General features: G+C 44.1%; 2 protein-coding genes and 1 long non-coding RNA gene across 5 annotated transcripts in view; 2 read left to right on the top strand and 1 right to left on the bottom strand.

The window, feature by feature from the left end:
• LOC118499137 overlaps positions 1-6,428 on the top strand; it is a 6,694-nt gene extending 266 nt beyond the window's left edge. The window contains exon 2 of the long non-coding RNA XR_004901655.1: positions 4,151-6,428. This is a non-coding gene — a long non-coding RNA (uncharacterized LOC118499137). The remainder of the gene's footprint in view (positions 1-4,150) is intronic.
• A 48,947-nt stretch (positions 6,429-55,375) lies between these two features.
• Positions 55,376-273,929, top strand: ETV6 (ETS variant transcription factor 6). Of its 3 annotated transcripts, none has more exons than XM_028531572.2 (8): positions 55,376-55,890; positions 144,526-144,652; positions 225,794-225,958; positions 236,789-236,923; positions 250,703-251,248; positions 264,088-264,230; positions 266,118-266,218; positions 269,878-273,929. In XM_028531572.2, exons 1-8 carry the CDS (start codon positions 55,858-55,860, stop codon positions 269,981-269,983), a joined length of 1,356 nt encoding a protein of 451 aa, XP_028387373.1. In that variant the 5' UTR covers positions 55,376-55,857; the 3' UTR covers positions 269,984-273,929. The 3 variants fall into 3 exon arrangements, with proteins under 3 accessions (XP_028387373.1, XP_028387372.1, XP_028387374.1); XM_028531571.2 differs by having other exon boundaries at positions 55,377-55,890; positions 144,523-144,652; XM_028531573.2 differs by lacking the exon at positions 144,526-144,652 and having other exon boundaries at positions 55,379-55,890.
• On the bottom strand, positions 60,770-62,283 carry LOC114512639 (galectin-1-like). The gene is given in 3 exon segments (XM_036019330.1): positions 60,770-60,992; positions 60,995-61,192; positions 61,195-62,283. Coding segments are annotated over 3 exon segments (405 nt in total). The 5' UTR covers positions 61,241-62,283; the 3' UTR covers positions 60,770-60,831.
• Positions 273,930-288,358: the final 14,429 nt, after the last annotated feature.

Below are 288,358 nucleotides of genomic sequence, written 5' to 3'. Positions count from 1 at the left end.
CTATAATGCGCCAGAGAGTTTGAATGACTTCCTTAACATTTCTCTGAGAATGTAGTTAGTTCATTTTTATGTTTGGTCATAAATACTCTAATCTTTGGTTACTCAAGTAACAGAAATTTCCCTCCTCATGCTGTGGAGAAAAGGGGGAAAAAAAACTGCTCCACGTAAAAGGGGCCCTAAGAAAGACAACCTATCAATAATGATGATTTTTGGATTGTGTACTGTGGGTCATTTTATTCTCTTGGGTATTTTTTTGTATTTGCCAAGTGGTCTCTAATTAGCATGGCTTGCTTCTTCAAGAAAAACTTGAAATAAAATGATAAAAGACCTTAAGATAGTAGCCTAAAATCTGAGCTGTACTTTCAAGAACATTCATACTGACAGAAACTCTGTTGTAAGCACTTTGATGTGGTCCGTGTTTAATTTCAATCTCTTTCCTATGCTGGCTGCACACAGCCACTGCATCAAGAGTGGCTAATGATCAGGAACATATCAGGAGACCAAAAAGCAAAAGCAAGCAAACACCAATGAGGTGGAGAGAGTTGCAGAGAGCGAGCAGTTGCTCGAGAAACTCTGAGCCAGCAGTGGAAAGAGAAGAGAAGCAGAAGCAGCAGAAACCAGGAGAAGCTGAGTCATTCTAATGGCAGAGCATTTTGTAAAGGGCAGCAGACGTCCACTTTTATGGGACAAGATAACTAGATTGACAAGGCTGCCTCTTATCACCAGGCTTTTTAGTGGTCTTTCGGGGCTGTGTGTCCTATTCCTTAGCTCTGCGGCTGATGAGATTAGTTTGTTCTTTCTCTGCTGTTTATGTGTTCCTAAAACACAGGCCATCAACTGAGGCAGCCGCACAGCCTTCAAGAAGCTAACTGGCCTGGACAAATACTTAGGTCGAATTCAATTTTGTTAAAAATGCAGATACTGTGATAAACAGCCCAGGCGATACATTTTTGTCTTTGTTTTGAGTTATTTCCTTAGGACTGAGCCCCAGAATAAAAACCTAACAGGTCAAAAGTTAAAGAATTTTTGATACTGCCCAACAGCTTTTCATAAACTGCTGTGATTATTACTGAGGTTTATTATCTTCAGATGATTTCACATCTTTTAATTTCTTACAGTGTCCGTTTTCTGTCTCTATTCTGTGCCATATTATATGGCTGGTACTCTATTTTGGTGGACTCAGCCATCATTTGCAACATGTTTCTCCCTCTCCTAACTCCGCTAGGGAGGAGATAAAAGCCAAATTTTGATTTCCACCATTTCTTGTTGATCTGAAAGTAAGTCTCTGGTGCACTCTCCAAATCCTGCTTGCTTCCTGCATGAACTGCCAGGAGATGCAGAAAGTCATTTTGAAACCAAAAAGATAAAAGCTACCTGCTAAGAGTGTATGAGAGAAAAGGTCTACCTTGGACACTGGTAGTGGTGAGAGTTTGTGTGTCTGCCCTACACTAATTCTCATAGGATCGTGGGGGCTGTGCTGAGGTCTTAGTTGTGGGGCCTCCTGCTCCTTCCTGTACCCTCCTTCAAGGCTGAATCTTTGCAAAGGTCGAATAAGCTTAGATAAGCTTGTGGCATTCCAGAGCAAATAGAACCATTGCCTGCCTTCCTGGACAACCTAAGGGACCGTAAACCTCAGACAGCAGCCTGAGTGCACTGGAGCAGGACAATGATCCGCAAGGATTGGGGCTGAGGCTGGGCATAGACCCTCAGGTTCTTACAGAAGCTCTTACACCCCAGCCTGGTGCCGGGAAAGGAGCTGGAGTTGCCAGGCTCCCCGAGGGGGCGCTGGACTAGCCGAGCGCACCAGGTGCACCTTTGGGATGAGGACACGGGAGGTACAGCTTTTTGCCTTGACAACAGGGGACCATGGCAGCGTTCAGCAGGAGCAGAGAGCAGTGCTCAAGGCCAGAAGGAATGAGTTATGCAGGTCAGCACAGACAGAGACATCCACGACCCAAACTCACACGCTTGGCCCTAATGCCACCTTGTCAGACAAGCCTCCCTCAAATTCAGAGGCCTCGAGGGAGCAAAAGAACTAGAACAGTAGTGCTGGGTGGTTCATTTGAGTTCCTCGTAAAAGGTGGAGAGTAAATTAAGTTATCAGAAAACAAGTGAAAATAAAGGCTTGTGTGCTAAGCTGAGTTCAGTTAGAGAGAAATTACTAAGCTTTATATAAATCCTCTTGTGACAACACAAAGTTTGCACTTCCAGATCTTTTGGGAGAGTTACCTGGCAATAGCTACTAAAATTAAAAATGCACAAACCCTTTGACCCAGCAATCTCAATTTTAAGAACCTGTCTTTTAAATGAGCCAGGATACAAGGAGATGTATGTAAATATTTTTATTTTAACAATATTTGTGGTGCCAAAGCTGCTTGACTCTCTTTAATATCTGTCAGTAGAATGGGATGAACAAAGAACTGTATGTCCATTGTTTGAAGTATTATGTAGCTATTAATATGTTGATGTATATTATTAAGTGAAAAAGTAAGTTACAGTGTGAGTGTATATATTATCCCTTTTTTTGTAAAAAAAAAAAAAAGAAAACGAGGGTCTTTATAAATGTGATGAAAACATAAAAAGACTCATCAAACTGTTAACGTGAGCTCTTTAATGGGTGGTTTTGGAAGAAGAAGAGACTATCTTTTTTTGCTTATGTATTTCAATATGTTTGATTTGAAACCAAGAACCTGTTCAAATGTTATAGTATTTTAAGAAATAAAAATGTGAAAAAGAGCCCTGGCTGGCATAGCTCAGTTGATTGAGCGTGGGCTGCGAACCAAAGTGTTGCAGGTTCAATTCCCAGTCAGGTTACATGCCTGGGTTGCAGGCCATGGACCCCAGTAACTGCACATTGATGTTTCTCTCTCTCTTTTTCTCCCACCTTTCCCTCTCTAAAAATAAATAAATAAAATCTTTTTAAAAAACTTATAAAAAATGTGAAAAGAAAAATGGATGTCAGTTTAGCGATGTTTCAAATGATACTCTCAAAAGCATCCATAAAAAATGATTTTGAAGGATGAAATTTTCACTTTCCTTCTGCCTGTCTAACTCTGCCCCTCCCTGCAAGTGATGACGTGTGAAACGGGGTGGGGGTGGGTGGAGGGGCAGTTAAAAACAACTGTTCACATTATGGAACATACTGAAGAATTAGGACTTGACCTTGACTGTTTCTGAGTCCTCATCTTTCAAGGGTCACTTTCAGCTGGGGGTGCTGATTCCTTTTTTCTCTGATAATATCCCTTCACCTCTGACATGCTCTACTTTCCCGCAATCTCACCCTTCCTCTTCACCCCATCTCCTATCCTCCTCTTTCCCATGTTACCCACATTCACATCCTCAGGTCTCCTTGTTTCTGGCCTAATTTCTCATTGCTGCCCCCTCCCCATTTCGTCATTCCCCCTCCTCTGTGTCTTCCTTTGTTCTCAAGGACACACCGGACATCATAACTCACTGTGGGGAGCGTTAGTCTATTAGAGCATCAAGGGCATGCGGAGTCCATGCACAGTTCCACACTACTTTTTTACAAAAATCCCTTTCTTCTCAGAAATGGGATGAAGAGATGGGGCACGGTGGCCGAGCTGCACTCTCCAAGAACAATGTAGGTATGGAACGTTACAGGCTGTGTTGAGGGCGGTCCGTACTGCTGCTAATTTTGGCAAAGAGGAGGAAGATAGAAGCATTCAAATCAGAGCCTGAGAAAAGATCAGAATGCAGAGAGAGAGCTACAGGAGTTGATGGGATGGTTTGTCAAACTAAACAAGGGAAGAAAAAGAAACGAGGAGTAGTGTCAGAAAAGAGATTCAGCAATTAATTTAACGCTGTGTCCACTCTGGCCTTCCTCGAGGTTCAACGCAGGGCACTGAGCTGAGGATGTGTTTTTAAAGGTCCGCAGTCAAGAAGAATGAACTTAGTTTCCTGAAGAACTTGGGGGGGCCAGACCACCAGATAGAAATAAATGTATACATGCCTTAGTATATTTCCACTTCATGATTTAATTTAGGATTAAAATAAAAACCATAAAGTATTGCATCTAAAAATATTTTAATATTTCAACAATCATTCTTATCTACTAAATTCCAGAATAATCATGGCTTCTATGATTTCGTGTCCAAGTAGTCTACTAACCAAGTAGGTTAATGTTTTCCAGGCCAAACATTAGCAATTCTCGGGAAGCCCTTGGCTAGAAGCAGGGCCAAATGAAGCAGGAAGTCACGCGATCACCGGTGGACTTGGTGATGTCAGGCTCCTCTTCATAGATGACACCCTCCCTGAAGCCATTTGACTCACTTTAGGAACTGACGATGCAAAGCAAATGACCTATTTAGTGCTTAATCTCCTGAGCTCTGACTTCTGCTCAGCATTCTGAAGCAACCCAGAGGATGTAAGCATGCTGTCCCCACTCAGGACTCTGCTCCTCTGTACAGAAGTATTTGCGGCAAAGGCCTTCGGCCTCTTCCTACTCGTGTTAAGCTACTCTGGCACACACTACAGTGTCCTGGCAAGAAACTCTAACCCTCCCAAAATCAGGAAGAAAACCAAAGACGAAAGCCTTTAAACAGAGACTCACAGGCAAAACTCTGTGGGAGGGAGAGAAATGAGGCCATTGCCCTGGGCACACTGCACAGGTGACTCAACACACCTGCCAGAAAGGAGCTTGCAATTCTGGAGGAGTTAGGGTTGGTGCCATGTGGTGCTGGGGGAGAGGAAGAGGAAAGGTGTACTCGTGAAGAAAAAGTGCATGGTCCTGCGTGCAAAGCTGGAAATGGGAACCTTGCCCACCGAGGAAATTCTGGTTTCTCTGTCCCAGCCTATGGCTGTGAAAAACAAAGTGCTCGGCAGGTGGCAGCACCAGATCACCTGAGTAAAATAAGGCTGCCAGGCCACTCTCCAGTTCACCTTGCGTATTCCGTCTGCATTGTGACTTTCTCGGGTGGGATCTCATTTAGCTGTCGAGGCCATCTTCATAAGAAGGAAGAGGCCTTGAGCTCATCTGTGCATTCTGAGCACCTAGCACAGTGCCTGGCACATGCTGGGTGTATTTGTTGAGTGAGAAGATCAATTGAATGAATGAATGACTGAATGAATGAATACATTTTGAAAATCCACCTAAACTAGAAAAAGCCATCATTTGAAGTGGTCCTGTTCCCTACTTCTTATCCCATCACTACTATTGTCATGTTAATTACAAATTTAATTAGTTTTAGTAACAATAATAACACACTGTACTAGATTAATTCTCTACTCACCCCTGTGGCAGCCCACATCCTTATTCTTTACTTAATTAAAATTTCCCTATCTCTTTTGGAGACTTTAAAAAACCATGTTTTTTTTTTAAACCTGAGATTAGAGACACAACAGCTAAAACTCCATGTTTAAAATAATTCACCTATGTCTGGATGTTGATATTTATAAGAAAGGCAATAGACAGTCGTTATTTGATCAGCTCTGTTTTTTTTTTTAACCAATGACTTGTTGGCCAGCTGTAATTATTTTAAATTTACTCTTTTAAAAAAAGCTTTGCTTTCATCGGTCTTCTTTAAAATATGCTATTGTGCTGTGACTTGTGCCTTTTTAGAATCCTTACTTAATAATAATAATTTGAAGTAATAGAAATAAAAAGACTAAATAATCTAATGTGTAGTTCACTATGCCCCAGGCACTGTGCTGTATTGGGGTAGGGTGAGTACTATCACTCTTAAGACAGTGTCCAAAAAAAAATCCTCATCTTTGCCTAACAAGGAGCACAAAGTGGCCACACTGGGCAGCAAAACAAGACCTTCATATTTACTTGTCAGAATGAGGGTTAGCCAAACTCCCTGAAAGCCAATGACAAGAACTTTGCTAATAAAATGACAGGGAGCACCCCTGAGTTGAGCGTGGGGGTGGGGGGGGGCGTTGGTGCATATATATGGGTTTTTGCAAGAATGTTATCTTATATATTTTCATGTCCCTGGCACCTCACCCAGAGTCTGGCACATTTCAGGGCCTCAATAATATTTACTGAATGTGTGGAGACTATCAGAACACATCTCACCGAACAATGGTCCTTGAATCAGAGCCACATGCTCAGTGTAGAAAATAGGAGAGCAGATTATGAGAGCCAGCATTCCGCATAAAAATGGGCTCAGAACCAAAAAAAAAAAAAAAAGCAGATAGCATCACCTGGAAATAATGACACCCTTAATTATCTCATCTTCGGAACTCCTATCCCTACTCTGCTCATCGTCGTTACACCTAATCATTTTACCACTGCTTTCACAGCTTTATTATGCAGGTGGAGCAACACTAGGGTTACAGTCGTGAGTACACGAAACACAAGGTTTATTTTTATTTATGAATCACTGTATTATTTTCCATACCAAAAAACCCTGTAAACTTACATTTACCGCACCCTGTATATTAAAGGCAACTTTCCTGAACTCAAAGAGCCCATTTGAGTCCTTTCTATCCAAAAAGGGAAACTTCTGAGTTATTATTAGTCTCCCTAATGCTAGAGGACTATTGGATCCTACCAACAATGACCTGAAATAGAGATGCTCCCTGGCGTCAGGCTTAATTCCTGGTCTCTTATTCTGTATGCTCTCCCTAGGTAATCTCATCCCCACCCATCATTTCGGTACCGGTAACTCCAGATCTTAACCTGTAATGTAGATCTGTCTCCTGATTCCATGTCCGTACATACAGCTAATTGCCTGCTATGCATCTCAGCCTAGACATTCCATAGCTACTTTAAATATATCACATCAAAGATCAAAATCGGGAGCCTCTCATTTAGTACAGCAGATTGAGCATATCGATTTACCTTTTTTTTCAAAAGCCCCATTAAAATCAGGGTAAGGAAATACAAAGGTGTGGGCATGACCAACTGCTCCCAGTAATGAGAATGGAGAGGAGTAGAGATTCCAACAAAGAAGTCAAGAGATGAATGAGGAGGGGTAACCCATGATCAGAGGGAAATAATCTGCACCAGGGGTCCCCAATCCCAGGGCCACAGACCGGTACATGTCAGTGGCCCGTTAGGAACTGGCAGAGAGGGAAGTCCACCTGAGCTCCGCCTCCTGTCCCGCACCCCCACTCCTGTCAGTGGGTCCCTGATGCCAAAAAGGTTGGGGACCACTGATCCACACCAGAGAACACATGAAAATGAGACACTGCCAATGAAGGAGTCATACTGCCCAGCATGAACCCAGAAATGCTCTCAATCTGCAGACTCCAAATTCTACAGAAGGCAAGAGCCTGAGAAAACCAAAGTGCTTTAGAATCTTCAGAAAGATTAAGAATGGTATTGCGTCCATGGAACAAAGGCAGGATAAAATCTATGAATGCCAACACGTCATGTATCTCCACCAACCTGCTGCCTCTTATCTCAGCGAATGCTGCCATCACCCACCCCGTTTCCCAAGGCAGGAAGTTGGAAGTAATCCTTCATTGTTCCCTTCTGTTTATGCCTCATCCGATAAACTAAGGGCTGATTCAACCTCATACTATTGCTCCTTCCCCACAGCCACTGGCCTTTATTATGTCTTTCCTAAATTCTCTCAACAGCTTCATTTCTTTTTCTTCTTCTTTTCCTTTGTGTGCTCATCCAGACAGCCAGGAGTCACGGCTGGCCTCCAAGCTGTCAGCAGAGCACCTGGAGCACCTGGGCAGTGTGGGAGGTCAGATGTTAGAAAAATCTCCAGGGAGGTTGCTGTTCAGGGTATCCACCGGATTTCAGAATGGATCAGACTGAGGCGAAAGGATCTGTGTGGACTTCAGTTGACACATACCTTTGTACTTTCCAGTGTGTTTGCACATATGCTATCTGTCCAGATCATGGGAAAAGACATTTCCAGTCTTTGTAATTCTGGTTTGAAGCCATCCTACGTCATCCTCCAGGATCCTGTCCTTCCTCCTCGGTCCAGCCTCTGGCACGCTGCCCCTCAACCAGGGAGTGCTCCATAACTCTTTTGAGTAATATCTAACCATCTGTCCAGCACCAGGTTACCACAACATCATGCTTTGTTCTTTATATGCCATTAATGTGAACTACCTTTTGTTCTTCCTCAAAATGTGCCTTCTCTTCAAAACACGTGCTGTCCTCTTTGCCTGGAACCTCTGTTCTCTTTATGGCGATGGAAACTCCTTGCAGGCTCAGCTGAAGTGTTACTTCCCCTAAGGAAGTCCCCGAAATTCCCTGGACTGATGTGAGACCCCTGGTCTTTGTATGCCCTGCGTCTGTCTCATTTGCCTCCACCACGGCACTGAAGTGTTAAATCTCATATTTCCTGTTTCCGAGGGCACACGGAAGGCAGGAACCAATCCTTCGAGCTTTGCAGCCCTGGCACCTGTGTCACATGGATGAGTGATCACCATCATAGCAGAAGGAAACTCAAGAAAATCGTCCATATAGTCCCTGCCCTGAGGCCATCGGAGTATTAACATTCTCTTTTTATTAGCTGAAGCAACTCAAACATAGAGACTAAGTGGCTTATTTCAGGTTGCAAAACGGGAGCATACAGTTAGTATGTGTGGTGGGGAGGGGAGAGTACAGTCCTGGTTCCCTGCCTTCTCACACAGCGATCTTCCCACCACATGGTGCCACTCTCACTAATCTATTATTGTTTACTAACCAAACTGGAAAAAGTATATAAACCAAAATAACAATAATAATAATAATAATAATAACAGCCCAAACTAAGGGGATTACGTTCTTTAAAGTAGTGACAATTATTACATGCTATTTTTAAGCCTGGCTTTGGTCTGAGCCAAGAGAGCACGTTGAAATCACCCACGTCTTCATCAGGCACTGTGTCCCATGTGTAACTTTCTGTTACAACAAACTAACAAGCAAATGTCTCCACGGGTTACCACGTTCAGTTCTTCCCTTATTCTCTTATTGCCATTTCTGGCACATGTGCCAAAGGTGTCAAATGGGCCAAACATCAGTGTGCTGGCCAGCCAAGACTGAGTTGGTCCCTACCTCAGCACAATTTCAAACAACCCACCATTACTCTGCCCTGTCCTTGAGAGCTGGCAAGTCATCCTCACTTCAGGGAAAGACTGGAGTCCTGTTTTTCTTTGCTGGCTCCCCTAGTGCCCTATCAAAGTGCGATGATCATCATAGGTACTCCAGAGAGGACTCGTTGACTTGATAAAAAAGGTAAAAAGGAACCTACAAAGCACTAAGTGATTTTTTTTACACTTTCTAACCCATCTTCCTCTCTTGGATATCGTTATTTGATGGCTTTTTCTCAGTCTGCTTTTCCATTTTACCCTTTTAGGTTCACCATTCAAATTATATCAGTTTCCCAGATTCTGCCCTCCACACTCTTCTCTGAACATACTCTCCTTGAGCAGCCTCATCCATTTCATTTCATCACAATCTATATGCTAATGACTCCCAAGTCATGGTTTTAAAAGCAACTTCTCCCCAAAATTAAAGACCCCAATTTCTAAAATCCCCCAACAGAATACTACATATAAAGCTGGATAAACCTTAAAAATAAGATGCCTGAAATAAAATTCATCACTTTACCCAAACCCATTTCTCTATTTGTTAAAGGCATCCCCATCCTCCCAAATATAGTGGCCCAGAATCCCAGTCACACTTTGTAGTGTTCCGTCCTCTTCACTGTGCCTTCGCTGGGAAAGCTGAGATGGCTCCACGACCCACAGGAGTCCCCCTATGGCCATGCTGTCATACCTTCCCTTACCCCCACCCAACCAGGAGTTTCTGGTGGGAGCTGCCAAAAGCCACACCTCATGCATCAGGTGTAGTGACTGATCCACGAGATGGATATGTGAGCCATGTGCATCCATCTCTGGACAAGTTCTGGCTTTTCCAGAGGTGGACACCAGAAGAACTGGCTACAGCATGATCCTCAAGCATGGAGAGAGCTTTTGTACCATATGAAATTATAAAGGCTACTTTCAAAGACAGGATATGGAAGAAGAATAATATCTGAAACCCGAATTCAATCATGCCTACCTGACTTTATCTCTGTTCTCGCCAAAGTTAGGTTCGTAAGACAATTTTGCAAATAAATCCCCCCTTTTTATTTTTTAGATGAATCAACTTGGGCTTCTGTCATATACAATCCTAATGTAAAACTTTCTTTTGTGAATCTGTTTCTTACCTATTTGATTGGGGCTGGGAGCAGGCCATGAATCTAAGAAAGTAGAAGAAAAAAGTTTCTCCTCCCCTGCTGTACTGAACATAGTATTTTCTACCTAGTAAGTTTTCACCAAACACCTGTTAAATTGATCTAGCTATGACATGTAGATTTGGGAAGAGGGATTGGTTTCTGTTCTAATGACTTCAAATTTTAATTCAGCCTTGGAATTAATGCTTTCTATGGAATCTGTGAGACAGTTATGGATATCTAGAGGATCATACTGGTTTTTATTCTACCGGATATTCTCATGGATGTCCTCTGTAAGAGAAGTCCCAATTTAAAATCAATTCTATAAAAACACTGAAAATCTGAGTCTATCCCATTAGTAAAAAAACAAAATTTCATCTTCTTGTTTCCTTCCTTCCTTCCTTTTTTTCTTTCTGAGAAACAATCAAAATCCAAGTTATGCCTTGGGTGTAATTATAGGTGCCAAACCAGAGTCAGCTTTTACTTACACCCCTTTGCCAAGTCAGCAGTCCATCTCCTCCTCTCTGATGTATGCAGACTGCACCCAAACCAGTTTGAGTCACGTTATTTGTATGCCATTAAAATGGGGCATCTGATCATATGTTCCCCTTCTCTGGTTCAAATCACGAATGGGGCTCCTCTACCTTATCTAAGCCACCAGCTTTTGAACATCTACAATCTGTGGTAGTACAAAGAAGTGGATTTCAAACTCTCTTCTGACTATAGTTGAAGTGGAGAAGCCACAAGGAAAGAAAAGGCACAGTGGACACCCAGTAATAACGAGTTTTCTGTGAGTGGGAGTAGGTTGTGAAAGATGGGAGAGAAGAAGAATGAAGATGAATGACTAAGAGTGATGAAAGTTTATAAGGAAAGCTAAATATTTGCTTATGAATGAACAGGAAGGGAAGAAATAGCATTATACTTTTTATATACATAGTAGGTATTTAATAAGCACTTATATAAGGATTTTGGACAGTGCTTAAAAGATAGGCTTTCTTTCCTAGAAGTAAGAAATAGTAAGAAAAAAATGTATGTCTTTGAAAAGGGCATGGTATTTTTAAAGCTATAGGATGACATATTTAAATGGTCTGACTGTAACTTGGTGAAGTTCTTATCTGCATTCAATTCTACATAAGCTGAGTTTTATAGAGCCTTTGGCTCTGGGTATTTACAGCCTGAATCTTTATCTATATTTTTGCAGATGAGCTGTATTGAGGACAAGCATTTTTAGTCTCCCTAATCCTGGTTTTACAACCAGGCAGAGCCATTCAGCCAGCCCCAGTTTTGCAAGGTTAGCACAGTCAACAAGGACTGAACAATGGGATTATGAGTCCTGAGCCTCTCGGTCCAAGGAGAGGAGACAGATACTACTGATACAGAATCAAGGAATACATGGACAATTGATCTAGGAGAGAATTACAGACTTGGAATATTAGAGTAGACATCACATCAAATCTGTGGTCAGGACAACATGAATTTGAATCTCAATTGTGTTGTGTGGACTTTGAGCAAATCACTCAGTTTCTGCAAGGTTCAGTTTCCTGTGACCTTGAACAAAAATACTATTTCTCTCAGATTTGGTGTCCTGTGAAAAACTGGAATAGAAAGTAGTTGTGAGAATTAAATGAGATAATGTATCTGAAAGTATTTTAATGGTGCTAAAGTGTTATGTAAATATAAGGTGTTATGGATTTTAGGTTATGGTCTTGTTAATATTTCAATTAAGCAAATGGTATCTATTAGTTTCTGAGAGCAGGGGAAGCATGTCCAGTATATGGATAAAGAGGGTGAGCCATTCACTAATTGAACACTAATGCAAATGTTTGTTGATGACATACTATGTACCAGAAGCATTTGAAGTGCTAGAGATACAACTGTAAGAAAAAAGCCAGTAAGAATTCTTGTCCTTGTGGACAGGATCAACAAACTAGTGTAAACAAAGGAGAGCTACAAAAATTCACTTGTGTGAAATTTGTGGTTACATTATTGTAAGTTAAGGTAGAATTATATTTTAGGTGAGAATATAAAGACAACAACATAAGCTATACACACCATCAATAGAAATTGAGCTGAGAAAATCCCACATTATTAGGAAGGACTCCATTCTGCACTCCTTTTCACCTCTGCTCTGCCCCTCCCCAGAAGAACTCGAGATGGTGACGAGCTGAGAACAGGGGCCTGGACAGAGGGTGAGAGCCCAGTGCCTTATGTCTGGGGTTAAGGTACCTAATACAGGTTCTGGCATAAATAATGCCCCTTACTCTAAAATCTTTTATTACAAAACCCTAAGCATGCAATTCTGTAACATAACAATATCACACTCAAGCACACCATGTGCCATTTAAGGTAAAATATTCCAATTAAAACTACAAATTATTACACCCATATTATTACCACACTCGAGTAACCCTTACTTCTGCCGGACCCTGTATAATAGGATGTATCCTGGAGAAAAGTATTGTCAGGAAGGGAAAGAACATGGGCTATAGTTGGCAGGGATGGAGAGAGGTCAGGGAGATGTCACAGAGAACGCAGCATCTGAGCAAAAGCCTGAGGCAGGGGAAGGAGCCATCCACGTGGAGACCTGGGGCCATCACCTGTCTGTCTAATGGTATAATAAATGGGAGGTCCTGAGTTGGGAACATGCCTAGTGTGCTTGAGAGAGTAAGGGGTTCAAGTATTTTGATTGTTGTAACTTTTTAATATACTTTGAAATCAGAAAGTGTGATATCTACAGCTTCGTTCTTCTCAGGATTGCTTTGACTACTTAGGGTCCTTTGTGGTGTGATACAAGTTTTAAGATGGTTTGTCCTATTTCTATTCCTAAAGTTTCAATGCTATAGGAACTTTAAAAGGGATCACATTGATTCTCTGGATAGTCTGGACATTTTAACACTATTGGTTCTTCCAGTCCATGAATACAGAATATCTTTTTTATTTGTGTCTTCTTCAATTTCCTTTACCAATGTCCTATACTTTTCAATGTATAGGTCTTTCATCTACTTGATTAAATTTATTCCTAGGATTCTGTTCTTTTTGTTGTAGTTTTAAATGAGATTATTTTCACCCTGGTTGGTGTGGCTCAGTGGATTGAGTGCTGGCCTACAAACTGAGGGGTCACCAGTTTGATTCCCAATCAGGGCACATGCCTAGGTTGTGGGCCAAGTCCCTAGCTGGGGGTGTGAAAGAGGCAACCAGTCACATTGATATTTCTCTCCCTCTTTTTCCCCTTTCCTTACCCTCTCCCTGAAAATAAATAAAATCCTTTTCAAAAATTTAAAATTTAAACAGGATTATTTTCTTAATTTCTCTTTCTGATGGTTTTTTATTACTGCATAGAAATGCAACAGACTTTTTTACATTGATTTTATATCCTGCAACTTTATTGAATCTGTTCATTAGTTCTAATAGTTTTAGGGTGGAACCTTTTGGGTTTTCCCTAAAAATATGTAATACCATGTTATCTGCAAATAGAGACAGTTTTCTTGTTTTTATGATTTGGATGTATTTTATTTGTTTTTCTTGCCTAATTGCTCTTGCTAACACTTCTAGTACCATGTCAAACAGAAGTGGTGAAATTTGGCATTATTGTCCTGTGTCTGATCTTAGACAAAAAGCTTTCAGTTCTCCATTACTGAGTATGATTTTAGCTGTGGGCTTCTCAGACATGGCCTTTAGGATTTTTTTAAAGAAAGCTCTCACCCTAAAACAAATATCCTATTAGTACCTATGGGAAAAAGAAATTGAATAGAACTGGAGAGTGCTTTGGCTGACCTATAAAAACAAAACAAAACTCTATTAGAAAGATTAGGAGATAGAGATCAGACTAAAAAAAAATGTTGAGAATTGCAAAGTCAGTCTTTGTGAGACTTACATAAATACTGATAGCCAGGAAATAGCCTTCACAAAGGTCTTGAAAACACACAGCAAGGTTGATGTACTTACTGTTCCTTACTGTGTAATCAGATCCCATCAGCTCCAGGACTTTCCAAGCAAAGACCTTTGTGAAAGTATTTTGGACTTCCGCCATAAATAATTCTTGGACTGCCCTACACTAAATTAAAAAAAAAAGTCTTGAGTAGTAATTGCCCTAGATGTAAGCAAATATGCCTCTGAACTCCCTCTTAGAGAAAACTTAGATTCTTTCTCTGTGCCTTGGAGGTGTAAATCTTATCATTCCCTTAAAATGTAAACATCCAAAATTTAACTCTCAGCTACAGCAACCACCTACAACTGCCTGAGACTGAAAAAAATAAAAGAAGCTTTTGGAAACACACTGCTAGATATTTGCAAAGAATCCTTCATCCAAAATTTAATGCACAGTCCTTATAAGATTTAATGCACGGTCCTTATAAGATCAAGAGCAAATAAAAATCTTAAAAGTCTTCTCCAGAAATATTCATTAAAAGTTGTAGCCACCTATCAAGTAGGTAACCTTCACTTGTTCTGTCAGAAACACAATTTAATATATAAAGTAGTAAGTTTTGTGTTATTGTGTCTGACTCGTGAGTAAAATTTTTAAAATAATATTTTATTGGTTATGCTATTATAGTTGTCCCAATTTTCCTCCTTTGCCCCCCTCTACCTGGTACCCCCATTCCCTCCAGCAATCCCCCCACTTAATTCATGTCCATGGGTCATGCATATAAGTTGTTTGGCTACTCCAATTTCTATAGTTCTTAACATCCCAGTGTCTACTTTGTACGCACCAATTTGTACTTCTTAACCCCTGTACCTTTTCCTCCATTCTCCCCCTCCCCGTCCCAACTGATAACCCTCCAAATGATCTCCATATCTATTATTCTGTTCCTGTTCTACTTGTTTGCTTAGTTTGTTTTTTGATTAAGTTGTTGATATTTGTGAATTTATTGCCACTTTAATGTTCATATTTTGATATTTTTCTTATATAATTCCCTTAACATTTCCTATAATAATGGCTTGGTGATGATGAACTCCTTTAGTTTTACCTTGTCTGGGAAGCACTTTATCTACTCATCCATTCTAAATGATAGTTTTGCTGGATAAAGTAATCTAGATTGTAGGTCCTTGCTTTTCATCACTTTCAATACTTCTTGCCAGTCCCTTCTAACATACAAAGTTTCTTTTGAGAAATCAGCTGACAGTCTTATGGGAACTCTTTGTAGGTTACTATCTGCTTTTTTCTTTCTGCTTTTAAGATTCTCTCTTTATGCTTAATGTTTGGCATTTTAATTGTAATGTGTCTTGGTGTGGTCTTCTTTAGATCGATCTTGTTTAGGACTCTCTGTGCTTCCTGGACTTGTATGTCTATCTCATTTACAAAAATTAGAGAAGTTTTCTTTCTTTATTTTTTCAAATAAGTTTTCTTGCTCTTCCTCTTCTTCCTGGACCCCCTATGATTTGGATGTTGGTACATTTGAAATGTCCCAGAGGCTCCTTAGCCTATTCTCATTTTTTAAATTATTTTTTCTTCCTGTTCTGATTGAATGCTTTTTCCTTCCTTGTCTTCCAAATCATTGATCTGATTCTCGACTTTATCCCCTCCACTGTTGGTTCCTTGTGTGTTTTTCTTTATTTCACTTAATATAACCTTAATTTTTTGCTTTGGTCTTTTTTTTTTTAAGATTTTATTTATTTATTTATTTTTTAGGGAGGGAAGGGAGGGGGAGAGAGAGAAAGAGAAAGAGAGAGAGAGAGAAACATCAATGTGCGGTTGCTGGGGGTTATGGCCTGCAACCCAGGAATGTACCCTGGCTGGGAATCGAACCTGGGACACTTTGGTTCCCAGCCTGCGCTCAATCCACTGAGCTATGCCAGCCAGGGCTTGCCTTGGTCTTTTTTATGCTGTTGAAGTAACCAACAAGTTCCTTGAGCATCCTGATAACCAGTGTTTTGAACTCTGCATCTGATAGGTTGCTTATCAACATGTTGTTTATTTTTTTTCCTGGAGTTCTGTTCTTTCATTTGTGCCATATTTCTTTGTCTCCTCAATTTGGCAGCCTCCCTGTGTTTATTTCTGTCTATTACATAGGGTTGCTTTGTCTCCCTTTCTTACATAGAGCTGCATGATTCCCTGTCTTAGTAGCATGGTCTATCATAGAAAAGTATACTTGTAAGTTGTATGGGATGGAACCTTAAGTAATCATCAGGGTAGGGCAGCCCATGTCACTGCTGTGTGGCTCTGTGTGGGTGAGGGCCTGGAGAGGGATAATGCCACTGCTTGGCCTCTGGAATTTCACCCAGGAAGAAGCTGTCTCCTGGCACTCACCCTGTTGCCAGTCACTTCAATTTCTCCCCATAGTCCACTGGTGCCCTTCTAGCTATTGCCCTGGTGATGAATCCCAGAGGGAGTGAGTCTGCATAAGTTCTAAATCTGTTGTGGGCCCTTTAAAAGAGTCTCCTGAGAATCTCACAGTTTCTTCCACCATCCCAACCCCTACTGGTTTTCATAGCCAGAAGTTCTGGGGACTTATCTTCCTGGTACTGGAACCCTAGGCTGGGTAGTCTGGACAGGGGCTGGAATCCCTCACTCCCAAGGTATCCGTCCTGATTTTTTCCCACCACCCCTGGATGTGGGACCACCCATTCTATGTCTCCGAGCCTCTCTGCACCTCTTCACCTCTACACAGCTCTCCACACGTTTCTGCATCTCTGCTCCTCCTACCAGTGTGGATGAATGCGGCTTCTGTAAATCCTTGGTTGTTGGACTCCCACACAGTTCCATTTTTCTGATGATTTGGCGTGATATTTGTTTGTAGTCTTGTTGTAATTTTTGCTATAGTTGTGCAAGGAGGCAAGGCATCTTTACCTATATCTCTATCGTGACCAGAAGTATGTGGCTCGTGATTAAAATTTTTAAATGAAAGTTCTAAGATCTATTTGTGTCCATCTGTATGTTTATGTATGTCTATATATATAAGATTTGTATATGTAGCATTTTTCTACCTTCAGATGATATTGCCAAAATTCATAAAAGACCTCTGCTTTAATTAGTTTAGAAAGAATTAGTATTTATATAGAGAGCATTCTTAAACCTGTCAGAAAAAATAGAAAATAACCCAAAACTTTTTTTCAAATCTACATGATCTAGGATAATCTTTGGTAATAATACTTCCTTAATATTCTTGGTTAAGTAAAACTAGATATGTCTTCAGAGTTGTCAACATTACATATAATACAGATACAACTTTATTCTACTTTAGTTAATTAGTCAAATAAGCTAATGTTATCTCTACTAGCCATTTAAGATTATAAAATTATATATTCAACCTAAGCCATATGTTTAACTTTTAGGTTTTTTGTTTCTGTTATTTTTAATGTTTGCCTAAATATATGATGTTATAAAATTTGTTACCAAGAAAGTTACTTTAAATTACAGCTAGCTTTGTTTAAAGTCTCGTGAAATTTTTATGAACAATCCCAGCATAATGGTTAAGAACACATGAAGTACATGAATGCAAATGGGATAAAAGCTCATGTGATCCTTTCCACTTAAAACATTTCTAAAACTTTTTTTTTGGTAACAAAACTTCAAAGTTATACTTAGTTAAATTAAATTATGGATATTGATTGACTATCTAGAATAGTTCCAAATATGAGAAAATACTGAAATATTAATTGCTAAACATAAATTTATCTGCTTTTGGACTGTTATTACAGCAAAACTAAAACAATTGGGTGTGCTAGTAAACATTCTTTTGCTGTGGTGAAATTTGTATTATGCAGAAACAAGCCTCTAAAAATAATATTAGTACATTCATAAATTTGCTTATCCGCTACGGAATGCTGATATCTATAACAGTTCACAATTGTCTACTGCCTTGTTTTCACTGGAAATTAAGGCTACTAAGGGTTATGAATTCTACTCAATATATGTAAGTAAATCACTAAGAATAATAAGGGTGAAGGGGAAATTCTGTATGAAAAGTATGCAAAGAAAATAAAATGTATTTTTGTAAGGCAAGGTATAAGATATGAAGGATGTGTTATTATTAAGAAAGAAAAAGAAGACTAATTTTGTCCTAAAGTAGTTTAAGGTTATTTAAAGGTAGTTTCAGATGCAAAAGAGGAAAAGAAAGGACAAAACCCGAGATGGATATGGGAAATTGTAAGAGAAGAAAGAAAAAAAAAGTTGCCTCAGGTGAACAAGTTGGCTAAAATTAAATTTATCATAAGGGTGTTAAATTAACTTTCATATTAATAGAGTCCTTGAGACAGCATACGGTCCTGGGGAATAAAGAATACCTGGTGGCCAAGAAACCAAGTTAAGACCAAGCAGTTAGAAGGAACTAGGGATACGCTGACCAAAAAAAAAATGTCACTACCCCTTCAATCTCTCCTCAAAAACAGAGCGGTAGCTAATTTTATCTCCCTTCTAAACACCTGCTTATACTGACCTGCGTGCACCGTGGAGCAAGGCCTGACGGCTATACAGCCTTCCTAGGGTGGCAGTAACGGGCGCTCTGCCGTCTTTACCCGCTGGCGTAGGCATGGACATAGTTACCAGGCAACGCAGCTGGAAAAAAAGTCACTCAACAATTAGGTGGAAAACTTTGCAAACCTGCCTTTCTCAAAAACCCCATGTTTTCCAAAAAGCCTACCTTTGTCCCTAACTTATCAAAGCAGCCAGGCAGACCCAGCCCCTATGCCTATTCAGAGGACCTTCCGTTCCTCTGTGCTGTCTCCCTTGTTCTCAAGCATAAGTTAAATAAAATCTGTCTGGAAATTTCTCTGGGGTTTCCTCTTGATTGCTATCTTGGGGAACATAAGAACCCCATGCTGGTAACATTGACACAAAACTGGAATTTTGATTACTGCTCCATTTTTAATGAGAGGTTGTACAGTTTTTCTTTACCTGTTGAGTAATCCACCTAGGAAACAAAGATTCTGTGTCTTATCAAAATAATTTCTTGTGTTTTGTATTGTCTTTATTATGTCTTTGATTGCTTAAGAAAACGGAGTCTTTTTACTATTAAAACTGCTAAGGTGCCCTGGCTGGCGTAGCTCAGTGGATTGAGCTCGGGCTGTGAGCCAAAGTGTTACAGGTTCGATTCCCAGTCAGGGCACATGCCCGGGTTGGAGGACATGGCCCCCAGCAACTGCACATTGATGTTTCTCTCTCTCTTTCTCCCTCCCTTCCCTCTCTAAAAATAAATGAATAAAATCTTTTTAAAATTTTAAAGAACAAAACAAAACAAAAAAACTGCTAAGGTTTATTTTTTACAGTCATAAAATCTTTTATTGTCACTTTGGTTAAATAGATAACTATTATTTCATACTGACCTGTGATCCTACTTAATCAAGTGTTCAAACTTTTTTTAACCTTCACCCAAGAACGTGCTTATTGATTTTAGAGAGAGGGGACGGGAGGGAGGGAGGGAGAGGGGGAGAGAAACACCAGTGTCAGAAAGAAACATCAAGCGGTTACCTCTCCTACATGCCCAAAATGGGGACTGAACCCACAACCTAGGCATGTGCCCTGACCAGGAATCAAACCCAGCACCTTTCAGTTTATGGAACAATACTCCAACCAACTAAGCCACACTAGCAAGGGCAAGGTGTTCAAAATTGGTAACATTATGACAAATTTCTGAAAATCAGATTCTAAATGGGGTCTTTTATTTTTTTCTCAAAATAAATTTGTTCTATCACTTTATAAAAGATAGATGTTAAACTAATTCAGTTTATTTGATGTATTAAATTATATGGGAAGCTTTGTCACATAAGAAGTGATGTTTAACCTTCTTCAAATTACACTTGCATGGATATGTGTTATTAATATGTGTTTCAGACATTGTATGAAGTTCCTAGAAGTTTGTCAACATCTTTGTTATTCATAATATGTCATAACATTTTATCAGTCATAATTCTACTTACTATAAAATGTTGTATGTTGCAGAAATAACCTAATTTATTTGTTAATTGTGCTATAACGAACTCTCATCAGATCTTTAACCATGGCCACATTTAAGTCTTTTGTCATTCACACAGCTAATGCTTTAATCTGATTTTTTCTGAAACCTTTTGCAATCAATTGCAAGTGAAACATGTTTTCATCTTGGGGCAAGTTCATGGAAAAGACTCTGGTAGTACTCTGGAGTGCAGGTTTCTAGACACCAGAGTGGGTAAAGATTTCCAAAACTCTAAATGCAGAAACTGATGGATTCATAAAACTGCCAAGCCAATATCAAGCAAAACAAGAATGAATTTCATGGGACTGAATGAATTCATGAGAATAATTACAACTTTTGTATGTTTTTTGTTTGTTTGTTTGTTTGTTTGAAACATTGCTTGTTCTTTAAAGCTGTATTTTCCAGATTAAAGAACATTTTTTCTCTTTTCTCTGAACCATGATTGTGATACTGATATCCATGACTGTGACACTGGTATATATGCCATGATCAAAGACATTCAAACCATAAGTCGGGAAATTAAAGTTGGACTGTCACTGCCATTCTCACTCCGTCATCCAAAAACGCTTTGAACCCAACATTTAGAAGTCTTTTTTGTCTGTCTTCCTTCTGGTCTCCAAAACTGGGTTTACCGTGTACTTTATCCATTAACCTTTGTTTTTCTTTTGCTTCCATGGAAATTCCTCCTTTTGAAAAAAAAAAAAGAAGTTTCAAAGGGTAAAATAAAGGATATCAGGATATGTCACCCTAAAATATGCCTATTTGGCATAAGGGTTATTTTGACCTAAAGGCAATTGAGAACCAGCAAATGCAGGAAAAGCTTTTTACCTTCAACTGCCTAAAAATAGAGTATAAATTTCCTCTTTTGGAAAAGAAATTTACATTTAAAAAGGATATTTTCATTTGTAAGGGTGTCTCTTACCTGGGAGAAAGCTACACCCAGAGGCAACTCTGGTCACCTGAAAAGCTCTTATCTTCATAGCAGGATAACCCTTCTTTATTGGACAGTCCCTCCCCTGGCCATTCCATAACCTGCCTCTTCTACCTAGAAACTCAAAACCCCTTTTCCTTTGTCTAGCCTAAATGATCTATAAACTTCAATCATCTGGCCACCTCCTTGGGCTTTTGTGAACCCTCCACCCCCAGGTGTATATGTAACTAAATCTGATTTTTTCTCTCTTGCTAATCTAGTCTTTTATCAGTTTAATTGGAGGGTCCAGCCAGTGAACCTGGGAAGGTAGAGGAAAAGAGGTCTTTCTTCCCTTCATAGCCAAAGTCTCTGGAGATGAATGAGGCCAGGAGATCTGAAATAGTGCACAAAAGTGGCCAATGCATAATGATAGTAAGTAATAAATAGATTGAATGAAATGTATGGACTTTGAGGCCAGGTTTACAGAGCAAAACCCAAATCCCACACCACCTCCCACAATGCCCTACATAACTGGCCCCCACCACCAGTCCAGCTCCATTATGTATCATTCCTTTTCTCACTTACTAAGTTCCAGGCACATTTTTGTGAACAAAAAGGGGTTGTGTAATAAATCAGGCAAGGTCAGTGACCAAAAGTAACCTCACAGGGGAATCTGATCATAAATTCCTAACTAGGCAGGTCACTGTTTGTAGGTCTATAACGTCTTTAGTAAAGGTTTATCTTTGCCTTAGGCAAGACCAGTCCATTGTTCTTCTGCATCTAGATTAACACACCTGGGAAATACCAGAATAGTCCTCTTTTTCAGACCCCTCAGAGGCATAACCACCCTCAAGAGAATACATGATCTTTTGCTTACATGCCACACTTATTCACTATAAATGTTAAATATTAACTAGCTTGTACCCACCAATGTAAAAGAAGTATACCTCTCTATTTCACTTTTTATCCAAACATAGGGATTTCCCTGGCTTGCTTTCTCCACCTCCTTAATCTACCACCAATGCATTTCATGTAATCTTCCTTACGGTCCCTCCTTTGATTCCAAATATATACAAAGAACTGCAAAACTGCCATTCTATGGAGCATTTTAAGATCTTGCTTTTGTGCACAAACTCAGTGTGGTTCAAATAAACTCATAACATTTTCTAGAGGTTTGGACATTCTTTGCATTGAATTGTTCTTTCAGTGTCTAAACCACACATCACCCTTTCCTGCCACGAGACCTTAGCACACAAACATCTTCTCTTCCTTTTTTATCTGCAAACACTTTATCTTTTAGTCACAGCTAAAGTGTCATGTTTCCAGAGAAGTCTTCCTGAGTAATCTACATAAAAAAGATTTTTTCCCTGTAATTCTCCAAACAATGAGTATTTCTTTCACAATACTTACCACAGTTTAAAGTTACTTGGTTAATGATTTTTGGCCATTTCTTTTTGTCAGTGAGAATAGAAGCCTCTTGAGGAAAGGGCAGTGTCTGTCTTCCCCACCATTACATCCTCAACGTGAAACACAGTGTCTGACCCACTCAGAATTTTTCAAAATAAGCTATAATTTTTTAAAAAGCTATTTTTTTATTCAAACTAAAACAACTTGAAAATATTGATCTTGCGCAGGGTTTTTCAAATGTTTAAAAATTTGTTTTTTACTTTCTAATTTTAATTTTTTGATTATATCCCTAGTGAGATATACATTTTATATTATCTGCATGAATAAACATATGCCTATAAATGAAACAAAAGCTTCATAAAACAATATTGATACTGTCAATTCAGCACACTCAAGATATTTTATTCTAATAGATATGCCTTCTTTCTTTTTTAATGCAAGTTCTGACCTATTAAATTGATTTTATGACTTACACATGGGTCACTTGAAGTGCTCATATTCTACTCATAAACTCTCTATATTAAGAACCACAAGACAACAGTAAAATCAGTTTACTTAAATTTCTACTTTTCCCCTTCCTATGTTGAAGGTAATAATGATAGTGATAAAGAATTACAGGTAGCAAAAGGGGAAGTAGGAGCTTTGAGCATGCATGAAAGGAAATTTGGCCAGCAAATAATTAAACATTGACTATAGAGAAAAAGACTGAAGACATTCACAATTAAATTGGGAAGTATTCACTGCCATTTTTTTAACTGTCCATAAACTGTTCAAGTTTTAAGAGCTTCTTCGGAGAATTTTTGAGAGAAGGAGGAGGCTGAGGCAGCAGGAAGAAAGAGAAGAAAAGGGGGAGGAAAAGGAGAAAAAAGGTAAATGTTCAGGTGTTGGTGGGTGGTCCTGATCCCTCTGACCTCCACTGCTTCTAGGCTCTTTATATGAGAAATACCCTCCATGCATCTAAAAAAGGACCTTTGCACCATATCAGTGTCCCCTACCGCTAAAGCACTCATTCCAAATTATAAATCTGATCATTACATGTCTGCTTAAAATTTTACAAGGACTTCTCAGCATCTCCAGGATTACGTGCAAATTTTTCAGCATGACACACAAACCATCCATAATATCATGATATCTTCCTCTATTTCCCCAACGACGTTCATACTCCTAATGCTCACACAACATCGTTAATTGCACCAAGTCCTTGCAGTTCTCCAAACCTCCCTTCTCAGGCCTCTAATTTTTTTTTTATTTCAGCTCTCTTATCTTTCTAGAATACTCTCCCCACTCCCTACCTCTTCTAGTCCTTGAAGCTCCGTACATTCATCCTACTGCTACCAGACAGCAAGCGGGGTCCTGCTGCTTGCTGCCTGTAGCCACCCTCTAGGCAAAATTCCAGAAGCAAAGGTTTGGTGACAAAAGAAAGGAGTCTTTATCCAAGGGCTACACAATTTTGGAATAACAGCTTTCCACACACATTAGTCACTTAAGTCTATCAACTAAAGCTAAAATCTTGAACTCCTGAGTTCCCCTGTCATTCCTGCTGTTAGTTTTTAATTATCTTATTTCTATAAGATTAGTTTACAAACTAAAACAATATATGATACAACAGCTGCACAATTTGGGAAGAATGGCAGGCTTCTGCCTCAGAGCTTGTCCCCTCTAGAACAGCCAAAGAAGAATAACCCTGCCACCCTCTGCCAGGCTAGCTCGATCCTAGGCTGCACCCAGAGTTTCCTCTCCCATCCAAATGCTGTCCTTTGGGAAACACAGGCAGCTGCAACACCATCATCCAGGCATCCTCGATAAGAGAGCCTGAAAGCCAGTCTATGCCCCTCCTTTACTTTAAATCTTCTGGCCCATAATTCCACTCATTCCAGAGGTAGTTAGCTTCTCAGACAATCCCATCCTAGGCTTTGTACCATTGCCTCAGGCAACCTCCTCCTAGGGCCCTTCCCTACGCTTCCCCTATTCTCTAACACTGTACTTACTGTAATCATAGATACTAACACCCTATGTTGCAACATATACCTATTCATCTTTCTCACTAGACCATTACTTCCCTTGTGAGCAGGGGTCATGTCTCTCCTATTCATAGGTAAACAGTGCTTAGGACATAGTAAAAATTCTATAAATATTTGTTAACTCTTCTTTATTCTATGATGCTTGCCAGTCATGTGTAAGTATAAAATCTTCCACTCCCTCAACAAGACTTCAGCTAAATCTTCACGTAAGAAGTAAAGTGTGAGTCTTTCTTGGTTAAAAAGATCACAATCCGGCAGAATGGGGATATAAGCCCCAGGCAGTCAATCAAGAGAATGTTGTCCTCCTAAAATGATCCTACCCCAAAACTTTGGAATTAAAAATAAAAAGAACTCAGAAAACCACAGTGGGGAGTTACCAGATTTTAGAAAATTTAGCATTTTAATTGTATCTCCTTTATTAGTGGCAAACAGAGATAAGTATAGCTAATAGCAAAAATCATGTGTGAAAGAAAACAAAGTACCTCTAACACTTTTATTTCTACTTTGTTTATTAGAAGAGTAGTATTTCACTAAGGCAATAAACCCTTGATGTTAGGAGCAGTAACATGGAATTACGATAATTCATTTTCAAAATATGATAAACAAAACAAGAGGGTCAATTAAATTTAACAAGAGAAAATGATAAGAGAAACAAATATCATAAATGTTAGCATCAAATGGAAAAAGAATGAAATATCTGATGTGAGAAAATGAACAGAGACAAACCCAGTGAAAGCCCAAAATAAGAAGGGGGTGACGCAGGTCACGATTCTAGAGTGGCCAAGCAGACCCTTCTGGAATTGAAGTCATTTTAGATTCAGTGCCTTAACAGGAAACACAGGTGGACAGCTAGCAAATAAAAAATATGCTTCCATTAAATTGCTGATAAAAAGCAGGTGAGGGACTATAAAGAACTTGGAACATGATTTAAATCTCCTTGTCTCTATGACATATGGGATACCTCAATTAGATAACAATTTATTTTCATTTCTTAAAGAGCAAAGGAACTGAAGAAAGTAAATGAATTCATCGTTCACCAAAAAATATACAGAAGTCTGATTTCCCAAACTGTTTCCCAGGGATTCAAATTCTAGTCTTTAGTGAACTCTGAAAAAAATAAATTTCTATGAGCACATGAATAAATATAACCAGTAAAATTACATGTATTCTTGAGGGCAATTCAAGATACTGTCAACCGATGGTCATTGACGTTCAACACTAACAAGAATCCCAAACTGGGGGTGCAGTGAAGAAGAAAACTTTATTCAGTGCAAAACAGCTTAATTGTGATACAGCATAGCTGTAGAATGGTTTTGGGGCCAGGAGGCTAGACAGCTCTGCTCTGAGTTTTGCTCTGTGCTGATCTACTCCACTCTGTGATGGTCTGCTTCACTCTGTTCTGGCAAGTGTTCTGGTGTTTCAGCTCAGCCAGGGAAAAACAGTTTTCAGCAGAAAATACACTCTAGAGTGGCAGGGGATCTGGCTTTTGTGGACAGAAGTTCCCAACCCTGGTCCCAGAGCACTCTGAATCCACGCAATTTGATTGGATCAATGGCACTATCCTGATTGGTCAGAATAGAGCTGCTCTGATTGGTCAGACCTGTGAAGCAGGTCTGGGGAGAGCCTCAGTCCTATTGGTTGAAATGGAACCCCAGCAACTCCTTTATGTGGGCTGGCTCAGATGGCAGAAGCACAGTGCAGGCTGGCAGTTCAGCAGCACAGAAGCAACTCTAGGAAAGCACAGTTTGCACGAGAAGGCCCTATTCATGTTCTAAGATCAGATATTTTATTTGAGCCCAGTTAGCCACCAGGAGCCCTTCTTAGTAGGTGTCAATTTTTCTTTCAAGATTCACAGTACTGATATTACTGCATTTTCATTATTGTTGGGGGTTTTGTCCTAAACCTTACGAATGGTTAATGATAAAACTGTGATTTTTAGAATTTTTCTTTTACTTATTTATATTATCAAAAGTTTCTACAATGGCCCTGGCTGGTGTGGCTCAGTTGGTTGGAGCGTCATCCCATAAACTGAGAGATTGCAGTTACATTCTCGGTCAGGGCACACACCTAGAATGCGGGCTAGGTCCCCAGTCAGGACACATACAGGAGGCAACCAATCAATGTTTCTCTCTCATATTATGTTTTTCTCCCTCTCTCTCTCTCTCCCTTTCTTCCCCCCTCTCTAAAAATCAATAAGCGTGTCCTTGAGTGAAAATTTTAAAAAAAATTGAGAAGAAGTTTTTACGGTGAACATGTATTACTATTGTAATGAATAAAAATTTCCTCTCCACCCCTCTTCCTCCTCCAAATATCATCTAAAATTTTGGCTTATTTGATCTGTTGTAGTATAACTAGGAAACATTTGATCCCACCAACTCAAAACATTACTAAGATGAGCTCTAAGATATTAGACTCTTCAGAAGAGCATCAAAGTCGGACTGTTAGAAGTGGAACCTCGAGGACACAGTTCTAGTGGTACTGCTGGCTTTAATAATCCCTTTGCTCTGGGCAGGGGTGAACTTTTATTGTTGTTACTTGACAATTTGTAATTGAGTATGTTTAGAAGATTTTAATTTTACTTGATTTAGTCATTCACTATGTTATTACCAATCCCTTGATTGGGAGAATAGACACTAACTCAGTGCAGATTTTACTCAAGTGGCTTTATTTTTAAGGACAGAGAGAACTCATGAAAACACTCTTCCATCCAGACTTGTGGGAGCAGAAGATGGGAACGGGGAAGCTGTTGGGCTGGAGGCCACGTGCCATAAATCCTAGAAGCACATGCCTCTCTTCGTTGCTATTTTCTGACTATCTGCCCTATTCTTATCCTCACAGACCAGACCCTTTCACTTACTCATAATTTCTGTTTTTCTATGATTTTGTCTGGCACATAGCTTCTTCTAGACCATAAAAATGACTCCAGGCCCAATGTTACATATAACAGAGAGGCTCCCACAGCTCACACATCTAATTCTCAGAGAGACAATTCCACATTGGTTCCAAGAGAAGCTGCTGATGCCTCAGCTTGGATGAGGCCAACATCCCTGGTCCAGGCTGCCGTGGTAGAGGAACCAAGATGCACTGTATCCACATGGCCACACATGCTCACCTCTTCTACAGAGGCTTTTCTGAGTGTCATTTCAGAGAAAGGGATTTTGTACTAACAAGTATCCAAAATATATGGATTACTCTACTAAGCAACTTTGGACATGTTGTTATGCTTAGTAATGGGATGAAAGTGCTATTGTGTAGTTCTCCTTGCATCTCCCAATGTCCTGTTGTTTTTTGCTTTGGCTACCAAGAGCCCCAGTCCCAGGCTTTCCCTCATAGGTAATAACCCAACTCCAAAAGCATCTGTATTTCTTCTCTCCATCTGCAGTCTCATTCCTATGGCAGCTTGCTCTTTCTTGGCTGAAACAGAACAACCAGTTTATACTAAAGTGCTTATGACTGATAAAGTGACTTTACAGCAAGACATTCATCTGACCAGTGACTTTACTTACTTACTCCTAAAGTGACAGAGCTTGGATTAATTGACTCCTAAGTAATTTTCTAGTGTTACTTTCTCAAAAAATAAAAGTTGAAGCTATTTGCACTTTAAAAGAGTATTCTAAAAAATAACAGTCAACATGCATTTAGTGCTTCTTATATGCCAGTCTTCTAAGGGCTTTACATATAATAATTTCTTTAATCATTGCAACAACCTATGTAAGAGGGCTGTTAATTAGGGTCATGTTAGCTGTGGTAATGAATAAATGCTGAAAATACATACATTAAACAAAATTGAAGTTTATTTCTTTCTCACATCACAAGCCAGTAAGTATATCCCTGGTCTGTGGGTGGCTTTCTTCTATTTGATGACTCAAGAAACCAGGTTTTTCTTTTTCCTTTGAGGCTCTGCCATCTCCTAGATCTCCATCATCTGCCTTTAGCCACAAAAGAAAAAAGAGACTATGGACAAGGCACTCACATAGTAAAGATTCTGGCCAGAAGGGACACACCTCACTTCCACTTATACTTCATTGGTAAGAACTAGTCTCAAGGCAACAGCTGGATGCAAAAGAGATAAAGAAATATTGTCTCAGATGAGGGAGTCATCAGAAAAAAATTTTTTTCATTACTCCTAATCTACACAATTTTTTCATCATTTAGCATCTCTTTGATAAAATGCACTGTTTGCTCAAGGACAAATATTCAGTGTAAATTCATACTTATTTGGCAACATTTTTCTATCTTAGTAATACATAAAATTGTGTATTTGACAACCACTGAAATCCTAGCATTGATAATATTTGGTGTATTATATGGAAAAGGGAACAAACTCAGTCTGCCATTCACGGGACCAAATATTCATGCACATCCTTTTATTTTTCTCACTCCAAGGATGCACATTATAGTCCAATCCAGTTCAAGCATATGGCTCCAAGTCTGATATCATTGGGTGATTTGAAGTCTTCTCATCTACAGCTCATCTCAGTATTATGATACGCAAACATATAGAGAAGTTATCTGCATCTTTCATTATAGGATGGTAAAATAGAGACAAGATAATCATAATAAAAACTCCTATTAAGAAAGAGAAGAACTGGGAAAATGTAACAGTCACTGGTCCATCATAGTAATGAACTCAGCTTCTTAAGTTATCATAGACATAGTTTTTAAAATGCTTTGCCAATGTGTAATGTCTCCATCTTTCTAGCACCCAACATCTGTTTCTTTGCTACCTGCTGCCCAAATGTTTAGCCAAATACATTTACTTTAGGTTTTTATTATAGCAGCATTTCCTTCAAAGCATCAACTTCTATATTAACTAGCATAATGTTAGAGGCAGTAAATAATAGTCCCCTTCTCCCCCCAAAAATAGTCCCCAGTGTGTTTGTGTATATATGTGTGTGTGTACACACACACACACACACACACACAGAAAGAGAGAGAGACACTCACTGAAAAAGGTACAAGATATGAGAAACATTGTACGTAGGACAATGATACTTCAGTTCCCTTCAAAGTTCCCTCAGTTCCCTCAGACAGTTCCCTGAGACCTCACCCAGTTCTCCCAATCACCATCAGCTGCCCTGTTGTATTTTCCTAAGTCTCATCAATAGTTTGAAATCTCTTCCCTTTCAAAGGTGATTTTAGTTTGGGGAAAAGCCAGAAGTTGTAGGGTGACAAATCTGGGCTGTGGAGGGGCTGAGTCACCTGTGTGATTTGATGTTTCGCCAAAAAACTCTGCACAAGATATGGTGCATGAACAGGCATGCCAGTGTGATGAAGCTGCCGATCACCAGTTGCCCATAGCTGTGGCCCTCTGAGTCATCTGAATAGTTTCTGTGGAGGAATGTTCAAGCTTAATGCAAAATTTGATGCAGATTTGTTGCTCTACTAGCTCAATCATTTTGAATGTGATAGCCACACAGCACATATAATCACTCGAGGGTGTCTGCTGCCCCCACTGACTGGTACAGTGAAGTCATCACTGTTCACACATGTGCATTCCAGTCCACTGTCCTTGTCTGCCAGGTCACCTCAATGTCTCACAGACTATTCTTTTCACATTAACAATGGTTGGACATTTCCAGACAGACTATATATACATATGCATACCCACATGTGTATATATAAACATACGTATGTGTGTATATATGTATGTATACAAACATATACATGCACACACATATACATACATATGTACGTGTGTGTGTATATGGCACAAACATAATAGAGGTTTACTTCTCATTTATTAACCACCTATGGTAAATGTTCCCAGTTAAGGGGTGGCTTTCCTCCATGCTCTAGTTCAAGGATCCAGGCTTCTTCCATCTTGGACTTTAGTCTTCCTTTAGGGCCTCCTCTTCAAATGAATCCAGCTGCTGGAAGGAGAAAGATGATGGAGAACATATACCTGCTTCTTAAATCTTGACCAGAAATTGCCGCACAGTACTTCTGCTCACATTCCACCGATTCGCATGATAATCCTCACCCGGGAGGCAGCTCCCAGGGACAGCTCAAGTCTCTGAAGGACAAGCATGAATTGTGGCAGATAGCTAGCCATTGTTGATACGAGAAGATGAAGATTCAATCTTGAACGAAATAAGTTTAGTTGCAAGGAAGACATTTAAATAAGATTATGAAGAAGGTCTTCATAGGGCACCTCAGATCCTTGCATATCATAATCACCAACTCTGCCTTCCAAGTGTGTGCCTGTGTGCTATTTTGAAATAGTTGATGAAATATCTGTGACGAGAATGGAATCAAAAGCAAGAATAGATGATATGATTTTAAAAGTAGCCCACAATAGTAATAATAACCATAGAGTAGAAGCAGCTGGCTTTTTAATACTTTTATTGGTTTATATATACCAGACACAGTGTTTTATTCTTTTCAAGTATAATTTTATTTAAATCTCACTAACATTTGTTCAGTTTTATGGACCTAGAAGCTTATATTAAATAAGCTGCTGAGATAAATAACACCTAGAAGTACCTCATTCTGGGACCTAGTTTCTATACATGCATCAGTTATTTTTCCAACTTAAAAATGTATAAACCCCTAGGATTTCTGTAAAAAAAATATTTGAGAAGTACTGAATTAGAAGTTAATGATGATGTAACTATAACATAAATAAATTACCTGAAACTATGTAAATGCCAGTCCCCGGTTAAAAGGTTATCAAGTGATTCAGAGTACACTTGTAAAAAGGTATATATGCATTTTATTGTAATCAAAAATTCTAAAGTTGAAGATTCTAATACAGAACTCACAGTTTGAGAAATATTTCCCAACTCCATAATGTGTGGATACCTACCTTGATCAGTAACACTTTCTGCTGCTATCTTACAGAAACTGTAACTTGCTAGAGGGTTTTTTTCTCCTTGTTAATATCATGGATCCTTGATCCTTATTTTCTTTCTAAAGCATCATTGTGAATTTAAAGCATCATAGTTATTTCCACTGAAACCCTGAATGGTGAAGATTCCCCAGGTCCAGTTACGGGGAGGAAATGATAGGTCCTACCCGTGAGTGACATAAGGTGACAAGAGAAAGAATACCAGCCAGCCACCCAAGGTTTAAGCAGAAAAAATTGTGACAGTTCCTGGAGGGAAGACAGAGAGGAAGCTGACAGAGGAGTGCTGGTCCAGGGAAGACAGGCCTGAGGCGAATGGCCAAAGGCTCTCCCGTGCAGGAAGTTTCTAAGAAAGATGTGAAATGGGATAAGGCAGGATCTTGTGAATAGTGTTTGGCTCTGCTGTCCATTTATGGCATTTCCTCCACTTTCTTACTCTTCAGCTTCCTTTCCTTTCCTTGGGCTTCTGAACCTCAAGCCTTTCTTTGATAGTTGAGCTTCCTCCTAGTTAGACTAGCCTATAAATTAGCATTACACAGAGTACATGGAAAGACTAAATTTTGCCTCCAGGCAAAGGAACAGAGGGACAAACTTTACCCTGCACAGGAGCTGCCTACCCCAGGACCAGTCCACACATCAGCGTCAGCTGTGGCAGGAGAGCCTGTGTGCTCAGCTGACCCCAATGCTGAGTCTGGTAGCAAAACACTTAGTTACTTTATGTTAGAGGCAGGGAGAAGAAGTTGTACCTTCCTCTTACAACAAACTCCAAAATGTTCACATAGGAGACTGATAGCCAAATGGACAAAAAGGACAAGGGACCAACTGAAGGAATGCACCCAGGGAGAGATCGTTAGTTTTAAAACACATTACTGAAGAGTCATGAAAATTCGTTTTTACTTTTTACTTTTTTATTGAATTTATTGGGATGACACTGTTTAATGAAATTACATAGGTTTCAGGTGTACAATTCTAAAATACATCATCGTATATCGTATTGTGTGATCACCTCCCCATCTCCATCCATCACCCCTTATCCTCTCTTTACCTTCTTCTATCTCCCTAGAGTTATGAAATTTTAGATTTGCAAGGAACTTAAAGGTCCCATCTCATCTAATGCTCACAAACTGGCAGCCTCGGCCAAATTTGGCCCACAGGTGGGATGTGCATTGTCTGGTTCATTATTTGAATTAGTTGTTCACATTTAAAATAAGAACAGTTCATATTTTTTAAAAAATCTAGATTCCTGATGACTCTTGAAAAATCAGAAGATCCGACAAGTCTTTCCCCAAAGTTGTAACTAGAGGTCTCAGCGATTCTGTCCCTGGGATGGGCATGCACTCCCCAGTTTCCCACAGTGCCCACTCCAGTTTGTTTGTATAACCTGCCTGGACTCTGGGCAGGTTTTGAGTTTGCAGCCCTTGCAGACCAACCTGTTCATGTTTTACGGTTAAGGAAGTAAGGCCTGAAGAGGCCAAGTGACTAGTTCATCCACACCACTTTTTCTAATGTAATGCACACATTGGCGCTCTTCCCGTACATTCCCTTCTCCATCCCGAAGAGATGTGGAAAGTAAGCATCAGTCAGAAGGAATCATGTTCAAAGCAGGAAGAGGCAAAGATGATGTCAACCAGAGAAAAGTTAGAGGCTCACTACTAGAACCCAAGAGACCTGGATAGGAAGTTATTAATGGGAGGAAGTGGAAGGCCAAGAGAGGTTGGGTGTGAACTGATAACAAATGAGAGAGGCACATGTGAGGAGCTAGTGTAAGGTGAGAAGAAGGAGCCATAGAGGCACTGAAGTGGTCTGCTGCTGTGGAGATGTCGGCCCCGATGGAGAACAGCAGGTGACAGAAAGAAGGGGCTCACAAAGAGACTGTGAAATCAAAACTGGTCAGACAAATGGTTAGATATTATACAGCATTTCTTCTTCAGGTTTATTTATTTTGAAAAAATAAAGATCTGTGAAGAAAAGAAGAGAAAGCTTCTTAGGGTTGCCTGAGAAGTTATTAACAGAAGAAGGTCAAGACAATGATCTAAAAGAATAAATCTCTGCAAAAGGAAGGAAGGAGGGAAAGAAGGAAGGGAGGGAGGGAGGGAGGGAGGGAGAGAGGGAGGGAGGAAGGAAAGCAGGAAGGGAGGGAGAGAGGGAGGGAGGAAGGAAAGCAGGAAGGGAGGGAGGAAGGGAGGGAGGGAAGGAGGAAGCCAAAAATAGAATAGAAAGAAAAATAAAAAGAATCTTCCTAAACCAAAATGTAAAACGGGGAATTTTACCAAGAATTTGCTGTTTAAGGTTCAGCAGAAGTTTTTTCTAGAAAGAAGAATGAATCAAGACCGTGGCACAGGACTCTTTCTTAGGGAGAGGAAGGGTCTCAGGACTGGTTCTGCTAGAAGACGACAGAATTCATACCAAACACTATTGTGTGAATTCACTATAACGCTTAATGGGGAGATGTAACAAAATGACATTTGAGCCCCTGACTGGTGCCGGAGCAGAAGGGGATGGGTGATGGAGACAGCTGATTAAGCCTTAAAAGAAACAATGGATAATTAGCACGTGAGAGTCAGAGGCCTGGGTGCTTAGTCTTGTCTCTGCCTCAGATGGGTTGTGTCACTTTGGGCCAAACACTTTAATTTTCTAAGGCTCAGTTTCCTCAGCTGTGAAATGAAGGGCGTGAGCTGACTCTCCAAGTGTTATCCCCAGATCAGCAGCATCAGCCTCACAGGAGAACTTCTTAGAAATACAACTTCTTAGTCCCCATCCCAAACCTACTGAGTCAGAAACAGGGTAAGACTGCAATCTCCTTTGTGATTAATAAGACCTCTGGGTGAGAAAGGCGCTGAATAAGCCAACGTTGAGATGATCTCTGCGTTCCTTAGAGCTGTAAACACTCTAAGTGAAAGGTGGAAGAGTCTGAGCTACCTCAGTAACTGGCATAAAAGATTTTTAAAAAGATATTCAATAGGACAAGACATGATTATTCATTTTGAATTACACAAATGTTTTTGTTAACCATTTGATTTTATGAGGCGTGAGAACAACCAAGAGGCAAGGAGCATTCCAACAATGAAATGAGGCAAAGTTTAAGACCATACAGGTGGGAAGACAAGGACAGTCATTGATAGTAATCTCCCTATTAGGGTACGTACATATCAGGATGAGCTCAGTGTGCAGACAGAAAAAAAGAGAATCCCTGCCGTTTAATGTTTAAATTCTATAGTTAAAAAATACACTTATAACTCAGTTAATGAACTACCTTAGCTATTTTATAGTAGTGCTGCTTATGTTTACAAAAATAAAATCTTCAAGGCTCATTGGAAGTTCAGCAGAATCATGAAGCTCGAAGATTGAGCTCTAATACCAAAAAGCAAAGCTAAGCAAAGCAAAACACACAAGCAAAGAAGCAAATTAAACAAGAAAAACCAACTACTTTCTTTCCTGGCCTGGTTACAGATGCATAAGGCTGCAAAACTGAGGTTTTAGTTCGCTTTCCGTAACATCCCCTTTGGGGTCTTCCGCCATCACTTTTCTGGGACTAGTGCTTTAATTTCCTTTCCTTGTCAGTCATATATGTTTGTTATTTCATTGACTCTTAACACGTTAGGAAGAATGAACTTCATGTTGTGGTATGTCAACCACACCCTTTTGTTTTGTTTTTCACAATAAATTCTGGAATAAATCCTGTCATTGGTAAAAGGAGGAACAGGTATGACCCATAAGTAGGAACATTTCTGAGCCAAGCAGAAAAGCCTCCAAGGTCAGTAAGGAGAACTCTGAAAGTTGATCTTAGTGATCTTTTTTAGTGCAATTGGGAGCAGTGATAGTAGAGGGAGTATCAAAGGGAAGTGGAGTAGCAGAGGAGGTGGAGTAGCAAGAGGGGTGGAGAGGAAAGGAGCAGTCCAGGAGCCTGTGGTAAAATGAATAGTGACTATACGGTCCTCTTTGCTAAAGAACGTTCTCCCACAGATGGACAATCTGCAGGTGGGCTAGTCAAGACAGTGTGCATCAGTCGTCACGAAATCTGTATGGACTCTTTTATGGGACTGAAGTCTTCCTGTCCCACACGTCAGATCTTTCCCATCCTTCCTGCTTGTTTGCCCATCTTTTCATGCATGAGCACAGATCAGCTCCTGCCCCCTCCCCCAATCATAATCCGTCTTCTGTCCCAGGAGCCAGGGCTGCCGTGTTGGTTGTGTAGGCTGAAACCTTCCACAAAGGGGCCCACCAAAGTGGCGCCATGCCAAGGAGGCAGATGGAGACTGAAATCTAGGCCATGCTTTTCTCACCAAACCCTGTGTTAGGGGAGTGCCTTTTTAAATCCACACAAGGGACCCTACAAGTTGACCACAACCATGTTAATAACCCGTGTGTTGTATTTTTTGGGCACATCTGACTTTACAGTACTGTTTTCAAAGCAAGTTCTCTTATCATACTCTCCAGACTAACCTGTGCTTCTCATTCGCTCTGCAGAGCACACTGACAAGCGCCATGCCACACCAGGCCAGCAGCTGGCGGACGCTCTCTAGCAGCCCTGGGCACAGCTACTCCCTCCAGGTATGTTCTCTGTATGTCAGTCACCCCGACTGGCTCCCAGAACAGTTTCTACCAGTTGTCCTTGCTGTTGTAGTGATCCAGATTAATTAAATATTGAATAAACTGATGGCATGGCATAAAAAGAGAGAGGGTTGTGGTTTCTGTGAAAACTAAGTTTAACACTTTGCAAAGATTGGAAAGGGGTAAGTACTAGGAATAGCTGTTGAGTTGGTTGTGGGGAGGCAGCCAATAAAGATTGGCAAGAGAAAAATGCAAAATCTAAGATTCCGCACTCAATCACTTTCTATGTGATTTGAAGTTCTCGATGCGTGTTGCAGAAACTCAATCTAGAAATCACAGACCATGAATTATGGGTGTCATTTACAAAAGAAAGATGTGCCTGCAGTCCCATGTTAAAAACAGAAAATAATTTTAAATCTTTTTTTAAAAAGCTTGGCAGAATATTTTAAAATACATGTTTACATGTTTTAAGGTAAAACACATGCTTAAGAAATGACTTTTAAGCAATTTTTACCAATATTTTAATCAATTTTTTTTCAATTAATCAACTGTCAACGACTATGCAGTACAGATGTTGCCATGTAAGGTTTCTACAGAATTTTATTTTAGCCTAATGAGATTTGTGGGTAGTAGCCGCTTGCCTGTAGTAGTGCCTTTCCATGCAACTTTAAGTGTGCTATAGAACAGCGGTCCCCAACCTTTTTGGCACAGGGACCAGTTCTGAGGAAGCACAGATTAGGTGGGGGGGCGGGGGGGGGCGGGGGCACACGGCCCAGGAGATGGAGTTTAGGCGAACTTCGCTGGTGGCTGGTTCCTAACAAGCAGCAGACCTATAGTGGTCTGCAGACCTACTGCAGCCCTGGGACCGCGGCTCTGGACCCCTGCTGCAGAATATATCTGCCTTTGCTAAAAGTTTTTTTGGTTTTTAGGTCTTTCTTAAAATTGCTAACAGTGTTTTGACAACAAACAATAAATAGTGTCTCACCTGAGAAAAGAGTCATTCTCAGTAAGAACCATATGATCATCATATCTATACCAATTCAGAATATTTTTAAATGTCTTTTTGAATCCAATTTGCATTACAGACTAGAACAGGACACACATTCCACCCGGCAACCACAAATTAGTATTTGGCACGTCTGCTGGGAATTTTGTAAAAATTGCCTTTTAAGTTCAAACTGACTATAAGACAATTGGGTATAACAAACTCAGAACTTCTCTTAGGAAGGGTGATTCAGTGTAAGGTTAATTATTCATGAAGGTAGGAAGGAAGAAGACTGGAAAAGAGGTTTTATTTCATCCTTTCCCATCCACCTGGAATCAAAGAATTGTGTGCACTGGGGAGAAGCTTAGAGGCACGCAGGTTATGCCTTTTCTTTCATGGCAGAAATTTCTGGTTAAGATCAAATGGACCCCCACTGTGTTTCATCACCACCCGAAATGAGATGTCCCCACGCTGGACAGAGTATGTTTCCATATCGAAAAGCTCAATTTAGAAAATTCTTTCTTTTTTTTAAAGTGTAACAAATTACTAAAATTTAGCATCTGAGAAGAACATCAATTTATTTATTTCTCCCAGTTTGCGTGGGTCTGTGTCCTCTGTGAGTCTGGGCACAACTCTGGGTCTCGTAGGCTGTAACCACAGCACGAGCTGCGGCTGAGATCTCATCTGAGCCTCAGAGACTTCTTCCAGACTCTGCTGGATGCTGGCGGAATTCGGTTCTCTGTGACTGCAAGACTGAGGCCCTCAGCTACTGGAGGCCACTCCTCCCCATAGACAGTCCACAACATAGATGTTTCTTTCTTCTTCCAGACCAGCAGAATCAGAAAAAATTTTTTTTGAAGATTCTATATAGTTCTTTTTAGAGAGAAGGGAAGGGAGGGAGACAGAGAGAAACATCAGGTGTGAGAGAAACATCAGGTATGGAAGAAACATCCACTGGTTGCCTGTCCTGCACCCCCAGCCTGGGACCTGGCCTGCAACCCAGGCATGAGCCCTAACCAGAGATCTAATCGGCAACTTTTTGGTTTGCAGAACAGTGCCCAACCCACTGAACCACACCAGTCAGGACAGAAAACTCTATCTTATTGTGAGCCTTGTTCTTGTCATTTTATCACCTCTACTTTTGGATATTTATTTTGAAATTTGCAATTTGAACGTTTTTGTCCTTGTACATTTTGAGGGAGCTGGGTGAATTTATCTCAGAGTAAACAAAGTGTGTGTGTGTGTGTGTGTGTGTGTCCTAGATGGATTATGGGTAAGAGCAATAAACTTCTCAGTATAAGAGAAAACTGACTATTGGTTTGGCAATTAAATAATGTGGAGACTTGCCTTAAAAAGCAGTGCACTCACTTGCTCCAAAAGAGAGCAGTGATTACCTACTTGGAAGCCTTTAGGATAGGGTTCCTACATTGGGTAGAAAGTCAGAATAAGAGGCCTCTAAAGTTCCTTCTGAAATGTTGTCTTTAATCTGCTTGATATTTTCCTTGGCTTTCTACTCCATAACATACTTGATTTATTCAAATATTCTTCATATGCTATAGTTTCCCGAACTTTTCACTATTTTTCTTGACTTTCTAGGAAAGCATGTTGATGAGATAAATAACCTTAAAATTTCTTATTCACAGTTACAGTTTATGGAGTCACTGTGAAATAACCTCCACTTGGTAATGTCGATACTGCCTGTAAAAACCCCCATGAAAGGCATTGTTGCTGAAGAGCCTTGGAAAACACTAGTTTGACTAAAGTGGCCAGAATTTATCCTTAGAACTAGAATGTCGCTAATAAATCAATTAAGTTAATCAGTTACTTTGTAGTCTAATAAAGATATACAGGTCAAGAATAAGCTTATTAATAATCCCCCAAAACTATGAAAAACAATTTTTTCCATAACTAATTTGGTGGCAGGCCCTGATATGAACTGCAGGTGGCTATTTGATTTTCTGTATTTACCTTATTTTTCTGAATATTCACGTATTTGGCTGCTGAATTATTTCAATCTCTGATTTGAAGGTGCACTCTATTACCTTTCTAAAACCAAGATACCTAAATTCAGAAACACACCTGGACAAAGAATTTTGGCCTAGTCTACAAACCTGTGAGGTGTGAGAGGGGACTCGTGGAGGGCATCTGCGAGTTTGCAGGAAAAAAGAAGTGATTCCACCTGCAACAGTGTGGTGCTCCAGACATTCCGAAGGGTCCGGCAATACAAATAAAGACAATTCAATCTTGAATAAAACATACTTTTAAGGCCATGCTGCATTCCAAAGCAGCAATGGAAATCTTCCTCATAAATGAGCACAATCTACATACAAAATAAATAGAAATAGACTGAACATTCCAAACCAAAGGGAAAAAATGGGGAAAGGAAAGAAAATTAAAACAATCATTCCAACAATTTCAATGTAACTTATTAGTCGTAATAGGCTACTTGATGATATGAAATAAATTAACTTCAATATCTTACTGACATAACATGTACCCAGTTTACTTCTCATTCTTGCTGCACACCAGTGCAGATTGGTGGGAGACTGCTCTGCGGTCATTGAAGGACCTGATGGATGAAGACTTCGCCATTGGCTTGTTGTAAGTTGTTGCAACACAGTAAGAGAACACATGGAGAGCTCGAACCCACCTTTTCCAGCTTTGGACCAGAAGTGACATGTCAGTCTCATTCATATTGCTCAGGATTACTCCTGTTGCTTCTCCTAAATCAGGGTGGCACTTGGAATATTTGCCATATCTCTGACTTTACAGGAGATATCTCTGCCATAAAAGGAGACTGAAGAAACATAGAAAAACTAAGACAAATAGCAATTTTAAGTGACATGGCATTAAAAGTCCAGGTAAATCTATAAGCACAACACACAATTGAAATATACTCATAAGTAAAAAAGCAGGGTGTGTCAGAAAGGGTTATTAGAATCCGGTTATATTACGTTCAGAAGAAGCCCACCAAAAATGTTAAAAACAAACAAAGCTTTAAAATAAAAGGACAAAAAAATGATATAACAGGCAAATATTAACCAAAATAAAGCCAATATGACTATATTTTATTAAAATAATAGACATTAAGACTAAAACATTAAGTAAAAAGGGAGAAACTCATACTAATTTTTAAAAAACCCAATTCATCAAGAAGATAGAAAAATTCTAACCTCATGTACACCTAATAAAATAATATCCAATAATATGAAGTAAAAATTGGTAAAGTGAAGAGAGAATATGCTCAAAAGCTTAAAGTGTTCACTATCTGGACTTTTACAGAAAAAATTTGTAGACCTCTGTACATGGACATGAGACATCTTGGCAAATTTCAGGGTATCAGTATCAAATGACAACAGTCTTCAAATCACAATGCAATTAAGATGTGAATAAAAAATTAATTTAAATTTAAAAATTCTATGCTCTTGCAATTTTTAATGGATTTAAAATTGTGTGGGTGAAAAAATAATGGGAATTTTAGAATGCTATATAGTAAATTATAATGAAACTATTATATTAGAACTTGATAGATGGTCAAGGATAGACAATTCGAACATCACTAATGTAATGCATTAAAGCAGATCAAATATGTTTAAGTCCATAAGTTTAAATACTTAGGGAAAAGCTAGTAGATCACCTTGGGAAGATGATCAAGAATCATACATTATGCTGAGAACGGGTGAAGAAAGAGACAACAATGAAGCATTATTATGTCTTTCCTACATAGACTGTACCAACGAGCAGTCAATAATCTGACGAGAAGAAACACTGGCACAGGTGGGCAAGTGGAAACTTGCAGGGAAACCCAAGAGGCCAATTGTATCCAGATGCCCAAATGGGGGAAGCTGTTGTCTCTGTGGTCTGATCCTGGAATTTATGGAAAACAAAGACAAGCTCGGGCCCAACAGGGAGCTCTCCGTATCTGACGCAACAAACTTCGAAAAGCAGAGGCCACTACTTCACGTCAGCCTTTCAGAGTTTGTGCAGGCCTTTTTGTTCTTTTGGCCAATTCTAACTCGGAATGACAAGGGAAAGGGAATTCTGGAAAAAAGCAGCATACTTTAGGGTTGTCTGCTGTTGTTCAGTTTGGCAGCTGTACACCTTCCTTTAACCACTTCCGAATAAAAATAATAGCGAAATCATTTTCCACTTAAGAAGATGTAACGACCCTTCATACAGCCAAAAAGGCACTAATTTTCTCCCTCAAAGGATACACCAATGAGATTCACCACTAGATGATGCCCATTTGTGTTAACAGCTGGATCTCACTCCGCTGATATCCTGTAACTTAAATACTAATGTATAAAGTTGATGTCTTAGGTTGGATAGTAGAGAACTGGGAGGGAGGAAATGATGTGTGTGTGTGTGTGTGTGTGTATACACACACACACACATATACACATGTATGAATATATTCACTTTAAAGAAAAATACTCGTATTTATAACCTACTTTTCCCCACTATCCAGTCATTATTCTTTGGTCTCATCAAGCTCCACAAGTTTCCTGGAGCTTGACCGAAACCTTCATGCCTGAAGGATCTGTACACTTGGCAATCCTGCTGTCTTGGGTTGTTGTGTTACAGTTTCCTATCAACTTTTTCCACAGTACATAGGACTAGGGTATCAAACTCATTTTCACTAGGGGTCACATCTGCCTCACCGTTGACTTCGAATGTAATTTTAGGACTGTATAAATGTAACTACTCCTTAACAGTAAAGTGAGAGCTCAGTGCTGCCAGCAGATGGAAACAAGGTGCTGGGCTGGATAAAACAAGATGGAGGGCCGGATTCAGCCCACGGGCCCTGTGTTTGCCACCTGTGACACAGGAGTATGAAGAGGGATCCCCAGAGGATCTGTTGAATTGCAGAGATGCTCCTCCCTAGCCCACTGTGTTGTGACAGCCCAATTTCCCTTTGAGGATCGGGATCAATCACACCAGCCAGTATAGTAAACTACTTTATTTGCCAGTTGTTTCAGTGGGATGAGAAACTCCAAATGTCCAGGTTGTAGTTTCAGCTTCCAGTTCGATGGAGCCATTGTGCCCCCAGTGAAAACGCTCTTCCTTTGGGAGCTAAGACCTCTAAACCAACTGAGCACGCAGTTGAAAGCACAAGAAGCATCGTTTTCACTAGTGGACCATTAGAGTTAGTAATACAAGGAGCCAATCCCATTTCCACCCCTTAATTCTTGGAACTGAGAGAAAAGGCACCCTATGGTAGTCGCTTACTCAGTGCATATATTGCATCCTGGAAGAATTTACTCTGGCTTTGGAAAGTGTTATCATCCAGCTCGCCCCACATCTGTGTCTGCAAAGGACCATCCCATTTTCCTATCAGGTCAACTGCTTCAGAATGATGGACAGCATGATCAGCTTAGTGCATTCCATGAGTGTGAGCCCATTGCTATGATTTCTTTGATATGAAATCAGTTTCCTGCTCAGAAGCAAAGCTGTGTGGAATACTACAAGGGAGAATAAGGTGTTTTTAAGTCCACAAAAGATAGTTTTTCCGGAAATTTGTCAGACAAAAGAGGCAAATCCATACCCAGTTCTGACCACTAGAAGGATTTTTTATATTCACTGGCGTTTTTTTTTTTAGGTCAACTCCTGAGTAGGGTGGTAGCTGTAGTATTCCACTTTAGGGTGATACCGGCATAGGCCCCCCAAACCATCTGTACTCAGATCGGAATTTATTCTTCCTTAGTATAGTTCACACAGAAAACTTCCCATGAGACCACAGGTATGGTCTGAGAGAGAGGACAAAATTTCATACTAAGTGCCACAGGAATCTGAGCTAGTGGCTCATGCAACTTACTTGTGCCTTTTAAGCCCAACCTTGTATACATAATTTCCACTCATGTTGGAGCGGCACTGTTCATGCCCAACATATGGCTTAGTGGATCAGACAATACCTAGTTCATAGCAGGCAGTTCAGGTTCCACGATAACTTGGTAGTTCAAAGGCAAACATTCAGTCTCATGTAGGGCCCAGAAACAAACAAGAAGCTATTTCTTAAAAGGAAAATGTTTATGTTTAGAAGATGGCACAGCTTTGCTCTTAAATCCTGAAGATCTCCATTGTAATTCACCTGTAGGATCCTGCCAAGGGTCCCATAAAAGTTTCATATCATAGACATTCCAAATACCAGTGGGTTTTCTGGATCAAAAGGCTCAAGGGGCAGAAGAGCTGGCATACAGCTCGGACCTGTTGCAGAGACTTCACTTATATGGACTCCACTGAAAACGGGAAGCCCACTAGATGTTATATGTCTTTCTGTGGGGTAGGAAGGGCTAGATGCAGCAACTTAGAAGAGATATCTTGACCATGCCCCAGATCAGAAGAGGCAGTCATTAAGGTGGAAGACCCATAAACTTTTGTGAAATTTATTTCTTAACCTCTGGATATTTGCTCCATTATGCTCCTGAGATCCAGTTAACACGCTATTGTCATTATAATGGACCGAAATGATATTTGTGGAATGAAGAGGCAATCAAGGTTTTGAACTAGATACGCTAGAGGGCTGTAGAGTTGATAAAGATATCAACTTAAGATAAGATAGTGAAGTATAATGCTAATCCTACCAATTGAAAGGAAACTTTTTTTTTTGTAGTCTTTACCATGAGAGATAAAAGTATTAACCAGATTAAGAACTAGGTACCTAAGATTGTATTTGTTTGCTCCAGTAAAGAAACCTCATTTGGAATACCAGTTGCAACTGGAATCATGACCAGATTAAGTTCACCATAATTTATCAACATTCTCCAAGATCTCTCTTTCTTCTTCACAGGCCAAATTGGTGAAATAAATGAGAATGTAGTAGAAATCACCATTTCCCCATCCTTTAAAGCCTTTATTGTGGCACTGTTCTTTGTAATCCCTCTAAGAATACTCAGTGGCCTATGGTTTATTATTTTAGCAAGTAAACATAGTTCTAGGAACTTCTTCCTGGCCTTTTCTATTATAAAACTCTCCTCCATAATTTGGGAAACAATGTGGGGATTCTGCCTTTTGCTGAATATGTAAATTCCAATTCTGCATTCAGAACTAGAAAAGTAACTATGGGGTGGGTTTGGGTATCCACCAAGCCCACAATGAGTTGGGCTAAAGCCAGAACTGCACGTATTCCCTGACTTCTTAGGCCCTACTCGGATTGGCAAACCAAAGTGACACATTGGGTTTCTAGGAATTAGTGTTAATTCAGAGCTAGTGTGCAATTATTTCCTCCACCAAATTTTAGTTATTTTTCCTCCAGCAATGCACATTCACACTGGTAAGTGCCTTTAGGAAAGGGTAGGTAGAAGATTTACACTATATATTTTGGCTCTTTCTCAAAAAGATCTGCTGAAATTAAGAAGCTCTGCATCCACTTGATCTGGACTGAATCAAGACTAAGAATCACTGGAGGATCCAGGGCCATCTGTTCTAGGATTCAAGTCAGAATTCTTTACTCTAGACCAAGAGCTCTTTTATGTATAAAAATCAAGTAACACATTAGTAGGGTGTATATACATTCGAATCCGAAGGAGATCACAATAAATCAGGCAACACCAAAGATCAAACCATTCTGACCATCACTTTAGCTCTGTCTATTATGACAACCATGGCTTCCTTTTCTCTGGTAGTTAAGATAGTTAACTGATGTCACTCAGCACCTGTCACTCCAATATCCCACCATCCCCAGTTTAATGATAGCATTCCTGGCTTACAGGGACTGGTTACTACAGAACTCAACAGGGATGCTGATGTTTGCATTTCTTAAAGCTTTGTTGAAGGGAGTGTCTTCTGAACACTCCCAGTTCTTAGATAATAAATCCATGCCAGCATTCCAACTCCTTACCCTTTAGACAATTTCCATTTATATACTGTGAGATGGATTTATAAAAGAGGTGGTTTTCAGGTACTACTTGATGGAAAACAAATAATTTCATAGTTTGTGAGTGTGGGTAGAGTTTTGAGTAACAGGGGACAAGGCTTTGAAAAGAAATGGGAGTAATGAAGTAAGAGATTTGAGCAAAGAAGAAAGATCCGGTGGTGATCAGAGATGAACTATAGAAGTTTGGTGGTGGAAAAAGGGAAGTGGCAATAATCCAAAATGGAGTTGTGACTTCTGGAAAGACAGAGAAGAATCTGTAGACAAAACAGAAAGATTTGGGAATAAGCAATACACATGGCCTAAAAGAAAGCAGCATGTCAAAAATTATTTTGGGGTTCATTAAGTTGGAAATTGATAATATGGTGGCATTAGTAAGAGAGATGGGGAAAGAGGGAGAAGGCATATGGAATACAACACTTGAAAGGTTAGATGTGAAAAGATGTGATAGAGTACTGAAAAATTCTAAGGCTATAACTGTCAGAGGGGATTTATCAAAAGCTGATTATTGGCTACTTCACCCAGCAAGGCTATTATTTAAAATTGAAGGAGAAATAAGCAGATTCCCAGATAAGAAAAAGCTAAAGGTGCTTGTTAACACCAAACCAGTACTGCAACAAATGTTAAAGGGCTTGCTTTAAGAAGAAGAAGGAAAAAAGGAAAAGAAAAGAGAAACAAAAAGAAAAAGAAAGAGTAAAATAGTCTAATAGTAAAATGGCACTAAATATGTATCTATCAATAATCACCTTAAATGTAAATGGCTTAACTGCTCCAAACAAAAGACATAGGTTAGCTCAATGGATAAAACAAGACCCACATATATGCAGCCTCCAAGAGACATCTCAGATTGAAAGATATACACAGACTAAAAGTAAAATAATGGAAAAAGATATTTCATGTAAATGGAAAGGAAAAAAAAGCTGGGGTAACACTACTTATATTTTACAAAATAGACTTTAAAACCAAGTCTATAGTAAGAGACAAAGAAGGATACTACAGAATGATAAAGGGAATAATCCAACAAGAGGATATAACCCTAGTAAGCATTTATGTACCCAACATGGGAGCACCTAAATATGTGAAGAAAATCTTGATAGACATAAAGGGAGAGATCAACAGAAATTCAATCATAGTTGGGGATTTTAACACCCCATTGACTTCAATAGATAGATCTTCTAGACAGAAAATCAACAAGGGGACAGTGGCATAAATGACACACTAGATCAAATGGATTTAATTGATATTTTCAGAGCATTTCACGCCAAAGCAGCAGAATATACCTACTTTTCAAGTGCACATGGAAGATTTTCTAGGATAGACAACATGTTAGGACACAAAACAAGTCTCAATAAATTTAAGATGATTGAAATCATATCAAGCATCTTCTCTGATCACAATGCTATGAAACTAGAAATCAATCACAAGAAGAACACTGAAAAACATGCAAAGACATGGAAGCTAAATAACATGTTATCTAACAATGAATGGGTCAACTATGAGATCAAGAAAGAAATCAAAAGATACCTTGAAACAAGTGAAAATGAGGACACAACAAATCAAAATGTGGGGGACACTGGTAAAGCAATCCTAAGAGGGAAATTGATAGCATTATAGGTGTATCTCAAAAAAAGAAAAAGCTCAAATAAATGACCTAAGTTCATAGTTAAGGGAACTTGGAAAAAAAACAACAAACAAAGCCCAAAGTGAATAAAAGGAAGGGGATAATAATGATCAGAGAAGAAATAAACAAAATAGAGTTTAAAAAAATGATACGAAGGATCAATGAATCCAAGAGCTGGTTCTTTGAAAAGATAAACAAGACTGACAAACCTTTAACCAGACTCATCAGGAAAAAAGAGAGAACCCAAATAAATAAAATCAGAAATGAAAGAGGAGAAATAACAACTCACAGCAAAGAAATACAAAGAATTGTAAGAAAATATTATGAACAACTATATGCCAACAAATGCAACAACCTGGACGAAATGGATAACTGCCTAAAAAGCTACAATCTTCTCAAACTAAATCAGAAGAATCAGAGAAACTGAATAGACAGATTACACCTAGTGAAATTGAAGCAGTAATAAACCCCCCCCCCCAAAACAAAAGGCCTGTACCAGACAGCTTCACAGGTGAATTTTACCAAACATTCTAAGAGAACTGACACCTCTCCTTCTCAAACTATTTTATAAAATTGAAGAGGGAAGACTCCCAAATTTATTTTACAAGGCCAGCATTATCCTAATTCCAAAATCAGATAAAGATACTACAAAGAAAGAAAATTATGGGTTAATATCCCTAATGAACATAAATTCTAAAATCCTCAACAAAATATTAGCAAACCAAATACAGCAACACATTAAAAAGATCATATGCCGTGACCGAGTGGGATTTACTCTGGGAATGCAAGGTTGGTACAACATTCTCAAATCAATAAATATGATATACCACATGAACAAAATGAAGGATAAAATCCACATGATCATAACAATAGATACAGAGAAAGCATTTGATAAAATCCAGCACCCATTTATGACAAAAACTCTCAGCAAAGTGGGAATAGAAGGAACATACCTAAACATAATAAAGGCCATATATGACAAACCCACTGCCAGCATCATACTCAACAGGAAAAACTACAAGCATTCCCCTTAAGATACAGAATAAGACAGGTATGTCCACTTTCACTTTCTTTTTCAACATAGTACTGGAAGTCTTAGCCACAGAATCAGACAAGAAGAAGAAATAAAAGGCATCCACATTGGAAAGGAAGAAGTAAAATTGTCATTATTTGCAGATGACATGATACTGTATATAGAGAACCCCAAAGATTCCACTAAGAAACTCCTAGAACTGATAAATGAATTCAGCAAAGTAGCAGGATAAAAAGTTAATATTCAGAAATCAGTTGCATTTTTATATGCCAATAATGAACTGACAGAAAGGGAAATTTTTTAAAAAATCTCATTTACAATTGCTTCAAAAAGAATAAAATATTTAGAATAAACCTAACCAAAGATGTAAAAGACCTGTATTTGGAAAATTATAAGACACTGAAGAAAGAAATAGAAGACATAAATAAGTAGAAGCATATACTGTGTTCATGGATAGGAGGAATTAACATCATGAAAATGTCCATACTACCCAAAGCAGTCTATAGATTCAATGCAATTCCTATCAAGATTCCAATGATGTATTTGGCAGAACTAGAACAAATATTTCAAAAATTTATATGGAACCACAAAAGGCCTCGCATAGCAACAGGAATCCTGAGAAAGAGCAAAGATGAAGAATCATGCTACCTAATATGAAACTATAATATAAGGTTACAGTAATTAAAACAGCCTGGCACTGGCATAAAAACAGACACATAGATCAATGGAACAGAACAGAGAGCCCAGAAATAAAGCCACACTTTTCTAGTCAATTAATATTTGACAAAGGAAGCAAGCACATAAAATGGATTAAAGATAGTTGGGAAAATTGGACAGATACATGCAGAAAAATGAAACTAGACTACCTTCTTACACCACACAAGAATAAATTCAAAATGGATCAAAGACCTAAATGTTACACCCAAAACCATAAAAATCATAGAAAAAAACATAGGCAGCAAAATCTTGGACATTGCTCATAGCAATATCTTATTTGATATATCTCCCCAGGCAAGGGAAACAAAAGAAAAAATAAACAAATGCGACTACATCAAACTAAAAAGTTTTTGCATAGCAAAGGAAATCATCAACAAAATAAAGACAACCCACACAATGGGAGAACATATTTGCTGATACATCTGATACGGGGTTAATATCCAAAATTTATAAAGAACTCACAAAACTCAACACTTCCCCCCCCCACCAAAACACAACCCAATTAAAAAATAGGCGAATAGCCTGAATAGATACTTCTCCAAAGGGGACCTACAGATGGCCGATAGACATATGAAAAGATGCTCCATGTCACTAGTCATCAGAGAGATGCAAATTAAAACCACAATGACATATCACCTCATACCTGTCAGAGTGGCTATCATCAATTAATCAATAAACAACAAGTGCTGGCAAGGATGTGGAGAAAGGGGACCCCTTTTGTACTGTTGGTGGGAATGCAGATTGGTGCAGCCACTGTGGAAAGAAGTATGGAGATACCTCAAAAAATAAAAAATGGAGTTGCTTTTTGACCCAGCAATCCCACTTCTGAGACTATATCTGAAGGAACCCAAAACACTAATTTGAACATAAGCACCCCTATGTTCATTGGAGCATTATTTACAATTGCCAAGATATGAAAGCAGCCCAAGTGTTCAACAGTAGATGAGTGCATAAAACAACTATGGCACATTTACATAGTGGAATACTACTTGGCCGTAAAAAGAAGAAAATTTTACACCTGCGACAGTGTGGATGGACCTGGAGAACATTATGCTAAGTGAAATAAGCCAGTCAGAGAAAGACAAACACCATATGATTTCACTCATATGTGGAATCTAATGAACAAACTAAATAACAAGGAAAATGGGGACAGACTCATAAATGGAAAGCAGGATGACAGCTAAGGAGGGGGAGTTCAGGAAGTGGAGGGATTGAACAAAAAGGAAAAGGACTCATGGACATGGACAACAGTGTGGTGATTGCTGGAGGGAGAGGGGTATAAGGGAACTAAATGATAATGGGAAAAAATACAATACAGATTAAATTAAACCATTTTTCAAAAGTTGATTATATGTAGTAACTTTATAATTTAACAACTTGGATAGGTTAAACTACATTCCCAGAGTTCTCCTCTTTGTTTCCAGTTAGGGTGGGCCATGAGAGACTTGTGTGAGTTGGTAAAAAAAAAAATGAAACAGCAGTTATTTTGTAGTTTGCATTTATTGTCATTCCATCTGTTGCCTTACCTTGTTGGTGTGTGAGCTGGTGACTCATCCTCATTCCCCCAGATACTAGTAGAGCTTCTGCAACTCCTGAGTCAGGAGTGTGTGTTCGTTTAGTTCTATGACAAGGGGCCCCAGCTTGTGCAGGACACCCAGGCCATCAAGGTCAGATGCAATGAGAACTGACATGTTTTTTAGTCTATCCTCATGGATTCCAGCTCATGCTTTTGAGTTGTAGTTTATTCTTGATGTTATCCACTTTACATCCATCTGCTCTTCTCAACTGCCTGCCCTATATACACATTTTCTTTCTTATATCAGTCAGCATGGATTCAGAGAAACAAAATCACTATGTACACACATGATTATGCGTCTTTGACTGTACCCTGATTTAATAAAGAAACTATATAGTTTAGGGCAGTGTTTCTCAGTATTTCAAAATCCATGTCTTATTTGCTTAAGCATAAACACTTCTCTGCTTCTTTCCCACTCTCAGTTATGACAGACCCCTCTTAAAGAAGCATGCCCATTAGGTTAAGGAATGATGGTTCAATAGATATACAGACACTGTTTCTTATTGCAGTTTATATTGCTTCAAGTGTTATCTTTTGATTTTTAAAGTATAACGTTATTCTACCGTAATAGCTATAGGTTTTTCAATTAAACACATCCACTTCCACATATTCTTAACCGTTCATTCCTCCCCACTCTTTGCCCCTCCCCATCTCTTTTGGATGATAAAGATTAGACATTTAAGTTCCTCTTTCACTTTGTATGTAGAAAGTCACAAGAGACCGTAATTCACTCCCCAACACCCAAAACAAACCAGATAATCTACATAATTATAGTTTTTAAAAAACCATCAGAGGAGAGCACAGAGAAAACAAAGTGAACTAAATTTCAGAAAATGACAATCCTTCATATGAGAGAAAAGATCCACATTGGTTCTCACCCCTGACTAAAGTATAGAGAAGAGGAATCCACCAGAGACAATGGTAAGGAGAAATCAGCCTAACTTTTAACAGATTTTAATGGCAGTGTGCGGGCTGATGTGACAGGTTAGAATCCAGAGGAGTCACGGGCACAGAGCAAAACCGTACGACTTCACAACCGTTTCCTACTGATACTCCCTTACTGCTGGGGTAGGACCACAAAAACAAGGGCAATGAAGAAGAGCTAAGAGAAACTCTCAGAGATAGATTGGACTTTCAAGCTAAGAAAGACTTGCAGGATAGAAGGGCTGAGAGAAAACCCCTGGCTCCTCAGAACTTCAGGTAAGGAAGGTAGATAGGGGCTGGGGGCAGAAGAGAAGTGAGATCTTCTCCCAAACCTAGAAACTAAGGAAGATAACAAGAAGAGCAGAAAGGCTGAGAACAACAGCTCCAAAATGCTATTTGCTTATAGGAAAAGTCCTGATCCTGACTTGAAAATTTTTGAGGCTAGTGGTGAATTGAATCAAACTAAAAAATTACAACAGAGCCCAAATCCGCCTCAGCTATAAGTATAGAATAAATACAATCTGGATTATTAGTTACTCAGCCTCAATTTAGTGGCCTTATAAAGTGGCCTTTTTAGAGAAAAATGTAACTTAATTCATTGTCTACTCAAATTTTACATAAATTGAAAATTAAAATCAAGACACACAAAAGCAGGAAACTGTAACCCATTGTCTAGAAAGTTAGCCATCAACAGAAGTTACTCAAGAAATAGCTCCAGATGTTAAAATTATAGCATGACAAAAATGTTAAAGGACTTAAAATAAAAAGTGGAAATGAAGATATGGGCAACTATAGAAAAGTGATAGAGAATATAAAAAATGGAGATGCTAGAAATAATATTAGAAGTAAAACATTGGAAAACTGGGCCTAACAGTAAGATAGACAATACAGAGGAAAGAAATCTGAGAAGAGATAAATAGAAAGCATCCAAACTGAAACACACAAAGAAAAAATTATTTTAAAAACAGCATTTGAGACCTGTGGAACAATATTATATAGTTCTACATCTGTATTATTAGATGTAGAACTATAAAAGGCGAGGAGACAGAGAATGGGCAGAAACAATATTCAAAGAGATAATAGATGAGAATTTTCCAAATACAGTGAAAAATATCAACTTACAGTTCCATGAATGGCAGCCAACAGCAAGCAGAGTAAACAGAAAGAAAAGTATACCTAGACACATCACAGTCAAAGTTCTGTAAACCACATTTACAGAGCAGATGTTCAAAGTATCCAAAAAAAAAAAAAAAATCACGGCACACACGAAGCCAAAATGTGAACTACAAATGACTTTTAGTAAGAAAACAATGGAGACAGAAATAGAATGACATATTTAAAGTGCCAAAAGGGGGAAAAAAATCTATCAACCTAAAATTTTATATACAGTGAAAATTATCCTTCAAAAATGGGTGTGAAATAAAGACATCCTCATGCAGACAAAAGCTGAGAGACTTCATGTTCAACAAACTACAATACAAGAAATGTTGTAAAAAGTTGTTGAGGCCAAAGAAAAATGACAGCTGGTCTGCAAGACGTAATAAAAAAGTACCGGAGAGGACAAATATCTGGGCAAATTAACAAGAGACACATATTTTATTATCTTCATTAAATACATATATTCACAATTTTTTAATGTCAAAAATCCGACAATGTATAACATGTGGAATTAAATATTAAGGCAATACAAAGGGTGGGAGAGGGACAAATGAAAACATGCTGTGGTAAATTTCTTACAGTCATAAACTAAAATAATATTATTTGAAGATGAACTGTGATCATTAAAGATGCAAATTGTGACTTCAAGAACAACCACTATATTTAATATACAGAAGAAAAGCTAGAAAGACAATCTAGGAATTTAAACAAAATATGAAAAAGACACCCAGTTTATGCAAAGGAAGTCAGGAAACAAGGCACAGAGGAAACAATTGACAAACGGGAATAAATTAATGAAAAGAACTTCCCCCAACAACTATTACTGAACCCTGAATGGCTTTGGAAATTAGCTTTTGCTATAGACGTGATAATGGTTTTCATGAATTCAACCTAAAACTACAAGGCAAAAGAGCTATGTGTGAAGCTTATGTTGCAATTAAGTCGCTTTGACATAACATTGTTTGAATCACAAATAATATTAATCTGCTTTATATACTTCCCATGCTGTCAAAAGTTAAAACAATAATTGAGATTTCCAGTCAGACACAAATTTGGAGCATTTAATTTTTTATCAACTCAAACTACAGTTCCAACAGTGGTTTGTGGATTTTGATGTATGTGAAAAGGAAATTTTCATATTTAAAAACCATGTAACCATGCAACTTTGGTGCTTCCGCCTAACCTTCAATTGGAAGTTATTAATCTGCAATGTAATGGCATGCTAAAGGGAAAATATCGGGAGAATTTACAGAATTCTAATAGATTGTATAAATGCCTTCTAAGCAGTGAATATGGTAAAAACATAATATGCTGATGGATTGATATATTTGACAGTACTTACCCGGGTGAAAAGGTTATTTTTTAAAACGAAATCTGTAAAAATCTCATTATAGATCAATATTAACAGATAAGTATTTACAGTAAGTTTTGATGACAGAGAACACTTTGAATTGGGGTTTAAGTGAAATGCTACCCTCTCCCCCACCTCCAAAAAAAAAAGGTTCCGTTCCTCTCATCATTGGACCTGTATTACAATTGTTATTACTATTGGACTTTACATTTTTGTCAATAAAAAATTGTGGATATTTGTTTTCTCTCCTGTTATATAAGTATCTACACAATGTCCTCAATTTTACCTCTGTGCACAAAGTCTAAAATATTTATTATTGGCCCCTTCACAAGAAGAGATTGCCGATTCCTAGTCTAAAAGCAATTTTTGCCACAGTTGCTACTGTGTATTTTGCTTTGGCACTACATACAATACATTCTAATACAAACTGCTACTTCAGTGAGTCACTTGGGGAAGGAGATACAAAGGGAAGTTGAGAGTTGTTTCAGTCATAGTTAAATAATTGAAGCTAACATTAGGTGAGCACATAAAGTATGTAACAAGTATTCAAGTAATTGAACATTTCGTGTATATTTGCTCATTTAATACTCATAAGAATCTTAGATAGTGGGTGGGCTGGAATGGGAGTAAGTGGGAGAAAACTGTACTTGAACAATGATTAAAATAAAAAAAAATCTTAGATAGATACTACTCCGCACCCCTATTTATAGAAGCTGAGAGTGAGTTGCCAACTATTACATTGATAAGTATTTGAAACCGAGGTTTCTAAGATTTAACCCAGTAATAGGACATCAGAACCAACGTTTGCAACATCAGCCCAGGGATCAAAGGCAGATAGATAATTGCTGGGGTGGAGAGGCAGCAGGTGATCCAAGAGTTGTTGTGGACATGAGGTCTCTTGCGGAGGACAGGACTACCAGGTGACAAAGACTGCTGAGGTCCCTAGACGCTTACAAATATTCGTTATTCCCACCTTCCCAGCAACAGGACTCTCCCACCACAATCTCTTTAATAAATTCTGGTTCAGAGTGTTCTGAGGAGCACGTGAAAAAGCCTGAACTTCTGGAGAAGTGAAGGACAGCAGGTAGGATGGGGAGAGTCTGGAAAATTTGTCCTGGTCTCTAAGTATAAACACACACACTATGTTTTTATATATGCATCTGTATATCTGTAACATAACACACATTCCGCACATTAAACTTCTATGTATGTATTAGCAAAGTTTGGGATTTAAATATAATTATAATGTTTTCAGTTTTCAGAAGTGGATACTTAACAGCGCTTAGAGAAACAATAAATAATAATAAAAAATAATCAGACCACTTATACATACCCTAGACTAGAACCCTCAGCCCCACAGACTTCAATTCCCCCTCAATTGTTTTTCTAATCATTTACTGCTCCCCTGGCAGGGTCGCAAAGTCCTTCAATCGGCCGAGGACGGTTCCAGAACAGTGGTCCTGGGAAGGGCTTTTATTTTCAGGAACACGTCCTGTCAACTTTGCAGTCGAGTCACCTATTTCGGTTGGTAGCGACCGCTATTTCTTTAAATGGACGGAGTATTCCGAAACTGGGAGGAAGCGGGCGGGGGAGGGCGGCGGTGGTCAGGAAAAGGAACTCAACTGTCTTTGATAACTGCCCAGGAGCCTTCCCTTCCCTAGAACGCGTGCTCGGTTGGGGAAGCGCCTGCGGCGGCCGCAGCCCCAGGCTAGCACGCGCTGTGCGCCCTCTTTTCGGAGAGCCCACCTTCGCGGGGTATCCCCCCACCCGGGGCGTCCTGCTGAGGCTGCAGCGCGGCCACTGGGGCTTTGTCTCCAGCGTCGCGCTCCGGCGCTCGCTCTCCCCACATTTCCCGGTGTGCAGGCTGTAATCCGATCTCCCATTTCCTGGTGGATTCTCTTAAAGAGGCAGCAGTCGAGATGCAGAACAAAGGCTATTGTTTTATTTCCTCCTTTGGGTTCTGCGTCCTTACTGGAATGTCCCTTCCTATATAATTTTCTGTGCTTTGTGGGAGAAAACCTTGTGCATCAAAGAGACGGAGCTGGGGAAGATGGGAGGCGTTTAATAAACCTGTTTCGTGGTTTCCTGGACCCCGGTGTAACGTTCTTTAACCGTGTCTTCCTTGAGCGAGGCAATTGTTTGGCTCAGCCTAGGAAACCCAGCTCCTGAGCCGGCTGAGGGGCGCAGCGAGGAGGGCGGGCGCCGGCGCTTGGGCAGTGCTGCGGTGGGTGGGCTGTGCCGCCCGCCTAGCCAGCCCAGCCTCGCGCGGCCCGGCTTCCCGGGTTTCCTCCGCCTGCACCCTTGTCGGCGCCCCTCCCCCACGGCCAGCTTTTATTTCCCCGATGCCGGGCTGTAACCCGAGCTTTTATTTCCTGGTGGCTCCTTTAAGAGACAGAGCTCAGTGCTGGGAATTCGCGTCAGTTTCTGCACTGAAACTCTCAAGATCAATGAGCAGAGAGCTTTCTCAGTTCTGCCTTTCAGTTTCTCTCTTCCAGGAAGGAAAACATTCGAGAGAGCGAGCGAGGGAGAGCGGCGGGAGGGCTGGGGGCGGGGGCGCCGGCCGCGGGTGGGAGGAGAGAGCGGGAGGCCGGCCGGGCTGCGCCCCCGGTCGGTCGCCGCGCCGCGACCTGCAGACCCCGTGCTGCGCTGGGGCTCAGCTCCCACGCCCCCGCCGCCCAGCGCACCCAACTCCGCCGGCCGCCCCGCCCGCCCCGCGCGCTCGCAGACCCCCGGGGCGGCTGCCGGGAGAGATGCTGAAGAAACTTCTTAAATGACCGCGTCCGACTGGCCGTGGAGCGTTTCTGGGTTGGGGAGAGGAAAGGAAAGTGGAAAAAAACTGAGAACTTCCTGATCTTTCTCGCTGTGAGACATGTCTGAGACTCCTGCTCAGTGTAGCATTAAGGTAAAGATCTTCTCCCCCTCCTTCTCCGTGATCGGAAACCTTGAGCTGCGCCGGCCAGGGTAGTCGTGCTGGGCTCTTCAGAGGGGGCTGTTGCAGTCGTTCTCATCTCAGTAAATTATTTGGGGTGCCAGGGAAGGAGATACAGCTCGCGGCGGCTGTTTGTACCCTTTAGTGTAACCTTGCTACTCCTCCGGCCGAGCCCCCTGTCGGCTCCATCGCCCCCACGCCACCCCCTTTCTTTTTGACAATGAATGCCCGTCGCAATTGGTCAGGAGGAGCCTGAGTGGTCTCTAGAGCTGTAAAACACCCTCGTAATTAGTGCGCTTAAAAAAACAAAACAAAAACAAAATACTGCTCTTTACTCCTACTCCCACCATGTGACTGAAATGTAACTTTTGTTCCGGAGGGGTGGTCTCCTTAGAAAAAAAGTTCTCCGGCCCCTACTGGGATGGAATCATTTCTTTTTTTAAGGACTCCCTAGGTTTGATGAGACAGGATTCTGCCACCCCCCCACCCCCTCCCCGCGTCGGCAATTGCAAGCGCTTGTCGGAGAAACAGTCCTGGTGTCAGCTTTTCCTGGGCATTGCACAATGAATGTCTTTCTCTTTCTTTCTCTCCCCCTTTTCCTTTTGACTAAGGTGAATAAAGTTGCTGAATGGTTATTTTACTCCGATGCATGTGAAAGTGGAGCAATCTCAAAGTAGAAAACTCCTGTGATGCAGGGAGAGAAGGAATTATCTGAGTGACCAGGCAAAATGACCTTCCCTGTTTGACAGTGCAGGGAGGGTATCTAAGAGTAGAAATCTCCCGGCTTTCTGGCCATGTTTTGCAGTGTTGCAAATGCAATGTGCTGGATATTTGCAAACACCGTGCTTGGTTTCCAAGTAGTGTTGTTTGTGCATATCTATCTATCTATCTATCTCTAATCTAGGCTGTTGGTGCTTCGGTTTGCTGCTTCTCAGAAGTTGTTGTAAAGTTTGCCACCTTGAGGAGGCAGAATGATTTATCCATTTCCCCCAATTATTTTTTTCCCATGGCTGCATTTCTTGTGCACTTTATTTATTTCACTGTTCCATTAGTTGCCAGGTGGAAAAGCCGTCTGCTTCTGTGAAAGACTGAAACTGAAGTTTGTTTGGTTTTGGTTTGGCCTATTTAGTGTGTGCTTATTGAGTACACACTGCAGAAACAATGAACAAATAACCTGTTTTCTTCATCTGTGGGGAATTAGGGAAACCAGTCCTGTTTGAACACTGCTTTTCCATTAGGATCTGTTTAGAGGAAATACAGTGTTTTATCAGGTTGGCTTACTAAGTTTTCATACTTACACTCAGATTTTAGTTTCTTACCAGGAAAGGTTTTCATGGGTTTGATGTGAACTGGAAAAGTCAGTTGCATTTCCTTGTTTTTGCCTTACAAAAATGCCCAATGAAACTTTTGGGCTTCTGTGATTGTACATATCTGGGGGGGGATAGCAATACTGTGGCATAGGGGGTGTCAGAGTAAAGAACTTAGGGTACTTTGATACTTCCAAAACCAGTTTCTTTTGCTGTGTAAATTAAACACTCCAACAAGTTCAGAAAATCCTACGATACGGAAAATCTAATTTATTTGACATTTCATAACGCAAACAGAGGTAACTAAATAATGGGGTATTAAATCAGTAAATTGTATTTAGCAGGCCAGTAAATCTGACACCAGGAAAACCTGGGCCAATGATGGGCAGTAATTTTAGGGTGAAACAACAACAGAAAAATCTTCCTGTGACTTTTCTCAATGCCTTCTCTAAAGAGACTGTTATCCCCACTGTTCTGATAGGCTTCTGTGTGCGTGCTGCAGGCAGAATTGCTACCAAGTGGCTCATTTCACTGTGTGTTTTAGTGGGAAAAGGGCGCAGCAGTCCCTTTCCGTACCTGCACATGCAGAACCAGTCGCAAACCCCAACAAAACACTTTCTTAAATGTGACCTAAAAATTGAAGCCATAGTTCGCCTGTCATTTCTTTTCTCATACTTAGTTTTTGACTTCTTTTTAGGTGCCTCTTCTCATGACGCTGTATTTCTATGTAATTCAAAAATAAATTTAAGGTTTTGCACTAGTAGTAGAAGTATCTTATTTTGGATTGTTCTTTATGGATCAAGTATACACATTTACAGACTTGCTGTTTCAGTGCGCATATGTGAAGTGTATTTTTTCCGAGGAGTTTGTTTAATTCACAATGTTCCAATAACAAGTGCTGGAGATCAAGGAGTGGGATTATTCCAGGTCATCTGAAAATGTTCTGGTGGTGGGTGCAGTGTTTCATTTAGTCCCTGGGATGTGGTACAGTGCATAATAAATATGTTTGCTGGTAACCTGCAAGCAAGTACCGGGATTGCTTCTGGAGTCCGGTAAACAATACACTTTTCTGTGGAGTAGAGAAGGGCTGTCGGAAGCTTTCAAGGGTGAGCTAATGAATCAGATGTGCTGGAGACGTGTCGCATGGAAGGCTCTCTGCATGTGAAGAGATTTCCCGCACTCCTCTCTGCTCCTGAAACTTTCCTCACTTGCTCTCATTCCTTACTAGCAGCTGGTCCGCAGGCAGTCAGTTCCTTAGGAAGGATGTTGTTTACTTCTGAGTAGTGTACCATGTAGGTGGAATTTCCAAGGTGAAAGTTTCTGAGTCAATCAGTGTCACTTTTATAAACGTCGTTTATATGGTGCTGGTTGACAATGTGTGCATGATAGTGGCTTTTATGTTCCTTTTGTGCTTTCTAAGCATGTTCCCTTCACCTAGGGAAGTTAATAGCAGACCCGCATTTTACAGATGACAGGTCAACTAGCTCAAGGTCACCTAAACTATCACTGAGCCCCCCCTGAATCCCTTCATTGAGCTGCCCGCATGTATAGTGGCACTGTCCTCCAGAGAGGTTAAATGCTTCCGTTTCTGACCATTTGGAGTTGTTTAAATTTGAGGACAGGGACAGCTAACTACATAAAAGACTCAATGATTTTTGTTGTTTTTTTTTTCAGAGGATTTAGTGGCTGACTGTACTGGTCAAAGGAGGAAGGAAGAGGCTGTCTTTTCCATCATCAGCCTTCACCTTCAAGTCACCTGTTCAGTTTTAAGTTCAGCCAAGTTGCAGCGGAAAGTGGTTATGGCCCAGTAGACACAGTGCTCCGTGAGGCTTGGCACAGCGCTGTAGTCGGGGAGGGCTATCCAGAAAACAAAACCTAGTCATATAACTTCCCTGGTCCCCCTTCCCTGCCCTCTGTCCTGGTTGGCTTTCTTCACAGACGAAATCTTTTTATTTTGCTACTAACTGGAAAGCTCTCTGGGTTTCCCCTGTTGGACTCTGAGCTCCTTGAGTTTAATGGTGGTTAACTTTGTGTCCTAGTACCTGGCTTGGCACATGGCACGGAAGTCTTTCTTAGTAATGCTTGCTGTTTCGAAGAGAGGCCTGGGATGAGGTCTTAGCCCTTTCCTCTGTTTGTCCCTGTGCACCTCAGGGTGACTTAACACCTTCATCTCTAGTTTGCACAAAGTATTTATTAGGGTTCCACTGCTGTTTCAGGCCCTGGGTCTGCCCCAAAGTTAGCATCAGTAGAATTTTGGTATTATTTTGATAAAATTTTCAAGAACTGCTTTTGTGTCTAAACAAAGACAGACCAACAAACAAGAAAAAGGAATTGAATCAAAGATACAACAAAGGGAGTTTAGGAATCACTTTAGAAGGTTCAGATTATCAGACTTCTGTGTTTTCCTCAGTTTCTTATCAGTCAAATCAGGGAACTTTTAGACTCTCAGAGCTGGAAGATCTCAGAGATCACTGGGCCAACGTCCTATTTTTATAGAGAGGAGGTCCAGAGAGCTAAATGGTTTGCTTCAGCTGATTGGTGACCGAGCCATGTTTAGAGCCACACAGGCCTCCTGGTTCTCAGTCCTATAAAAGGCCAAGGAAATTCGATACAATAGGTCGCACTCTCTGTGGCACTTCCTAGCGTGGTCCATTTTAATCACAAGCCAGCTGGTATGAGGGCACGGAAGTTCGTGCCAAAGGAAGATGATGAGTGGGGGGCACATGGGGCAGAGAGGGTGTATTGTTAGATGTGAGAAGAAGGAGTAGGAGTGGGAGATAAGGAAGAAGGGCTTGATGGACTTATATTTGTACCATTTGCAGCAGTAATCTTTTTATTATGGTATAAAACACATAACATTAAATTTATTAGCCTTTTTTAAATTTTTTAAAAAAATTTTACTTGTTTTTAGAGAGGGCAGAAGGGAGTAAGAAAGAGAAGAGAAACATCCATGTGAGAGAGAAATATTGATTGGTTGCCCCTTGCATACGCCCCAACTAGAGACTGAACCAGCAACCTAAGCATGTGCCCTGACCAGGAATTGAACCAGTAACCTTTCGCTTTGTGGGACAGTATCCAACCAACTGAACCACACCGGTCAGAGCCATCTTAACTATTTTTAAATGTACAGTTCAGTAGTGTTAAGTATATTCACATTGTTGTGCAACAGATACGTAGAACTTTTTCATCTTGCAACCCTGAAATTCTGTACCCACTAAACATTAGTTTTCCTTCCTCTCTTCCCAGCCCTTGATTTGAACTACTTTAAATACTTCACATGAGCGCAATCATACATTATTTTTATTTCACTTAGCACAATGTGCTTGAGGCTCATCAATGTTATAGCATGTGACAGGGTTTCCTTCTTTTTTATTAAGGCTGCACAATATTCCATGTAATGTAGATGCCTGATCTTTATCCATTCATCTGTTGATGGACATTGGTTTACTTCTGTCTCCTGGTTGTTGTGGATGAAGCTGCAATGAACATGACTGTGCAGATAGCTCTTCACATACCCAATGTTGGAGGGGTTGAAGCAACAATACTTTTATTGTTGCTGGTTCAGAGGCAGCTGCTTTTATGGGGGGTGATGGGTTTCTGGCTGCCTTCATTCAAAGGTCACACACTTGACCTTGAAGTCACCTTCTGCTCCCATGTAATTGATGGTCTCCAGGTTGAGGCGGTTGGGGAACTTGAAGGTGTATCCATCTGGCAGCTTGATGGTCAGCTCTGCCTTGTTGAAGGTGATGCACACCTCTGCAGCACTTCAGGGTAGAAGGGGAAGACAGGCTCTCGGTGCTCCTTCCCCCGCATCCCTGCGTTCTTGCTGTTACACACAGTGTTGTTGACAGCCCTGTGTACCTTGAAGCGAGGACTGAAATGCAGGCACAGACTGTTGCCATCTGTGCCCAGGTTCAGCATGAAGCCTTCGGCATCAGGGGCCACCAGGCCCCGCACTCGAATGCACTCCCAGGTTTGAGGTTCACGTTGTTGGCCACCAGACCCACACGAGCCATGCCTGAGGACAGGAGAATGGTCCTGGGGACTGCAGAACCAGCTATCTGAAGACTCCCTGCTTTTTTTTTTTTTTCAGTGTATGAGGGACTGGTACTTCCGCCTTGAGCTGAGGGCACTGGACATGTTATCAGGGTTTTTTTGGAGGAATCCTTGAATGGACCATAGGCTTTTTTATCCGGGGGCAGCCAAGCTTCTATGTCAATTTATGTGTGATAAGCTCCCTGCTTCAAACAGCAGCCAAAAGCATGGCAGCTGGTCCTAGAGAAGTAGCTTACCTCCCCCTCAGCATAGGCGAGTCAAGTGGAAAAAATATTCCTAACGGGGGCACCAGAGGAAGGTAGAAATAAACCAGATTCTGTAAATCAGAGTTGAGCTGCATTTATGCCGACGAAGGTTGGGTGTGAGGGGGCAAGGGGTTGTTGGGACTGACCTGAAGAGCAGTTGCCTTTTATTACCGATTTTCCAAAGTTGCCCTTTGGTGTGGGATCTCCCAGCTGAGTGAATCAGTGTCAAGTGTAGCCCCCTGGGGTGTGGGGTATACAAATGACGTATTTTTCTCTGTGAATGCTACTTTAGAAAGAACACTGGAGTTTGTTTTCTGGCAGAGTCCTTCACGGCTGTATTTGTTTTTAGATGCATTTAAGAATCCACTCTCTGTGTGCGTTTGTTGAACAGAATGAGTGTGAGAGTACTCCGGGTTCCCACGCCCAAAGGGGCCCAGCTTAGAGACTGTTCAAAAACCCTAGTATTTGGGGAGAAAAACAGTAGACTGAATTAGGGAGAAGTTAGAATTATAGCCTGTTACCAAAACAGACACGTTTTTATTGATTTTTGAACACATGGGAACCAGACTAATAAAAGGTTGCCTACTGGGGCACCTCAGCGAACAGGCAAAAATGACTTGCGTCATCTGTTGGAACGAGCGCTACTGTGTGTTTGAAAATGTTCCTGCCGTGTCAAAATATGCACATTACGGCAAATATGTTATTTGCTTGATAACCCTTCCTTCTTAGGTTGTGAAAATATACAGTTCACCTGGTCTTTGTGTAAATGAGGTGGAATTTTCAGAGTATGGGCAGGAAAGGGGGCTGACTAAGGAAGGCATTAGCTTGTGCTCGATTGCTGTGGACTTCTAGGTGCACGTAACTGCTCACTCAGTCCTGAGGACCGTGCTTATGGGAAGCTGTAGAACACTTGCATTTTGGGAGTTTTCTCCATCCTATGTAATCAAAGGTGTTTGTGTGCTGTTTTAGTGGCCATTGTTTCCACAGTTCCTCCTTTCCCTCCTCCTCCATCACCACCACCCGCATCATTTAGTGGATGGTCCTTGCATTAAGTGTTTTATTACATTATCTCTCATTTACTCTTAACAACCCTCTCAGGGACGTAGTTTTTCTCCCCATTTTGCAGGTGAGGAACGTGAAGCCCAGAGTGGCTAGGTGATGTACTGGCCTGAGATCTCACAGGCTGTATCTGCAACTGCAGGGCCAGAATCTGCATCATGGGACTACAACTCCAAAGCGTTTTCCACAATGCTGTCCTCAAGTGCTGCCGTTGCTATGAAGAAAACCGGGAAACTAAGAGTGATGGGGAGATGGCAGGGCTTTGCGTAAGCCAAGCTGAGAGGCAGGAATGGAGCGGGTAGAGATGTTTATCGAAGTCCTAACTTTGGCTCCCTCTCTGGTCTCCTCTGAAGCTGGGTTGTAGTAGGCATTGCTGTCACAGTAGGGACAGCCAGGCGGTCACACTGTGCTACCTACTTTGGAATGAATGTTCAGATATTCTGTTTTTATACCAACCTGATGTTCTCTGGTCATATTTTGTCTTTCATTTGGCTTCATTTTGAGCCCTTCATGTTTTTCTAAGAAACTTTTCTTTTTCCTCTCTGCCTCTCTTCTTTCTCCTAGTGCCCAATTACTTCTTAGTTGAGTGGGTGACAGGCTGAGGCTATATCCCCTTGTCCCGTCCAACCTCAGGGGTACACACCTCACCTGTATCACTCCTTGATTGGTCTCTTCTCCTTCCACAAGTTTTTGTTTCCTTTAAAACTCCTTACACAATCCATGAACATCATGCTGTGGCTTTTTAAAAACCATCCTTCATGTACATCTTTAAAACTGATTTCTAAGAATTTATTTGAATTGTTTTTAGGTGTTCCCTGATTATCCCCCTCTACCAAAGGGATAATCTTTTTTTCTTTTCATCTGATCATGTGACCATACCGGCATAGTTTTCATTTACTTGAACGAAGAGAGAATTTTGGCTTTTACTTCATAACTTTCTGGATTCCGACAGCTATAATGAAGCATGTTGTCAGAGCAGACATAGAGAAGGAAGCGGAGAGACAGGTGTGCTGTGGAGGTACTAGGAGTGGACTAAGAAAGAAAAACCCAAATTTCTCGTGGAACAGATGACGCAACTGAGTCCGGAGGCTTTTAAATAGCATGCCCGAGGTCACATTGTTCATTGTGTCTGAGCCAGAGTCCCAGTCAGGTGTTCTGTCCTCAGGCCATGTCTCTCTAATGGTGTGGCCAAGGAAAACTGATAAAAAAAAGACAAGAATCCTGAAAGCATAGCGTCATCAAAAGGACACACATACAGAGGGTTAAACACCGCTGTATGGCACCACACAATGACTGATGATATATACATGATCATAATAATGACATCCTAATTAAAGACAAACTTTAAATTACAAGATTTAGGAAATGAGGAAATAATGTCATGCATTTTGGAATGCTCTCCAACAAAAATGGTTGGCATAAAATAAAGGTAAGCTCGAAAAGGCTACACTTCAGTTATCTGGACAAGTGACTTACGAAAAATACTTCACTCTCCAGTGAAGCCAGGAAAGAAGTCTTCAATAAATCTGCAGGCTCACCAGACCTTGTGTTCTCCTCAGGGGTGTTTTCCCTTGGTATGTGGGAGTCAGACGTACGGAAAACGATCTCATTTCCTGAGTGACCCGAAAAGGATGCGTTACCCTGCTGGTGTGAGTCCTGTGGGCGAATGTGCTCAGTGATGTGTGTTGCCACAGTGTAGTGCCAATCACGCCGACTTCAGATTTTGGTTCGTATTTTCTTCTGTTTGATGTTGTTCTTTAGTTCTTATCTGTGAAGTCGATTTCCCTTATGGGGATTATGAGTTGCTGAGAAGAGGCACCAGGTCGTGGCCACACTGTAGAGTGCTTCTAGGGGAAGAACACAGACACCGCAGTAGACAAAACTGAGTGTGAATTCTGGTTCTTGAACTTGTTCATCTTCATCTTGAACCCGTTAACTCATCTGAAGTGGTAATAAAAAGGCTTATCTCTTAGGGCTGTTGGGATATGTAAATTCTCTAGTCCAATGTCTTACGATGTTTTTTCAAAAAAAGTTAATTCTGCCCTGGCCGGTATGGCTCAGTTGGTTGGAATGTTGTTCATGGGTTTGATTCCTGGTCAGGGCATATACCCAGGTTGCGGGTTCAATCCCCAGTTAGAGTACATACGAGAAGGCAACCGATTGATGTGTCTCTTTCACATTGATGTTCTTTCTCTTTTCCTCTCTCTCTAAAAGCAGTGAAAAAATGTTCTTGGATGAGGATTAAAAAAAAACTTCTTCATTTTTATGATCCTCCACATCATGTAGATCTAGAAGGGCCTGGCCCTAGAGATTTTCTGGTCCTTTTCCTACATTGTACAGTCGATAGTACGGAGGCCAGAAATATTAATGGCCGTGCTCAAGTTCACGTGGCTGGTTCATGGCCCTGCCTGAACTAAAACCTAGGCCTCTCAAATTGGCTCACTCCCAGCAAGTAAGCTTGCCACTATTCCATTGAGTTTCTCCTAGGGCTGGGGTCACTCAGTCAATGCTCAGAAAAGCTCTTATTCTAGCTTTAATTGAATACTCGCCTCAACAGCAGGAGAGACGAGCCAACTGCAATTACAGGATAATAAATGCCTTTTGCATGTTACAGTAAAGTTTGGGGGGAATAGCTAGTATGGTTCTGAATAAGTTCCCAGAGATGAAAGAAAGGAAAAAAAACCTAAGCCTGGAAGTACTGTACAGTGACTCTAACTAGCGTTATTACTCAGAACTCAAGCATTCAAACCTATTCAGGGATCTGCTTGTTCATACAGTTGCTTATTATTTGCGACTGGGGCGAGTCTTGAAAGAGAGCATCAATTCTTCAGTCTGCTTTTGTTTAACAGGCAGTCCCATGTCTGTCTGACCACAGAACAGACACTGTTTGCTGTGGGTGGTGAATTTCCAGTTTCAAGAGCAGGGAATAGATGGTTCTTAGTGAAAGTTTATACAGAAGAGCTGGAAAAAGCCAAATTTTTTACTTTGGGCCACGCAGGGACCTTTGTTTTTAGTAGATGTTAAGGGACTGACGTATCTGTTTTGAGCAGCTATAACCTCTTTGCTAGGGAGCTGAAATGCATTCCTGAGTTTTCCTTTGTATATGCAAGTTAAATGAGAAGGTGAAATGTACACTGGAGAATGACCGTTTTTGAAAAATAGTGGAGAGAACGTTAGCTGTGTCTTCTCCTGACCCCGTGGAAGCAGGCGTGGACGAGAAAAGCGAGCTCCTTAGGTTTAGAGAGACATCGTTCCTCTGCACTCCTCCTGGAAAACACAGTGAAAGTTTGTGATTTCTCCTCGGCTGCCTTGTCCCCTCCCCAGTGCGCTGTGACAGGCCGAGTAGCTTTGTCTTTCTGAAGACTTATCTGTAGAATGAGGTCAGTAATCCTGCTTCACTCACATCCCCTATATGTGAGGGAGCAGAAACCAAAGATGAGGTGCTGACTGTAAAGTATTTCCTGGAAGAAATGAGCTACAGATAGAAATCAGCCTTGTAATTAAAAAAAAAAAAATCCAACCCCAAAGAGCAGCCTGTTTGTCTCTGAAGTTGCCCATTTCCCAGCACTTCCCCTTGTTCCCTAGCGGAAGTGTGGGTCTAGGTGTGGCCAGTGTGGCCCTGCTGAGAGAAGAGAGGGGGAGGGAGGGCTCCGGTAGCCCCCTTGCTGTGGGTGTGGTTAGGAACAGTGTTGAGGTCTCTAACAAAGAACCCAGGCCAAGAGACAATTTAGAATTAGGATTGTTCCAGCCTCATTTTGAATACTTGGATGAATAGATCCACGCTGGAGTGGGCAAGAGGAAATGTAATATAGACTTTATAAAAGGGGAGTGGGAGTTTGCCAAGCTCTTTCCTGGACTGCTCTGAAGAGTTCAGACAAAGGAAGGAAACTTCTCCACACCAGTTCCTTCATTATTCATTGTTGCTTCTGGGCCATTTGTCTTTCCCAGACGATCCTTAACCATCCAGTCAGACTCCTGCCAGAACAAACCAGACTGGAGTGTCTCCTCACTCCGCCACATGGACCAACTACATATTTTCGTGTGTTGATTTTGTGATCAAAGGCCGGCCCCCAAAGGGACAGAAGTGAGTTCTCTTTGGGACTCTTCGTGTGCCCCTGCCCAGTGTCCTGCCAGAGTTGCTCCCCTGGCTTTGGGAAATGGAAAATTTCAAAGATCGGACCCCTGGTATATTTTGTAGCTGCTGCGTCCTTCATTTGACTGGAGATCTTAGAGATTTTAGAAATGCATGTCATGAGTTCACTTGACTGGTGCCTTGCATTGTTGATACCCAGGGCTCTCCGGACTCCCGAGTCCTGAAAGTCGTGGCCAGTGATAGGTGGGGACAGCAGGTCAGGAGTCACTTTCATGTTGCACCCTTTGATCTACTCTGTATTCCAAGTGAGGTAAGCCAGGTGGGAGAGCTGTCATTTGGGGAATGGAGTCCAAGTATTGTAGATTCCCTAAGGCTGAGTAACTCTCCTCTTCTCCTGCCTCCGAGACCTGAATGACCTGCTTTGGCTGACTACCTCTCAAATCCCCTGAAAAGGTGCCAACTCCTTCCTTGACTTCGTGCCATTTAGTGCTTCCCTTCGTCTGCTGACTCAAATACTTCAGGGTGAAAATAGAGACCATACCATTCCGAAGGCTAAGAGTCTTTACCCTCTGAGAACCAGAAAAACAAAGGGTCACTTTCTGAATTCTGCATTTTGCCTTTTTGTGCCTGTGAGGCTCTGTGCTTTTGGCAGGGCATGCCTCAGATGGCGAGTGTGCACTGCCCTGCAGGCAGAAGTCAGCTGGAGGTCAGACACAGCGTTTGCACACGATGGAATCCAGGGGGAATGTTGGCGAGCACAGGAAGGCTGGAGTGATGATCCTCTAATCGTTTTCAGCATGCTGTAAAGGTATCTAACTTTCACCCAGACAGGCAGGGCGACAGGCAAAGGGACCTGGGTGTTCGGTTACATCTCAAGTAGGGCACCTATTAGTGTACCTGTCTTCCACGCTCCCACCCTTCCTGGCATTGTGGCTCATCTAAGCTGACTACCCTAGAAAATGAACAAGGAGGCACTGACATCAACGGCATGATATTTTCTTATTATATTCTGGGTGCAAGGCAGCGTGCGGAGCTTGGAGACGTGTGGGAAAAGGCCTCGAGGGAAAAGAACCTTGAAAACATAAGAAGGAAAACAAAACCAGAGCCATGTGGGGCCCACTGAAAGGCCTTGTGATTCTAGCATGGACGGAAGAGGTGGACTTGGGACCCAGTCACTGTTCATGTTAGCTGGTTCTTCCGAGAATTTGTCTATCTCGAAAATTTGGGGAAAATGGCCAAGTGGTAGTTCTCTAAGGTAGGGGGAAGGCCTGTGGGTGCTTTTGTGGTTAGCCATCATGTGGAGCAGTCCGATTTAAGGGAAAGAGGGTTCTGTGCGCATTTCCATTTCAGCTGTGGTATTTAAAGGTCTACTGTGGAGTCGGTGTGGGTGGATGAGAGGGTAGGCCTCTTGCCTCTCGGTTCATTTCTATCTAGGTTATAGGTGACAGCGAGTTCACAACATGTCCTGTTTCTTATTTGGATGCAGTGTAGGATGATCTGCGGAACCCAAGGCAAACTCCGTGACTCTGCCTTGAAGCACATGTTTATGGACTGCCGGGCTAAGTGCCAGAGGGGTTATTGGAAAGAATTCACCTCCCAGCTCTGGTCTGCAGATTGGTGGTGTCTGTGGTTCTTCTTAGGGTCTTGCATTCCTAGGCTTTACTTGTCTAATCTTTTTGGGACTCCGAGTGGGGCCTGTGTTGACAAGATGCTGCTACTTGGGGAGGTCTGGCTGCATACTTCTCCAGGCAGGGTGAGGCATGTGTTAGTCTGGCTAGGTGCATGTTGGGCAGTTGACCATGCCTAGCACGTTGGGGGTTTTAGTATACCGTTTTCCAGAAAGACAGTCTCTCTGCTGGTCCTAGTGTCCCCAGGGCACAAGTGTTAGGCTTTGGGGGGCGTGGCAATAGCAACTTAAGGTTCACTCTCTGCTTGCATTTGTGTGCATTCTTGGCCTCATACTTGAAGTGCATTGAAAGATTGCTCCACACTCCAAAGCCTAGAAAGGAGCTTCTTTGGGTTGGGGTAAGGTTCCGAGGTGGTTATTGAAGGCTCAAGCTTAAGAATTGACACTGGAGGTTAGAATTAGCATGTCTAGTGAGAACAGTGAGAGGGTAGCTGACACCACGCCTTGATGTGCTATTTTTAGTCCTGGTCAGGATTGTATGATATGACTTGTGTTTTCTTGGGCATCATTCTGCTTTTATTCCAGGGGTTTGTTCTTGTGACTCTTTGCATATGTGCCCATATATGGCATGCTCACAGGATTGTAAGTCACAGAAACTATGTTATAATGTGATTTCTGGCTTATAGACTGGAAGGGTGCACAAAACCCAGCCTTGTGGTGAAGAAATCTTACATAGAGATATAAAATATATCTCCTTGGAGGGTTGGCTTTCTGCTGGGCTATAAGTGGATTGTTAAATAGCAATCTGAGGGGCTATTAACAAGCAGCTTCCAAGGGCGTCTGCCTGGTCTGGTCTGGGAAGGTAATATGGACATTGCAGCTATGAAATAGTTTGCTGTGGTGTTTGTAAGTTGGTAGCTTACATGTGTATATATCTGCAGTAGCCAATGAACTGAAAAAATAATTTTAAGTGTTGTTTATTTGCTCCTTGAGTAGTATCCACATTCTGCATTGGACTATATCCTGGTTTGCTTTTTAAGCTGGTCTAAATGAAGAAGTGTTTGGTCAACCACAGGGCATAAATCAACCATGCTTCAGAAAGCTTCATTCTGTTTATGAGGGTACCCTAAGAATATAATAGATGCTTTAGGGATTTAGAATACTTGGGTGAGGAGATAATCACCTCCCCATAAGCAAACTAGCATTCCTGTTCCCAAGTTCAGCAAAGCAGGGTTATGTGTTTAACTTCTTTTTACATTCAGGTGTTGTAGCTGAAAATTGGTTCATCAATTTCTGCTGCTATTGGATTTTAATGAGAACTCTCTTGTAACTAGGACACCATGCTTATACTGTGTTTGCAGCTGCTGTGTTAAAACAACAACAACAACAACAAAACACAAAAACAGGTGTCTTTTATAATCTTCTGACTGGATCAGTTTGCCAGCCTGGCAGAGCCTTATTAGTATTGTTTTTATTTATTTATTTTGCCCCACGTAGGTCAGATACTGTCAAGAGGTGTTGATGAGCAGCATTAGTGTGAGAGAAGATGGTGGCTATTTCTGGTGGAGGTTTCTGTTCAGAGAATCCATCTGAGAGTCTTATACCATAACGACAGAGCTAAATAAAACCATTCAGGACGTGAAACTCAGGGGAGAATAGCCAAAAGAAGGAGAGTGAATGAATAGTTCTGCCAAGTCACCTCTCTGTCATTCTTCAAAGGCCAGCTTAAAGCCAGCACTGCCACAATAGCCATCCAGGACTATGGAAAGTGCATGATGACCGTTCTCTGGTCCCCGGCGCACTGATGGACTCAGCCACCATTGCTCTGTTAGGCTACTGGATCGCAGGCTTCTTGAGGACAGATGTACTCTCTTCTTGGAACTACACCCAGTACCTTGTACACTGTTCTTTCTTCTCCATCCCGACTCGCGCTGTCTTCCTTCTGACCCGAGGCTCTTCAGCTCTGTCTCATCTAGTTGTCTTAGCTCCACTCATGCATGCACTTTCCAATCCAACCCAGAATGAGTCTTTGCAAACAGAACTTCGTCACACCAGTTTCTTTCTGACACTGAAGTTCAGGGTAAACGCAGCTCTTTATCATGGCATGCAAAGCCCTGCACGACCTGCCTTTCTAGAATCATCTCCAGCCTCCCCCTCCACGTTATGTTCCAACCAACAACCTGCTATTCTCCCAAGCCGCATAATGAACTTTTATGCCTGGAATCTTCGCCTGATCCTTTTTCTGCCCTGTAGCCAATTTGTCATCTGAAGCCTTCCTTGTTGCTGACAGGCACAGAGTTGAACATGCTGTGTTGAACATGCCTTTGTTATTTGCAATGATCCTGGTATAGTTTCATTGTTTATCATCCTTTAACTAGAGCTGAACGTCCACTGAGAGGAGGAGTCTGATGGATTCATTTTTATATTTTCCGCGTCCAGCATGGTGCCTGGCACAGAGAAGGTCCAGTGTATGTTAGTTGAATAGAAGTTTTTAAATCAGCAGGTATTTATTAAGTTTCCAGTATGGGATCAGTAGGTGCTAGGCAGGCCCTGATTGGTGTAGCTCAGTGGATGGAGTGCCACACTGAACCAAAGGGTTGCCAGTTTGATTCCTAGTCAGGGCACATGCCAGGATTGTGGGCTAGGTCCACAGTTGGGGGTGCTCGAGAGGCAACCACACACTGATGTTTCTCTCTCCCTCTCTCTCCTTCCCTTCCCCTCTCTAAAAAAAATAAAATGTATGTATATTTTTTAAAGAACAAGATAAGATGAAGACCTTACACAGTTGAAATCCTGGGCAAATGCCCTTGGAAGATAGAGAAAGGAAGAAAGGCAAAGGAAGAAACACCTCATTGTTGTTGCTATGTCAGGATGACATGTCAGGGCTAACCACACTACCACCCCCAACACTGAGGTGTCCTGTGGGCTCAAGCACTGAATGTACATGTGCACACGTAACACCCACTCATTCTTTACCATTCGATTGCCCACCTTCCAGAGAGGAACACAGAAAGCTGGAGAAGAGGCTTGAGAACCTTTAGGCCAGATGTGTAAGAAGCATGACAGCCCAAAATGAATGAACTTCATCACGTGTCCATCTTTCTCTTGACTTGGCTCAAGAGGCCTCCTCCACGAGGGAGAGGGAGCTGATGGCTGTGTGTTGCAGCTGTGTGCAGTTGGAACATTGCTAGCTGGGTGACTCTGAGAACCAGTGTCCTGTCACCACTGTGTGGGACTACCAGTTCCCGTACCTCATTCCTCTGCTAGCTGATTGGTAGAGATAACTTGCAAGAGCATCACAGCTTTCTGAGCCTTCTTCGATGTCTGCAATGACCTTTCCAAGTCTGCGATTACCTTTCATGTGGGTCACCTCTTTTCAACCTTCTTCTTCAAACCCCATGTTCTCTTCTGCCCTTATGTGCAATGATGATCTCCTTGGACTTCTTATTCCACTCCCAGGGTCTTGCCCTGGAGGACTAAATTAGTGAGAATGAGCGTACCACAGGACTAGAAACACAACTCAGAGTCGCGTCTAGTGGATGGTATGGCTGCCTTAACATTTCTGTGTACAGTGGACAACTCAATTCTGTTTGCTTAAAGAGGAGACTATTGGGGGAGTGTATTGGGGTTATGAACCATCTGATAAGTGTGAAATGGGCCAATGGGGAGAAGTCAGGTATTTTGAGATAGAAGCAGGTACACCTGGACCTTTCACATAAACCCCAATGGCTCATTTTTGCCTTACTCTTGTTGCTGTTGATGTCGAGCAGGGATCTGGAGCATCAAGATATATCCTAGACCCAACCAGACCCCAGCAAGGGATTTTTTACAATTCTTCCTACACTGCCATCTGACAGGGGCTGTCTTGTCCAGACCCACACTATAGCTGCCTGGCAGCCCTGCTGGCCTTGATGTCATCTTGGCTGCAGGTGGGTTGTCCCCACATTCCTTTACCGTGGTCCTTTCTGTCTTCTCAGGGGGCCAAGGTTACCCTTGCCCCTCTCGGATAGGATCCAAGAGGGGTTGTGCGGCATGTTGGGAGTTGTTACAGAAACGCTAGTGTAAGCCATCGAGGGGGACAGCAAAGCAGAGGTCCACACGTTCCCAGTGAAAGTATGCACTGATGAAACTACTGAGGTGGGGGTGGCCTCCAAGGGTGTGCCCTCTTATGAACTCAGCTCATATACCTCATACTTGGACAATGTGCTGTTGTCAAATTTCCTCCCACTGTTGCCGTCTTTGCCCAGCATGTCCACCGCCAGCACTGTTGATATAGAGGCATTTCCTTCCCTGTGCGCTTCCTCTCTCTCTCTTCTTGCCTTACCACATCCAGTGATAAGCTGACTGTTCAGGGAACGTGGGGGCTTAGCACTGGTGGGAATTAAGGTTCCTGACAATTGGGGTATCATAAGCTATCTTGGGACTGCCCCCACTTAGTTCTGGGAGGAATTATGATCCTAGTTCTAGTAACCTGCTTAAGAATAAAATTTGAAGCTCGATGACTCTATTAGGCTATCAGTCATTGTTTTCACTTGAAGTTGCTTCAAAACTGACCCGCCTAGGAGAAAATTTCTTAACGAGCTGTTGAAATATAAATAGGAGTGGAATAATAAGTGTCCGTGCAGAAGTTATCATATTTTCCAAACCCTACATTGTGGTGTGCGATCTGATAAAGGACTTTCCGCTGTTCTTCATTTATGTGGCAAGCATTACCAAAAAAAAAAAAAAAAAAAAGGAGGGGGGTGCTGTTATATATTAGCAATTACTTTTATTGAAAATACAGTTCCATGAAGTCAGGGTTGGTGAGGAATAACCTTGGTTCTAACCAGTCTTCAGTGGGCAAAGGTAACCAGACCCTGGTTTTTTTCTGAACTTCCTCCATTTTTCTGACTCCTGGCCCGTGTTGAAGAAGGACTCCTTAGTATATTTGTCTTTCTTCTGGATAAAAGTTGCAAGGACACTTAAGCCTTATGCTTCAGGGCAGAATCTGATCACAATTTGAGATCGGGAAGAAATTTTCCCCCTGTGGTATCAGATTGCACAGCTGCCCAGCCAGGTGTGCTCCTGTGAGTGTGTGTTGAACAAACACACACAGGAGCACACACCTCCTCCCTGGCCATCTTCAGAGCAGGATGTGAGACCTCCTGGGCCAGTGGCCTAATCCCTTTGGCAAGCCCTGCACTCTGAGATGGAAGGCAGCTCCTGCACTTGGCTTTCCTCCAGGTACTCTGTGTTGAACTCAGAGCCATGTCTTCAAACCCCACGATTCTTTGCAGTTCTCACTTTGTGGGAGATGTGACACTGGGTCTACGTGGATACACACCCACACAAGCATGCACACACATCTTTAAAGAATTTTTTGTAAACTCACTTCCCATTTGCTGGGCTTTACTTTAGTTCCCACACTACATCAAACCCATATGCAGTCCCAGAACATCAAAATGCTGTTCACAGCTAATAGTAGAACTCTGTAACAGAAGGCTCGCAGCTGCCACTCTCAACTTGGTGTTGTAAGTGACTTCGAAGTCTGATCTAATAGAAGTTGGGAAGGGGGCTGATGGTCTCTCTCTCTCTCTCTCTCTCCCCCTTTCTCTCTCTCCCTCTCCTTCCCCCTCCCTCCCCCCTTGCTTTCTTTCTCTTGCCTTCTCTCTTTCTTTCCTCCTTTCCTTTTTCCCACCTTCCTCCCTCCCTCTCTCCCTCCCTTCCTTTCTTCCTTCCTTCCTTCCAGCTCTACCTGTGCCACCTCTTGTGCGATAGGATTCTTACCAGTGATTCCCAGGCTTACCTGCCTGCTTTTCTTCCTTTGCATCTCTGTCTCCTGTGGTGCACAACTTCCTTCTGTCTCTATTATTAGCCTACTTAGCTTTACCGTTCACTTCCAGACCTCTCCTTTAGTTTCCTCAGTTTTCTTTTCCTTCCTCCTGTGTAAAGATATTTGGGGGAATCTTTTCCTTCATTATTAAAATAAAATTCATTTGTTTCTCCTTCAATTCATCATGTACTCATTCATGGCACCCAAATAGAAACCGTTGCCCTTTAGCACACAATGTCTGGCTGAACCTTTAAAGTAAGATGTGCTGAAGTGAGTCTCCAAAAACACACCTGCTCTGGCAGGAGGGCTGTGGCCTCTGATGCCCCAGCCGCTACACGCTCCTTTTCACACCATTTCTTGCCTTTCTCTCTGCTTTCTGATGGTGCTGCTACAATTACATTCCTTCCCCAAATGACTGAGGACTTAATAGTTAACCTTGCTTTTCATTTTGTACTTTATTGTTTCCTTCTGACCTTTAAGTTTTTCTTGTTCGTGGGGGTATGCTGATATTCCTGTTAATTAAAGATTACAGCAGTTTTCATTACCTAAATTTGCTAAGTGGACATGATAATGTTCAGTACTTACTTATATCAAGTACACCCATCGGAAATAGGGGAAGGAAAGTAAATTTTTGGCAGCTTTTGATATAATGATGGTTCTAACTTATAATAATTGAAAAATGTCCATGTGATTATTATAGTGTAAAAGCTTAAAAGTTACTCTTTTCTCTGTTATTTATATATGTCCTGCTGAGCTTGAGTAAGCAACCCAGTTTCAGACTAAATGTCTGACTATTGCAGACAGTGGCCTTAGAACTTGTAATTATTGTTTTAATTTCAACAACTAATAATTTCATTTCTGTATGTTAAGACTTCTAATGTTTATGATATGTTACTAGGCAATATTAGTCTATTGGCAATATAATTTTCTCATTTTATAGCAGAGTTTGTAATATGTGCTGTGCTATATTTAAGTAGTGAAATTGCATTCCTTTAAATAGGCTTTCCTATTCAGACTTTTACTGAGATAGCCATATTCTTTGACCCTTTATTACTACCCATGTGTAAGATTTTTCTGTAAAAGGGCAGTTTTGACCTCTTTACAATATACCATCTTCTGGGAATAGATGGAGGGAATTCTGTTTGACTCATACCCCACCAAAGAGCAACATCACTTAGGAATGAAGGCTGAGAACTTCCCACTCTTCTAAAAATAATGGGGAGAAGAGTTAGGGAGGTGGCTCATGGGATCAGTTGCCAATGATTCCCTCTTTGTAAATGAGAAATAGGCTTTGATAGCTTTAATGTGGTCAGGTGAGTAGGCAAAATTTTATGCCACCTAAAGCATGACACTTCTGTAAGTATTACACTTCAAAATTTGCCTTGTAGGGTTCAAAACGTGTTCTTTTCAGGATTTTAATTATTTATGATAAAACAAAGAGCCACTAACATTTTATTAAAATCCTGTAGACTTTTTGGAGTCGGATGGGTGGAGGGAGCAGGGTCTGTGGGTTATTCTTGCTTTCCTTATGCATTTGCTCTTAAGAAGTGATGAGAACAACCGGAACCTTAAAGGTTGTTGTGCATCTCTCTTTCCCAGTACAGGGATCCTCTACCCCTGACTTGTATCCCCGTGGTTCTTTCTCCGGAGGAGAGGAGAGAGCTGTTGATTCTTTATTTATTTATTTTTTAACTCAGCATTAGCCTCCACAGCAATTCCAAAACAACAAGGACTCATCAGTTCAGCCTGGGAGTCCTGTGGGGGTTAGTGGCTGGGATTCCAGCTCCAGACTGCTGTAGTCTGAGAGTTATTTAGGAGGGGCCGGGGTCTGAAGCTTTGTGTCTCTGACTCTTTCATGAAAGCTCGGTATGCTGTACAAGGCTCCGGGTCTCCGGTCTCAGTGATGAAGGATCAGAATGGGAGGCATCCATGATGTCTGTCCAGTCAGTTGTGACTGCTGAACACTTGTAATTCAGGAGATAGTCATTAGAATAACTAACCAACTAGAATTTAGACATATACAGCTACAGGAATTTCAGACTGAGGCCCTGACTAGAACCCAGGGCTTCTAATTCCCAGCTAACTTGATGATTTTTGACTCAGTAGTTGGTTTTATTTACTTTAGGCTATATTTTCAAAATAATAGATCAGTTTAAGTCGAAACCTTCTGATTCATTTTTTTAAAAGAAATTTTGTTTTTTAATCAGGCAGGTGAACTGAGTGAACACATGTACTTTGCAGTCAGGTGTTTTGGTCATGTAAAGAAAACCACAACTTCAGAAGGTCTTGAATGCTTCATGTTTGGATCTTTTAAAAAATTCAGAATGAGTTAAGGACGGCGGAGTAGGAAATAGGCCATACACATAACATACCCTTGGCTCCCCATCCCACCACCTGCCCACGCTTTGGGTGTCGCAGAGGTCATATTAAGGTGAGAGGTTAGTTCTGGCCCTGACTACTCTCTTTCCTTCTGGTAAAAAACTAGGATCACAAAGTTTTTATTTTACAGTGCACTTGGACTATGAAAAGGAACCAACTTCCAACCCAAACTGAATCGCCTGTGAGATCCTATTAAACAGTGAATGCCCTGAAAACCAGTGTATGAAAATGCTTTTCTAGGAGGAGCTCAAAGCATTTCATCCTCCAAAAAAAATCTATCTGCTCGCACTTAGATTGTTCAAAGGCAGATGGTAGGCAATTGAAACTGAGAGGCAAGCTGGCAAAAGGAAAAATAAAGCCACAAATATCTGTACATGAAGGTGATCTACGCTCTTGCCAAACCCCCTCCGAACTTCGTTAACACAGCAGTGTAGCAATTAAGTAACATGGGAACTCAGATTCATATGGCTAATACAATTGTCCTCTGTTAATGGGGTGAAACAGCGCTTGCCTATAATATACAGTGCTGTTTACCAAAATGCAGAGTGAAGGAGAGTTAGGAGGGAAGCAGCAGAGTGGCCCATAAACCATGCCACCCGTAGCAGACAGCCGCCTTATTGAAATCTCACTGACCCGCGCCACACGTTAACTGCTGGTGTCCTGGGTATGAAATGTTTGCTGTTACAGAGTTGCCCCGTCTTAAGAAAAGGGACCCGTCAGCAGTAGTGAGCTTCAGATTGGAAGTCAAATGTCCTCAGGGTGAGGGATGGAAGGTGGTCAGCAGATCCACTCAGGAGCCTGGTTGAGTGAGTCCATAGCCGTGGCTTTGGGGCCAGCCCCGAATTAGGCAGGAGGGAAAGTGATTGCCATGTTACTGCTGTGGGAAGGCTGTGCAATGTGGAAGTCCTTCTCCATTCCCTCCGCCTTTTCCCTGACTGAAGGACGTTCAGACTTTAAAATTTGGCACTTCTCACTAACTTTGAACTTGAACATCCAGCAACAGAAGGGAAAGGGAGCGTTTCAGCTGCGAGAGCTGGGTGTTTGTGTGGCTCCGACAGAGCCAAGCTGTGGCGTTGTGATGGTGTGCGCAGGAGAGGGTGTTGGTCCAGACTGTGGAAGGGGCAGCTTTCTGAGCAGGAGGGCATGGTGAGCGAGGAGGGCTGTGGCGCGGCAGGACGTGACAGGAGTTTACAGTGCTGAGGAGCACTCTGGGGATATCTGTGAGGGAAGAAATCTGGATGGCTTGTAGAGACTGGGCTGATGCCGGAGAGCAGCTAGTACTGCCCACGGAAGAAAAGAAAGGCTGCCTTAGTATCAAAAGGAAGCCACTGTTAAGATCTGAAACCTTTTGCTGCCTAAGTGGCTGAAGGAAGACCTGGAAGAATTCAACACATTTCGAAATGGCAGTTCAATCAAGTCTCAACCTTGAACTTTTTAGTCATATAAATCTCAAATATGGGGTGTTTGAGGAGTAATGATTAGAGGAAAAGTATGTTGGATGCATAAACACATTCCTTCAAAAATCAATGTTTTTTTCCACTCAAGCTCTTCAAATGTTACAGTTGTAGTTACCCCAAACACATCAGTTTATGTCTTCCATAGGAAACCTTCCATAGGAAAGCTTGTCTCATTTTATCGCCATCACCATTTTCCATTGTTTTCTTGCTTAATGGTCCCGTTTTTGATTCTGGCCAGATTATGCCAGTGGCTATTGTTAGAATGGTCTTTTCCCTTTTCCCCAGCCGAGTCAGCTGATGTCCCATGGTCTCCAAACTGGGAGTTGGCAGTGCTTCACTACTGTTGTGAGCGCACTTCAGTAATGAAACTCGGGAGTGGAATGGCCATGCTGTGGAATTTGGTTGAAGCAAGCATCGTGTTTATTCCTCTGCTAATGCAACTCTATCTCGGAGAATTTTTCTGTACCCAGAAGGAATGGCCTCCATGCCCCCTTCCTCTAAAAGGTACAAGTTAACGGTTATGGATATTTAGATACTGTTTACCTTGGGGGTCTTGTAAGGACAATGCCAGGAATCCGGCAAACAATAAAGAGTGTGTTCGCACGTGGCCAGATCATTAGCTTCCTTCCTTTTTCGCCTGATTTTTGGGAAGTCCTTGCTTGTTCGTCCCATAGGCCAGGGGGCGTAGCCATATAAAATGCCAGAGGATGTTCAAAAGGGCAAGTGGAGGAAGAGGGGAAGCAGGAATTCTGGGCCAGAGAGCAGATGGCCGGCCGGTGACCTAGGAAGGGATGCTCAGGCTTTTAAAAGTGAAAAAGAGTAATTTCTTTTGTGCATGGTTTTCATGAAGGTGATGCCAGTGCTCCACGTTGGAGAGTTCCAAAAGTGGTCCTAGGTGCCTGCCCTTCAGGGTTTACAATCCAAAGAGGAGACAGTGTTTTTAACGTAATAACAGTGTGCGGAAAACAGCCGGAGAAAATGGAGACACCCCTTGGTTTGGCACCTTCTGCGGCCCGGCTGAAGTGTGTGCTGTGGCTCAGGGCCTAGGGGATTTTTTTAGGTTTGTTTTTGATGTTTTCCCCACGATGACCTGGTTGTGCAACCCTGCATTTGGAAGCCAGCTGCTTCCTGCTCCTCTTTTCCAGGAGAGCATGAATGTCCATCCTCCTGGAGTGATGATGGACTTGGGGGGGGTGGGGAGGGAGACAGCTTGGCTGTCATTGCTTCCATGTCCTCCAGGAGTCAGGAGCCAAGTCCTGATGGCCGTGTCCCTGCTTCGCTAAGCATGGTGGGCAACCTGGTGGTAATCTGATGAAAGCCATAGCCCTCCTAATGTGGGAGGGAAGCTGCAGCCCCCAGTGAGCACTTAGGGAAGGCTCGGATGGCATGATGGGCTGTGCAGGTGCTGCTGGGCCTTCATTCAGTTCCCTAGGACAGGTCTTACCTCTTTGCACACGTTTATTTATTTATTTCCTTATTTATGTATAAATTTTTGTGTTGTCTTTTTTCCCATTACCATTGAGTCCCTTTATACCCTCCTTCCCCCAGCAGTCACCACACTGTTGTCCATGTCCATGAGTCCTTTTTCCTTTTTGCTTGATCCCTCCATCCCCTAACCTCCCCACCTTAGCTGTCACCCTGCTCTCTACCTATAAGTCTGTTTCTGCTTGGCTTGTTAGTTCAGTTTGTTCGTTAGATTCCACACTTGAGTGAAATCATATGGTATTTGTCTTTCTCTGGCTGGCTCATTTCACTTAGCATAATGTTCTCCAGGCCTATCCATACTGTCACAGAGGGTAAAACTTTCTTCTTTCTTATGGCCAAGTAGTATTCCGTTATGTAAGTGTTCCATAGTTGTTTTATCCACTCATCTACTGATGGACACTTGGGCTGCTTCCATATCTTGGCAATTGTAAATAATGCTGCAATGCACATAGGGGTGCTTATGTTCTTTCAAATTAGTGTTTTGGGTTCCTTTGGATATATTGCCAGAAGTGGGGTTGCTGGGTTAAAAGGCAGATTCATTTTGAATTTGTTGAGGAAACTCCATACTGTTTTCCAAAGTGGCAACATCAGTCTGCATTCCCACCAACATTGCAAAAGGGTTCCCCTTTCTTCACATGTCTATTTATATTATTATTTTTCTTTCCTCACCTGAGGACATGTTTATTGGTTTCAGAGAGAAGGGGAGGAAGAGACAGAGTGAGCACAAGAGAGAAACATCGATGTGAGAGAGAAACATCGATCTGTTGTCTCCTGTATGCGCCCTGACCGGGACTGAACCCACAACCCTTTGTTGTATGGGCTGCTGCACCAGCTGACGGCGCCACCCAGTCAGCTGACGGCGCCACCCAGGGCTGCGTGCATGTGTTTATTCATTGTAATAGACCTAACAGTTGCCGCAGGGGTGAGCCTGCTTCTCTGACCTGCAGAAATATATTACCACCAGGATGGTTTTTGCCCCAAAGCACCTGTAGCTCCCAGGTATTTCTACATCGATCTCAGAATTACCCAGAAGGCATTTAGAGAGGACTTTGTAGACATCACCATTTGTCCTTCTGCTCTAACAGGTAGAAATAAAGCAAGCAAGCAAACAAACAAAAGGCTCTTGGAAGTCCTTTAGTCATAGTAATACATATTTGAAAAGTATTATAAATTACTAACTGGGGCATCTGTACATTTCAGACCTTTGAAAAACTCAGTCTCCCAAAGTCATGATACAGCCCTCCAAAGTCAGTGCATCTTGTACATTCAAAGGAAACGATAATTTGAAGCTAATACACGGAGCTTCTTTCTTCTTTATAAAAAAATAGGTAAGGCGGAACTGTTTATACCTAGAAGTGGTTAAGTGAAATAATACGGTAAAGAAAAAGTCCTTGAAGGCAACTTGAAGGTTCCTATCTCGTTCCTTGCCCTGCGTTTCTTGCTACAGTCGATGACCGTGTTTGTGTCGCTTTCCTTGTTAGTTTGCACTGGGCCCGGGCTGGGTGATGGCTTTGCAGATGGCTGCAGACACTCAGCAGGGACTTCAGGTCCAACAAAGCGATGTGGTGGAGCATATGAGCTCTCTGCCTTTTCTTAGTCTTCTCTTAGCTTGGAAATGCAGGAGCTCCGTCTGCCTCTCCCTGTCCCCAGTCATCACTCTTTCCAAAACTGCTCCAATAACTACTGCCTGTTGTTCTCAGGTGAACGCCCAGCTGACCCTGACAAGGCCGTGATGCCCTGTGTGATCCGGCTTTGCTTACTGCTCTGGCCCTGTCCCTCGCCTCTTACCCCCAGACTCCCTTTACCGAAACCAGTGCCTCAGAACTTTACAAAGGTACCATCCTTGCACCTCCCAGTCATTGCAAAGGCCATTCCCTGTTCCCGAAACACATCTTCCTTCTCCCAACCACCCTCCTTCTCCTACTCCTCCTCAGGTCTGGCCCCCAGGAGCCTCTTCCTGAGCTGGATAAGGTGTCCCTCTTCTGAATCCTCTCCTGTACCCTTATAAAAGCCATTTTGAAACTTCTGTCACGTGATCTTGTAATTGCCTGTTTCTATCCATCCCTCGACAATAAGCTCATTAAGTTGGGGCCCACCTTGGTTTTGTGGCCTGGACCACAGTGCTGGACATAGAGCTGGTGCTCCATAAATACTTGCTGACCGGAGGAACGTGCAGAAAACTGAATGTGGTCTTTGATTAATCCTGTGTTTGGCTCAGTGTCTGATACTCCAGTCCGACTGTTAGCTGGGGGTAGTGTGGATCTGCAGCATTGTCAGATGAAGTCAGGTTGTTAAGAAGTTTGCTTATGCGGAGAACAACACAGAGTTTTTACTTGCAGTTGTCAGTTTGGAATCTTCAGTCGTACGTGAGCTGCAGCGGTTTGGTTTTTAAATTGAGTTTCTGCTTATTATTAAATGTGAGCCACATCAACGAAAGGAAGATCTCCTTGTCATTTTCTCCTCCCTATGAAGACAGTGTGGTTTGCTTGCATGTTCCTGAAAGACAGGAAAAGCGATCACAGATCAATTCTAGTTGCTGCCTCTGAAAAAAAGAGGAAGATAGATGGGTTTGGCTTTGTGAGGAACCTTTTCTCTCTCCCCTCACCCCCTTTCTCTGCCAGTAATTACGAAGCTGAACTGAAGTGCCACTAAGAATCCAAGTTCTTGGATTCTATATCTAGACTACCTGGAAATACAGGGGTGGGAAAAAGTAGGTTTACAGTTGTGAATACATGAAACAGAGTTTATTCTTGTATTCTTGTATTATTCTTGTATTATTTATTTGTATGACAACTGTAAACCTACTTTTGCCCGTCCTTGTATACACGGGTACATATGTACATGCTTATACCCATGCATCTACCTTTGACCTGACGTCATGAAGACCTGTTTCTTTCCCATAGGAAGGCGGACAGCTGGACTGAAGTTTCTCCAAATCTGTCTTGGTTAGTTCACTGGGATGGAGCTAACATAGTATGCATGGGATATGGAGTCTCATCACTCGGATTAACTGAACAAATACTGAACACCACATGATGTGTAATGGGGCCAGTGTAGTGCCACTTACTCTGTAACTTTAGGGGACAAATCCTCTACCTCTTTAAACTTCCCATTTCTTCACTGTAAAATCAGAACAGTGACACCTACATAGAGTTGCTGTGAGGATGGTAACACATGCTTTATAGGGTTGCTAAGAGCATCTACTATAGTCATGTTTGCCCATTTCCACCTGACAAACACCTCTTCATTCTTGACGTCTCTCGGTGTAGTTACCCCAGTGGCAGAGGAGGCGCTCCCCTCAGTGCTCCACAGCCCCTTGTGCAGTCTGCTGGGCACTTCGCTCCCCACTGTGAGCATCGTTTGCTTTGGTGCCTCTACCAGGGCAAGACTCTTCTTGCTGAAGAGCCATATTGTGCCCATCTCTGTAATCACAGCGCCCAGCACGTGACACTTGATACGTATTTGCTCCTGAATAAATTGAAGAACAAGGTTTATGAATGACCAACTACCACACTTAGCATTTCATTGCTATGAGAACTGTGGGCAAGAAGATAGAACAAGAAGAGAGTACTCTGAGGCTCTGGGAGTTGAAAGAGATCCTGACGTACTAACTCCTATTTTAAGGTTGTAAATGTGTGCTGCGTTTTATCATGATGCTGAGAAACTAACCAGGTCTGTTTGATCAGACGTGAAGGCAAAGAAACTTCTTGAGGTCAGGGAGGAAGTCTACTTGCGAGTTTAATCTGGAGGTTAGAAAATGTGTCATTAGTTGGCAAAACCACCAGCTCTGTCTAGGTGGTTGGCAGTTAGAGGCTCATTCTGATTGCTTTATGCCTTGTTCTCCACAGTTCACACGGTGGTAGGTACCTTCTTCCCCTCCCAGAAGGAAGTCATGATTCTCCTCTTGAAATTGCCTTTTTTCCTGCTCCGATCAACAGACATTTTTGTTGTTGTTGTTGTCTATATGAATTAGATCATTAGTGTGAACCATTAAGACATTTGGGTTGAAAAGAAATGTTATGTCCATTGTGGGGGGCTATAAAAATCTTCAACACAGCCTGAATGTGTAGGAAATAAGGGGTAAGCACTTTTGGGAAAAGGTCTTGCCTTGAAGGATTATTGTTTCCCTTTCACCCCCTTTTGGCTCTCAGCATTGAATTCAAAGTAAGGTCAGATTGTTGTGTGAAAAGAAACAGCTACTTGTAGCAGTTGTGTGCAGTGTCCTAGGTAGAGTAGGTTCTTGGTGCTTGATGAATGAGTGAGTGAATGGATGGATTGTTTCATTTTTCAGAGCAAACATTTCTGAGTGAAGTTTGGTAATTCTTCCCACAGAATACCCTTTCATCCCTCCCTAGTTTCTACAGACTGGGGTGATAGAGTGATCTTTTTTCCTCCTTCCTTATGAGACTGCCACAAAGTTCACTTAGGGCATGTTCAAGGATCTTGCTGTCCCTCCAATCTATAAATAAATACTTTAAAATGGGGCCATCATGGGCTTTGACTATATTTATTCTTGTCACTCTTGTTCTCCTCTCCTCTCACAGGGAAATAAATGGATTTAGGAAGAATTTTCCCTCATTGGGAATATTCAATGATTTGTGTCTTTCGCAGACCATGTCTGTCTCCTGGTATCAGAGCTAGAGAAATTCACATTTTCTTACTTTCAAACGTGCTTGTTCTACGGTCCATGACACTCAAGGAGACGGACCACACTCCTCTTGACATCCATCATTATGATATCCTCTGGGTTTCACGTATCTTCCCATCATATTTCTCCTCTCAAGTTTACGGATCTCTTCCTACTGATTTCACTTTAGTTTGGCATCATGATGTAGTGGGACCAGCACTTGGCCGGGAACTAGGACTAGCTGTTCCCCTAGATGAGACTCTCATTCTTGGTTTGTAGTTTTCTTTCCTGTAAAAGTTGAGAATCTAGCTTGATAGTTCTCTGGCAGTAAGGGCATTTTGACCTCTGAAGGCTGAACGGATACAGGTGGGATTTCAGTGTTCATATCTCATGCTTTTTGGGAGCATTTTGGCCAGCCATCTGAGCAATGATTCAAAAAATGTTGTGTTTTCATGAGAACTAAAGGGAACTGCACTGGCGGCTTCAGATGGTAGCTGCTAGAATAGAAACCCTACAGTTGTCGGGAGCAGTCAATTTATTTTAGGTCTATTGACAATAAGCTAGAAACCAAATTGTAAATTGACCCACGCACATTATTTAATCTCATCAATGTTTACATTTGCAAAAAAAAAATCTAAGCTACTTTGATGGTAGAGTATTATGATCCCTTTGTATCTTATGGTTGAGAACTCTTTTGCCTCATAATAGTGGTGCTGTAGCTGATTTCATCCCGAGTGGTCCATGTTACATGTCTAGCTGGGACAGGGGCTGCATCAGGGCCAGCATCTCTGGTAGAATTTGACTTGACCCGAACATTTTGATTTTCCTGCAGCCAGGGATGAACTCCCTCCATTGAAGACTCACGCGAGGGGAAGAACAGATAACGAAGTGTTTGTGTAAATGTTGGACTGTCCTTATTTCACCTTCCGGCAGCAAAATGATCTGCTTGGAAACTAATTAGAGCATTTCCCCAATGGTGTTGATGATCTGCTTCTCCTCCCGGCTATAATTTGAACACTCCTGTGGTCTCTTAGCCAGTGGCACCACGTGTCAGGGCCTGGCCGTAAAGCAGCTGCCCATCTCCCCATCTTTCTCACCTGCCTCCCTCAAGTAGAAGAATGCTGAGGAAGAGGTTTGTTCCTTCAAGTGAACCTCAGACCTCTTATTTCAGGTGTTCTTTTAAAAGTTTTTTTTTTTTTAATCCTTCATGGTGCTCACTACTTTCTGCTTTTCAAAATCTTCTTTCCTTTTGGGTCCTAGAGTGGAAAATGGTATTGTCTTCAATGTCAAGCATAGGTTGTTGGGCGACTTTAAGGCCGTCCAGGACTGGTCCACACTCTCTGGCAGCACAGAAGCAAAGCTGACTTTACTCTGGAAGCCCACTAGGCCAGCCTCTCTTCTCTGCATCTCACTGAGCCTAGACTTAATTTCAGTCCAATATGACTAGTGTACTTGCCACATGGATAGATGATCTTTGTCATGCCAAGGTAGCTATGAGCCACATGTGTCTGGGTTCTAGAGTAGCTGAAAGCACCATCGAGTCCATTGGTTTTTTTTTAAGGATAGTATTTATTGGGTTCATATAATGTCTAGCAGACACAACCCCACTTTTTCTTTCTGTCATAATGTGCTAAGGATTTGGGTTCTGTGGCCTTATATGGTCATTAACATACTTAAAGTTACCTACTGACACTCCTGAGGAAATTTTGTGCCCTTTTCTAGTGGGTTTCATGTATTTTTTTTTATAAACCACAAAGTCCGTAGACTTGTGTGGAATAATGCAGAAAATCAGGCGTGAGACTGAAGTTGGGAATGAAGTTTCTGCCTGTAAGTGTAATGCTCATTTTTATCCCTGGCTAAAGGCCACAGTTCAGTGAGTGTCTGTATGGAATGTTTTTTTTTTTACACTTTGATGGTCAAAGTGAATATTCTTAATTTTAAGATTCTACAAGGTTGCTTTGATTTCACATTTCACAGGTAACACATAGACTTAGCCAAACTTTTCAAACTCATAGATAAGATATTTAAATTACAATATAGATAAGATATTTAAATTACAATGCAGCTAAGATAAATTAAACATGTAAAAAGAACTCTAATAAATGAATTCATTCATTTTTTTCTTGAGGAATTTCTTTATTAATTTATTAATACATTCGTTGACTTACTTTTAGCGGTGATGTGGATGCCACTAGGCTGTATTACTTTCTAATTTGTGTACAGGTTCAGAGTACTAGGAGTGGAAAGAGAAAAGGGGACTTCAGCTCTCCCTTAAGACTACTTTGTAAGTCTATTGCTTTCTGTAACTCTCATGTCTCAAGTAACAGAGGGCAAACTGTGAGGCTGAATTTAAAGTTTGTCTTCCTAGGAATATCATCAGAATGTACACTCAAAAACAAATTGCCCAGTGAAAAATTCCCTAAGGAATTGTTACTTTTTTTCCTTACATTACCGGTTTTCTTGTGGGATTTCATATAATAGTATGTACTTCATAAAGTTGCCTTCCAAACCTCCCCGCTTAGCTCCTGTTTGGGAAGATGTATCCCTTTAATTACTGTGTGAGCCTGCGCATGAAGACAAAGGCCTGACCTTCCTAAACACTGTCGTAAAGTTAGTGCCACAGATGTGTGTTGCCACATGGGTAGAGGATAAGGATGGTCATTTGTCACAGACATTGACAACTGAGTCAGAAGTGATTCAAGGGTGTTGACCCTGCATATAGGAAGTATTAGGGACACCGTGGCCAATTCATGTCACTCAGTTTTCTCTTGATATTTGCACAAGATGAAAGTGAACATCATGTGTACATCTAAAAGTTCTTTCAAAAAGTGCAAAATAGTATAGATGATAAAGCACTTCTTCCTTAGTGGCAGATAAATTTGTGTGTTACAGATGCTATTAATCTGTGGCATGCTTTGAGTCATCACTAATTTGATAAACTGAGTGACCATCTAGATTTATGTATGTAGCTTGTGAAAAACCTTTTTTTTGTTTTTTCTTTTGAAATTTTACTTAGACATTCTCTCTCCTAAAATCAAGTAAATATTCAGTTAAATATGTGGAATGTTACCTGTTTCAGTTTTTCATTTAGGTTTCAGGATTTTATTAGAACAGTTTCCACACATACTCAGAAGTAAAGAGAACAGTATAACGAACTGTATATTTTCATCACTGTCAACAATTTCAATCAACACGTGATCAATCTTGTTCTATCTATAATCTGTCACACTTATCACTACTTTCCCACTTACTATTTTGAAGTATAAATTCCTCACATAATTTCATCAATAAATACCTAAGTATGTGCTTTAACAGACTTGGAAAAAAAAACACAAAATGTCATTATCACACCTAACAAAGCTTATAGTAGTTCCTTCATATTATCTAATTAACATCGGGAATTCAAACATACCTAGTGTTGTAGGCACTGAGGATACTGCCTTTAAAAGAAAGGCCTAAAAGATTTTGATATCCACTCGTCACTGTCCTCATGCAAGGAGACCTGCAAAAAAGTAAATAAAATAAAAACAAAATCATTTCTTCTAATGACAGGAAGGAGAATGGCCCAAGTGAGGGGAGGGGCTGTTCCAGACAGGGTGGTTGGGGAAGTCCTGAGGAGGGTGGGTCCTGGGAGCTGAGGAGGAGGAAGAGAAGGAGCTGGGAACAGCTTCCGGGCACTGGGAGGGACTTGCCAGGGCTCTAAGTTCGGTGGTTTTGGGGAGAGTCATCTAAAGAAGGAGATTTTTTTTTCTTTCACTGTTAATGTTGGTTGTACTTATAGTCATCTGGAATGTGTAACTTTTCAGCAGGGTAAATAGAAGCATTAAAAATATACTGATATTGAACTTTGTGAGGAGTTGTTTATCAGCTCTGCCTAATTGCTCCTGGACATTCCAGAAAAATATGACACTGAAAATTCAGGCTACTTAAAGACCCTTAGAAATATGCAAACTCCTAAGGGCACAGAACCTTATCTGTGTAATAATAGAGCTCTAATTTCTGTAGGGCAGGTTCCCTCTTGAGATTTTGGGCACTTCCTGATTTTTTTTCTGAGTAAAATAAAAGTGACAACTTCTTTTATTTTTCCTTATGACTTTTTAATACTTTTTCTCTGAGTAAAAACCAGGAAGTGGGAAATGAATGTATAGAAACCAACAATACACACGCACGCATGTTCATGTGTATATTAATATACATATGTGGGTGATAGGAAGGGAGGAGAGATTGCTTAGAGAAAATAGCCTATCAGGTTTGATTTAAATGTAATCACGAATCAGAGTACATTCTTGTTCTAATCTTTTTTGTAATGAAGATAAAATGGGGTATAATGTTCATAAGATTGAGTAAAAGTGGATGATTTCAGCCTTTTTCTTCTCAGCCATTAAAAGAAGAATTTGAGAGAAACAGTCCTTACGTGTACATACAAAGAGTTCTTCAGCCTGTCTTCAAACACAGCCAGCCACAGTCAGACTAAACATTGGTAGACATTTCATTTAGTCCATGGTGGGGGTATTTGTTGATTCACATATTTTCCTTTTTACCAGGAAATCTTCAAGGTTCCTATTCACTGGATTTAATCCAAAGTAAAATTCCATTGTGTTGTAAAACAGCTTAAAATGTTATCTTTGATTTAACCCAGAAAGCTCTGTCACCGTCACTTCTGAAAAAGGTTCTGGTCTTTGAGGCTTACCCATCAGCTACATTAAAGTCTGTGGATGGTTTTGCAATGTTTATGAAATTATTACTCTTACTCTTTTGTCTTCTTCATCTGTCGAATATCAGTGCCCTTGTGTTCACCAGGACCTAACTTTGGTATTTTTTGCCCTAGGATGTGGGATACCAGCAGGTGGGATAGAGAGTAGATCAGTTTGTCTTCATTTACTCAAGCACTCCAGGGGCTGGAGTTGTCAGAGGCAAAGCAGGAAGTCGTTGTTTACACCTGTCAGGAATTCACTGTTTTCTTTTCTAGGAGCTTTTATGCCCTTCAGAGACCATTCTGCATGCCCTGACTGTCAGAAAAGGTCTGGGGTATTTTTGCAGTATACAGAGATTGCATCTCAACAACTCAGTCTGCTGTGATTCTCAGTGCTCTATAGTATCTGCTTTCTTAACATTTAAGTGTCCTTGGCAATAATTTTTCCAACAAGAAAATGGGTAGAAACATCCCTTGGAGCATACCCATTCAGTCAGGATCACTGAGTGCAAGAAATGAATTCATTAAATGAGCTGATGCATGTGAAGGACTTAGCACAATTGTGGCCAAAGTAGAGCTCAGGAAGAATTATTTTGTTGTTGTTAATAGCAGGCACTTATTGTGCCCCTTCATTTAAGATACTTCCAAGTATTGTAGAGAAAGGAAAGCACACCAGCTATAGCCTTTACCTTTAAGGAACTTATAGCCTAATTGAGATAAGATATATGTATAAGAAGATAAGTGGTATGGAAAAACCAGTATGTAATTAATACCAAGTGCAAATGTGTGCTAAAGGGGTTTAAAAGAGGCGAGAGTTCATTGCAACTAGAATAATGGTAATAGCAGCAGCCAAATAATGACTAACCACATGTTGAGTGCCTACCATGTACAAGGTACTATTCTAGATTTTACAGGTAGTCACTCATTTAGTCTTCATGTCAGTCATGTGGTGGGCATTTCTATCATTATTTTTCTTTTAAAAATCAGGAAGCTGAGGCAGGATTTGCTAATTGCCCAGGGTCACATGCTGAGGAAATGGTGGGGCTGCCACTAGCTCCTGGGCTGCCTGACTGCAGAACCAATCTCATCCGTCCCAGGGTGGTCTAGGAAAGCCTGAGTGAAGGAGGGGGGAACCCAACCTTTTGGACAAAAGACCCAAACCATTTTACAGAGCCTGCTGGTGTAGACAGGGAAGGGTGAAAGGTGAGGTGTCAGGGTCATATTGAAAAGGCCTTCGGTGCAAGTTAAACACATTGGGACTCCATCTGGAAGATGGTGGAGAACCAGTGAATGAACGGACCGAGAAGGTAGCAGGTACCCAACAGTCTGGGAAGATGGGTCTCACAGAGGGACGTGGAAGGTGTTGCAGGACAACCACTGTGGTTCCAGTTTGGGCTTTCTAATCATTTCTGCTTCAGCCTTGTGGCTGTCCAGTGGTTCGTCTCATGTTCCATTAGCCCTTTGTCCCTTGGCTTTGCAGGATCAAAAACTGTAAAATCTTCTAGTTTGAGCTCACTGTCCCACTAGTCTTCCCAGCAATTCACACTAGGCCTAAGTGCTAGTGCATAACCTGCCGTCTCAGATGGAGGAAGGTAAGTGCACGTGGTGTCATTCCCCCTCGGGGATCCCTTTACTATTCTCTTGGCTTGGGGCCAAAGAATTCAAAACCACATTTCAGAGCAACCTTGGAAACTCAGGAGGAGAATGGGGGTTCGAAGAGACTTGCAGAAGAACCAAAGCCCCAGCTATCCCTGGAGCCTTGGCACTGGGTCCCCAGGGGCTAATTAGAAGAATCCTTTGTGATCACCTCGTTAAGACTGCCTATGTTTAGAGAGCATGGTTAGGGGGAGTAACCACAATTTTCTGCTCCATGCTGATTAATCTAGGGTTTAAATACAGGCTCCAAAAGAAAGTGTAAGCAGTGGTAGCTGAAAGAGGCAAACCAAGCCTAACAATAAATGACATGGGGCTCCTGAAAATGTGGGAAGGACTGGGAACAAAGGTTACTTACTACATCTATAACTCTCTTCAGACAAAGAAAGTATGATTAAGAAATGTTTTGGCAAGATCTCACCAAGATTATTTACTGGGAAGGAGGCCCAAGACTCAGGCAGGAAAATGTGGGGTGTTTTGCTGGGGTTGAGGAAGAAGAATCAAGTGGGGTCTGCTGGGGGTGAGGAGAGTACCATAACATAGTTTTGTGCTTTGAAGGACCCAGCCAAAGCTGAAATAGAGGAAGGGGCCTGCTTGAAATTTAGAGACCAGACTTCGGGTCATGAAGAGGGGTATAGAGCTCAAACCTTAATCCTCATTAGTCATGATTTGACGATTTAAAGACACAACACAGTACTTTGACTTTCTGTTTTATTTTATTTTATTTTAAACCACAGCTAGCTCCTCTCCAGTCTTCACAAGGAAGAAAACTTGATTGTTTGTAGTCATGCTGGCATAAAAATGTCCACAGTTATGCCAACGGGCAGGCTTAGGTGAGCAGAAAAAATTTCCCTTTCTGGTTCCAACGTTTCACTCCCTAGCTTTTTATAAAAGAAAAAATAAACTGCCATCGGCTGAAATTTCAGGTTAGGGGCTTGGCTTCAGGGTGTTTGGAGCAGTGGGAGCCCTTTGCCATGTCTTTTGTGGACATTGGACATGGTTCAGTGTCCTGGCCGGCCACGTTTCCCCCAGGGCACGTTCTCTCCAGAATCATTTGTCTCCCACCAGGAGACTCGTCTCTCCCTCCCCTTTGTCTATCTCTCAGACATCTGCGGCACACTTTCTCCAGGGCATGTGGTCCAAACCATCCAGAGAAAGCTTTGTCTGCTTGGTATAACTTCCAGAAGAAGAGAGAATTGATTGATTTTCATTCGCAAATTCAGTGATGTTCTTGCCAGAAGCTCTGTGTACTCAGTGTCACAGCATGAATTTATGATGCAATTTGAAAAGGGACAGAATATAGGAAGATGAGATTAATGCTGGTCCATGAGTGGTTTGTGGTGCTAGGGTAATGAAAGTGTATCTAGTGTTCTCCAGAGCTCAAGTTTCTCCAGCAAATGCCAGGAGGAAAAAGGGCTCCATGGATTGACCCTGGGATGCGTGCATACCCATTTCTTGCCTCCTTTCTGTTGGTAATGTAGACATAGGCTGGCTGGTGGAAGTCAGTTAGTGGCAGAATGTGCATGAGCTGCCTTCTCCACACCCTCCTCACTCCCTGAAAGGGTACCTGTTCATTTTGCATAGATTCAGGCATCATGTTATAACATTCTTATAACTTCATGTTTTGTTTTGATCCTGAACTTTATATGCCAAGAATTGGATTAATAATAATCCTTACTTTATGACACATTTTCTTCGTGTTTTTTACTTATTCAAAGTAAGTAACCATAAATCCATTCCCTAAAACAAAGGCTAAGACCTTGAAAATAACCTACATCTGACCAGATGATGGTCCTCCCACATCCTGCCCCCGTTCCTGCCCAAGGTAACCATCATCTGAATCCTGTGTCTATTGTTCTCTTACTTTCCTTTCTATAAATATGCTCTCACCTAAACATAGTCATACAAACATAAAACACGCAAAAGGTATGCATCTATACAGGTGTATATTGTAGGGTTTGTTTTTTTAACTTTATAAGAAAGGTATCAGACTATATATAATCTGTCGGGACTTCCTTTTTTACTTAATGTTTTTACTGCCACTGTTCACCTCTATTGCTGCATGTCGTCATTGCAGTTCATTTGCTTCATCTGTTGTATAATGTTCCATTGTGCGATTACACTCAGTTTATTCATTCACTCTCCCGTTAATGGGCATGCAGATTGGTGCTAGGATTCCAGCTACAACAAGCATGTTTGCTACAAATATGCTTGTACATGTAGTCAGTTGTCCATGTGCAGGAGACTGTTTTGCGTATGTGACTTCATGTTTTGGAAACCAGCAATATAGTGCTCTGAGCCAGAGGAACATTGGTGAGAAGCACGATGAAGACAAATCCCCAGTGCTTTTTATTTCAGTTGGTGTGAAGAAGTAGCATATAAACTTCACAGGAGACAAGACACCATCTTATTTTTACAATGCTTGTTCCTCCCACCATCTTCCCAGTCCTGCCCAGTGCTTGGAACAATTCTGGGCACACAGGAAGCTCTTTCTTTACACATGGCTTTAGTGCAGTCAGTGCTTGTTGACTTCATCTTACTTTAAATTCTTTGAAGGTAAGATCATGTTCCCTATGAAACTGGTCTTTTCTGTGCTTCCTTATGTCTGATCGGGTCAGTTCTGTGAATCAGATTGTCTAGTACCTACCATGAGCCATGAGCCAGGCAGATGTCATCCTAACACAGCACAGTTCTTGCCCTTAAAGAATTTCCTATCTGGTGGGGAGAGGGTTGTGCAAATTGAGAATCATGATGTGTAATGCTGTGTGCTGTGACACTTAGATCATAGAGAAAGGGTGCTTACCTTCCCTTGGGAGAGAAGACTCCTTGGGGCTGGAGGGGGAGAACATGGTAGATCTGCTATTTGGAGAATGAGTAAGAGTTCACAAGACACATTAGGGAGGTGGATGGGGTAGACTATTTCAGGGGAGTTAGAGGCACATGAGAGCACGGCACATTCAGGCCCTGGCAAGTGGTTGGATTTGACTAGACCATGCTGTGCATGCCATGAAATGGAGGCAGGTGAGAAATCAAATGTGCTTGGGTTTTTGTGAGTCTCTTCAGTTTTGAGGATCGCAGATAGACCAAAGTCATTTTCATTTATTCCCAACTTCCATCCCACTACTGGGTCATATGGGTCCTTAGTACTTAGTGGCAAATGTGACTGACCCTTCCCCTTCATGGCCTGTGCACGTGGCTAAGACGGCAGGCCTGACCAGGTACCTACATCAGGGGGAAGATCTCGATGACCTCTGGTCCTTGTCAGCCTGTTGGCTTGGATAGTAGACTTCAGTCTACTGTGGTCATGGAATAGTGTTTTTCTTTCCAAGGACTAGACCAAGCTAACTCTACTGCAGGGTCAGAAAAAGTTCGTGCTGGGAAAAGTGCACCTCCTACTGCTGGTGTCTTTCGGCTGTAGTACTCTCTCTCTCTCTCTGCCCCTCAGCTGCTTTCTAGTGATGAAGCACTGGGGAGGGGGCTACAAGGATGATGGCGTCACCCGCACCCATCCCTGACCATCTGTTCTCAGACACTCTGTGGCTGGCAGAGGGAGCCATGATTTGGGGGAAGAGTACCAGAGGGGGCTGGTGGACAGCAGGCATCTCTCTTTTCAGAGAAAACTGCTAGTCCTCTGTGGCCAATTCTCCCTCTCACTAGAGAGATTACACAGCTCCGCACATGCAGACACACACACTTGGGAAGATCGGATGGACTTATACCAGATAAATTTTTTTTTGGAGAAACACATTTTATCATGCCACAGCATAATAGAGTGTTATATTTTGGATGACTTTTTCAAGTTGTTATTTTAGGTTTGTCCTACTAGAGGTCTAATGTCTTTGTATCCTTGTACCTACCTTGCACAGTGGTTCGGAACACAGCCTTTAAGTTTGATAGTCCTGCCTGTGTTTGAGCTCTGCACTTTTTAGCTCTAGAACTTTTGGCATATTATTTAACCTCTAAGGCTGAGTTTCCTCAGCTAAAAAACGGGCCCCTAATACTTATACCTCTTATACTGGGTTATTATAAGGGTTATACAAGGTGTAATGCATGTAGAATATTTTATAATAGCTTTTTATAGAGTCCACTTGACCATCTTGAAACCAAATGGGCTGTCTTCTATAATGCTTAACACATTTTTAATATCAGATGTTAAATAGGATGATGGTCATATATAGACCAGGCACCTCTGTGCCTAAACATGGCTTTTTCACTTTCAAAACAGTGCTTTAAAAAAATCTCCTTCCCTACAGAACTTCCCCAGGGAAAACTCTTTTCCACTGGGTCACTGTGTCTGTGTTTGTTACAGCCCTCTCCCTGCTTTCGTGTATTCAGCTCTGCAGAGCCATGATCATTCATCAACACGTACTTTTGCGTGTGTTTGCTCCCTCTCTCTCTTTAAGAGACACATCCCCACTGGTGCCTGGAGTAAGAGGTTTCTTTCTCCTTGGACACGTCATGTTTCCTGTAGTCAGAAACCTAGGAGAGAATTGGCTTGACGTCCATTACGTGTCATTTTATTACAATTCTTTTCTTTCCTTAGTTCATCATGTGGTTCAAAAACATTAACTGGGGCAGTGGTCATGTAATGGTGGTACATGTCCCTCAGTGTGTGTCCCCCCTAACTTCTGGATACTGAGTTTTTTCTGAAGTCTGCAAAGGGGTGCTTCCAAGACAGGGCCCTTGGAAACATTTAGTTTTTTGGCATTTTCTTACACATCCTACTGGTCTGTCATGAACTGAAGATATATTGTCCTTCCTTTTTATGATATTAACATATCTAGCCCAAGTGCAAAGAACTCTTAAAAAAGTTGCTGTGATATGAACAGATTTCTAATGAATTGAGTTAGTGATTTCTCCACCTCATGCAAATAGCATTTTGAGAGTTAGATAATGAAGTGGAGGGTGTGGGCAGACAGGGATAGGAGAGTGTGGAGAATGCTGGGGAGAGGAATGATGCGGTGAAGAGAACACCAGCCACCCAGGCCATCGCTTTGAAGCGGTTGGAATCCTTGATCAGATGTTTGAATTCTTCCTGCCAGGCACTGGTGTTTGCCCTGGGTTCTGCCTGCTCTCGGTGGGTTCTGGATAACCCCATTGAAGTCAGCTGTGTTACAGTCCTGCCCAGGGGACTGAAATGGAGAGAACACTGATGGTGCAAGCTAGGGGGCGAGGGACTCGTCAGTCAGTGGGTCTCAAGACCAGCAAAGCTGTCTTTTCTCAACTACTGTTCTCACCCGGTAGTTCTCCTAGAATGTATAGTAACATTATGAGGGGTTTCCAGCTCTCACCTTAATGCTGTCCTTCGCTAGTAGCCACATAGAGGGTGTTTGTGTCCTCCTGGCCCCTCCTCCCCATCACTCTTCCTTCAGTTGTGCAGGGTTGTGAAGAACCTCGGGCATTCTCCTTGACCTCTGACCTGGCCAGGAGCTCGAGGAGCTTTGGCACCTCGTGGTCAGCAGCCCTGCGCATGTTCACTTGGCCTTTTCCACATTGCTAGTGATCATCTTTCTTCTTCCTGAGCGATGACTCAGGGAACGTTAGGAAGGGCTTTGTAGTTTGAGGCCTGGGAAGATGAGGCGACAGGCCTTCCAAAACACGTTTTGGTTGGTGGCAGAGCTAAGACGAGAACCCGAGTGTCTGGAATCCTCATGTAGGGCTACTGGCTGTACACGATGCCCTTGCCCTCTCCCACTTTCCAGTGTCGGGCCGATAGGACCACTCTGACATTTCTAGCTGATGAACCGCCATAAAGTTTCTGTAAAACCCAATTTTAAACCTATTTTTTAAATTAAGAGCGTGTTAATCTTATAATAAGAAGAGAAAGTAAAGTTATTTTAAAGAGGTTAATAGAAGGAAAGTCAGAATTCCACGCACTCGCTCTTTCGCACGGCATTCTGAGAGAGAGGGGGCTTGAGCCTGGGCTGTGCAGCTAGCACTCTGGTGCTCCTGGTCCACAACTGGTCCCTGCTGAAGTGACACCCTACTCATGAGGTCGTCACAGGCCACTGTCTTCAAAATAGAAACTACCCAAGCCCCTCCAAACAACCCTTTTGTGGTCCCTTCACTGCTTTGTTTTTCTGTCTAGGATTCGTTACTCTCTGACAAGACAGTGTCGTGTCTGATGCTAGTTGTTTTTTGCTTAGTATTTCTCTCCTTCCTCCATTGTGTAAACTCCATGGTAACAGGGATTTTTGCCTTTTGTTCATCGATGTGCCCCAGCACCCAGGGCAGTGCCTAGAACACAGTAGGTGGATGTTTATTGAAACAATGACTACATAGACTGAGGGCAAGTAACAGCTTTTCTTGTGCTTAGTTTTCTTGTGAGTAAAATAAGAAGTAAAAACAGAGCCCGCCTCATCAAGTTGCATTGAGAACTGAGGGAGTTCATCCATATAAAGCACTTAAAATCAGCCTGGCACATGGAAAGTGCTCGGTAAAAGTTCCCTGTTACTACAATAATTACTAAATTGCGACCTCCTCACTAGACTGTAAACTCCTTGAGGGCAGAGACTGTTTTACATCGTCTTTTCATTCCTGTAGCGATGTGGCTAACACATGAGTGACATTCAGCATTTGTTAAGTAGATAAATAAAATAAGTCATAGAGAAATGAAGGCAGCACCTCTGTAAATATTTGTTAAGTTTGAATGAGTAGGTGTCCTTCCTGTCTTTCCCCTCAAGCTGCAGTTGGTGAATCTGCATGGAATAGTGTGATTATGTTGCGCCTTAGCTCATCACTTAAGCACTGGGGCAGATCATTTATTTTTGTTGCCATGACTTGGCCGAAATCTCCTAGGGATTGACAGCCATGGCAGAAACCTCGTGCGTGATGGATGTCACCCCAGACCATATGACCTCAAGCAGTTACTTGAGATCTCTTCCATTCATAGTTGGTGCTTCACAGAAATGCTTCCCTGGCAAAGCGGGTGCTTAGCAGAAGCTGCAGGCCTCTGGACAGACAGGTGCAGGAAAAGATGAAGAGAGAAATGTACTCTTCCTCTGTTCTCAAGAAGAGTTAAAGGTGCTAAAAAGATTCCACTTTTAAACTTGAATTCCATGGACCTCCCAGTTTCTCTGGTAAAATTTGACAATGGGACTTAGATGATCTCCAGGGAACTATCTTACTTTGTGAATTTCCTGCTTCTGTGGAAAATGTTTAAGAAGGTCCCAGACTGATGAAGAATGTGAGGGCAGAAGTTTAAATGGAGCTGCTGATAAACTAGAAGGGGATGTCACGGTGGGAGCCCTGAGCAAGTGGCTCAAGGACATTAGTGTCTGTTTGTGAGAGGAACTGGAAAATTGTAGTATTTAAATAGGAAATGAACTCAGAACCCACATCTTGACCTCCTGGTTTGGATCAGTTGATTTAACTTGAACTAAGTTGCATGTTCACTGTCCAATCTGGGCGTCTGATTTGTGAACCTTTCCCATAACTGAGTCCCAAGAGATTTCCCATCATGCCCATAAGGTAATTCAATTTGGCAAGAGAACTTGGACCTTGACAAAATCTCTTGCCCAATTTGGTTTCCAGAAAGGCTGACTTACCTAATTTGAAAATAAATGGAAAACAAAACGTTTGGTTGTTACTTGTTTGATGAAATGCCACAGAAAACTATAATCCTCCCCGCCCCCAATACTTCATTACTATGGAGAAGATTGTTACTATTTGCTTCTAAATATCTGTCCTTGGTTTACTGTTCTTCCCTGCCATAGTGTTCCAATAAGGCTAAATCACTGCAGCAGTGACATCAAATCATAGGAATGCTTGTGTGTATGTGTATTTGTGTGTGTGTGTATTTTGCACCATGAGTATCTGCCTGCATTCTCAAACTCCACATTAATCTTATTTTCTGTTGCTGCATACAAAATTACTGCACGCTTAGTCATTTATACCAGCACACAGTTGCTATCTCACAGTTTCTGTGGATTTCGAATCTGGAAACAGCTCACTTAGGATCTCACAAGACTGCAGGTAATATGTCAGCCAGGGCTGTGGTCTCATCTGAGGCTTGACTGGGGAGGAAACCCACTTTCGTTGGCAGAGGATTTCAGTTTCTCGTTAGCTGTTGGCAAGAGGCTGCCATCAGCTTCTTACCATGTGGGCCCCCTAACACAGCAGCCCATACATGGCAGCTTGCTCCTTCAAAACTAGCAAGCAAGTTTAATGTTTTCCTGTAGCTTAATTTTTTTTATAGGTGTGACTTCAGTTTTCCCCCTGTTATCCTTGTATGGTAAGATAGAATGAGAGAGAACCAAAAAGCTTCAAAAAAGCTGAGGGAAATGTGTAAGGTTGCAGAGCAGCCAATGGTTGCATTGGAATGAGGATACAAGCTGATTAATAACAAAAACTAACATTTACTCAGTATTTATTATATACCAGATACAGAGTGGAGAGCTTTATGTCCGTTACTACATGCTCGTTCAATTCTCAGTACAATACTCTTAGCTAGGTATTACGGTATTAACTATTTAACAGGTGGGGAAGTTGAGGATTCGAGTGGTTCTGTAACCTGCCCAAGGTTTGCAGTCGGAAAGTGCCCAGATTTGAACACACACAGACAGGCAGATTCGAGAAGCCACTGTCCTCCTACTGCAAAAATCTGCCATTAGGACATAATGCTACCCTATGTTCAGAATTCCGCCTCTCTTTTGTCAGGCACTCACATCAGTGAAGTATTCCAAAGGATCATGGTAATAGGTTGCTCCTCTCAAGATACATTAATAAAGTGGAGAGGCAATGTTCTTTGCTTTCTACCTGAACCAAGCCTTCTCATTTTCCTGGAGACATACGGGACACATGGAAGGAAACCAGATTTTAGTGGGATTTGCATGTATTAACACTTCTGTTGCATATGCATACAGAAAAATCAAAATTACAAGCTCCTCAAAGTTGGTAGAATACACCTTGTTTATTTTAACTTCTTTAAAATGTTTGCTTGGATTAGGCATTATGCATTTCATCATTCTATAAAAATACAAATAATCTAGAAAATGCAAACCAGGTCTGTTTGGTGTAGATGGGTGTGGTTGAGGGAGAGGTGTGCAAGACTGGATTTGAGAATTAGAACCTGAAACTTGAGAGTGAAATAATTCAGTGGCGTGTGTTTCTTTTATATTTCTGGAAACCTAGTTATCTTGCAGAATACTTTAACATCTATAAATATGGAGGAGAAATAGAAGATAGCCCAGGTTTGTTGATTATTGAGCCTTTTCGTGAGGAGCAGGATAGAGCAGCTGCAGCAGAGGTCAGAGGGTAGGAAAATGCCATCCTGGGTCGGACCCAGCCAAACATCTGAAAGTGCTGTGGCCGTCCTCCATGGTACAGGATGTGGAGGGTGGCGGCGTCCTCCAGCTAGACGGACCAAGCACTCAGAGTGCTCCTCTCTTCATTTGCTAGCAGGGATGCAAGGGGGCAAGGTCATCATCCAAGGTCATCGTCCAACTTCCTTCATTAAATGCTTATGAATTTGCCTTCCTTTAACTCCCTTTGGAAATCTTTCTTGAACTTAACATTGTTCTTTCTCCCGTGCCACGTTTGTATTTCTTTTGCTCAACCTCAGTCCAAGTCAGCACAATAGTGGGGTTACTTGGGTATGTGTCTCATTCGCCCGAGAATGCTATGGACTCTCTTTAATCAACTTTGATCTCCTCTCAGTGCCTAGCATGGGGCCTGACATATCGGAGGTGCTCAGTGTATTCAGTAGCCCCTCTCTTATCTGCCCTTTCACTTCCCATGGTTTCTGTTACCCGGGGTCAACTGCGATCCAAAATTAGCAAGTGGAAAATTCCAGATAGTTTGAGAGAGAGAGACCACATTCACATAACTCTTTATTATGTTGTTATAATTGTTCTGTTTTATTGTCGTCAGTCTCTTACGGTGCCTAATTTATAAATTAAACTTTATCATAAGTATCATAAGTACGTGTAGGAAAAAGCATAGTATACATAGTGTTCAGTACTGTCTGTGGTTTTGGGCGTTTACAGGGGGTCTTGGAACATATCCCCTGTGGATTTGGGAGGGCCACTGTGTTGGTTGAATTGAATAAAAGGTACTTGAATGCGTTTTATATACTTAATCCTACAGTGGAACCATTAGTTCTAAAACTCCCATTGTAAGGTTTTGAGGGGATCCCTCATTCTAGGAATCTGAGAGTTGGTAAGCAAATTTGAAATCCACTCTGTCACTGTTTTTCATGCTCCTGTGTTTTGTTCTTTAATTTTTGAGGGGGAAGAGGCTCTCAGTTACTGTCTTTTTTCTACTTTAAAAAATTGTGGTTAAAATATATAACAAAATTAACCAGTTTTTTAATCCTCACCCAAGGACATGCTCATTGATTTTAGAGAGGAGGAGGCGGGGCAGGGAGAGAGAGAAAAAGAGAAATCCATGTGGGAGAGAAACATTGATCAGCTGCACCCCACACACGCCCTTACTGGGGACTGAACCCCCAGCGTAGGTATGTGCCTTGACCAGGGATCAAACCCACAACCTTTTGGTGTATGGGATAATGCTCTAACCAACTAAGCCACCCAGCCAAGGCACCATATTAACCATTTTTATCTGTACAGTTACTGTCACCCAGCACATTCACATTGTTGTGCAGCCATAACCACTGTCCATTTCCAGAACTTTTTCATCATCCCCCTTTGAAACTTTGTACGCATTAAATGATGCTCGCTTTCCCCTTCCTTCCAGAGCTTCATAACCACCCTTCTACTTTCTGTTTCCATAAATGTGACTATTTTAGGTACCTATATAAGTGGAGTTATATAATACTTGCCCTTTCGTTACCAGCTTATTTCGCTTAGCCTAATGTTTCAAGGTTCATCCATGCTATAGCCTATGAGAGAATTTCATTCCTCTTTAAGTAAGCCGTTCTCTTTTAGGAGCTAAGAGTTTCAGTGTTTTTAGTTTTTGTAGCCAGAGGTAGATTTTTTTTCCAGACCTATCCTTGGCCTTTTTCTGGGATGAAATTTCCCAGGGCATACCCAGTCTTCCCGAGTAGTTTTCTTTGGGGTAGCCGAGTAGCAGAACTGAATCTGTTCATGTCAGTGCAACAAATGAGCACCTTCTGTGTGTCAGGGGCTCTGCCTAGGAACAGAGATTACACAGTCCTTTGGAGAAGTGAACTGTATACTCAGCTAGTAACTACGGTACAGTGTGCTAAGTGCAAGGAGCCAGCGGGATGTGCTCAATCTGCCGAGGAGGGAAATTTAGGAAAGGTTCAAAGAGGAGGTCATATTTCAAATGGGCTGAGAAGGAAGGGATGGCATTCCACAAATAGCCTGAGCTAAGGCAAGTGAAAAAAAAACAACACGTGAATGTCTGAAGACTAGCAAGGAGGAGTGCTGTGGGTGTAGAAAGCACAGGGCAGGGCAGAGGAATGGTGGGAAGCTCTAGGTGCTGAAGAGTTCGGGTCATTCATTTAGAGTGACGCAATTTGATCTGTGCATTGAGAGGGTGGTAGACGGCTCAGAGTAGGGGTGCTGGAGACTAAAGACAGGTGAGTGTGGGGGGTGGGGGGCAGGGAAAGGCAGCGTGGTTGCAACATTTTAAGCAGTAGACGACAAGGGCCTGAACCAAGGCAACCACACACCAGTTTGCTCAAGGTCAGTGTCATCAGGTGTGTTGACCAACGAGTTCATCAGACCACGCCCACCTAGCCTGCCTTTTTGTGTACAGAAATTCTTATAATTTCAACTCCAGTTTAGAGTTCCGTTTTTGTACAATTTCCATCATGTCTGTCCTTATTGTAACCATAGCGGCAAGGAGAAATTGATTTATAAAAGATAGTGAGACATGTTTTTACCTTCTGGCTTTCCACTCAGTAAAATCCTTTCTGGGGTAGTTTCCGATTGTCTCGCATGCACTCAGTGATGTGGCATCTAAATGATCGTTAGGGTTGTATGTAATAACAGAATAATTGACATGTAACGGTAATTAGAGCACTTCAGTCAAGCTGTATTTGAGATGCACTGCCCTCCCCTTCCCTGTGATCTCTTAGTGACTGAAGAACTTAAACGTTCATACACATGAATAAACTTAAACATCCCAGCACCAAGCCCGGCTGGCCTCGGCAGTCATTAGCACGGCCGGCAGAGCCTATCCGGTGGTCCACAGGGGACTTGGCTTTTCACGAGGTGCTTTGATAGTAAGTGTAGCAGGAAGAGACGGAGTCCTTGCCCAGGTGCCGTCTCTGTGCTCATTGTAAAATGTCAGAAATTACTCTGGAAAATTAGAAAAAATCGAAACCCACCAGTACTCTGAAAAAGTGGTGTAGAAGGAGGGCCCCAAACATTCACATGCAGAAAGGGAAAACACTGCTTAGTCAAGTATCGAAATAAAATACCCGGGTGTTGTTAGTTGACTAAAAGCTGATTGAGGAAAAAGTGCTGAAGTAGACTAAAAATAATACGAGTTTCAAGGAAAATAACCCTTTTGCTAACCTTTGCATTAGTCAGTTCCTTATTAGAGTATTTTTTTCCCTGTTTTAGTCACACTTTAAAAGAGTAGGTATAAATATAGAAGAGCAAGAGAAGTGTGATAAAAATAATTTAAGATGTAGAACATGGGTTTTAAAAGAAAAGGTCAGAGAAATCTGGGGATTAAAACAAGCTGACTTAGTTATCTTCAATAAAGAAAAATTTAAAAGAATATTTATGGGCCAGCCTGTGGAAGTGCACCCAGAAGTTTGAAACACACACCCTACCTGAATGGGGCTTGAAGGGCCAGGTTTTCATTGTGCAAGTGACCGATCAGTTTTGTTTTTTTTTTAAGTTTCCCAGGAGCACTGAGTGAAAGGAAATGCATATTAAGTTTTGGGAGATATTTGGAATGGTCCGCAGAGGCTAACAGAGTGCCTTGGGAAGTGAAGAGCTTCCTTCCTGGAGGCTGAGAGGGCCCGGCTGAAGGAGTCTGGGGTGCACACTCTCGGTCGGGCATCTCCTGTCCATTTTCAGGTTGGACGGGATCTTTAGGAAGAGACAGGTCACTGACCACCCTGTGAGCGCAAGAGTCGACACCTAAAACAACATGCATTTCTAAGCTTTTGAAAATAAAAGAAAAGCTATCTAGGTCATCTCCGAATATTCTCAGGCCCTCCTTCTGCACTTTTTACCTCAGACTCTTGCTTGCTTCTTTCTTAGCAATATCATAGGTTGCACGTGTTTTGTTTATTTACTCATTATTGTGTGTGTCTCCCCGTTAAAAGGTAGGCACTGTGAGAACAGGGATGTTTAGTTCTATACTCTTCCTGGCATCAAACCACGTGTCAACACAGAGTAGGTACTCAAGAAGTCTGCTTGAATGAATGAGTGAATGACTGAGAGTGGGTCAAGGGGGAAGGAGGGCTCAGAGACCAGTCAGTGGATCATGACCACCTGGGAGGGCACGGGCCTGGGGGTTAAAGAGAGAAGGGAGGGAGTGGGTGAGAGAGGAGAGTAAATTCACAAGGCCTCTTTCCCTGTCGTTGTTGCCAGTACATTAGGTAAAAATGTGCTAATCATGGAAGTCACATAGTGTCATGTAAAGAACGGGAGACAACATGGGCTAGTGCCCAGACACACTAGCTCTGGGAAACAATTCTTGACGACTTGCCACTGGGTAAAGTTTGTTCATTTTTTCTAAAACAGACAACAGCTCTATAAAAACCAAGTTTTCCTCGTGCTTCAATCAAGTGGAGGTTTTAGTGGTAGTGTGTGTGTGTGTGTGTGTGTGTGTGTGTGAGACATCTGACTCCTTTATTTGTATTCTCTGTCCTGGCCTTCAGATGCTTCTCTGAGCAGCTTTAGATTAGATTATCTGCACTGGGATAATGGAGCAATTCTGTGGCAAACTGCCTCTGTGCTTTCGACTGTTCAGCTCTCCTCAGCCCAAGGAGCCAAAAATTAGCTTGATTTAGTCTAGTCTGGTCTGTTGTAGTCTGACTAAAGGACACAACGTCCCAAACCTTAGGATGCTTAGCTTAAAATATTAGCAGATTAACAAAGGGCAAAAAAAAATTAAACATGAAAAAAATTACTTCTTCCAAAACAAAGTATTTCCCCAAATTAAATAATTCCAAACTGTCCCGTGCTGGTGGAGCTTTTCAGGGAAGTGTTTTCAAACCACAGGGTTCCCTCATTTTCCGGGAGGGAAAGTAGAGGATGATGAAGGCAACTCCACCCCCAGTAGCCCACCCCAACTCTCAGCACCCCTGTACGCCCTTCACAGAAGTGCAGAGAAATGAAGGTGACAGCCTTGAACCTGTGGGCTTCCCCAGAATCATTTTGAGAGACTTATGGCAGTGGTGGGAGTCCCACCTGTTAGAGACACCCCCGGAGCTTTCACAGCTTTCCAGATCTCTGGAGCACCTTGGACTTCAGTGACTCTGAGGTCCCCTGCCAAGACCTTTTTGAGACAAGGATGATCAGAAGCCCATGTTCCTTCTGATGTGCCTGTGTCTGAGCTCTCCGTGTCCTCAGGCCATGCCCATGGTGGTGAAAGGAGTGAAAAGAACAGTGCCGTTCCTTTGTAAAGCAGGTTTGACAATATTTGCTTTGGTTATCTCGGCCCATCCTGATAATAACTGTGTGGGAAAAGCAGGGTGGCATTCTTATTGTCCTTGGGCAAGCGGAGAAACTGATGCACAAAGAGGTTAAGGTGCCCCGTTTGGTGAAGGGCAGAGCAGGGACCGGATTCCCCGTCTCTCAGCTGTGAAAGCAGGCTCACGTGTGAGCAGACATGACGGGGGGGGGGGGGGGGGGGGGGGGGAAGGGAGCGTAGAGGGCCTGATGCGGCCTCCACTTTTGGGGGCTCATATTCCTTTTTCCTCAGTACCATAGTGAATCAGGGTGCCCTGAGCCTCTGGTGGAGATACCTCCATACCGTCTCACCTACCCAGGCCCCATCTAGATGTACACTGAAGTTTCTAATGACCAAGGTCAAGTGCTAGAGAAACAGTAAGGCCAATCAGGCTGTCGTTGGTGAGCAGGACAGGTAAGAGCATAAGTCTGAAGTGAACGGAGCACTAAAGGAATTCTGAAGTTGGCCAGTGGCGAGGGCGGGAGAGTCCCTGCAAGGCTTGCTTCCTGCAGCCCACCTTCTCCTCCTGGCCTGGCTGTTAAGAGCCGGGTATTTCCAGGGCGATTGTGTCCATGGCTGTATCTGTTTGCCTTCTGAAGGGGCATATAACTTACCTTTTGAGTACTGTAAAATGGAATGAGGGGTAAAATCTTGACTCCGTTGGACATGTGACCTGCAAGTTGGTTTCTGTTGTTTGGGGAGCCCTCGGCTTCACAGTGAACGTTTTGTACGGTCAGGTAGACCTCTCCGCCAGAGGACCGACTCCTGTGTATTTGAAAAGGAAGACAAACCTGTATTTTGTAGAAAGGGCCTATTGTTCCCAGGGAGTGGTTGTGGCCAACTTCTTGGGCTCCTTGGCCGACTCTGAAGAAGGAATTGAAGTCAGAATGCTAATCACTGACTTGCACAGACATCAACAATCAAACCTCAGGGAACTCATAAGAAAGTAAACAACAGTGCTCGATTTCAGATTCTAGAAGAAGAGCAGTAGTGTAAACAAGGCTGGAGACGGAAAAAAATGTGTTAGGGACAGAAGAAATTCTCATTTTCTGCTTCTCAAACGGGTAGTCTCAGAAATAATGAAACCCCGAGGTGTGGGCTCCTGCTCCGAGACCAGGGCTGGCGAGGCTGGCGGCCCCGGGCTGTTAGAGGGGGTCCCCTGGGCTCAGAGCGGGAGCGTGGCTGTGGGAATCGTGCCCTCTCGGAACCACAGGGTCTCTGCACAGGAGCTGGATGCAATGTTTTATTCAGCATGTCCAGTGGTGCATTTCATGCTCTCGCTTGTTCCCTCTCGTTCCAAACAGCAGGCTGGTGTTGAGAATTTTGTCACCACAAAGAAGCACTTTCTTCTAAATGTGAGCAATTCTGGAACTGTTGGAGCCAATGTGTAGGCCCTAGCAGTGGGTTCGTGAAATGTTCTCGGTTTGGTGTAGCCTCTACCGATTTTCCTTCCCTTAACTATAAGTAGAGAATTCTTCTCCCTTCATTGCTGCCCTTCCACCTCCTTCACAGAGATTTATGTATTCTAGTCTGGACCTTTCTTTGATTCAGTTCCAGTTTATACAAACCCCAACTCATGTGGCACGTGGCCAAAATGATCTGTCCTTGAGTATCGTGGTAGAAGGAGCCTTGGCTGTGGAGTGGGGGAGCCTAGCTCTCATTGTGACCGTGTTCTGAGGTGTCATTGAGCTGCTCGTGTCAGCTCAGTGGGCCATATTCACCTGTTAATTGACGAGACTGGGCTGGAAACACGGCTCCGGTCATTTGAATCTCAGCCTTCTCTCCTTCTGTATTACAGCATATGAAGTGACCTTTTAGGCAGGATGCATGTAGAAGCTGCTGGAAGTCTATCCGTTTTTCTCTCAGCAGTTGTACTTGTGATTCTCCAAGACTGATCCTGCAGAGCTCTTTGAGTAGAGAAATACTCCATCCAGCATTCCATTAGCCTTCTCCATGTGGTGAGCATACTTCAAAAGCGATACTCTCTCCCCCGGCGAACCTTTGTTTCTGATTGGAGAGAGCTCTCACCACCACATACAGCCTTTAGCCAAAATTGGAGCAAGTCAGAGCTGGGGTTCGTGGGATAAATGGGAGCATCGCAAGTGTAGGGCTGGGGGGTCCTGATGAGAACAATGAGCTGAGTGTGAACGAGGGATGTGAAGATATACTGAGCAACTCCTCACTGCTGACTTTGCGGGGAATCCTGTTATCTTCCTAGCTATTGATGGGACTGGGCAAGAAGCTTGTAAAAGCCTGGATGTTTGCGTGGGGACCTGGTTAGAAGTACCATGGTGCCCTACTCTGTTTTCTTAAGAATACTTGGGGCAGATGCATCACATCCCTGGGAGGTACTTCCCACTGGCTGCTCGTAGTCATGACATCACAGATAATCCGGGTTCTCACCTGTCTTGGGTGCATCCCTTTCTGCAAGCTTAGCTGTGTTGTCCTTATTAACACGGGCACGATATGTAGTCTCCACCACACGAGACGGGCATTGTTTTAGTCCAGGCCCGTAAAAACCATCCATGTGACCCCGCCTGGCTTCTGATCTCTCAGGCCAACTTTTGTAGCTGCTCATGCCTTCCACAGACCTGAAACCCAGTGCCGCCCAAGCACCTCTGCTTTTCCGCTGGTTTATTTTTGTTATCCCTGTCCCCACCCACCTTGTTTTTCAGCCATCAATGAGTTTTTATTGAGTTACTCAGACATTCAGCCAGACTCCGTGGGGGAATAAAAAGATGTTGTAAGAGGTTGTCCCGGAACATAAGGGACTTAAAATTCATTTGAGAAGGGAAGGCCTGAGTACACGGAAAGGCATCCAGCAGTATCAGCCCACGAGCAGCGTCAGCCCACGAGCAGCGTGGATGATACAGACGGTCAGAGAAGATTGCCCTCGGGGAGGCCGCATTGAGGTGGCGGTCTCACTACGTGGCCTGAAAGCTCGACTTTTTTTCCTGTTTATGGATATGTGATATTTGATATACACACAAGGAGATGTTTGAGTTACAAAATACAATGATAAAATGAACCGCTATGTACTCATCACCCAGTTTAAGAACTGGAATATTACTAATACTGCTGCCCTCCTGGTGCTCCTCTCCCTTTCCCTTCCACCCTGTCTCCGCCCCCGCCGAGTCAGCCACTATCTTGCATTTTGTCGGTTTTACTGCTTTCCTTTTCTAAAGTCTTCGTAGAGCTCATAGGTGTTCTATGGAGAGCTCATAATTTCTGTGATATGGAATCTCTGAAAGCAAAACACCAAGGACATATGTGATGGTTAATTTTATGCGTTACCTGGCTGGGCCATAGTGCCTGGCTGGGCCATTATTCTGGAAGTTTCCATATAGGTGTTTATGGAGGAGATTGACATTACAAGTGGTGGATTTTGAGTAAAACAGACTGCCCTCCGTAATGTGGGTGGGCCTTATCCAATCAGTTGAAGGACTGAATAGCACAAAAAGACTGGCTTTTCCTGAGCAAGAGGCAACAAGCAGCAAATGGCCTTTAGACTTTACTGTAGCATCAGCTCTTGCCTTGGTCTCCAGCCTGCTGGCCCACCCTGCAGATTTTGGACTTCACACCCTCCATAAATGTATGAGCCAGTTCCTTAAAATAAAGCTTTTCATATATATACACGTATCCTATTAGTTGTTTTTATGGACACCCTGACTGATACAGCATATCACACTTCTCTGCATGCCACATCGGTAGGGTATTCTTATGTTAGCAGATCAACAGTATATTCGTCCCATGCTGGGAAAGCATTTGGCTGATTCTGGCCTAGGCCACAGAAGAGAAACCTTGATTTTTCTGTAGAAGCAAAGTCCGTTCTCTCCTCTTGGAGTACTCATTCCTCTTTTTTAGTATTCTGTTCCCTTCCACAGTCTTGTGGCTTTCTCTGGTCACTCCTATACCTACCATCCCCTCTCTGTACACCATCCCTTGCAACACACGTGCACAGTCATATCTGTGTGTTTGATTACGTAGAACTCTGATTCTGTTTGGCACCAGGAAAGACATTTAGCTTCTTGGAGCTCATGGCGTCTCCTCTTCTGCTCCAGGGTTGGAGAGAGTCATCAAACTGCATTTAGAGTGTCGCCACATGCCAGGTACTGATCGAGGTGTTTTACCTGTTTGTCCCGTGTTGTTATGACAACAGTCCCAGTTGGTGGCTGCTGTCATCACGTTCACTTTGCAGTGAGAACAGGACAGTAAAGTCGTAGACATGGGATTTCAATCTGTGCTTTCTGACCTTAGCCCCTCCATTACTCTTCTTAAACACATTCTGAACTGGAACATGCTCTGCAAATGTAAAATGCAGCTGTTACTAACATGAGCCTATGGCCTCAGGGCCCTGCGCTCTGCTAGTTGATAGCTGAGACATTTGAGGAGCTGATTCAGGCTGATGAGGTCATTGGTGGGAATGTATTGCCCTTCCTGGAAAGCTCTGGTTCTTTGACAGAAGTCTTCTGGTGGCCACAGTTCTAGAGCCCCAGGGAGAAGTTCTGTAAGGGGCCTCTAGGACCTGGTGGTTAGTGGCAGATTGGGTCTTAAGCCTCCCCTCAAGTCATACCAAGAAAGCCACTCCCTACTTTGTGTTTAAAGGGTCCTGCAGGCTAGAGTGTAACCCATTGAAACAAGGAAACTCCATACTTGACTCAGCTGAGGGCATCTTGCGTGGAGGGTCAGAGGCCTCAGCAAAGCAAGGCAAATACTTGGTACTTCTTCTCCCTCCCAGAACCATGGCAAATGTTAAATAATGACAGCTGTCTTCAGAGTAACCATTGCTAACCGGTGGAGTTGGGCAAAGAGCCTGATGTTTCTTTGGCCATTCTTCCAGAGATCTGGGTGCCCCCAGAGGACTGAGCCTGGATTAGTGTTCCCTCTCCTTCTTTTCCCGGCTGTATTTCTCCAGGTTTTCAACATTAACTCTGCTCATTAGTCTTGCTTCCTCAGTGTTTTTAACTCTTTTTTTCCTGTCTGGTGAAAGGTGAAATGATACCATACTGCTCAGTTTCCAAAACTGGTTCTGAAGGAATGAGTTGCATCTTTGGTAGAGACTCACTCATTTTTTTTTTTTAAAGCACTGTTCTTTTTTTTTAGGATTGATTATTTATTTATTTATTTTAAGAGAGGGAAGGGAGGGAGACAGAGAGAGAGAAACATCAATGTGCGGTTGCTGGGGGTCATGGCCTGCAACCTAGGCATGTACCCTGGCTGGGAATCGAACCTGCGACACTTTGGCTCACTCGTTTTTTTAATAATAGCAGTCCCTTGAGCCCTAGGAGTATCTCCACCTGCAGGGTTAGTTTTCTCTACTCCAATTGCAGAGGGAGCAGAAGTTATTCCACGTAAGTGTAGAGACTTAATTTTTATAATACCCTCTTTTCCTTTTCTTCATATATCACGGCTCCCTCTCCTGATGTAGATGGTCCTGTGTAGAAACATTGTTTCCGACCCCCAGTTCCTTTTGCGAAGGAGAGAGAATGTTTTTGTGTCCACCATTGTTTTCTGTGCGAGACCCACGCTGCTCTCTCTGCTTTCCAAACGCTTCTCCCTCGAGCCTTTTCAAATGTCAGTCCCACAAGGTAACAATGGCTTCTGGGTTCTTTGGGGGGCACAGTCTTAATTATTCAAAACTGAATAAAAGAGGCATACTCGTCCGAGGTTGTTATTTATAAGTCATTTCCTTGCTTTCTTCACCATCGTTATTTTCAAACCAGTAAGTATTTTGACCAACATTTTTTGAGGAAGAATTGTATGGTATTTCCCAACCTTCCCCTGTGGGTGGAATTGCATCACTGAATCACTTTTCTCTATTTTTTTTTCCGCTTTCTGCCTCCTGTTTTGTCAAGACTCCAGGACACTCCAGACTTTTTGTGTGTGTTTTTTAGTCTTGAAGTTTCAGCCTGGCATCCGTGACTGTGTTAATTTCCCGTCATTATTTTCCAGCCCATGAGGGCATCCTCATAAAAACAAAGTGTTGTGTTTAATCTTCAGGTAGAGGCCGAACCCTGGTCCACATGGACCCTCCTGTTTCGCTTTTTAGAAATCCCAGGAGTCAGAGGGATCTTATCAACCATAGGCAAAGCGAAGTACATTCTTTTACTTGCCTTTGCCCCTATTCCCTATTTTATCCACCCAGTCCGTTTTATGGGATAAAAATGCTATTGGAAACCTTCCATGTGTGGTCAGAATTTTTAGCCTTTTATCCTGGTCGGAGACTTAAGATGAAATGCCAGCTCTAACAGAGTGGAGGACCTGGAGGCCAGGCTCAGTCCCATCCCTTCCTAGAAATGGAAGTTTTCAGAGATGTACCCCCTCATCATAGATGGGGCTTGTGCCCGTCTTGTAGCATTCAGGGTTCTCCAGAGAAACAGAACTAAGAACTAATTGTGTGTGTGTGTGTGTGTGTGTGTGTGTGTGTGTGAGAGAGAGAGAGAGTGAGAGAGACAGAGAGACAGAGGGAGAGAGAGAGAATGGAGAGAGTTCAAAGTCTGTGGGGGAGGCTTGCCGACCAGAGACCCAGGGAAGAGTTGATGTTGCAGCTCAAGTCCAAGGGCAGTCTAGCGGCAGACTTCCCTCTTCCTCGGGGAACCTCAGATTGTTTTCTCTTAAAACTTTCAACTGGTTTATTAGATGAGACCCATCCACATTATGGTGGAGAATCAGCTTTGTTCAAAATCCACTGATTTACATGTTAAGCTCACCTAAAAAAAATGACTTTCACAGAAACATCTAGATTGCTCTCCCACCAGATATCTGGGTTCTGTGGCCCTGCCCTGTTGACATGTAAAATAAGCCCTCGCCCCACCTTCCAGGGCCCCAGGACCATCAGCTCTGAATAGTCAGGAGCCGAAGGCGCGCGTGGAGGAGGCGACTGTCCTTCAGTGCTTCTCTCGTCTTGTCTGTCCCTCTGCATTCTGCACCGCCTGAATTTTCCTTCTCTCCCCTCATGTTTACCCTTTCCCTCCTACTCCCACGCACTCTGCCTGAGATGGGGAACGTTTGTGAAGTGAGAATAAGAGAGAACAACCCAGTGTGTGATTAAATTATCATGTAAAGAGAAGACACCTCAGAGTCATTCAGACTGGAGGTAATCTCGCCCATTTATGATCATGGGCAAGTGAATATACCTCTCCGAGCCCCTGGTCACTTACTTTTGAAAACAAAGACAATGATATTTGTCTGATACAATTCTTGTGATGATTAGAAGACCTAACATAGCCACATGCATTTCCCCTTGCTTCCAAATGTTAGCCCATCTCCGAGAGCTTTTTAGATTTAAAACATTACTCATTTTGAACTTTCTCAGGCCTTGGGTGCCTAGACTCCCCATTAAGATCAGCTTAACTATTTCACTATTATTGTAAACCATTGTTTTTAATGAAGTCTCCTAGCGAATGTTCCCATGCGTTGTAGTCTCCTTTGCTATTTCTCCAACACGCCAAGCACACTTCTACCTCAGGGCCTTGGCACATGCTATTTCCTCCATGTGGAGCTCCTCCCTCAGGTAGCTGTGTGCCTTAGTCCTGCATGTCTCAGGTACTTGCTCAAATGTCACCTCCTCAAAGGGCCTTCCCTGACCACCGGTTATAAAACAATATACCCTGACTTTCTGTGGCACTTACTTTGCTTTTTTTCCCCTTACTACTTATTTCAAATAAATAATTTATTTCTGTCTATACCTCCCACTAGAACAGTAGTCCTCAACCATGGATGTTCATTGTATTCACCCTGGGAGCTTAAAAAACCCCAGTGCCATGCTGCACTCCTGGACAATTCAATCAGAAACTCTGGGGAGGAGGCCCAAGCGTCAGTATTTCATAAAACTCTCCAGGTGATCCCAGATATGTGCAGCCAAGGGTGGGAACCTGTGCTCCAGTGTGGAACTTGACTACGGAGAACGTGAACTGGTAGCGGCTGCATCACCTGGGAGCTTATTAGAAATGCAGGTGCTTGGCCCCACCTCAGCCCACTTCTGCCTTTTGGCAAGATCCCAGCCGACCTTGAAGTTGGAGGTGCACTGCACTAGTTTGGAAGCTAGTGGCTTCATTTTGCTATATTCTTAGCCTAGCATATAGTAAGCACTCCCTAAATATTTATTGGATGAATGATGACTTAAATTTGGGGATAAGAGGAAAAAGAGAGGAAGGGAGAGGGAACAGAGAAAAGGAAGGAAAGACAGAAGAAAAAACTCTGCCCTGTCCATGTGCTTTGGGCACAGGTATGAACAGGGCTGCTCTCTTCCCTGCTCCCAGTAAAAACCTGACCAGCCTGGTGTCCACCATCTCATGGGCCTGCCTCCAGCTTGCTGCGCTTTTCAAGGTTATAGCTGACTAATGAGAGATACTGTGATAATGAATTGCCTAACTACCCAGCCCTGCTTCTTCTCTCCTTGCATATATTTGACTGGAGGTCTACTGAAACCAATTAACCAATTAAGTAATAATTTAGTAAGGCTTTATGAGCTACTTACTTCATGCACGGCTTAACATGGCTCAAGAGGCTAAGAGGCAAAGATGGAAAAGACAGAACTTAACAGTGCAGCGGTAGAGACAGTCATTTATAACTTGAGACAAAGGCTGTAAGAGAATGTAGACAGAGTATTATGGAAGGTCAAGAGTGAGTGGTTGTTTTTGATTGGGGGATCGGATCGGCTTCCTGGTGGAGAGGGCAGGAGGCATTTGAGTTGGGGATGTGAGTGTCTGGGTGCGTGCTCAGGGGTTTGGGCTGTAGCAGAGGCAGCGGCATTGCTGGAGAAGAGTCAGTTCTGCTTTGCGAAGGTGACTGGAGGTGATGTGGAAGGTGACTGGAGAAAGGAGACAGATGGTGGATGTGTCAGGACCAGTTTGGAGATGATTACGGATAACACATATACGAGTTAGATGGCACGCCCCTGATCCTGGGCAGTGCCAGGAGGATGTTAAAATGTGGGAGTGTTTTGAGAAGTTTATTCAAATGTAGAAGATTATATCTGTTATTTAACAGACACAAGGGACTAAGAATTCTTGGGGTGACAAAATTTGATAACATTTTGAGCATATACTTTAAAAACTCCACAAGATTATATAATTATACCGTGTTTTCTCTTGCATTGTCCATCAGATAGGCTGGAGTAGAGAACCAAGCACTCTCCTTCACTTAGAGCTTCCAGTTCAGATAGATCCTAGCAATCACTTATGTTGGCCATTTTGTTTTGAAGATGAAGAGAATGAGACCAAGACATAAAATGATCATCAGGGCCGGGACTCAAGCCCATGTTCACTGTTACTGGCTGTAGATCGAGTATCAGCAGTTTTCATGTAAATAGTCTCCTTCACGCTCACAAAAGTCCTGTGAAGTAGGCAGCATTATTTTTATTTAATTTATGGTTTATTGTCTATCTTTTATTGATATATAATTTATATGTAATGTTGTATTGGTCTTATGTGTACCACATAATGATTTAAAATATGTGCTATATATTGCAAAGTGACTGCCACAGTGAGTTTCGTTGGCATCTACACACGGCTACAGACTTTTTTCTTTTTCTTATAATGAGAACTTTCAAGATCTGTTCTCTTAGCAGCTTCCAAATGCAGCGTTGCTGACTATTGTTACCAGGTCGTATATTAGACTCTCCAGGACTTAGTTGTCTTACAACTGGGAGTCTATACTGTTGGCCTCCCATCCAGCCACATTGGGTTCTTTCAGACTCCACGTGTGAGTGAGATTCTACAGTGTTTGTCTTTCTCTGATTTATTTCACTGAGTTATTTTCATCTTAAAGATGAGAAAACCAAGACTCAGAGGATAAGTACCCACCCAAGGTCACATAGCTGATCTGTGGGATGTCTGGGATTTGGCCTCGGGTCTGTCCTATCTAAAGCTTTATCCTTGACCCTGCCCTGCTGGCTCCTGCACCACTACTGATGGCAATTCAGCCTTATAAAGGAAGGTCATATTTGTTCTCCTTATTTGTGAACAAAGTTTTCTCTGATTATTTTAAATTGGGGGTTTATGACAGCTGATTTGTCTAACTTTGGTCACATTTATACATTGTGACCTTTTTGGAAGTAGAGGCTTTGAGTTCCTTTAAAAAATCTAAACTATAAGAGGAAATAGAGGAAAACCAACCCAAATCAGAGAATTTCTCTCAGCTTTCCTTATTAGGTTTATTATAATAATAAATATTCAGCAATCTTTCTTCCACACAAATAGGAAAGCCCAGGGCAGAACAGCGACCCTTGACCTAGTTGTATCAAGCCCACCGTCTTGGTAAAAGGGAATTTGCTGAGCGAATTGCTGATACAGAAAAGTTGAGGAAGGCAACCTCTTGCTTTTTACCCTTGTGTTTAAGGCCATTTGGACCCACCTAGGTGGAGATTGGGCTCGTGATCTGGTGAACTGGGACTGAGTTATGCCACCTAGGTGAGTTTACTTGAATGAGTGGAATCCATCCAGAGTGCCCCAGTTTCTAGACTGTCATTTGTATTAATTTTGGTGGAAGTGAGTCCACCTTTGGCTGAAATTGTGGACGTGGGCAGAGCAGAACTGGTTTCTCTCTTTCATCCTCGGTTCTAGACATGCCTGTAGGAGGCTCAGGAAGGTCACTGTTCAGACCAGGAGCTCGACTGCCCTAGACATCTCCGTTTCTCTACCTGTGAAATAAGGGTCATCAAGACAATCACTCTTTCCCTTCCCAGCTCCAAAATTCTGTGATTTTTCTTTAAAGCAGCAAGTGGAGTAGCCAGCTGAGCTGCTGTGTTAGGTTTTGCTTATTTCTTCACAGATTGATCTGATTCAAGTCCATGTTCATGGCGTCCAATTCTCAGACCACCTCAGTGGCCTCAAAGCCGTGTGCACAGTTCATATGCTCAGCCACATAGGCAGGCTTGTGGGTAGATGTAGATTCCTTATCTCTTAGGTCTAAAATAATTAGGTGGATTTCCGTTCCAAGAGTGAAAGGGCCAGTGTGGTAGGGAGCAAGCTCTCATTTGGCAGGTATTTCAGAAGGTGGTACCAGGGTCCTTCTGGCCTCAGAGCCTCAGGGAAGCCTTTCTTTTGCCTGGCGTAGCTCTGCCTGCACCATGTATGTTAGTGTTCTCCTTCAAATGCAGCAGCATCTACTCAGCTCAGTCTTCTCCCTTTTTGCCAGGAAGCAGAACCAGCTTGTCCTCTCTGCCTTCCCAAGAGAGGTCAGACCTGGAGCCAAGGGTGCCACGTAGTCAGCTCTAATGGCAATGGCTTCAATTCCCTTATTTCATCACCAATTAGAACATGCAGGCAGTGCTAAGTGACACAGAGCCCATAAAACATATCTGCTTCCTGCTGATTTCATAGTTCTGGAGGAGAGGCCGTGCATGGGGATTAAGATAGACTGGACTACCAAGCAAGGGTGCTTGGACTATATGCTTACACTAAAGAGAATAGATTTCCTTTTGAAGGAACACAGCTGCAGTGCTGTGGTGTGTGCACATGTGTGCGTGGGCTCTGAAGAGCAGGGAGCACCCATCCATCTCTAGCTGTCATGTCTAAGAACATTAATAAGAGCCTCAGCCTCATATACCTGCAGGTGATCACAAGACAGCTGTTGAAGCATTCGAAAAACAATGTCTTTGTCTTCTGGCTGCTTTCAGAAACACTGGGAGAAGCTTTCCAGTGTTCCAGCCACTTCTTAGAGAATACACTTTGGGGCAGTTCTGCAATTTGCTTTTGGTGCCAATCATTGGAAGGTTTGTGTTTACACAGACCCTAGACTGTGAGTGGCCCTAGTCTTTCCACCTGTCGTTCTGATCGGTGGGGTCTGATCCTTGTGACTTGCTGCAGCAACACCAGCTGTAGCTGATGGAGTCTGGACTTTCGTTAGAGAAGTGGATAGCCTGGAAGTGGATTGTCTCCATCTCAGCAAACCATATCTCATGCAAATTTCTCTCCAGCCAAAAAGAAAAGAACAAACAAATAGAATGTCAGCTTTTTTTTTTTAGATTTTATTTATTTATTTTTAGAGAGGGGAAGAGGGGAAGGGAGGGAGAGAGAGAGAGAAAAACATCAATGTGTGGTTGCATCTCACATGGCCCCCAATGGGGACCTGACCCACAACTCAGGCATGTGCCCTGACTGGGAATCGAACCTGTGACCCTTTGGTTCTCAGCCCATGCTCAATCCACTGAGCTATGCCAGCCAGGGCTAGAATGTCAGCTTTTAAAACAAGCTTCTGTAAAACATTGGAGAAAAGTCAGACTATGTATAAATCAGAAGAGAGGAAATGAGGCCCATAACCAAAGATTTGAGATTTGAGGAGTTTCTAAAAAAAAAATTGTGCTCCAAATTGAGCAATACTTGGTCTTTCTGGTGCCACTGTCACCCTGTGTGGAGCACCCCGTGCTCCCTGTCATCGGACCAGCTCTCTTCTCTGTGGAGCGATCATCCTTCATACCTCACTTTTCATCCCTCATTCCTGACAGCCCGAAGCCTCACACCAGGGTGCTTGACTGCACCCTGCTTTTGTTGGCACAACCTCCCAGACTTACTCCGTGTTTTAAAGTGACTCTTCAACTGGCGTTAACGTGCTCACGGGGACCCAGCGCAAAATGAAAATGCAAGTCCCCTCCTTCAAAAATTATGAAGAATTTCCAGAGAGCCACAGCACAGCATTAGAACAAGCACAGACAAGCTCAAACAAGCATGGGGCCGCTGCATGGGTCACACACAACGCCAGTCTGATGCTCAGGATTGTATTTTGGAAAAATAGGAGTCAGTTGTAGGGTTCCGTGACTCTCCAGCTCAGTCCCTGCGAGGGCCTTTGACACATCCCTGACCTGTGATTCAGAAGGATCCATTCAGACGGGAACTACCCAGGGTCTGGGCTTCTCTTTTCTCTTTTGAAGTTGTTGAGGCCATGCAGAATGCATTTGGTTAGTGTTTCATCCAGTCTGGCTGGGCAGTCGGTGTGGTTTCTCTGGCATCTCCTGAACGGGAAGCAGGTCAGATTTAAATAAAGGGTGTTGGAGTTACCCATGCTGTGAGCGAGCCCACGGGGAGAGGAAGCTGAAGCCTGGGCCGCAGGCAGCCAGGTTATTGGAGTCCGGGATCCATTGGCTCTGGGCAGGAGGCTTGCATCTCAAGTTAGGAGGCCCCACCTGAGTATCTAGCATCACATGGGCATTCTTTGGTCCAGAAATATGGTCCTTGCCCCAAATTATTTCATAATCTCTTTGGACAATGTAATGCCCACTAAAAATACCAACAAGCCCTAAATCCATGAGAGGTACGGATCTTCCAGGTCTATGATGTGATAGAGGCGGTAAGTCCTGTGGACAGGAGAGTGAAGAGATTTACCTTTCCCGAACGACAAGCTGTGAGTGTGTTTCCTGCACCGAGATTGTCACACCAGCACGTTTTTCACTTACCAGGGATGGCAGGGGAGGACTGGCTGACAAATCACGAAGCCAGCCCACTTGTCATTTTACAGAACACTGCATGAACGTGAGTTTATCTCTGGCCAACACCGAGAGGCCTTGGTGTTTCCCACAGTGGGAGACTTGAGGCGCTGTGGGCGGCTTCTTTGGGGAGCCGGGGAGCAGCATGGCCAGTGAGGCTTGGGAAGGAGAAAGCAAGTCCAAGCACTAAAACCCAGCAAGGGTGGGGCTTGGGAAAGGGGCAGGAGCAGAAACAGGGGAGTGGAATGTGGAGATGAAGACTGTCAACAGAATCACTTCCCCCTTTCTTCCTTCCGCCTTCACACTGGACCGTTCGGCGACTTCCCTCCCTGAAGTAGGAAGTGGTCGTGTGGCGACACTGAGGGCACGGGCTTCTGCTGCGTGTGCTTCCTGGTACGCTCCCTGGCTCTGAGTCAAGGGGAAGTGAAGACCTCCCCTCCCTCCCTGTCTGATCTCCCGCTGATCGGAAGCCATGGACACCACCAGTTGCAGTTTGCACAGATTAACAAAGGGATAGGAGCGGGTGGTTATTTGTAATAGTGCTGATAGCAGGCCAAAGAGTAGATATCTGAAGGTATTACAAAGGGCTTCTGAGGATGCTATTAGCATGTTTGGGCACAGTCTGCGTATTTAAAGGTCACAGAAGGTAATTAGCCCAGTCATCCCCCAAATTGAGAGCTCTGTCACGGCTGGAGTTTGACTTGAAGTAAGAAATCCTAGCAGCAAGGCTGAGTGGTAGAGTGGAAAGAGTATAGGTTTTGGGGGATGAGGTGGTGAGGAAGACAGCTCTGTGTTCAACTCTTAGCTCTGGGACTTAAATTCTCTAAACCTCGGCTTCCCTTTAAAATTAGGATAAAAAATTATTGCCAAGATGTTTTAGAAATAAGCAAGATAATGTTTATAAGATATCCAACAGGGAGTCTGGCACCCTAGAATATAGTAGGTACCTAACTAATGTTAGGTTTCTTATTTTTCTTAGGAGAGTAAGTAAAGATACCTGTATTGAGGTCACAGAAAGTTGGAATGGTGGGAAAAGTCACTGTTAAAATGGGGTCCATAGAGATGTGATCACTTTCCTGCATCTTTTCACCTGTGATCAGAATGGTCCCTGACCTCAGCATTTTTAAGAGGTTTAATATAAGAAGTACTATAGGTTACCTCTGCAGAGAGTCTTGAATCTGAACATTATGCTGTGTTCACTTGTAGACTGGGCTGACACTGGAAAATAGGCTGGCTCGACTGTATGTGATAATTAGGGGCAGGGAGAGCATCAAGAATTGAAAACCATAGATAATCCCAGTGTCTCATTTTAGCCAATAGCAATTCTTCTCCCACCAAGTCTACCAGAACCGCTAACAAGGAGAAAAATCGACTGGTTTGAGTTTCCTCACCTTTTCTTCTCCCCTGCCTATCCTCAGTCAAGGTGCTAATGAACAGTGAAGTGGCCAAATGGGGAGAAGCAAAGGTTTAGAAAATTCACAAACTGGGTAATCGGTTTGAATAATTAACTCCAGTAGAAAGAGCACACAGCGTCTTCTGCAGTGTGCTGTCAGAAGCTAAGTGAACACGTCAGAAGTAAAGCTTTCCTTTTCAAGTTTCCTTTTTAATCTAGTGGTAGGTATTTTAGGACACCACATTTTATGGACTTGGAAGCAATGAAAGAGTTAAACTGTTCCAAGAATACACAAGGATTCTCACCCTCTTCTAGCCTCCTTATGCCAGAGTAGCAAGTCAGAGAAGCCAAATCGACTTCTCTGAAAGTCAAGAGAACTGAGTTTGCTCTCCCACACCTCAATCCGAGGCCATCTCCTGAACTGAGAGATACGGACGACCCATTGCCAAGAAGCCAGTCACATTGAGGGCGAGGTTTTAGTGTTCATCAGAATCACCTAGAAGGTTTTCACAAGCAGTGTGCTGGGCCCTTCCCCTAGAGTTTCTGATTTAGTAGGCCTGGGTTGGGACCAAGAATTTGCAAACCTCAAAAGTTCCCAGGTTCCAGTGGCCACACCTTGAGAACCACAGGTGTATTAGATAAGAAGATGAGCTCTGAAATCAGACAACCTGAGTCTGAATCCCAGATCTCTCACCTGATAGTTGTGTGACTGGGTGGTTACAGTTTAGGTAATCTCTTAATGTCCACGTTTTCTCACTTGTAAAATGGGAATACAAATATCTCATAGGGTTGTGAGCATTGAATGAATGAATACATGATTAAGCCCTTAGAATATTGCCTGCTGTATATCGTGAGTATTCAGTATAGACTGGCACAGTTATGGGCTCCCTACAACAACGAATATGATGGCTGGTATTCACGGAGCACTGTGTGCCGGAAGACGTAACTAAGCACTGTAAGGATTACCACATTTAAGACCCACAGCCTTCTCTCCCTTCTCTCTAGCTTCCTGCTTTCTTCCTTCCTCTTTCTTCTGTTATCCCTTTCCCTTCTACCTACCTTTGATTTGTCTTGCTCTTCATAAACTATATTGTAACAAAATGAATCAAATCCTAAATAAAAAAGAAAATACACATTTGCTCTCCTAAAGTGTGACCTTCAAGAGTATGAGCTCTTGAAGGACTGTGCCTTGTCTTCTTGATGCCTGTATCCCGGCATGGGACCAGGCATGTAGTTGGAGTTTGGTGAATGTTTAGTACACGAGTCCTGTCATCCTTACAAATCAAACTGGATACATCCATCTGGGTTCCCTCTGGTTCTTCATCCTGTTCTGGCTTCTCCTTGACTGACACGTTGGTGAGTTTAGCCTTTGTTCTTTCTTCCCCCAACTGTGGGCACACACACACCAAAACAAAAGTGAGATCACCAGCCATGTAGAAAGTTTTTGTTTCACGGGCTGCTACATAGACTACCTGTCAGAATGTTTTGTACTCTTGGGATAAGTCTAGGTCACCTTTCAAGTCTCCAGGAAGCATGTGGGACTGCTGGTTGGGGAGGGTAGAACCTGTACCCTTGAGGGCTCCTGGAGGGAGAGCAGGCCATTCACAGCCAGCCTGTGCACCCTGACCCAGCAGGGTTGGCTCCCTGCCTCCTCGCCCACAACTTAAGGGATGCTGTGTGGCAGTTCACCCAGCTCTCAGTCTTTACAAGGAAGTTGGTTGTCAGGAATCGCCCAGTTACAGTTGGTTTAAATTCACAATTAAACTATGACTGCCTCCAGATAGCAAGCAGGTCAGCTGCCTGAGTCTCAAGTTACTCTTGCAGCTTGGGTTTCCCTCCGACAGGTCCTGATAGGAGCTGGTTTTGCACAGTTGATGTGGCCAGGGCTTACGTCAACGGTTAAGGTTTCTGTGTATAGCCTTCTTAGCAGGCCTGGAGAGGGAGCATGTCCTGAGAGCTACAGAGGAAGTTTCCTTCCATGCAAGGCATGTTCCTGGATCTCTAGTATTTGGAGCCAATCATGAGAACTAGATTTGAATCCATCAGACCAGGAGAATTTATACTCAGGAAAATCTGTAAACTCTGAGATCCATTTCCAGGGTCTGTTTTTGCATTATTTCTCTGCTTTCCCCATGACTGGGTCTTACATAAACATTGATCAAGGGTCTGCTCTGTTCCAGGCACTCTCTTGGTTCTAGTGACATGAGGAATAAGACATAAATGTAGACGAGACCTAACCTTCAGGAAGCTTTTACTTCTCCTCTTTGTGTCAGTGGAGAGGGTTGAGCTGGTGACAAGAAGAAAGATTTGGGGAGAGGGGGGACTTTAGAGATAATGATAAACCCTTGGAATCAAGTGTTAACCTGGAAAAGTGTTAAGACTATTCATCAGGGTGTTTGTGGTAAATACGTACCGGATGGGGCTTGTCTGGCTGTGTGGTTCACCCATGAGACCCTTGCAGGCTTCCCAAACCACTTCTGACCAGGGGCTCTGTATTAGCATGGAGCCGAGTAGTGGGGCCTTCCTTACCGGGTGACACCAAGGTCTGGGGTACAGCTGCTCTGGTATCTGCACAGACAGGTCCTAGCTGCCTGCCCTTAGGTTCCCCCGCTTCCCACTTGGGAAGACTGGAGTCCTATGACCACGTATTTCTTCTGTCATGAAATGGCTACCACCCCCCTGTTCTGCCCATTTTCCCCATCAGGTTCACCTTGGGTCAGGGCACATCTTTTCTCCAGGACCCATTCATTCTCTGCCAGGAACTGGCAAGGAGATTTTAAGACTTATATTTCTTTCTTTCTTCTTTTCACTCAACACCTCATCTGGTGCTAAACACTTACATGTCATACTATGAGTATGTGTGAATGGATTGGTCAGAATTCCAAGTTTGAGTTGCAAGAAAATTCTTTTGTATTGCAGTGTACATGGCTTAACATGAGAAAAGGTACTGACAAGGACTTGGCAGTCCTGAGAGTGTCTTTCCAATGGCGTTTGACTTGAGTGTTGACCTATTTTGTAACAGAGCGGGATGGGGTTTCTCTTTTACCTACTGTTTCAACAAAGTAAGTGTACTAAAGGTCTCTCTCAAAGGCAACATATATTTAAAATTTCAGAATAGTGTTCTCAGGCTGAATTAAGATTTCTTCCATGTTGTCCCATGGGACTGATGGAAGCACCTTCTCTTAACATCTGACTTGCTGTATTATTTTCAGAATTTATTGCCTTTCCATCTGACTCCCTCCAGGTGCTGCAAGGGTAAACGAGAGTCATGTCATACTATTTCGGTGCCCAGCTGTGGATCCACAGTTCCTCTTGCTGATATGTAGTGCGTACTCAGGAAATGTTGACGTACTCAAGAAGTGATCAGATGAATGGGTAACTTGGCTTATGGGAGTTCTTCAGGGCATTCCAAATGGTGGAGGGATTTGTTTGGAAGAAGGGACATGAAGAGGCAAAGGGACAGAGGGGAGATCAGCTGTGTCCAGAATTCACAGTCACTTCCTCAGGAAACACCACCAGATATTATTGGATGTGCAGGAAATGATGCCCTTGGTCACGGTCCTAGACCGCAGTTGTCATATTGGGTACCCACTTTGTGCACAGCTCATACAGTGGGTGGAAAACATTAAAGCAACGTTATTCTTCACAACCTAGATACGATATAAAAACAAAATAATTAAAAAGGTACAAACCAGTTCAGGATTATGTATATGAGTACTTAAGTCAGAGAGAGGAAGAAACATACCGTGTTTAATACAGCAGTGGGAGCCTTAGACACGCAGACACACGACTTCATTTAATCTGCACGGCCTTTCAAGGTAGCGTCTTTATCTCCAGTTTCCAGACGAGGAAACTGAGATACAGGGACCGGATCACTTGTGCAAAATTACACAGCTAGTAAAGGTCAATGCCAAGATTTGAACTTGTGGGCATGGAAGAGACATTATTATATGGTGAAGGGCAGGTAAACTGAGAGCGGGTGAGGGGGAAGGACACCAATACGCAGAGGCCCTGCCTTGTAGCTTTGAGGAGGTAGCCTGCCCTTGCATATATATCTAAACACCATTTCAGACGACAAGCTGTTGAATGTGGAGTTAGTCCGCCTCCCCCAAAGGAGAAAGCGGCACAGAAGGAACCTTGTAGACCCCATAGGCTATGGAGGCTATTTGTACTCACGTACAAGCTAACTGCATCCTTCACAGAACTAGCTTTTGCGACATGGACCCCGTGTAAAACCATCTTCTAGGGCTGCCTCCCTCACTGTGGCGGTGTGCCTGGGAGCTTCCTGTTCCATTGCAATGTTCATGTTCCCTTCGATCATTTTACATCGCTTCGGTCCTCATCTCCCTCATCCGTGTCACTCTGAAGTCACTTGGGAGGAATACTGATCCTAAAGACAGACTCAGAAAATAAGAAATAAGAGGAGCTGAGAAAATATGGCTTCAAACGTACTTGGAGCTGATTTTCCATTCAAGAGGTTTGAATAAAAGCGTGTTGAATGAACCTGATTTACACTGTTATGAAAAGTGAAGCATTACAGCACAGGTTCTGTACAGGCTGCATCACACACGTGGGGAAGAAACGTAAGGGCTTTGTGGTCCACAGGTGTGTGCAGAGTGCCCTGACCAAGTGCCCCCCGCCCCTTTAAGATTTATTTTTAGACAGGAAGGGAGGGAGAAAAAGAGGGAGAGAAACATCAATGTGTGGTTGCCTCTCACATGCTTCCTACCGGGGACCTGGCCTGCAACCCAGGCATGTGATGTGTCCTGACTGGAATTGAATCGGCGACCCTTTGTCTCGCAGGCCGGCACTCAGTCCCAGTCACTGAGCCACACCAGCCAGGGCCCAAGTGCCCCTTTGACTGCTGTGCAGGAGCTGACCCTGGCAGGAGAAGGTGGCTCTGTTTCCAGGTCTGAGATTTGGTGATCTGTAATTCAGTACATGGGGCTTATGTAAAGGCTTTTGTTGCCTGTCTGTTCCTCTTTCAAGCTGGAATTTGTTTAGCACAGAGGAGTAAATTAGGGGTAGATTATACACAAGCAATGTGTATACACTAGCAATACACTAGGATGTCTCAGAAGAGAATAGTCTCCATACACCTTAAAAAAAATCAGATCCTTTTACTTTGCTGTGGGTGATGGAAGAGATGGGGATGGCCTTGAGGCTACCCGGAGATCCCCTTCAAGGTTAATTATGACAGTAGTTTCACTCTCAAATTGGATCATAGACATTTAGAGTAAAGGGTACTATTTAGACTTATTTATTGTTTATTAAACGTTTAAACCACTTTAAAAATTTTTAAACTTGAAACTTTTTTACATAGTAACCCACTACTTGTACCTGACTTCTTCAAGTCTACCCAGTATGCCCACAGAGTTATTCCACAGTTGTTATCGATGTGTACTTACAATTTAATATTCCACTTTTAACATTATTTAATATGAAAATAATAATATGTAATACCGTATGTAGGGCCTTAGAGTTTACGAAACACTGTGACACACATCCTCTGTTATCTTTGGTGGCTCTGTGGCATGCCACTGAACTGATCTGCCACAGTTGAAGGCTCTCTCTAAACTCAGTCTGCTTCAGTGTGGGAAACCATGGCAGCTTTGGCCTTATCACCGTTTCCTGCTCAGGCAGGTAAGATCTGCGAAAGGAAGGAACAGTTGCCAAACGGCCAGGTGTGCCAATTCACGGCCTAGAAGGGGCAGCTGTCGGTTGAACTTTGCCCATGTTTTCAGGATTTTATCTGATCTCTGGGTGTTCTTGTGAGTGTGCTCCTGTGTGTGTGGGAGCATCAGGATCGGAGAGCCGTTCAAAGGCCTCGTGCCTCTAACTGAAGAACTTTCTCAAGGTCCCTAGAGCTGTGCGCAGCCATCTTGGAACAGGTGGGAGCCGTGTTGCATGTGCAGGGGTAGGTGTGGGTTCATCCCTCATAATGGCCTCTCAGAGGCTTTGAGAGGGTTGCTCCTTGGGCCACCCACTGTACTGTGAGTGGAGAAGGAGATGTGACAGGAGTAGCCAGTTTCCCAGTCTTACTGGTATTACTGCTGGCAGTTTGAAGATTCCCTCCTTCACCCCGAGGCAATCTCAGTATGACTCATACTGTAGGGAAGATAGTGGCCTTTGAACTCTTGGTTTCAGACAGTCTTGACCTTGGTTAGATACCATCTTGACCTCTGGAAAGAACTGTGCCCAGGGCCTACTGTTTTGTGACTTCTTCTCTCCACAAAATAACTGGTGACTTTATTTTATTTTTTAACTTACATGTCTAAAGTTGAAGGTCATCTCTTTTATAGTGAAAAAATAACCATTTGCTCTGTGGTGAGCCAAATATGTGGGTTAAAGCAGGAAGACTAGCTGTCCTGGGTTCTGTCCTAGGTTTTCTCTCTCTCTCTCTCTCTCTCTCTCTCTTTTTTTTTTTTTTGCTGATTCACAAAGCATTTAATTTCTTTCCACCACTTTTTCTAGATCTGTAAAATAGAGAGGAAAGTTTATGAACATCTATGTGCTACTAGGGGTTTTTCTGTGCAAGTGAAAATTATTATTGATACAAACACAGGATTTGCTGCCAGCTTCAAGGAGTGCATTTTACTCTCTCTGGAAAGAGGCCAGCAGTAATGATAGAAACACAGTGCATTTGACTTTGACCTTACCTTTGACAGCTCTTCCCTTACAATCTTTAAAAACACACTCCACCATTTAAGAGAACAGCAACCAGTCTTCAGCAAAGTCTGTGGTCTGTGCAAGCCTTTGTACAACTTTGGGATTGTGGTGAGAAAACCCTATTCTTCATTTGCTTCCTGATATCTTGGGATTTTAGAAGTGTTGGAAATAAAAGTGGCAGAAAAGCAGCATAACCTGCTTGACAAGTCTTGTATCAACAGAGGAAGTCCAATAAGGCTCCTGGCCTAGGATTGCCAAGCTCAAAGAAGCCAATTGTAATGTGCACAAAGGTGAGAGTCACTGAAGCCCAGGGAGCTCCCAGGAGGCCTGCGTGCAGGCAGGACCCAGAGTTCCAACCAGGGACAGAAGGTCCATGGCAGCCCAGGAGGTGAGCTGAGTCCAGTGACTGTGGATCCTTTGGTGAGGTGGCATTACCTGAACTGGCCATGTTGCTGGGTGGACATCTGACCATTGTTCCTGCCCTGCTGTCCTGTCACCCTGTCATGTCAGTCCTCTAGACTTCATCCCGCAGGTGCAGAGAATGGTGTTGGCAGCTCTGTCCACTGCAGAATGCGGGTGGATTTGTGAGCTTCCTTTTGATTTCCTTTTTTGTTGAGGGTACAACAGTCAGCCCATTAGGGCAGAGGTGTAAAGAGAGAAAGCCTTTCCCGTGGCCCCTCAGTGGGCTGCCATTTGCCCTTCCCGAGAATATTACTTTATATTGCTGAAATCATACTTCCAGAAAATCAGAAAAAGTGCGAGAATGTCTTTCACTAATTTGTATGTATACTGGGCAGCTTTAAGGTGTTCTTGTGAGTGAGGGAACCCATTCACATGTGCCCTGGTGTAACCCCCTCCTTGGCTCCCTTCCTTTCTCCCCCATTCTAGGCCAAGAGCCTGCAGTGTATTTGGTGACCCAGAAATGGTGAAAGTGAAACCACTTTTTGTGGCACTGCTCAGTTGAATGGGAAGTGCTGCTGGGGAGAAATCATTTAATGGTGAAGTTAGGAGTGGCTCTCTTCCTCCACAGCAATAAGAAGACTCATGAATAAATCTAAAAAGGCAGCTTTGGGTCTTTATGAAATAAAAACATTTTCTTCTCATTTCGTGTTGTATTGCCAGCACCTAGCACAGTGTTCCACAACAAACAAGATTTTTGATACAAATTACGACTAGATGGCTGAATGAATGGGTGCTTTCCTTGGCCACAATTTAGGGTGCTTATGGGAAACATGAGTGCCATTTGTTTTCCAATATTTCTGTGTGAAAGCAAGAGCTTGTGAAATTCCCTACTGTTATTCGTAAGAGGAGAAGAGAGAACAATTTTTTTTCCCTACCTTCTTGGCCGATAAGGAAAAGCAAATTTCAGAAAAACATGGGACGGAACAGGAAGTGCTTAGAGGTTTAGTCATACTTGTTAGGTATGAAAAAGCCCCACTGCATTCTCATATTGTTTCTTTTATGGACTTAACACTTCCTACTTTGAGAATACCTTCCTCCCCAAGGGTTCAAAGCCCTTTATAGTCATTAACCTTCATCCTGCTTCTTAAAAACTGGAACTGGTAACTGCCATTTAGCTGGTGTTAGACCAGCTAAGACTTTCAGCTAAATGCATTTTATCTGTCTGGGTCCTATAGCTCAGTTGAGAATGTGGTCCCTCTGGGGAACCAACTTGCCCAGTTTCCCTAAGACTTTCTGGTTTTAGCCCCCAAATCCCACATCTCAGGAACGGCCTCAGTCCCAGGCAAACCAGGATGGTTGGTCGTAGCCAAAAAGGCGACCCATGCAAGGAGACCTGCATAAAGAGTTCCACCCCACAGTCCTTACCCTCCACCCGATCAGGTGCTTTAGAAATGACCAAGGTGACACTTGGGGATGGTGCAGTACAAATCTTTAGTGCCACTTGATTCAAAGCACACAGTCCTGGAGTTAGGGAAATTTGAGACAAGTCGTTCTACAACGCAAATTTCTGGTTTCTTGTGTTTTTCGTTTTGTCTACCCTGTCTCTCTCTACCACAGTATATGGTGAAAAACGAAAACAAGAACTCATACCTACCTGATTTCTGAAACCAGAAGTGTGACTTCAGATACTTCTGTTGCTCTCAGATTTTTCATCTGAGGAATGAGGATGCTGGTCTCAATTCCTAGGGCCCCTTTCGGTTCAAACTTACTAGGAGGAAAGAAGCAAGAAGCAGGAGAGATCGAAAAGAAAATGGATTCCATCTCCTTTAATCAACTTTACTCACAAGGGGGACATTTCCTTTAAGCATAACTCTTTCCATGTACTTGGGGCATTTCCACCCATGACACCCCACCCCGTCCTTTACTGCTGCCTCACACTGGGTGGTCTGGGCGCGCTGCTTTGTCAGTGCTGGAAGGAGTGGCCGTGGCCATGGTTCTCCAGGTGCACCTGACACTGGGCCTAAATACGTTACCCTGGGTGTCAGAGTATTTAAATTGCCCCACTCCAGGTTTTTAATCATCTTGTGAAACACCAGAACTTTCAAAAACTTTCTAATGTTTTGTTTTACTATCTTCCATGATTCAGTGGGAATACCACCTTCATTTTGCCAAAGATCCTCATCTGCCAAAGAACTTCTCATTTTGGGGAGAAAACATAGAGGGACCGTGGCTCTGGAATCCGACATACCCTGAATTAAAACAAAGTTCTTTAAACTTGCTGAGACTTGTTTTGTTCATTTACAAAACAGAAAGGTATCCTAGCTTCAGCGTCTAGTGCATGGAAGGTGCTGCATATATTTTATTTACCTCTTCATTTTCCCTTAGCCCGTCTGCCCACAGCGTGCTCCCTGACCTATCACCTGGTTTTCATTCTTCCCCTCAGACTTAAGTTGAAAGGTTACAGAAAAGGTTACACGTAAAGGAGAGTCAGTGTACAGAGAGTGGGTACTGACCAAATAATTATAGCAGAGGATAATTATCTCTTTTCCTGACAGCTCTGCCCCTGAATGCTTGTGGAACCAACCGGGAAAGAGGTGTCATTAGCAAAGAACCAGTTCCCTCAATGCAAGAAATGAAATGTGTTCATTAGTAAAGCAAGACGGGCACATTTCACACTCCAGCCCCACACTCCATGCATGGTGTGGAAGAGTTGATCTGAAATCTAGGGGAAACCAACGTGGGAAGCTATCCTGCTGTTGTAGCAGCCTCGGGAGAGCCACTGGGTGTTTCCTGTGCTCACTAGCAGGTTAATCGAAAGATAAAAATGCATGTTCTCACTTTGGGCAGAGTGTGGGCCTCAGTGCTAGAGAAATTGCCTTGGAATGTCTCTCACTGAGTACCTCCCCAGCCCAGAGAGATGGGTTACCCAGTCGTGCCAGGACGTGCAGACCTGGCAGTGGCCACTTCTCCTATTGGCAGCCTCTTTATAGGAATCGAATCTTTGATTTCCGTTTTCTCATTTTTTTCCCTGCTGAAAAACATGATTTACAAAGGCACTTGAAAAGGATTTAAACTCTACAGTAGATCATAATTTTACGTGAGCATCATCGCTTTTATCACATAGTCTTTATGTAATTATGTGATATTTGATGCTACCACAGATGGAGCCAGCAAGCCCTCTCGGAATTGACCATATCTATACATGTGTGTATCTCTATGTCCTTAAGATTTGCCACAGCGCTGGCACGTGTACTTGTCATTGATAGTTACTAAACATTTTATGTGCCAGGCTCTATGCTAAGTTTATCTGCTTCAATCCTCACAACCTTTTGAAGTAGAGCCAGTGTTGTTTTCGATTTTATAGATAAAGCTATAGCCCTTAACCACCACTCTGCACTGCTCAAAAATATACTTAGAACTGAATGAAGAACTCGAAGGGAAAGGAGAACACGGTCCCTAGATTCTCGTGTTTTTGTGTTGTGTGTGTATTTGAGAATACAAAACTTTTGTCTCTTTAAAATGTCATGGAAATAAAACTTGAAGGGCTTCATTCTTCATCCCCCCTCCCCCTTGTAAAAGTGGGCAAAAATGTCTTGGTAATTTATGGCATGTGTCCCAAAGGTGGCCACGTTAGTGACACTAGTTCCTGCCTCCAGGCCTTCAGTTCCACGTGTACCATTGTTTTCCTCCTGCGTAATCCACTCTCCCCCCTCTGAAGGCATCTGTAGCACCACCCACATCCACTTGGCAGCTGCTACACTAGAATACCTTCACCCCAACATCAGCACAGAATGGGGGTCAGGGGCCTCTGATAAGTCAAGCCTTGCTTCTTGGTATGTGTAGGCATTCGGGCAAGTGAGCTGATCTTTGGAGGACTTCTGAGCGAGAGGAGAGTTGGTGTGTAGTCACCTAATGTGATTTCTAGAGCCGTGTGGTGTAAGGCTAAAAACTGGTGCACCCATACCAGCACTGAAATATCCACGTGAGTCTGGTCTCCTTCGGAGTTTCAAAAGTAGTCACTTACCAGACAGCTGGACACGCCTCGCTTGGAAGGAAGGACCCAGGTTTTGCTGTCTGTAGGTTGTGGGTTCACAGACTGGTCTGCCTCTTACTAACATGATGCAGGTTATATGATGTCTTGGAACCCTTAGTCTTTGGTCTTTTAGTCTTTAAAAATGGGGGTTAAAATCTCATGATAACTTGATTGTTGGGAAATTTAAATGAACTGATACATGTGCCTGTTACAGAATAGCTGACGATAAATAATAGTTTGTTTTCCTTTCCTTTTAAGTCCCCTCCCATCTAGACTTGAAGCTCCTTGAAGAAGATAGAGATTTTGTTTTCTTATGTATCTCTATATTCTCAGCACCTAGTGGTGCCAGGCAGGTATTTGTTGAACCCAAGAAGGATCTTTAGAAAGGTCTTCGGATCATTCTTTCCTTCACTCGCCGATTACTGGTTGTGTATCTACAGTGTGTCAGGTGCTGTGTGGGGGGGGAGAGGAGCCAACAACCTAAGGGAGAGAGACATTACATAGATAATTAGAGTAAGGAACAACTTTGGTCCTTGATGTGGGTCTTAAATTTTGAAAACAGCTAAAATTGTTTGGCATCTGTTACATGTGATGAGTAAGGTTTTTGGTCAGATACAAGAAGTAGCAATAAACCATTATCTGGAACTGACTCTGAAGGTCCTGGTAGGGGTGTTGTACAAGTGCTGCTGAGGAAGGATGGCGTGATTGGAATGGGTGTGAGTACATTATAGGGTCTCTATCTTGCAAGGCAGCAGAGTTGATGGGGTGAGCTCACAGCAGGTAAGGTATTCCAGGAATTGGGAACCGCCTGGAATAAGGCCTAAAAACAAGTCAAATAATGCGATAATCAGGCAGAGAATGTGTTTCCTGGAGAGAAGTAGGAGATGGGCGGTGCTGGCCGCTTGTAGCAAAGGGTTTTCTGTAGACAGTTGGACTGAAAACTTTGTAGTAAGTCACTAGATGGCCCTGGGGGAAACACTGGAGGAAAGACGAGTTTGTATTGCCCTTAGGGAACGCTGGGAGATTGTCTAAAGAGGCTCATTCATTCATTCATTCAGTAAACACTTCACACGTGCTGCTGTGAGTCAACCCTCAGCACCCGGGGAGCAGGGGACCTGGCCGTGAACCGGCAGCCACCGGCCCTGCCCCTGTGGAGTTTTCTGCTAATGACAGCCTTCGCCCTTGGGTGAGTAGGAGGGCCTGGGACTCTAGTGGGGGGCCTGAGAGGCAGGGGAAGGTGAGGTAGGCCCCTGCTGTGGATGTAGACACAGGAAAGTCAAAGTCCAGGCTGCCTCAAACTGTCAGCCCAGAAACAAGGAACTGTGAGGTTGAGACCTAGATCCTAACACAAGGTCAGGGTCTGCTGAAGAGGTCAGGCAAGCCCAGACTGGGGAGGCTTGGCCTGGGACCTGAATGAGATACCTGCAGCTGAGTCCACGGAGGAGGAGGAACCGCTTACAGCAGTGAGAAAAGCCCACAGTCAACTCTGAGAAGTTTTCTAAAACCTTTATTTAACTAGAAAATGTTTATTAACAGTGGTTTGAAATGAGTGGGATTTTTGTTTAGGTCTTAGGATATTCAGGGTCATGCAGAGATGTCCATCTTACTAGTATGTGCTCTGTAATCTAGAGGTAACACACTCAAGGCTAGCTTTTGAAAATTGTACTGCCGTGTTTTCCAGTGTCCACATTAGCACTGTCGTCGAAACCACTGGTAAGGCCTGACGGGCGGTGCTGCAGCGTGCTTTCGCAGCTCTGCTGGCGGGCCGCTTTCTAAGGATGCGAAGAGAATTGCCCGTACTCTCCAGTCAAGTAGCCTCAACACCCAAGTGAATTTCAGATGATAAACCCAAATTGGGGTCACACTTCTATCACTGGTTTAGAACGGTACGTTGCTTAAAAGGAAGAGAAGACAATGCTAATAACATCAAAACGCTTCAAACCCTTAGAAGAAATTTTATATAGGAACAACTTGAGTTCTTTAAGTTCCAGTGGCGGGTTTTTTGGTTTTTTTTTTTTTTAGATTTTTTTTTAACCAAGGAATGAATAAGTAAGTCAGCTAAGTTCTTAAGTAAGCTCTCTTTCCCCTTCAGAGCCATTTTATACACAGACTTTATCCTGATAAGCAGCAGTTTTCAAAAACATTATAGGCAGAAGGTAGCTGGAGACAGATGACAACTTTGGGCAAAGTTCTCTATCCAGAGAAGGTGATTCGTTCAAGAATCGTGTGTGTGTGTGTGTGTGTGTATTCTTTATTGTAGTTTTTCCATTACCATTTAGTCCCCTTATACCTCCCTCCCCCCAGCACCTGCCACACTGTTGTCCATGTCCATGAGTCCTTTTTCCTTTTGCCCCCTCCCTCTGCCGCCTCCCCTCCCCCTTTCGCATTAGCTCTCATCTTGTTCACCCTTCAACCTCAGTTCTTACATCTGTCAGGTGGTTTTGGGCTAGTTGTGGTGACGGGACTCTCGGAGTGTCAGGAGGATACAGTAGCATGTCCTTGAAGGACTGTAAACTGTCTTTATGAAGAATCTTAGCAGGCTCTTCACCTCTCCTAGTTTAGGGTTCTAAGATTTTAAGAAGTTAGCTGCTCAGAGTTCAAGGCGTTTCTTCCAGGTGTAATCAGTTGATAGTTCATTATGCAACAACAAAAACCTAACCACTAGTACCCAAGGTTACTTTGAGGGGAAAAGAATGTCCCACTCGCCATTTCAGCGTGGCACAAACGCAGCCCTCAGAGCCTGCACAGGGGGGATCGTGCACCTTCCCCGGGGGGAGGGGCTCTTCAGTTTTCCTGTGCCTGGATATGATTCATTCTTGAGGAGAAGGAGTCTGGGGCCTGAGCGTGTGAGGACAGACGGAGAGACAGACAGACAGCCTTCTGGGTGGGAGAAAGGGAAGGGAGGGCAGGCCAGAAATGGAATGGGCTTTCATTCCTTCTTGCTTCTTCATTAACCTTGTCTTGCTCCTGCTGCTCACTTCAAGTGCACCCAGTGCTGGGAGCACGGGCTCCACGAGGCGCTGCAGAAAGTGCAGCTGATGGGGGAATGGGGGAACTCCAGAGGCGGTTGGGACAGAAGAGGAACCACTGCAGACACACCTGTCTGGGCAGTTGTTCGTATATAGGTCAGGTAGTCACTATTCAGGAACTGCCTGTATTGCACTGATAATCTCCGTTTGAGGGTTAAAAGCAGAACGGTAGCAATTTACTCAGGCGGGGAGGACAATTGGCAAGTTGATTAATACGGTTTTTAAAAACCTATTGTGAAAGATAATCATCTAACATGTATCTTGACTTACTCTATTATTTCTGTCTTGATTTAGGACAGTGATTCTGAGCCTTAGTCCTCTGCGTATTGGACTCACAGGGGGAGATTTAGAAATATTGATGCCTGGCTGATTTACTTGGATGCTGGGATTTTTTTCCCCCTCCTTAAAGCTTCTCCAGATGACTCTGGTATGCAGCCAGGATTCAGAATACCTGATCTAAAATGTGTGTTTCCTAAATCGTTAGCTGACCCTGAGTTTCTGAGGCATATTCAAGCATATTTTTCATGTACCGAGCACTAATCATTTTAATGAAGGCAGGGATCTTACGTAACATAAACTATTAATTAGTCTCAACAACCAACTACAAGAGCGCAACACATCAGTTTCCTTGTTATTTCAAGCTGCTTAATATTCTGTTAATCACTGGTGTCATCGTGTGCGCGCACATACTTTTATATCTCATTCTCATTACTGTCGTTACATTCTAGAATGGTACGGGTGCTGGCGGCATTTTTCATAATGATAGTCACCTTGCCAGCAGAACTTGTTTCCAATAAACAGTTGTCAAAAACAAAACTCCCAGATCTTTCTAACTGTGACCACAGGGAAGGGGAAGATGCCTGAGCTACTACTGTAAGGTGTCTTATGTCTAAGAATCAGGGAATTTCTATGACTTTTGACAAGTAGGGGTAGAAGTGACTTGCCAAGATGGTTTTTCTAAAAGAGGAGGCGCAGATGTGTGACACTTTTAGCCAGTGTTTGTTGTTGTGTATGTGTTAAACTTCTTAGAGCTAGAGAGGTTGGGAGGGAAAAGAAGATAAATTCAGCCCTTATTCCTCAGTCAGTCATATAGTAAGGTCATTGTCATCTTCGGTCTTTGTTTCCATGAAGTTAATTTCTCATTTTACACCGTAAAGACAGATTTCATTATTGAAGCCTACATAAAAAGTACTACTTTATTTGAGACTTCTCAAATTCCTTATCGTAACAATGCCTTGCATTTATAGAGAGCCTTTGTTTCAAGAAACTCATAATATTTTATAAGCTTCATCTTATTTGTCCTTAAAATAACATTATGTGGCAGTAAATGTGGGGAATGGTTATGCCGTTTTCTCAGACAGCAACACTGAGGAGATGCTGAGTTACTTCTTTTACTTTGCCTTTGAAGCGTAGTGCTCTTCTGTGGTTTTATTGAAAATTATTCTGGTAGTAAACATTTTGCAGAGATATAAATCTTTTCCAGATCTAATTTGCGCTTGTTACTCTAGGTATAGCTTACAAGGCTTTTTCTATTTATATTTATTTCTCAGCCTGAGGCAACCCAGGAATTATCTGATATGCATAGCAGGGGCTTTGTTCCCCCTTGAACGGGGTCGTGGTCATAGCCTAGCCTTCTCCCTCACTGACTGAGGCACGTTGGGGTGGGGGTGCCCTGGTTCATTGCAAATGGGCTGGATCCTGATAGTACCGGGTAGGACTTCATGCGGACAGCTTCATTGGGGCTACCATTCTGAAGACTGTTCAGCATTTCAAGGGATTGCCTTCACCTGAATTAGAATGTAGATCTTGCTCTTGTGTCAAGTCTTTAAAACCTTCTTATCAGGCATGTGGTCCGTTTAAAGCTATAGGCATCTTGTAATGACAAATCACAGGGCATAAAGTCTTTTTAGCTTGAAAGGAAGTCTGACTTGCCTCTCCTCCACACACCCCCCAGCAACCAGCTGGAGTTGCGGGTTTGAGCCATACCTTCACTTCATCTCTCTTCCTCTTACGAGGCTTCCAGATACAGCCATTCAAGAAAGAGATGAAGATGAGCAAAGCCCAGGGTGATGCTGTAATAGAAAGCAGAAAGCTGCTTGGGGAGGATGTATGAGGCACAAGAGGGCAGGTGGGAAGCTAGAAAGGGAAGGAGAAATTAACGGTGAATGCACAGGTTCAAAGCAACCCTTTGGGCTCCTCCCGTCTCTGGGCTCTGCAGAAGCCCGACACCCGTCCTTTCCTCTGCCCAGGTTTTACAGTCCCATGATTCCCGGGAGTGGGGACACCATAAATTCTGTAGGAGGGCAGTCACATGGCAGGTGGAACATGCCTGGAAGGTATCTCTCCTTTGGGGGAGAAATTGAGAAGCCTCTCTAATGGTGCCCTTGATATAACTAAATAACAGCTCTCTCAGTTCATTACTCATTAGCCTCAGGCAGGGACACTGCAGACTGGCTAATTGTCATAGCCAACTCGTTAAAGAGAATAGCAGCTACGGAGGAGAAAGTGGGTAATAAAGAGCTGTACTTGGCCACTTGGTTGAGCCCAGGATATAAGCTGCTATTAATTTAAGTACCTGTTTCTTCTGCTGTTAAAATTAGGAAGAAGGGATTTAGTGACCCTCTTTCAAAAGGCTGATCAAAAGCTTGAGGGCATTTGTGGATAAATCCAACAGCAAGGCTTTATTTTTCCCAGAAGTAGAGCCTGCTGGTTCTGTATAAATAAAGCCATACCACCTTTCTTCTACTGAAGTGACCCACTCCCAGCAGGCCATGCGCTTTCCCGGGGTTTCCAGGAGTGGCGCTGTGTGGTGGTGAGCTCACGCAGTCTCCACTTGGAGTGACAGCAATCACCTGCATCATGGCAGGGATAAGGGGGTATAGTCTGTGACGTGGAGGGGCACGTGTGCAACCTGGGTCCAGAGCCTCTGCTGCAGCCTTGTCTGTATCAGCACTGGGATCCAGCCACGTGAGCTGAACACCCTTCAAGCAAAAAACACCCCTGGAAACCACAGCCTGGAATCACAGCTCTACATTGTGCTTACTGTTCAGGTCAGAAATATTTAAGAAGTTCAGAAAACAAACAAACAAACCATAGTGTCTCAAGGTTGGAAAGGATCTTGATTAAAATGTTTAAAAATTAGAACAAGAGAGAAATGTACTTGAGTTTTTTTTGCTTTGGGGGCTTGTCTTTAAAGGGGTTGCTCCCAGTTCTAGATACATGGCTTTTTCTAATTATGTTCGGCACAGCCCTCGGAGCTTGTGAAGGGGTTTGGGGGGCTATACTGATAGAGAAGGCGGTTGTAGTGTTCATATTTTGTTTGGATCTGCTCTGCCCGCACTGTAATTAATAACCTTCAACTTGCCAGGAGATCTAAGATTGTAGAGAAGCAGCATCTTGGAGTTGTAAGGCACCTTCAAGTTCCACCTCAGTGCCTTCCCACTGCAGGAACCCCTTGTTGAGTCCCCTTCTCGTCTCAGCTTAAATCGGCTTTTGGGGGAAGCATAGGTCATACATGTTTCCAGTGCACAGGTATGTTGCCGGCCCCGCCCTCTGAGATGCTACAGGTCAGCCTTAACTATTCCTTACACTAGTCTTCCTCCTGTTTGAAGACATCTCCAAGGGCCATTTACATCTTTTCCCCTCACAGGCCATTGGAGAAGCCGAGTTGGACTGCGGCCACTGTGATTCCTGGAGGCAGCCTCAGCTCCTCCGTGGTACAGCAGTCTGCACTCTGCAGGCTCCGAACACATGTTGACGGGCGCCTTTCCGCCTCACTTGCCCCCTCACTGCTCCTGTTGTCTTACCTGCACATGCACATTTGCTGCTCTTGGAATAAATGGAAAGGAGTTGAGTAAGGGAAATGTATTTTGTTGTTGTGAAAGAAAATGTTGGAGACAAAAGTGACATATATTTACTGCAAAATTACCCAAGAGGAGATCTCTATACAAGGTGAAGTCATCACGTGCACAAAAAATCTATAAGTGCCCTGTTGGCCCTGCTGGTCATGTCCACGGGCAGTACACATCCCGGGATGGATTCTGATGGATGCACCTGCTCAGAGGTCATGCCAGGTGAACTTCTCCAGTTCATCGTATTTGGCCTTCATCTTTCAGCTAAATGCATTGACTCCCTGCCTCTATGCTCCCCACAGAGTAAGCAACAGGCTTAAGAAAGTCAGCAGCCTGACTTGGGCAGCTCTGTTTGATGACCCTCAAAAACCCTACTGGAATTCCGAGGGCACAAAGCAATGAAGTGAACCCAAACCACGACAGTTCTTACAAGCCTGAATTTATCTCTTGGGATCCCCCATGAGTTGTGAAGCCACTGTGGACTGGCTGGTGCTACCTAAGTGTCATTTCTTATTTTTCCTTTTTATACTAACTATCCCATTTCCCCAGCTGGTGACTTAAACAGGTTGCTCAGCCCCTGCGGTCCCCAGATCAGGTTCATTGTGTGGAATGGAGGTAATAATACCTTCCTCACAGGGTGATTGTGAGTCTCAAATGAAGGCTTCGTGGGAAGCACATTCCAAGGGCTCTCTTCACGCCAGCTCTGCTTCCTGCAATGACTGTGTTTCCCAGCTAAGATTGGGACACATGGTCTGAGTACTATGTATGAGTACCCATATGTATCAATGAGTAAAATGGCACGGAATTTTAATATTTGGGCCATCTGGGAAATTCTAGGAATTATGATGGCAGAATTTGTAATGCCTGCTCCCATGCCTGGGCTCCTAGTGGACACCTGATGAAGTGCTGAAATATTTCATAACCATCATAGGAGGAAAAAAACCTTAATGACCTTTTTATAGCAATGCTTGATTGCAGGGGCTGTTGCTAACACATCTTTTTATTCCCCTTCTTGTACATAGATAACGTTGTTCCAGGTAAAGGGAAGACTTAAGATGTTTTGACCTATTTGTACCTGACAAACATAGTACCCTGTCTTCTGATTTCAGAATATATTAAATAGTCCGGGAAGCTGAGGAAAGGGACTGTTTGAGTTACTAATAGAAGTATTCAAGAATCTGCATATTTCCGGTCCTGAACCTATCTTCTTCAATGTCCAAAGCAAGGGCACTCATTAAACTGGTGAAGCTGGGCGCCTGGGAAGACCCCCGTGTCAGAGTGAGCGTGGTTTGTTGGGCACCCTGCCCACCCCCGCTCCCCGGGGCCTAATGGGCATCTGGGTAACCAAGGGAGGAAGCTCTAGAGATCGAGAATATAGTCCCCACCCGTGTGATTTTCCCCCCTGAAATCAGTTCAAGCATGTTAAAAGCCAGAGCTCACTAAGTTGCAAAAATCTAATGCCTGAGCACTCAGAGAGCTGTTTCTCTCAGGAGAGGGGCTGGACACCAAGAGGACAGCCGCCTCGGGCCGAGGTCTAGAATAAATGTCTTCGGGAACCTCTATGGGATGGGAAGACAGCATTGCAACCTCTCTGTTGTGATTCGGTGGGACTGGTTTTCTACTTCAGAAATCATGTTCCAATACCTCAGACCCTACAGTATATCCCAAACCCTAAGGTGTACTGTTTCTGGGGAGATGCCGGAAATGCCATGGTCTGCGGCCATGTATACAATATATATTATGAAAAGAAGACCAGTGATTGCATCTTTTCTCAAGTTCTTTAAGTTCGTCTCGCTAAACTTGGAGGCAAACAAAATGCTCAGTGTAGTTTTTCAAGTGAACGACATCGACATTTAGGAGTTCAGGTTCCTGTGTGCGTCTATTTGTATCCATGGTGCCAGAAACCTAGAAAACTGTGCAGCTCAAATTTCAGTCTTGCACATTTTTTGTGATGTATCGCTTTTGCTTGTTAATGAAAGCTTAATTAAAGAAAGCCAAAGCCACCACCTTAAATCATTTTGCAGCCAGAAGAGTGTACTTAAAATAAATGTGTATTCAGACTTCGACTTAGCAAATCTCAATAAATAGCTTCCCATAGGAGAGATTTCTTCTGTTCAGTGTACAGAAAACAACTACAGTACAAGTATCAGCTTTCCTAAAAACCTTCAGTGTGGAAAAGCATCCTTCCCTCAGAATACCGCATATTACCCGTGTGACCGCCCACCGTGTCTCTGGTTTCTGCCGTGTTCCATCTTGTCTGGGTCGCCGTATTTCAGCGCGGTGATGGGACACCAAAGAGCTGCAGGATGCAAAGGGTACCTGTGGCATTTTCACTAGACTTCCCCAGGAAATGGTCACAGTCCCCGCTCTGTTTCCATGACACTCTTCTCCTCAGGACTTTGCACAGGCTTCAGAAACCGTCCCTGGGGGAATCCTGCCATTTGGAATGGAGGTGGGACTATTTCTGGAAAGAGATCCTACACCAAGGACAGCCTCGGCTTTGCAGTGGAGGAATCTTTGAAATTGCCTGCAGACCATCTATTACAAGCAAGCACAGGCGAACTTCCTTTTTGTTTTTCTCAATTCCAGAAGTGCTTGGTCTTTATTTCCAGAAAGTTAACATTTGATTAGCAAAGGGCTCTAAGTTTCTTAACCATTCAGCCTCTTCAGAGAGTTAATGGTGTAAAAGCAAATGCATAAATACACTAGTAGGGTCCCAGGATTTGGTTTATTTTGAATAGGAAGCTGTATATTGAATAATTTTGAGTAGGAAAGACTTTTTTTGGTAATAAGAATATTTTTTTTACTCTTTATAATATGCAGCCGTTGGGGCTGGGGGTAAGGAATAAATGCCATGCTTCTACTCAGCACGTAACATATAAGCTTGTTTCATGCAGTGGTCAGGGAATCCAAACCGCCTGGTTGAAAATGGGGGGCACTGGACAGGCGCCCTCCATTGGCCCTTCGCGGTGGGGGAGGGGTGAAGAGGGACTAGAACTTACTCTGGTTTCAGGAGTTGGGCTTACGGCAACCCGGCTCCGTATCCCGTTAAACTTTTTTGTGAGAAGATTTCTGTACTGATTAATAAAATTTACACTTCATACCTTGCCTAAAACTATTTTTAGCCTCATTTTCTCTTTTCCGAGCTTGGTGCTGCTTTGCCTGCGCCCCCTGCTCTTGTCATGGGCTTCACAGTCGGCCTTGGACTAGCAGCGCTTCCGTGTGGATCCGCGGGTTGGTTTGGTAGGTTGTGTCTGCACATTTGAGCGCAGCCTGGTTTTATGTTCTGTTTTCTTTTTCAGCATCTAGACAATAATGTCAGCACATCACGGCAGTTTTAGTCACTTCATTGGCCTCCACTGGTCATTTATCCCCCTACGACACTTGAGTGCACCAATATCACTGTCTGTAGCATTTTAATTTAATTAGACCAGTGGTTATAATCCTCTTGGGAAAGTTGTTATCTCCTCTGTAATGTTCAAGTGAAACACCTTTGGTTTTTTCATTCTACCGACAGTTTGTTCTAGAGGCGAAGGAGCTGTAAGCCGGTGTGTCCCCTTGTTGGGGTCGGACCAGAGAAGTGCTGGTGAGAATAAGGACGTTTCTTTTATTGGGGAAATCGGATGTTAGTCTCCTTAAGCCTCTCTGTCTGGCTGTCTCCATCTGAGATAGCGCAGTTTGTTTCGTTCTTCTAATTGATGACAGCGTGCTGAACGTTAAGTGCTTGGTTATAGTAATAGATTAACAAACCAGGAACACGTGAGTCACCCTAGAGATTGGCAAAAAGAAGGACAAAAGATTCCCAAATGTATGTTTTGTTCTTTTTGGAAAGGAACCCAGGCACTGGGCTCCGTCCTTTCTGGGGTCCCCTGAGTACTCTGCTGGCCGCTGAGCCCAGGGTCACAGTAGGTTTGTGGTGGCCGTCAGTGAACCACCAGAGGCCCTGGAAGAAGTGCATTTTGCTTTCCCCTTTTGGTCAAGGTATCTTTTCTTTTGTTACTGATAAGTGTCCTCATTGAACCTTTTTTTTTTTTTTTAAATTATTTTTAGAGAGAGGGGATAGGAAGGAGAAAGAGAGGGAGAGAAACATCAATGTGTGGTTGCCTCTCACATACCCCCTACTGGGGACCTGGCCCACAACCCAGGCATGTGCCCTGACTGGGAATCGAACCAGCAACCCTTTGGTTCACAGGCCCACGCTCCATTCACTGAGCTGCACCAGCCAGGGCCTCGTTGAATCTTTTAAAAAGAGCTTCTCATCCCAAGGTTAGGGTGTTGAAATATTGTTGAGTTCAAACCATCTTTAGGAATGAGACGAATTCAGGGTCCATAATCACTCAGTCGCTGACCTTCTTTTTATAGGTTTCATCATAAAATAACACAGTTCTTGCCATCTAGGATTGTTTGGGCATTTGGGGGAAGTGGGGCACAACATCCCCAGGCAAGCGCTGGAGTGTGGCATCCCGTGTAGTAGGAAGGACAGGACCATGCTGAAGTCTAAACACCGGGGCTGCCTGCAGAGGAAGTGCTGATGTGAAGGTACAACACAATGGTGGTTTAGCAAGTGGGAACATACCCATTTTAAAAGCGGTACCCAACTTGACTCTTTTGTAAGTAGGCCAGAGGTGGCTTTTTCAGAAAAATAAAGTAAAATCCTCTCTGAGAACTGGGTTTCTCCCATCTTACAGAGTTGGCAAGGGATGAGGGAGCCGCGATGGGGTGGCCCGTCACTCCTATGGACCAGTTACTGGATCTTGGGTGTTTCTCCTTGCTTTAAAGAGAGTCATCGTGTTACGAAACGCTGTCTTCTTTTTTTTGCCGCGCGCATGCCAAGCCATTTGAAAACTCTTTGGCTGTACCGTGTTTTCTTCATCAACAGTTTCACTTCTGCAAAAAAACCCTAACAAAACAGAAAGCTATTTCTGGGAATGAAGTTAACGGTAGATAAGATATCTAGATATATATTGGGATGGGTGGGGGGGTGAGGTTTATTCGAGGGTTGAAGCATGTGGAGAAGTTGTTACACTAGAAAAACAGACTGTTGAAAATGCTTTAAAAGCCTATTTCACCTCAAAAAACCCCTAAACAGATTTTGTATGTTTCTCATATGTGTGTTATATCTTCGCCTCTTTTCACCTCCTAAACCCCAAACCAAACCCCAAAAATATAACTCATCCTTACTTTAGAATTGTTCAAAATATGTGTGATGTTTGATAAAGTTCACGAAAAGTGAAGCTGAAGGTTTCGCCTCTGGGTGACCTTTCATAGGACATCTTGATTTGTACAGAAATGAAGTTTAGGATGTATGTGACTGGCCTTAATGCACAAACTCACCAGGAAACTTTAGGTTGTGTGTTTAAGCAGATATATTCCAAATGCCCTGTTTGCTGATAGAGGATGCCTCAGGGAAGGTATAGCAATTCCATTTGGAAATTACAAAAAATACGTGCATGTTCATTTAAAATCGAAACTTCCCACCACAACCACCAAACTTCCCAGGGTATGAGCAGAAGAAAAGCTTTACTTCGGTTATAGGGCAGGGGACTCCCCTGCTTCCCTTTGCGCGCTTGACGAAATATAAAATGATCAAGAAGTGTCTTTCCGAAACATAAACACCCCCTTCGCTTTATTTTAATCTGTGATTTTTCTTTTGCTCCCGATTTCTGTTTTCATGATGGCATCTTACTGATCTTTTCCCCCAGCCTATTTTTAGCCCCGGTGTGTCCCACTTTACTTTACCCGGTGAAACCACAGAAAGTAACGGAAGTTATCAAACTAGTGGGTGTGCAGATCTAAGATGCAAATTGCACTGCTCTCCTGGTCCAACACTGTAGTTACTTCCTTGCCATTATTTGCCATGTTTTAACTTCAAACAAGTAGTAGCCCTTCTCATCCCATCCAGCTGTTTTAACTGATCCAACACACACCGCCTGTTTCAATTTAAACAGTGGATCTGCCGAAGCCCCGCCCCACCCTTCTTGTCAGTTGAGTAAGAATTTTCATTTAAATAGTACTTTTCTTAAATGGAGGTGATTCTTTGAATCTCTGAAATAGTTCAGAAGGAAAGGAAATATTGATTCCAAGTTAGAGGATGACAGATATCCATTAACATTACAGATAGGTAAGTCCTTGGTATGAAGAAAATAAATAAATATTAGATATTTTGGACGGTTTTTGTATAGTGAGGTTGGTAGATAGTAGAAATATCTTGCTCGTAGATTAAGGAACTAAATATGGAGTGTATAATCCATCACTCTGAGCTCACCTCATTGGATCTGAGTACAGGACCATTGGATCAGAAGCTGGGGATATTGCCAGAGAAGAGGACATGTGGTTTTAATGTGTTGGACAAGATGTGTTAATTATGTGACTTGGTAGTCATTTTCGAGTGTAGTCTTTGAAGGCATTCTCTCAGACATACGTTCTCATTTCCTTCATCTTGTTTCTCCCCCTTTATTTTAGCAAAACCACTAGTGCAGAGAGAGAAAAAGTGGGCACCTATTGATCCCAATGCAAAGGAAAAGCCCCATTTTAAACCCTTCCAGAGCTGAGTTGTGAACCCCAACGCTGGAGACAGGAAATGCAGCCGAATAGTGTCTAGAGAGGGGCGGGATGGTTTGGCCGCTGCTCAGAGACCCCCTCACCCCTGTCCCGTTTGCCCCCCCTCCACCCCTCTCCCTGATTTCACACCTCAGTTCCAAGCGTTCATTGTCTTTCCCCCTCCTCTCTTCCTGCCCTTGTTTTTAACAGCAGGAGCGAATTTCATATACACCTCCCGAGAGCCCAGTGCCGAGTTACGCTTCCTCGACGCCACTTCATGTTCCAGTGCCTCGAGCGCTCAGGATGGAGGAAGACTCGATCCGCCTGCCTGCGCACCTGCGTGAGTGTATGCGCGCCCGGGGCAGGGACAGACAGACCGACAGAGGGACCACGGGGTCGGAATGATGCACTGCATGGGGCCAGAGGGGCAGGGCTTCAAGCTGGAGAGGGGCAAGTTCTGCGAGTGTTTTCACATGACTTCACCCCCTCCCCAGAAGGGCTTTGAAAAGTTTGAGATTCCTGCCCCTTGTTTTTCTGAGTATTTGTTTCAGCTCTCTGGTATGTTGCCCCCAAATCTGGGAATGGGCGAGATACATGGCAGAGTCAACTAAACCGAAGAGGTGAGGTAAATTTGGGAGGACAGTTTGTCTCCCTAAACTCACACTAACTCCCCTTTAATATTTTCTTAGGCCTTAAGTTTTGCTTAGCTTCTGAGTCAGGCTCACTCCCTCACTTTGCCTGTTAAGCTGTGTGCTCTTGCTGTCCTTACAGGGCCTTCTCCCTCCTGCCTTTTACATGCCAGCTGCTTTTCTTTCCGAGATTCCGAATGCCTGGACATGACCTTTCTCTCCCCCTCCTTTCTTATGCTCCCCTGTCTTCCTTGTCTTGTGCCTGCATTACCTCTGTAGCTTCAGTCAGCCTGTGGTATTTCCACTCCCTAGTCCTCTCTGCCCCTCTTCGCTGCCACCTCCCCCGTCTGAGTCTTCAGCTGCAACTTGGCAGGGCATCGGGGCCAACACACTTGTGCTTCTGGGGCCAGGCTCCAAAGCAGTCGACACCTGTCATTTCCTTTTTTGTCTTTCCTGTGTCGCCACCCAGCCCAGATGATACAATGTGATGGGGGCAGCTGGGGAGAGTGAGTCACCTGATTCCCACCCTGATCACGGTGTCCAAGAAAATGCCAGGTTCTCTGGCTTGAGAATTATCCCAAGAACACAAGTCCAGGTTGTGGAGGACACTGGAGGTCACCTTGGCCCTCCCTAGTTGATTCCTAATAACTTAAGTAGCGGCACAATTCTGCTTGCCCTCCCTTTCTGGCAAGGTGATGCTCCCCAGGTTATCCTCCTCTTGTTCCACCCCTCCGCAGGAGCCAGAAGGTTGCTTGCTGAAAGTGGAGAACAATAGGAGAGAGAGGACACGGACTTCTCTTTTCTCTTTCTGTGATAATTCAGGGAATCAGATGACTGATCCTGGGAGGTGCTGGGGGAGCATTGCAGGTGACCCCTTCTCCCCCATACTTAGGACGATTGCTGAGCTTTTGACAAGGAGTTGGGAACCATGAGGATTCTTCCCCTCCTCCAGCTTACTGAGTCTGTCACTAGTTACAGAGTTGCTACGTGTTAGGGTCAGCACGTTCCAGCTTCACTTGGGCCAGGAGGTAAAGGGCATCGCCCCACTCTACCGCCTTCTCCACAAGGAACTTTTAAAGACGATATTGGGATTGTAAACGTGCCAAGGTCATGGCTGCGGGCACTGTTGTCCTCAGTAAACTGGAGTGTTTGGGTACCACTGCAGCAGACAGGATTGCAACAGGAAGCACAGCCGGGTAATAGCATCTTTTCCTCTGGAAGCTGCCCTATTACTAGTATATTATTCACTTTGGGATGGAACGCATTCGTGCCATACAGGCAAATCGCCCCTACTCCCTAGTCTCATCCATGTCTTCATTCCACAAATAGTTGTTGATTACCCGCACCAGGGACTCTTCTGGGTGCTGGGGATACAGAAATGAACAAAGCACCAAATGCCTTGCCGGGTACAGAGAGAAAATAATCACAAACAGCAGTCCCAAATAGGCTGCTGTTCCTTTCACGACTTTTTATTCCTACGTTTTGACACATTCCTCCAAGGAAGCCCGAATTGCTGGTTTGCGTCTGGATGCCTTTGCATTTGTTAGCTCTCTGACCATAGAACTGCCTCTGCGTGTGAAGTTATCATGGTAAAACAGCCAGCCCGCACACCAGACCGGCAGCCGGGAGATCTTTATTCTTACGGCTGGTAAGCCAACTGTTGGACTGCGAGTCAGTCATTATAATACCCGGTTTCCCTACCGGACAACACTGACGGGACAAGAGGACATTAACCAGCGCTCTCCCAGGTGTTAGGGTTCTCACCCAGGTGTTAGGGTTCTCCCTACCTGGAACTGTTTCTTCCACACCAAAACTTCAATGTGTCCAGGAGTAGACAGTTTTCTCGTTGAGCCACAGCCATGCTGCTTACCACTGTTTTGCCAGGACCTACTGTGTGCCTAGCACACAGTCATAATAGCTAATATTTATTGTGGATTACCGTGTACCCGGCCCTGTGTGAAGTCCTTGATGTAAATTATCTTGTTTAATTCTCACAGCAGTATTTGTAAGGTTGATATTCTTTTTATACCATGAACACATAAGGAATTTAGGACTTCAAGAAGTTAAGCAACTTGCCAAGGTCACACAGTTAGTAAGAGAAAAAGTTGGGGTTCAAACTCAATTCTATCTGATTCCAAAGCTGAGGTTCCTACCTACTATGCCGTGATGTGTGTTCAGTAAATATTTTTTGAATGGAGGGATGAATTCAGAGTTGACACTTAGCCATTATTCACTGATGTGGCCATAGCATTGGTTTATGGCTGGTTTCTGTTCTTAAGAGTCAGATGTTCTTAGAATCTGTTCTAACTATCTGTTCACAGTGATTCAGTATTCTCATAGTCAATCAGTTATTGAATGGTTTGCTCCATTAGGTGGTTGGATGGATGGATGGATGGATCCCCCACATAGGTAATTATGAGATACAGGACTATATCCTATTGCTGCCAACCTTAGAATATATTGTTAGATTATGGATTCAGGTCAGGGTGACGATTTTGTGTGAATGCCTAATCTCCCACAGCGTGAGTTGAGGGATCTCCTTGGTAATCTGCATGAGCCCCGTGTTGACACCATTAGTTCTGACATCTGGACTGAATCCTTTGAAAGTGGAGGTTCCCAGGCTCTTGTTTGTCGGCAGCTGGGGCTTTCCACATGAGGCTGAAACGCCCTCTGCCCTCTCCCGTTTCAGCACCCAGCTGCCCACCGACCTGTCTGAGAAACATCTCAGGAGCCCCTAGGATGGCTGAGGCTGCGCCGTGTACTTAAAGATGCACCCCAGCTGAGTTTCCAGACCTAAAAGAAACGGAATATTCTAACAAGGGAGTTGGGTTATTGCTGTTTTTATCTGGGATTCCAGACAATTCCCAGTGGAATGCTCATGGAAAGTACGGGGAAGAATCTGAAAGCCAGCACAGCAGCAGGACATTTATGGTATTGCTAGGTTGAAAGCTTTTTTTGCTGCTTGTTTTAAAGCGATACTCACTAGACGGGTGTGCCTCAGAGGGGCTTCTTTTCACCATTTATCCTCATTGATTTCCAGCGAAACCCTCTCTCTTGACTTTCTTTTTCTCCTTTCATTGTTCCATTAAAATATATCCTCCCCTTGTTGGAGGGAGGGCAGGGATCATAGCAGTTGAGATTCTGTTACTGAGGGTTTCTCACCACTTTGTTCTGCAAACACAAGGTTGTACCCAAACTGAAGACACAGTGTGACAGATTAGCAAGCTACTGAGAAGTAGAAAGTAAAGCCTTTCCTTTTATTTGCCTGCAATAAAAACAAAGTGATAAATGGAGCAGAGTGTTAAGTGGTGATTATAGAGGACTTGAAAGAGACAGCCAGGGCCAGTCTGGGCCTAGGAAAGGACTCGGGGAGAAGGGCCAGCCCCCTGCCATCCTGGTCTGCCTTCCTCACTCTCCGAAAGAGCAGGCTGGAACCCTTCAACAACCCCACAGCAGGTTCCTGGAACTCCCCTGGGTCACCAGGAGAGCAAACACAAGTGTGCTTACTGAGAAGATAGGAAGAGCTTCTGTTTTCTTATTCTATAAACGGTGCTGAATTCTCTCTTTTTTTAAATTTTTATTTATTTTTTTAGAGAGGGAAGGGAGGGAGAGAGAGAGACAGACAGACAGACAGACATCAATGTGCGGTTGCTGGGGGCCGTGCTTGAGGATAGATGAGCTGAAGTATAACAATTATAGCAAGTAGATAAAAACAAAAAGTTCCATTCTTTAAAGAGGACATAAGCCTTTTACTACACCTTGAAAACACTTAGAAGGACCAAAGACCGCCCCCCAGCCTGCCCCCTGAGTCCCTTGACAAAATCACTCTTTGATTCTCCAAGCAGTGAAGGGCTATGGCTTGGAGCAAAAGCGACCTTTTTCTAATTCTCGTTAAGGCTCTCGTGATATGAGGGAGAGACTTTTTCTGATGCTGAGGGCACAGCAAAAGGTGCGTCATGAGGAGGCGCCAGCCCTGTGGAATAGTTGGCCCGACACAGTGATTCTGGGCTGCCTGTACAAGAACAGTAAGTCTGTTTCAGATCAATGGGGCAGAACTTAAATAAGTAAGTGTGTTTCCTTTGTTTTAAATTCCTTGCCCATCACCATTTCATATTTTTGCTGTAATTGCATCTGATCACATAATTGCCGTTCGCCCATAGACTTTGCAGTCTGCAACACCTGTTTGGTCTTCTCAAATCCCCGTGAAACGGTATTTAAAAAATCGTAACCTAGGACTCATTCATCATATTTAATAGGGTTACGGTTTATGATGTTGCAGGTTAATAAATAGGCGTGGTAGCCGCTTGGTGTTTTCTAGAGTCAGAACACCAGAAATAGCCCCTTGGCTCCACTGCCTTTCCTTGTGAATCTTTCAGAATTCTTACACTCCTCCTCCTCCTCCTCGTGTGTGTTTAATAATTTAATTTAATGCCTTCCTCTGGAAACGTTACCTCACCGCCACTCCCCCACTTGGCGATTTTGCACTCTCAGCAGAGTAACTGAGTTTAAGACCTTCATGTGATGAGCAAAGCTATATTAGAACCAGGGTAGTAAAAAGAGATGCAGAGTCTCTCATTTCTCATTAGCTGGAGCAACCAACAATTTTATACTCTTTCAAGTTATTTTTGTTCCCGAAGAAGACACAAAAATGGGAGTTCCATATAATCATAGTTAATATATTATATTGTTATAAGTAACAAAACACATTCATCTCTACTGTTTAATCATGCACGTTGAAGTAGGTGTTATTAATTCTCTTTTATTGATGAGATGACTGTGGTTCCAATAGGTCCACAGAATTGTCCAGACTCACACAGCACGTGAGGAATCTATGAGATTTCTATTTCTGAAATCACCATTTGGCTTTCTTAGGAGAAAACATAAGGGCCAGAGTCTCGTGGACTTGAAAGTACTGCTGACTGTGGGAGTCGAGGTCGCCATTGGTGCAGGAATGGGAGCAGTGGGCTAGGGCCCCGGTGACACACTTGACCATTAATTTGTGCAGAACCTCCGGCTTTCATCAGGAATGCGAACTTGTTTTCACCACGAGTAATTCATTTCTGATTTTGCTCACCCATTTCTGCTGCTCCCCCCTCTGGACTTTCCTGTGAGCTTAGGTGGAAGTTTAGTTAATCTCTGCAGCCAAAACACAGAGCTGGTCGTGAAGGCCTCAGAGGGCCAGTACTGGGGAGTGGGGTTCACCCAAATACCCCCATTCTCTGCCATTTCATCAGGGATGGCCTTCTGGGAGCAGGTCCCATGTTCCTTTCATTCTTGCCAAATGGAAAAGCGTGGCAATATGAAGGACTCAGGTTCAGACAGACCCAAGTGGGCCGGATTCCAGGGCTGCCGCTCTGTACCAGAGGTGATTTAACCTCGCTGAGACTCAGATTTCTACTCATCTACTGATGAGGGTTTCTTACAAGTGTCAGGGCTGGTGCATGCGGAACACCTAGCGCAGTGCCTGGAGACAGGGGCCGGTAACTCGCTAGAGCTCACTTTCGGTTTCCCAGGACGGTGAATAGCCTCTTTAGGAGGTGGCTTTCTCCCATTTTCAAGGGCCAAGTGCAATCATGTAGATCCTTGCTGGTTTCATTATAGAAAGGGCCTGGAGTTCTGCCTACATAGCACTGAGATGGATTTCCCCAAGTCACCATGAAAAGCAGCTTCCTTTTCTAACCAGTACCCTGTGATTTCTAGGAGTCAGTTTCTGCTCCCGGGCCCTCCATCCCAGGGCCTTTTCTACCTGCACCACATCTGTACCTCTGCCTGGAACTTTGGCTTCACGGGCCTTGCCTGATTCATAAGCCTCCTTCCCCAGCCCTCCCCAGCCTCTCTGAAGACGTAGCAAACCCTCCCCTGTCCTTCGCCATTATCCGTGTTCCAAAAATGGCCTCTCCTCACACAGCTGCCCGTGACGTGCCGTGACATCACCAGCAGAGTTGAGGCAAGGACACGGGGAAGAAGATTTAATGCTCAGAATCTTGACAAAGCAATAATGGCTTCTCACAAAGACAGCCAGCTCCCAGCACTTTATATTTTGTTCCCCTTCAGCCTTTCTTTGAGTGCCTTCACTTTTTACATTCAAACGCTTAAAGGCTTTTCTACTGTTCCAGCAGCCCGTGTGGGAGGACCAGGGCCCAGGTTCACTGTTTGAAACAGCCTGAAGAGAAAAAACAGCCCACAGCAGACCAGCCAGGAGACTTTGGAAGGGAAATTTCCTTTTTGGGTTTGCTGTCTGAAAGAATTTCCGATGCAGGCAGACGTTAATTCCTAGCTCCATGCTTCCTGATAAGGAAGCAGCTTCAATAAATGCAGCTATTTTTAGATGTCTCTTTTTGAAAAAAAAAATATATAACCAGAGGCCTATTGACCTTTTCTTTCACTTCGAATTTCATGCCGTGCACTCCGTGCACATTTAAGGCAGTTCCTCAGGCACAGGCTCTGACAAGGGGGCTCTGGTCCTCTGGGGAGGGGCAGGGGGCTCTCCCCGTCCTTAGGATCCTGAAGGAGAGGTTTGGAAGCTGTTGGCCATGGATTGTTTCTACCTGGTGCGGTGGGTTATTGATGTGAGTCCAGAGATGCCCAGCTCTATTCCAGACCCAACATTGAGAGTTTACAACAGACTCAGCAAGAGAGCCATTTAAAAAAGCCTGTGAGAACCCATTCATTCTATGAATAGAGACTTGAACAACAGGAAGTACGAAATGACATTTTCATTCGTTCTGTCTCGTCTCAACCATCTCCCCTTGGATTTTCCCAACCATCAGTACCTCTGTGGTCCTTCTTCTCTTGGCGTATCAGGGTTCTGCAGAAGGAGAGGTGCCTGCCTGAAGGTTCCACAGCCGGCCTCGTGTGTGTCCACGGAATCCATGGCACAGACTCAGTGTGATGCTGGCTTGGCCTCTGCTTTCCTAGGTTGCTCCCACCTCCTCTTCATTACCTCAGAGCACTGATTGGGCCGAGTCTGTACCGATACGATCAAGTTTCAATTCTCAAATAACAGACATTTTCTCCCATTTTGCCTCATGCCTAAGTTAAACCTCATCAGTAGCTCAGACTCTCGGAGTTTCTGACAAGAATGACGTTGACCACTTTGTCTTTCTGCTTTTCCAGAGGCCAGTGTTGCTGATTTCACTGTTGCCTCAGGGGGTTCTGGCCCAGTTGCCTGGACCATCCGTGTGTGTTTGAGGGGTTTTCTCGGGTCTCTTGTGAAGCAAGACAGAGCACGATTTGAGGGATTTAAGCTGTCCCCATCTCTGGCCACAGGCTGACTGTAAATTCCCAAGAAATAATTAGTCATCCTCCCCTGATACTTAGTGCTTCCATCATGAGTAGGTGGACTAAGCCCCATTCTTTTGAAATTAGACTCTATTTCTGTTTCTTCTAGATCATGGCTAGAAATAACCTCAAATGGGACTCTAAGATTTCGGTCAGAGAAATGCAGACTGCAGAGATGACACTGGGTAAAGAGATGTGGATGTGTGGTGGGCACAGACTGGGTGCCTGGAAGGGAGAGTCCAGCCGGGCAGGGCCGTGTAGGGAACACTGTTTCACCCGTTTAGCTGGGGCTGAATTCTCTGCTCCGGGGGTGGGGCATTAACCAGTGTGGTTTGCAGGGGAGGGTAAAGCTTTGTAAGGAGAGATGTCACAACCATTTTTTTTAAAAAAGGAAAAAGTACCTAGATGAGTGTTGAAGGGTGTGGAATAACAGTCCCACAAGTATGTCAGGCAGTGTATGCAGCTTTATTTTAGAAGTAACAATGTTAGGATTTAATTACTTATTTGTTTTGGAGGAGTAGCTTATCTTTGCAAAGGTGTTGCTTTTTTTTTCTTCGTCATCATACCCCACCTGCCAGTTTCCAGGAGCTGTGCTCCCTGAGGGGCTATTCCGAGGCCAACTGTATATAAGACGCCACTCTGGAGAATCTCTGCTACAATAACGTGCGGAATGAGTAATTATTGTCACTGCTATTTACTGGGCACCTTGTGGTGCCAGGAGCTTCACACGGATTATTCTGAATGATCACTTACGCTGCAAGGGGGATATTGTATCTGTTTCGTATCTGAGGATCGGAGGGATAAACCCCTTGCCAGAGACACACAGAAAGTGCAGGAGCCATTCTTGGAATCTAAGTCTATATCCCAAACCCAGGTTTGGTTTGGTTTGGTTTTTTTCTCTTTCACTTCACCACCTTGCTTCTTGAAAGTATTAGGAACTGATGGAAGTTACTTCCTTCGAGCTGTTGGAAAAAACAGGTAGCGGGAGAAGAGCCGCTGCCACAGGTTGATTTCTTTTTTTTAATTTAAGCAAAATTTATATAAACTAAGGACAAGAAAGGCCAAAGGGATAAAATCAGAGACATAAACTAAGTTACCTTTTGAACTTAGAGGAAGATAAATTTTAAAATTCAGTCCTCTATGTTGACTGTTACCTGCAGTATATTTTCAGGTATTTGTGTCAGTTCTGAAATGTGAGAAACAAAATTAACTGAAGGGAAAGGAGGTTCCTGTTTCCACAATTTTCTATCTTTTGAAAAGAGATGATCTACCTGCCCGATTATTATTAATACAGTAAGAAAGGTGATGTGCTGGAATAGAGATTATATTCCTGGGTTCACAAATTAAAGCATTTCAGTCTTGAACACTCTTTGTTAATCTGACGTGCTTCAGAAAGGCTTTCTGATACTATGGTGCCTTAGTTCACCCACTTGGCGTGCATGCTGGGAAACGCCACCCCAGGGCAACAGGGCAGGGGGTGGCCTTGTCTGGGCATCCATCCTCTCTCTCAGTGCTGGCCCAGCACGTTTACTAGCAGGTAATTCATTCTTTCTCCTTGGCCTGTAGTATGCTTCTCTCTAAAGCCAAGTGGCCTGAATATATGATTCTTCAGGTTCTTCGCAGCTCAACCATTTTAGTGTTCTCTAATTCCAGAAGAGAAATCCAAGGGATATTAGCAGTGGAGCATTGTCTATGAATGCTAAGAATCACGATCGTTCACTTGATTGCAAGTGCTCAACATCAGGTCTCAGTGCAGATGGTGGTATTTCAGTGATGCAGGGAACTGACCTCTACGTTAGCCGTGATTGTGTTGCAAGGATGCCCCCCTGCCAGGAAGTACAGAAAGTCAACACTTGACAGGGTTGGACGCTTCCCTTTGCTGCCTGTGATTGTGATCAGACACAGAGCCAGCTCCTGGGCCTTAGGTGTCTTCCGAAGTCAGTCATGGCCATTCACAGCTTAAACTGGTTCCCAGGACCTTACTTTACAGCTGAATGCCAGGCCTGCTCCCCTGTTCTCAAAGTCCCCCTTCCAGTCTGACACTTGTCTGTGAGTCGGCCCTTTGCTTGCAGGGGTGTCCAACCTTTTGGCATCTCTGGGCCACACTGGAAGAAGAGTAGTTTGTCTTGGGCCACACATTAAATACACAAACACTAACGAAAACGGATGAGCAAAAGGAAAGGTTTTAAGTAAGTTTACAGTTTTGTGTTGGGCTGCATTCATAGCCATCCTGGGCCTCAAGTCAGACACCCCTGGTCGTGCATTATACACAGGTGTGGCTTCTGGCAGCTACATTCTTCACCCTGAGTCTATGACTTGTGGGAACCCCCTCTGCAACTTGAGGCATGTTGGCCTTTCCTGCAACCTGTAAAAATGACAATCTGCATTTTGCTCTCTTTCTCTCTAGATGGTGTCCACGGGGCTTGGAGTTTTGCAGGGCCAGCTGGTCTGCATGGACAGGCCACACTACCTTCCTTCAGTTGGCACCGTAACACATGCACAATTAATACTGCATTAATTAATTACGGTGGGTGGGGAGAGCACACAGCTGGCAAGGAATGAAGGCTTTCAGCTTCTAAAGTGAAGGCTTTGATGCTGAGCTTTAAAGTATATTTCCATCCGCCCAGCCAGCAGAGAGAATCTGTGACACTTATACTATCCCCTGGGCATGAAAACTCACACCCAAGAAACTATTGCTAAATAGAGGCCCTGAACTAGTTACTTGAATCATCTCCTCCTTGCCACAGGCTGGGAAAAGGGGGCTAGGGTTAGGGAGAAAGGAAATGCCCAGAGCAGCAGCAGTTGGTGAACAAAGCCGAGGAGGGCTTTTACTTTGCCTCCTTAAGTAGCTCTTGGGTCACCAACGTCAGAACCTTTTCTGGAGAAACAAATATGAGCGGATGATTTGGTGTCAACCCGCCGGAGGACATAAAATTGCTCCTCCCTCCTCCTTGTATACCTCATGTCAGGAAGGAGCCCTAAGAACTTCAAGTTTACACACCTGTTATTCTGATGGGCTGGAAGCTACGACTTCTTGGGCACATTTTCCTACTAGATGTGAACAAAGTGGGAGAGAAAACGCTTTCCTTTCATCTTCATTCTGATTCCTTCCACACAGTTGTTCTCATAGAACTGAGCTCCCTCCCACACTTACTCTTTTCACTTCTCGTGCGAGGTGCTGCAGAAGCCACCTCGCAAAATCCCCGCCCTGCACGGGTAGTCCTTGTTCCCCTATTGGTAACTCCGTCAAGCATTCTGTGTGGGGCTCTCGCTGACCTTAAAATTTGGCCATGGTTCAAATATTCACCCAGATATTTTGGGTTTTATTTAAAGGTCTTTTAGGAACACGAAAGAAGAAATTCCCGTAGAGAGAGATTTCTCACTTGAAAGTCAGGGGTTAGAAGCTTTAATTCTCTGGTCATTCTGGGAGGAACTTCAGAGACCTACAAAAATCTAAACAGATGTAAAATTTGTTTGGCCCTTTTAAAAGGAAAAAATTTTTTTTCCTTTTGATTCTTAGGCAAAGAAAAAGTTTACTTCAGATGAATCCAAATGAGGAGGGGGGGTGAGTTTGGGATTGCCCCATAGCTGTTACGCCAGATATCCGTTTCGTGGAGCTTCCGTGACGGTTCCTACCACCCCAAGTGATCCAGGGAAAGAACTTGAACAAATACGACTGGGTATCATACCATTGACATTGCACATCCAGCTGTGTAGCAAGCTCAGGGCCGGCACTTTGTTTGCTGAAGGAGTACTGAGATTCAGGAAGTGGCTCGTTTCTGAACTTTTATTGTCCAGATAGCACTGCTGTGGATCCAGGATAGAAAGCGTGGAGTTGTCTGTGAACAGGGCCAATGATGAGCTTCCTCAGGGTATGCGGTCCCTCAGTTGCATGATTTAAGACTGCCCTGAACTTGAATATCTCCCACAGTGAACTTGTGGTACCTGAAATTCCACTGTTCAAAATTCACTAAAATGCATTCCTTTTGGACTAGACATTATTTCTACCTAGCTCTACTTTTAAGAGTAAAAAATTATGCTAGCCGCTGGTACCTTGGATAAAGATTATTAATACCTTAAGACCCTGATAGCTTATTGAGAATTATTTTACCAAATCTCTTGAATGTTTTGAAGTGGAAGAACTATGGCCAGCAGGGAAGGTCAAGGGAGGGGGGGTAGGGTTGGAAATAAACTTTATAATTTTGCTTGGGGCTGGCCTTCTCCATGGAAGAGACAGACATGAGATTAGATGGAAAATCCCGGCTCCTTGATTGGGACAAAACCTTGGGAACCTGGACCCCTGAGACCAAGATAAGTAATCTCGCACTTACCATGCCCGGCTATTGGTCTGAAGACATTCCTGGCACCAGTATCTCCCTGATAAAGTCGGACCCGCTTGAGCACACTGTCAGCTTGAGAATGTGCAAGTCATCTGTAGTTCCTTGAGAGAGTATTGCATTTGGGGGTATAGATCTAGATTCTTAAATTAAGCCTCTCAGCCATTCTCCGGGGTGACTAAACTTGCAATCACAATGCCAGGACCATGCAGGTGCGTAAGGGGCCTTTTAATCCAGATCTCAAGCTGACGTGGTCAGGAAACTCTTGCCTTGTGCGGAACTCAGAGGAGCTGGCCGGAGGCGCGTGGCTGTATGTGTGAGGCGTGTGCATGTGGGGAGAAAGATTCCTCGTGGCTCTGCATGTGGAGTAGTAACTTCCCTTCGTTGAGTGCTCATGGTAGGCACTTTCCATGTGCATTATGTCATTTAATCCTCACGGTAGTCCTATGAACTGAGTGTTATTATTCTTACTTTGCCGATGAAAAGTCAGGTTTAAAGAAGGTAAGGAGCTGGGCCAAAGCCACAGAGCTGGTAGGTGGCAGAACAGGTCCATTAGATTCTCCACCTTCCCTCCCAGTGTAAGCCGAAGACCTATTCCCTCCTAGACCGTTGTCTTTAAGAACTTGAAAAATAGTGTTGGGCCCCCCTCTGAGGTCCAGCTGTGGTTAGAACCTCATAAATTTTAGAAAAATGGAATAACTTATAAAAATAAAATTATAAACCCACTCCACAGAAAACATCTACTACAATCTGAAGCCTCAGAGTTAATATATTCAGATTTCAGTGAGCTATAGGATTCTCATTAGTCCCTTAAATATCGCTCTGTTTCCTGGTCAATAATATCCCTTACAGAGTCCTGGCTCATGAAGAGTGTAATAAGATCAGATCCTATCACCCGGCCATTCTAGTGCAATCTAATTGCAGGGTGGAAGTCCAGGGCCATCTTAGTTCCTCATCTGTCTGCGCCTCTCTCTGTCCTTCTCTTGCTGTACAGTCTGAAGTTCAATGCCATTCCCCCTGTTTGTGTTTTAGGTCTCTATGTTGTTTCCTTTTCACACCTGTTTTTTTTTCTTAAATGAAGTGATTAGAAATGGAAAATTAAAAACTTAGCTGCGTGTTTGGCAGTTTCCCTGCTAATGCCTCTCTGCTAAGAAGCTTCGTAAAATACTGTATATTATTATTATTCACTTCAGCGCAGCTGCTTTGGGCTCTCACCGCTTAGTCGTTCACAATACGTCTGAGAGATTAATTTTATAAGGCTGTGGTTGGAGATGTTTTCCCCTTCCATATTTTACTTAAAATCCTCACTGGGGAAGTTTGTTTTGAAAAAATGCACCACTCTTGAGACGAAGTAATTTGGTAATATATGTGCTTTAGGAACCTATAATTGGCTCTTTCATTTTTCTGCACCCTCTTCATTTGAAATATTGCAGTCTTTCTACCAGAAGTCTCAAGTGTGCGGTGGGGGTGGAGGAGAGACAAGAACTGGTGCCTGGTGGTGAAGTGGGGATGGCTGTGAGGTGCCTGTTTGTGTGTGTGTGCAAGTTTGTGTGCACATGCGAGGTAGGGAAGTGTACACGTGTGCCTGTTTCTTTTTTTACTGATTTTAGAGACAGGAAGGAGGGAGAAAGAGAGAGAGAGAGATTTGTTCTTCCACTCACACATTCACTGGTTGCTTCTTGTATGTGCCCTGACCAAAGACTGAACACACAACCTTGGTGTATTGGGATGACACTCTAACCAACTGAGCTGCCCAGCCAGGGCCCAGATATGCCTATTTCTTGATGAAAATTGCAGGTACTGATTCCCTCTTGGAGAGTTAAAGCTCTCGCTGTTCCACAGGATGTGAAGGGGGCAAGGGCACAGGAGAATGAAGAAGAGGGAGGAGGGAGAGCCAAGCCAGGGTCAGTGTCCATGGGGTCCTCACCTCCTGGGTCAGAGCCCAACTGTTTATCCCGACATCCCAGCAGCCGCAGAAAACCAGGGGTGTTTTCAGGACTCAGCTGCCAAAGCTTCTTGAAACAGCTCTGCTCAAAGGCATATGCTGGGCTCACTTCTGAGGGAAATTTCCTTTTTGGGGAAGTTGAAGCAAAGGAATTTCCTGTGTGGGCAGACAGAGCTTCCTGACTTGAAGGCTTCTTGGAAGGGAAACAGTTTCATAATGAAATGACAAATTAAAGACATACCAGCCGGGTTCACTTCAAAACAGCTATTGAGAGCGCAGGCAAAGCCCTATTATACTCCCTCACAGAACAAAAATAAATCCCATCCTGACAGGTTTCTGTATGCTGGATTATATCCGTCCCCCCGCACCTTCCCTCACAGCCTTCACCCCCCTTCCTCCCGCCCCCACCATTAGCTGCCACCATCTCTGTCTTCAGCAGCCCCTGGGGAGCAGCCAGCAAGGAGGTTGGGAGCGTCTCTCTCGCTGCCTTCCTTTGTGGCTTCACCCACCCCTGACCTACACCGAGGCCTTACAGGTTTTGTTAACGGCCCCATGCTGCCAAGACTCACAGAAATGACCTCCTTCCTTCCCCCTTTGACACAAAGCAATGATTGAAGATGTCTTCAGCAGTGGGGCAAAAAAAAAAAAAAAGCAGCCATTTCCTCAGGCTGGCCTTTAAAAATCTTGTAGGCAGTAAATACAAGTGGTGTTCTGGTGCTGGGAGCTGAGTCTTACGTCTTTGCTTTGTTAAAGGGAACACGGGTCTGTGATGGGCAGAGGGTGTCCTTCTACCTGAGCACGGAGTGAACGCAGAGCCCCTTCTCCAGCTCAGTCAGCCTGCCTTGTGAGAAATGGACGTGAACATTGTTTTCCCATGGAGGAGACTGGGAGAAAGAGTGATGGCAGTATCATTTGGGGCCAGGTATTAATTAGGTTTAGCCTAATGAAGTAGAAACAGCACAGGTTTTAGAATCAGCTGTTTAATTCCAAGTGCCAGCTCTAGCAGTACACAGCGAGCAGTGTGACCTTGGACAAGTCTTTCCACCTCTCGGCCTTTCCATCTCTAAAATGGATACAGCAGTGCCCTTTTCACGGGATTGTGGGGGTTATAGTTAGATTATGACTTCAGAAACACTTTATGAACTCTTTTGCTGAATAGTGCTTGTTGACTAACTGTTATTGGGACCTTTTGGGATTGGAATATAATATTAAAATAAAACATTAAAATTATAGAATTTGTGGATTGATTCGGCAAGTACTTATTAGAGGTTTTCTGTATGTACAATATGCTTACGTTCTGTGGGGGGGAATAAACAGTGAGACGTTTGGAGTAGCCACATGGTGTAGTGGACTAGGAATCGGGAGGCCAGGGTTCAATCCCAGCTGTCACTCAGTAGCTCTGTGGCTTGGGGTGAACTTTTTAACCCTTAGGGGTCTCACCTGCTCACCTATAAAACTGGGACCTCAAACCCTAGGACTTGAATAAGTTTTACCTCTGACGTTGTATAATCAATTAAGAGGTCCCTGCCTTTTACAGATGTTTATAGGATGTATTATAAATGGCCTGTCTAGCAAAGAAACTTACGTCAAAAAGCTAGATATTTCCTGGTATAAACAGGAAAAATTGGTGCTTGCCAGATGTGTCAGCTCTAGCAATTTGGTTTGGGTGTTTCTGAGTGGATGCTGACTTGAAAAACGTGGGAGCATGGGTTGAGTCTGGCAGTTTCCCCGAGACAACTCGTGTTGGGGCTTTGGTTCACCTTCTCCAGCTGCTCCAGGGGACACTCAGGATCTTTCCAAATGGTTGCTCATTTCAGCCGTTCCCATCACAGAGACCCTTCTCCAAACAGTCATCCAGGGTAGAGGCCACAATGCTGACTGGTTCTGCCAATTTGGTTTTGTTACATGCTGATGTGGGATTTTTACTGCCACATTATTTTCCCTTTGTTCCTCAGTTTGTATGAGTAAAGGACTATTAGTAATTTTGCCTCACAACAGCCACCTCCGTATTCATTTTTGATCAGAGAAAACAGAGGGACTGGAAAAATGAGAGACCGTGGATAAAATCACAGCTGTAAAATGGTGGCATCCCAAACACCGAGGAAAGCAGCTGACATTTATTGGGTGTGGACTGTGTGTTACGAGTCTGGGATTAGTGATGCTACCTTCGCTTTACAGGTGCAGAAACCGGGGCTCTGAAGTGTCCAGTGCCCTTGCTCGAGGCCGCGGGACGGGTTGGTGGTAGAGGCAGAATTTGTACCCAGGTGTGTCTGCGCTGGCATTGGTGTTCATTGTCCCTTCAGTGCGTCCCATCTAATTGTTGATCGTAATTAGATGGACCTCAGTGCTTAGAAGGGAAGCAGCTCTATACCAGGTCCATGAAAAGAAACAAAACTAACTTCATCGTCAACATGTTCTTGTAATGGCAGAAAAGCCTGCAACTCTCCATTGTGGAAAATAACATGCCTGGCTGATAAACTGAGCAAACCTAACCCCATGCCTCGTCTCTAGAACTAGAGAGCTCGTTCTGGTTCATTCTGGGGCTGGCTTGGCCCAGCAACCCGCTGGCCAGCTCTGGCCACAATTTACAGACCAGGACCCAAGTCTGCTGGCCATGTCTCAGGTAGGTAAGGAAAGCAACCAGCATCGGATGGCATTCTTTTCCACGTGCAGTTCCTTGGAAATACCATTTGTGGCTGCCTGGGTTCATTCTGAAGAAAATTCAAATCCTGTTCTACTCGAGAAGCACTGATGAAAGAGCCTCGATGCCCAGGGCTAGGAAGACAGAGATGAGTCAGGCAGGAGCTCAGTCTGAGAAAGCGAAAACTCGGGTAGTACTGTATTAATAAACCAGCATCTACTGAGCTGCCGCTGTGTCCAGCAGAACGGTGATTATGGGAGGTAAATATATAAAACTTACAAGTACGTGCTTTATATCTCCACAGAGAGTACATTTTTTTTCTTGATTCTGCACTTTACTGTATTAGCTTTCCTCTGTACAAGTAAGCTTTCTGTGTGTGACCCACTAGGTCCAAAGTTTTTCTTTTTTCCCCACTTATTTGACTATAGTGTAAATAGCTCTGGAATTAACTTCTCCTTTTCATTCCTTTCGTTAACCTTATTTATCGTTCCCAAAGAATATAGACTTTCAAAACTATTTTTCATTAAGAGTTAAGGGTTTTTTTTAATTCACTTATATTTAAAACACAGATAAGATCCAGGAAAACTTCTGAGGGGAAAAAAACACCATTTTGACGGTACCTAATTATAGAAGACTCGGCAGTACTGACTTACTCTTTGGCGTGCAGCGCAACACTGCGTAGGTGCCGTTCTGAGTTCATAGTAAGGGGAGAAGTGGTGTCACTTCTCCTGTAGAGAAATGTAATCTCTCATTTTAATTTTTCATTGCCCTCTAGCAGCCGGGGGGGGGTCTTTAAAAAAATCATTTTCTTCATTACTTTGTATTCCTTATTTGGGCTTATGGTATAAAAAAGGAAGGTACCGTTGAAATGCTGTGGCCAAGGCTAAACTTCAATATGCTGCTTGGTTCCTCTGGTGAGGAAGTGAGGGGAGGTGGAGGAGACTGACTGATTTGTTGTTTACTTTGGTTGGAAGAGAGAAGAAGGGATGTGGAGGAGAGTTTGGCATCCGCGCTGGTGTGCACGCACCTGCATCTCAGTCCTGTGATTCCTTGGGTGTTTTTCCTGCCTGCCACCCTCTGGCAGCACTGCCAGGGGAGAATACATTAGGAGGAGGATATTAACAGAGATGTTGCAGGAGCTGAAGAGGTGCCAGAATGACTGACTGGTAGATGATATTCCATGTCCTCCCTGTCCAGTTTTAAAAAAAGAAAGTTACTCATTATGACGTTTGAGTTATCTCTTCTTTTCAGTATCCCCTGCTCTTCAGACACAGGTGGAAAAAAAAAAAAAACACTGGGCCTTGAAATCTCTCAAGTAGACCTCCAGGCCTTGGATGTTGGGAGTTGACAGTGTCTTCCCTGTGCCTGACAGTTTCGCTGTACGCCCTAGACCCCGTGTGGCTGAGGTAGTAGCCCAGGCTTAACTCTGGGTGTGCAGAGAAAGGAAGCTCTGCCCCCTTTGCTCACCTCACACTTGTCGGATGCTGGAGTTGACCTCTGCCCATCTTAAAAAACAACAACAACAAACAGAATTTTGTGTCTATGTGGTCCAGGCCCATCCCAAAGTCTGAGGTTTCTGAACCTAAGCACAGTGGTTCCAGCCCCCCTTCCACAACTCCTGGGAATTCCTGACGGGGAGGGTCAGTCCTATCTAGCTGCTGCCAACCTGAAGATATTCCACAGCCCCTCCTCCCTCTCTCTTCCTGTCTCCTAATAGCCTTAAAATTGGGGGAAAATTAAAATAGACCTTCTTCTAGAAAGGTATCAAGTTATCGTGCACAAATGTAGCTTTGTTGACGTTAGAGAAAGCACGTCTTTGACTTCTGTGAATGAGGAATAAGACTGGCTATGTTACACCCTCCTGGATGATCCAGCAGGCTTGCAGAAGCCCCAGAGTGATTCTGACATGCTTTAACGGATTGTTCCCTGCATTAGAGACTGATTCTGACGGCATTGCTACTGACCTGCCACGTACAGGAACTCCCGTTTCTGGAAAGGTGGTGGACTTTATAGAGATTCACACCAAGTGATGCTTTACCCTTGCCTAACTCCCAATAGTGAGCGTGGCACTGTGTAAATAGTGCATTACAGGCAATCAATAAGTATTAGGTAGTAATTCCAATGGTGTCGCCATTCTGATTTTACTTCTGGTTCTTTGTCAAGTAATATAATAACCAGGTTCATAACTCTAACCTAGGGTCAATTGCTCTATGTGCACTTTGTTGCTTTAAAATCTTGAGACATGCTTTCCTTACCTCCTCCCTTGTCCCTGGAGGATTTATATTTATAATGGCATTTAAAAGTTAATCTTCAAACACTTTAAGAGCTAAATCCTAGCAGAGGCGAACTTTAAACTGGTGGGAGTTGGAGGTACAGCAATCTTTCTCAGAGTCAGAATGAGATACTGTGTATCAGGACTGGTGGCAGGTTTGTATGTTACCAGAGTGATCTCCATGGTAACAGATCAACATGGCGCCAGTGACAGCTCAGCACTCAGAGCTTTAGGTTCCCCTGAGAGAAGAGATTTTTACAGCGAATAGAGGGGAAGAAATCAAGGACTAGGGATGTATGCTCCCCTTGTGGAGTTCTGGTCATGAAGTTTCAGTTCATATAACCAATGACAGACAGGTTCCCATTAAACCACCTGTGTTCGTCTGATTAAACCAAGATTCTTCAGGGAATGAATGCATGGCGTTCTCTGGAGTGTCAGCTAAACTCATGCAAGGTTTAAACAGGCTTTCATGGCAAAGAACTAACTACATTGCAGTGGAAGGAGAATGTGATTTGGAGTCAGAAAGCCATACCTAGCTTTGTTACTACCTTTTAGGTCTTACTTTCCATGTTCTCAAACTCCCACAGGCTCTGAAAGTCAATCATACAGTTATACTGAAAGCCCCTGATATTATACATTAGCAGTAAAAAGGTAGCTGATTGAGTATAACACAGTGTGCCATCCTCACCACCGTCGAAGGTACAAATGATGTGATCGTGTAAACACAAACCTTCAAACACACGCAAAGGGGAAGGTGGGATTTATCTCTATTAGAGATTAATCTCTGGATGTAACAACCAAAATCTGGAGGCTGGGCAGCCAACAGGAGGGTTCATTTTCCTGGAGCCTTGGGTACAAAAGTCTGTTAGTTTGAAGAAAGAATCAGCAGTCATTTGTTTAGCTTAAACCACAAGAGAACATATGTGAATTCAGAAGAACAGTTCATGTAATTTGGTCATCTCAGGAGCCTCTTCCCTGGGGAACCGTATTATCAGTAACCAAAGGTGTCAGAGCAGCGAAGATGGTTTGCTGTGGATGGGTCTGTGCTCTGGTCTGCACTTGGGTGCACGCTGAAGTGGGGTTCTTGTGGCCGAGACCTCAGGGATTGGGTGATGGGAGAACTGGGAGATGGTTGCTCTTATTCACATTTAAAGGTGACCAGTTTTTCTCCCCAAGAAAAACGTCTTTTCTAAGGAACATTTTCCTTGGGCTGTGGGGGAGTTGAACCCAGTGTGAAACAGGGAAGTAACTGATTGCATATTTCCTGTAAAAGGCAGCTCTGGGCCTGCTGTTGACCAAAGCAAACCGGCAGCTTCTTTCTAACTCCCCCGCCCCCCATCCCCCATCAGAATATCTCCAACCTGTAATGGTGAACTCTCTTGTGATTTCCTCTGGTCTGTATTTAACCAACAAAAGTCTTAAAATGGTTATTTTACAATCAAAATGTTGGAAGATCTTTAGATAGCCCGCATCATATTGCTGCTTCTAAGATTGGTTTTCGGAAGGTTTGTGATCAGAATTCAAGTATGAAAATCTTGATTTTATCTCGTTCCCCTTGCCACTGAGTGGTCAGGGCGAGAGTTAGAATTTCAGAGCATGGCATGATTACTGTGCAGTTCCGGTTCCAGAGCATCAGCATCGCCTTTGTCCACACGGAAATGTGCATTATTTCATTGTTGTCTACTGAGTTCCATGTTGATTCTGCTTGTAGTAAAGAGATAGTTGGTAGTCATGGGCCCTTTTAAAGGAGACTTTAATGCATGGACCAGTCCAGAGAAGCTGATAGTTGAAGCCCTTTCTTTATGCTCTGACCGGCAGGGCTCTCAGATAGAAGGTTCTAGAGGAGGGCAGAGGAGGAAAACAGTGTATGTTTATAAGGAGAGCATACGTCATTCCCTTCAAAACACAAACAAACCAAAACCCGACTCCCAGACTCTGCTTCCCAGGTCTGGGAAGGAAATCCCATGTGTGTAAATTTTCTCTGGAGCACCTTCCCCCATGACTTCTGGGGGTGCACTGTTTCTGAGGGCCCAGCATATATTTGACCTGCTGCTGTGCGGGCATGTGCCCTCCCCCATCTCCTGGAGCTGCCAGAGAAATGAGAGATCGTGTGAAGAGAGCGGGGACGTGCAGATGCTGTCGCACAAATGCCGGCCGACCCGGAGCCCAGAAGTTGAGGCGCCCCTTGTGGGGAGAGCAGGACCCAGCTACAAGGTCAGTGGAAGAAGAAGTTGGCAGATCCCAGAAAGGGGAGGAAAAGGAGAGGTGTTTTGTTTGTTTTGCTTTTGCTTTTAATGGAAGTTGGGAGTTAAATGAGAAAGGAGGGGAGTTAAGAAGGTGCCGGGCAGTTTCACATCCAGGGCTGGGAGATGGTCCTCCTAGCCCACCAACTGCCTGGATTTCATTTTGATTTGAAGTGTAGCCCACTTTCCCAGGGAACTACGTAGAGATCCTGCATTTTAACCACCCAAGAGCATTTAGATTAGAACATGGGGCTTGTACAGACAGAACTCAGAAAGTCAAGGGCCGGCTTTGGGCAAAGACTCAGACCCTGTACCTTCCTGTCATCCAAGTGTCCTGCACACCTTCCTGTCCCAGACCCTGCGGGGATAGGAAATTGCAGGGTCAGTCCACGTCTTAGAACGTGTGTCCCAAAACTTGATTGATACCTGGAGCACGCCCCCTTCCCACTAAATAAATAATGTCAATAAATGGTGTCCAGGTGTCCATTCCCTCACGGAAGCCTACGTAACTCACCATCTGTCTGAAGTGTATAGTTCTGGTAGACTTCTCTCAACTAACCGCCTTTTCTAGCAGAATTCATCTGGCAAAATACATGCCCAGATTCCAACCACAGTACATGAAGGAGCATTTTATAGCTACCGCCCTGCCCTCTGAAAGAACTTGGGAGAGAATGAACTAGGAACTTGTTAAAAAGCCTCTGAACAAGGGAGGATGCTGCTCCAGATGGCCCCCAGGAATTCTGAATTAGGCAACAGAGGGCAGTGACCCCAAGGGGACAGGCTGGGGAGTTAGAGCCCCCTCTTCCTGTGTGTGGGTCACTACTGAGTGTCTCCAGTCAGGAACTCCACGTATAAAAACACGATGTGTGCACATCTGAGCAGGGCTAGACACCTTCCTATGTGCTGTACAGGGCCTCCACCTTGATGCATGATGGCCTTGCTCCAGAAGGCTGTTGGTTTTCTCTCATCAAAACTATGGTTTGAGAGTTTGGCTGTTAAGGGTTGAGAGTGAAGGACAATGTTGGGATCTGGAAGAGTAAAGCCGATGTTCCCAGAACTGAGGGCTGGATCGTGGGTGGTGGCTACGGAACAGAAGCTGGAAGCGGGGAGGCCGACAGTGCCCAGCAGCCTCCTGCACTCAGGTTCTGACCCTGGAACGGTAGCTGCAGAAGGAAGTGTAGCCATTCACGGACAAACATTTACCAGACTAACCCTGTGGCAGGCCCTGGGGTGGGTGCTGGGGTCATCCTAGGAACACTTAACAGCTGTCTTTATGTAAGTTTGTGTTCACTTCTTCAGCACATACTAAGCACCTATCATGTGCCAGGTAGACGCTGAGCACTGTAGACACCGTGCCGAACAGGAGCAGACATTTTCCCTGTTAACCCATGGAATTTACAGTCTGGAGGCGAGACACCCACCCTACTGGATGTGTACCAAAGACACTGTCAGGCTTCGATTGAGCATTAAATTAATAACTTGCCAAAGAATAAATACCAATATATACTAGCAATAATAAAAAAAATTGGGGGGGGGTATTTTTAACATGCAAAAATTTTTTGATGTCCATTCTCAATTTAGATGGAGTCGTGGGGAGATAGGCACGTTTATTTGCACCTGACACAGCCGGTCACTCCCATCTTCCAGCAGCTCACACAAGAGTCATTCATGTGTAAGTGAAATAAAAAACAACAAACAAACAAACAGACAGCAGCAGCAACCTGAGGACAAAAACATACAATTCGGTGAGCATAACCTTTATGGAAACACTTTGTCAATAGAGGTAAAGAACCTTAAAACGGTTTTACTCTTTGGCTCAGTAATTCTTTTGCTAATAATCCATTACTAGGAAACAGTCTCAGGTCCTACAAAGATTCTTACACACGGGTGTGCCGAGCAGCAGGAGCCAACAGCAGGGATTGGTTAAATATGTCAGGGCAGGTCATTGTGCTGGAAATATTATTCAGCAATTAAAAGTCATAGTTTTGAAATGCTCATCTCATGTCTCTGAAAAGGCAGGATTCAAATCTCTCTTCCCTGAAATAACCCCATGTTTTTTAATCCAAACAAATAGACCAGAAGGAAATGCAAGAAAAATAATTATTGTGGTTATCTTTAGATGAAAGGATTGTGGCTCGAGTTTTTTGTCTTTCATTACTGTACTTTTTTTCCCCCTGGCATTGTCTAGCATTATTATTGTCCATAGGGGCCTATAAATAGTGGTCACTTCTGTCCCCAGGTGGCCACTGTGCACCTGGATTTATTGTGTTAAAACTCGAATCTGGGCATGTGTTTTCCATTGTCCCCCTCACCCCCCTTCATACCCCCCCGGACCTTCCCACCGAGTGTAGGAGAAGTGCAGCAGCCTGCAAGGTCCTGCAGGCTCTGGGTCCCTCCCACTCCTCGCAGCTTCGTTCTGTGCACTCACCTCTTTGCCCTCTGTTCTTCAGCCACGTGCAGGTCCTTTCTCAGACTCCCGTACGGATCGCCTTCTCCCTCGTCTTCCTTCTGGCTGCAGCACTCATCTCTCTGCTGAGCCCTTCCCCGGGCCCCACCACACACCCTTAAGCTAAGAGAAATTCAATATAATTCCAATTCATTCTTTTAGGCCTCAGTTTAAATCACTTACACCGGGCCTCCCTAAGGACTCAGCAGCACCCAATGTGCTTTTAACATGCTCTCAGCTCCCGTTATACGGCATGGGTTCCCCGTCTGTCCTCACCACTGAACCCCATGCTCCATGCAGGCTGGGACTGTGCCCCCTCCGTGAGCACTGCAGCCCCCAGAACGCAGCCCAGGGTTCAGCTCACTGCAGATGGGTCTGAGGAATGGATGAAAGAGCGAATCTCATCAGAGCTGACTGCAACTCCTGTTCTCACGGCAAGCCATGCCCGACAGTAGAAAATGCATAGGCTTTGGAGCCCTACAGACCTGAATATCGGGTCCCATTTTCCTCATTCATTAAAGGAGGGTCACAAGGCCTGCTCCTGTTGTGAGCTTACGTGACTTACTGCTTACCAAGTGCCTGGCAGAGTGTCTGGCACATGGCAGGTACTCGGTAAATGGTAGTGTCACCCTGGGCACCCCCCAGTGCTCAGCCACAAGGCCACGCCTGGCACACTTATTTTTAATACGACCTTGTCTGTTGTAAGTCACTAGAAGAAGAAATCTTCTTCCAGAAGATGAAGTCTGGTTAGGCAGCGTGTTGTCTCCACCGTCTCAGGTTCCTGGGGCCCGGCCCAGTGCCCTCGGGGTGTGTGTGTGTGTGTGTGTGTTGGGTTGGACCAGAACCAGACTGCAGCTCTGAGTGGCACCTCTGTGTCCATCTGCTGCCTTCTCCTCATGGGTGCAAGTCACTCTGAGCTCTGCCTGAAACTGCTTGACACCTGGTTGGGAGAAGAGAAAGATAACTCCTCTGATGAGCCAAAGAGCTCTTTTTTCTTTCTTTAAAAGAAAAAAAAATCACTCTTCTTTCAAACACCATTAAACTAGCTCGAAAGGCATGGCCTAAAAGCCAAGTTCTTTCTTTGAGGTTAGAGCCCTGCATGTGGATGACTTCCGGCAAAAGGCCTTAGAGACTCGGACAGATTGTTCTTTTATAAAACGGATCACTCAAGCACTGCAGCCCCAGGGCTGTCTCCTTACTGTAGCTTCTTGAGCATTGTCAAGCTGTCAGATGTGGGGCTAGTGGTTATTTTAACTTCCCAACAACCAAAACCAGATTTATGTTGGACGTAGATACTAGCGTGGCTTTTTTCCTTCCTAGATCTGGGCCCCAAACAGTTCAGAACTGTATTCATTAATTTGCTGTATATTTTTGTAGACGTGGGCTTCAAGCAAATGTGAAAATTGGGCCCACTGGCTTCCCTCCGTGCACCCCTGTGTTTGTATAGGCATGCTTTCCTGAAGAGGTCCCCACTCAGAATGCAGCCATGGTGTTTTACAGCTTGTACTTTCTGTGGTTCTTGGGAGATCACTGCAGCAAATATATGGTTAGTAGAAAGCACACAGCCCTTCCCCAGAACTCGGTACCAAATTTGCTGAGTTCTCATCTTCGGAAATTGAATCTATTGACTCTTCCTGTGATGTGTTCATTTCTGATCTAAAACTGTAGTTGGAAATCTTAGTAGTCATTCACATCAAGAGAGAAATGAATTTCTCAAAAAAGAAGTCAGGCGCTAAAAATAGCTTCTGTACCGTCAAGGCCCACTTACTGTTTTCTACCTAGGGAATCAAGATAGAAACATTTCCAGGCTGCAAATGACATAGTTCAAGCGATGTACACATTTGGCTGTCTGTTAGTTTTTTTTTTTTTTCTTTTCTGCCAGAAAGAAAATATATAATGTCATGTAGAAAGAAATTTCCCCAGGGTTGTTAAAATAATCGCTGGCTTAACCTTTGGTGTTCAGTATGCTACCCTGAAAACTTGGATCGTTAGAATGGTTCATTTCTCAGGTTTTCCAGGTAGTCAGGTTTTTAACTCCCAGGTTGCTTGGGATAGCCGTTCCTACTGTTATAGTTCAGTACATTATGAGAATCCTTCATAGAGACAAAATGTGTAAAGACAGTTACCAAGGAGTGACCCATTATTCCTTTCTGTGTTTGCCTAGTGTGCAGGATAATTAAATGACTAGCTAAAGTCTGTATGAAATAAGCTATTGTGCAATATCAAGTAAATTACATGACTTCTAAAAAACATTTTGTCTATAATATTTTTTGTATCTATAACATTACAAATGTTCTATTGTTGGCCCTCTCTGCTTTTACTTACATAGTTGCCAAAAACCCAAAAGGACTAGTTGGGAATTATTCCTTTTTTCTCTCTCTTCTGGCATGGAGTATGTTTTCAATAAAAGTGTTGAATGAATAAAGCAGTCTGAAAATCATAATGTATCACACAGTTAATTAATGGAGATATAATTATCTCTTCAGGTTTAATAGATGTAGCTGATATTTTTTTAAGTTGGGATTTTCTCCGTCACCGGGATGCCAGCTTTTTACAACAGACATCCTGAATTTACATTAGAAGTAGTTTTTAGGTTCAGTAATGTGTGTGTGTATGTGTGTGTGTGTCACTACAATACACTGGGACAAGAGCAAATACTCACCCAAACTCATTCTGTGATATCACACTGGTAGAAGCGTGCCAGTTCTTACTGGCAAATAACAAAAATGAGAAAGTTATGTTTGACTTAATCAGAAAAATTTCTCAGCAGCCAAGGGACAGTCCTCTTAGGGTGCCAGCACGGCATGGCCGCCGTTGGAATTCATGAGGCTGATATCACTGCCGTGAATAACATCTCATCGTCCCTGGGGAATTGGTCACTCCCTTAAGATTCAAAAACTGGGGCAGGTGCACATGAGTGGCCCCAGCTTATGTTCCAGGGAACAGGTCAGAAAGCCCTGCCAGCCCTGGGATTCCCCCAGACAGAAGGGGCATGTGGATGCCGAGCAGACAGAAATACAGATATCCAGCGTAAGGCTATAAAGTACTGCACGGCAGTGTGTCTCATCCTGTGTTGAGGGCGTGTGGAAGCTGTATTCACGAAAAAGCTAAGTGGCTCCACATTTGCATTCCCCAGGTCAGCACACAGAGCACATCTGCGGGTTGTCATCTCTGTCATCTTCGCTCCACTTTCGTGCATGAGGCTTTAGAAAATTATGCAAATCTCAATGACTTCTATTTTCCAAATTCTGTTAGCATGCTAACAAGCCTGGTCGTACCATGGAGCAGCGGCCAGGCCCTACTTCAAGAAAAGGATGGGCCTGGCTTTTTAACGTGTAAAAGCGTCTCGCTGTTTGGAAGCACGTATTTACTTCTTTAAGAACTGGCTTTTAATAATTTCTGATACATATCGTTGAGTCTGAGAGCTGTAAAGGACCTCACAGATGATGTTTTTTAACTTGTCACCCAAGTCATGAATGTCTCTCTACAGCATCCCAGGCGACGGCAGGACCTGTGGCTTCTGCTTGACTGGGTTTGGTAAGGAGGGCGCTACCACCCCTTTTCCATCCTGACCTTGGATGGCTCCTGATGTGACAAGGCCTTGCTGAAATTCACCTCACTGTCACTTTGCTCTTTGGTTCTAGTTTGGTCACGTGGGACCAAATGGGACATGTTCCTTCTACATTAATTCTAGCGACAGACAAAACTTGGGAAACAGATACGGATTTGACTCCCACCTTTGCCATTTGCCAGCTGGGTGCCTTTTAGGCAAGTCACATAATCTTTTTTGAAATGTGGTTTCCTCCTTGCCAAAGTGAGAAAAGTAGTCCCTACTTTGTAGAGATTAAAGGGTACTGGAGAGTCCCTTATACTGCACCTGGCCCACAGTAAACCTTAATAAATGCTAACTATCCACATTATTGTTAATCATACACTTGAAGGTGACTGTCTTGTCCCTTGGGCCGTCCCCCTTCCATGTTAAACCTCCTCCCAGTAGAGATGAATCCTCTCGAGCTCTAGTCTGTCACTGTCCTCCCACTTTCATGAGTGCTTGGGTGGAAATGGGGTCCGCACACTGGTGGGGCTAGAGGGACGGGGGGACTGCTACTTCCTGTATCGGTAGTTTTCTTCCAACAGGTGCAAACGAATTGTTGAGTGAAAAATAGACAATGACCTCATCAGTGTGACATAAGGTTGTGTTGGCATTGTGGTATCTGTTACACTCATGCTGGTCGTCTTTACCTGGACTGTAGCCAGCATCCGAGTTCTCCTTGCTTAGGCCTCAGTGGGTCTTTTTAAAAAATGTGTGTGTGTATATATATATATGCCTTTACATTTAATTCTGTTAAATTTCACTTAAGTTGGCTGAGGTACTTTTGATCTTATGTCTTCATCCCTCCCTAGAACCTCTCTTTTTCTTCTTTATGCCTCTCTGTTTGGATGAGTATTTCCTACATGCCTTTATGTTAATCATCCAGGAGAAAAGATTGGTTGGGGCAGGGTCACTGGAAGGGCCTTGTGGAACACCCCTAGGGGCTGCCTTCCAGGTGGGCACGTACTGGTCTTTAAAATTAACAAGTACGTTGTGGTTGCATTGCATTTTATGGCATATAAATCTCTTTTTATATGCCATGAGTAGCATATCATCCCTTTTGCAAATATGTGCAGTAGTTCTACATTTCAGTTTAACCTATAAGTAAATGTTAAGGTAGACTGTCAAGTGATTTACTGAAATTAAGATGTACTCTTGGCTGTCCTAAAAAATCTGTACCAAGTACCTTCTTTGCACTTTGCTAATCTGCTCAGGGCAAACGTAAAACCTTACAGTTAGGCTTGTGGAAGAAGTCTTCTTGGGTCAGAGGCAATAATAGATGGTTAATCAATTTATATACTCCCAGTGCTTTCAAGAGAGAAAAAGAAGAATTGTAGTTTTGTCTAAGAGCAGCTTTTAACCTCTCTTTTTAGCAAGACAGCTAAAACATATCTTTAAATCCACTTAGGATATGTTATGTTCTTTTTACTCATGACACTATGTGTGTGTGTATATTTGTGTTTTTGCCATTGAACAGTTGGGATAATGGTCTGTATATTTTATTTTTCAATGGGCTCTGTGGAATGTGCATGAATGTAATGGAAAGACAGAGGGATTTGGGGATCACGGGGAAATGCTTGGAATCAGTCCTTCATGTCAGTATTCACAGTAACAAGTTCAGTATGGGAGGGCTTTTCTTGCTTATTTGCTATTTCTAAATATCTTTTCATAAAAGTCTCAAAAGATAAGAAACATATGGGAGTTATTCATATGCATGGTGGAGCAAAAGTAGGTTTATAATTCATATGGAAAATAATACAATAATAAATAATAGTACAAGGATAAACTGAGTTTGGCATGCTCACAACTGTAAACCTACATTTGCCCGGCCCCAGGTATAAAACCATAACTACAAATCTATTGACTGGCTGAAGAAGGGTGTGGAAGCTGGCTTTTGAATGGCCTAGGGTTTGCCATGCTAAGGAATTTAGATTTTTACCCTGCAAGTTGAATGGGTACCACTCAGGGAATTTACATAGGGGAGAGAAATGATCCGATTTTTGGTTAAGAGCTTTTGCTGGTAGCAACACAGAGGATGGGACAAGGTACAGACCTGGTACAATGATCCAGGTGAGAAAAAATACAAGTCCAAACTAAGGAGTGTCACTGGCGGTGGACTGAATGGGAAATGCTAAGTGGGTTCAGTGAGCAAGGTTCAGTGACGGATCAGACGAGGAGGATGAGGGACAGAAGCAGAAGCCATGCGTCTCTGAGGATCCCATGGTCTAGGGCTGCAAGATGAAAAGGCAGAGCCAAGAATGGGCCCAGCGAGGTGGGAGGGAACTCATGGAGAGGCCAAGGAAAGAGGCTTCAGGGAGGAACCGAAGGCTGCAGAGGAGTCCGGTGAGACGAGGACTGCGGCGGTCCTTGGTTTTTACAAGTAAGGAAGTCATCACTGACCGAGGCAGAACAGTTTTTGAGATGGGAGAGGCCGTGAAAACCTGATTGCTGTGCCCAGAAACATGGAAGAAAGTGATTACCAGCGTCTCTCTCGTTGGCAGTGGATTGGAACAGGCAGAGGAGCGGAGCTGGAGGTTGACAGTGGGAAAAGCGAAGTTTCTTGTTTGCTTGTTTTGTTTGTTCAATGGAAAATATTTGTCCATGAGGGGTTGCTGGTAAGAGTTGAGAGTTGAACATTTTGGAGAAATAAGGGTGATTTGTGGGACTGGTTCTTGCAGAAGTGGACAAAGGAGATGCAAAGGAAAAGTAGACGTAGTCTTTAGTTTTCAATATGGGGGGATAGGTTCGTTCCACCGAAACTAGAAGAAAGGCATGCATACATATAGGATAATTGTTACGGGGGCAGGCTCAATAACTGATGGGAATTCCCCACAAAAATCTTTTTTCCCCCTAAGAAGCCGCAGATAGGTGGGCTGTCAGTGAAGGAAGTGCTAGAGGGGCTGACCGAGCCCGAGAAATGGTGTGGCAAGTGGGAGGCCCGGCCTTGCCTCCGAGTGGGAGACCGTGAGTCGGTATTCACATGTGTGGTTCTCCCCTGGGCTGTTCCACACGATGGCAAAGTAGGGGAGCGAGAACATGGCAAGACTCATTCTTTCAGTAAATATTAGGTACGTGCTACGTTCCACACTGTTGAGAGACAGCAGTTAACATTATAGAGAAGTGAGGAAGTGAGCCACATGGCTGTCTGGATGAAATGTATTTCAAGCACAGAGGGCAGTAAAGGCCTTGAGGAAGGAATGTTTGGTGTATTTAAAGGGACAGCGAGGAAGCAAATGTGTCTCAAGTGGTGTGTGGCAGAGGAGGGACAATTGGGTGTGTAAGGCGGAGTGGCCGCAGAGTACTTGGCATGACCCTGTAGGCCATCGTAACGAGTTTCTCTTTTAGTTTGCCGATGAGAAATTTAAGCAGAGGTCTGGCATAGTCTGAGTGACGTTTAAAGGGTCATTCTAGCTGCTGCAGGGATACGAGGAGACAGTGTGAGGAGGGAAGGAGTGTGACGGCATAGAGCCTGGTAAGCCTGTTAACAAGTCTGGTAAGGCATGCTGGAAGGGTAGACCAAGCGCGTTCCTACCTTCAGGCAATTGCACTGTCTCTTCTCTCCTTCCAGGGTGCTCTTCTGCCAGCTCTTCCCGTGGCTCACACCTTCCCCACCACATGCCCGCTTACTTGCGAGTCCCTCGCGGTAGCCCCCAGCCCCTCACCAGCATACCCTTTCCATGACACGAGTTTCTCTGGCCATCACACCGTCATTTGACGTAGTATACATTTTACTTATTTGTTTATTTACTGTCTGCCTTTCCTCACTAGAATATAAGCTCCTTAAGACCAGGGATCTCTCTCTGTTTTGTTCACTGCCATGTGCCTGCGACCTAGAACAGCGCTTGCAGGAGGAGTGCTCGATAAATATGTCGAGTCAGGGAACGAAGCACTTCCTTCTCCATCACCGCTGGTTCCACCTCTGCCATCATAGTTGGTAAGGATATGGCAGCACCGATACTATTCTTTTCTGGCCATATCTCTCTTTTTGGAAAGACAGGATACATGAAGTTTCATGTATCATCCCCTCTAGAGTAGAAGTATGTCACTAAGCCACGAAGTTGATTTCTTGGTCCCTCATGTAGCAAGCAGCCCTGCATTTGGTCTGTGTCAGTCTCTGCATCTTTTTTTAGTCACATCACTCACACTCTTTAGAATCCTCTAGCTTAAATTCTTGAGTAACTCTGGACACTGGAGTTTGCGGGGAACTTGAGAACCAGATGAGGGATACTGCCAGCAACATGCCTTCTGTGCTTGGCATCTAATTTTGGCACGTGTTTTAGCGTGTTTGATTGCATAATTCAGCCACTGGCTACAAAAAGTGACCAAATATCTCTGGGGGTGGGGGGAGGGAGAAGAGGATTTGGAGGCACAAAATGGAAGCTGTTGTAGGATTCAGAGGATGGGCTAAGGTTCTTGTTTTTAAAAATATACCTGCTTTTCCAGTACTCTTGGGGTTTTTCCAGGCCTTACACATCGACCATCAGTGATGGTTACTTCCTTTGGGGAATATGGTTTGATGCTCTGTTTATGGTGCTTTAAACCAGGTGTCCATTTTATTAGAGTTTTCATGTCAGAGTTCCCGTATTTTGCACTATTTTCTCTCCTATGGAATCTCTATCAATGAAGTAAAACCTAATACCTTTTTTCCACTTGTCCCTGGTTAAAGACATATGCATATAGACTGCTGTTCAGAACTTCTGATAGGTATGCTGTAACTGAAAATAGCACATTTAATTGATGTAATTCCAAAGTACAAAGAATTGATAGATTTGGTCCTCACATCCTCATTGTGGGTCAGTAATAGGACATCTGATACTTTTGAATGGACCAATACGATGCCTTTTGAGAAAGCCTCAGTTCATTTCTAGAGGAGAAACTTTAGGGTCGTTTGTTTTGTTTTTAATGTGTGGGATTGAAGTTTCAAGTGGGAAAAAAAAAAAACGCTTCATCAAGAGTCAGGACAGTAGTTCTATCCATCCCTAAACAGATGTCATTTTGGCACATCGTTTGGAGAAGAAAGATGCACGGACAGTGTTGAACCAGATGACTCTTGGCAGCATGAAGGCACAGTGGTTCTCTGCACACGCCCCTGCTCACTGCCTCCTCCCAGCTTTCAGGGTTAATGAGAGCTCTCTGGAGCACTCTGACCTCAGAGGGAAATGGCTCATATCAAGAGAGCAGATGCCAGTCCCTCTAGCCCTCTTCCTGAGCAGATGACCCACTCCCTATTTAAAACCCTGAAAAGTGCCTGCACTGTTGCCAGTGATCAGATGATGAAATTACCAAATGATAGAGCTGGAGGAGACCCTGCAGTATTATCTAGTCCAATTACTGCCCCCAGGTCCCTAAGAGTCTGAAAAAAGAGCAATGGGGGTGGGCCCACCAGCCAATTTTAGTCTTCCCAATGCCCCACGGTAATGCTGCATTTGAGGACAATATTGTGAGATTAATCAGGCAATGGATGCTTGAGGTTGCTGTGCTTTTGGCTGGATTATAAATGTGAGAATAAATCACTTATTCCTAGTAACTGCCCATGGGTAAGCAAAATCTTTCAAAAACTGTCTATAGCTGTGTTGTTTAGTACAGTTAGCCACTAGCCATGTATTGTCGAGCACTTGAAACGGGGCTAACCTTACTGACCTAGACCAGTACAAGTGTCAAGTGCATCCCAGAGATCCAAAACCTGCTGTAAAAAATGTGAACCATCTCATAAATTTTTCTATTGGTAACATGGTGAAATGATAATATTTTAGTTGTACTGGGGTAAATAAAATACTTTATTAAAAGTAATTTTTCAAACTTTTTACTATGAGGGCTAATACATTTTAAATTACGTGGCTCACATTATATTTCTACTGGGAACGCTGGTCAGAGATTTCTGGGTGGTGAAAAGGCTGGGGTCGGTGTTTGCAGATGCTCAAAGTGAAATCAGAGAGGTTAGGCTGTTTGTTCAAGATCACACAGCAAGTTGGTTGCTGAACCAGGATGAAGCCAGGAGGTTTTCTATGACCAAAAATGCTGGAGGGATCACAGCAATTTGTTTTACCTGGTGTCTGTAAAATCGCTGCTTTGAGTAAAAGCCAAGGCTCTAATACAGATTATTAGTGGTTTTCCGAGCACGAGCCCCAGATTGTATACCTTCAATATCAAATCCAACCAAATTAAAGAAAAAAGAAGGAAGAAAGGGAAAACAAAAAGCCCTTCTTTGTAGGATCCAGGGAGAAACCCCAGTTTTCATTCTTGAGCAGAACCTGGCGGTGGGACATTAATTGCTGAAGAAAACCACAATAAGAAAACATTTACAAGGAGTCCAGCCCCCATTCATCATGCTTTTCCCTTCAACACAGCAAGAGTCCCTTCAACAAATACCCATTAAGAGATTAAGGCTGACCAAGAATAATAAATTGTTTCTTGGTCCCCAGGCAGGCTGTTCACTCAACATAATTTCCTCAGGATTAGGGACCCAAATGATATGCGTTTAGCGTGGAGCTACGTTAATACTACGTAGTAATGCTCTAAAAAGTTTTAAAATAATTTTTTAAAAACAGTGAACTCTGGCTGGCGTAGCTCAGTGGATTGAGCACAGGCTGCGAACCAAAGTGTCGCAGGTTCAATTCCCAGTCGGGGCACATGCCTGGGTTACAGGCCATGACCCCCAGCAACCACATATTGATGTTTCTCTCTCTCTCTCTCTCTCTCTCTCTCTCTCTCTCTCTCTTTCTCCCTCCCTTCCCTCTCTAAAAATAAATAAATAAAATCTTTAAAAAAAATAGTGAACTAATAAGACTTTAATGTCATAACTAATCATAATAGTACTTTGCTCACACTGGGGTCTTTCTTTCCTCTCCACAGTGTGTAACCAGATACACTTAAAAAATTCTAAGAAGTGATCTGTGAAGTGCAGCCTTTGTCATGAGCGCTTGAGGAACTGTGTGGTCGAGGAGGAAGGAAACTTAGCATCTAGTGCACGTGTCCTCATCCCCTTCCCTCTGACCCATCATTTCTCCCCTGATAACTTCTTTTCAGTTTTTGTGGTTATCAGTATTGTTATGGATGGAGTTTGAAGCAGCTAACAGTTCTACAGGGTTTGTTACAAAAATCTTCCTTGCTCCCCACTCTGCTGTTCCCACTCATGATTTCCGGCTTGACTCCCAGGGGCAGCCACTTTCAAATCTTTTAACTGAATCTTTTGTTACTTACTTCCAGTTCTTAAATTACGTGTTCATGTTGCTTTGTCTTTATTTTTCAGTTCTAGACATTATCTGTTGTTACTATCTCACTGTGGAAGATGACCACGAATAAATTGTTTATCCCTCTGCCCCTGGCCCCTAACCCTACCACAGGAGCAACCCAGAAATCTTAATTTTGGATAGATCAATATATAGTGTTTACATATTATGATTACATATGTAAATGCTGTTTGCACCTGACCTGTGTACTCTATTACGATTACTTTTCCTTTCCTGTAACTTTTAGTTTCCCCATGTGCTTCACTGTTGTAATGTTTTTATGTACTTACGACTAATTCGAACTCGGCCTCACCTTTCTCTCTGCAGTTCAGATGCAGCAGGTGTTACAAGTCCTGAAGCAACGTCTGTCTGTCTTCCACATGCTCCAGGTTTGGCGCCCATTTGCCATCTGGACCCTTCTTCTCTTTACCTCTTCTTTGAGCTGGACTCTATTTCCTGAATTTTGTGCTTTTTTTTTTTTTTTTTGCTTTTTGCTTTCTGTTTAGTTTATACCCTGGTTTTAATGGAGGACAATTTCCAGCTTCTCTTGGTAGGTTGGGGCGCTAGCAGGAAAGTAAATTTTTGAGACCTTGCATGTCTGGAAATATCTGTTCTCTCTTCACACTTGATAATTTGACTGAGTCTATAATTTTAGGCAGGAAATAATTTTACCCCAGAATTTTGAAGGCATTGTTCCATTTCATTGTCTTTCAGTGCTACTACTGTTGAGAAGAACATGCTGTTCTGATTCATAATCTTTGATGTGTAATTCTTTTTGTTCGCTTGTTTATCCTCTGAAGACATTTTTATCCTCCAGTTTCAAAACTTCATTATCACGTGGCCCAAGTGTAGGTCTGTGTTTCAATCTGTACCTTTATTTTTTTGAGTTCTGGGAAATTGTCTCCTATTTTCTCACTTCTTTTTCTGGAATGCCCATTATTAGGATGTTGGTTTTATGATTTTCTTTTCTCTTTTATTTTCCATCTGCTTATATTTTGATCCCCTTCTGGGAGATGCCGCCACTTTATTTTCCCATACTTCTGTTGAGGTTTTTTTATTCCTGACATCACACCTTTAATATTCAAGTGGGCTTTTGTTGCTGTTCTGGATGTGCTCCTGCCATAGCGTCCTGATCTGCTTTCACACGCACAGTGTCCTCTCCTCGTCATCAAAGGGTGATAATGATGACACTTACGTTTTCTTTTTCCTTCATTGTCTTTGTTGCCTCCGCGTTGCCGCTTTCCTTTTGATTTTTGGGTTTTGTTTTGTTTTGCTCTCTGCCTTTTATACTCAGAAGTCTGGTGATCTCCACTTGTCTGCTCACACGTGAGAGTTGATGGAACACTAAAGTACCGATCGGGAGATTTTGACCAAGAGGGTTACTGGTCTGGGCATTTCCTTAGGAGGTATCAAATCTCCAGGAATTTTCTCTTTGATTACCCACATGCCCCAAAGCTGAGTGACTCTTCTGGTGTTCATCCCAGAGGGTTTCAGTCTGGCTGCCAAACTCCTGGAATGCTGTGGGAGAAAGGGTGGGGGAGGTCTCCATGGTCAACATATATACATTCTGTTAATCCCCCATATATATATATATATATATATATATATATATATATATATATATATCTTCAACTCAGTCCACCTAGTCATGTTGGTATCAACTCTTTCTGATGTCACCGTATTTTTACTGCCCCCAGAGCATAAACCACTAACCTTCTGCCTAGGTAGGGGAGGAACAGGGACTTGACTGTCCAGTTTTACAGATGTAACTAGTGTCCCCAAGCCTTTGAGGTTCTGGCCGGCAAATCTGGTGATCTCACAGCTTTCCTTGCTGTGAGTTTTGAATTCCACTTTCTTGGGTCTGCTAAGTGAGTTACCACAGGTTCATCTGTTTTCAAATTTCTGGTTTGTTGTTCTTTTCTCCTTTTCTTCCCCTTCTCTCCTCCTCCTTTTTGTTTTTCTCTCCTCTCCCAGTGTATTTGTCCTTGTGCCTTCTAAAAAATTGTACCGTTATTTTAGAGGAGTTTGGGGAAATAGAGCAGAGCTAAAATGACCTTTCTCAAACTCGGACGAATTTTGACCATCCCTGCCATAGGGAGATTGTCTAAAATGTGTGTGTTCTTATATGTGTGTTACACTTGAGCTTCCCAGGAAGAAAATTCTTGGACAATTGAAAATATTACTACTATTGAGATATATATATGATATATACATAATATCATATATATATATATATTTTTTTTACCCCTAGACGAGTACAATCAATGTCATGAGTATTGTCTGTGTAGAGAATTCCTTAGGAGTTCTACGGTGCTATTTGAGGGACAGGGTGTTGTATCTTTGTATTCCTATGTCCTATTCAGGGAAACAAAGTGTTAGATCTCCTTTGTTATAAGAAATCAATGGAAGAATCTGGCTAAAACCCAGTTAGTTAGATTTTTGTTTTGTTTTTACACCCACAGCTTTTCATTCAGTAAAGAAATCAATATATGTATTAATAATAAACTAGCTAATCTATGTAAAGCTCTTAGGATCATGACTGACCCATAGCATTATGTGTTCATTGCTACTATTATTGCTCTGTATTGTTTTTATATCACCTCCACATTCTCCAAGAGTTGTATCCAGTGGCTCTCAAACCCAGCTGCACAACAGATGGCCCTTTTAAAAAGATTCAGTTGCCCACCCAGACCTACCTGATCAGAACCTTCAGGGGTGGGTTCCAAGTCCATAACAGAACAGAGCTGCATCTTTCTGGTGAAGGGATAAGCAGGACATGTAGAGAACCACTGTCCTGGAGTCCTCTCGTCACTGGTGGAAGATGTGCATGGATGGCAGTTTAAGGAGACAGCAGGATGAAGCAAAGGAGCCAGCTCTGTGAGCTGGGACTAAAAGCAAAGGACATAGGCACAACCTGTAAATAAACGCATACAACAAACAAATAAAATATGTATTTTTTACAGTAAATACACACAGACATGCATGCAACATATGCAGGCACACAAGGCATTGTGCCTGGCCCTGTCTGTACAGAACATTTCGGCAGTATGGTGCCCTGTCTTTCCGTTTCGCCCTTTTTTTAGATCAGATTTTACCTGGAGAAAATCAGCAAAGATGTTCACATGCGTGGATGTGCGTTTATTCCTGCCCGCCTAGTGGCAATCGTTTGTGAAGCATTGGCCAGAGGCAGCTGAGCATTTACTTTAGACAAGATCCATACTTCTGAATGGATCCCCTACGATTCTGATGGATTACATTTAAAAATCCTGTTCAGATTCAGATCTCACCTGCTAATGGGGTTCAGTTTTCACTCATCTACTGTAAAACCCAATAAACCTTAGTTGCGGCTGAACCAAGGGAGAGAAAACGAAGGAAATAAAAAAGCATTTTATTTTATTTCCATGTAAGTGACTCAGAAGGCTCTCAATGGTTATTTTATTTGAGAATTAATAGCAACCTTTTATTTAAAATGGCATTGGTTAGCATAATTAACAGAATTTTATAATTATAGAATAGTTAATAGAAGTCATACTTGCCCACCCTGGAAGAAGGGGTGGGCGATACAAACTGCAGAATTGCAGAATGACCAAATTCACACCCACTAACATTTTTATGTCATAAAAATGTAAATGCTTGATTCTTAGGAATACTTCTTTATGAAAAAAATGGTCTTCAAATCCTTTCCCTAGCGTTGGGACCATGGAGAACGATACCAGAGCTCTCCGTTGGTAAAATAACGATAGCAAACACAGCTGTGTGCTGACTGTGTGCAGGCACTGTGTAAGCACTTCACAGCAGCTCACTCATGTAATCCTCGCCACAGCCCTCTCAGAAGGTTCTGTTAGGATGGGGAAACCGAGGCACAGGAGACCGTCTTCCTAGTAAGGAGTGGAGCTCCTCTATCGCCTAACCACGCTGCTTTGCTGTTTGGGGAAACTCACCACAGGTGCCGGGCCCAAAGGACGTCACGTGCTAGACTGGGCTGGCAGAGCCGCAGGTGTTTCAGACGTAAGCCAAAGGAACCCATGGCGTGCCTACTCCTCCTTCTGCGGGCTGTCTCCCCAAAACCAACAGTAACCCTCCCGGGGGGCTATAGCACAGGCGAGGCTCAGAGAACTCTACTTCATTACTCAGGGTCTCACAGATGGATGGTGGCAGCCAGGATTCCATCCAAGTTCAATTACGAAGCCTCCCTTTTATTCTTAGTACGTATTACCTTTTGCTCTCTTTTGCCTCTAAGCGGGTGGGGGAGAAAGCCCACGGTGAGCAGGCTCCTCTATGCGGTTACGTGTGGGGCACTGTGTGACTCTCACGTCTGCTTCCCAGGCATAAACCGGGCTGTCCGGACTGCAGGGCAAACACAGCCCAGGGAGGAAGGCAATGCCCCTTTTGTGCCTAGAAGGAAGGACAGGTTTTTGCTTTGGCACCAGAGAACTGTGCCCACCAGTTCTGGTGGTGGTTTTCTCTCTCTCTTCTCCCTTTTTCTTTTTTCCTTTATCAAAAGGATAGAAATGCTGAGATCATCTCAGAGAAATCTAGAATAAATACCATGAGAAAATGGTCCCTCTGGAAGGCATCTTGTTCTCCTGCTGTTTGTAATTGTGAGGAGCTCAGCAACTGGGCAGCTGGATGGGTATAAATATAGCCCGCAGCCCTGACGCGCACTGAATCCTGCTTTCTTAGAAGCACAATGGGAACCCACGGAAGCCAGGGAAGGAGCAGTAAAGCCCAGTCAGTCAGTCAGTCAGCCTGCCGCCCTCCCTCCTTCCTTCTCTCTTTTTCTCTCTCCATCCTGGACCCCAGTGTGGGTGTGAGGATAGAGGCAGCTCTGAGAGTGCACTTAAAATAGCTATTGGAACTGGACGCTGGCTAAGCTCAAAGGCAGGGAAGATGCTTCCTATAAAACCAGCCCCCGTCTGACCCCTTAAACCCAGGATTATTTTGACCATTCTGGTCTGGGGATCTGGGAACATGTTCTTTCTCAGCCCAGCTGCTTGGGTACAAGCAAATTTTCTACTATGAATTTCAGGCATTGGCGCCTCACTGCTGCCCCGGACTCAGATATCTTATTCTAACCAGACTCCGCTGTCTAAAGCCTGGGCATTAAATATAGCCTCCCCGTGCTCGCCGTGGAACTGAAGGAGAGATTCTCAGTGAGCAGAGGAGGTCAGCTTGACTCAAGGCGCCTGACTCATACCTGTGCGTTCCATTGCGCTGAAGTGTTTAGTCTCTTGAGGTTGCTTTAGTTTGATGCTGTACCATGGCCCGCTTTTTTATGGCTTTGCAGGATAAAACAGTTGTCTTAGATTTTTTGGGCATCAGTGTCTTTTCAGAGTCTGGATTTTGGCAGGAGAACGCTATTATATTACTTGGTGGTTCCAGAAACAAATCGTGTCTAGTTATCTTTCCACGCAGACATCAGTGGTATGTGCTGCTGATACAATACATTTATTTGTTATCCCTTCCCTATTTGGTGGTAAATACTTCAAAGTTAAAAAGCTATGTCCTCTACTTTCATTTTAACTGCCTATAAAACTTAACAAATCCTCATATACATCTTAATGTGTTTTGTGACTATTTAAGTGACCCAAACAATCTTTCTTTCATATCCGCAGCAGTCCTCGGGAATATGGCATAAATACTATGCTATTTGCCTAACATTTTTCTATTTGAGGTTCTCTGTTTACTGGTAGTCTAAGAGTAATCAGTGTGTATATGTGTTTTTAATAGTTTCATTGGATAGGAACTGCATCTATGCCTTTTTTAAATTTGTAAGATTGCTTCCTTCAAATTAAACCTCAGAGTATAATATTCATTACAAACAAAGAAAAGCAAAACACGAGCAGTTAAAGCAGAATAGATTTAAACTATAAATTTAAACCTGGATAAATTGGAAAGGGCCCTGAAGTTGAAGAGTAGGGGCTCTGCCTGTCCACTGGTGGCTGGAGGGCCTTCCTCACAAAACATCCTGCCTCCAATTCCCTGTCCTTGGAACAAGAGGCCTCTTAGCAGGCTGTCCTGGCCTTGGTAATGACTCAGGGAAGAGGGGAACTCTCCAAAGAAAGCAGGCCACTGCGTGGAGCAACTTTAAGAGTCAGAGTGGTGGTCATCTTCAGTTGCAGTTAGGAGCCGTGGCAGCTGATACAGAGCTTTAAGGGTTGGTTTCCTAAGGTCCACTCACTTGGTACAGTGCCTGGCACATAGTGAGGACTCAATAAATGTTAGCTCAGATGTGAGGAGGCTCCTACCCGTACTGGCTAATTCAACTTCAGAAAGCCTAGAAAAATAATATGTATTTGATCAAAGTGACCACAACAAGACCATTCCTTCAAAGGATGGCACTCAAAAGACATCAGCCACATTCTTCAGGTTTTTCCCTTTGCCTCTGAATGAGGAATCCACTTTCCACAGGTAAAATGCAGACACCTCAGCCTCCAGTTCAGCTACTATCCTATAAAGATGGAAAGTACCTTGTGAGTGAAAGTCACGTGAAAAGGACTAGTTAGTGATACATCCCAGACGAGAGGTCAGTTGGAGATTTAGGTCTTATGCACAAGCCACAGGGGAAAAGAGAAAAAGCACATTGTACCAAATCATCCTGGCCGAGGTTCACGCTCACTTGTTTGTGCCACATTCATCTCTGCCCCACTATGTGCCAGCCCTGCGCAGTCACCATTTTCTTTAGCCCTCACAACAACCTGGGCCGTGTAATCCACAGCCTGTAGGTGAGCAAACTGAGACTCAGTGAGTGAGATGACTTGTCCAGGGTCATCAAGCTAGCAAGTGGCAGAGTGAGGATATGAGCCCAGATCTCCTGATTCCCAGCCCGATAAGGTAGGAGTAAAGCAGTGGAAACAACTGCCCAACCCTCCCGGAGTGTCCACAAGTGTTAAAGGTACCAGCGGTCTTAATGGCAGCACTGATTCTCAGGTCACTTACCATTGAAATCAGAGCTCTGGCTATGTCACGTCATGCCTGGAACCCATCAGGGAGGCCGAGGCTGCACACCAACAGGTTTTTCTCTCTGCAAACTTTCTTTTGCTCTTTCTTTTAAGGAATGGAATAACACTAAGGGATTGTTTCTTGAAGTAGGGCTTTATCTCCTTCTTTTTGAGAGGTATTCACATGTTCTTTCCCTAATGAAAGATCCTTCCTCTCCTGTAAGAATCTAGAAATGGTTTGCTCATCCTCCATTATAATGTTCCTAGCAAATCCAAATCATGCCATAAATAAAGCTCAATTTTTGACAGGCCAGTCATTCTTCCAAACATTTTATTTTTGTTTATACAAGGTGCCTAGCACTAGTCTGGGCACTGGGGACATTCACAGTTCCAAAACTCCAGCTGTGCCCACAGAGTCAAAGCAATGAGGGAAGTTTGAGGGTCAGATAATGGGAGGAAGGCCAGGGCTGCCCGTTGTTGGGGAGTGTGGTTGGGGGGGCAGGTGGTTGGTGCTGAGAGCTGGGGTCTAACATTAACTTTGGAAACAAGAATTCAAGGAGCAGATAGCAGAACTCCAGCCGTAGAAACTGGGATTCAATCATGGGACCTCTGTTACGGAGAAGGACTGGAAGACAGAGCTGGCTGGGGAACTAAGATAAGGGCCCCGTTACAGCAAAAGGCCTTTTCCCAGGTTACAGAGCAAGGTCCAGTAAAGCCAGCAGTTGGGGTGATTCAGTACTGATTCCCTGAATGACTGGTCGCAAGCTTCCTCTTGATAAAGGGGGAGGAGGGGTCCGGCTGGAGTCTGGGTGGAGCTGAACTTACAGAGAGGGGGTTAAGTAAGCCCAGCTGGAAAGGTTATAGGGCCACAGGGGCAGACAGCCAAGCATCTCACTGCAGTTAAACCCAAGGAAAATAAGTAAGACTAATGTTATGCACAAATCTCTTGTGCAGGAGAAAACGGACATTCCAAGTCTGCGTGATTTCAAGGAAAGGGTTTTTAGTTCAGCGGTCTTGTAGACCAAGAAGATTGCTAGATTGCTTATGATACAAAATAGTGTTGTGTGATCTATTCATTTTATAGTAGGAAAAGAGAGCATTTCTGTAGTTTTTATTACCACACAAGGGTAAGATTTCAGAAGATTATCTTTCTAGCAACTACTTATCCACTATCTGTGTCGCATCAGGCAGTCCTTTGTTTTCAGATTCCAAAAACGAGTAAGGTCGTGCTTGCCCTCAAGAAACTTGTCATCTCGGGGGCGGGGGGTGGGGGGGGGGGTTGGAGACTGAGAGCAAAACCACAGCTTAGAACACAGGGCACAGGGTGACTGGGGATGCGTTTCATGTCATTGGCCTACAGAGAAGACGCAGCAGGCCCAGGAAAGGGGGAGGTGTTTCAGCTGGGGCCTGAGAAAGTGAGGGACGGTGGAAGGCAAACCGAGGTGCAGTGCATGATTGGTTCCAGAAAGTAGCTGAAGCCCGTGACCAGAGCAACAGGGAGTGGTGAATAATGAAGCTGGAAAGGTAGTGCCAAGGCCAGCCGTGCTCAGCTGACAAATTAAAATCTCCCTCTGAACCCTCGGGCAGCCGTTGAAGGATTTTAGAGAGGGCCATGACGGGCTCCCCCTTTGCATTCAGGAAGAATGCTTCGGGACCTCTGTGAGGGATGGACTGTGAGAGGGATGCAGTCAGTGGGGCCAGCCAGGAGGGAGGCAATGCTGCCGAAGCTCAGGTGCTCGCATCTGTCTCATCCTGCTGCTGGGGCTTCCGCGGGTGTAGGCTCAACTGCGGGGGAAGCCGCTCGCACGGGTGTGACATGCTGGCTTGTGAGCCTTGGGGAAAGGGGACCCTGGTGCCCAGAAGTGGGCGCGATGGAAACGACCCTGTAAATAAGGAAATAAGCTCTATGAGGTGCATACATAAGGGAATCTCAGGTTTAAGGTTTAAAATGTAAATCACTTTGTGGCCATGCTATTTGTAAGTACCCAACTTTTACAACAGTAAAATGTATAAATTGCTTTGAAGTTGCCACCCCTCCCAAAGCCTGCCTTTATTTTTTTTTTAATTTGAGTTAAAAAAAAATTAAACGTTGCCTGACTGTGAGTAGTATTTACATTGTCTCACAGTTCAGCTCTCTCAGGTCCATTTTGCTAGTGTTTGTTTTCCTTCGAGGTAGGAGTTAATTTAGTCGCACGTTCTTCTCTTGACAATAACTGCATATTTTTTCCCCCTGAGGTAGCTTTCCCTCCAACCGTTTCTTGTTGTTCTTACCCAAGACCCAGTATCTGCCAAAACAAATGTATGTGAGTGATAAAGGCTGGGAGGAATGTCTGTTGGACCACAGGAAATTTCCTGTTCAGGAAGAGATCTTAGGAACTTCCTGCGGAGGAGTGCATTGTGGGACTGTTGGCTGCAGGCCCTTGACCACAGCTGCAATTAACTAAAGGCAAGGGGGGGAAGGGAGAGGAAGAAGAGGAGACAGCTACCCACAGCCATTTTCGTCCGTGTAGCCTGAGGACAGAGAATGGGCTAATACAGGTTCAGAGTTTTCCTAGAGCACTTAAATGTCTAGTGTGTGTAACAAGGCTGCTTTATGGCCACTCATCTTGCACAGCATCCCGGATGCTACCTTAGGGTTCCTAAACACAGGCACGTGGTCCCATTCTCCACCTGTGTCCTCTTACCCCCCCAGTGGCTGGTAAGCCTCCGGTAAGCCTCCAGAGGAGGGAAGTGGCTCCCTCCTCTGGAGCCCCGCCAGCCGGTTGGAATCTCCTGATTAGCCTCAGAACTGCTCATGGCTCCCAGTGCCCAGGCCTTGGAGTTGGCGGTCTTTTTCCATCCTGAGTGAGGTATGGATGAGAGAAGAAGAGAAACCTTAACTCCGTGGCTCACCTCTATTTGACTCAGAAAACATTTAGAGAAATGTTACTGAACTGTAATGATAGACTAGATGAACAAAGCCAACGTGTGAGCATAATGAGCATGATCAGAACCAAAAGGAGAACCCTGCTTTCCTGTTCTGCATTGCCATTCCGGTAGGAAGGCCTGACTAATGCCTCATAGCCTGCTTTCTCAGCGCCCCTGGGTGGGGTGTACGGCGGACCCTGGGTGCTATTCCACAGGGAGGTGTCTGTGGCGCTGTGGTAGGGAGGTGAGATGGCAGGACTTGGAGCTCCGAAGCTCAGACTGACGACAGCAGTGTGACTGGCTGTGCAACCCCCAGCTGTGTGTGAAGGGCAGTCACTTTCCCTCTCTGCATTCCAGCTTCTTGGTCTGACCTGGGGAATAAAAAATTTTCCTTTTTTAGGATTGGTGTGAGGGTTAAATCAGATAACATATAGGAAAATGCCTAACCCAAGGTAAATGCTGAGAGTTTTAGATATATTTTCCCTAGAGTCCATCATTACAAATTGGAAATTGCTTGAGTGTGGTTCACGCTGGAGTCAGTGGAAAGGCTCTGAGGGGCCTTTCGCCCTCAGCTTCTGGGATTTGTGTTGAAGGAAGTTTTCCCAGAGCATCTACTTTGCATCCCAGCTCCCCTCATTTCTGTGCAGCCTCCACTCACCACTTTTTGGCATCCGTCTGTGAAGCGCAGGGCCTGTGTTTGAGTTTCAGAATCAAAGTTGCACGTTGGTGGCAGATTATGTCACACTCCAGCCGGGGTGGAGGAGAGGAGTGACTATCTAAGGACCAAAAAGTAGCCCACACCATCTCTGGATCACGCAGACGTATCCTTCCGTCCGTGCATCCTCCACCTCACTGCCCATCCCTCTCATTCTGCCCGAACATGCACAGCCCCGGTCATGCACAGGGCTGATCGCTAAACATGAATTTACATGGTCTTATACTTACCTGTGTGTCTACATCACGCGCTGGAGAGTGACTCCTTGCGGACAGAGGCCATGTCTGCCACACAGTGCGTACTTAGTAAAGGCTGAGTTGAATCCACTTGGTTTTAGGGGAAGAGTTTCAAGGAGGCCGTATTGTGTTGTGCACTACCATTCTAGCCAGGCTGAGCATCTTTTATTACCATTTAAAGTGTGTGTGTCCGTGCTGCCGACCCTGCCTGGTCAGGCGCCCTGCATGCACCATTGTCACATTGTTGAGTTTCCATGGCCCCCATTTCTTCAGAAATTATTTTCTTTTTCTTTTTTTTTTTTTTCAGTTTGGCTCTTTCCTACACTATAAGTTTGAAATACAGGTCTATTTTTGCAACAGGGCTGGGGCGGGGGGGGGGGGGGGGAGGCAATGCTATTGCCCCTTGATAGAGTGAGTCCCTAGAATATTTTCCAAAAATGAGATTCGAATTTTAAAATGTTTTTCAAGAATATGGGCCCAGGTGTTTTCCAGAAAGAATTAAAAAGCAAGGGTATTTTACAGCAAACATGGAGTGTTTAGTCTACCCCTCAAGTAGCACAATTACCGATCATGATTTTAAAAAGAAAAGCCAGAAAAACAGGGAGCCATATTCATTGAAAAGTCATCCTCACTCATCCCATTTGATCTCGTTTTATATTATTCTGAGACTCCCCACATCAGAATGGCAAATATGCAAACAGAGAAACATAAATTAACTGAAAGAGAACAAAATAGACCTCTTCACTGACCTTTCTTTTTAAAACTCTGGCCTTGACCTTTAGAAAAAAAGGGAAAAAATTTTTTTAAGTTATCTGATGTAATTCAAGAGACAGCTCTCTGGTTATGACTCGGAGCAGTTAGACCCATTTCCTACATTTTGAAAATGCTTCTTACAGTTGGGAAAATAAAAGCTCGTTTAATGAATCTCAGTATAACCAAAAAAATTTAGGTAATGACAGTGCCTCATTTCCACAGCAGGTGCCCTGTTTCATTCCGACCGCCCGACAAAGACTGGGAAATAGCCCGGTCCTGCCAGGGACCGACCTCACTCTCCTGTGTTCAACACGCCGTTATCCAGGCATTGGCTGTAGTGAGAATGTGGTTTTGGTTAGGCTAGGACTATCTTACATTTGTACGATACCTTACGGTTTCCTGGTATCTGCCTGTGCGTGTGCCTCTCACTTAATCATCACTATGCCCCTAGCTGTACAAATGGGAAAACAGACTCAGGGAAGTTAAGGGTGAGGGCCTCCCAGCAGAGCCGGCACTTGCATTAGCTCTTCTTTCTCCAAGTTCAGTTTGGCCTGGGGTGAGGGTGCTGGCCAGGAGGTGAAAGCCCACATGTGCCAGTTAGTAAGCAATTTTCTGACGAATGCAAGGCTGAGGGAAGTAAAATAACTTCTTTGTTCCCCTCCATTTCTTCCCATGCTGTTCACCCCTCAACCCCCTGCCAACTTCCACCCCCGTCTGCCCACACTGCCTCAGCCGCCTCTGCAGTTTCTGTAGGGGGCTGAGGAACTCTTTGTTTGTGCAGTTAAGAGCTTCCTCACAGGAAATTTCCTGTGATGGAAACTCTGGGGAAACTTCCTGTTGGTTAGGACACTGCAGGGGGCTGATAACATGAACCACTTCCATCTCCAAACCTCAGCTGCCAAGGAGGGTGGAATGGTATTGCTGGCTTTCTCAATGTCTGCGAGGGCAAGAAAGTGCAAGTGCACAGAAGCAAGAGTCTCACATGGGTGGCGTTTTCGAGAAGCTAAAAGCCACAGCTGTGATCAGCAAGTTCGTGTAGAAGAGCAGCCCTCATGGTGAAAAGGACTGCCTTGGTATCGAATGAGGCTGGTTCCTGCCAGTACGTTTTTTGTTTTTGTTTTTGTTTTTGTTTTTGTTTTTGGTCTGGAAGCATTGAGGACTCTGGAAACTGTCTCACGGGTCTGAATCTGATTCTTTTTTATCATTTTAAAACATTCCTATTACTCTTCAATATTATAGGTTTACATGTACTACATTTATTTTCCGCTGCCACTTATGGACTGGGAACTTTAATTAGCCCTTGTCACTGGCAGACACGGTTGACAGTACGCAAAGTGGTTTACTTAACACCGAGTGTAAATTGTCTCAAGTATAGACCGCAGGACGACCAGGCTTGGGCCATAGCACAAGATTCTTCCGTCAGCTTTACATTCGTTTGACCTACTCTGGATCTCTAGTGGATTATTTTGTTTGCTAGCATTTGGGCAAAGTCATCGGGCTAAATCATCCTTTGGGGTTGAATTTGGCTTTGCATATCTCCAGTACTGGGAATTCTGTAGGTTCCCTTAGCAGCCCTCAGCCCAGCTCACAGTTTACAAGTCTGGTCTCCTAATTAGCCTGAATTTCCCCTGGTGACCGATAGACCCATCACTGCTTGCCCTGCCCTTGTCATATAATAAAAATAACTGACCCCTCTCTTTCCTATTTCCATATGGTTCAACAGTTACTTGAATGATGTTTCCTAATTACTTGATTTGCCCCAACCCACATCCATTTCTCTACGAGTTTCTCAGTGGATATTATTTTCCCGGTTTAAGGATTAATGTGGCCTCCCCCCTCCCCCAGAATGCACTGGATTTAATGGAAGCTTCTACTTCCCACCTCCCCAAACATCTGCCACAGGCTGGTGTTCTTTCTGATTTTATTTACGGGAGACGATCATACCAGCATCTGAAAAAAATCATCGACCTGGATATGTTTTTAGGTGGGGTTTTGTGGTTCTATTCTTGGCCCACATTGCAAATTAGGGGAACATGTAAGAAATTACAATTACCCAGGAAGAAAGTTGCTGGCTGATAAGTCTTCTTGTTAGACTCCTGGAGGACAGAGACTGCTGTTCATCTTTGTAAATACGAGATTCTATGAATTGTTGGCACGTAGTGTCACTACGTGTTTGTTGAATGAATGAATCCTAAAAGTCACAAGGAAACTTGTTCTTGGACATAGTTTCTTTCAAGGATGTATAAAGTTATGAATTTTTTCAACTTATTGTATATTGAGTATCAACCTTCGAAATAGTGAATTATCAGTGACGAGCTGATTTTGTAAAAATGCTTTGGGATAAACTGTAATTAAATATGGAAATGAAATCAGTGATTTAGTTTGCAGGCACTCAGAAGAAGCATAGGGTTTGTTTAAATGTTTTGCAATATGATTTACTTTTGGTTTTATGTTTGATTTTATATTCTACAATAGAACAGGATTAACTGAAATACGTTGTAGAGAGATACTGTCATTGTAGGTACTAAGTAGCATCATTTGTCTGTGTAAGAATAACTGCTGTTTTAATGCATTCTTATCTTAAACTAGGTCACAGTGATGTCATAATATCTACACAATGAACCAAGTGATACTTTTATTACTGTTATATCATGGTCTTCACCAAAATTGTACTAAAGTTTACAGGACTCTGGTACATATTCTTATCTTTTTAGGAAATCTAGTTAGTGTATTACAAGCACCACAGGCTTTGATTTCTCAGAACTAATTTTCAGTTCTAGTCTTGTTTTATTTATTCTTTCAACAGATAATGTATGGGGTGACTGCTGTATACTGTGAGGTATGAGGTGTGTATCAGTGACCATGCAGATAGGGCCCCTGCCTTCCTGTTGCTTACAGTGTAGCAGAGGAGATGGAGGCTTACTGAGGAATTATCCATCCTAGATAAATAGGTCATTTCCCACACAGAAATCAGGGTGAGTTCTTGTAAAATGTGAGTAAGGTCATGTCATTTACTGTTGCAGAACCTCCACTGGCTCCCAGTTACAGGTAGAAGCATTCTGAGCTCTCAGTGTGAGCTGCCAGGCCTTGCAAATGCTGTAACCTCCCCAGCCTCATCATCTATCACCTTTTATTGCGCTCATTCCTCTCTTGACATATCGTTCTTATTGCCAGACTTAGAGCAGTGCAACTACACTGCCGCCTCAGGGCCTTTGCACTTGCTGTCCTTCTGCCTGTAAAGCTGTTCCTGAGGATTTCCCCGTGGCCCCGACTCTCCCCTTATCCCAGCATCTTCTCAAGTGTCGCCTCCTTAGAGAAGCTTCCCTGACAGCACTGTCCAGATGGCACTGTCCTTCACTCCCCATCCCCTTTGCCCTTCACTCTTTTCTTCATAGCACTTTTCACCACCTGATTTGTAAGTTTGTAATTGAGTGGTGACCCTTAGGTGTCTATTAAAAATGGTAATTGGTGGTTCTGTGTGCACAGGTGGGGCTTGATGCCTGGTGGGTCCAGCTGTGGTGATTCAGTTGGGCATCTGACCATTTCATGAAAGGCTCCAAAAGTCTCCTGGGCAAGTGACTGTGCCCCAAAAGAAGTCCTGTGGTCTCCTGCTTGTAAGGAGCCAAGCCAGGAACGGGCATGAGCTTTTATCATTCAAGAGGCAGGTTTCCACTGAATTCCCCTGTGTGCTTTTCATCCTTGCTCCTTCCTGCACCAGCTGCTCTCCGACTCAACCTGATCAAGCAAGCAGGTGTTCTGATGTCTACCAGGAGGAGCAGTCTCTGGGCTGGGGAAGGCTGGAACACAGACACGCTGCCACAGGTCCTTTTATTGGTAGCCCCCTCTGCCCCCCTTCCTGCCCTCAGGGATACTTGGTACCTCTAGTTTGTGATGCTTTTGGAGGTCTGGTCAGGTACACCAGCTTGTTTCTCATTGGTGTTCCCCCTGCAGGCAGGCAGGGGTCAGCTGTTCCACTCTGCTAAGTCAGATACCTGCTTGTTTTCCATCCTCCATAATTCCGTCTGCCCCTCTCAACTGCCATTGTTTTCTTCTAATTCACTCTCTTTATGGGTTTGTACCTTTTGTATTTCTCTGCTGTGGTTGGTTAGTGGGTGCTTGGACAGGAGCAGGGATAGGCACAGATAGGACTCGTCTATTTAGTTACACTTGGGGGCAAGTGAATTGATGTGGTGCTGCATGATGCTCTGAAAGCATAAAGTGTGGGGCGTGGCCTAGTCAGTCTAGGGCATACATTTAAGAGGAGACTTTAAAATCTTAGCAGGAGTTAATCGAGTGAAGAGGAGGTAGGATTATTTCCGGGAAGGGGAATAAGATGTGTGAAATTCCTGAGACTAGAAGAGGACTTGGCCTTCAAGGAATGGAAAGGCCAGCCGGATGAAATTTGGTGAATTTGCTGCGGGAAACCGGAGGGACATATTATCAGACGGCAGGGGGTGAAGATGGTGAGGTAGAGAAAGGCAGTGTCACATGTAGGATTTGGGTCTTTATTCTGAGGACAGCGAGCAGCCATGACGATGCTGTGCAACTTTGGGCCTCACAAAGTCTGGCTCTTCTTTTGTGAACCAGACACAATAATCTCTGCCGCGTGGAGTTGTCGGCATTAAACAACATCATGTATATATCATATAGAGGTTTTAAATGGTCCCACTTGTTTGCTGAATTTGATCTTTTGGGAAAATGACAAGTTAGTGTTGCCCCTCGAAACAGTATAATGAAACCATCCAGCTGAGGGATCTTTGAAGTCAAGTAAAGTGAAAGATGGAAAGTAAGAAACAACTTAGAGGCATGGCTCTGGGAACCAAATGTCTGATAAAAGGGAAGTTTCAGTTATCTACCCCCTGGACTAAGGTGGTGTAGGGGAGAAAGGAAAAGAAGTTGATGGTACTGTAGCTGCAGCGCAGAACGAATACTGCGTGAAAATTAAGGAGCTTACCAGCTGGTGTAGGGGACCGCAGGGGAAGCAGGCACCCAAGGAAGATGCACGTAATTCTACACACCTGTGTCCCGGGCGACGTGCACTGATAACGAAGCAGTCATCTTAGGTTTTCATGTGAATAAGTTTCCCGGCGTGTGCTTGGCCGTGTGCTAAACGCTGTAGACAATAGACAAGGAAATATCAACGAGCAGGCTCTTGTCCTCAAGGAGCGTTCAAGCTTTCATGTATTTTTTGTTTGAATTGTGATATATTTGTTATTTTAAAGAATTGGCCAGAGCGTCACACCTTCACGGCAGGGAGAAACAGGCCGTTGCAGGTCTCTGCAGTTTGCAGCACATGCCCGCGGCGTTCGCCCGCCTGTTGCCCGCCGGCCCTGAGGAGGCTGAGGAGGTCAACCCCGAGAGCTTACCCTTGGAGCCCGGGAGTTAGCCTTAACCCACCACCTGACATTTCTGAACATGCTGAACATTTCTTAAAGGAAAACAGTGACTTCTAATGGCCACTTCCTGATGTCCCACCACCAATCAAGTCAGTAAATAGAATTGTCACATTGACCAGTGTTCTTGGGTTTCTAGAATCTACTCTGGGTTTTAAAGATGCAGGCAGACTCGGAGGTCCACCCATTTCAGATTACCAGGTAAGTTTAGGCCGTAAAGTTAGCCATCAAGAGGCAGTGTGATTCACACCCGATTGATGTAATTGTGTTGCTTTTTATAGCTCAGTAAAAATTACTTGGCAGTTGTAAATTGTAGTAGAAGCAGGCATCTAGTTCATTTTCATCTTAGAGAATTTCAAAGAAAATAAATGCACACTAGAGAGTAGGTGGGTTTTAATAGCATATTTCAAACATCACTTTTTATTAAGCACTTGCAGAAACGTGCAGTGGTAGAGAAAAGGGGTAGAGTGAAGAAAAGTACAGACAGATGCTCATGGGCTTTCAATGAACGTGTGCATGGCCGGGCTCCCGGTCAGGCATCAGTGGCTCTGGGCAGGGACTTCTACATTTGCAGGGCTCATTAGGCATGAGCAGGTGAAGCCCAAGGCTATTCGTTGACAGCTGTGCCGTGAAACCTCAGAAGTGAACGTTTTTTCCCTTTCTGGGCCTGCCGAAAGGTAGACAACAGGAAAAGGACAGTCCCATAGTAAAATAACATGTAAAGGCTAACCAAATAACCCACTTTAGGTCTTGCCCACTGGCAGGCAGGAGCACACCCTATTTAAAGGAAGAGTGCTTCACATAAATCTGTCTGTGTAAACTGACTACCTTCCCAACGAAACAGAGGCACCTGTGTCGAGGGTCTTCCTTCCTAGAGCGAGGCACGTTTGATGGGACTAAGGTTTCCTTTCTTTTTTGGAAAAATAATTGTAAGGGGTTTCAAATCACCTTTTCACTCGCCCCAAGAACTTCTGCAAAAATAGGAATTACTTTTTGAACTTGAGAAAGCCGTATTTAACCTACATTTTTTGTGCCTTAGCACGTTCTTCTAAAGGGGCAGAAGCACGTATTTTTCTCTTTGACGCCCTGCAGCTCCTTCCCTGGTGACCACCAGCAGTATGCCCACTTGGAAATCAGGGACACGATCATGAGAGAGAAGCATACACTTCCCTTGAAAAAGAATGCCTATAAAGCGTTCTAGAATTTTCAATATAACTTTTTTTTTTGGTCAGCAGTTAATTGTTCTCAAACATTTGATAACAAGGATGGTGTATATAGTTTGGTCCAAAATTTCAGCTACTTGACAGATGCAAGGGGAATGGAATTGGGCCCCACAAACCGTTGTGCCCATACGAGCAACTTCAGCTTTAACGTGAATTTTATATTTTTCTGCACAATTCCAGCTATACCACCTGCACCCATCCACTCCCTGTTTCCCCCATAGGGTACAATAAGAAGGAAAAAGTAGCTGATAGGTATACAAGAAAGCTACATGGAAGAGGATTAGAGAGGCAGCAATGTGCTAACAGAAAATAGTGGAAGTGAGTGGGGTCCCCAGGAAGAGTAAGGGAGTGCTTGTTGGAAGAGGAAGGATGAGTTGAGAACTGTGACTTCGGGGAATTCACCGGTAGCTGGATGACCTATTTAAACATGACAGGAAGCTCGGGAAAGAGGAGCTATAGGTAAAGAGGTGCTGGAGTATGTCACGGTCGAGGAGGAAGGAAAGGGTGTGGGGCAAGTACTATAGAAGGAGAAGGAAAGACACAAGGTGAATGTAGGAGAGAAATGGGAGAGATGTGAAGGAAAAAGGAGTAAAGAAGCTGTAAGGAGGGAGGAATGAAAATAAACAAGTAAAGTAGGAATTCAGTTTCAGATTCATTCGGTCAGAGCTCTAGAAAAAGCACATAATCAACAATTGATTTTCTGTTTTAATGAAGAGGACAGTGATGGATGACCCAAGAGAATGTATCATTTTCAAACCATTTGTATGTTTTGACTTAAGATATGTTTTTATAATTATATTGAACTATATATTTGTCTTTGTGTGTGTGTTATTTTTATAAAATATTTAATGAAACAGGGAGCCACAGAATACATAGCTGATTGAGTACAACCAGCTCTTTACCCCTCGTTTAGTCCCTTTCTCCATCCTCCTTTGGGCTGGGAGGGATCAATATCTTTAGATGTCTTCATCTGTGATAAAGCCATATCTCCCACCCACCTTTTGTAAAACCCTAATCTAGGCGATTGCTTAGAAACTGGGGAGGGAATAGAGCATTTGCTTACAGCTTTCTGTGAGCTGATGCTGAGCGTAGGAAGGGAACCCCAGCTCCCTTTTCTCCTGATTCCCTCTGGACAGGGGTGTTCCAGAGCCAAAATTCACAGAGGGGCTGAAAGTGACTCAATAGCACCACACCTCAAGCTGAAAATTCTCGAATGTAAATCCATGAAAACCAACTATCCTCTGCTTGGGAAGGAGTACAGAAGACCAATGATCCAAATGAGTGTTTCTCGAAGACATAGAAAGAGTAGGGTGTGGCCTAAGTATGGAGGGTGCTCGTGTGCACATCTTTGTCTTTCTCTCAGCCACACAGCTTAGAGCCAAGCATCTGTGTGTCCCGATGCAGTTTCTAAACGTCACCACGGGGGAAAGTGTAGGCATGAATTAGTGGGAGAGAAGGCACACTAAAACAGCAGTACCTGTTGTGTGTTGAGGTTTCAGTTGGCAAGATCCCATCTGAAACCTGTGTGAGTGTGATGACAATGAACCAAATCCACAGGTCAGATTTTTTTGTCTGTTTTTCTGATTAGGATTGACCTGGAAAGCTAGGTTGGGTTCATCTTTAGTAATGACCTCCTGGAAGATTTGAAATTATTGTTTACTCTTTTCTCTGCTGCTGCCTTTACAGATTTATAGTCAGACTCCTGGGGTGAGGCAGACACTCCAGATCACCTGGTCCACCCCCTTTGGTGCCGGCATTCCACCTGTGGCTTCACTGAGAGCTGCTGGCCGCTTTCTGCTTGGGCACTTTGTGGGTGGGACCCACCGTTTCCTAGGCAGTCGTGCCATTTTTAAACAGCACCAGTTGTCAGAAAGTTCTTTAAATACTTAGATGCATAACGTGTGTTAAAACAAAGCTTTGTACCGCTTCCGTGGCAGTGGCACCACAGCTCGCCCATCCTCCGTGATTTTCCTCTCCATCTCTGGTCATGGCCCCCGTGTTGTTTGCCACAGGATCTCAATCTCGGCCACGCTCTCTGCCTTTGCCTCATGCTCTAGTGGTTGGTATCTAGAATACGGGACTTATTTAGAACCTAAGTGAAAATGAGAAATCTTCTGTTTCCATAAATATAAAGCTTGTCATCAGTAGGAGAAGAAAGGTGGGTTAGCAAAGGCTGGCCATACTTCCAAGGGGCAATATCTTTTGGAACATTCTACGGTGACCCTGCCAGTGGAGTTGTCTACGTATCGGTGTGGTTGTAGAGTTTCCAGAAAGGACCCGCTGCCGTCAGAATACCTCCTGGCCCTTCCTTTGGTGCCTGGGTTTCTACCCTTAGCAGTTTACTGCTTGAGCATGGATTTTGGTTTTAAAACACACACACACGTGCACATGCACGTACATACAGAGAGACCTGGGTGGACGTTTTACTTGAGCATTCATCATTTTTAGATCCCTTCCTGGAAGCATGTTTTCACAGCGTGGGGGGAGGGGGAGGAGACACAGATGCGTACATCACTAGGGCACAGGTTTCAGGGGAAGGGTGGGTAGGGAGGAAAAGAAAAAGGGAAGGTAACATTTCTGAGTGCCTGCTGAGGACCCAGTACTTTCATACATTTAATTTTCACAGCTGTGAGTCGAGATCAGCTTTTTATAAATGTGTCAATGAAGGCAGGAGACTAAGTGTCCTATCTTAACGGGTCATCACACTAGTCAGGGACAGGGCTGGGATTCAAACCAGAGCTGCCTACTCCAAAGCCTGGTCTCACTTATTATTTCATGATGCCACCATCGAAGGGAAAAGACAAAGAACTGAAACGCTGAGAGGGAATTTGCCTACTTCGGAATTTTGCATACAGAACCCTGTCTGGAAGTGCCTCCTTGAAATCACGTGCATGTGGCAAAAAAAAAGCCCTGATGTTAACTACATTTAAGCCTTGGCTTAATCTCACATGTAATGTACTCTGTAAAATATTTAACACACACACATACACATACACAGTATTTGACACTGTAAAATATTTTGCTCACAATGAAGTATTTGTTTATAAGGGAACGCTCTCCACTTGGTCAGAATACTTTTCATTATTTTCTTATTTATCCTTGTGACTGTTTTCCCTTCTTGGAGAAATGGCCTGTGTTCACAGTCTCCGTGTGAATCTTGCACAAACCTCGAATTATCAGCAGAAGGCTGGTGAGGACCAGCTCCGAGGCCCCTTCCACCTTGCAGCATTTTGACTGTAGGCTGCTACACTAGATCCATTTTCTGCACGGGTCTCCTTAGGGAATGACACAGGACTCATTCTCAGTTCCCCCCACCCTCCTTAGTCACAGCAGCCAGTGCAGCAAAGCAATGCACTTAATGCTCATCCAGGGTTACTTCCTGCCTCTCACGTTGGCACTTTTGGAAGAACATTGAGGGCACATGGCGTTCGGGTGAATTTCCCTGTTTTTCCTGAAACAGGCCGCCTTCAAGTAGACTTCAGGAGAGGATCTCATGGGAGGCCGGTCGCTTCTCCCCCACTCAGTATTCTTTCACAGCAACCACAAAACCCTGCTTTCTGTGTTAAGTACACATTCCTAGGACTGACTAACAAAAGGCTTCTGTGAGTCTAAAAGCAGCAAGGGAGGGTACAACGTGAGGGACGGAAGATTTAAAGGGTTTCATTTCTTCCTTGCTGGGGACTGTATTGTGTTTGAACGCAGTTTGGAATCTGCTTCCCCACCACAAGGGGAAACAGAAATGTGCCCTAAAGTTGCACAGGGACCCTGATGGGTCTTTATCCTCATAGCTTAGTGATTTCCTGCCACCAGCAAGCTGCAGGGCTCCCGACATTCTGGAGGCCCCAGGAAACCCCAGCCAGTGGGGACTGGGCTCCGAGTTCACCAGTGTGACCTGCTTCCCTTTGCTGAGTTGGCTCCTCAGCCAGAGCCCACGGCCACAGCGAACCTGCCCTCCTGGGGATGTTGGGTTCATTGTTTTAGAAGAAGTAAAGGAAGTCAGAATTTTGCATCCTTCCCCATTGGGGAGAATTGAATTGTAAAGAGAAAGTAAGCATTGAAAATAACCTCCCCTCCCCTTGGCAGGGCAGTGCAACCCCAAGGGCACACCATCCTGCTGCCCTGCATTTGACGGAGACCTGCCTCCTGCCTGACAGTGCCAGCCGCTGGAAACTGAGGGCGGGCTGTGCTGCCAAGCTCTTGCTTTTCCAGTAGCAGAGTTAATGTGGCCATGACTCAGAATTAGGGGACCCCAGATGCTAAGGAAGTGAACTAACTTCTTTTCGGTTCACAGTGGACTCATAGTCAACAGAAGAGGTTTCCCATTCTAATGAAATAGCACAGAAACTCTGTCCTTGGTGACTAAGGGTCGTGTGGTGTGCCTCTCCCTCTCTCCCTCTCTCTGCTGCTCCTGCTCCCTCTCTCCTTCATTGTCTCTTTCTTTCTGTCTTCAGGTCAGAGCTGAGAACTGTAATTCTAGCCCACATTCTTTTCATCACAGGGTCCTTCTGAACATGACCTTGAAAAGATTTCTTCTTATGATATGGGCCCATCCAGAGTTGCATGTTTTAGGGACGGCTGGAGAAACCCTTCACTCCATTTAAGGAGAGCCTGTACGGCCAGTGGTTAGGGCCTCAGACACAGGATTCACAACACTGGTGCAAAGAAATACACCTGCAAAATAAAAACTTAACAAAGAACAACTTACAATTATATAGCATTTTTCTTCCAGAGAGTACAAAGCACTTCCTTGTAAATCCTGCCCTATTCTCACAGAGCATGAATTATTTCCTAGAAATGATTTAGGCTCTTGGAAAATGCATTGATTCTTTTAACCATCATGATCCCAGTTACAGTAAAACCCCTATTATCTGATTTTCTGTGAATTTGTAAAGCTATTATTAACTGGCACATTCTATATTTCACCAGTACAATGACAGCTTCTGTTTATAATGGTGACCTCAGACTTCTGTAAGGTCCTGAATTGCCCACTCAGGAATCAATGACAGATTAAACTGTATTCAATAGAGTTTTAAAATGTTGTGTCTACTTTATTGTATTCAAATCTTTTTTTACAGAAGTCCACGTGTACGTCCACCATGATTTTCCAGGGTAGTGCCAATTTAAAATATTTTTTCCTTTTCTTAATATTGTCAATCAAACCTTATAAAAATATTTTCAATATTTAACTCCAAACAGCAGATGATTAAGCCTCAAACCTGACAGGGGAGGAGTTTCTTTTTTGGAGCTGGTGTGGCAGATACAAAATATCCTAAATAGGATCACCAAAGTGTGGGACAGATCACTGTGAACATTCCCACTGTTAAGCTCTCAGATCTTAGCCCAACTCTGCACGCCAGGGTTTGACACCATCATTCAGAGACACACAGTGGTTTAGCATTCACATGATGTAGCTCAGATCGATGGCCCTCCTTTTTAAGCTCTGCAGCTCTCTCTCCGGCTTTGTGAGATGTGCTTTGTATCATTTTCCTTGAAGGAAACCTTATATAGAAAACCAAACACAATGCACAATGAGGAGACTTCAACCAAGAAATTAGAATTCTGCAAGCATCCTGGAAAGGGGTTAAGACAAAATGCACCCAAGGGAAGAGATGCAAGCAGAATGCCCCCACCCCCACTGCCCCTGCCTTGCATCCAGCTCTTCCCTGGGAAGTGCAGTGGGAGCTGCCTTCCAGGACAGCCAGGGTCCAGAGTCAGGGACCTCAGCGCTGTTGCTGCAGGTTAAGCTCAGAAAGCCAAGAGCTGGAGCCCAAAAAGAGCTAAAGGAGAAGGAAACAGGACCTAAAACCACAGAAAAGGATGTACCCTGCTCTTCTATGGTTAATCACACACCTGGCTGGAGAAGTCAAAGCTTCTGAGAACAGGACATCTCCTTACCAGTTAATGATGCCGTGCGAGAATATCGAAGACCCTTCCTGTCCATTGCCTCATTTGGTTTCACAATAGCCCTGCAAGATGAGTATGATTGAAGTAGTTACTCCCACCTTACAGATGAAAAAAGACTCAAAAGACAGTGAGTGTCTTAGCTGAGTCCTCTCCAAACAGTGCAGCGACAAAGCCAGGACTAAAGTTCAAGGCTTCTCATTCCTTATCCATGAGTCCCTGATGGAATAGGATCACCCTTGAAGGCGACTGACCACCCCCCTCCCAAGGCCCTGTTGTGAAGAGGTTAATGACTATGGAAAGGCCCTTACCAGGACACTGACCCACAAGGCTTAACTCTACTTTCAGAGGTCAGTGTATTAAATGAATCCTGGACGGAGAGCCGGAAGAGCCTTAGCTCTAACCCTGGCCCTGCCTCTGACTAGCTGAGCAACTTGAAACAAGCCAGTTAGCCACCTTCCCTTCTGGTTGCTCAGGTGGGAATAAGAACAGTAAGGTCTGTACCATTGACCCACCTGGCTGTTGTGAAGGCCAAGTGGGATGAAGTGTTTGAAAGCCCTGTGTTGATACATACAGGGTTCCATCTCCATTTCCCATGATTTGGCTCAGAGGAGAAGGACGTCCAGGTGCAGGGCTTGATAGGTATGATGACTTAGGTGTGGGGACATTTGCAGACAGGACACGGCAAATAACTTCATTTGACTGGGAACAGAGACTAGCATGCTAGGGATAGCAGAAACACCAGAAGCCTGTGATCATTGTAGAGTCCGAAGCACAAAACCGATGCAAAGGGCAGTTCCATGACACTTTCTGCCTTTTCTTCTTCTTCCTTTTTTTTCCTATTTACCACCTCTGAGGATAACATGCCCCGTCGCCCCTGGAGTCGTAGATTAAAAGACTTCGAGGACTTCACAGACAAGGTGATGCTTGAGGAATAGTAGTATATTTTGAAGCGTGAATGGTTCACTGGGCAGAAAACAGAAGCAGCCCATCCCAGGCGGAGGGGGTGGCCAGTGCAAAGGGCAGAGAACACAGTGCCTCTGGGAATTACAAGCACGTCCGCGTGGCTGGAGCCAGGTCAGCCAGAGGGCGACATGACAAGTTAAGGAGGAACTTAGGAGGCCCTGGGTGGCTTCTGGAAGTGCTTAAGCAAAGCAGTAACACGGTCGGCTTTATGTTGTAAAAAGATCACTGCCTCAAACTCGGTGCTCAGCCACCGGACCCTTTTAGCTCTTACTGGATGGAGGAGAGATCTCCAGGTCCGCAGAGAGTCAGAATTCACATTGGCGTCTCCCTGCACGAGCCCGCAGTCAGCCATGCTCCCCTCAGACAAAGGTGGTGGGGCACACGGAGCTGGAGCTGGTCTGCACTACTTTTGACAATTTGATAGCACTAAGTCACTTGAATGAAACTGTCTCCTGCTTTTCCTTTGATATGTCAATGTAGCAAATGGAATCTTTGACCAGACGCCAACTTCTCTCCATCCTTCCATGGGCCTTGCGGCTCACTTAGAATTCAGATGTTCCAAGTCAGAAGCCAGCAGTAGCATGTGCCTTTACTGCCCTGAGGTGGCTGGGGGGCTGTCCTCTCCAGCCTTTAGAACCATCTGGTGATGAGCTGTGACACTGGGGGGCCAAGGGACCTGACCTTTGAAGTCGGTCAGGCTGGGCTTGTGAGTGCTGGTTCCACCACTGTGGGCTCAGGATCTTTATCAGTCATTCGACCCCTCCGTCTGGGTCCATAGTTTCTCACCTGGAAAGTGAGAACAGCACTCTCCATTTGCCAGAGCTTTTGTGAGGATCAAACAGATAGTGTCTCCAAAGCAGCATGTATGCAGGGTGGGGCAAAGTAGGTTTACAGTTATTTGTATGGAAAGTAATACAAAAATTAATAAATAATAATACAGGAATAAACTTTCCACATACTCACAACTGTAACCTAATTTATGCCTCACCCTGTATCGTAAAATCTGTTTGCTTTTCCTTCAGATGTCAGAAGTTAATATTCTTTCAGTAAGTGTTCTTGTACGTCCGCTATCCTGTATTATGGAAGATGAAGAAATAAGAGTTAATGATGAAGTATGTCAGGAAAGAAATTGGCTCTAAGATGCCAAGCAAGGAAAGCTTAGGGAGAAAGAAGAGCCAATAAATCAGTCAATTGATTAGGAGTTGAAATGTCTTATACACTGGCCTAATATAGCTCTGAGGACCAATTTCTACCAATGAGCTCAGCGCCTAAGCAACCAATACAATGCTTTTCAGACCAGAAAGACAACACTTATAGGGTGTATTCAATTTTAATACCCAAATCATTATTTCTTGTTAAAAGTTTCCCTGCTGTTTCTGTGGCTGCAAACAGCGCCCCCTCAGCCCACCCTCATGCCAACCCGAGAGCATGAACACTTACCAGGGTGGGCTCCGTCGGGGCATGGAGTCAAACACGGAGAGGCTTGCACACAAAGCTCATTGCCTAGTGGGGGAAATGGCTTAAGCACAGATAAGTCTAGTTGAACACAGGTTCTAGAAAGTCTGTGTACAGCTTGAGAGTGCTCTGGAAGCAAAAAAGCAGGGGCACAGAAGCCTTTATAGAAAGAATGACTAGTTCCAAACCTTAAAGGAGGGAGGAGTTTCCCCAGAGATGGAGGAAGACATAGTCTAGGCAAAAGAAGCCAGTCTGTGAGCTAAGGCGTTCTGAGGGGTGCCTGGTCTGGGGCAGGTATTAGGGAGTGTTGGGTGGGAGGTTGGGGGGATGGCGTTGGGGATAGGTTAAGGTGTCATTTTCCAGATGAGAAAATGCAGGCTCAGCCAGAGGGGTTAAATGAATGGTAGTTACTTTTTAAAGGGAGTGATTTTATTCTGTATGGCCTTGCTGGGGAGCCTGGAAGGTTATCAATCAAAGGAGCAATGGGAATGGTTGATGTCTCTAGGAACACTGTATATTCTCGCGGAATAGGTTTTGTGGTTTTGGTTTTATATCAGTTACAATGTGGAGCTTGGCATCTCTGAGCCTACAATCTGTATTTTCAGAAGAGAATGGTCACTGTTGCTTTGTTCACAATACAGCCCTCAGCTGGACCCTGCTCTTCAGCACTCTTCTGTTCCCTGCAGTTGCTTCCTAACTTCCCATCCCACCCCCTTCTCCTTTGCAGACCTCAGCCATCACTCCTTGTGGCTCCTCGCACCTCCCCTCTGCACCCTCAGCTTATCTGCATTTTTGCCAAGGCCCTGCTCTGTCAGCCACAGTGCAGGAGGACTTCCCCGCATTGCATACAGGAGTGCAGGAGGACTTCCCCGCACTGCTTACAGCGCCCTTTCCCTTTCCGTGAGCTCAGGCCCCTCTACCCCAGCCTCCCCCACTGGTTATCCTCGCCCTCCTCTGCACTCAGACTTCTTCTCACTTGCATTTAGTTCCTTCCGTCTTAAAAGAAACCTGCCCAGATTCTACGTCGCTGTTCACTACCACCCCATCTGTTTTTTCCTTCACAGCCAAATCTTTGAGAGGGCTATCCACACATACTCCTCATTTCCTTCCCAGTAATGCCTCAGTCCTCTGTGACCTGGTTTCCACCCTCATCACACTTCTGCTCGGGCTGGAATCACCAGATGCTCAATCCAGTGGGCGTGCCTTGCTCCTCTGATCTTGACGACAGCCTATGCTACTTCCTGAGACTCTCTCCACCCTGGCTTGCCTGCCAGATACCACTGTCCCCTGGTTTGTCTCCTGCTGCCCCGTCTTTCAAGGCTACACTGTTTTTAATTGGTTTGCTCCCTAAATGTTTTCCTTAAACCTCATCTGCTCCAACGGCTTCAACCATCACCAGTTGACTAATGCCTCCCAAATATCTTTTATATCTAGCTTAGATTGTTCTCTTAAGGGCCAGACGTGTGTGTATGACTGCCTACTGGGCCTCTTCACCTCCCACTCCACACTCACTTCGTATTAAACAACACTGAGTATGTCTTCCCTTCAGCAGTCCCCTGTGGGCAGGGATGGGTGGGCACCACCATCGAATTACGGGGATCCGAAGCCTGGATTTTGTCATCGAGTGCTTCCTCCACATCAAGTTTATCTCCAAGTTCCATCCATTCTGTCTTCGTAGTATCTTAAACCCATCTTTTCCCCATTCCTCCTGGTTTAGTTCCGGCTAATAGTATCCATCATCTCCTTTTCTGTCCATCTGCTCGTACCAGTCTTGCCCTGTCCTGATTATTCCTCCACTCTGCAGCTGGAGGGGTCCTTCAGAAACAACATCTGATTATGCTACTCTCCTGTTTAAAGTCCTTCAGGGACTCCGAGTATCCTTAGGACAAAGTCCAAATCGTCCTTAGTGCAGCAGGCAAGGCCCTTCCTAACAACAGCTGACATCTATCGAGCGCTTCATGTGTGCCAGGCACTGTTCTCAGTGCTGACACACGCCTCAGCATGCTGAGTGCTCACCAGTGCAGCTAGCTCCTGTTACTCTCCCAGTTTTACGTGGAGGACCAAGGCCTGGAAAGGTACGTCCCTTGCCTAAGGTCTCACAGCACATAACTTGGGGAGCCAAGATGAAAACCCACGAAGCCAGGCGGTAAGGCCGCACTCCTAGTCACTGAGCACCTGCAGTGTTCCAGAAGCTGCCTGAAGCATTGGGGATATAGCAGCAGTCAAAGTAGTTCCTTCACGGCCATCTTAGATCCTCGTAACTAATCACAATAAAGATCAAATATATTCAGTCTGGGGTCTACCTGTGGGGCCAGAACAAAGGGTTTTTGAGAGGCTACTATTCAGAGACTGGATGTCAGGATAAAATAACTTTAATGAGAGTAATAGTTGTTTCGTGGAGATAGTTTTCCAGGGAGTAAAATTGTCTTAAAATTTTTTAATGTGCCTATCCTTTGATCCACTGAACACCAAATAAATAAATAAATAAGGCAGGTTAAAAAAAAAACACAAAAATCTGTTTATATTCTAGTGAAGAAAATGAATGATAAACAAGACAAATAGCAAAACATATAGATTGGATGTGAGATATACTAAGGAAACACAAAGCAAGGAAGGTGTCAAAAGCAGAGATCTGTAGTTTTGTATGGAATGTCAAGGGGAAACATGAAGGAAGTGAGGCCATCTGGGAGAAGAAGAGCAAGACACAGCCCCCGAGGTAAGAATGCGCCAGGTGTGTTTGAGGAACAGCAAATAGGTCAGCGTGGCAGAATGAGGAAGAAGAAGGATGGAAGGGGTCAGATCATGTGGGGCTCAAAAGGTCAATTCTAGCACTTCGACATTAGCATTGAGTGAGCCGGGAAGTCACTGGGGGTTTTCGGCAGAGGAGTGAGCAACGTGTACATGTGAGCAGAGGAGTGGCATGCTTTAAATGGAGCCCTCTGGCCGGTGTGTTGAGAATAGACCCTATTCTCAACGAGGGTGGGAGGGTAGAAGCCCGGAGACCAGTTAGGGACCAAGGAGAATAATCCTGGTGAGAGACGGTGGTGGGTGGGACTGAAGGAGTAGCAGCAGAGGGGGCAAAAATGGTTAGATTCTGGATACAGTTTGAAGGCAGAGCCAACAGCACTTAACATTGGGTTGGACAAACTGCAAGATGTGTGGCCTTGGCAACTGGAAAAATGGAGTTGGCATTCCCTGAGGCAGGAAAGACTGTGGGTAGCAGGAGGGCAGTTTGGGACAGACTGTCTAACAGGCAGCTGCTTTTATCGCTCCCTCCCTTGCTTAAACACACACTCACATGCATCTCATTTTGTCCTGCTGAACTGCTCAGCGTTTCCCAAACTGGTTTTGCCCTTTCACGTGTCCAGGCCTTTGTATCTACTGTTCTCCCTGCCAAGAAATCTGTCACCCCATCCTTCAGTTCAGAAAGTCTTCCCTGGTCCTGCACTAATGTACTGATCTGTCAGTCCCTCCGTACATTCCTTTCCTCCCTCCCAGATCTTAAAATCTGTGTGTCATTCACCTTGAGGTACCCTGCACCTAGTATAAGACCCAGCACATAATGGATGCCTAACCAGTTAGATGGACGGGTGAGTGGGTGCATGGATGGAGAGATGAGCTCTCTGCACTGTTAGACCAAACTGTTTTGATGGTAATGATGGGAATTCCCCTGGACCATCGCCAGGTGAGATGATCGCCCCAGACTGAAATGAAAGAAACAGCAGATGTCAGGAAATTTTTGTGCTAATCCTGATGTGAGTGTGAGAGCACCCCAGCACAGGTCCCCCTTTCCCACACACACTCCCCCCACCTTCCTGCCCCAGGTCTGGCTGCCGGTCATGTTCATCTCTAGCATCAGTGAACTTAGACCCTCTGCTCTACACATCCAGGTCTGCAGGGGAAATTTGGTTATAAAGCCGGAAGACTGTTTAACCCAATGACGTGCTGCGCGCTTGCTTCCCGAGGGCCCCCAGGTCTGCCAAAAAGATCAGGCCTGGTTATTTAGGAAGCTGCCTCAGCCAGGCATTACTAATTTGGGCATTAGTAATTCGGGTGCCTATTCAGGCAAATGAGCAATGAATGTAAAGTGCCTTTGTCAGTGAATTGAAAGCAAAGAGGAGAGGGAGGGGTGAGGTAAGGGAAGGTGAAAGAACGTTTGAGTTTTGCCTCATTTCCAGAAAGGACAATCATTGCTTCCTGGAAGCTACACTTGGCAACAGGCAAGGGGAATGGGAAAGATTGATTCCCCTTTGCCAAGGCTCCATAATTCAGCTTGAGTATTTCAAATCGATACATTTCTTGCAAAGTTTCCAAGGGCTGCATTAAAAAAGCCATTTTTAAAAATTATCGTTATGTGACAGCCTCCTCTGACGAGACTGGCGTGTCAGGGGTGAGTTGGGTCTTCCAAACAGACAAAACTCTAATGAGAAACGAGGCTTTTAAAAGCAGGAAAGGCGAGTTAGAGCTGACAGCAAGGCCAGCCGCACCTGCAGAGCCTCTGGCGTTGCACTCACCGCTCCGGGGGGCTGTCTGGTGAGCAGCTGACACCTTCCTCCCGGGCTGACGTGGGAAATCAGTGTCTCCCACAGAAACTCCTCATTTCTGTGAGCGGCAGTTTGTCACTAAGCAGGAGAAACACTCGCCTGGGGAGATCTTCTCCGTGATCTGGGGTCATTGAGATGTCTAGCTCACAGTCTGTCACTCAAGTTTTTGTGAATTTTTAAAAATGTTGTAGTTCTGACTTCTGACACTCCTGAGTTTTTGGGATAGGAGGTATGGAAAGACAGTCAAAGGTCAGGTTTCTTTCTTAATCGTCGTTGCTATTGTTTTAACCCCACTAGAAATTCCTCCCATTTGGAAGCATCATCTTCACTAGAATTGTTCCCTGCGTCCTTTAAATCCAAGGAGCCAAGTGTTCCCTCCCTTGACATCCTGTGCCCATCTTATCACGTGTCTTCCCTCTGGGTGCTGTCTCTGTGCCCCCGGAACTTCGGGCTGTCACCCCCTTTTGGTGTGGTCAGAGGCCCCTCAGGTTCATTACTACACTTCTTTCACCTACTGCCGCGAAACCCAGCAACAGTTCACCCAGGGACACAAGAAGATTGGTGCTCTTCTTTTATGAGACACCGGAGCGATGCTGTCCTTAGAGATGTGTAGTATTTTGGGACAGAGTCTGGGAAGGCAGCAGGGGCAGCAGTGTCGTCTTTAATCTTTTAGAGCCCCCAGGTAAGAGCAGAGCAACTCAACAGCAGCACCAAAACCCAAGGAAAATGACAAAACTAAGGGACACGATACCCCCAAGATACAGTGGGGCTTTTGATGGACTTTAGAAGAGGAAAAGCCCTGAAGAGCCAAGAGATTTTCACTGGGAAGCACGGCACTGTTGTGACAGCAACAGCTGAAAGTGGGAGTCCTTTTGCCGACTCCAAGAGGGGCAAGTGCACATGGCCTACACGGAGGTCTGAGGGGCCTAGAGCTCTCTAGTCACCATGAACCCTGGAACTAGCCAGCCAGGTCTTCCTTCCGGGAGGACTGTACATGGAGAAGCTGCCAGGAGTGGAATCAAATGGAACAGCACAGGACTAATGGAGACTTAGGCGAGAGGTCCCCAAAAGGGAACAAACAGAACCAGGAAATTCCAGCAAGCAAGCGGCCATGTATTTGAACACTTCTGAAACACACTAGGAGAATTTCATAAAGTTAGAACCATGCCATGGTTTAAAAGTTCAGGAACACTAATTTCACATGGAAACGAGCAATAGAAAAGCAGTGAGGTCAATTCCACTCAAAGCATTTGTCAGACAAAAGAAACCAAGGAGTAGGATTCCCAAAGAGAGCAGGCCAAAAAGCCACGGTGTGGAATGATTCGGAACTGTTACTTATGTCCCAGTGAGCTAAAAGACATTTAGGAAATCATATAAAACTTGGGGGGGAAAAAAAACAGGAAAATTTAGAAACGAGATGACAGGAAAGAATTGAAAATGAAAGAAATGAAGAGTACACTAGTAAGAATATAAGATGAATATATACAAAAGGTATATTTAAGAGAAACAAAAGGTGAAAGCAGGAACGTTTTAAAAATAAAAAAAGAGATTAGGTTGGGAGGAGGAAGAGGAGAAAAGAGGTCACACATAATCGACAGAAGGAGATTAGACTTTGGGTGGTGAGCACACAGTACAGTACACAGATGCCGTATTATATAGTTGTACACCTGAAGCTTATGTTATGTTGTTAACCAGTGTTGGCCCAATAAGTGTAATTTAAAGAGATTAAAGAATTCATGAGGAAGTGACCAGTATGGAAGGGAGGCCAAGGAATTTCACCATGTGGACAGTAGGACTCCGTGAAGAAGAAAGCGGGAGCGAGCCGTGTCTGCGTCGCTCCAGTCTCGGCCTCGGCCTCCACGTGGCCTCTTCTTCAGCCTCCCTCCTCTGCCTTCTCTCGTAAGAACACTTGCCGTTCAACTTGGGGCCCACCCAAACACTCCAGGATGATCTCTTCTCAAGGTCCTTAACTAATTTCATCTGCAGAAACTTTTTTTCAAATAAGGTTCCAGAGATAATGACATGGAGATAGGTATAGGTATAGGTATGGGTATAGACAGATACGGATATATAGAGATATATAGATATTTCTGGGAGGTCCACCACTGAGCTAGTAGGTGACAGAAACAGGGTTTGAATTTTATTTTATAATAAAGTAACTAAAGGAAAAATTTGATATTTTCAGAAAATTAGCTATTCTTTCCGAGAAACAGAAGTAGGCAGTATGCTTTCACAAAGAGCAGGACGATTGGAGGTCAGCCCGCAGACCACAGGGAGACCTCCCCGCCCCCCTTCATTCTCCGCCTGGCCTCGGGGAAGCGTTAGTGCCCTTTGAGAGTGAACATTACTTGTGCCACCAGCAATGCGTCACTTCTTTGTTCATCTTTTTTTTTCAGACTTTCAAGCCAAAGTTAAAAAAAAAAAAGACATAGGTTTCTGCAGAACGCAGAACAGTCGCCTCTACATTTTACCTTTCTGATGCACAGCTTTTCTAATGCACAACTAAAAGCTCCTTCGAAGAGTCATAGCCATAAACAGCTACAGGCAAAAATGACCAGTCTTCTTCTTTTTGGTGCCTCCACCATTCTGACGCCGGGCTGCTCTGGACCACACCCCCATCCTTAAAATCTGAGCGTCCTCTCACTCTTTCTTTCCACCTTAACTTCTAACTTATCATCTGGCTGCATAACACCTAAGGTGTGAAAAGATTCTCTTGATTCGGTGGGTTCCCTTTACCTGCTGCTCCTTCCACGGAGGCCTTCACGCCTTCATCCAAAGGAGTGAAAATACAGAACTTCAGAGAGGATGACAGAGCCCAAGAGAAAAATACTGTCCAGGGAGGGTCACTCGGTGCCCCTTTGGCTAATGAGCTGGCCCAACCACCCGTCCCCCAGCATCTGGAGTCTCAGACCAGCACAGGGCCAACGGTAAACTCAGGACAGTGAGTGTCGCTACATCTGGTTGCCTGTCTGCTGCCTTGGAAGAGGGCTTGGGGTTTGGTTTGGTTTGGTTTGGTTTTCTTAATTTTCTTGATTCCAAGTGACATCATAAGCCCTGAAACCAAAAGATTAGTCAACTTGACCACCCTGACCCCAGGGAAAATAACTGGTGAGAAACGCGTGACGATGCAGCACAGGGTAAATCTAGGGAAACCGTTTCCCTGTGAATGTTCTCAGTAAGGAGGGAACAAGGGGGCCGAGGGACACACACAGAGAAGTCTGTGGTACATGCACACGTGCACACACACAGACTCAACACAATCATCTTTAAATAGAAGTCTCTTCTCCAAGTTTGATTTTTCTTTCATGTCAGGAGGCATCCGCGCCGCCGGTAAAATGATTTCATTCTGCCGCGCACCGCCACAGTCTGCCTGCCCCTCGGAACGCTGAGTCAGCACCGCTCAGGCAGCCTCCGCAGAGCAGAGTTGATTCCACCCAGAGGCAACCAACGGGGCCTTTGAAAATGAGGGGAATCACTCTCCAAAGAGTCAGGGACAAAGAAAAGGAAGAGGGGTGGAGAGGTGGGGTTCTCCTTAAAAGCAGACATTTTCCAGAAGAGCCTTGTTTTAACAACTTCAGTTGCTTGAACCCCAAATCTGCCTTTCAACCCTGTCTGTGTTTTTTGAGGTCTGCAGAATTAATGATGTAAAACTTAAAACACTTCTTTCAGTCCCCCTTTCCCGGGCTCCTCCCCACCGTGCACACGCACTCCTCCATCTCCAGCCTCCTGTTTATCTCACGGGAATCAGTGATAACAGGACTGTCTCCATCCTGAGAAAAAGGCCAGCCTTGCTTTTCAAAGTTCCATTGCAATAGAGAGAACCCGGGAGGGAAGGGACCAGGCATCACGGAGCCACACAAAGGAAAGCATCTCCCATGCCAGTGACTGGGCAGGTCAGACCCCATCCAGAATGAGAATGAGTCCTACTCTTGTTACACTTTGCGAAGGAATGTTCTGGAGACTGTGGTGGGCACAAGAGACAATCCTGTGTGGTTTAAAGGACCAAGTGGAAAAAGAAAGAATGTTCATTCTTCCTTCTTCAGACACCCGTCATAGGTCATCTGTGTTTTGTGGATCATGCAAATCCAACAAAATCTTTATGTTCTCAGTACCCCATTCGTTCTTACGGAGGATTAAAAAGCCTTCCTGCACCGGCTTTCTGCCTGGTAGTTTCAGTTTGCTTCCTAAATCTATTTGAAGAACATTTCAACTCTTAATATCTATGTTCCTACTACATTTTTTTCCTTCTCAAAAAATGGGCTTCTTAGAGTGCATAAATATCAGTACATTTTAAGATAAATGTAGGTTTCTGTCCTGCAATACGAGAATTCTGCCCTTAATTGCCTCTTTGCTTTAGAAATTTGTCTTTCGATAGTCTCTCTCCTTGCACAGCCCAGTTGCCTTGCTGTTCATAAATTAAGACAATTTGCAGTGATTAACTTTCGCTGGTATGAATAAAAATGTGTAATAAGTTAGCAATGATTTCTAAAATAGCCGAAAAAGGGGCATTCCAAATTTAGGGTCAGGTGTATGCATTTCTTGAGGAAATGACATCTGGAGTTGGCTGTCATCTCATCGTATGCCCTCCCCACCTTTGGAGTTAGAGGAGGGCACCCTGCCTGTCTCCCCAAAATACCAGGAGGGATGTGTGTGTGTTTCTCTTCTCAAGTCTAATTTGGTTTTGGCATGATATCCCTAGCGCATATTATCAGATCCATTTGCATACATGAGGCTAAAAAATTCGAAAGTGATTCTCCAAGGGTCCAAAGATAAACATGAGCTAATTCATAAACTTTGCAATGGCAGCCAAATATTGGTGTACATGTGCCTGTGAACTTAGGAAGAAGGGTCGTAGCTCTCACTGAAGTCCCAAAGGAGTCCATTCACTCCCAAACTTAAGAAGTCCCACTTTAATCTCCTCCCCGTCGCCGCTGCACCTTCTCCATCGTCTCTCTCTTCGATGTAACGTTAGTTAACTGTTGATGTTTTGTTCATCATGCTTCTTTGCATTTATTTTGATTTTTAACTGACGTGTTAGCCTGTTATTATTCCTGTGATCACTGAGTTTTTGGCACAGCCTTAAATTTTATACCTGAGGTGAGGACCTCACTTGCCTCACCCTCATCCCAGACCCAAGTGGGCTCCCAATCTAGCCTTCCCTCTCCAGCCTCTCACCTGGTCCAGGCCTCTCTCTGCATCTCCTGAGCCGCTGTCCCTATTTGCACACTGATAATGCCTGTCCCCTCCTTAGAGTCCTGTGCTAGTCTCATAGAGCCTCCAAGAGCCTCCACATACTTGCAAGCGAGCTTCAGAAGGTATTCCAGTCTCCAAGAAACATGTGACAAAGTACGATTAATCTGCTATCCAGTTGCTGTTGTGTCCAACCCCGCAAAAGGCACTGAGCATGTCCTGTGTGCCGGGCACAGCATGGTCTTCATCTCATTTTATACCTGGACTTGCTCTAGGAGGCCGGTGCTACCCTTGGCCCTACTGTACTGCTGGGGAAACTGAGTTCAGAGATGTAACTTACCCCTGGCCACTGAACTAGTAGGCGACAGGACCGGTATTTGAATTCAGGACTACCTGAGTCCAAAACGCAAGTTTTTATTTAAAATATTACACACCTCTCAGCCCACTGGGCCTGCTGCTCAAAAGCAGAAATGAGAAGGCATCCCCCGTCCAGTCTGTGAGGGTGAGTGGCAGGCCCCAGGCTGGTTTTACTGCCAGCAGGTTTGCTAATAAAAATCCCTTTGTGGATGCAAGTGAGTGAAAACCAAAAAATCTACCAAATGAAGTTCATAAGAAAAAAAATTAATCGAGGGAATTGAATATGATGCTGGATGTAAACATGAACATATAGTATTGTTGCTCTTGCGGTTTTGTCCAAAAGACATGAGCGTGTCACCTCCCAGCCTCCACTTGGAAACTGAGCGCTGAGATACAGGGTAACCTTGGGGACAAAAATAGGAAATGCTGTGGAATTCCCAATTCCCAATGACCGAATTTGTTTGTCGAAAGCAGTTTTGATCAAATAGCACACCCAAAGTTAGAGGCAGGCCCAGTGGAATGAGAATGCCGGAACTTGTCACAGTACATCCCACATGGCCTGGCCAGTGTGGGAGCCCGGGGGGCGCGGCCTGGCCAGTGGGAAGGAAAGGAGTCGGAAGGGCCCCTGGAAAGCACTCTGGGAAGCGGAAGGCTTGAAGGGCTCTGACGATGGTGCCTTGTTTTATTGTGGAGGGTTTGTTTATTCCAAGGTAAACCCTGCCTGCCGCGGCCCCTTTACAGAAGTTAGAGTGGGTTCTCTGAGGCACTGCCCAGAGTTCCAAATCTATAGCCAAACCAGACTTGCCATGAGGAGTTGAGTTTCTGGTTTATTATTCCCAAATCTCTTGCTTTTTAAATTTTCTTAATTCTCACCTGAGGACACATTTTCACTGCTGTTAGGGTGGCAGGTGGGGAGAGAAACATCGATTAGATGCCTCTCTTAGGCTCCCCAGCCAGGAATCAAACCCACAACATAGGTATGTGCTCTGACTGGGAATCGAACCCACAACCTTTTAGTGTACGGATGATACTCCAATCCAACTGAGCCACACCAGCCAGGGCCCAAATCCCTGGCATTTTAACAGTGGATTTTAGAGTGCAAGGGGCTTTTGTATCTTTTATTTCCTTTGACCCAGCGGAAGTTCACTGGACTGACACGGAAGACCTGGTCCTGGTATTCTAGACTTAGGCCCATTGTGACCTTGGGAAAGTCCCTCAGCCTCTCTGAGCTTTAGTTTCTTCTGCAAACACAGTCGTGCAGCTTTAGCTCAGTCACAGAGTAGTCGCTGGGATAACGTGGCCATGGAAGCCTGTAGTAAATGTGAAGAACTGCAGGGATCTGAAGTGTCCTGCCTGATGTGGATGGTGTCGGGTGGGGCAGGGTGGCAGTCACAGGCTGCCCACAGATGGATTATTACTGGGCATCTTTGGCTGAACGGTCCGACATTACTGGGTATGCCAAGCATGACATGAGAATCACTGAGCAATGCCCTACATGCACACACATTTTAGTTCCTAACACATGCACCTACAGTTAGCAATTTCATTTCCCAGAAGGTAGAAGAAGCCATGAGTGGTGCTGCTAACTTGGAGTCAAGTCTGACAAAGAAGGAGGAATTAGTTGGCAAAGTAGAAACGATGAGAACTTTTGGTGAGAATGAACGCATCACCTTAGAAGTGGGGAAAGGAAATGAAAGGTGTGATCAGATGTGTTTTCTTGCCTTGAAGAAGGCAAATTTTAAAAATTTACAGAAAAAGTACCTATGGTTTCATGACCTGAAATACTAAAACACAAGTCAAGAGAGTCAAGGTGTTTTTGAAAATGAAATTCTGACATATCGGCCATACACAGTACTTACAGTGGGAAGGGAAAAAGACAACCAGATAGCCTGATAAGGCTGCGTTGGAGACATTCTCTGATGAGGTCAACTTCCAAATAGATTTTTTAAATATTACTGCCTGCATAATATTTTATCAGAGATGTTGTCCATAGTTTACTTAACTATTCCTTTGGTGTTCCTAGTTTTCTACTATTAAAAATAACATGGCAGTGGCCCTGGCCAGGTATAGCTCAGTTGGTTGAAACATCCCATACACCAAAAAGGTTGTGGATTTGATCCCCAGACAGGGCACATACCTAGGTTGAGGGTTTGATCCCTGATTGGGACATGTATGGGAGGCAAGTGATCAATGTTCTCTCTCACATTAATGTCTGTCTGTCTGTCTCTCTCTCTCCCCCCCACCTCCCTTCCTCTTGTCGCTAAAATCAGTAAACATATCCTCAGATGAGGATTAAAAAATGAAATAAAAATAACATAGCAGTGAACATCTTTGTGCATGAATGATTTCTTTGCATCCTAAATTTTATCTTTAAGGTAGAGTCTCAAAAGTTAACATTTGCAGGGCTCTTAAACCACCATCACCAAATTGTTGGGTAAAAGGATCGTGCCAATGTATCTTTCACTGTTTTGCATACCAGTCTACAGAGCTCAGATTTTAAAAAGATGTATATAGTGGTCTGGATGGAGGTGGGCAAACGGGAGGGGGAAGGGAGACACCTGTAATAGTGTCAACAATAAAAATAAAGTTTAAAAAAGATGTATGTAGCAGATGACAGAGCAACTTACTGTAAGGAAAAATATAAAAGATATTTTTAGATCTAGAATGTTAAAACTAAGCGACCTGAAAACTATGGAAAATGCCTTAAGAAAAAGAAAACAGTGGGCATTGAATGGCCAGTGTAAGAATAAGCATGCTGTCAGCGTGCAAATAGGGTCAAATGCGGTGACGTGGACAATGGCAGACAGAACAGAACTTCTGCTTCTCTCTCTCTTCCCTCACTTTCATCAAGGAGGATGATAGTCAGACTGAAACAGGTAGTACAAACATTGACAGAAGGGAATTGAAGCCCAAGAGAGGTGAATTGATTACAAAAGCGGATCTAAGTTGTACTAAATAAATTCAAGGCCCTTGGCCCAGACAAAGGACAGCCCAGAATAGAGAGCTTACAAGGGTGAAAGATAGGCCGCCAACTGTGCTCTCTGAGGGCTGTGGACGATGGAAGAGGCACTAAAGGAAGGAATATGGGCCATTGTTTACCTGACATTTTGAAAAGGGAAGAAGAGTGTATGTACAGACTGAAAACAGCTACCTTGATCTAACTTCCAGTTGCAATGCAGGACAGATTTCCCAACATGTGTGTTGTTAGCACTTACAAAGAAGTTGCCCCTTAGCAGCCATCCTGCTGCTGCTTCTGTTGCTCTTCAGTAAGGGTTGCTATAAGTTTTGTGGCCACTGTATCTCTGGACCTCAGACAAGCAGGTCATTGAATTTCGGATGCCTTTATGGCTGACCTTGGAAAATATAGTGCAAATAGCAGAATATTTAGATGGATTGATACTTGAACACCTGTGCCCAAAAGGAACCAATAACTTGATCAGTTTTCATTGGAAAAGAAGTGGCTGGTATGTCACCAGATTGCTTCCATCTTAGCCCTCACCTAGTACTGGTACTTAGTACTAGTACTTAGCCCTCACCTAGTACTGTGTCAGTAACCTGTTGAAGTGATAAATGCTTATTGATGCTGCAGATGACATGAAGCTACAAAGTACAGATGATACTGAAAACAGATTTAAATCTAAAGAGACTGCAACAGGCTAGAATGGTGGTGGAAAATAATAAGATGAAATCCAATATTCATTAACATACAGTTGTACAGTTGGCTTCCAAACACCAGCTATATATATGAGAGGTAGGGCAGTTGTGAAAATGATAATGGTGATAACAATAATAGAAAAACAATTGCTAACGCTCATTAATGCATGCCCTCTGACAGATGCTATCTGTGCTGTGCGTTTTATATCATCATCATTTGCATAATCTTACTCTGTCCTAGTTTTCTGTCATCTGCAGATTTGATAAGCACATTATCTGTGATTCACTGCTACTTATTTCACAAGGTAAAAGCTGTCCCCATTTTCCACTGGGGGCAAGTGAGACACAGAAAGTGTAAGTAACTTGTCTGAGGTCGCACAGCTGGGAAACAGTTTCCGTGCTGGTGCTCAGCGCCTGCCTGCTTACACACTGTGAAAGTTCACACCATCACTGAAACGCTTCTCCTTCTTTCTCTTTTTTAATCATGAATTTAATTTGATGTCCTGCCAAAACATCCAATATCTTAGAGAGATGGGTGATTAATAATATGGACTTTGAGCCAGACCACGTGGGTTCAAATGTTGACTCTTCCATTTCCTAGCCATGTTACTTTGGCTGAGTCGCTTAACTTCCTGCAAATGGGGATAGTGATTGTTTATCATACAGAATTGCTGGGGGGATTAAACAAATTCTGTACGGAAAGCATGTAGAACATGCCTTGCAAGTGTTTGCAATGCCTGCGAGTGTTTGCTGTTATCATTGGGCTTCATGAGAAGCAATATGGTGGGATGTCAAGTGAGACTCTGGAGCCAGACCACCTGGGTTTTCAGCCCTAGCAGCACCATTTCCATCTTTCCTGCGCTACAGTTTTCTCATTTGTAAATGAAGATAATAACCATTGTAACGAAGATTCAGTGTAAGTGCTCGGTAGTTGTTAGCTATTACTATCCATAGAAATGTATTGTCCAGAGAAAGAAAGGCCCTAGTTCTGCTTCTGGTACTCTGTTTAGGAATGGGAACCAAATACTGGGTTGGCCAAAAAGTCCATTTAGTTTTTTCGATGAAATAAAAGATACATTTTTCATTTTCACCAATAATTTTATTGACTGGGATATTTTGAGTGTGTCAGCTATCTCCTACATGGCATAACGTTGATTGTTCTCAATTAATGTCTCAGTTTAATCGCTATCAACTTTAGCTGGTCTACCTGACCATTGAAGCATCGTCCAGCCAAAACTCTCGAGCACAAAACTTTGCACACCACTTTTGACACATGCAGTCAGTCACAGCACCGTCTCCATAACACTGCACAAATCTTTTTTTTTTGCATTTCAGTTGCATTTTTAGATTTCTTAAAATAATAAAGCATAATATGCCAAAAATATTGCATCTTTCCTTTCTTCTTCAATATTAAAATGGCTACACAAAATCCACCGACTTTGATAACTTTTTTTTAAATGCATGCTGACATGACAGCTGTCAGAATACAGTCTGACAAAATTGTTTTGAATGGCATTAAAGACAACTAAGCACTCACTACTAGAGCCATCTTACTGAAAGGAAAAAAAAAAACAGATTTTTTTGCCAACCCAATATTATCTCCAGAGGAGGTAAGCAGGTCGATGAGGGTGTAAAAACTACCATATAGAACTTATGTTTGGGCTGATTATAAACCTTTAATCTGAAGGCAAGATGACTAAGCAAGGCAGTGATAACTTTCCTCACTGCATCAAGAGTTGTGGAATTGTTCTGTGTCGTCAAATCAAGTTATGAGATGGCATGAGATATCAGAGAGTCAGGGAACCTGGGGCGGCTTCCTCATGGTTCAGGCTCTTCCCCAGGCTTCAGTTTCCTAATGAGTGAGATGCGGTGGGGGTGGGACTAGATCATCACTGAGTTGTCTTCTGCCTTTTTTAATTCTAGAATCTGTAGGAAATTCCTATTGATACAGAAAGTTTGAGTTAAACGGTATTTTTGATTAATGTATACTATAGCTAAAGAGCTTGAACTGAGTATTGTTCTAACCCGTAAAGTCACCCAATGACCCTGAGCCCCCTGTTTCCTCATTTGAGAGATTGAAATGAGAGTATGACAGATTTCCCAGGGCATTGGTGAGAATTCCAGGAGCTAATGCACGTGAAAGCACCTTGTCAAAGTGTTACGTTTCCTGTCACCATTGCCCGGTTACACCTTTTCCAAGAATTAGAATATAATAAAACCCGCTTAAGCACTACATGCATTTAAAGTAACTTAATCTGCTTTCTGTGATTCAGGAGGTCCTTGAGGAAGTTACACAATTTCAGGGTCATTGTCATGAGCATGAGGTAGTTCTGTAGAAAAAAGGTTTTTAAGTTTCAAATTAAATGGGAGCACATCGACTGTATTAAACCCAGAAAGAAACAGATCACCTACTTGAAGTCCCGTGTTTTACAGCTAGAATCACTGGGCCAGAGAAACTGTGTGGCCTGCCCAGGATCACATGTTCATTAATGTCAAATCTGGGAGTAAAATCCAGGCTCCTGGATCCCAGCGCTCCTTTTATGGCCAGTTATCTTTAAACTCAGAAGGTCTGAAGCGAGGCGAAGAATACGCTGATGAATGTGGCTGCAACTCTGAACATGGAATCAAAGAAATGTTAGAAGGAAGTTGAAGGGCCTGAGTATGTCACTGATGGGTATGGCACCATGAACTTGACTTGACCCGCTGTGGGGAAAAAGTGCCATGGGATTCTTAGTAGTTTTCTTAATCATAGCAGTTCATGTCTTCTGTACAAAATTCATCTCCACTGTGCTCGGAAATGGACTGGCAGTAAAAGTCCAGGTCTTCGTGTGGCTCTCACAGGCTTCTTGTAATCTCAGGGAGTAGCATAACAGATGCACAATAATGGTCTTTCTCTCTGTTTATCAATGATCACTAAAAGCTAGGCTTTTCAACTTTGTCGAGTTGTGACGTTGCAAGGGGTAACTGTAAAACAAGTTCTGTTACATGTGCCTCCCTCGTCTTCCCCATGTCGCTTCTGTGAGCCATGTGAAGTCTCGGGTCCAAAGCCCATGCATGGGCACTGAGTGCCTCTGAGCAAGAAGCCAGGAAAGGCAGCACTGTACTCCTGGGCGTGTTAAAAGCAGCGTTCCACCACCTCCACCTCCTTCCTTTCCCACTTATTAAATAGATGTCTTCAGGTATCTACGAGTTTTTGTTGTTGTTTTCCTTTTAGTTTACTGATAACTTGAAAAAGCCTCCAAGGATCAGAGTCTTGTGTGGGGAGAATTCACTTCACTCAGTCTTGTCTGAATTCTTAATAGTGTTGAAAACCCATCTGAATTTGAATCTGGATGGGAAGTGCATAGGTAAGCGTAGTGTGATGGCTATGAGCGCAGACTCTGAAACTACACTGCCTGGGTTCAAATCCAGCTCCTCTTGTTACTATGGCCCTGTGAACTTGGCAAAATCCCTTAAATGCACCGGGGCTCGGTTCCCTAATCTGAAATACTGTCTCATTGGGTTGCAGTGAGCGTGCAATTAAATGAATGTTTATCAAGTCCTTAGAATAGTGATAGAAGTGCTTAAGCTAGATTAAATAGTTCTGATTAGGCCAGAGTTGTCCCTGGGTCCAGGGCTGTATTCCATTAGACACTGTTAACACCCAGGCCTTAAGCCCCGAGGCTTGAGTAAAGGAGATATCTTTTTCCTTAGCTAAAATTGCAAAGCACATCCTACAGCCACCTTTTTATTCTGTGGAACTAAAAAGGCAGTATCAGTGAAACTTGACTTCAGACACCAGATTTATGAAGCCTCTCTTCAGCTCAGTGAATGTGCCTGCCATCCCTTCATGCTAATTGGAGAGTAGCCACTCTGATCAATGTATCGAGTGGCCTCAAACAGGTAGCCTGCTCTGCCAGGGTCACCTTCGTGAAACTGCTGGGACTGCCGTGGTATTATTCTCTGCAGCAACGCGCAGGCTGGGTTCTGTCTGCACACAAGCCCAGGGCACTCGCTCGGGTTCCTGGTGAGGGGGTTTCCGCCTGGTGGCTGTGCTTGCGGCAGGGGCCGAGCTGTGGGAGAGGGTAATGGGAAGTGAAAAGAGAAACTGTCGTTCTTAACCAACAGGGCTGTTTGGAGTGTGTGACTCTTCTTGTATTTAGGGAAAAGATTACTCATGACTATTTTCTTCCATAGAATATAAAGAACCTCAAATTACTACTTGCATCCCCCACCCCCTTCTCACCCGCCCCCCTCCGTTTCCGTGTGTCCTCTGCAGAAACTTCAGCATTTTACTCTCATTTCCCCTCCCAAGCGGGATTCAGTTCTGTATTTGCTTTGGCACTTGTGCTTCCAATCAGCACCCCCCCACCTACTTTTTCCTGTTTCTGGCCCAGCATCTTCTACTGTGCGGCCCTCTCCCCACCAGGTGCTTTCTTCGGCCAGGCCTGACTTGGAACCCGGCAGTTGTTCCCTTGTGTGAAGGGGAGGAAGGGAAAAGTCCCAAATGACAAATCAGTACGCTGTTCTTGCTCAAAGATAACTGACACCCTTGACAATAATAGGAAGTAACCTTGAAGGTTTTTCACCAGTTCAAAAGTTGAGATTTTGCTGAGCCATCCTCACACCCACTCCCACCTCACTGTGATTCCCCATACGCGTTTTCAGGGTCGTTGGAAAGAGTCGGGGCGCCCCCTGTATCCAAGGCCCACTTTTTAATTGGCATTGCTTCTTGGCCCAGTCAGAATCTTAAAAAAATTTTTGCCACTTTATTGTAAAGATCATAGAGCAGTACCATACTACACATTATTATTTTATAATGCCACTTTTTTCTGTGTGAAAAAAAATTATAAAACTTAAAAACAAAACAAAACACCCTCCTACATGCCTATCCCTGGGGATAGGAGGGCGTAGGAGTGTGTTATTATTCCAGTGCTTGTAGTTCTTTGCAGTTCTTTATTGATGCCCTATACAGTGGACCAGTTTTGAAGACACTTCCACAGAGTTCAAGGACACCAGCTACCACTCTTCAAACTAGACTTTACAAAGGAGCCGCCTGGAAGACAGAGGCAAAGTCACGCCTTAAGACCCTGCGCCTTTTCCAGGGGGGTCTGCACCATTCATTCCCCAGGGATGGCGAGCGGCCCATCCAAGTAGACCAGACAGGCAGTTCTTTGTGGTGACTGAATTAAACGTGGAAAGTGATTCTTTCCAGGGTCAAACTGAAGGACACTTTGTAGCACACTTGTGGAGTCTCCTTACCAAGTTTAGGTGACCAAATAGAGAGACTGAAGCCCCTCCTAGCCCCTGGTATTCAAACTGTTAATTCACACAATGTGCTTTTATAGAACGAAGCTCCGTGGAGCGGAGCATCGAGCAATCTCCGACCCATCCACTCTCGAAGACGTGGGTCTCAGGACTCCTCTCAAATCTAAGAATCATTGAAGACATCGGAGAGCTTTCTTCATATGGGTTTTAGCTGTCTGCAGTTACCAGATGGGAATTAACACTGAGACTTTTAAAAATATTTGTTAACTTGCTGAAAAAATAATAAGCCAAGCATATATTAGCATAAATATATATTTATAAATATATTTTCCAATTTGTTTTACATTTCTGCAAGTCTCTTGAGTGTCTGACTTCATGGAAGATAGCTGCATTCTCATGCCTGCTGCGGTACCACATGTTGTCTAGCCTCTAGAAAATTCCACTGTATACTACTCAAGAAAGAATGAGAGTTAAAAAAAAAACAAAAAAGTAAATAACCTCTTAATATTGTTATGAAAAGAGTTTTGACTTCATAGACCCCTGAAAAGGTTTGGGTACCCTGAGGGGATTTCCAGATTACACTTTGAGAACCACTATTCTAAACCACTTGAATGATAGCAAAGATTTCTCACAACAGCAAAATAAAATAAAAAAGTAGACTCCCACACAGAGATCCGGCCTGAGCTGCGGCCCTCCCTTTGACCCACTGCTGGTCCTACCCAGAACCTAAGTACCACCCCCACCAAGGAGTTCTACCATCAACAAGCAGAGTAAAAAGGCAAAAAGACCTTTTCCCATTACCTTACCCTCTCAATTCCCAGAGGCAAGGCTGATAGTTTCCCAGAGACTGAGCGAATGGCTCTTCCTGGAATAAGTTTCAGGGAATACTTCATTATTTGGCATCTCTGGGAGGTCAAGCCCAGCTCTGGAACATTCTCACTTCAAAAGGACGCTGGGCTGCGATCAGATCAGCTCTGATTTTAAGGTCCCCTTCAAAGTACGTGCACGTGTGTCACAGCTCTGAGCCCCCCAGGGGTGCGTCGGGCCACCGCAGAGCTGTGCCTTTAGAGCAAACCGGGGTCAAGAGAGCGCTGAGCAGGGCAAGGAAGGGCAGGGCTCTAGACGGACGGTGCCTTCCAGACATAAAAAGGGATTTTTTTTTCTCATCTTGCCTCTACACATAAAGCTCATTTGGTATCACACTTCAGCACTCACAAAGTGCCAAAGCTTGAATTTTAACCTTGGATTGAGTTGAATATAAGGGCCCTTGAGATATGGAGACTCGATTTTGTTAACCGTTCAGCAATCTTTCCCTTTTATTCCAACTGTCTAACTGACAAGACCTTTTTCTCTCTTTCTTTCTGCCTCACTCTCTCTCCAACAGGCTTGCAGCCAATTTACTGGAGCAGGGATGACGTAGCCCAGTGGCTCAAGTGGGCTGAAAATGAGTTTTCTTTAAGGCCAATTGACAGCAACACATTTGAAATGAATGGCAAAGCTCTGCTGCTGCTGACCAAAGAGGACTTTCGCTATCGATCTCCTCATTCAGGTGAGAGTCTGGGCTCTTGACACATGCTCAGCTTAGAAAATCTGTTCATCGCTGCTGGTCTTCGCCACTGCTCAGCCTGCCCCAAAAATCTTTACTCTAGGTCACCATGGGCTCAGCTTAGTAGAGGAAAGATCCTGCTAACATATGTCAGTTTGAGAGGAGAAAAGGAAGAGCTTTCAGATCAAGGGAAACTTGCAAGGTTCAGAGAAGTAACCCCATTCGGACCTACAGTCGCTGGAATTTAAGGTATCTAGTTGTGCCACCGCAGGAGGAGGAAAATGCATTCCAGCCCTTTTATCTCTACCGTGCTCCCGAGTCTGAAGACTTAAACAGAGATGCCGGAGAGTGAGAGAAGGCTGTGAACCTCTCAGTTAACGACAATCACAGAAAGGGACCAGGAATGAGCTCTGCTGTGGTAGCTAGACTAGACAGTCTGGAAAAAAGGAGGGAACCGAGAGAGAGGTAAGGACTGGGCAAGGCAAGTTTACAAACACACTCAGAGGGCCTCAGGTGATGTCCTGGTTCCCCACTAAAGTTTTTGTAGTAACGCACCTTGTAGCGGTGGAACCCTGAGCACTGTAAGTGCAAGTTTCCTAGTTGGGCTCATTGGACTCGGAAGGTGTGTCACGGTGAGGGCCCCAAAGAGCACAGGGCAGATTTGGTTCAGTAAGGAGTGTTTGGACCTGCAGGGGACATGAATGATGTCGATCGGACTTCAAATGTACTTTCCAATTTCACATCTTAAATTTTGTGGATATTTAGAAGGTAACTATTTAGGAACTCCGTATGTCAAAGAGGATCTTTCGCCTCTCAAGGGGCCTGTTACTCAAGTACCAACAGGCCCTCCTTCTATTGAGTCTCATTGATTTAACTCATCTGACAGAGACCCTTTTTCCCTTGACCAAGGGCAAAGGTCCTGCAGAAGGTTTTGGCATAGTCTGCAACTCCATTCAACCCTTATTTACTCCTGGCAGCCTGCCAGCAGTTAATAAACCAACCGTCAGGAGGAAATGTCCCTATCACAAGGGGTGAGATAAGGATAGAGAACAGAATCTCCCCTGCTTTTCCCAATTTCAGCAGACCGTTTGTATGAGGAAATGACAAAGGGGAAGTTTCCCCGAGAAGTGTAGATGGTATTGAAACCTGGAGGCTTATATCTCTGAAAAACAAATCATCTTTTAAGGTTTTGTAATGGACATAAAACATACCTGATATATTTTGTCCCAAATCATTGATTTTTATCCTTGATTTTAAGTCTCAGAATAAGAAAACTATAGAAAACCATATAAATAAAACTAACATAAAAGGAACCCAGATAGTTCCTTTTAATTTAATGCAAAAATACTTCCCTTCTCTGTTCGAGGGGGAGCTCAAAGATATTATGCTCAAAGAGACAGAGTTATTTAACTGGAGGAAAAGGACTCTTAACTCTTTTATGTTCCAGACAAATCATTTATGTAAGACAAATGAAGGAAAACATGGTGATGTGTTTTGACTTTATTTGACTTAGACCTTGGGCAAGATTTCCTCTCCTAGTCTTTGCAGATTCCCCTCTCATCCTATCTCAGATGCTCTTTTTTTTTTGTTGCTGGTTTATTTTTCTCTCCAGTAACCGCTCAACTTTACTTGTGAAACTAGGTTTTCTCTGCTCAAAGCCAAAAGCAAAGATATGCAAAAGCCTGTCAGGAGTTCCTTGCTACTTTGTCAAGCCTTTGCTGGCATGGGCCATGGGGAAGACTGGACAGGTCCTGCTGTCCAGTTAGATAGGCAGGACTGCACTGAACTTGAGGGCAGAGGAGGCTGGAGAAGGGAGAGGGCAGAGGAGGCTAGGTCTCAGAAAAAAGGAACGGAGTTGGTCCACACCATGAAAGATGGGTGGAACTGAGTGGGCGGGCAGGAGAAGGAGGGCATTCTGGGTAATGGGAACAGCATTCACCTAGTAAATTTGGGTGACGATGAGAAAGTCCACCTGATGAATGGAAAAGGCAGCAGGCAGGAAGGCCAGCCGAGGCTGATTCACAGTCCGGACATGAGGTGATGTAGGTGGGGGCAGCAGAAGTTCCTCCCATGAATAATACTCCCCGAGTAGCCCTGCCAGTGGTACCAACTCAGGAAGTTGAGGGTTAGGAGAGGTGATTTCTTGCTCGATTGTCAAAGGAAGCTCAAGGGTATAATAGGAACGACTTTGAAAGGTAAGCACGGGGGAGGTAAGGAAATGTGTTAAGGAGGAGTTGCAGGCCAGTTCGCATGGAGGAAGAGTCCAGAGATAAGGCCACATATGCCAGGCCCTCCACTTGAAACACTGTTCATCGTCGCTCATCACCCCTCCCTCACTCGTCTAATTGCCTCTTCATATTTCAAGTTCTGCTGTTTTCTCCAGGAAACTTCCCCTGACTTCCAGCCCTACTTCCCCAATTCCAACCTGCCTTCCCTTTCTCTCTCTCTCTCTCCACATCCATCTCGGTTAGATACTCCTCCCCTTTTCCCCCAGAGCTTTCCCTAATTCCATCATGGCCTCTGACACACATATACAGAGGCACTGTGTTATGTGTGACTGATTGCTGTGCCACATCCTGTAGCTGAAAGTTCAGTTTGCGCCGGGCTTGCGTCCCATTAAGCTGCCATGTCTCCAGCATCCAGCACAGTGCACAGCACCCAGCTGGTACTCAATAAACACTGGCTGAAAAATTACGCAACATGAGAGGACCTTAAAGCCCAGGTTAAGATGTTCGGGTTTTGTTTGCAGGTAATGAGAAACCACTGAAAGGTTTTGATTGGGAGAATGATAAGACTGGAGCACTCCCTTTGGAACAGATACTTGCCATCAGTGCATAGGGCAGATTCATGGAGCCACTGAAAGCTAGAAGGCCACTGAGGATGCCCCTGCTGCAGTCCTCACGTGAGCCACTGAAGTCCAGAACTGGATCATGAGACCACAGCGATAGTACTCGGGCACAGGTAGTTAGCTAAGACAGGAGGCAGCCTGGAAGCAGGAGTTCGTTCTGGCCCAGCGATGCCAGGACTTCCAGGAAGACGCGTCCCGTTCCGAAGATGGAAATGTGAGATGAGAGCCAGTCCAGAGCTGGGAATTGTAGATACGAGCATCATCCCCATTACCCTGAGCTGGGAATAAAGACAAATTTACACTACAGGTAATTTAATTAAGGTATCAGCCAGAAAGCCATGGATAGAATTTCAAGGTGATACCTGCCAGTAGGGGCTACAAGAAAACTTACCACAAAAGAGAGGAGTATTGTCAGAGGGTTGGAAGAGGGAACAAGGGAGTGAGGGAGACGCTTTTCGTGCAGCGTGCTCCAGCAGGGTGATGAAGGCACGGTGCACCAACTCGAGTTCTCCCTGGGTGGAGACGGGGTATAGGCAAAACTCTTTTTCTCTCTCTCAGAGGTAGCATTGGCCACAGCTGCTTCTGACATGGGCTTGCTTTTCTCTCACTTGGTGTGGCTGGCTCTTCCACAGATCACGCCACCTCATTTGCCCTTATTTTTCTCATCCATAAAATGGAGTTTTCACCTCATGGCTCTTAAACTTCCTTCAACTGTTAATGCTTCAGTCCAATGTCAACCACTGACACAGTGTTAAGCTTCTAGTAAACAGTAGGACTTCCCACTCTATAAGCAGTGAGTAGATACTTTGATCTCCCCCAACTTACATACCTTGTAAAACTTACACTTCATCCACTTTTTTCCTTGAATCTCTTTTGCTGCCTAAGAAGACTCAGCAGCAGTGTCTCGCTAATCATGCAGCTGCCGGACTAATTAGTATCTGGCTACCCTCTCACCGTGAATGGATGTTTGTAGCTTCCTTCCGGCCTTGTTTCCGGCCAGACCTTACCCAGCATTTTGCTCTCTAAATATGGACATGACATCCCTTAACAAACTCCTTCAAATGCAGAGAGGGGAGAACAGAACTCAATGAATTATCGTTCCCTGAAATATTAATATACCTTAGCTCCAAACATGGTAGCCTCTCTGAACTCTACATTCTTGAACCAACCTAACAAACTATAGTTTTCACGTCCACTTTGAGGACAAGGGTCCTCCTTTTTCAGTCATTAGACTAAAGCAGGGAACTACAAGGGTGGGCCCCAAAGAAACCACAGGTGTCTTCTGGAGGGCAGGCCCCTTGTAATAAAGCCTCCCCTGCTAGGTCAGTGTTCCAGAATCCCATCCGTATCAGTGCACCAGCTGGCGTTATTGCAAGAGGCTGCATTCGGCTTCAGTGACATTTTTGGTAGACTCTTTCAGTGCGTTTGCCCATTTCATGATGGGTGATTTACAAGAGCACCTGCCCACTCCACGCTGAGTGCTCAGCAGCTTTTGTCCACAAACAGCATGACCCCCATGCCCCGCCTTCCCTATTCACCTGAAATTACCCCAGCAACTTTTTTTTTGTTTCCCTGGATGGAAAAAAGTCCTCGAAGAAAAACGTTTTGCCCATGTGGAAGAGGTGAAACAAAAAACAGCAGAGGCACTGAAAGGCGTCAAAATAGATGCATTCCAAAACTGTTTCAAGTGGTGGAAAAAACATCTCGATAGGTGTATTGCATCCAATGGACAGTACTTTGAAGGTGACTGAAGTTTAAACATGTGAGAATAAATACACAATTTTTCATAAAGAAATTCCTGGGTTTTGGGGTCCCCTCCTGTATGAGGGTATGCACATAGTCAATCAGCACCTGAAAATCCCACTTTAAATCAACTGAACTTGAGAAACTGAATGTTATGAAGTCCCAGGAGAGGCTCTTGGTGCCCTTGTCGATGACACTGCGCATTGGTCCCAGCCTTCCGGAGAACAAGCAGCGTATAGTAAGAACTTCGAGACTAATCATACCCTTTCACTGATAACGCCATTTTAAGGGGAAAAAATCCTAAGAAAACAATCTAATACGAGTAAAAAGAAAATTGTCCTTAGCGATTCTATTTATAATCATAAAAACTGGAAGTGCCCCAGCCACCCAATATGAAATCTGCTAAACGAGCTCAGAGAATGTAAATATACAGGAATACACTCTAACTTCACAACCATTCGTGAAGTCACTTGTTATTTCTTCAAGAGATTATACAGATCTTTGCAGATCATGTTCAGGACTGTCAGTGTTACTTCAAAGACGGGTAGAAGCCATTCAGGGCTTGAGCAGAGATTGGCCAGACAAGGCAGAGACGAAAAGTCAGTATGGCTGTCATCGGAGAGCAGCGGTGGTGACTTGAACTAAGACAGGGCCAGCTGGGAGAAGGGGATGGCTCCAGGGCTATTCAGAAGACCAAGTCTATGCCTGATTAGATAGATGTTAGATAAGAGGGAGAGAGGTGTTAGGCTGACTGTCCAGTTTCCAGCCTGATCAACTGGGCATTTACTACTGAACTCTGATATATACCGTGCGGGTTGTTGGGACTCCATGTATGGTGCCTGCACGACATGCCAGAGGCAATACCTGGAGATAACTGAACGTTCTGGAGTTAAGAGGAAATGCGTGGTAGGAGTAGGTTTGCCGTAGACAAGCTGGTGGAAGCCATGGGAGTAGATGAGAGTGCCCGGAAAGAGTGACCGGCGAGTTCTGGGGAGCCTGCCTGCGGAAGGCCTGGAGAAGGAGGCAGAGCAGAGAGGTGGGGAGAAAGCCAGGAAAAATCAGACTCTCTGAAAGCATGGAGTATTCTGACGGGAGAGGTGGTGGTTCCTGGTGGCTAATGCTGCTGGGAGGGCAGGCGAGTCCCCAGGCACCAAACACTGCCCGTTGGGTGTGACAGCAGGTAGGGGGCCTGAGCAAGAGCAGTTTGGAGAAGGACCGGAGGAGAGACTGGAATAAGGGGCCCTGAGGAGTGGAAGGGAAGGAAAGTCACCATAACAGAGGGCAGCTCCTCAGAGACTTTCGGCTGCAAAGAGAAAGAAACAGAGACACCTGGAGGGGAAGGTGAAGACCAAGGTGTGTGTGCGTGCAAACACGTCTGAGACAGGAGACACTTGAAGCTGCTGAAACGCTGAAGGGAAGAAACCCATACAAAGACGTTGAAAATAAAACCGTAAACTAGAGAGAGACACGCACTGTGAACTAGAAATGTCTGTGTGAAATGATATCAACTGGAAAAAAATGCCGTGCATATAAATGTGACTACATTAAATGTTTGTGTGTGCTTTAAGGACAAAGGTATTGAAGCTAAGGAAACACTGTCTAGGTTTTTTGAGACACATCTGTTAATAATTATTATAATCGTAAGGGGTCCCATCTACTGAGCAGATGAGGTGGCAGACAGACATGGGCTGGTGCTTGTTCACATCATCTCATTTAATCGTCCTAACAGCCCTGCCACGCCTGTGGCATTCTTTTCACTTGAGGCAAGGAATATTGAACTAAGCCTTGAACTAAGGTTCAAAAATAGTTTGCCTGAGTGCATGCAGCTGACAGATAGAGGAACCAAGATTCAGACTTGGGGCTTTCTTGCTCCAGAGCCCAAGTTCTTTCCTCTAAAAGTGAAGAAACTTAGATAAATTTGACCCTATAAACAGCATCTGTATGAACTTGGTCATTAGACAGAAGGAAACTTGATAAGCCACTTGCAACTGTTTTATTCCATCTCACTATTATCCATTTGAAACAAGTTGCAAATAAAATAATGGAATTTAGAATTCTCAAAGCAGATGCCTGGCTTTTCACGTCCAGATCACCATTGCAACACTGTGTATGGGCTTAGAGTGTGTGTGTGTGTGTGTGTGTGTGTGTGCGCACTCACATGTATGCACGCATGTGAGTTCTGTGTGTGTCACATGTGTGCATGCACTTAATAGTATGCCTGGGTTTTACGGGGCCCATAGCTTATAATTTGGGGGTCGCAAATCGTTCTAGGGCTCCTCCCAAAGGACTCTGTAAGTGAAGGCCCCTGAAACTCACCAGCTGCAGGGCAAGCCCGCCCCTGCATGAGCGTGTGTGCACATGAGCGGTGTGTGCACACATGCAGGTTTGTGGAGGCATTAACAAAAGCAAGAAGCACCTTTTACGGTTAGGACTAGTTGTTTCTTTTCTGGGAAGACAGAGAAGATTTATCAAGAATCGAATGGGCCAAGAATTTTCCGAAAAGTGCCTTTTGAATTCAAGCCAGTGATCATTAGCTAAGTTAGATGTGAGTACTTTGGCTCATGCTCTTTATTTTCAACAGCAAATAAATATAACATTTTAAAATACCTTCTTTACTCCAGAGATCTTTTTTTACTACTACTTTGCAGATAGGATCTTCTGCCCATAGGAACGTTTTAAGAGTGTATCAAGGGAACAGGCCGGGTGTTGGAGGAGTCAGGGGACTGGAGAGGTGGAGGAGGGTGGAAGGCCGTCTTTGTTTATTTAGAAAACAGTTGTAGACGGGGCAGGCGCATGTCCGTGCGGCTCCAGTAGCCAGAACTAGGAACCGAAGTACATGAGTTCGCACAGGGGGCCAGATTCCAGCTCAGCAGAAGAACTACCAACTAGAGCTGTCCAAAAATAGTTTGCTTATGTTGTGGCCGGCTGCCCATCGCTGAAAGTACTCCGCCAAAGCCACTTCTTGGCAGGGGAAGGGGAGGCGGGGGACTTTTAACTGAACACAAGTTTGAGTCGTGACAAGAAACCTCTAGAATACTCTCTCAGGCTAAGATTCCCAGCTATTGTCAGGCAGACACTATTATTACCGCCAGTCATATACACACAGAGTGTTTCACAGTTAGCTGGGCCCCCCCCCCCCCCCCCAGCAGTGGCGTGTTTGTGCTGAGCCTGACATATTCCCCAACTGAGCCCCTGGTTACTGAGGACACATGTCAGTGAATGGATAGATCTAGCTATGGCCATACTTCGTGGCCTTAGAATGAAGTTTTTTCTTAGCCCTTGTTCCCACCCAGCTGTCACGGGTGGTGCTTATGAATGCTGTCTTACTAGTTTTCAGAATAGGCTTACAGTTCAGGTGTGGAACTGGCCAGGTCCAGCTTGATCTGCTGCTCCTCTCCTTCACCGCCTCGCTTTTTCCGGCCCACTCAGAGATGAACCTTCGCTGCCTGGCTCCCTTTGCCAGCTTTGGGATGGGAGGCTGGAGGGAGCTGGTGCAGAAGACCTGGGAAAGTGTGGGGCCGAGCACAGGTCAGCCCTGCTGTGGGCTTAGACCCCCAGGCCAAGGGAGGTGTCCGGAGAGGCCAAGAATGGATGAATGGCCTCAGGTAACCTTTGCCCTTGATGGAAGGGAAACAGCATTCACTGACCATGACCCGGACGCTCCTCCCTTGTTCGGTATGGGAGACCTCCATAGGGGCCCCCAGGTCTGTCCGAAACCACATTAGTAATGTTGGTAATAATGGTGGTGGTGATGGTGAGACAGCAGAGATCACAGAGACAGCTATTGTTTGCTGAGCTCTTGCTGTTTGGTGCTGTGATGAGCTCATTACCCAGGTTATCCCCCCGGGACTCCTCACAATACTCCGTGCAGTAGATGCTGTTTATAGGCCATTGTATAGAGGAGGGAGCCGCGTGAGGCCTGGAAGTGTTGAAGCATGTGCCTAGGGCACCAGTCTGACTCCACAGCATAGACTCTTCCTGATCTGTGTTAGTGTTAGTGTCTCCCCCACCCCCACCCACCATGTGCGCAGAGAGGAATGGCAACACAGCAAAGCAAGTGGCCTGCTCCCTCTCCTCCCTTTCTTTAGCCGCCACACCTCAGAGCTTTTCCAGCCCCAGGAGGGACCTCCAGGGAGCGGTTAGGGCGGACAGTGCCCCAGACCCTGCTCCAGGTGCTTTGAGATGGTCCTCTCATTTACACCTCACAGCAGGCTTCTGAGGTGGGTGTTGTTTGCTTTTTGCAGAGAAGTGCAAGGACTCGCTCAAGGTCACGGGGTGGACAAGCCAAGGCGCTGCAGCCCAGCAGTCGGTGCCTCTCTGAACCAGCACAGTCGAACACCCTCACAGACGCTAAATTCGTATTTCCCGGCCTCCCCTTCCAAAGTGGATGCACTCATCACTGACCATTGTTTTCAGTGATAGTTGTCATCAGGAACACATTTTTCAGTGTTTTTCTCTTCTGCACCCTGCTGAAATAAAGCCCCGCTGAAACCCAGGGGATGAGCCCAGCAAGTGTGAGGCCGTGTAAATTAAGTGAAGTTTAGGAAAACATTACACTAAACCCTAAGAAACAAAGTGTTGATTAGGGACTTATTTTTGTGAGTGGTTAAAATATGAATCATTAAAATAGGGCTGTATTCCCGGCTCTGGAGCCTCGTCTCTTCGGAGACAACATTACACGACCGCCGGACCTCGGTTCCAGGAGCTCGCCCTGGGGCCTCCCGGCTCCAGGACACAGCTGCGTGTGCCACAGCTCCACCTTCTGCAGAGCTTCGCCAAAGTCCGGTTCAGAACACCTCTGCACCTTCCTGCCCGTTTCGTTAAAAGGACATACCCAAGTGATGTGGTGTTTTCAGCTCCTTTTAGTCTGTTGCTTACTGAGTCATAAGCGTAAATAGTGGCAGTATTAATAACAACCAAAATTCAAAGGTAGAGGAAGGAACAAGACAAAGCAAAGACGTGAGAGACCTCAGGAATCCCTTGGAATAGATCACAGAACTTTTATTTGGTATCGGTGGAAAAGGAGCAGAGGTTTGCACCAACTTTAACATGGAGCATTTCTCAGGTTCAGGCTCAGTTTAAAAGAAAAAATAATAATTTAGCAATATCTATAGCCCCAAATATGCTGTTAAATTAAGTTGTTAAATATGCTGTTAAATCAAGTTGTTAATTAAAGAATCTGTTTTAAATGGCCAAAATTAGAGATAAAAACCCATTGTCTGCTACAGGTGTTAACTATGTATCTGTCCATGGGGGACATGGGGGTCACTCAGAAGACTGTGATATTTTAAAGATTAATCACTCACCCCTAAGGGGTTTTCAGGCACCTACCTGCATTTTGAACTTGGGTCTAAGCCAAAAGGGTAGGACAAGACCATGACAGGTTTTCTTTCTCTAATTGTTCAGTGTGGACACTTCGAACAGCAAATACATGAGGACAGAGCAGCCCCCACCATTCTCTGCCAGGGGGCTGACACCTAAAGATGGTTTTCTGGAAATTGTGGGACCTCGGAGCAGTGCTTATGTTGTATTTTCAAAGGAGGGATGCGTCCCAGGTGTGCCAGTTCCCTTCAGTAGCTAGCACCCCAATGGGACTGGGTGGGTAGAAAAGCATCGTTTTGTTTTTGGAGTTGTTTTGGAATGATTCCTATGAAGAATCTATGAGTTGTCATTGGAACCCTAAAACTCTTCACACTTAATGATGTCATAATGCTTTGAATGATCTGGAATGCAAGCAGAGATGGATGTGGGAAGGATATTTTCACAAAAGTAGAAACAATAAATCAGGACAGCTCACGTTTCAAAACCATCTACGACATCCCCGCGAAGTGCCATCACTGGGCAGCTCCTGGAACAGCTCAGTGATGCGATAGGACCGAGGGGGACCCTAAACTCCGATATGCTGGATTCTAACTACACAGCTAGAGAGAAGGGCGAGCAGGGCTGCTTTCTCTTAGTGAGAGAATTGTAGGTGACTTTTGTTTTCTTTCTGGGTTTTGGCATTTTATAAAGCTTTTCAGATATTTCACAATCGAAAAGTTCTGTTGCAAAAATGGCATGGCTCTGACCTTCAGAGTTCCAACTGGCACATCTTGTGTGTCCCCTGTAAGCTCTGTGAGAGTAGGTAGCACGCCTGTCTTACATGACACGGTATCCTCAGTACAGTGCCATGCAGAGTTGAAGCTCTGTAAATAGTTGAATAAAATATTCCCATTTCTTTATTTCTCTCTCCTTCTTTCCAGGTGATGTACTCTATGAACTCCTTCAGCATATTCTGAAGCAGAGGAAACCTCGGATCCTTTTTTCACCATTCTTCCACCCCGGAAACTCAATCCACACACAGCCGGAAGTCATACTGCACCAGAACCACGAAGAAGGTACCCGAGGAGGTTTATTGCTAATTTGATAAGTTGTTCTTTTTTTATGTGATAAGTTTTTCAGTCAACAAACAAATTATTGAGTGCTCACTTTGTATCAGACCCTGGGGAGATGCCAAGGTGAATAGGATACACTCTTGGTTCTGTGCTACTCACAGTCTAGGTGAAGCAGTGAGAAAGATACACACACATAATGGTAGGCATCCTGAAGGGGTGGTGGAAGGGGAAGCACATCAGGGGCATGCAGCAGGGTAGGTGTCATGAGTGAGGTGGCTCTGGAGGATTCCTTGATCGGCCAGCTGGATTCGGATAAGCAGGGATGAAGTGGGGAACATCCCAAGCAGAGAGAATGACATGGGATGGAGTAAGTCCTTGGAACAGAAAGCAGTCAGATGACTTGGGTTGTAGAGTTTATCTTCTCCCCAACCCTGCCTGCTCCCCACCCCCCAACCCCAGCAGTCTTTTGTTAGGAGAAATTTCAAACATACCCCAGACAGAGAGACTAAACTAAATACACGCCTGGGAGCCATCACTGTGCTTCAGCCACAGTCAACATTGTGACTCCGCAGAGCTCCTTACTCCAAGGAGGTTAAATTGGAAATAGAATGTGGAGGACTTTGATGGAGCAAAGTAATGGGGAGTCACTGAAGATCTGTGAGCAGAGGGAATAAAAGCTGGAGGGAGAAAAAAAGACCCAAACCCTGAGAACTCTGCGGGGGGCCCAGAGGTTTCCTCTCCTTGCACCAAAGGCGGTTTCTCACAGCGCACTCAGCGTGAGTGCTCACTTCGGCTGTCCCAGGTCCTGCTCTCCTCCTGTGCGTCACACCCATCATTAGAGTCATTGGGAGGAAACAGAACAGAAAGCCATACTTGAATTGTGTGGCCCTGGACGTAGTTCCAAAGCAGGCGTACGGGTATGGAAATAGGGCATAAAAATCTTCCTTCCGTTGAAGAGGGGTGCCTCTGTGCAGCTTACGTCCATGTGCTCCAGCCCGGATTGGTCAAACAGCAGATGTGAGCACTCAAAGCAATCCTTTTCAACTGGGATTTGTTCTTAGGACCAGATGACTAGGGGATTAAAAAACCCTGGTCCCTTGAGGCATTTCCTGAAGTTGATAGATCACACCCAGGAGCAGGGCTAATATTTTTGTTTTGCTGCTGGTAAATTTTTTTTTTTAAAAAATGAGAAGTTTACTTAATTAACACTTCACAAAATGCCTGACTCCAGGCGATCAGCATGTCTTCCTTGTGCCAAGTGTTTCACAGCAAGTCCCCTCGCTTTCGTGATGGGGACGAGAGGAGTGCTTCTTGCCTACTCCCTGCCCGATTCTCTCATCCTTTCTTCTAGTTTTACCCTCACTAAATTTAGCAGCTGACCCCACCCCCAGCTGGGTTTCTTCATTCTTCTGCTCTTCCTGCATGTACATTTCCTGCTTGCATAATAACCAGCAGCTACTCCAGAGGGGAGGAGGTGGGTTTACTGAAGCTTGACATTAAGGCGAGAATCATACTACCTTGCCTGCCTCTCCAGATAAAAAGGGTGTGTGATGGGTTTCTCTCTCTCTCCCTCACTCTCTCTCTCTTTCTCATTATTTTGAAAGAAATCCATTTGGAATTTCTCTTTTTACTCCCAAATGTGATTGGAGATTGATGGTCTCACCTCATCACAAATCCTTCGTCCTTTCCCCATGGCCTGATTTGACTCATAAGTAGGCGTGTTTTGCCATTGTTCTCATTTGCAGGAGCTAATCAATAGAAAAAGCTGGCTTACTCTCAGAGCTACTCTCAAACCGAGTAAATACAGATGTGCCCCGACCTACGCGGTAATGAGCTGTGCTCTCAAGTGTTATGATGGTGGTGGTGATGAGCTCAGTAGGTAAAAGAATGGAGCTAATGAGGCCAAGGTCAAGGGCTCCATCGTCCTGTGAACCAGTTAGGTCTGCTTCAGGCCCAGCTCTTGAAAGTACTCTGTTCTCAGAGACCATTTCTTAGAGCTGACAGCCAGGAAACAAGATCTGAGAATGCATGTGCTCTCCTTTGCCTGTTCAGAAGCAGGGCACACTCTCGGATGAACAGGTGGACACACAAGAAAGGAAGTGTAAGTTTTTATCAGGTGCTAGCAAATGAGGAGAGCTGTACAAGGCACAGAGGTGATCTGAAGCCGTTGCTTGCCCCGAGACTTCCAGATGTACTGGTGCCCTTGGTGACAAAGGAGCTGACTAGGGAGGTGATGGACCAGTACAGGTTCCCTACCCCCCAGCCACCTCCCACCTCTTCCCTTTCTTCACCACCAACCAGAAGAAATACCCAGCTCGGCATGAACTCTCTCTGGAATCAATACTGTGATATTTACTTGTGGCGGGTAACACATTAATATGGGCATATGTTAACACGCAGAAAGAGCTGGTCCTGAAATAACTGGCCTGTAAGTGAAATTATGCATACCAACTCTTATATCCCCAGTGATTTATTTTATGTAGTTGGGGACACAATGCCGTGTCAAAAAGTACATTGCTCTTCACTTGGCGCAGAGAAATACGACAGAATGGAAGGAGAACAGAGGCATTTCAGACACGGCCTGACTTGTCCCCTGAGGAGGCTGGCACGGCGGGGCGTGCAGAGTGAAGTGCGAACACAGGGCTTCATTCAACCCCCCTGTGACTTCACCTCATCCCCGCCACCCACTTAACCAATTCGGACAGTCATAATTTCACAACGGGAATGTATCTCACAGTACAAAGGTGTCTTGTTTAATCTAGCAGCAGTCCCTGCAAATTCCGCCTCTGAGTACATTGCATTGGAACCACGCTTCCCTCGCTAGCAGCCCCAGGGCCGTCCCGTAAACTAGGAAGCTGGTGTTAGCTCAGAGGCCCCCCTCCAGGCTCTGACAGGACAGGAGGGTGATCCTACTGATTCACACCCTTTTTTTTTGGTGAACACTTGTCATCTCCATATCTGTTCTGAATTTGTCATGCCTTGGGCAAAGCAGTCATCAGATTACCACCTAGGTCTAGGAAAACCAGCATTTCCACTCTTTTTCCTTATTTACTTACGGGGAGAGAGTACAATATTATATAACTAAGTTAACCTTACAATTTTTCAGCCATACCAAGCCATTTTTGACATTGAAACAGGACTCTAAAAAGCAAGCTAGGGCAATAGGCATAAACCAGAACCATCTCTGATGAACTGGGATACATGGTCAGCTTAGATGAAATTGTTTTGAAGAACGGTGTCAGAAGCCAGGAAACCAGGTTCTGACCCATCATTCTTCCAGAACAATCGGAAGGGCTACATCTCTCATTTCTCTGGCCCTCAGCTTCCCCAGTTGTAAGATAGGAGATTAGCCTAAATGCTCTCAGATCTTACAGCTCTTAAATCCTCATGTTTTTATCCACGGTCTGAGCCTCCCTGGATGATAATGAAGATGAATGAGACACTTCTCTACCTTCAGGGTCACGGGCAACTAAAATCTGGAAAATCCTAACAGTGTCCTGCCTGGCGTTGCTCAGAAACAGCTGAACATCTCTCCTAGGTTCCTTCTCTTTGATTGTCGTGACCCATTTTATCTGCATATTGCGAATTAGATAGTTTTGTTGGAAGGAGACAAAATAAACAATGATACTACTTCTTCCACTAAAGCCAGGAGGCAAAACATCTTTAGAAATTTCAGACCAGCAAATCATTTTAAAATAGATTGATTTCACCACACACAGTTGTAATATCAACTTCTTTTAATACCTTAGGTTCCAAAGTTTCTTGCTTTTAGCTCCCATGGAGCATACAAAAGAAGGGGTCTGTCCCTAAGTATGTATTAGATTGTCACTGGCCCTTGGGTGTTAGAATGCTTGAATAGTGATTCCCTAAATACTCACAGAGTGATATAAAACATGCTTTCAGGCTGGGCTAGTCTCAGAATGTCAGGGTTAACCCTTTCAGCCCAGATGTGCACAAGAGTCTAGAGAAAAGATAAAAGCTATATTTCATAAATGTTCTTAATCCCACCCCCTCTTTAGAGGACCCCCCTATAACTTCAGCTTCAGTTTGTCCCTCTCCTGGGCCCCATCTGAGAGACTGGGAGGTGATTTGTAGTCACTTTCATTTGAAAATATTTACACATGCAGTGCTCTGATTGTTTCTGCAACAGTAGACACGGTTTTAAGGTGAAAGTTCTGCTCTGGGGCAACTCTTGGTCACCAGGTGGACATGGGGATCGGAAGTGAGGAGGAGAAATTTCAAGTGTCGGAATATTGTTTTTCTCAGCACAGGGTAAGAGAGGAGAAAGAAATCACGTCTTTGATGGGGGTCAGGATCAGTGGCCTGCATTCTGGGGTGGCCCACAGGATTTTTGAGTGCATGATTGCTTTATGAAGGGATGCATTACCTCTCCACACCCACCCAGCCTCCCAACCCAAATGCCCAAAGACTGCTTGGGAGGAAGGAAATCGTGCACAAACTTAATGAAAGAATTAAGGAAGATGAGGTATAGGGATCTGTTTTATAATATCAAAATAAGAACTGACATTTCTTGGGCCCTTTCCCTACGTCACATCCTATTCGAAGCTCTTACATGTTTCAGTCACTCCATCTTCACAGGCAGCCTCTAAAGAAGGTGATATTATTTCCACTTCATAGACGAGGAAATTGGGGCTAGAGCAGTGAAGGCACAGGCCCTAAATCACACAGCTGCCGACGAGCAGAGCTAAGCTGTAATCCCAGTCCACATGACTCCAATGCCTGTGCATGAATGAGCCAACCAGAACAACATTTTCATTAATTTTTTTTTTTTTTGCAAATACCCTAAAAATGGAACAGATGAATGGATGATGAGTAGAATTAAAGAGATCAGGATGCCAAGTCAGGTCTCCTGACTCGGGTACAGTGTGGCAGGTCCCAACACACCTACTTCAAGTTTGTCTGCCTCATAGTAGTTGAAACTGCCGAACCTCAATAATGAGTCAGAGATAACCTCTGAGACTCTGGTGTATGCCTTCAATTCATGATACGAAAAGTTTGTGCTCACTTGGACTGAATTAACCCACGCCGATCACGGACTGCCTCAGGATGACTGGGCTTAGTGCAGCAAGCACCCCCAGCCTGTGAGAAGCGTGGGCTCTGAGTCAGGCACGGAGCCAGCCCCTCAGGACAGCTGCTGAGTGGGCACCAGGGGAGATGAAGCTTTTAGCTGCTTAGGCCATATCCTATTACTGGTTGTTGTTAGAAAACGCCCCCGATTCTCCATTCTTGCCAGGATCGTGTTGATGTCTGTCAAGGAGGCCATAGGCTGGGGTCCGACATCTGACATCTTTGTAACCCGTGTTAACTGTGATGCATGGTGGAGCCAGAGTATAGCGGTGCATGTTCACACTCCGGGTCCAGCTCAGCTGTTCAAACCCCAGCTCCCCAGTTTACCAGCTGAGTGACTTGAGCCAACTTACTAAACGTCCTTGTGCCTCAGTTTGCATCTGTAAAATAAGGAAAATAGACCTACTGAATATGATTGGTATAAGAAAGGATCAAGTTAATATGGAAAATGGCCTTAGAACATCTGTCACATAGCAAGCACTCAGTAAATGCTGTTCATTATCATTATTTGATTTTTTTTGCCACTATTTGATTGGGTTTTTTCTCTTAAACTCAAAAATGTAATTGTGATAAAATATACATAGCATTTATATGTTTAACCTTAACCATGTTTAAGTGTTCAGTAGTGTTAAACATATTCGCATTGTTGTGCAATGGTTGGTTGGTTTATTTACCTTCAATTTCAATTTTCCTAATTAATCCCATTATTGCAACTGCAGGCACTTCTTATAAACACCACATTTGCATAATCCAGACATAGGAAGGTCCTTTTCCATACCCACGCCATTATTCTAGAATTCCTTCATTGGTTAACCAGGCACCCTAAGTAGCATTATTTCTGTGGTAAAATACATTTGAAGTCCCAGCCTTAGTTACTTTCAGGACACAACCTGATGTGAAAATGAGCACTGCGTGTACTCTGTAATGTAACCTCACAGTACCTGGCATGTGGTAGGTCCTCCATGACCCCTTTGGGACCTATTAATCTTCTGGGGGTGTCCCCTCACACATTTAAGAACCATAAGATTAACCTTTGTGTGCCCCTTTCAGTTCTGTGACTCTGGGATCTGACAGGTCACTAGATTCCGCCCAAGGGAGAATAGGCCCAGATCTTGACTTCCTGTTGTCCTCCCGGGAACCAGCTCCCGATGCCTTTTCCCACCATCAGGCCTCATTCCACTGGTTCCTAACTCTTTTCCCCTGCTTTGCTTACTGTATTTCATGATCGAGGTCAGCATGACCTTCTACATTCTGACCTTGGTCCCCTGATGTAATATTTGATGGTGACGGGTCAGTGTGGAGCCACCCACCGGATGGTGCATGGAGCCTCTTTTCAATGGCCTGAGTGGTCGGCCTGCTTCAGGGAGGACCTGCTCACCTCCCCTGCTGCCTCTGGCTTCCTCCAATGGTAGGCGTTGCTCTGAGCCCAAGAGCTGGCTGGTTCCATAAGCCACCAGTTTTAGGGGCAAGGATCACTGATATGCATGAATACCTGTCCCAAGGTAGGCAGGAAGTCTTCAAGAAACTTCCTCTTACCCTGAGGGGAATGTCATCCGATTTTTTTGAGATAAGGGCACTGGGCTCACTTCCAGACCAGGAGGCCCTCAGCTGATGCTCTCTTGCTCTTTCCCCTTTCAGCGCTCAGCTGCCTTATCTTCCTGCCGCCCTGACCCCATGCCTGCAAACAACTTACAGGGTTTACACCCACGGGTCTGGTAGGCTCATTTGAAATCTGATGCCTTGATTTCATTTATCTTTTGTGCTGCTTTACTAAGACTGAGGGAGATTCCTTCCTCAACACTGCCTGCCTGCAAAAGGCAAAGACAGCTTACAACTCACGCAAGCCTGCTTCTGCTCTCTCTACTGAGCCACTGGCAGAGGTAACCTGTTTGGAGGCCTTCCGCCCACAGCAGTGAAGCTGAAACCTCCGAGTCCTGCAAGTTACCTACGTAGCTTCTTTCAGTTCCTTTCTCCAAATGCTTATAAAATTTAAAGAGCTTACTTAGGCTTTATGGTGTGTGACCTCAAACACCTGTAAATCATACCTTGCAAACTTGGGCAATTTCATTCTCAGACCTACAAGCAAATTCAGTAGCATTGGCACCTTGTTGAGATGCATAGCCTGAAACAGGCAGGCAAAGGGTCAGTGGCGAGCCTCGCCTGAAACTCTTGGAAAGGGAGTAGGAGATGAGGGGTGTATTCGTTTCCGAGGGCTGCCATAACAAAGTAGCACCAAGACTAGGCTTAAACAACAGAAATTTATTATCTCACAGTCCTGGAGGCTGGAAGGCCAAGAGCAGGGCCTGGGCAGGACGGGTTCCTCCTGAGGACTGTGAGGGAGAACCAGCTGCAGGGGGTGCACTGCAGCCTTTGGTGCTCCTCCACGTCCTTGACTTCCTCCCCACATGACACGCTCCCTGTGTGGGCTGACTTCTTCAGCCCTGTAACCTTTTGGTGTGTTTTTTTATTGTGTCTGTTTTCTCCGTTAAATTACGACGTTTTTCAGAGCAAGGACCACCACATTTCCGTACTCTTTGCATCCAAGACACTGCTTGGAATATAGTTGGCGTCACTCAAGGATCTGTGATGCAGCATCTATTTTGTAATCATTGTGAGGCAAAACATTCAGTCATGCAGTGTGTTTATGTCTATGGGTCCAAATTCCCCTTTTCGTAAGGACCCAGTCATACCAGATTAGGAGCCCACCCGACTCTCATGTGACCTCACCTTAACTAATTACACCTACAATGACCCTTTTTCCAGTAAGGTCACATTCTCAGGTACTGGTGGTTGGGACTTCAACATAAGAATTTTTTTTTTGAGCTGAGGGAAGCCCAATTCAAGCCATCACAAGTCGTGACAACTCAGGTGTGTGTATGAAATCTGCTTTGAATTCCCCCTCAAGACCCTTTAATCTCCATAGAGCTCTTTCTGTCACTCATCACTCCCACTGATCTTTTACAAAATTGTTCTGGGAAAGGGTCCCTTCTGGAAGAAGGTGGAATAGGATGGACTGAGGCTGGTGAATGAGATCTACCTGCTGGGCCTGTTGATCTGCGTCTCCCTAGCTTGACTTCTCTTATCATCATCCCTGGCCGTAGGGAGAGCATGCCAGTGGACACGACATGCCTGGTGTGTGGGCTGTAAACTTGATCTTTGCCTTCATCCTACCCTGGAAATTTTCTAGTCAAAACCCATGACTTGAACCAATGGCAGTTTTTGTGGTTGTTGTTGTTGTTTGTTTTCTTTAAGATTTACTAGTATTTAGTATTTATAAATGATTAAATTAGGTCAAAAATTTTGGTAAATTTTAAATAGAGAAGCTTTTCTAGTAAATAAAAAGAAAGAAAATAAATCAGACAGGTTTTTTTTTTTTATGTAATCATTGCATTTACCTACCTAATTTACTGGGGGCTGACTGGTAGTGAGAAGGGACTATTTGTGTCTAAAAGAGACGCATGAAGAGAACGGTTTGGGATCCAAAAACACTTCCAACAAGGATGGGTTCCCTACCAGTCCTTGGTCTCTTTCTTCCTTTCCCTCTTCCTCCCACGCCCACACTAATTATGTGTGGCTTTCCCTCCCTCTTCCTTAAGCATTTCCCTCCCATATCAAGACCTTCAGACCGAGGGCAATGTGGATAATTTCCCAGTTTTCTAGCTGGGCAATCCACCAAGAACAAACCCAGACATCAAGGCCAGACCAAAAAAATCTTCTTGTTTTAGACAGAAGACTCCTACATCTGAGGGATTTAATGCACCCACTGTCCGCTCGGTGCATTTCCTGTGTCCGGAGCTCCTCTGCCTGCCGGCTCTGGTCTCATAAGTTTCCATACCCTGCTGCCAACTCACAATAACAGAAGCATCAGGCAGCAGGGCAGGAGCATCATAGCCCTCTCCATCCGTGGGCGCATGCTTTGCAAACTGAAACAAAAGCCTGGAAGACCTCACTGCAGGCCTTTCAGCCTCGACATTGGTTGCGCCCAGACCACCAGTTGCCTGGAATTAATACCCTCGGATCCAGTTCTCCACCATTAATGTTATCAACTCCATCAAGTACTTCCTCTTTGAGTGGTGTCTGCAGACAAAGAAATAAATCAAGCTCCTCCAAGGCCTGTTCCTGTCCGGATCCTGAGTCAAAAGTAAAATCTGAGTTGATTATCCAGAGCACTGTCTGCCTCCTTCATTGTTCCCAAAGATCTAGGCAGGAACAGAGAGTGAAATCTCCCCAGGACGTTACATCAGTTCCTCTTTACCCTTGGCATGAAAGTTCATCCTCCCATAGTCCTCCCCCCAGACTTCCTAAGGCCTGCCGTGAGTGCACGCCCGCACGCTGAGCCCGGCAGCCCAGGACATCAAAGGAAGGCTGCAGGTAACCAGACCACTGGGCAGCGCCTGTGTCCATTTTGAAATTTGTAAGACGGGAAATGGATTCAGGAAATAGGGTTTTTCAATACATGGTCTGCATCATCCTTAAGTATTTTTAAACATTAATAAGCTTTTAAGGAAAGGGAGCGATTCTGCCCATGACATTTGGAAGAAAATATCTGAAACTTCAAAATGCAAGTATCTTAAAATAGTTGCTTACGACGGCCATATTCTGTGACAAATGAAAAGTGAACCGTGGACAAAAGATGAATTCATTTTCATGGATAGCAGAATTGAGGTCCATATTAGCTGTTACAAGATTGCCTCATCCCTGAAAGACTGCACATCATTTCCATCATACTAATAATTTCAGCCATTAAAGTTAACTCCGTGGGTCTAATCAGTACCCTGTAAACATTTATTTGCACTTGGGTTCAAGTGAGGAAGTTAGTACTTGTTATTCCAACCCGTATCATTGCAAGATTGATTAAGCACTTGAAAAACTGTTTATAGTAGAAAATATCAAATTGATACAAAAGTAGAGAGAATTGTATAATGAACCAAAATGGATCCATCCCCAGCTTTAATGCTGAATTATGGCCATTCTTATTTCCTCTGTGCCTCACCTACTCTCTGATTCACCATTCAGGTTTTTGTAAAGCAAATCCCAGGTATACAATTTCATCAAAATGTGTCAGTACAGGACTGAAAAGAGAAGGACCCTTTATAAAATCATAATCACAGAGCTTTCATATCACCTGAAAACTGATAGTTCCTCGGTATCACCAGTTTACTAACCCTGTTTTCTGTCCTCTCCAACTGCTGTTATGTCTACCCAGTCCAGTTTAAATCAGAGTCCATCCAAGGTCTATACAGTGGGAATGCTTGATGTATCTCTTAAGTCTCTTTTAATCTGTAGGTCTCCATCTGTATCCTTCTGGTGTACATGGTTACTCTCACTCACTCCCCCCCCACACACACACACACACCTGTCTCCCTCACCTGGTATGTAAAGAGTTACTCAAAAGTAGCATAACTTTTCCCTTGTACATAGTGTGTCTTTTTCCCATTGGTTACTTTCAAGATTTTCTCTTTCCAGGTTTTCAGCAGTTTGACTATGATGTGCCTGGGTATAGCTTTCATTGTATTTATTTTGCTTGGGATTTCCCAAGCTTCTTAGAACTTGGAGTTTGTCACTGTCACCAAATTTAGGGACAATTTGGCCATTATTTCTTCAAAAAAAATTTACCCCATTTTTTTTGTTCTCTCCTTCTTAAACACCAATTACCTGTCTATTAGACCATTTAATGCTGTTTCAAAGGTCACTGAGGATCTGTTTTTCATTTTTATTAATCTGTCTTCAGGTTTACTAACCCTGTCTTCTGTCATCTCCAGCCTGCTATCAAGTCCATCCAGTCCAGTTTTCCATTTCAGATATTGTTTTCAGTCCTTGAATCCTCTTCTTCTTCGTCATCTTCTTTTACAGTTTCCATTTTTCTTCTGACAGTCTCCATCTGTTATTGCTCATTATGGCCATCACTTCTTTTAAGTGTTTGAACTTACAGCTGCTTTAAAGTTTTGGGGTGTGTGTGTGTGTGTTGTGTGTGTGTTTGCTAATTTCAACATCTAGATTACTTCAGTATGTTTTTGTTGATTGCCTTTCCTCTTGATTATGGAACACATTTTTCTGCTTCGTTGCATATCTAGAAAACCTTTAATGGATACTGCATGTCCAATAAAAGGAGATAGCACATTGTAGACACTCTACTGTGTCTTATTCCTCTGAAGGGTGTTGATTTTTATTCTAGCAGGCAGTTAAATGACCAGCTGGTCACTTTGAATTTGTGGATGCTTGGCCTGACATTTAGTTAAGATAGATGTATTTCAGTTTTGCCTTTAGCCCTCAGGAAAATCCCTTTGTCCTCGAGCAGTTTTCTTATTCCTAAGGTGAAGAAACTCCTGGGTTAATAGACAGCCTGAGGTGGCTACAGAGTTTTGTCAATAGGACTTACGCTCCAAACTCTGTCTCCAATACAGTGGCCAGTACCTGGTTTTCTGCTCATACCTTTCTGTCATCCAGCTATTGCTTTTCACTGAGCTCCTTAGTGTTTCCCCTGCATGTGTGCTGTTCAGTACACATGTTAAGGATTTGAGGAAACTTTATGTGCAAATTTAGTGGCTGTTCCCTTTCAAGCTCTCTTCTTAATGAGACCTGCTCTCCCACTTCTTTTTCCCCCCCATTCTGGCAGCTTCATTCTCTAATCCCTGCTACCTCAAGCAACTTTCTGTTCACTTTCTAGTTGCCCCACATTATGTAGAATTAGGAGGATCATCAGGGCAAAAGCTGTATAAATTTGGATCTTACTCTGTGTACTTCTTTTCTTTCAAGAGTAACACCCCCTTCAGTTTTCTTTATTACCTTCAAATAACTTTTACAAATGTATTTTATCCAGATTCTATTATTTCTATCTATAGGAAGGTGAGTCCAACACAAGCCACTCTACCATTACTGAAACTGGAAGCCCCTTCTTCTTTATTAGAAAAATGGTAGCATGCCATAAACACTTCATCTTCTTTTGCTTATCTAACCATAGAGCCTGCAGGCCAGTCCTTGGCAGAATATTGAGACACTCCTCATTCCATTTTATAGCTGTGTAGTTCTCTATTGTTTAGAGGTATACTGTACCTTTTTAAACCAGTCTCCTAGCAGTAGCTATGCCAATGATTAAGCACTTTTAAATTCATGGCAGCAGGTTACACAGTGGTCACAAAATTAACCCTTTGCCTTCAGGCAGATGGTTTCTTAATGATCATGAACAATGTTTTTTGTTCCCTTTCTCACATCGTAGGTGCGATTGACAGGAGTCCCCATTTTCCTGTCGACCGTGTGTAAAACTGTCCAAGAAACCACCTCCTCCATCTCTGTGTGCCAACCCTATCAGATTCCCAGACTCCCTTTATATGTTCATCATATGGATGTTGTTATCATGGACAGAGGAGACACCTTTGGCCTGCTTTACTTAGAACCATGGACAAGTCTTTCAGCAGAACAGGGACCTGCAAACATGCCCATCCTTTTGGCAAGGCAGCTCTGGGAACAGATATGGCCATTAAAACCTCATTAAGATGAGTGTGGGGCCCTGTGGGAAGCCCCACTTTCAGAGGCAGATTTATTTCCTTCCTGTCCTTAGCAGGGACTCTTCAAGTCATGTGTGTGCTGGCTCCTCCCTGAACCTAGCCTACAGAACTATTCTGTGGCTGAGCTGTGGACACTCCTGACGTTGACCTTGCTCAAAGGTCACCAGCTTGAAAGTTCAAGTGGAATGGTGTGGAGGTATGTGAGGGGTGTCCATCCCTCCTTACCTGTGTCTGTCTCTAACCATGCGTGGACAGGGTCTGCACACTCAGACACAAGGCGATCCTAACTGGTCTTTCAAGTACAATTAGATTAGCATTCTGTACATTGAGCCCACTGTTCGTGCTTAGAGCAGGTTTTGATAGGACGTTCCCCCCAGTGTGTACATAGCAAAGGAGTAAATATTGTAATAGGTACCTAGGTTCTAGAATCTGATTGGAGTCTGGTTCTAATCCCCAAACTGGCCGTGTAACCTCAGGTAGGTTGCTTAACTCTTTTATGCCACCTTTTTCTCACCTGTGAAATAGAATTAATGTAGTTAGTATCTCCTACTTAGGAGTGTTATAAATTTAAAACAGTGCAAGAATATAGTACTTGCTTTAGAGGCAGATTTATTTCCTTCCTGTCCTTAGAATATAGGAGTTGACAGGAGTCCCCATTTTTCTGTCGACCCTGTGTAAAACTGTCCAAGAAACTACCTCCTCCGTCTCTGTGTACCAACCCTATCAGATTCCCAGACTCCCTGGACTCCTTCCAGTACTTAGAATATAGTAATTGCTTTATTACTATTATTATTATTAAATGCCAACAACTCCTGGAGGTAGAGAATATGAAAAGTTGCTCCTGAAAAGGTAAGTCAGTGAAAGCATCTGGAGAGAAAACCTTAAGGACCCCGAAAGCCACATCGAAGAGTCAGAGATAAAGAATGAAAGTTTGGCTTCCTTGTGTTTGCAAGCCACTAGTAGGTGATTGATGGAATGTTTGTAGACATTCTTAGCTTGTCTGGAGGCAGGAAAAGAATTCTAAGTATGTGCACTTTAATTATTTTTCAAGCAGTGACAGTGACACTGCACCCTGGGAAGGAGGCTGCTGCCCTGCGCACGCCCCACTGTGGACTGCGGCAGAGCTGCAGCGAGGTCCCTGTCCTGGCGTTCACCGGGGGCTGTGACTGTCTCTCCCTCTGCTCCGCAGATAGCTGTGTCCAGAGGACCCCACGGCCATCAGTGGAGACTGTGCACCACAACCCTCCCACCATTGAACTGTTGCACCGCTCTAGATCACCCATCACGACAAATCACCGGCCGTCTCCCGACCCTGAGCCGCGGCCCCTCCGGTCCCCCCTGGACAACATGATCCGCCGCCTCTCCCCGGCCGAGAGGGCCCAGGGACCGAGGCTGCACCAGGAGAACAACCACCAGGAGTCCTACCCCCTGTCGGTGTCTCCCATAGAGAATAATCACTGCCCACCATCCTCCGAGTCCCACCAGAAGCCATCCAGCCCCCGGCAGGAGAGCACACGCGTGATCCAGCTGATGCCCAGTCCCATCATGCACCCTTTGATCTTGAACCCCCGGCACTCCGTGGATTTCAAACAGTCCAGGCTGTCTGAGGACGGGCTGCATCGGGAAGGGAAACCCATCAACCTGTCGCATCGGGAAGACCTGACGTACATGAACCACATCATGGTGTCCGTCTCCCCGCCCGAGGAGCACGCCATGCCCATCGGGAGGATAGCAGGTAAGAGGGCGCTCCCCACTGCCACCACGTCAGCCTCGGGGCAGACCTGACAAAGCCCCACTCTCTCCTTAGAACCCACAGCTAGCCTCACGCCATTCCCAGTTCGGAGCCCCCGAAGGCTCCATGAAGGCGAGCGGAGGCTTCTGCCTGGATGAGGCAAAATCCCTAATGGGCTAGTTAATGAGCCCCTGGGATGGGGTGGTCAATGAGCCTTAGAAATGTTAAGAAACGAATGTCCTACATCCAGCTTATAAGGAGAGTCACACCAGAATCAGGCCTAAGCCAAACCATTTAAAATGAAAGGGTTATGAGCCTGTTGATGGCCCTGTCCTGAAGTTTCCCCTTGCTAATTAATAACCAGACACAGCATACAGAGCCTTTGTCTCAGCCTCAGGCCTGCAGTTCCATCCTATGGGCAGTCCCTGAAATGCGCCTTTACCTTGGGAGTTGGGCAGGAGGGAAAAACAGAATGACGGTGTAGGAGGTAGGTGGCGTCGGGTCGTTGGACAGAGGAAGCCACTCTGGAATTGTTGTACTTTGGTGACAACAAGCCCAAATTTGCTTCCCTAAGGCAAGAAACCAGTGGAAATGTACACATTGTATTTTTGCTCGTCTTCCCACAATTTACATAAAGTCGTTCTCCAGAAGCTGAACCTTCTAATCGCTTGGCAGGTTAGCTCTTTCCCTGGTGCGGCACTCCATTTGTGAGGCATTTGTTGAGCACTGACTATGCACAAATGCATTAGGAAGCAGAGGACACGGAACTGATTTAACACAATTATTTCCTCAAGGAATTCAAAATTTACTGGGAAAGACAGATGTGAACACCAATAACTAAGATATAAGGCAGAATGAAACAAGTCCTATGTCCCATTCATTCAGTGCGCAAGCATTTATTCACTTATTTATTACTCACTTACTGTGTGCTGGGATAATTAAGTACTATGGAAGGAAAGCAGAGAAGGCGCATTTTGACTTGGAGGAATTGAGGAAGGCTTTGCGGGGATGCTGAAGGTGATTTGTGTTCACGAGTGAGAGGCATGCATGGGGGAGAGGAGGGGTCAGGCCTGTTCTGGGGAAGGTGAGAAATGCCTCTCCCCCATGAGCCCCCGCCCCAGGGCCACGCCCCCGCTGAACCAGGACGGAGCTGTGCTCCTCAACAGGTTCACGCCAGGGCAGCACGGAGGCCTGCAGGCTCCTTCAGCTACATCTGCCTCAACTCCTTGGCCCTTTTCTATTTAAATCATTTGTTTGCAGACTTTTCTCTCGCCCCAAGTACACCTCCAGTATTGCCTCAGTGTTATTGGTATAGATCATTTACATCGAGAATGTTGAATCAGGAAAATAAGACGGCAAACCAATACGACCTTGTGTTTTAAAAACCATGACAAATGAAACGATCCCTGTCTGGGATCTGACTCCAGAGGATCCAGTGGGGTCAGGCGTGAAGAACGGAAGGGGACTACATAACATAAGGGAGCCCCAAGCTGATGGCTCTAGGGCTGGGTGGTGGGTGCACGGAGCGGGGGGTGGGGGGGGACGTGATTGCTCGCTCTACCTTTACATATAGATAATTATTTTTTTATAATAAAAAGAAAGAAAAAACTGTGTAAAGAAGAACAAGGGAAAAAGGAAGCGGATCTTAGCGCAGACAGGAGAATTTCCCCAGACAGTTGTAGAAAGAGGGTGAGTCAGGAACACTACAAACGACCCATTTCTTGCTTTCCTGCAAGACCCTTCTCGTATTGTTTCTCGCGTGGACTGCACAGCCGTCCTGGGCATTTTTCAGACACTTCCTGCTTGTTCATAGTTCTCAGAACAGCACTTTGAAGTAGCTTCTTACGGCCATATTCATTTTATACGGGTCACTTGGACAGGGGAAACCACAGAGGAAACTGAGCCCCAGAGCAGCACAGGTCAGACAGTGGCTGGGTGGCTGCAGGACGGCCTTGCCGCCCCTTCGGTCGCTGCCGTCCGCGGGGGCCTGCCTTCCTGGCATCCGTTTTGTCTGCCTTCTCCGTGACATAAAGAAAGTTAAGTCTTTCAGGCTCATGGAGTTACTTTTCCCTTGTTTACTAGGTTTATAAATTTTAAAATATTCGACCCTTAAAAAATTGGACTACTATGTTTAAAAATCTTACTCCCAAATGTCAGACTTGCTGGGTGTTGGATGTACTCTCATCAGTAAGATGCTCCATGGAATATTGTGCTAAACAAGTGGGGGACCTGGGTTCCTGTGGGTGCCCCCTCACTCTTAACGACACAGAAAAGGAGAGTCTGTGCTCATCACAGTGACTCTAGGAAATCAGAATATTCATGTCATCCCAGATCCTTTGGGGGAATGAGTTAACTCCTGCAGTATGATAGAATCCCCTAAAATTATTTGTTATTAGTGCTCTGGTGGGATATTCACAAGTATAAACATCTCCAGATGTATGTATTAACTAGTATAACCCAGTGCAGGATTAGCTCATTTAACTTTATAAAAGTCACTGTTTTTCTCAAGAGTGAAATGAGAGGGTTGAAAAGTCTACAATCTAACTCTAACTCCAAAAGTCTATGACACAGGTGGCAAACACAAGGCCTGTGGGCCGAATCGGCCCTCCACCTTGCTTTGTCCAGCCCAGCACCTTGTTTCTACCTGGTGGCAGCGCTGAGCTACACAGCCCTAAAATTACATTCGTCCCTTCGAAGGCACCCTCGAGGCTGATGTGGCCCCCGGTGAAAATGAGTTTGACACCTCTGATCTATGATCTCAGACTTAGTCTTGATTTTGTAACCCACCAAAGAGAACTCGTCCCAATCCTAGGCTCCTTCGTTTCGTTTGGAAGAGCACTGTATCTCCGCCCCAATCCTCCTGGTGTGTCATTGGATTACTCTGACCTTATAAAATTGATCCTTTTTATTGAAGGTCAGATTCACTGGGTGATTTCTATGTACAGTGTAAAGTTCTGTCATTACTAAACAGTCATAATCATCCTTCAGATCTCTATAAAGCAGTTGTTAGGTGAGAAGACTTAGCTCCTTTGGTGCTTTGAGTGAGCACAGAGCAGGGAGAAACGAAGTTGCTGTTGAATGTCACCGATGAGTACCGTAGCTGGAGGGTGTGGATGGAAGCACTGCTTATGAGTGTGGATCAGATAGTACAGTCAGGTTCTTACTCATTCAGATAGAACTTGCTCAGGTGCAGTAGTGTTTATGCATTTGGGTACTTTTGGCATTAAGGCACTGTACTGCATTTGTGGGGTGGGGTGCTCTAGGAAGCGTAGATAGAATCTTCTTCATGGAAGAGCTGAACACAGCTGTAAATGCAGTATGAGGTTTCTTCCGAGGACTCCTATTAAGTACTACAGGAGGTTGGAGTGGGCGTGTCAGGGAAGGCTTTATGGAGGGGATGGCTTTTAGCTGGGTTTAGATGGATGCTTCGAATATGGACAGGCAGAAATTAGAGGGAAAGTGGTTATTCCAGATGTGGAAAACATCAACAAGATTAGGTCGAGTATATTTTTTTTCTACTTCAAGTAAAAATGTGAATTCTAGAATCCAGACCTATTAAAAATCCCTCCCCCTTCATCAATTATTCCTTCACTTTTTAATGTTGAGATGCATCATACAATTAAGAGACTACATACAAACTTACAGTAGTTTACTTAGGTATTTATCTTGTGGCAAAGGTAAAATAAGCAATAAAGGAAATTCAGTAGGTAGTGGACAATTTCAATACAAAGTGCTAATTAGATCTATTTAAATATAACATAGAGCTTATTTTTAAAGGTGTTGTTTGTTTTTCAAAGGGTAAGATGGACTGTTACTGGGCAGAACAAGCTGGAATGGCTGAGAGAGTTTAGCATTGGCCAGAGAGAGACAAGAGCCCAGCTTCCATTTTTTTATTGAGTAGTTTATGGTATCTGTAACCGTGAACGAGTTGCTTGTTTCCGTGCTGATGTTCTATTTATTATCCCTAGGAAGAGGTTGCTTGGTGGGGCAGGGGAGGAGGGGCAGCATCTGTCAACCTTCTAACATTTTCCTCAGCCCACAAAACTTTTATTGGCCTGTGTCTCACCGATGTGTTTTGCAAGCGAAGAGTCTGTTGGCAGTGAACACCCTCAGTTGATGAGGTGTAGCTCTGGTGATGGCGTGAGTCATGTTTTCAGTGTATATTGAAATTCATCCTTACAACTCCATGATTTCAAAGCCAGAAAGGTTTTTTACCGATGAAGAAAAGGACATTCAGACACGTGAAGGGTCCAGCCCCGAGTGTCCATTTAGCATTCTCTCCAGCACACTGGTCTCCTTCTGACCTGGGACTCCAGAGCAGGGATGGGAAACCGGGGCCCGCGGGCCAGATCAGCCACTGCCTGTTTTTGTAAGTTGAGTTTTATTGGCACACGGCCACACCCAGTCGCTCAGCACTGTCTCTGCTTGCTTTTGTGCAGCCGTGAGTAGTTGCAGCTGAGTTGGTATGGCCAGCAAAGCCTAAGCTGCTTACTGATTGGCCTTGCACAGAAAACATTTGTTGCCCCCTGTCCTACAGCATCGCTTACTTGTCTGGTCAGTCAGTGTGCTTGGAATCCTAGGCAGGAGGGAGCATGTGGAAGTAGAAGACACTGTCCATCTGCTCAAGGAGTTACTTGCACCCTAGAGAATGGGGCACACCTGAGACACGTGGGAGGCACAATAACAAGTGACGTAAGAAAGGAGACGCAAGTTCTAGACTGCAGGCTGTTTGCGGGGCAGTCAGTCCACAATGGTTACAGTAACATCATCGACATAAATAAAAGACAGCTGAGTAAAAGACATTATTTCCTTGCATATAATTTCTTTGAGTTGTATAGTTAAATCACTCATTTATTTATTCAAAAATTATCTTGTACCCCTATGTTCCAGACACTTTTCTAGGCGATGGGCACAGCATCTCTAAATGCCAAGTTTTGCCTCTTTTCTAACCTATGCAATGTCCCTCTTACATTACACCCTCAAACAAACTAAGTTCCTGCTTTGTTTTTAACGATAGACAGCTAGGTCTTAAAAGAAAATTTTAAGTCAATTTGGCTTTCTCTTAAAATTCTTCAATTCCATTAACACCTGAGTGGTCAGACTTCCTGTCTGCCTCTTCCATCCTTGGCCTTGATCCAAAAACCCGCTGAGGAGGAAGATTCAGCAGAGCACCGCTTTGGAACCCACTCACAGCCCCTCATTTGCTATACGGAGGTGGGCGCTTTGGAGGTGTATACAGATCTGCTTGTTCCACGTCCGTGAGGCATCCCAGTGGAGCATACTTCTTATCCTGGGCTTGTCTCACAGCTTCTGTTTAAGTCTCTGGTTTTGCTTTGCAAATGTAAACTTCATGGTTTGTGAGGATTTCGTTGGTTGGTTGATCCTACAGCAGATAAAACAGAGAAGTCCCCCCACCCACTCCAGGCAACGTTCTCTCCTGTCCCAACCCTCCTCTAACACACTTCATGGCAACCTTTCAGGTCCTTGTAAAAAATGGTAACTATCTCTCAAGCTTCCTTTACAAAAAAAAAAAAAAATTAATCCTCACCACAGGATGTATTTATTGATTTTAGAGACAGAGAAACATTGAAACCTAGGTACGTGCCCTGACTAGGAATCAAACCCACAGCCCCCTGGTGCACAGGAAGATGCTCCAACCAACCGAACCACCCGGCCAAGGCTACATTTTTAACAAAAACAAAATTCTAATCGTGGAGACATCGAGTCTCCTTTATTGCTTAGTTGTCACTAAACTAGGACAATGTACTTTCTTGATTTGGTTGTATTGACTGGATGAGTTTTATATGCACAGAAAGTCAATCCTGGAAGCCTCTAATCTTAAATCAGATGAAGGAAAAGAAGCCGGGAGGTCCCAGGGTAAGCAGTTGGAGGCTCCTCCTCAGGGGCTTCAGGGACCAGAAAGCCACACCGCACTGTTCCCTCCGGCTTCCTCCATGGCAGTAAGTGCTGGTGAAATGGTTTCAAATGAGGCTCTTGGACTTTTGTTTTACAAATGAGCCTCAGGAGCTGCCCTGAAGAGGGAAAAAGGTGTCATTAAAGGAAGCCTAAAGGGATTAGTACGAAAGTGATGACAGGCCTTTGCGGTAAGGTATGGGGTGTGCAGGCATGTGTATGCCTTTGCACGCACCCTTACATGTATAAATATGCTTGGAGGAAAGAAAGGACAGGCCCGTGGGATGTCTCCATGAGCCAAAGGGGCTCAGAATTTTGGTAGCAGCTGAAAGAAGCACATCTCCCCGCCACACACACGTACACACACACACACACCCCGTCTCAGGCAGATAACCCCTCAGCAGATGCCTGCATCCCGGAACCCCCTAGGGCTCCTGGCCCAGGCCCTAATGCACAGCCAGCTAGGAGTGTAAGGCAGCAGGGCGGGCCTCTGGGCAGTGTGGGTTCTGGAGTCAGTAGGATTAAATGTCAGTCTGGGTCTCCCAAGGAAACGTGCTTCATGTGCCTGCGGCCTAGTTGCCGTTTCCATGTAAATGAAAAGATGCATACCCATTTCTGGGCTCTTTTGAGTACTAAGGAGATAATAGATAAATATATAGCACAAGTAGGTTGATTACGAAGTATTAGTGTCCCTCCTCTGCTCCATTTGTCTTTGCTCTACTCCAAGGCTGTGGAAAGCAGAGAGCAGAGGGTACAGCCAGGACGACTGCCCACCAGAGCTGGCCCAGGGCATTGACCTCTGTCTGGGGCACTTGTTTCCAGTAATGCTGGCCTGCAAGGTGTACCCTTCAAGGCGCCCTGGTTTCTTTATTTCCTTGGAGATTAAGTCCTGCACTCCCTCCTTGCCTCCTCTGGGCTGTGCCCCCTGTTTGGAGGAGATAGGTGACCCTCCCCTGAGGTGGAGGGGAGGGTCCTTCAACAACACAGTCCCAGTGGCTCTGACCTCTCATACACAGGCTGAGTCACTGCACTTTATTTTCACCATGAACTACTGAGAGATCAAAGCGCCCTGCAAGACAACTGCAACAGTGGCTGCATGGAAAATAATAGAAGGGCTTGAGGAGACTGGAAATTTCAGTTTGTTCAAGAGCACGTCCCTACCCCACTGCAGCCCCTGGATAGGAATCCGCAGGCTCTCCCACACCCGAGCAGAGCAGGGTCGGGGTGGTGCTGCGTTCCAGCTGTGGCTCAGGCTAGGCGGAAGGCCTGCGTTGCAGATACCAGCATTTCCCAGCCGTGCTCCACACCTTCGGCAACCAGGGGTGTGAAGGTCCAGCCCTGTTTGCAGCTGCAGTCCCCCTGCCCCCTGAAGCCAGGAAGCATAGATGTCTTCTTTCCCTCAGCTCCTCCCTCCCACAACTTGCCACTGTGCACATGTGGTTTCTGTTTTCCTAAGCCACAGCAAAGCACGAGCAATTATCCTTTGCAAACACACCTCTGCGGGCCAGCACAGTGTTGGGTGCCCTGGATTTAGAAGCAGAAACTTTGTGCTTCTAGGTAATGGCACATCTAGAATGGAGGAGGCGGGGAAACAGCTGCAGACCACCCCCTGCACGTTGTAATCCCCGTGTTTCTGTAAGCAGGATTTCTCAAGTTTGCTACTCTTGCTATTAGGGCCAAGTAATTTCTTGATGTGTGGGTTTGGCCTGTGCATTAGAAGACACTTAGCAGCATCTCTGGCCTCCACCCACTAGGGGCCAGCAGCAGTCTCTGCCCCAGTTGTGACAACCAAAAGTGTCTCCAAATATTGCCAATACCCCATAGGGAACAAGGGTTTAGACAAACTGTGGTTACTTTTATTGAATGCAGAGCAACAAGGGTTTTTGTTGTTGTTGTTGTTGTTTGCATATTACTTACCTGTTGTGTTGCTAAATCTGAAATAAATTGATTAATTTTTCATAAAAAATGTCAAGAAATTAAACAGGAACACTCAGCCTCTTCTTGTTCTTGTTGGAGATTCTACCCACAGAACTCCAGTCTCCAGAGTTTCTAGGCCTTCATTTAAAATTCCATTTAGGCAATAAAAACTACATAAAATTACTCTCTTAGAAGCTTTACCAAAATTTAAATTAACCACGATCATTAAACATCCCCTTTGTCAATAACTTGACTTCCCACTCAGATTTTATAAACATCAGCTTTGTCTAGCATGGTTTTTTTCCATTGGAACCCATGTTGGTTATGTGTGAGTTGCCCTTTTTTTTTACAATCTCTGCTCAATAAACTTATACAATGAGTTTCTGGTAAGAGACAGACGTGGGAGTGAAAATATTTCTTCCTCACCACAGGAAGAGATTTTTTTTACAATGTCTTTTAGCTGCAGACACCCAGGGCACCTCACGCGGCAGGAAGAGCACTCTCTCTCTCTCTCTCTGCAGTTGGAAAATGACTCTTCATGATGACATTGTACTCGGGCTGAAGCCTTTCATAAACTTCCTCTCGAGGAGGAGACAATCCAGATAACAGACGTTTGTTTAAATATCCACCCCTTGACATAGAAGGCCCTTCAGTTGGGGAGAAATGCCCTTAAAATGAATGAATGAATTCCTTCTGATATAAAATTGTTTACATGCATGTTCAGGTGTTTTATAGTGGTATGAACCTTTGTTTATAGCGTTTGATGAGTTTTATTACATAGCATTTCATAGTATTACATAGTATTACATAGAACACCATATCTACAAGAACATAATGATGGTTTCCATAGAGGGGAGGGGCTTGGAGACGGGCAAAATGAGTGCAGGGGGCCAAAAGGTACGGACTTCCAGTTATGAAATAAATAGGTCATGCGGGTGCAGTGCACAGTGTGGTGACTGTGGTCGGTAGGTAGTATTGTAGTACATAGTTGAAAGTTGCCAAGAGAGTAAATCTGAAAAGTTCCCATCACAAGAAGAAAAAATTGTGAGTTTGTTTATGACAGTAACTAGAATTATGGTGGTGGTCATTTCCCTATGGATAAAAATGTCCAGTCGTTATGAGATGTTGTACACCTGAAGCTAGTGCTGCAGTGTTACTTACATGTCTGTTCTACCTGAATGTTGGAAAGAAAGAGAACGTCGTATCTGTGCAGACACGGGTTTCCACAGAACTGCAAAGCAGTCTCTGAAGCATCTAGGGAAGGAAGAAGGATCTGCCTTTTATTTCATTGGAATCTTAAAAAAAAAAACCCACAAAAAACAAAAAACTATGGCTTGAACTTCAGTTATACAAAAAGAAGAAAAACTTGTGTGGTCAGGCAGTTATTTTTATCATCTGGCATAACTTTTAACTAAAGAAACAAAGCAATCAATAGTGTCATAAAAGCCACTTCTACTCGGAGCCCGAAACAACTGCTTTATGCCACAGAAGTCCTGTCGCTGCTTCCATTAGTGACTGAGTAATTCAATACGTCTCGAATGTCCACATATTTTTATTACACAGCTGAAGTTGGCTTTGCTGGATTAAATGCCATTTAAAATGATTAAATGGCAGCCTGTTTGGGTTATTTTCACATTTGTGAAAGGGAAAAGTTGGCAAGCTACAAATGTTTTTGAATCTCACAGGTAAAGTCTGTTCTCTGGTAAGCCCACCCTTCATTTACCAACCAAAGAGCAGATAACCTTCTAGATCTTTTTGTAGTAAATGGTTCATGGAAACACCCCAGTTGGATGAGAAACCAGCATGGTGCCCCCACCCCCACCCCTGTGCTGGGTAAACCCTTACTTGAGGACATGGTTACATTTGACTGTTCTGTGAGAAGTAGATGCTACCAAGGCAGTAAAAGAGAAGCAACAGAAACAATGTAGTGGAAGCCCTTGTGCGTGTGGGAATGAGGGGAGAACCAGCCACCGGGGGAGGACTGCCATTGGGTCGCTCACCGTCACAAGGGCAAAGTGTCTATCAAACCACGGAAGACAGCCAGATCACTTTCCATTATTAAGTTTTATTCGTATGAACACTCTAGCAGGGGTGTCCAACCTTTTGGCATCTCTGCGCCATTCTGGAAGAAGAGTTGTCCTGGGCTACACATTAAATACATTGAGACACATAATTCACACACACAAAATAATGTTTTAAGTAAACTCACGATTTTTTGTTGGGCTGCATTCACAGCCATCCTGAGCTGCATGCAGCCAGCCTCGGGTTGGACACCCCTGCGAGAATCTCGTTCCCAATCTAGGTGAACATAAAGGTGTCATCAGGCCTCTTTGTAGTAAAAATGATCGTAGCCCTGAAGGAAACAGCAGAGTTATACACTACACCCACCCGCCCCTCCACCCTGCCACACACACACCTTGTTTCTCCTGTTTACCAGCATTTAACGAGATAATATTTGGTTTTGTCAGACGTTTTCCAGTTGGAAGAGGTGGTGGGAAACCAAAATGTATCTGCCAGTGGATGGCAGGACCAAACCTGGACGATCAAACCATAGCTCAGTCCTCTGTTTTCCATTTGTAGTAAAAATGTTGCAAGGGGGAGGAGGTGGCAGGGGTGGGAGAGGGGGTACGACACTTTGCCCTTGTCGCTGCTTTGCCGAGACACTGGAGTAGTCCTCTTGCTAGAGCTAGATTATTCTGTCTGCAATAGCCTGACCCTGACTTCTCAAGGCTCTTGATGATGCTCAGATTTGTCCCCCTGCCCCTCCCCCACCTCAGCCCAGCCTCTGGCAGCAGGAACAGAGTGGCAGGTAGGGGTGGTGATAGAAGTGGCTGGTCATCTTCTGCTAGAATGGGGTTCGGACTCCAGCAACCGTGTCATTGTTTTAACATCACTTGGCCGTTTCCAAAACACAGTCAATCACACATCACATTAATTTTTAGATGCAAGTAATCGGTAGGGGGTGGCCGGGGAGGATACAGTAAGAGATACTAAAGATTTATGGTCTCTTTAAGTTTCATGGTAGTTCCTAGAAAGACTAAGACTCCCGGAAAATGCCATATTTTATGCCAATTCCTTCTGTTCGGAGAAAAGGCTGGACTTCATAATGGGCGCACTAAACAGAGTTAGACCTTGCTCTGGAAAAGTCCTCCAAGTTGACAACTGCATACCTGTGCCCCAGCGTCTCTGAGGACAGAAATCTCACTGGGAAGTGGGGCATAGCACCTGCGGCCCCAGAGACACGTCGAGCCTGGAGCTCTGTGTGCGTCCCTCACGAGCTGTGCCTATTGAGTCCATTAGGAAACCCTCGGAGCCCCCGCTTCCTTGTCCATAAAACAGCAATAGCAGCAGCAGCGGCCTCATCAGGCGCCGGGATGGCCACGTGCAGCCATGCCTGCAGAATACACAGCACAGTGCCTGCAGATAGCACCGAAAATACCGTTGTTATTTTCCTTGCTTTGCCTTCACTCGCATTATCACTCATCCAGTAATCCTGTAGAGTCAGTGTTGTTAGTCCCTCCTCGTAAACGAGGAAACAGAACCTGGGGAGAGTGAAGAAACTTGCCCAAGGTGAACTGACTCAATCCCTCTTGTTAAAATAGAGCAGAGAAGGGTGTGTTACTTCTCCTGGAGGTGAATGTGCTGGCTCAAAGACACTCTGAGTCTAACCCAGACACTCCCTCCCAGGTCTCCCAGGCCTCACCCAACAGAGGAAGTCAGCACACTGTAGTGCAGGAGCCCCGGAGTTCAAATCCCGGGACCTTGGGGCAGGTGTGGGGGGTGCAGTGAGAGGATTAGAAATAACAAATTTAAAGTGCCGAGCACAGACGAGGCATCCTGTAATTAATTATTTAGTGCCAGACATTCTGGCTAGTGCCTGGCAAAGCTCCCAGAATCATTGGTGAACACCTGGAAATTGGGCCTCGTTTTCCTCACCTGGAGGCCAGTCTAACATCAACTAGACCTAGAAAGTGCCCATCTGTCCCCACCCACCTGCCAAGGCTCTGCTAGAGGGTAAACCACATACCAGTATAGCACAAACTCAGAAAGCCCTAGGACAAGGGAATGGCATGCAGTATGTCCCTTCGCCAACCCACAGCTAAAAGACGAGGCCTGGCGCTGGGCCTGGCCTATACTAACTCAATAAGTATTCGTTGGCCTAACCTAATGTTCGAGCATCAGTTGTTACTGTACAAGTGGAGAAAGGGGATATTTTGCGCTGCGTTTCTTTCCACCCTGCTTTCGTTATAATAAAACGGTTTTTAAAGACCTCCAAAGTATGCTGTAGTGAGAATAGCTGTATTCTTTAAAAAGAAAAATGCCAGTCACAGTTCCCGTGGTCACAGTCACCAAGTCACATAGTTCTTTTCCCACAGCTTTTCACACATCATGCTTCTTTTTCTGCCATTTTTTAGCCGACCCCAGTCTTCTCATCTTTATCCGTCAGTATCTCCCTCCAACACCAACGTAATCTTAGCGCCACCGCTTGTACCAGCTTATACCACCTGTGCTCTCTGGAACTCTGGGACTCTCTTCCCTGTCACCCTGCCAGCCCACTTTCATAGCCAACACACTTGCAGTTAAAGCTGGTTCTTTCTCCCTCTCTCTCTATCTCGCCCCCCCCCCCCCACCCCCCCCCCCCCCCATCCCCCTTCTGTGGCTCTGCTCAAATTCAAGTCATTGGTCATGACCGTGGACAAGTCGCTTCCTCTCTCCAGGTAACTGTGATCCCATCTGTGGAAGGAGGCCCACAGATTCCATCTGTGGAAGGGGATCCCATCTTGGTTCGGATGGTCTCTGAGGCCTGCACGGGACAAAGGCCGCCCTCCCCAGCATGATCCTGATCCCACGTGCCTCTCTGGGCAGAGATCTCCTCCCGGTCAGGCCAGGAAGTAAGGCGGTCCATCCAAACTAGGCGAAAGCAGTTCCTTACTTGACCATTTTCTGATTCTTGTCCTTAGCCTCAACAAGAAACATTTTCAACAGTGTTTTCTTGCCCTTTTCCTCTGTAGACTGTAGACTGCTTTGGGATTACGTCTATCAGTTGCTTTCTGACAGCCGGTACGAAAACTTCATCCGATGGGAGGACAAAGAATCCAAAATATTCCGGATAGTGGATCCCAATGGACTGGCTCGACTGTGGGGAAACCATAAGGTAAAAAGGGCATCAGATACTTGTTCTGTAAACTAGTGCCAAAATAAAGCCTTTATCCCCGGGTTGGAGGATAATTGTCTGTCTTCTGCTTCCTAAGCCTGCCCGTAATTATTTACTTTCTTCCTTACTGGGCAAACAAGGCAAACAATTAGACAGTTGCAAAGGGAAGGAGATAATTAAAGATGCCCCTTTCCGTTTGTTACTTAGGCTAAGTGCCAGTTAATTCAGCATATCCTGCCTGGTCTGTTAGGGCTGAGGTCTGAAAAACCCTCACTCCCATGCCCTTGACCTTGACCTGTCCCTATTACCCAGCCGTCATTAAGAACAGTAACAGCGAAGCGCTGTGGGGCTCCCTGACTCATGAGGAGCTTTGGGAAGTGTGGCTTCTGTTCTGCTCGATTAGAAACTCTCATGTTCCCGAAAGCCCATTTCTACATGGAAAATACTTACACCACAGCTATAAAACATCCTCCTTTGAAAGCAGACAGTGCAAGAAGTAGGATTGCCCCACAATTTTCCACACTGAGAAGAGGAATGGAATGTAAAAGATAAAGTCTGTTAGAGTTAGGGAAACTGTTCAAGTGTGTAGATGTAAAAAAGTGGGTAAAACAACCAAAAATGTGCGTTCATGAATGAATGGATACAGCAGCTGAGGCCTATTCATGCAATAGAATATTATTCAGCCTTAAAAAGGAAGGAACATCTTCAGTATGCAACCACCTGGGTGAGCCTTGAGGACAGTATGCTAAGTGTAATAAGCAAGTAACAGAAAAACAAATAGTGCCCGATTCCACTTACAAGAAGTATCTAAAATAAACCAATTCACTGAATCAGAGGATGGAATGGCATTGCCAGGGATTGGGGAGAGGGGGAAATGAGGAGTTACTAATCAATGGCCGTGAAGTTTCCTTTAAGCAAAATGAGTAAGTTCTGAGAGCTGCTCTACCACATTGTACCTATAGTGAACACTAGTGTATGGTGCACTAAAAATTTGTTAAGAGGGTGGATCTCGTGTTAAGTGTTCCTCCACAACAAAACAAAATAAATAGAGCCAAGGGCTCTACCCCCCCCCCAAAAAAATCTGAATAAATAAGTCTGTATTCCTACTTAAAAAAAAAAAAAAAAAAAACAGTAACCAAGACCCACACCCGACCACAGACTGGAGGATGTGGTGCAAAGCCAGTAAGGTACGGTGGTGGCACAACACCAGGCCAGCCAAAGGAGAGGGGACATGGGGGCCACAGCGACTGAGCCGTGCCCTGGCTGCTGCCTTGGAGGACCTAACGCAGGCCATGAGCAAGTGTGGCCAGGCCCACTGCCAGGCACTTCCGTGTGAGCCGCTGAGAAAACTCCCTGGGCAACGCCTACATTGTGCCATAGCCCCAGGGCTCGGAACCACTGTATTCTTGCTTCCACAACAGGAATTTAAGCAACAACAAGAAAACTCTTAGTTAAGATGACAAACCAAAAACACAGTTTGAGGAAGGTCACTGCAACAAAAAAGAAGTGCTCAACGGGTCAGAAGGTGAAGGATGACCCACAGATAGTGGGAGCCTGCAGGAAATCCCCTGGGCACAGCAGAGCCAGGCTTGGGAAAGGAAGTGAGGGAGGTTACTGTGGGATGTGCCGTATTAGCTAGAGCTCCAGGACTACTGACAGACGGTGGTTCACTAGGAGAAATCTTAGCAGCTACCTGTGTGGGGTAGGCAAAGGGGTGGGAACTCCTGGGCCTAGAAGGCAGTAGATTAGCAGGTAGCTTTCCAAACGAGCAGGGCCACAGGGGCAGCTGACGAGCTTTTCTTTTAACAGCTCCCCCAGCACCTTTTCTGAGGTTCATTTCATTGTGTCTTTGTGCTTTTTTTCTCTCTTCCTCCTTTGAACAAACAGAACAGAACAAACATGACCTATGAGAAAATGTCCAGAGCCCTGCGCCACTACTACAAACTAAACATTATCAGGAAGGAGCCGGGACAAAGGCTTTTGTTCAGGTAGCACTTCCTTTTTCTCCTTTCCTTCTTTGGGGAGGATATTGTTTTCTTTAAATAAGTGGGAGGAGGGAGACTGTTAAGATCTCTACCTGCCTATCTGGTTCTCAAAGCCATCGTGGCTACAAGTCGGATACCAGGTTCTGGTCTGTTAGAATTTGTTTTAAAAAAAATGTTTTTTTTCTACTTACGTCTGCCCTATGGTAAAACCAAAACTAAGTAAACACAGTCTGACTCACCTTTAAAGTAATGCAATGATCAAATAGTATTTATCTGGCATTAACAGCCACTGTAGTTCAAGGGAGCGACCAGAGTGGCATTGTCAGTGGCAGAGCAAGGAATCAGACCTGCACTTGCAGGGCACCAGCGCTGTAAGCTATTTGTCAAGCTGCAGTCATGACCTGCGAGTGAATCATGAAATAGATTTAATGAGTCAGTTACAACTGTTTTTTTTTTTTTAATGAAAGAGAACGGAATTAATTGTGATAGGATAGAATTGAAAATATCAGACTGCATCCCATGAAATTAAGAGGGACCGTTGATTCGTGAAAATTTATGTGTGTGTGCGTGTGTGTGGCCATGGTGTAAAATGTGTTTGTTCCAATGCATTGTAATCAGAAGTTAGAAAAGCCTGAATGCTGTTGGACCAGACATCGCTCTTCCCAGAACTCCTCACAGCTGAGTTCCAGCCATTTCAAACTACCACAGAGACTGTGATTCCAAGTACAATGTCAGAAAGGAGAAAGAATTAGAAGAGGAAGAAGAAGGGATCTGAAGGGCCAGTCAGGAGAAGCAGTACACTGGTGTTCATGGGTGGTAACCGATGTGGTTGAGACCAAGTGGAAGTCAGGAGAAAATGGGGTCAGCAAACAACCTGAGGTCACGGGTTTCGGTGGGTGGGACAGACAAGATTCGTAGATGGGGCTAGAGGAGTGGATTTGGAATTATTTACATACAGGTAGAAAAGGACCCTGTCTGTGAGCAGATGAGCTCACCGGACAGAACAAAGAAACTGGGCTTTGGCATTGGGAAGGGGGAGTAAAAACAATTGGAGATCTTGCAATCAAATGGAAAGGCTGTTTAAGAGATGGAAACAGAAAGGCATGACGTAGAGAAGAACCATCCTTCTGGCTCTGCGATGCCTTCCCTTCATCCCTCTCTCCAAGCCTAGTTCTTGGCTATATTCTTCCTGCTCTATCCTTTTTCTCTGAGTAAATTGATCCCATTACACAGCTGCATTCTCACATCAGTGGTTATACTTTTAATCGGTATCTACCTCTAAAATCTCCTTAAAATTTCAAATCTGAATTTCCAAGAGCTTCTCATAGGACATGTCTTTTTAAATGTTACATTAGTGTCTCAGACATGAAACATTCCAGACAGACCTTCATTCACGTACTAGAAATATCCATCCCCCGGAATTCTTGTTTCTCGCCAGTGGCATCATCATTGTTTTAAGCAACCAAACTTGGCACCACAGTTGTCTTTGACTCTTCCCATATCCAAATCAGTCACTGTGCTGAGTCAGCCATTGGCTCCATGCTTTGTTGCAGGGACTTAGAAACCTGGGAACTGCATGTCCCAAGGTTTCTCACCGCCAGGTTCCAGGCTGGAGTCTACCAATGACAAGCACTTCCTTGAGGTTTGGAAGATTAAAGAAAGGCAAAAGCATTATTATTGCTTCCAAGCAGTGGCTACTGATATCTAGACTTTATATTCACATACAGATTAATTCAACATTCTCTTTCTACCTCTGGTCCACTCTCCTGCCTCCCAAATTCATAGTACACACCGCCAGCTGCCCCACAACGCAAATACGATTCCCTGTGCCAGAAACATACAGCCTTTAATGCTGGCAACATATACACTCCGTAGGTCCATCTCAAGCCCACTGCCTTTATGAGGCCTTCTCCAACTGCTCACACACAGAGACATCTTCTTCTATCATCTTAGGTTCACTTGGCCCTAAACCACATCATGATTCCCATTTTTAGTAGTGAAGTCCTCCCCACAACTAGATCATACACTCCTAGAAGGTAAAGGATAATATGTTGTATAATTCTGTTTTGTAACTTATAGAGGCTTTCAATTAATATTTCTTGACACTCGTAGCATGGAATACCAAAAGCTTAATGTGGAAGAACAGTCAAGAGATGAAGGGTTGGTCGAAAGGGCCAAATACAGCACATCCGTGGACTTGGCCTCGAGGAGGTCATTAGTGGCTTCAGATGTTGAGGGAGGAGCTTTAGCGAGGGCAGGAAATGTAGAGGACAGACTGCACGCGCTATACACATCATGCTGCTGGAGAAGTTCAGTCGTATGGGCAGAGAAGAAAAGCTGTGGAAGGTGGGAGGTCCATAGGTTTCCAGGAGTGCTTTTCAACAAGACAAAAAGGAAAGAATGGTGCTATTAGGGAGGGAAACTAGTCATTTTTGAGAAAATAGGTGTTGCAAGCCAGACTTGCCACAAAGGGAAGGCTTCTTGGTATAAAACCCAGGGTGCAATCAAGTGAAGTGTTCAATTGTGGGTGCTCTACAAGGCAGACAGGGGTTGAGGGAAGAAAGGTTTGGGTGTAGAATTGGTGCCCTCAGCAGCTCTTTCATGATGAAGCGGAGCTGAAGGAATGAACAGGGCTCAGATAAAGGGAGAGTAAAGAGGGTTCTGAATATGGGCCGAGCTAGAGGTTTGGAGAATGGCATGAGCCATGACTATATAAGGAAAAAGACTGGCCAGGCTGGGCTGGAGGGTCCATGCTAGTAAATAGTGGAAATCAAGAGTTTCCAGGGTGAGATGACAAAGGACTCAGTGGGCAGGCCAGAGAGCGTATCCTTGACTTGCTAAGTGGTCATCATAGGCTTTTGAAGGTGGAGGGATGAGGGAAAGTGTACAACAGGTGTTGAGACAGCTTACCTGGTGAAGGGCAGAGTGTGTGGATGGAAACGGCACGTCGCTCCCCAGCAAGGGCGGCATGTTCGAGTCTGGGCTGCCTTCCTGAACCATGGAAATCACGGTTGAACCATATCACCGGAGTTGTTTCCAAGCGAGCTCAATGAGCAAGAAGATAAGGCTTGCTGTGTGCACCCCGCTGCAAAGGAAGATAGACCAAAGGAGATTCATTGCTAACACTTAGGGAGCATCCGGGTTAACACTGAAAAAGGTTTTCTTTTTGTTTTCTGACTTCCAAAAGCACCATTACTCACTGGCCCAATTACCAAAATTTTCCACTTGGTGCTTAATGGTATCCATTGAGTTAAATTCAAGTGTTGAATACCATTCCCTGGACTCAGAGTCCGGGATGGAAATGGATCTGCAGCTCTCATGGGTCCTTGTAAATGCAACTCTCTAAAAATAAGAACGGCAGATAAGTGAGCTGCACCAGGGTCCGCTCGCATGGTCACGCGGGAATCCAGTCCACAGCTCCAGCGGGCTCTCACTGCCTTGCAGTCATCCCAGCCCTTTGCTGTAGTTATTTCACCATTTCTCAGGCAGTCAGCAGAGGGGGCGCCTTTTCCTATTTGGCACTAAGTTAGTGGTCATAGCGAGGCTCAATAGCTCTCCAGCTCTATGAGGTGATGGGGCCTTTCTTTTTCGTTTCAAGTTCAGGGTGAAGATTAAGTTTAGGAAAATCTGATCACTTTACTCCTCCATTTCTTCTCCCAAAGGTTTATGAAAACCCCAGATGAAATCATGAGTGGCCGAACAGACCGTCTGGAGCACCTTGAGTCCCAGGAGCTGGATGAACAAATATACCAAGAAGATGAATGCTGAAGGCGCCAACCCCCCATCTCAGCGGGGCCACAGCCGAGGGAAGCCCTGCCCACCGGGACTGCTGGAGACAGGATGGAGCAGGCGGGCTAAGGAGAGTACAAAAGGAAGAGACCCAGGAACGGGAGTGACACTTCTCCTGCATACCAGGAAGGACCCCCGAGCACCTTAGACAAACCACCCAGCGAAGGCGGGGCTGGAACTCTGGCCAAGGGCACGAGTCTGGGACTCACGTTTCACGTTCCCTGCTCATTCGGAATCTGTCTATCTGTAATTCCTCACCCTCACTGTTCCGCCTCCTGTTAGTTTCATGGTGTTTTTGTTTTTGTTTTTGTTTTTTTAAGACCATGCAGCTTGATTTTTCATCATTCATCTAGGGGAAGACATCTGAGGTTGTTTTCCTATGGAAATATATATATCTGTTATATATATCTTTTTTTGTGCAAATCTCACAAAGTGTGGCAAACCCAGTTGGTCAGGAAAGAGAATACTTGCAAAAAGGTTTAGGTTCCTCTCTCTTCTGGCACGTGGATCGGGTCTGTTCTTGTTGCTGTGAGATCTTGGCTGGAGGGAAAAATAAGGGAGAAAAGGATGCTTTTAAAATAGATAAAGTGAAAAGGAGAGCTCTCTTTTTCTCTCTCCTGCTCTCTTTCCTTCCCTGCATCACGCTCCCAAGAGTTCAGCCTCTTGGAGAGTCTGGGGAGCAGTGGGCACCTAAACAGAATCGGTGGCCTGGGTGCTTTGGGGCTGGCACCGCTAAATCAAACGCACATCCCGGCACGTGGCCACCCGTCCGAGGGAGGCCCGAAACTTCAGAGACACTGCTGTCCTGCAGGGAGATGAGTGTTAGTCCAGCAGACCACCCTGGACATGGCCGTGGGGCACGCAGCTCTGTGGTTCCCCAGAGCGTCGATCAGGATAGCAGGCTGTCCAAGTTACGCGGAAGGCCCTGTTACCTTGGGATCAGCCTGCAAGTGCTACGGAGTGGAAAATCCAAAAAGACCACACAGTCCTGATGGTCCAGAAACTGAGTAACAAGTCTGCAGGTTACAGAGGTTGGTGAGGCAGGAAGGGTCTTGACTTTTCTTCTCCATCTGAAAGGTCATCATGCGGTCAGTTCCATGCCCTCGCTTAAGTATTCTTTCAATTCCTAGGCTATTTAGAAGTTTCCTTATCTGCATGGGGAGGACCCTGGAGTGTGCAGTCTTCGTTGCCCGGGGTTGACCCAGTGTAGGCAGAAAGGAAATTCCTCAGCTACAATACATTGATACATTTCCATTTCCTTCTTTCCTCTTTGCATTGCTGTGTTTCAGAATGGACCCATTCGTGGCTCTTTTTCACCTCAAAATAAGGTCAGTAGTATCTTGGAAAGTGAGATAAGCGCCATCCCTTAGTACTTTGGATGGTAACATTTTTAGAGAGCTGTTTAGATTTGCTTTCCTTTCCTAGCCATCTAAGTTGACTCTTCCAATACAAGCTCGGAATCCAATATTAGGAGTATGGTGTCTTTAATTTAAAAGATTAGATCTGCCTTACAAAGCACCCCCTCCGTGTTTCCTCCGCTCAGCTCAGTCGGTGAGCATCTCACAGCTCCCCCAGGGCAGCAGCGGGTCCCAGGAGAAGCTGCCAGGCCCCAGGCTCTTCTTCAGGCATGTCAGAGTGGAATCAGGCACCCCCAGCCTGACTCTCCGCCGGCCCAATGACAAGGACACCAGCCTGGACACAACTAGAGGGACTGGGGTTTAGAGACACTGGAATTAAGGAGCTGATCAGGGCTCTTCAGTCCGGCTCTGTTCCCGCCCCATATCAGACCACACATAGACACATGGAGGGGGCTCGCTCCCACCATCACACGGTCCCCCCACTCCCACTTCCAGAATATCAGGCTTGCAGTGAGGCCAGGGACCCTCTGTGTGAGGCTCCAGCCTCCCTTTATGAAGGGCTTGGTCTGAACCGGCTGGATGGTGATGGAATGCGGCTGCATCTCAGCATGCCACAGATGTCTTTCAGGAGTGTTCAGCAGCACACCTTGACCCACCTTCCAGCCTCTAAGATAACTGATGTTGTGCCTCAAAGGGAGAGATGAAGCCAGATACCTGGTGTGTTGTGAAAGCCGTTGACTTGAAGGGCTGGAGAGAAAGGGTGGCTTTTACTGGGGCCCTTGGCATGACTGTGAAATCAGTCCCCAGGGCACGATGCTCTTCCCCAAGAGTAGGACATCTCATTCCGTTCCCTTCGCCCAGGCGTGAGGACTCCAGCCCTTTCCATCCCAAGAATCTAAAGGTTGCATTATGAAGGAAAACCCCCTTTTGCCCCAAGGATTTCTGTATGTAAAGCAATATTCTATAAGAATATGTAAGACTTAAGATGACACCTTTAGCCACTTAAAGAAGAAATAGAAGGTGCTAACTCTAGTATAGGGCTGATTTCCCATCCAGGTATTACCAATAATGATTTTGTATTGATTGATTCCCTTACCAGCAAAAGACCTTCCCGTTTGTTCTCTGAGAGAACACCTGGGCAGTGCTGACACCAGGCACACAGGAGTCACCCATTGCAGACCCCAAAGATTTCAGATTGAATTTAGTGGACCTTGAAAGGCACCTGTTAGACACTGAGGAATTCAACCATGAATCGGGCACAATCCTGCCCTCCGAGGGCTGGCGTTCCACATGCGGAGTCTATCCCGCATGGCAGTCCTCACTCCAGCACTGCATCCTAGGGGTGAGGAGAGTTTCAGCCGGGGCCCAGTTAAAAGCACATCCACAACCTAAATAGTTGGTCTTCCCCTGCTGCCATCGCGAGTGTCTCGGCTTACAAGATCAGAAATCGGGAAAGGAAAGTGCAGAACACTGTGGGGAGGAGTGCTCTGCCCGGCTGTGTCCGGAGCAGATACTGGCACTGTATCTTGAAATTCTCTAGCGTCTTCGCCCTGCACCTTGAGTTAGCCAGGTGGCCTCCTGTCTGTCGGCAGACAGCAGTGGCTGTTGTCTGGATGGGCTGTGTGGGAGGAACACAATCTCCAAGGTCTTTTTATCCCAAGGCAGCTTGGTCTGGCCTAAGGCAGCCTCACCGGTGTTCCAGATCTTCGGGCGGGGGAGGGGGCAGCAGGAGGGGGGTGTGGTCCTCACAGGAAAACAGGAATCATGGCCTGAAGGATTTGCTCCTTCCAACAGTAGCTTTGGAAGCCTCTGATTCATTGTCTTTTTACACTGAGAATATAGAGTTAGCTGAAACTTCAAGGCTATACTGAATGACTAAGTAACCACCAATTCCACCTTTCCCTACCTAGGCTCCAACTCCAAATACATTTTTGAAATATTAACTCCCTTTTGCAGAAGGGAAACCTGAGTACCAGGGAGGTGACAGGACTCGCCCTCAGAGCAGACAGCGTGCTGGGGACAGAGCTAGGTTTGGGATCGGCCTGATCGCACCCCCCATCTGACCCATTGTCACCCAGGAAGTGGAAGATAAAAGGCCTGGGAAAATACACAGAGAACAAAGGGCAGTTTTCTTTGCCCCAGCATTCGGTGCTAGTTAGTTTTCTCCCACTCAGCCTGCTTCTCCTCTGGACAGAAACCTGGAATGGAGGGAGTGACACCAGGAAGCCAGGGCAGGGGGCGGGAGGGGACACAGCGATCCCTGCCCATCTGAAACCGCAGAAGACTGAACTTGATACTCTGGGCCCCGTCAGCATCAACACTAAACAACTGCAGACTCCCGGACTTTTCACACATGCCAAGGGAACATTCTTGAAGATTTCTCTTTGTGACTGCAACCACCTGCAAGCCAGAACGAATCTAGAATTTCTTTGTTCTCTCTCTCTCTCTCTTTTTTTAATTTCTAATCTCTCGTTGTTTATGAGGTGTGGGGTTTATAAGGGACTGAATCAAATGAATGTAACAAAAAGAAAAAAAAATGCCTTTTCTCAGGGCCAGTGAGTTGCAAATAATTTTTAAAGAAAAGCCTATAATTGCATCATCTCAATAAATTTTTTATTAAAAAAGAATACTCCCAAGTCTCTGTTTTTACTAAGGAGGAATGGAGTCAGACAGGCACAGTGCTCCGTGAGGTCAGTCCTGTCGCCACTCCATTACGGGGTGAAGTGCCGTCTTGGTTTTTCCCTGGCAGGAAGCCGGTGCTACGGAGCCGTCTGCAAGCAATCTTCAGATGGGCAACACGGGGACGGTCGGAGCAGACAGCTCAAATCTGAGCCACTGCCACAGGGGGGACACTAGCCAGGAGCAGCCCCAGTCAGAGAGGCTCAGGCCCCGAGCTGCTCATGCCAAAGACATCACAGCACACTGAGGACTGAGGCAATGTCACGAGTTAAAGGACCCCAGGTCTTTTCACACAGTAACTACTCCTTATTTCTACTGAAGATGTGAGCCTGTAGGTGCTGAGGACACAAATGTGGGTTGAACTCTACACACGGGACCATAATGGCCGAATGGTTGTTACACAGCTCAGAGCTGGCCCTGCGCTCAGAATATCTCGGCAACACGGGCCAGTGGAGCCACCTGTCCACCAGTAGGCACTTATGATTTCAACATCAAACAGCCAGGATTCTATTTGCCATCAGTGGTGGGTAGGAACTAAGAGAAGAATGGAAAATGAAGCGAATTACATTGTTTTAGCAACTCAGATGTAGGTGTGGAAAGCAGAAGTTTGAAATCAATGGTCTCGGAGAATGTTGTCAGATGATTTCTGTATTTAAATTGTCCCATATAGCCTGCCTCTGCGACCTTGGATTGACTGCTGGAAGTTGGCCCCTAGGTGCTATCTTGTCAGAACTCAGCATCAAATAATAAGGGCCTAGATATTTCCTATGGTGCTAAAAATGCACCTGAGGCTACTTTTTCTACAACCCAGCATTAACATCACCTGGGAATCATTAGACATGCAAAGGATCAGTTCCCACCCCATAAACTAAACCAAAAACTTAGGTGTTAGGGCTTCTTAGCAATCTGTTTTAACAAGCTTTTGTGGTGAATCTGATACACACCAAAGTCTGGGAACACTGCTTGCACCGGGTTGTTCATCTTAGAATGAATAGCAACGTGTGGCCATTTAAGCAGTACACAGAATCATTGACGACAACTAATTTGCAGCAATAGTACACACAATGCTGCATTCTCCTAATGCTGGATACACTGCAGAGTTAGCTAAGTGGGCACAGAATCACATACCAATGTCCCCTTCTTGCTTCCTTCAAACTTTTTAAGCAAAGTTTGCTATACAGGTTAGCTGTTTTAAAGGGTAACTCTTAACAGCTGACCTGCCCTTGCAAATTAGAGTATAGTCATTTATTCACTTATAATCCACTCGTCTACCTAACCAGCCTAACCTGAAAAGAAAAGGAAAAGGATCATTCTCATCTGCTGACTGACCTTGGCTATCTGTCCCTGGACTTACTAAGATGACCACCTAGCGAGGGTATTTTTAGGGGACTCCAGAACCACTGGACTAAGCTAGTGCTTCTCAAACCTGAAAAGTGCTTGCAGATCATTTGGGGATCTTGATAAAAAGCAGATGTTGCCAGTAATGTCAGCACCTTGGGAAATATGGGAAAAAGATCTGTTCTTCCACCCACCCTCCTCAGAGTGGAGCTTGAGATTCAACGTTTCTAACAAGTGACTTCATGCCACTGGTCCTCAGGCCGCACTTGGAGTAGCAGGAGGCCAGACCCCCCTCCCCCACCCCCGCCTCGAGCCCTGAGATTCCGACCCTAATGCAGAACTGAGCTAGCCTCTCTCTCATTGCTGCAGTTCTTTGTCAGCTCCTCCTGGAACAGTCCCTGGGGCCAACCCTGCTCTGCGAGAAGTTTGCTTGTTCTCCTATTAGGGCAGCAACAAGAATAAACATCACGATCAAAAGCCTCTTTGCAGCGTGAAAGAACAGCTGTTCATGAGCTAGCCCTTAAAACTGGCACTCGTAACCAGGGGCCTCTCGGTCACCATCCTTACAGGAGAGAGTGAAAACTCGTCCCGCTGCCTCTCCTTCGGCTTCTGCAAAGACCAGTCTTGATCACTGCAGGGAGACAGAAAGCTGACGGTACTGCCTTGTCTTTCCAAAAGGCAAGAGGATAGATGAGCAGCTCTTTCATCCAAACGGCCTGAGATGTTGACCTTAGATGGGGACAATCTCGGGGACAGTATCTTTGTCAGTACTCACAGAGTTCAGGTTTTTGTGGGGTTTGGGTTTTTTTTTTCTTTTTTGTTTTTTTTTTGTTTGGGGGGTGGGGTTTTTTTGTTTGTTTGTTTGTTTTGTTTTGTTTTGTTTGTAAATTAAGGACCTCAGTCACCCCTGCTAGGTTGGAGGAGAGGTAATCTCTGCTAGTAAAACGACCAAGTAAGGTCTGCCTACTCTCTTTCGAGGCAGTAGGAGGCTATTCTCTTCCTCCCAAGCTGTCTTAGCAACACTCTTCTGCAGTCCTCTGAGGGCTCTGTGACGTTCCGCTCGGCCACAGTTTCTGTCCCGAGATCCTGTATCTGACCATCTGAGCCACCCCTTGCTTCCTCCGATGGCTCTGGCAGCGCTGTGCACTCCTTGCTTCCTTGGTGTCCCATCTGCAAGTGTTTCTGTAAAAGCAACCAAATGCCAGCTTACGATGGATTGCTCCTGTACCTCTGTCCCCTACTAGAGCTCTCAGAGGGGAGGCGAGTGTTTTATGCACTTTTATATGACAACCCCTTGCAGGGTGCCTGGCAAAAGCCTGTCTTAAGAAGTGTTTTGAATGAGGGAGTGAAGTCAAAGAAAATCTTTGTGACCTTGCATCACACAAAAATTTCTTAGATATGACACTAGAAGTACAACCCATAAAAGAAAAAAACTGACAAATGGGACTTCGTCAAAATTAAAAATTGCTCTTCAAATGATACCATTAAGAAAATGAAAAGAAACCACAGGCTAGGCCGTTTTATGTATAAAATAAGAAATTTATTACATGTACTGAATGAAGCTTCACATTTTTCCTTTATCTAAAACTGTCTTGAAATGCAGTTATCTTTCCATTCATAACTGGGTAGTCACTCACACATAAAAGACGCAGATATAATATATGTCTTCTATAATAAACCGTCTTCAGAAATGTGTGTTAAAATTGTTTCTTCTGTCTGTCATGTTGGCAAAACACTTTCCACTATTCTGTAGTTCATATTTCCTCTTTCCTTTCCATTTACGAATTTCTGAAGTAGACAGCCTCTTGGGAGGCATGTTAAAGGTTTTCAAATTAGGCAATTAAGTAAATCACTGATTTCTGATAAACATACATGCAGAATCATTTGGCCTCAGAACTGCAGCCTGTTGCAACTATAGGCAAAGCAACACTTTTAGACAGTGGGCTTCCGGACTGGGCAACAGCCTGCAATGTCAAAATGTGACCTGATGTATCAGGAGCAAAACTGATCAGAGGTAGGGAAGTACTAGGGAGGGTGTTGCTTTTGTCCACCTGAGGATTCTGCCTACCTGAGCTTCAGCATCCGCCTTTCATTTTGCGGGTCACATCAGGAATCCCTGATAGAAACCTGAGCTCACTGGTACCAAGTTTCTGATTTATTCCATTCTGATTTCATGTCCCTTACATGGACTGGGGCCCGACACACCTGGCTGGCCAGCCTAACAGAGCAGAGTGGTTAAGCCAGTACCATCCCAGGCAGAGTGCCTGGCTCTGAATCCCACAGTTCCCCACACTAACTGTATGACCGCAGGCAATTTACTTACCCTCTCTGTGCCTCAACTTCCTTAAACATAAAATTGGGATAATGATAATAGTTCCTCCTTCAGAAAGACATTTGTGAGGATTAGTGAGTTATTACAGAAAAGGGGCTTAGAAAAGTACATAGCACAGTAAATATTTCCCGTTATTACTTTTACACTTTACTCTGGATGTGCCAAGCCACTACCAGCTGCATCATCCAGAGATGTTCTGCTTTTATCAGTTCTACATATTGGATTCCCCCCAAAGAAACCGTCTTTAAAAAGTTTCCACTGCTTCTGATTCATGTTGTTTTTGTTCAAACACCGTGAAAAGAATGCAACCCCATTAGGTTACAGATAAGGAGTCAGAGGCCAGGCCAGGAGAGGGATCCTTGAGCCCTCCCGCACCCCACTGCTGCCTGAGCCAGGGCCCCCAGCTTGGCATCCTCCGTGGGCCAAGTTTCCAGCCTCATGAAGCACCTGAGCACTCGGTGACATTTATTTGTGGCAATGGACTCAACCCAAGGGAAATATTGGCTTGATTCAGGTTTACCGAGAATATTTTACTCCGGTTTTGTTTCAGTTCAGTGGCTTTAGGAAATGTGTAGGATTTGTTCTATTTAAAATTGGTTTGCAAAGTTTCTTGATTTTTGGTTTTGCCTTCTTGTTGAGGAAGTCATGGCTCAGCTCACGTGTGCACAAAACAGTGGGATTTGGGTTCAATCTGGGGACTGGGAAATTAGAACATTACTTTTGAGGGAGCCATGTCATGAAGCCCAGGAAAGGTGGCCATCTGGGAAACCAGAAGGGCCAGCCATGACACACTCCTGACCATCTTGCTCACGCTGGACTCCTGCTTTCCTTTTAGAAGAGAGAAAAGTACACATGACTAGATTGAGAGTCTCCTCTTTCCAGTAGAGATGGATCTTCATACGGAACAGTAGGTGGTGCAGCGGCTGTATACAGGGTTCTAGTCCCGTCTAACCACTATCTCCAGCAACTCACTGTAGGTTTGGGCCTCGGTTTCTTAGAGAATTACTTTCCTCAAAGCATGTTTGAAATGACTCAAAAAAGAAAACATGTAACAATCCTAGCGCACACATGTTAGTTCCCTTCCCTCCTTCCTGCCTGCCGAACCCTCCCCTCACCCGACATGCACACTGCTCTTCCAGCCCTGAACTTCTACAATTCTGATTCCATAGAATTCCAAGTGGGAAAAGCATCCAATGGCAACTGCTGAGGGATAGCAGACCTTTTGTTTCTAATCAACTGAATTGCCACTTTACTTCTTCAATTCACCCATGGCCCTTCGTCAGGACCTTGACCAAAAGAAGGTAGAATGTCTTTCAACACAGCCGGGGAAGTCAGAACAGCTGCCCTCTGCCAGCCCCCCATAGGAGGGGGGGCCTCCCTCCAGATTAGAAGTCTGCAAGCTCTTCCCCTCCACCGACCTCTTCCTCTTCATGAAAGCCTGCATGTCATTTGCATCAGCTTGGAGCTGGTTAGTCAAATCAGTAGATGAATGCAAATTCTCCCAGGAATTGAAAATCTGCGTAGGGCAATTCAGTTCGGAGCTCTTCCCTTACTTTTCCATGACAGCCCCCAACATTGGTTCCCCCCTGAGGAAAACCCAGGAGAACATGGACAACTCCAGAGGTGGCTTTATCCCCAAACCAAAGACTTTCTATTGAAAGGGAAATTTGGGTATTTGTTTAGCCTGCTTAAGTATAATCAGGGTTGTAGACACTCAAATAGAGCTCCCCTGCTAGTGGACACTTCATCTTCTCACTCTGCTCCCAGCACTCACCACCATGGACATCTTCAAATATTGCCTTGGTGACAGGGACGGGGTGGCACTTGGCCCTTGAGGACCACGGAGCCCTTTCTCATCAAGGGGGTGGACTCAGATTCCAATTCCACAGGAGTGGAGGAAGAGGTGGTGACTTCATGGACACCTGGGCCAGGACGCTCAGCTGAGACACTGCCGTGAAGAATACCGCATTCATGTCTATGCTTACCTACAAAGGCTTCTTCCACTTCAGACATGTAATGTGGGTTAACCAACAGTCAAACAGGAATTACACCAATGTAAAATAATTACACAGTGTCATGATGTGGTTCTCCTTTAGTCTCCCTCACTTTATAATTTTTGAATGCCAACCTTTGGATGGGCTCACACTTGACAAAGCATGTTCCCTGCTGGCCACGCCGTAGAGGACCCTGTTCTGGGGAGGCTGCCCAGGCCACAGTGAAGTTCTAACATGTCTAGCCCATGGGCCTTCAGGCCAGTCAACTTCAAATTATTTTGAATATGTCTGCTCTTTGTTTTCTGAGCCTATTTTGAAGGAGGTCTAGGTGCCGCAGGTGCTGTGTACCTGCTGAGACAGCTCAGTAAGCTTCCTCAGAGAGGCAAGATCGGGGTGGCCATCTGGTTAAGAGCACAGGCTTTGGAATCAGACAAAACTGAGTTTGAAACCTGTATCTACCCACTGCAGCAATGCAAACTCATGAAAATTACTCGTCTTCTTTGAGTAGCCATTTCCTTCTCTACTGTTTGGAATGGTTTTTTTGAAAAGTAGATATAACTGCCCTGGCTGGTGTGGCTCAGCGGATTGAGTGCCAGCCTGAGAACTCAAAAGTTGCTGGTTCAATTCCCAGTCAGGACACATGCCTGAGGTGCCGGCCCAGTCTCAGGTTGGGGGCATGTGAGTGGCAATCAATCTCTCACACAACAATGTTTCTCTTCCTCTCTGTCTCCCTCCCTTCCCCTCTTTCTAAAAACATATAAATAAAATCTTCATAAACAAGAAAAGTAGAGATAATATAAAATGGATGGCAATTGTAGATGTTCAATAAATAGTACATATCATTATTCAACTGGGTGGGTCCTTTTTCCAGAAAGTAGATATATAGGTAGATATAGAATCATCTGTCCAAAAATTTTATCTTTTACTCACCAAATCTTACCTAGCTGCTGTCTTTGTATTTTGGTCAATTTTCCTCTTCTTTTTTCAAAGGGAAAAAATTTAAAAGAAGCAACTTTACCAAAGGAACTATTCTGGATTTATCTTTTCCCAAATGAACTGACCTCTTTCCCAGTTAATAATGTATATGGTGAGGCTGAGAAGCATTTTAAAACCCTGAGTAAAAATCTTTATACTTGCACAGTACTTACAAAGAGTGCTTACATGTATCATAGCTAAAAAAAAATCTTTTAACAACCCCACAAAAAATATTTTTCTCTCTCATTTTAATGAAAGGGAAACAGATTCAAGAGAGGGTAAGTTACTTGGTCAAGTTCACATGGATAGAAAGCAGGAGAGCTTTGTTTCAAACTAAGATCTTCCGATTCCTTTTTTCATGTTCTGTCATGTTATCCAGAAAAAGACACTCCTCACACCACTGTCAGCCTTTGGAACAAATGCTTCTTGATCTGGCTAGTAGAGCACAGGGCTCTTAAGGAGTAAACACAGGACAAGTGAGTCTACTGGAGGGAAGAATTGAACGTGACCATAATCTACAAACTGGGGTCCTGAGAACTAGGTGAGGGTGCCACTCGTGCACTCTCATACTAAGGAATAGTGTGAGAGCCCCGGAAATGTGTGGTGCCAAAGAAAGAGAATGTGTCTGAGATGCGAGAGAACACTGAAAATAAACTCCCCTCCAAGTTATCATTGCACCTCAGGCCAGTCCCACCTCTCTTCTTTACTGTACTGACTTCATAAACTTTGACTTTTTCCATGCCTGTTCCCAAGAACCCTGTCACCCATAAGAATATAGTCCAGCTCATTCACATACCGGGAAGGTCCATGGACATGGCAAAAGGAAAGTCCGAGTCCCAGGTGAGCCATCTGGACAGAGAAGGCCTGCTGAAGGGATTAGGGGGCAGAGCTCTGGTGAACTCAGCAGGCAGAGGTGGAGTACAGACCCAGGAGCAGAGCTGTGCAGGTTACCAGGTAGCTGAGATGGGTAGAAGCCAGATTCAAGACTATAAACATTGGGGGCATTTACAGAACAAGGTACAAGCAGCCAGATATGGGGTAAGAATCAGGAGATATACAGAAGCAGCTCTAAGAGTAAGATGATCAAAACCTCAAGTGTCAGAGGTTAATGAGAAAGGAGAACTGTGTGTGTTTGTGTGTTCTTGTGTGTGCTTTTGAGTGTGTACATGTGCATATATGCGAAAAGTGGTGACATTGCTATAGTAGCTCCAACCCCACCCCCTGCTGGGCAGTGTTTGTGTGTCACTGAAGCGCAGTTCAAGTCACAGAGTCATAGACTTTGAGAACCAGAAGGAATTCCAGATGACTTCATGTAAATTGGAGCTCAAAGCAATTGAGTCACTGACCTAAAGTCACACAACTACTCGGTGGCAGACTGACCCCAGTTCTGTATGGTTCATTGGCTCTGGTGCAAGGAGTCAGGGAAACACCTCAGGAAGGAATCAGAGTTGAAGAATAAAAACCAGTCCTCCAAAGCTACCAACTAATAGCTAAGCATGAAAGTAAAAAGAAGAGAGGCCAGTATGCTGCTGGAAAGCACAACTTGAGATGTAAAAAGTACCACACATGAGAAAACAATTCAACCCTAGGAAAAACTGGTCCTGAAAGCAGAAATGGCATAAGATACTGTCTCAGAAGGAAATACAAACACACTCACAGAGACATGAATAATTTTAATTTTATGGGCAGCTTGATGCCAAAGGGTTATAATAAAGTGCATGCCATAAATATTTGATTTTGTGTGAAGAAGTACAAGGAGCTGGTTTGTATGAGAGGAAGAAGTCTTGGGTACTCACTGCAATTTAAATTTTCAAAGGGGATGAATAAACCTAGTTTATTAAGTGAAAGCCTGCAATGGGGTGTTCCCATAAAGTGGCCTCCTGTGGGCTTCTAAGCAATTTATAAATACTCATGGACAGTTTCGGAAACAAGGAGTACACTGAGGCTATAAACTAGGCTTTGGTTTTCACTCTTTTCCCAGAAACTATTAGGTAGACTAGTAACTAAAATCACAGATCTTCAAAAGAAATGAGATTAGAGCAAAAGTTCTAGCACTGTAGTGTGGCTGTCCGGCACGCAGACGTGTAATACATATGACGACTGAGGCATACATGGCCATGGGGAGGGCAGTAAAGCCGACCTGTATGGTTTCCAGAGACTTCTAACATTTACATGAACCAGTACAATATTAGCTCTGAGACTCTGAAAAGTTAGGCATATATATGGTAGTATCTACGCAATAACTTCAAAATGCAAAAAGGCTAATAGATCAATTTAAATGACATCTCGAAAAATATTCAATTAACACAAAAGAAACCAGAAAAGGAGTAACAGAGAAAAGGAACAGCTGGGACAAATAGAAAACAAAATATAAAATGTGGATCTAAATGTAATCACAATACTTACATTAAATATAAAGGTAGTGAGTACTCCAAATAAAAGATAGAGATGGTCAGAATAGATAAAATAGCAAGACCCAGGTACTATAACAGACAATTTCAAATATAAGCACAAAGACAGGTTAAGAATGAGTGAGTTGAAAAATATATCATGCAAACAGCAAGGATGAGAAGCCTGGAGTGCCTACACTAATACTAGACAAAGTGGGCTTCGAGGCAGAAGGTACTGCTGGAGATAAACAACATGGGCGTCTCTGGTAACAGGCATTCGTTTGCTAATTACAGAACCAAAGAGTCGTCAAAGTCAAAGGGAGGACAAGATGTAGTTTTAAAGCCATTTCTCCAAATTCCCTCTAGTTTATCTTGAAGACAATTTAAGACCACTTAGTTCAAGCACACTTAACTTTCTGAGTTCTAATTAGGAAACATAAACAGTAAATTTTTTTAAGAGAATAGACTCTTCAAGTAGGAGAAAAACTTCGGAATCCTGAGCTATGTGGATTCCCCAGCTTCCTGTTTAATTTAAATGTGTTTAATGGGGAATGTGTTTAACAAATGTGTATTGAGTGTTCAGCATGTGCCAGGCACTAGGCAAAGCATTGGATGAATAATGTAAACATGCCCCCCACCCTCATATATAAAACAAATCAATGAACTAACAAGCCACCAAACCACCTATAAATCATAAGTATCATCAAGAAAATACTCATGATGCTGAGAAAAAGAATAACAAAGGAGAGGGGAAACCTGCCTGAGACAGGATGACCAGAGGAGGGCTTCAGAGGAGGCGGTATTCAGGGAAAGACGGCACAAGGGGCTGGGGTGGTCAGGGCAACCGTGTCTCCAAAGACCCTCCAGGAAGAGAGGTGTCCAGAGTTTTTAAGGAACTAAGTCAGAGTGGCTGGAGCCCAGAGAAAGGAAGGCAGAGACTAAATCTTATGAGACTAAATCTTAATCTTTTGAGTTCTACCAAAACTTCAAGGAACACAAAATCCAATCTAATGTAAAACTGTCCAAAAACTTTAAAAACAAAAAAAGAAGTAAATTTCCTAACTCAAAAGACCAACATTAATTTGATACCAAAACCATATAAGGGCAATACAAAAGTGGAAATTGTGGGACAATCTCACTCATCAAGTAGATATAAAAATCTCAAATCTAGCAAGTAATAGAATAAGAAAGCTTTATGTAGGCCTTGGGAAGTATTACAAAATAGCCCCAAAGCATCACATTTTAAAAAGTAGCAAAACAACTTATTGTTGCTTTCCATAATACTGGAAAATTTGCACCTGACTGAGATGTAAACAAATTTATAGTAGACATCACTTACGATCTGAGAGACACGCAGCTTTCCGGTTTGATATGGCAGGAGAGAAGTGCCCCATGCAAATCTGTAAATAGGTAAATTCTGCCTTTGAAACCTAGTCTGCTTATTTTCCTACCCTCATCCCACGAGCTCAACTTGAATGGTCCTACATTTCCCTTTGGAAAAAGGCCTTCAGGGTGGGGTAACCTCTCTGTAAAATGGTGGTGATGCCTAATTGTGAAACACGGTATGGCAGATGTCTGCTGCAACACTTGGAAAATAACAGCCATTCAATCATTTGTTTTTGCTCGTAGAACGGAAGGTTCTGCTCTGTGTTCTAAGATTGCTGGTGCTTCAGGAGCACAGAGAAATGGGGGCAATTAGAGCCCCTGACACATAATCCCAGCGAGTACATGTAGAGAATGAGTTAACCAGATTCTGAAGCATAGTATAAGGGAGAGTATCAATCAAGAACTTCATTTTATGTGTTCCTCCACATCACCACAAAAGGATTGCTGAGGTCCTGTTTCTAAGGCAGTCCTATCTGGTTGAAGGAACGGGACAGCCTTACAGGTTTTCCAGTAGCTTCCAGAAATAGAAACCCAAAATCAGCCCCAACAAAGTGAAGAGATCCCATTAGACCCAAGAACTTTCTTTAACAAATCAATAAATATTCAATAGATTGAATAGATCAAATATAAACATGTTGCTTGTAAAGTGCACTTTTGTCAACGAAAAGGGAACCGACTGTATGGGAGAGGATATTTACCAATGATACATCGGACAAGGGTTTAAATCTCCAAAATATATAATGAACTTATATGACTCAACACCAGGAAGACAAACAATCCAATTAAAAAATGGGCAAAGGACCTAAATAGACAATTCTCCAAGGAGGACATACAGATAGCTTGTAGACATATGAAAAAATGTTCAGCATCACTAGCCATCAGAAAGAAGCAAATTAAAACCACAATGAAATATCACTACACACCTGTCAGAATGGCCATCATTAATAAATCAGCAAACAACAAGTGTAGGAGAGGATGCGGAGAAAAGGGAACCCTAGTGCACTGTTGGTGGGAGTGCAGACTGGTGCAGCCACTGTGGAAAACAGTATGGAATTTCCTCAAAATCTAAAAATGGAACTGTCTTTTGACCCAGCAATTCCACTGCTGGGAATATACCCAAAGAATCCCAAAACACCAATTCAAAGAACTTATGAATTCCCATGTTCATAGCAATAATTTCTACTATTTACAATAGCCAGGATTTGGAAGCAGCCTAAATGCCCATAAGTAGATGAGTGGATCAGAAAATTATGGTACATTTACACAATGGAATACTATGCAGCAGAAAGAAAGAAGGAGCTCCTACCCTTTGCAACAGCATGGATGAAACTGGAGACTATTATGCTAAGGGAAATAAACCAGTTGGTGAAAGACAATATGATCTCACCTATAAGTGAGATCTAGTGAACAAAATAAACTAAAGAGCAAGATAGAACCAGAAACGTAAAATCACGGAACAGACTGACAGCCGTAAGAGGGGCTGGGAGAGAGAGGGACGGACTGAAGGAAGGTGAAGGGATTGGTCAGAGAACATATATGTGTGACCCAGAGACACGGACAACACTGAGGGGACCAATTATGGAAGTGGAGGACAGGATGGGTGGAGGAGGGAAAGGGGGAAAAAGTGGGACAACTGTAATAGCACAAACAATAGAATATTTTAAAATAAATAAATAATTCAGGAAAAAAAAGTGCACTTTTGTCATTTCTTGATCCATCGAAGAATTTCCACTGGCAAGACTGACCTGCATGACACCTAAGCGAAGGCAGAGGTGACAAAGCATTGGAAACGATTTTGGCCTCTTCCAGATTGTACCCCATCCGGTCAAGCTGTCCAGCTACTGGTTAGACTGATTCAACAACAGCTAGATCCTACTATCTGGGCAGACCGTTATCTCCACAGCCATCTTTGCTTCTCCCTGCCAGAAACTATCTTCATCCCTTCCCCCACCCATTAAGAAACAGAGCTAGGGTAACAAGTACAAATGCCATAAGGAAATCCAGCTCAAAATCATAATCTGTCCAGTTTTGCAGAAGAAATATCTCTGCATAGTATGGTCCATCTCTCTCTCTGAAACCCATCTGTGGCTTTTAATATGGGTCGTCTATTGGTGTTTCCTTTCAAACTTCACACTGCTTTCCTACTTGCTCCTCGGGGTCTGACTCATTATGACCAATCTTCTTTCAGGTTGACATTTAACCTCTGCCAAGCTCAACCCTTACCAGTGAGCCAGCATTCCTAGCCCCAACTCGATTCAGCCCAGACTCCACGCAAGTCCTCAGCTGAGACACTTCCAGGCAATAAAAAAGGGGGATGGGCAGAATGGGTTACATCTAAATGCAGCCCCTATGGAGCTTCTTGTAGTAATTTATTTTCCAATAGTCATACAAAGACTTCACTTCTTCACACCAATCATCAATTAAAGCTTACTTTCCAGGGTGGACGGCCCATTCTCACTTTTGCTAAATACAAATCTGTAACAGGGGAAAACCTAGGAAGTAGACACCCAGAGAATGCTTCTCTCTTCTAAAAAGGAAGATATATATTCCATAAGTCAAATAGGGAAATAAGGAGAATATTCTTTCTTCTTTAACTCATGTTTCCAAGATTCTGTACTGAATTCTCTGTAACCCCAGTGAAATCAAAACTAGAATATTTAACAAAATTCCCAAATTTATATTTTGAATACTTTTAGAATTCAAAATTCTGTTTAATGAAATAATTCATTTGTTATGCATATAAGTGATATAAAATATAAATAAAATTTTCAAAACATACTTTAATATTTTAAGCCCTGAATGACTTAATTGTTTTTTGTTTTACTATACTTTTGTTTCAAACAGCAGTTATATGTTCACAGTGGAATGGAACCGAAAGTACCGAGATTCCCCACACCTCCCCTACCCTCACACATGCACAGCCTCCCCCATCAGCAACATCCCCCACCAGAGTGTCACATCTATTGCAATTGATGATGCTACATGGATACTTCTTTAACATCGGGAGTCTGCAGTTTACATTAAGGCTCACTCTTGCTGTTGTATATCCTATGGGCTGGGGCAAATATACAATGGTACGTATCCACCATTAGAGTAGCACACAGAGTAGTTTCACTGCCCTAAAAATCTCTGTGCTCAACCATCCCTAATCCCTGATCTTTTCACTGTCTCCATAGTTACACCTTTTCCAGAACGTCATATAGTTGAAATCATACAGTACGTAACCCTTTTCAGCTTGGTCTCTTTCACTGAGGAGTATGCATTTAAGGTTTCCCCATGTCTTTTCATGGCTTAATAGAACATTTGTTTTCAGTGCTGGACAAAATTCAGCTGTCTGGATGTACCACAGCTCATTTACCCATTCACTCACTGAAAAACATCTTGACTGCGTGCAGGTTTTGGCAGATAAATAAAGCTGCTATAAACATGTGTATGCAGGTTTTTGTGTAAACATTAAGTTTTCATTTCCTTCAGGTAAAAACCATCAAGCATGATTGCTGTATCATATGGTAAGACTGTGTTTAGTTTTGTAATAAGCTGACAGGTTATTATACAAAGTGCCCTTTTGCATTCCCTTCTGCAATGAACAATAGTTCCTCTTACTTTACAGCCTCACCAGCAATTGGTGATGTTAGCGTTCTAGATTCTAGCCATTCTGATATGTGTGTAATGATAGCTCATGATTGTTTTAATTTGCATTTCCCTGGTGACATATGATGTGAAGCATCTTTTCATATGCTTATTTGCCATCTGTATATCTTCTTTGGTGAGGTGTCTGTTAAGGTCTTTGGCTACATTTTTAATTGAGTTGTTTGTTTTCTTACCGTTGAGTTTCCACAGTTCTTTGTGTATTTTGCAGAGCAAGCCTCTATCAGATGTATCTTTTTGCAAATATTTTTCCT

The sequence above is a fragment of the Phyllostomus discolor genome, chromosome 2 (assembly GCF_004126475.2).
Source record: "Phyllostomus discolor isolate MPI-MPIP mPhyDis1 chromosome 2, mPhyDis1.pri.v3, whole genome shotgun sequence".
Taxonomy (NCBI): domain Eukaryota; kingdom Metazoa; phylum Chordata; class Mammalia; order Chiroptera; family Phyllostomidae; genus Phyllostomus; species Phyllostomus discolor.
Note: the sequence above shows the minus strand (reverse complement) of the source record. Positions and strands in the feature narration are given on the sequence as shown.

What these genes read in the sequence shown, in the direction of transcription:
- ETV6 (XM_028531571.2), top strand. Translation starts at nt 55,858, where the DNA reads ATGTCTGAGACTCCTGCTCAGTGTAGCATTAAG. An exon ending in CTATCGATCTCCTCATTCAG is followed by an intron (nt 225,959 to 236,788) that starts GTGAGAGTCTGG and finishes CCTTCTTTCCAG; the next exon opens with GTGATGTACTCTATGAACTC. An exon ending in GCCCATCGGGAGGATAGCAG is followed by an intron (nt 251,249 to 264,087) that starts GTAAGAGGGCGC and finishes TTTCCTCTGTAG; the next exon opens with ACTGTAGACTGCTTTGGGAT.